Source organism: Podarcis vaucheri (genome assembly GCF_965113315.1).
Source record: "Podarcis vaucheri genome assembly, chromosome: 8".
In the NCBI taxonomy this organism is placed as follows: domain Eukaryota; kingdom Metazoa; phylum Chordata; class Lepidosauria; order Squamata; family Lacertidae; genus Podarcis; species Podarcis vaucheri.
The window spans coordinates 82,926,667-83,215,024 of record NC_138766.1 but is presented as its reverse complement, the minus strand read 5'-3'; the positions used below and the strand labels follow the sequence as shown (position 1 = coordinate 83,215,024).

Here is a 288,358-nt window from a genome sequence, read left to right as displayed (position 1 = left end):
GCCGTTTGGATTGCAAAACGGTTCTCACTGTTTCCAAGCTTTCATGCATCATGTGTTGGCGGGACTCCTTTACAAGAAGTGCGTCTGCTTTCTGGATGACATCCTGATATTCTCCGACTCGCAGCAAGCCCATGACCAAGATGTTCGGGAGGTGCTGAAGAGGCTGCAGCAGCATAGACTGTACGCCAAACTGGAGAAGTGCCAGTTCGACACGACGGAGGTGGATTTCTTGGGTTACAAGTTGTCGGACAAGGGGCTAGCCATGGACAGCGCCAAGGTTCGTGCGGTGTTGGATTGGAAGAGCCCGCGCAATCGGAAGGAGGTCCAGCGGTTTGTCGGCTTCGCCAACTTCTATCGCAAGTTTATCAAGGGGTTCGCGATGCAGACGGCGGCCATTACGGACACGCTAAGCTCCAAGAAAAAGAAATTCATCTGGACGGAGCAGGCGGAGCAGTCCTTTCAGGCACTCAAGCGTCTCTTCGCGTCGGGAGAGCAACTGCTGCATATCGACCCCAGCAAACCGATGAGGGTAGAGACAGACGCGTCCGATAGAGCAGTGGGAGCTGTCCTGCTGCAAAGGGACCCACAGGGGGTCTGGAGGCCGGGAGCGTTCTACTCCAGAAAGCTCAGCAAGTCGGAGCAGAACTACACCATCTGGGACAGGGAGTTGCTGGCCATTCATGCAGCTTTCAAGGCGTGGAGGCACTTCCTGATCGGCGCCAAGCACACGGTGCAGGTCTGCACGGATCACAAGAATCTGGAGCACTGGCGCACGGCTCAGTTCCTGAACCAGAGGCAGATACGTTGGGCGGAGTTCTTTGCTGACTTCAATTTCCGAATAGAGTACGTCCCAGGCGACACCAACGTCATGGCGGATGCACTGTCCCGCAAACCGCAATACCTCGAAGAGGCGAAGCCAGCGGCAGCCATGCACATCTTCGCGCCAACAGCGTGGGCGTGCGCTTCAGCCACAGTAGACCTGGATGCGGTGCGGCGGGCGTTGCAGGACGACTCCTTCGCGCGGGCGAAGATGGCAGAGGTGCACAAGGGCACGGCGAAGGGCGACGAGTTCCAGATACGAGACGGCTTGCTCTTACGTAAAGGGGCCATCTACGTGCCGGGAGACGAACTTCGCGCCAGGGTACTGCAGCAGCTGCACGACGCACCCACGGCCGGGCACTTTGGCACGGAAAAAACGGTGGAATTAGTCGCAAGGGACTTTTGGTGGCCCAGACTGAGAGGGGAAGTCGCGGACTACGTTGCGAGGTGCGACACCTGCCAGAGGGCCAAACCGGTGCACAAACCACCGGCGGGACTGCTGGAACCGCTGCAAACGCCGTTTGAACCGTGGGAGAGAGTGGCCCTGGACTTTGTTACGGATCTACCCAGCTCGAGAGGCAAGACGGCTGTACTAGTGGTGGTGGACTTGTTCACCAAGATGGCACATTTCATTCCGTGTGCGAAGGTGGCCACGGCGGAACAAACCGCCAAACTGTTCATAGATCACGTGTTCAAAGTGCATGGTCTGCCGCGGTCTATCCTGTCCGACCGCGGGCGCCAGTTCGTCTCGAATTTCTGGCAGAAGCTGATGAGTTTTCTAAATGTCAAGGTCGATCTGGCATCAGCAAGACACCCGCAGACCAACGGGCAAGCAGAGAGGGTCAATGCCATCATGCAGCAGTACCTGAGATGCTATGCCAATCAACAACCTGCGACCTGGGTGGATTACCTGCCGCTCGCCGAGTTCGCTTACAACAACACGAAGCACGTGTCCACAGGGGTGACGCCGTTCTTCGCCAACAATGGGAGGAATCCCAGAACCTTCCCGGGACGGGAGAGAGTGGGGGACGGAGAACCACAGACGGCGGACGCGTTCGCGTCAGAGTTGCAGGCGGTACACGATCAACTCAGACGGCAGCTGGAGCTAGCTAAGCACGCCTACAAGGTGCAAGCTGACAAGCACAGGCGGGTTGGCGAAGAGATCCAAGTGGGAGACTGGGTCTGGTTGGCAGCCCACGCAGTGCCGACCAGGTCACTAGCCAAGAAGAAGTTGGGGCACAAGCAAATTGGTCCGTACCAAGTCGAAGCACAGATCAACCCGGTAGCCTTCCGACTGGCGCTGCCGGAGGGTTCCAGAATGCATCCGGTGTTCCACAGGTCGGTGCTCACTCCCTACAAGGCACCTCACAGATTCCAGGAGCCAGGGACGGCACCGAGTCCGTTCCGGGAGCGGACGGAGACGCGAGGGGTGACGCAGCAAGACCCCATCAACGAGGTCACGGAGATTTTGGACTCCAGATGGGGAGAAGAGGGAGTCGAATACCTCCTAGCCAGAGAGGGCACCCGGGCCAGCGCCAATAGCTGGGTGCCAGACTACGCTTTGGAGGAACCCCTGCTCAAGGACGAGTTTCATGCCCTTTTCCCACACAGACCCATGCCAGCGAGCTTCTTCGACGACTGGCTGTTCACGCCCACACTTTCTTCCAGCACGTTCCATGGATTCGACGCGGACGGGGAACCCGCACTGAGCACCCGTTCCCCAGAAGGATCGCCGGCGGGTTCGGCGTCAGACACCTCGTATTGGTGGGACGATCGACCGGAGGAGCAATGGCGCCGGAAGTGGCTGGAGATGCCAGGTCGAGCGACCGACGCAGAGACTGACATGGACGTGTTCGGGGAGGACCTTGGGTTCGAGCACGGCGGTACAGAGATGGAAGCGGAACAGGTCAACGTCGGCGACCGCGAGGAGGAAGACTCGGAGGTCTTCAGTTGGCGGCCAACCACGGGGAGCGAACTGTATCCGGCATTCCCTCCCGTGATGATGGAGCACCCAGCACCCACACCTGAAAGCGGGGAGGGGGGAAGGGGGGGCTTCGAGGGGGGGATGGATGTCAGGGGTTCAGGAGCAGAGACGCAGAGAAGGGAGGAAGCAGAGAGCGAGGGGGAGGAATCCGAAGGGAAAATGAGTGATGATGACGACCCGAGATCTCCAAGCCTAAGCAGTGAGTCAGAGGACTCCCAAAAGGGAGCCCCAGTGAGCAGAGCAAGGGGGGGATCCGGGGGGACACCCCAGGAGGAAGGGAACAGAGGAGATTCAGAGAGCAGCAGCTGGAAGTCGGGACCCACGCTCATAACTGAGGGCGGCAGCAGCTGGAAGTCGGGACCCACGCTCAAGACTGAGAGCAGCAGGGAGGAAGGTAGCCAGGCATCGGGTTCCGGAGGCTGTCAGCAGGAGGGAGGGCACGAGTCAGGGGTGGTCACGCCCTCCTCAGAGAGCGAGGCAACGGTTAAGAGGAAAGTAGAGAGTTGGGCGCGCGCGCCAAGTTCAAATGCAGCGGAAGCTGGAGCAGTAAGCAGCCCGGAGAGTGAGCCAGGTCCTAAAGCCCGCCGCAAGGAGGCAGAAGGATCAGGGGGGTCAGCGTCAGAGGAGAGTAGAAGGGAGGAGGCCCAGGGGGGCAGAAGGACCCAGAGACGTAGGGAGAGGCGAAGGAGGTGGAGCAAGGCTAGGGTATTAAGCTGGTGTGCAAGAGGCGGGGACTCAGACGGGTCTTCGCCGACCTAGGGCAGAAGGTGTAGAGCTGCACGCTGCAGTTCGGAAATGAAACCTGTAACTTAATAAAGACTCTTATAAAGTGAACGCTGGCGGACTTGGTCCTATGTGAGCTGGGACTGGGTGGCAGCTCTGACACATACGCTTCAGGTTACAGACTCCGCTAACCTAGAAATAGTACCTCAGGTTAAGAACTTTGCTTCAGGATGAGAACAGAAATCGTGCTCCGGCGGCATTCGCTAAAGTGGTGCTTCAGGTTAAGAACAGTTTCAGGTTAAGAATGGACCTCCGGAATGAATTAAGTACTTAACCCGAGGTACCACTGTATTAGTTTTTTTTAAAATAAAAAATGCATAATATATGGAGAATTGCTTTTAAAATGTGCATATGTTAGAGTAAACGTGCTGGCAAATTTTCACGAGGAATGGAGAAATGTTCTTCATAGAAACCAGTAATTTTTAAATGTTTTTTTTTAAAAAAAAAAATCTTTTCCACCCTTCCTCCCAAAGGGTGGATGGACAAACATCCGTATATTAAAACACCACAATTTAAAATAAAGCAAAACTTATTTTAAAACCATTTTAAAACACTCAAAAAATATTTTAAGGCACTCGGAATGTCTAAAATCATTTAAAAGCAAACAAATACTCTCATAGTTACTAACTTTAAGGTTGCCGTGGCCAGTATGTATCAGCTGTCAAATGTCTGGGCAAAAAGGAGTGTTTTTGAATTTCTCCTGAAAGTCAGTAATGAGACACACGCACCTCACCTGGGAGGGTGTTACACAAATGGGAATCACCACCAAGAAGGCCATGTCACAGGTTTGCAGACCAATTGAAGATTGCCAAGGGACCACCATTTTCCTGCCTGTTTTAACAATGTTAATGTATAACATTATACATTAGGGACCACCATTTTCCTGCCTGTTATAACAATGTTAATGTATGCTAGGTGTTGTATCATTCTGTGGCGTTTGCCCTCCTAGGTGTATGACATCATACTGGGTTCATAAGGAAAGGGTTAACCAATTGTAAAATGACTAACCAATGGGAACCCAAGGGGAGGAGTTGGAGTTGGAGTTGGAGTTGGAGTTGAAGTTGGAGTTGGAGTTGGAGTTGGAGTTGGAGTTGGAGTTGGAGTTGGAGTTGGAGTTAGAGTTATTGACAAGACAGTCTGGAGTTAGAAGAGAAAGAGAGGATAAGTCTGTGGGTTGGGCTAGTCGGGTGTGAGAGAGCGAGAGAATCTGTTAAGAGGGTCAGTCAAACAGTTGATATAATCAGTCAAAAGGTATTAGGAAGGTATAGGCCGGTAAAGAAACTAAAGTTAAGAAACTGACAGGAATATTATCTGAGAAACCATAAACTTGTTAATACTTATAAAATAAACTTGTTTATTTGGTTCACTATTAACAAGTGTCTGGACTCAGTGTTTTACCAGAGAGTAATGGGTTGGTGGCAGTGGGGAAGTGAGCACAGTGGTGGCACAGGGATCAATAGACCATTAAACATCCGGGGACCCTGTGTGATCGCCACACATTCTAACTGGTTTTTTTTACAGACATGCTGCGGACTGCTTGAATGAAGGAGCCCTTGCATTTAAAATATATATCTTATCATGGCAATGTCAGGGTTGTCAACTTGGAGCTGAGGGCAGAGAGAGCGCAGTCTGCCTTGTTGCTGTGCCTTTAACAGGGTTGATCTGCAAGAATCAGCAGGCGACGTTTTCCATAGCATGGTGCAAAACATCATAATCTGCTCATGACAAGTGCTGTGCTGAAAGCTGTCCTCCGATTTCTCAAAATCTTTTTCCACCTGCAGGGCTGTCTTAAGCATATGCTGCGCTGAGGTGCAAAGATTTGCCCAGCACACACACACACCCTGGTTGCCCAGTCCCAGGCATGCAGGAGGGCAGAGCTGGCTGGCCGCCTCAGCGTCTTGCTGGCTCAGTCACCCCCGAACACGCGGCACAGAGCTGCCCACAGCAGAAGAGCCTGCCGCAGCTCTCTGACCGGAAGGCAGGCTCTTCTCCAGACTCAATTCTCAGGCCCTGGACTCTTAGCCTGGTGCCGCTGAGAGCCTGGCACCCGGGTACCCCGCACGTCTAGCACCTATGGGTAAGACGGCCCTGTCCACTTGCAAAAGACACATTTTTCTGCCTCTTTCTCTAGGAATTTATTTATGCTTTCTAGCGGGTGCAGCTTAATTTATCACCGATTAATGCCTGTGGTTATTGTGGGGCTCCACCCCACTCCAATTAAACTTTTCTCCAACTATCTGCAGCCTCCCCAGCTGCCAGGACTTACTCCACGATATGCAGCATTCCTGCCTTTACGGGACAGCCCAGTCCAGGATGGCCTAGGTTTCCCAGGAAGCCAAGGCACCCAGGAAGCCTGCAGAGTGCAGACTACCAAAGAAATGGGATTGTAGAATGGAAAAATCAGCATGCCCAACCACCCCGAATATTCACTAAGTGCAACAAAATCCCTGCACCCCTCCCATAAGAATTTCATCCGTTTCCACCCTTCTTTTGATGTTTTTTCAAATGCAACTGCATGTCAGTGTAGCAATTTACTGTATTTTTCGCGCTATAAGACGCACCAGACCAGAAGATGCACCTAATTTTTGGAGGAGGAAAACAAGAAAAAAAAATCTGAATCTCAGAAGCCAGAACAGCAAGAGGGATCGCTGCGCAGCGAAAGCAGTGATCCCTCTTGCTGTTCTGGCTTCTGGGATAGCTGGGCAGCCTGCATTCGCTCCACAAGACGCACACACATTTCCCCTTACTTTTTAGGAGGGGAAAAGTGAGTCTTATAGAGCAAAAAATACAGTAGGTCCTAGCTAAATTTGAAGTTAAATTCCATTTAACATAATGACAAAATGCAAAGAGCAGCTGCCAGGTTACAACCCGGGGGGATGGGGGGAAGAGGAGAGATTTAAGCCTTCCATCACCTCTTCCTTTATAGTCATAGAATCATAGAATTGTAAAGTTGGAAGGGACCATGAGAGTAACTTAGTCCAACCCCCTGCGATGCAGGAATCTTTCACCCAACATGGGGTTCAAACCCACAACTCTGGGATATCAGAAAAGTCTCAATACTTCTGATTGAGCTATGCAGTCCTAGTGAAAGTCACTTATTTGAAGAGGCCGTTTACACTAGGAGGAAATCTCTTGTTGGTGCCAATGGAAGCTGTCCTCTGTGCAAATAGCAGCTTCGGGGGGTCAATGTTTGTTAGGACTATGGCATGTGAGGAAATACAGTGGTACCTCAGGTTACATACGCTTCAGGTTACAGACACTTCATGTTACAGCCTCCGCTAACCCAGAAATATCACCTCGGGTTAAGAACTTTGCTTCAGGACGAGAACAGAAATCGTGCTCCGGCGGCGCAGCATTAGCTAAAGTGGTGCTTCAGGTTAAGAACTATTTCAGGTTAAGAACGGACCTCCGGAACGAATTAAGTACTTAACCCGAGGTTCACCTCAGGTGGCAAAATGAGGCAGGCCATCCCTAGAGGGTTGCTCAGAAGGGAATGTATCCCTCAGTCCTAGAAAAGCACCCATACCCTTGCTTTGAGCAGCTTTCCCCAATCTGGTGCCCTCCACATATTTTGAAAGACAGCTCTCATCAGCCACAGACAGCACAGTCAAAACATCTGGAGGGAGCATGTCTGGGAAGGCTGCTACAGATGCTTCCAAGGAGCCTGGAGAAGACGGGATCTGAACCACAGAGAACTTGAAACCAAGTCATGATGCGGTGGGGGGGTGGGGGTGGTATCCCCACCCCCTGACTCTAAAACACACATCCTGCAATTGAGTGTGTTGGTCCTGAGAGGAAGGCTGCTGGTTTCTGGTACCCTGGATATGAGGAGATCGCATCAAGCTAGAGGCCCCACGCCAAGGGGATGCTGGATCCTGGCACCTGCGTAAAGTAAGTCTCTAGCTGGGAAACGGTTTTATTAGAAGTGGGGAGGGAAACGGCGATGTTTCGTTGGTGCATTTTTGCTTTTTTATATATATAAAATATTTATTAAAATTTTACAACAAACATAGGTTCAAAGAACCAAGAAAACTATACCAAAGATTACACATAAACACAGATTTCACAAGAAAAGAAAAAAGATAACAAGAAAAACACCAAAAAGAGGACCTAAAAGGGAAAAAGGAAAATACAAAATACAAAAAACAGCTGGCTGGGGGGGGGAGAAGAGAAAAGAGAAAGAAAAAATTTTAAAAAGAAAAAATCCATTTTTCAATATCTTTAGGCTCATTTACTTATTTCCTTGACCTCCTCACACCTCCCCTTTTTGTATTCCCGTTTACAAAATCCTTTCAGCAAATCCTTACCCTCTTTCATTTATCTTTGCTCTGCATCTTAACCTATTATAACTATATATTTCCATCCATATAACGATCTATATTAGCATATTCTTATTAACCTTATTACCAAAACCACTTATTTCCATTCCTACATCATTTTAACATTCATTAATTTTACAGTATTTCTGCAAATAGTCTTTAAATTTCTTCCAATCTTCTTCCACCAACTCTTCTCCCTGGTCTCGGATTCCGCCAGTCATTTCCACCAATTCCATATAGTCCCGTTGGTGCATTTTTGAGCACTGCCTGGCTTCCAAGTCCTCCGGTGACTCACACCCAATCCGCTCCTGCCGCCGCCAGGAAGAAATGGCGATTCAATCAAGGAGCTCTTTTTAAAAAAGAAGGGGGAAAACTAATAGCAATCCAGAGTCGTGTCTAAAACAGAAGCTTCTTAGAGGGCAGTCAAATTGCAAAGGTTTTGGCGCTGCGTTTGTTTACCATTTCAACCTATAACCTGTCTCCTGTTCCTGTTGCCTTTCTACTCCCCCCCCCTCTCTGTTTCTCCCCTTCCTGTGGGAGTTCACAGTTTTGGAATCTCTTTCGTGCTTATGCTGCAAAGTGCCACGTTTATGGCACTGTGTGACACCAGCGTGGATGGCTACAAAAGGGGACTAGACAGATTTGTGTAGGGATAAATGCTTTTGGTGGCTGTTCTAACCATGATGCGCTAGCTATGCTCTGCCACCAACTGCCAAACACTGCAATGCTTTTGAATACCAGTTGCTGGAAGCCACAGAAGAGGCAAATGTTCTTGAGCATGGGTTCTGCTTATGGACCTTAAGGTCCATGAATAACCATAGTTTAGAGGTCCCGGGCCCTAAGGAAGTCAGACTATCCTCCACCAGGGCCAGGGCCTTTTCAGTGATGGCTCCGACCTGGTGGAATGCTCTGTCCCATGAGACTAGGGCCCTTCAGGACTTAACCTCCTTCCGTCGGGCCCGTAAGACAGAGCTATTCCGCCTGGCCTTTAATTTGAATTCAGCCTGATCTTTTTATTTCCCTTCCCTTCTCTTCTCTTCCCTCCCCCTCCCCAACTTTTATGAAGATCACCCGCTCTGAGACCCCACAGCTAATTCTCCCCTGGTCTCCTCGCTGGCCCAAGTAGGACCAATTCAGCCAGCTAGCCCTGGGGATTATCTAATTGATTTTTTATTTTTATTGTTATTCATGTTTTTATACCGTATTTTATGCTGCTTTTATAATTAGGTGTTATAATTAGGTGATGTATTATAGTATTTTAATATTCTTTTGGAAGCTGCCCAGAGTGGCTGGGGAGGCCCAGCCAGATGGGCGGGGTATAAATAATAAATTATTCTTATTCTTATTATAAAGTTTTAAATTTGTTGTTAGCCGCCCTGAGCCTGGTTTTTGAACTGGGAAGGGCGGGGTATAATTAAAAAATTGTTGTTGTTGTTGTTGTTGTTGTTGTTAAAGAAGTTAAATATATTGTAAATATTTCAGCTATTTTTTCCCATGAGCAGTCATGTGTTTTACTCAGGAAGGTTTTTTTGAGATTGTATCCAAAAGAGAGCCGATATAATTCTCTCTCTGAAACTGAACAGGATTGGTTTCATGAAAGACCAGACTTGATGTGCTAGGGATTTATGTCGGGTGATGAGTTCTAGCCAGTGGCGTAGCGTGGGTTGTCAGCACCCGGGGCAAGGCAAGTAATTTGCACCCCCTAACCCGTGGATTTGCGCCCCCTAACCCTAACCCCCAGATGTTGCGCCCGGTGCGGCCGGCCCCCCCTGCACCCCCCACGCTACGCCACTGGTTCTAGCCCAATCGTCTGATATCTCAGATGTCTGTGTAGAATGATTTTGTTTTGGAGGATATTCCATTCCATGAATCCCAGTTGTGTGGCGGTTGTCGTGGACTGCCTTGTAACATCAGGAGACCTGAGTTCAGATAGTGGACCAACAATGAGAAGTCTTTTTCAGTTTGTTCTTGGACAGTGTTTCTTTCGATGTGCTGAGCTGCTGGCAACTACATATCGAGATATCGTCTAACACTGTTAGAAGAGGGTTTAGTATAACCTTTGTCAAACTGGTGCCCTCCAGGGGAGAAATCCAACACTGGGCTCTTGCTATTGTTCTATTATTTCAGCGTTCCAGGCGGAACCACTCCTCCCCTTTGCTATTTTGGGGGATCTCCTGACCCATCCTCAGAGCCCATTTGCAGGGTGCATGGGGCCAGGAGTGGGAGGGAAAGTCCCACTGAGCTAGTGAGACTTGCTGGTCTGGCTCCTGGTATTTTGTACTGTAAATCCCTAGTCAATATGATGGGAATTGTAGTCCAAAACCAGAGAAGGCTGGCTCAGTTGGGGATGAATTTAAGAATTGAGAGCAGGTCGTGGAGGTCATTTCATTGAGTTGATCAGAATCCACTTCATCACTTGAGCAGCCAATTTGGAAAATGATCTCTACTGCCAAGTAAGGGCAAGTCGGAGAAAACATTATTTGATTTGTGTAGAGTTATACTTATTGTTGAATGTTGTAAAATGGAAAAATCGGAAATAATTTTTCGTTTTTATTTTTAAAGTAAGAGCAAGATCAAGTTGGCCCTTTCCCCTATTTTGATCCTCTCAACATTTTATTTAAGCATTTTTACTGTACTCTCCTGCCAAGAAAGGTTCCCATAAGATCAATAATGGGCAATATAATAGGGCAAGAACTACCTAAAACAGTCATCCAGGCATCTCTCTCTCTGACCCCAAGCCACACCCTCTTTTCCAGGCCACACCCTCTTTCCCCAAGCCACGCCCCTCCCTAACAATGTGTTACATACTCCTTGAGTGTTTTTGCCTGAGTAGATTGTGTCTTGAGCCCCTGATAATGCTTCTAACTTGTCTAGATGGAGAATAGGGAGGGAGGAAGAAGAAGAAGAAGAGTTTGGATTTGATATCCTGCCTTTCACTCCCTTTAAGGAGTCTCAAAGCAGCTAACATTCTCCTTTCCCTTCCTCCCCCACAACAAACACTCTGTGAGGTGAGTGGGGCTGAGAGACTTCAGAGAAGTGTGACTGGCCCAAGGTCACCCAGCAGCTGCATGTGGAGGAGCGGAGACGCGAACCCGGTTCCCCAGATTATGAGACTACTGCTCTTAACCACTACACCACACTGGGGTGTGTGTGAATGAGTAGGAACTAGCCTATGGTTCAAAGGTAAAGACTTGTATTTATTGCTCTGCTCACTTTTGCCTCTAGGCCCACCCTCCATCCGCATGTGGGCCAAGGAAAGAATGGGTTCCCCATACCAATCTAGAAGGCACCACACAAAAGGATAAATGGATGATGAGGGAAGAGGAAAACCATGCATTTCATATTTCTGCTGTAACAATTGTCAACTATTACCTGTAACAGCAATTATTTTGGTCAGGTGTCTCATCTGCCCTTGACTTTGGGAATAGCAGGAGTGTGGCATAGGGGGCGGGGATCCCCAGTTCATGGGAAAAGACGGGTTTAAGACATGGGTAGGCAAACTAAGGCCCGGGGGCTGGATCTGACCCAATCACCTTCTTAAACCGGCCCTTGGACGGTCCAGGAATCAGCGTGTTTTTACATGAGTAGAATGTGTCCTTTAATTTAAAATGCATCTCTGGGTTATTTGTGGGGCATAGGAATTCGTTCTTTCTTTCTTTTTCAGAATATAGTCCGGCCCCCCCCCACAAGGTCTATGGGACAGTGGACCAGCCCCCTGCTGGAAAAAAATGCTGACCCCGGGTTTAAGACTTAGGAGCATGCAGTTACTTAGAGGGCCCAGCTAAGTCTATAATGTATGTTCTATGCCCACACCTTAATCCCATTAGAACAGCAAACCTTGTAATGAAGGTGCAACCCGGAGGGGAAGCATTTGTTAAACACCCAGCAGTGCAAAAATTACAAGTACATCCTCTTCCTGCCGATAAATGAACCAAGAGCTCCCAGGTATTGCCTCCTGAACAGCAGGTACCAGTCCTTCATGCATCTTTCAGTTCCAGCTCTGGCTCTAAAAGGCTTCTGCTGCACTGACTGCACTTCATTTAAATTCAAACTTCTCCAACTGGGCCCATTCGAAGGAAGCTCTTCAGAACATTTGGAAGCACCCAGCTGCAAACGTTCAGGGGGGCGTTTGCTAGTGAGTCAGGATTAAAGGCTATCTGTATGCAGCCTGAGTCTGCTCCAGTTTGTGCTCCTGGTGCAACTTCACATCTCTGGGCCTGAGGAGAGGCTTTGGGGCTTCTTGCTGCACAAAGAGATTGATTTTGCAGAACCTGCTGAGGTTACTCTGCTGGAGAGAGCCAGCATCTCAGCAGAAAAGGGGGCGTGCCTGCATGAATATTGGATCAATTCGCTATTTTTTATTCCCCACGCCTCCCTTGCTGTAGCTTCATCTTACCCGGAGACAGGAGAAGTAGATGCAAATTGTTCCAGCTTCAAGGATTGCCTTGCTGAGATCAGCGACTCGCAGGAAATTAAAATTTAAATGAGCCAGCCTCAGCATCTATCTACAATGAGCATCTCAAGGGGTGGTGGTGGTGAGCAAGGCACATTTCTCTAATGACACATCAGTTACAAAGGGGTATCATCTAGGCAAATAATGAACAATTAAGAGAAAACCACTTGTCAGCTTGATCCATAGCCTGCTTAATGTGAAGTAGCCAGTTGATCCCATTGGGCTTCATAGCAAGTAATATGCTTAGAATCCATACAGCCCAACATGGTCTGGGGTTCAGCAGAAGGACTTCAGAATCCTCCAAATCAGACATAACCAGGGCAATTTTCCCTTTTGCACTGGTGATGTTCACCTATGTGAGCAGACAAGTCCCATGGTCAATGCCAATGTCGTCGTCGTCGTCTTCTTCTTCTTCTTCTTCTTCTTCTTCTTCTTCTTCTTCTTCTTGTTTAGTCGTTTAGTCATGTCCGACTCTTCATGACCCCATGGACCAGAGCATGCCAGGCACTCCTGTCTTCCACTGCCTCCCGCACTTTAGTCAAATTCATGCTGGTAGCTTCGAGAACACTGTCCAACCATCTCGTCCTCTGTTGTCCCCTTCTCCTTGTGCCCTCCATCTTTCCCAACATCAAGGTCTTTTCCAGGGAGTCTTCTCTTCTCATCTTAGCAAGTATTTTGTTGTTGTTGTTGTTTAGTTGTGTCTGACAATTCTTCTTCCACTGCCTCCCGCACTTTAGTCAAATTCATGCTGGTAGCTTCGAGAACACTGTCCAACCATCTTGTCCTCTGTCATCCCCTTCTCCTTGTGCCCTCAATCTTTCCCAACATCAGGGGTTTTGTTGGAAAGGTGATGTCTCTGCTGTTTAAGATGCTGTCTAGGTTTGTCATCTTCTACCAGATGCTATAGGTGAAAAAGGGATGGAACTCACCTCGTAGCTGTTGGGGAATAACTGGGGAATGCCAATTAGTCATGAGTCCCATGTGTGTGGGAAACTACAACAAGAAAAGATGACTGACTGACTAACTGAAAAGGCACAGGGCTTGACTCACTCTCTAGCCAAAAGAGCCCCCAGTATTTCAAACTGAAATACATGCAGCGTTTGCAAAACATAGGAAATATAAATTGTTAGACCTTTAAATGTTCCAGCGCTCTTATTGTGCTCCCCCGCCTCTACGCCTCTCACAGTGAATTGGCCACAAACTTAAGTAAGTTTAAATGCTTTACTTACAGTAACCAGAGGTCTCCTTCATGCATCAATCATTGCTACAGCAAAGGCACACACAAGTAAAAACTTATTCAATAGAAAATGCAAAAAGCATCTGCAAACATGGGTTCTGGGCATGGAGCAGCAGCCTCGTGTGCCCAGTCAGTTATATGGTTCAAAGATGAGAAGGGGGAAGAGAGAGAAAGGAAAAAGTAAAAAGCCTTACTTGCTCCCTCCTCAAAGATGAGGAGGCATTATTAATTATTATTAATTTATTATTTATACCCGCCCATCTGGCTGGGTTTCCCCAGCCACTCTGGGTGGCTTCCAACAAAACATTAAAATACAGTGACCTAACTGAGTCTTCTCTAGAAATTTATAACTCTGTGATCTTTAACCCCTTCATTTACTAACTAGCAAAGGCATGCATTATTAGGTTTGACTGCAAAATCTCCCACAACAGCATCATAGGAAGCTGCCTTATATTGAATCTGACCATTGGTCCATATAACTCATTATCGTCTGCAGTGACTGGCAAGGGCTCTCCAGGGTTTTCTTTCTAGCCCAGGGGTAGGAAACCTAAGGCCCGTGGGCCGGATGTGGCCCATTCGCCTTCCAAATCTGGCCCGTGGACAGTCTGGGAATCAGCATGTTTTTACATAAGTAGAATGCGTCCTTTTATTTAAAATGCATCTCTGGGTTATTTGTGGGTCATAGGAATTCGTTCATAGTTTTTTCCCAAAATATAGTCTGCCCCCCCACATGGTCTGAGGGATGGTGAACTGGCCCCCTGCTGAAAACAGTTGCTGATCCCTGTTCTAGCCCTAGCTGGAGAATCTGGGGACTGAACCGAGAGCCTTCCACTTCTAAGGAAGATCCTCTACAACCTTCTCCCAATCTCTTTTCATCATACACAGATCAAGTGCCCCTCATCAATGGGTCTGCTGCACTGGTCAAGAGGAGACTCGATCCTTAAACCTTTTCTTCCTTTCTTTTTGCTCACCCTACCATTTCAAATGGCTTCAGTTCACCTTTTCCATTGTGCCCAGATAAGCCAAGACAACTTGGGTTAAGTCACCAACATAAGAATAATAAATTTCTTATTTGTACCCTGCCCATCTGGCTGGGTTTCCCCAGCCACTCTGGGCGGCTCCCAGCAGAATATTAAAAACACGATAAAACATCAAACATTAAAAACTTCCCTAAACAGGGCTGCCTTCAGATGTCTTCTAAAAGTCAGGTAGTTGCTTATTTCCTTGACATCTGAAGGATGTTCCACAGGGTGGGCGCCACTACCAAGAAGGCCCTCTGCCTGGTTCCCTGTAACCTCACTTCTTACAGTGAGGGAACCACCAGAAGGCCCTCAAAGCTGGACCTCAGTGTTTGGGCTGAACGATGGTGGTGGAGACATTCCTTCAGGTATACAAAGCCGAGGCCAAACTCTACCAAAGATACATTGGTGTACCTTGCTTGGTTTCAAAGGCTTGTTTTCCCTCTGCCAGGCAAGGAAGAGTAGCAGCTGCACCCCACTGCTGAAGGGTGTTTGGATCTGTTGTAACTTTACACCGGCTTAACTCAGACTGGATAGCTCCCTTGCACTGTTGAACCAGTGTTTGCTCACAAAACCTTCTAGACCCCCTCCTGCCTTCCCCCTCTTATAAATTCCATCGCAGGCTTCTAGTTGGGCATCTTTCCCAGGTGCAGATCAGTGAATCAATGCAAGCTGTTCTTTTGGCAGGCAGCTTGTTCCCAGATTTTTTGTTGAAAATTTGGAGTGGGAAGGAAAAGAAGAACAACCTTCAGCAACTTTTCTTCGGGCTCCGAAGGGCACGCAGGTTCAATCTGCACGCACCTTTCCTTGTTTTGCACTTTTTCTTGCTCACTCGCTGGGAGATGTGGAGCTTTTGAACAGGAGCAGAAGAGAGAGCTTTAGGAACAACAATAACAAAAAATGACTTTTCCTTTACTTTATTAAATTTATATACAGTCATACCTCTTGTTACGTCCGGTTCAGGTTACTTCTTTTCAGATTGTGTCCCACAGCAACCCGGAAGTACCAGAAAGGGTTACTTCCGGGTTTCACCGCTTGCGCATGCGCAGACACTCAAAATGACGTCACACGCATGCGTAGAAGTGGTGAATCGTAAGGTACCACTGTACTGAAGATCTCAGGATGGTTCGCAGCATAAAAATACGAAATAGAAACACAGAATGCATAATAAAAACAAAAACAAAACCATAACAATCCGTCCCCAAAAACTCACATATATTTCAAAGGACATAGAATGTTAATCAGCCCATGACCTGGCTGAAGAGGAACGTTTTTGCCAGGCACCTAAAAATGTATAATGAAGGTGTCAGGTGAGCCTCCCTGGGGAGAGCATTCCACAAATGGGGAGCCACCACAGAAAAGGCCTGTTCTTGTGTTGCACCTTCTGGACCTCTCATGGTGGAGGCAGACAAAGAAGGACCTCAGATGATGATTGCAGGGTCTGGGCTGGTTGACACAGTGAGTCCTGTACTACGTTGAGTACATAGCTTGTTCATTGCCAGGGCCAACCCTAGCATTAGACAGAGTGAGGCAAATGCCTCAGGCATAAAAGAATGAATAAAAATATGTCTAATTAGGAGAAATTCACTCTAACATGGTTTCACAAAAGAAAATTACTATGTTTTGCAGATTGCAGCGGAAATGCGGAGCTAATAGTGGGTTTAACACTGGAAAATTTGTAAACTTAAAGAACTGAACTGGACATTTTTGTCCACCACCAATTTCAGTGTAGGCAAACTGTGAGGCCGACCCTTAAGAGGTGCGATTGACCCTTGAGATCAATGGTAGATGGCGAAACTGAGTTGCTTCATGTTAAAACCGGAATGATGTAACCGGGGCAACAACAATAAAAAAGCCATATCCCATCTATCAGCCCCTGCCAGACGCATTGCTCAGGGCGGCTACAACATAACTCTGCTATTTTAACTTTTCACCTTTGTTCTGGCTAAAAGGGCTGAGAGAGAGGAAGGGTGAAAAAGGCAAAGAACGATGATGGAGATGGAGCACTTAGCTTGATTAACGTTTGTTGGCTCGGATCACCTACGCTGTGAAAACGGGCAGGGTGAGGAAGATTGATACCTGCACAAACATTTGTCTCTGGCTGCGTGCCAATCCGCGTTTTTATTTTTAAAACATTGAGCTTCCTTCAAGGGAGAGAGAGAGAAAGAGAGATTTGTCATATGGAGAAGGAAGAACTGCAGCTGGCAAAGGGCTGATGTTCAGTGGCAGAGCAGCTGCGCTGCATGCAGGTGGTCCCAGATTTGATTCCTGGCATTTTCTGGTGCCTTCCTGAAGATTATTATTATTATTATTATTATTCATTATTTATACCCCGCCCATCTGGCTGGGTTTCCCCAGCCACTCTGGGTGGCTTCCAACTGAATATTAAAAACAATACAGCATCAGACATTTAAAAACTTCCCTAAAGAGGGCTGCCTTCAGTTGTCTTTTAAAATAGTTGTTTATTGCCTTGACATCTGCTGGGAGGGCATTCCACAGGGCAGGCGCCACCACCGAGAAGGCCCTCTGCCTGGTTCCCTGTAACCTCACTTCTCGCAATGAGGGAACCGCCTGAAGGCCCTTGGCGCTGGACCTCAGTGTCCGGGCAGAATGATGGGGGTGGAGACGCTCCTTCAGGTATACAGGACCGAGGCCATTTAGGGCTTTAAAGGTCAGCACCAAGACTTTAAATTGTGCTCGGAAACGTACTCTAGGTTTTCACCTAGAGAACCTCTGCCAGTAAATGCAGGGAAAGCAGAATTAGATGCTCCAGTGGACTGACTCCATGTAAGGCAGATTCCTATGTTCCTACAGAGCTGGAAAAGCCTGGGATTCAGCTAGATCAGCCTTTCCCAACCTGAACCTGGTGCCCTCCAGATGGACTGCAGCTCTCATGAACCTCACCCCCGCCAATTCAGTGAATCTATGGCCGTAACAGTCGGGTTGGACTAAATGAGTTTGAGGGTACTCTTCCATCACTGTACCTTTGGTTGTAAAAAAAAGAGGCTACTAAAGAGGTAAGGGACGTAGGTGGCACTGTGGGTTAAACCACAGAGCCTAGGACTTGCCGATCAGAAGGTCGGCGGTTTGAATCCCCGTGACGGGTTGAGCTCCCGTTGCTCGGTCCCTGCTCCTGCCCACCTAGCAGTTCGAAAGCACATCAAAGTGCAAGTAGATAAATAGGTACCACTCTGGCGGGAAGGTAAATGGCGTTTCCATGCACTGCTCTGGTTCGCCAAAAGCAGCTTAGTCATGCTGGCCACATGACCCGGAAGCTGTACACCGGCTCCCTTGGCCAATAAAGAGAGATGAGTGCCGCAACCCCAGAATCTGCCACGACTGAACCTAATGGTCAGGGGTCCCTTTACCCTTTACTAAAGAGGTTGGGTCGTATGGTCAATTTATCCCTGAGGAAGCCCTTCTGTTGAAAGAACAGGCAGTCATACTGTGGGATGTAATCGTTAGTACAGTCAAATGCAGCATTCCTGATTTCCCTAGAGTGGACACAGGCAGGGGGACATCCAGTCAGTGTAACTTCCTTTTCAGGAGCATCCTCCCCCTGCATGAGGCCTGGGAGATGGACATGGCTCTGGCTGACTCCATAAAAGAGCCAAGTCACACAGCCATTCTCCTCTCTCTTGATCTCTCTCTTCCTATCATCACTTGCTTGCTGCTCTATTGCTGCCATGCTGCTCTTCTGCAGCCATTTTGTTCTCTTAATGTAATTTTGCTGTCTGCTGGCCCTCAGCCAGCAGCACGAGTTCAGTCTCCATATGAGATTAACCCACACTCTGTTTATTATGTAACTACCAAGAAAAGCCTGCCTTTCAGGGATCATATTGTGAACTGAAATGCAAGTAAACTTTTTGTTATTTTATGTCTTTATTCTTTTAAGAGAGATTAAAGGGGACACCAGGAATAAACTTAATAAAAGATTCAAAATGAATCTGCAAACTTTTGTTGTTTAGTCGTTTAGTCGTGTCCGACTCTTGGTGACCCCATGGACCCGAGCACGCCAGGCACTCCTATCTTCCACTGCCTCCTGCAGTTTGGTCAAACTCATGTTGGTAGTTTCGAGAACACTGTCTAACCATCTTGTCCTCTGTTGTCTCCTTCTCCTTGTACCCTCAATCTTTCCCAACATCAGGGTCTTGTCCCGGGAGTCTTCTCTTCTCATGAGGTGACCAAAGTTTTGGAGCCTCAGCTTCAGGATCTGTCCTTCCAGTGAACACTCAGGGTTGATTTCCTTCAGAATGGAGAGGTTTGATCTTCTTGCAGTCCATGGGACTCTGAAGAGTCTCCTCCAGCACCAGAATTCAAAAGCATCAATTCTTTGGCGATCAGCCTTCTTTATGGTCCAGCTCTCACTTCCATGCATCAATACTGGGAAAATCATAGTTTTAACTATATGGACCTTAACTATCTGCAAACTAGCTTCCTGCTATATTGAGGGGAATTTCTCTGCTACATCACTCACTAATGTGAGTGAAGGAAGAATAATATTTATTCAATATATCCTTTCCTACGTTCCTTAACATTCACACACATAGAATAAATGGTCAAGTACAGGTGATATGTTGCCAAAGAAAGTAAGTAGATGGAGATCCTTCAGGAAGGGCATGTGCCTTTCTTTCCTTCCCCCGTCATGAACTGACAGGATTTCTGGGGGAAGGAAGAGGATCCTGGCAAGAGGTGCAGCTGGGAGTGAGTCACAAGGGAGCACACTGGTTGTAGACGATACTCACAGATGATGAGGAGCCAGGGGCTAGTGCACAGGAAGCCGAGCAACAGGAACCCTCACCAGAGTGGCCCCCACCCCCACGAACACAGCAGGTCCTAAGACATAGGGAACAGCGAGTGGGGCACTCCAGGAAGCAGAGGCAGACCAGGGCCTGCAGCCTAGCTCACTAGCTGGCCAGGTGGGGAAGGAGGTATGTGATTCCTCAGCTGGGGCAAGCTGAGAGCAGGTGAGGGTCACTTGCCTCATCAAGCCCAGATGCTGCAATCAGCAGGCACAGTATAAGAAGAAACAGAGCTGGAGTGCTGTGTCTGCTCAACTACCCATGTTGAGGCACCTCACCTGAGATTCTCTTTGTACCTTCATGGGTTTCTACTTTGACTTCCTCAACCTCAGCCCTCCAGATGTTTGAGACTACAATTCCCATCATCCCTGACCACTGGTCCTTCTAGCTAGGGATCATGGGAGTTGTAGGTCAAAAACATCTGGAGGGCCAAGGTTGAGGAAGCCTGCTCTGGGCTGTATCCTGACTGCTGAACTCCTATATTGGCTTACTTGGACTGGCCCTGGACTGCGTTTCCTAATCTTTGGACTTGGCTTGCATGGATTGGCTTCTGGTCTTGGAAATTTGCCTTCCCCTGGCCAGAAGAGATATCATCATACTGTTTGTTGCTGGCATCCCTCTTCACTACCTTTGGGGGCCAAGTCAAACCATTGCATCAACAGCACCAAAGTGACCTCCCCAAGGCACAAGCCTGGGCAATGTGCATGGAGGTCCTGAGTCATCCAGACAACAAGAGCCCCCCCCCCCCTCAGCCTTGCTGATGTGCTCCAAAGATGAGCAATACATTTGGCACCAGCCTGGCTGCAGACGTTGCCAGAAGGAGGTGTACAAGGCACCATCCAACCATCTTAAGGACTCCATTCTGGATTTGTGTAGGGTTTATTGAATTATTTCCCCCATTTCTGTTGTGGGATCCTCTGTCCACAGGTGATAATGCTGGATACATTGGCTGGCTCCTGCAGTTCTTGAATATATAGTGCTCCAACAATTCTGCAGTCTCTACAGTGTCTCAAACTGCTTGCCAGGAGCATACTTCCGTAGCCTGAAAGATGGAATCTTAAAGTGGTGCCGCATTCTGCAAACTGTGCCGCTCCGAAGCTCATCAGAAACACTCTGCATTTGTAAATAATGCAAACATTTGTACATTTACATTCTGGCGTTGCCTTTTAGCCTCTTCAGACTCTTGAAGATACCTTCCTCAATATAGAACTGGAGAGGCCCTGCAGTGTAGAAAAAGGAGGTGGCAAGGTAATTAGAAATATAGCCAGATTCTCAGTACTGTGATTTGGGGGAAAGGGTGGTGGAGAAGACTTTGGATTTCAATAAGGCTTCCTTCCAAGTAAATGTGTTTGCAATTGAGGTCTAATCAGCGGAGGGCTTGTGTAATCGAGTTTTCTGCATGCAGCCAGATACAGATGCTTCAGCGGGGAGGTTTGCCATTTTCTCGTCCCTGCCCCAAGTAAAACACCAGAGTCGTTTGCATTGTCCTCCAGCATTTTTCGGCAGTGGCTGTGCTTTGTGGCCGAAGGCTTCCTTTCAGGCCCACTGAGTTCTTGCTTTATAGCAATTTTGCTGCACTTGTGGTGAATGTCAGGATGATAGAGGGGGAGCAGGAAGAAACAGAGGGGGTGAACTTTCGGCTGATGTTGATGATACCACCACCCCGGAAGGACTCTGGTTGGGGGGGGAGTACTTTTTTTAAAAAAAAATCAATTCATTATGGATAATTTCTCAATACTCTTTGACCCTTTTAGGTAAAGGGTAAAGGGAACCCTGACCATTAGGTCCACTCGTGGCCAACTCTGGAGTTGCAGCGCTCATCTTGCTTCATTGGCCAAGGGAGCTTCCGGTTCATGTGGCCAACATGACTAAGCCGCTTCTGGCAAACCAGAGCAGCGCACGGAAACGCCGTTTACCTTCCTGCTGGAGCGGTACCTATTTATCTACTTGCACTTTGACTTGTTTTCGAACTGCTAGGTTGGCAGGTGTAGGGACTTAGCAATGGGAGCTCACCCCGTCGCGGGGATTCGAACCACCAACCTTCTGATCTGCAAGTCCTGGGCTCTGTGGTTTAACCCACAGCGCCACCCGCGTCCCTTTTACCCTTTTACAAGTTCTCTAATCTTGCTCTTCTGTTTCCTGAGAGTATCCTGCTCTGACCTTCATTATCTGGCTGGTGCTTTGTTCCTGGCTCAATAGCACTGTCCTAGGCATGTTCAGCCAGAAATAATGGGGCTTACTCTCAGCAGGCCTCTGCACATTTGGGCTACAGCAGCTGCAGTCCTAACATGCACTTATCTGGGAGTGAGCCTAGTTGAACGCAATGGCATTTGCTTCTCGGAAAACACACATAGGCTGGCATTGCGACTTGCTTGCTTCTTTGGCAGAGGCTTTTGTCTTCTTAATCCCAGCTGCCAATTTTGCCTTGCTCACTTCTGGATTTTTTTTATTTGCTTTCCTGCTTTGGACCTTATGGAGTTTATTAGCTGGCTTAACAAAAATGATTACATAAAACAGGGATGGGAAACCTTTGGCTCTCCAGATGTTGCTTCGCCACAACTCCCATCATTCCTGATCGTTGGTCGTGCTGGCTGGGGCTGATGAGAGCAGTCGTCCAACAAGGCCTAAGGCAGTGGTTTCCAAAGTGGGTGGGATGGTGGGTTTCCTTAAGGGAGCAGTGGAGATGGCAATTTAAAACTCCTGCTAAATGAATTCAAACCCAGAAACCAGGACACTGGAATCACTTCATCCGGCCTATTCATTGCATTAAGAATTTTGTGTACCCGTTAACTAATTGTGTTATCTAAGACTTTTGCTCAATAGATTATTGTGCTCTGAAAAGCTGGTACCACCAAATCAAGTTGATCAACTTTGTTGAATTAATTTAACTAAATAGTTTAAATTGGATTTTGAATGAATGTGCAATTAATCGTTACTGCTTTGAATTTTGCTGTGTTGTTATCTTCCTTAGTTGGCTGTGCAAACCACTGTTTTGAATAATGCTTTTTATAGGGTAGGGGGGCACTGGGATGAGTTTTTTGGAACCAAGGGGGTGGTAGCCCGATGTCAGGAGTGAGCCAGCAGTAAATCACACCATGTAAATTGGAGTCAACTCTTTATTAGCAAAAACATCATCTGCACAGACTTGGCGGAGTGTCGGGCATTGCTTGGGTTTTCCCAAGCAATCAGAGACTGCACCTGCATGCAGCCAACCTCTTCTCTGCCCTTTGCATGCCTCTTCTGGTTCTAGGAGACTAGCAGGGATGGGAACTTGATGCAGAAGGAGGGAGATACACCTGTAATTTTTCACCAGCCTGAATCATCCCTGCCTCTTGGCCTCCCTCCTCTCCTGTAGTCAGCTTCTGCCTCTGATTCTGGACTTTTCTCTGCCACAGACTCTCCCAGCTCAATAATCTGTGTTACCTCTTCATCTTCCAACACCTCCTCTTCCCAGTCTTCTCATCCTCCACTCATTGTTGTCTCACCACCACTTCCCTGGCTCTGAGCCTTCTTCCCTTGGGGGTTCCACAGCTGGTTCCTCCCTTCATTCCTCTGCATCCAACTGGTCCAACAACAACCAAAAAGGTTTTGGCAACATCACTCTAGAGAGCTCCTGTTTCCCTACACCTAACATAAAAGATGGGTCTATTAATGACTATAATCCATCATATCTGGCAAGTGGTACTCCATATTAAGGGAAAATATACCTCGGATAACCAGATGATAGAAACAAACCCATAAGGGCCTGAATCCTGGATTCAAATCTAATATCCTATCCACTACCTTTCTCTTCTGTTGTCTTTCTTCCCATTTAGAGTCTGATCCTATTTTGCAATGAGTCCAGTGAACTGTAACTTGCAAGTGAGAGATGATCTCATCCAATGATGTCATTGGGGAGAATGGATCGCTGCCAATGTTCCAGTTAATAGCGATTTTTTTAAAAAAAATGAATGAAAAAGGGGCATAGAACAAAGTACTTTAGGAACAGATGAGGTTAGTTGAAGTCTTGTCTAAATTTATGTCTGTTTACGAGGGACGGATGAGATGATTAGCTGGAAGGAAAATGACTTTGTAGGTTGATGTTGGGTACCGGTAAGTCTAAATAATTAGAATTCCCCTTGTAGGTGCCAGAAATAGAGACACTAAAATATAAACGTCAAATAATAATAAAAAGATCTGCATGATTCTGCGGCTCAGGAATTTCTCAGGAATGCTTAGGAATTTCTCAGAAGCTGCCCAAGAATCTCCAACCCTTGAGCAACTGCACCAAGAACACAATCCTCTGTAGGTAGGGCTGCCATACGTCTGGATTTTCCCAGACGCATCCAGGAATCAGGCAGCATTTTGGTGTCTGCGTGGATTTTCGCGGAATCAGCAAAATGTCCGGGAAAACCCAGGTGTATGGCAAGGGGTGTGTGATTTTTAAAAAAATTAAAAAATGCAAAAATAAATAAATCCCAAAATGTAATTTTTTTGTCTGGGTTTTCACTTTGGGGTATATGGCAACCCTAAATGTAGGTGAAGTTAATCAGGCTTTCAAGTTTGTTTTCTAAGTTTGGAAGGGAGTCCAACTAGGAGAAGGAAAACTCTGATCCTAAGTCTCCACTGCCTTGTGGCTGTACTCATCTGTGAGAAAGACTTCAGGATTAAACCCTGAGAAACAATCAGTACCTACTGCCTTGTGGGATGTCTTCAGGAGCAGAAAAGACTAAGGAGTAAACCCGACACAAATCTGGAGTGGATTCCCTAAGATGGTTGGGTGGCATATTGTATGCCCCCTTCAGGCAACTCCCACAGCCAAACTGGTGCCAAACGTCTTGCTCTGCTTTCCTTTGGATCACATCACCAAGACTGAGAGGGGGTCTTGTCATCTGGGCAGCCCAGGGCCTCCATATACACTGCCCAGGCTTGTATCCCAGAAAGGGTAGAAGGTTGCTTGTCTATTGGTAGCTTCTGTCAGGAGCTTGTCCTTTACTCAAGTAGGACCCTGGCAGAGACACATGCCTGACTGGCATGTTCCCTCCCTCTTGGTAGATCGTTTGGAAGCTTCAAAAGCTTTCTTCTGCCCAAACATCACAGCGACGGATGCCAACAGACATCGGCACACTTAGGGATCCGCAGAGTCTTCGCAGCTTGCGTGATAGACCTAAGCAACTCAGCATTTTGGCTAATCTACTTTATTTACATATAAACACACACGGAGCACTGCAACATGGCTCCCTCTCTCTCTCTAGCATCAGACAGCAAAGAGAGAAAAAACAAAGGACAATAGTCCCCCTTCGCGGAACACAGTAACACAAACATCCTGTCTCCGTCACTTCCCACTCTGTGGAGTCAAAACATACACCATCATGTGATAGACAACAATCCCATGACTGCAATCATGGAGCAGGAATTCTAACAGCTTCCAAGAGGCAGCTGTACTTGCAGATGATGGTAGCGCTCCCACGAAGAACAGTTACCTCCAAGAGCCTTCCTCTGCAGCACATAACCTCGAGGCATTGGCAAACGCGCAGCTTCTTTCTCCTCCTCCTCCTTTCCCACATCTCAGATGCAACTTGCTACAGAATGACAGGATTCATTGATACCTTCCCACTTGCCACTGAAAGCTGCCAAGAAAGAAGCAGCCTGTCTATATTGCACTGGCGCTGAAGAAAAGAGTCTCCGTATCAATGCAAAATAGGTCTGGACAAATGGGAACTTCAACAAAATGTTACGGGGTGCAAGCTGGTCGCACCCTGTTCCAGGGTGTCCCATCGCATCATCAGGATTTCTGATCCACCCGCCACCCCAGAAGACCTTTAGCTTCCTATGTCCACTGATAATAAGATAGTGCTTTTTAGGGTTTGGTTTTAGTTCACTTTCCCCCACCCCCCACTATACTTCTGCAAAGCTTAGGGTTCCCCCAAGCGTATCAATGGCTCCCCCATACAGTGGTACCTTGGGTTAAGAACTTAATTCATTTTGGAGGTCTGTTCTTAACTTGAAACTGTTCTTAACCTGAAGTACCACTTTAGCTAATGGGGCCTCCCGCTGCTGCTGCACCACCACTATGCGATTTCTGTTCTGATCCTGAAGCAAAGTTCTTAACCCGAGGTACTATTTCTGGGTTAGCGGAGTCTGTAACCTGAAGCGTCTGTAACCTATAGCGTCTGTAACCCGAGGTACCACTGTATTTCTCAGTAGCCCTGTTTTAGTTATATAGCCCTTGGCACTCAGCGCTTGAGTTTTCTATTAGAGGGAGTTACATATTACAAGCATATTTCCCCCCCATTCCTTTTCCAGTGTGGAGATAACTCACATTTCCAACTGGGATCTAACCCAGCTGGAGGCAAAAAGAAAGGAATGGCAACATCAGCATCCAAAGTAGCTGTAACAGCAGACTGTTGGGTCAAAGTTCAGTTCCCAGGACCATCCTGTTGTTTGCTCTGTACAACAAGGGATTCTGATTCTTTGAAAAATGTTTTCAAGCCCTCTGGAAACACCCGAGAGATGCTTTGTATCAACCGAACTTCCCTAGATGCGCCTTTTCTGGACTTCTCCCTTGCATATCTTCCTAATGGCTTTTAAAATATAAATGTATCGATGCGTTTGAAGCCCTGCGTCTTAGATCAGTTTAGCCGAATGCCAATTCTTTGTGGCACAAAATCTCTACCGCTGTGATCCTGGGATTGCTTCCCTGCTGATCTGCAAAGGAGTAGCTAATGATGTTGGCTCTCTTCCTGGCTTGGCCTGAAGACGGAAACAGCAGATGGGCGGGAGGAGAAAATAGCTCGATGGCAGAAGCAGACGTTGGCCACGATCCAAGGCAGACTTGAGCACGCTTAAGCCCATTGAAATCAACGGGCTTATGCGTGCTTAACTCTGCCTTGGATTGCGGCCATTGCAATTAGCCGGGAGGTGGGACTGAAACATTTGAGGTTCAACTCCTTGGAAGGCCACGGTGCCAAGCTACACATTAAGAAGGATCAGCTGATGCAATCGTCTGGGAAGTTGAGTCCTAGCTCTGGGTTCGCAGCAGTTTCTCAAGGGCCTAAGAACCTAGGTGAGGCACAAAGCAAAATTAAAACCAGCCAACTCTGCCTGCAGGTATACAGTCTAAAAATACACGCAGCTCCAAGATGGAGCTTAGTTCTGCAAAGCACCTGAAAACAGGAGCGTCTTGTCTCAAAACAACATAGAGACTGGCTACATTCACAGCAGAGTTTATTCCATTTTCCCTAGTCTGCATTGCATTTGAGCTTTCACAGCAGGTAAAAGCCATTTCTAAAGCTATTTAGTTACTTTAAATTGTTTTTAATGTTGCATTTCAAATTGTTTTTAATCTTGTGTTTTAATGTTGTAACACACACACACAACCTGGGTCCTTAGGGTGAAGGGTGGGTTCTTCATCTGACAAAGAATGCAAGTTTAGCACTCGTTTCCATGGTATTGGCTTCCAGGGGGGGGGATGTTTCAAATAATGTGGAAATTGCGCTATATTCCACTGGAGTTCCGTGGTATTCTACTATAGTTCCAGAAGTGGTTGTAACATGGTGCAGAAACTCGAATATAATGTCATGAAACACCATGAAATGGAATAAACTGAAGGCAGCTTGCATTCAACGGGTACCGATAGGCAGAGCTTGTAATAAATGATGGACAGGCAAGGAGAAGAGGCAGAGCAAAACCCGGTGAATCTTGTGCCTCCTGCTCCTCCCTGCCATGATCACAGGAAGTTACTCCTTCTCCTCCTCCTCCCTGCTATTGGCTTGCTTGCCAGGCAGAGAGAGCCAATCAGCAAGCAGGCGGTGAGAGCTATGGATGTTCCTTCTGTCTACAATCTCAAGGCTTTCTGTTTGAGAGCAAGAAGCAGAGGAGATCAAGTAGGTTTTGATGGTAAAGAGGAGAAGCAGGTCAAGGGGCCCCTTCCAGGCTGCGTCAGTGTTTTCCAGGAGGGATTCAAATGCATAGCAGGAAATATTAGGTTTCATGCCACAAAAGTGAATTAAATTGCTTTGTCCACCCAAGCAGAACAAATCCACTTTGAAAGAGTTTGGATTTGATATCCCGCCTTTCACTCCCCTTCAGGAGTCTCAAAGCGGCTAACATTCTCCTTTCCCTTCCTCCCCCACAACAAACACTCTGTGAGGTGAGTGGAGCTGAGAGACTTCAGAGAGAAGTGTGACTAGCCCAAGGTCACCCAGCAGCTGCATGTGGAGGAGCGGAGACGCGAACCCGGTTTCCCAGATTACGTGACTACCGCTCTTAACCACTACACCACACTGGCTCTCTAAGGTTCAAGAGAACCTTACTTTGTGCAGTTAGTAGAGCGACAGGAAAATGCATTGCAAATGTGAGGAATGAATGAATGGTTAATGGCAGGAAATAGACAATGAGCTTTTTAGGAAGAAAGCATTAAGAAGAGTTAAGTGAAACTTGGTGAAACTAAGAATGTTTTGGTGCCCCATGTTAGGAAAGCATTCTTTAAGAAACAGATAAACGTTCCTGGAAGCTCTACCTCTCTATCAAATCAGAACCAGTGAAGGCGGTGAAGGTCCTGTGTGAGTGCCTGGAGGCGGTTGGAGGATGGATGGCGGCTAACAGATTGAGGTTGAATCCTTACAAGACAGAAATACTGTTTTGGGGGGACAGGGGGTGGGCTGGTGTGGGGGGCTCCCTGGTCCTGAATGGGGTACCTGTGCTCCTGAAGGACCAGGTGCACAGCCTGGGAGTCATTTTGGACTAACAGCTGTCCATGAGGCGCAGGTTAATTCTGTGTCCAGGGCGGCTGTCTACCAGCTCCACCTGGTACGCAGGCTGAGATCTTACCTGCCCACGGACTGTCTTGCCAGAGTGGTGCATGCTCTAGTTATCTCCTGCTTGAACTACTGCAATGTGCTTTACATGGGGCTACCTTAGAAGGTGACCCAGAAACTGCAATTAATCCAGAATGCAGCAGCTAGACTGGTGTCTGGGAGTGGCCACCAGGACCACATAATACCAGTCCTGAGAGATCTGCATTTGCTCCCAGTACGTTTCCGAGCACGATTCAAAGTGTTGGTACTGACCTTTAAAGCCCTAAACGGCCTCGGTCCAGTATACCTGAAGGAGCATCTCCACCCCCATCGTTCAGCCCGGACACTGAGATCCAGTACCAAGGGCCTTTTGGCGGTTCCCTCATTGTGAGAAGTGAGGTTACAGGGAACCAGACAGAGGGCCTTCTCGGTAGTGGCGCCCGCCCTGTGGAACACCTTCCCATCAGATGTCAAGGAAATAAGCAGCTATCTTATCTTTAAAAGACATGTGAAGGCAGCCCTGTTTAGGGAAGTTTTTAATATTTAATGCTGTTTTGTTTTTAACACTCAGTTGGGAGCCGCCCAGAGTGGCTGGGGATACTCAGCCAGATGGGTGGGGTATAAATAAACTATAAGGTTGGAAGTAAGACAATGTGTGCTGCTGATACTGTGAGTTTTGCTGTGTCAGGGTTGTTAATGACTGGACTGAGATTATGCCGTGCTGGAGAGATAGAGAAGGAATGTAAATAGCTTGTATATAATAGTAACAGAAGTGCTTGTGCAACCAGTAAAGCAATAAAGAAGCTCTTGACTGTGAATCTGAGTATGACTCCTGTTTTTGTCCTCAGCCTCCAGGGAAAGCTCTGCTGCAAACGGTAAGGTTTTACCGAGGTGCCACCACACAAGCAGAAAAGCACAGCAGAAGTGCGTAGGCAGTAACCTCTAATACACCAGTCAGCATGGGCTCAATTGGGATCACTTGTCTGGCATGAAGAACCTTAGGAGTGTGTGTAGGAAATCCATTTATTCCTTCCATTCCATCAGTAGTGTCAAATCTCAACAAACACCACTGGTAGGCCCTCTCTGCTAAACCATTTTCTAGACCATTTGCTATCAACCAATCTATGCGGCCTTTGAAAGTACTTGTTATGTACTGAGTTAAATAGGATCCAGAATGCAGCAGTCTGATTGGTTCCAGAACAATAGGATCCAGAATGCAGCAGTCTGATTGGCCCCAGAACAATAGGATCCAGAATGCAGCAAACTGATTGGCCCCAAAACAATAGGATCCAGAATGCAGCAGTCTGTTTGGTCCCAGAACAATAGGATCCAGAATGCAGCAGTCTGATTGGTCCACAGGAGCCACCTAATCCAACTCCAGGTGGAAGTGAATCCACAACCTGATTGGCCTACAGGAGAATCCTGGAATTAGCCAATCACGTAGGACACATTGTGTAAATAATGAATATAAAGCAGACGTTTCGGGGGCATTCCTCACTACTATGAGCTGAATAAAGAGCATGAAATCCACACTCAACTCCAAGTATATTTCAGTACTTACATTTGACTTAATAATAATTGCTTTTAAAAGAGTTTTGTTGTTCTGTTGGTTGATGTTCAGCTGCCTAGAACTCCTTTGGGAGAAAGGATGGGATGTAAAGGAAAAAAAATTAAGCATCTTTAATCAATGCAAATCTGTGCTGCAGCTGCGATGGGAATATTGTGTACCGTTCTGCTCACCTCACCACAAAAAGGATATTGTAGAGTTAGAAAAGAATTCAGCGAAAGGGCGAGCAAAATGACCAAGCAAGTGGATATGGCTGTATGCGCAGCATTTGGGATGTTTTAGTTTGGAGAACAGGCGAGTAAGAGGCAACATGATAAAAGTTTATAAAATATATGGAGAAAGGGGATAGAGCCGATAGAGAAAAGTTTTTCTCCTTCGTAACTCTAAAACTCTAGAACAATGATGCTGAATGTTGGAAGATACAGGACCGGCGAAATAAAGTATTTCTTAACGTGGGTCATAGTTAAACTATGGAACTATGGAGGGGGAAATAAATAAATAAATAAATATTTTATTTATACCCCGCCCTTCCCGGTTCAGGAAACCAGGTTCAGGGCGGCTAACAACAAATTTAAAATACTTAATTGATGCTATTAAAAAAACAGCATAAAGTACGATATAAAACATAGATAACAATAAAATCAAAAATCAATTTAGGGGGGAAATCCATCCAATAAACATTAGGTGATCACCAGGGCTAGCTGGCTAAATCAGTCCCACTTGGGCCAGCGAGGAGACCAGGGGAGAATTGGCTGTGGGATCCCAGAGTGGGTAATCTTCATAAAAAGGGGAGAGGGAGGGACAGAAGGGGAACAAAAGATCAGGCAAAGTTCAAATTGAAAGCCAGGTGGAATACCGTAGTTCTGTCTTACAGGCCCTGCGGAAGGAAGTTAAATCCTGCAGGGTCCTGGTCTCATTGCTTTTTGTTTGTTACTACAATATGTATTTTTGTGCTTTTTACATTGTACACCAGCCTGCGATCCTCGGATGAAGAGCAGTATAGATATTTAATAAGTAATCATCATCATCACTTCCTCTCACAGTGATGGAAACCAAGCTAGGACTCAGCTGTGCAGCTGCAAATGAAATGTTTTCACTGTGTTTTAAGTGCAATATACAATGTCACACTAGAGGGCAATGGTATGAGCCTTATAGAAAATTCAATGTATTTTTTAAAAGCATTTTCAGAACCTTTTTTTATATGTGTGTGGATTTCACCCTAGATAGCTTTAAAAGAGGATTAGACAAATCCATGGAAGAGAAGGCTATATACTCTGCCTCTAGAATTGGCAGCAGCAATGCTTCTGAACACCAGCTGCTGGAAACGGCAGGAGGGGAGAGGGGTCTTGTGTTCGAGTTCTGCAGGCTGGTTTTCCATAGGAATTTGGCTGGCCACTGTGAGAACAGGATGCTGGACTAGATGGGACACTGGCCTGATCCAGCAGGCTCTGCTTGTGTTATTAAATGTTAAATACCCATCAAATGGCACTGTGGGTTAAACCACAGAGCCTAGGACTTGCCGATCAGAAGGTCGGCAGTTCAAATCCCCACGACGGAGTGAGCTCCCATTGCTCGGTCCCTGCTCCTGCCAACCTAGCAGTTTGAAAGCACACCAGTGCAAGCAGATAAATAGGTACCGCTCCAGCAGGAAGGTAAACGGTGTTTCCATCCCCTCTCTGGTTCGCCAGAAGCGGCTTAGTCATGCTGGGCACATGACCAATAAAGCGAGATGAGCGCCGCAACGCCAGAGTCGGCCATGACTGGACCTAATGGTCAGGGGTCCCTTTACCCCTTTACCTTTTTACCCAAGCTTTTATCAAGCAAATCAGGATGAATGTAGGATGAATGTTTATGGCTTAATAGCTGAGGTCCAGCGCCAAGGGCCTTCTGGCGGTTCCCTCACTGCAAGCAGCAAAGCTACAGGGAACCAGGCAGAGGGCCTTCTCGGTGGTGGCACCCGCCCTGTGGAACGCCCTCCCATCAGATGTCAAAGAGATAAACCACTACCTGACATTTAGAAGACATCTGAAGGCATCCCTGTTCAGGGAAGTTTTTAATATGTGACATTTTAATGTATTTTTAATCTTTGTTGGAAGCCGCCCAGAGTGGCTGGGGAGACCCAGCCAGATGGGTGGGGTACAAATAATAAATTATTGTTATTATATTATAATAGGCTCCCTGCAAACAAATCAGAACAAATGCTGAGCAGAGTCAGTCCTAATCTAACATCCGCAGCAGCTTTGTGCAAGCAAATATGGATGGATGCTCAATAAGTAGGTCAAGATGAGGAGCCCTAGATTGCGTTACACGTCATGGAGGTAAATGGAGACAAGGCTGTTCTTTTTAGCCTTGCGTTTTTGATCAAATTTACTTTTGCTCTGAATACGTAAAGAAAACGAGAAGAAATGAAAAATTGTGCTTGAACGCGGAGCACTAGAAGTCAGTAAACAGACACCAGGCAAATGAGGAAAAATGAGAAAGAATAGAAGGAGGAGGAGGAGGATTATTTTTTAAAAAATCTATCTTGGACAAATTTAATTTTAGAAAAAGAGCAATCATCCTTGAAGAAATGGCAGAAAGGCACACCGAGAGGCTGGCAATAACAGATGGAGAAAGAAGTGAGCCTCTTCCAACGCAATGTTCAGGCTTCGTGGATGGATTTCTTAACACAATCAGGAGAACACCTCCATGTTGCAATATTCCGTGGGGATTAGTCATCGCTGCAAAGATGACTTTGTCAACGGGATCCGAGTCAAGTGTAATATTCTGCCCGTGGCTTCAGCAGAGAAGTGTCTCGGTCCCTGTGCAACATGAGGCATTAACCTAATCTCTTCTTTAAAGTCAATTCACAAGGTCCAAACATTCCCCTCAGTGAGGACATTAAAAACCACCTAGACCTGAGGGCACCAACATCTTACAACTCCCATCCTCCTTGGCCATCAGCCATCCTGCCTGGGGGTGATGGGAATTGTAGTTCAATTACAGCCAGAGGACACCATTTTGGCTACAACCAGAGATTATAACCATGTCTTGCTAATAAATATGCAACTGTAAAAGAGCACCCTACGGAACATTGAAACCTTTTTCTAAGAAGAAAAGAAAAGAAAAGAAGAATTTAATTCTTACAGGAAATGCACAACTTCATTAAACGTAATAAATGTTTTACTATGTTTTTATGTATGTTGGAAGCCTCCCAGAGTGGTTGGGGCAAGCCAGTCAGATGGTCAGGGTATAAATAACGTTGTTGTTGTTGTTGTTGTTGTTGTTGTTGTTGTTGTTGTTGTTGTTGTTAAATAGGATGTCCCCACTTTCATCTGAGAAATGTTGGAGGGTATGGGTGATGATGAGAGGACTCCAATAACACCTGGAAGGCAAGAGATTGCCGATCCCTGAAGAAGAAGAAGAAGAAGAAGAAGAAGAAGAAGAAGAAGAAGAGGAGGAGGAGGAGGAGGAGTTGTTTGGATTTGATACAGTTGTACCTCGGGTTACATATGTTTCAGGTTACAGACTCCACTAACCCAGAAACAGTACCTCGGGTTAAGAACCTTGCTTCAGGATGAGAACAGAAATAGTGTGGTGGTGGCGCGGCAGCAGTGGGAGGCCCCATTAGATAAGTGGTGCTTCAGGTTAAGAACAGTTTCAGGTTAAGAACAGAGCTCCAGAATGAATTAAGCTCTTAACCCAAGGTACCACTGTATCCCGCTTTATCACTACCCGAAGGAGTCTCAAAGCAGCTAACATTCTCCTTTCCCTTCCTCCCCCACAACAAACACTGTGAGGTGAGTGAGGCTGAGAGACTTCAGAGAAGTGTGACTAGCCCAAGGTCACCCAGCAGCTGCATGTGGAGGAGCGGAGACGCGAACCCGGTTACCCAGATTACATGACTACCACTCTTAACCACTACACCACACTGGCTCTCAAAAGTATCAATTCTGACTGACTGCGGCTCTCTCAGACCTCTGGCAGAAATCTGCCCCAGTCTGGCTGCTTAAGATATTGGAGATGGTGCATTCTGAACTCGGAACCTTCTGCACCCAAACCATGAACTCTGCTATTCAGGTCCTGCTCCCTAACTGGAAAAGTGTAGCACAGGGGTCAGCAAACTTTTTCAGCAGGGGGCCCGTCCACTGTCCCTCAGACCATGTGGGGGGTGGACTATATTTTTTTGGGGGGAATGAACAAATTCCTATGCCCCACAAATTGTTGAAATTGCAGAGTCCTTTGCACAACGGAATGATGAACAGTACGTGCCACATGCTTAAAGTTGCTTTATTCTCAGTTCATTGTTGAGAAATTACAAACATGCATCTTGCCTCTGCGGGAGCAGAGAAGCAACCTTCCTTCTCCTCGGAAAGAAGAACATTGAGAGGAACAGTGAAAAACAGGAAACCAGTGTACGTCACATCCAGCTTCCCATTCCCGTGGGAAAACCCAACAGTACTCTGACTGTGGAATGTAAACATTGTCTTGTGACAAGCACTTCGCTGCACAGTGAAGGAAGCAGAAACCAACATCCTCCCCCTTTCTGTGAACATCACTGGGCAGCGTGTTCGTACAACATCAGTACAAACCCAACTTCTGTACATAGGTACAGTGTTGATCCCTTGATACAATCTTGGACAATACATCAGCAGGAATTTCATTACCTGGCATATAGGACACCGTTACGAGTCCCTTCTGAATATGTTCCCTAGCATGTTGCACCTTCAATTGCAAGTGCTTCGTGCTTTGCTTACAACCTTCCGAATTCAGCAAAGCCAAACATGCTTTGTTGTCCTGATAAACCTGGATTGGACATTTGACAGGAATTTTCATGTCTTTGCACAATTGTAACAACCATTCACACTTAAGTGAATAAGACAGTGCATTCAGTTCAGCTTCACAAGTACTTAAGCTAATTGTTGTTTGCTTCTTGCATGACCAATCAAATAGACCCTGATTGTACATGTAGCAAACTCCAGACGTACTTTTCCTGTCTGTAGTGTCACTTCCAAAACTTGCATCTGCAAAAATCTCAAGACCACCAGACTTCTGATTGTTAAATCTCAGTCTGTAATGCATAGTGCCTTTCAAATACCGCGCTATGCGTTTCAGAGCTTTCCAATCCTTAACAGTAGGATTGTTAACTTGTCTGCTTAGCAAATTACAGCTAACAGCAATGTCAGGTCTTGAACATCTGGCAATGAAGTTTAGCTTACCTAGCACACTTCTGTACAGTGTAGTGTCAGAAAATGCTTCTTCAGTGTCTTCTACCTGATAACCTGTTGTCATCGGTGTGTCTACAGGGTTAGCATCCATCAGGTTCAGTTTGCTTAACACATCAGCAATTTTCCGTGACTGGTGTACTAGAATGTTACCACTTTGATCTTTCTCTATTTCCAGAGATAGGTAGTTGTTTACCTCACCAAGATCTTTCATGTCAAAGTGCTCTTTCAGTTGAGCTAGGGCGTTATTGTACATTGTGACATCTTTCCAAAAGAATAAAATATCATCAACATAAAACAAACAATACAGCTTCTTTTGCCCCTCCTCTTTGACAAACACACATGGATCAGCTTTTCCTTGCTGAAAACCTAGAGAAAACAATGCTTCAGTGAGTTTTGTGTGCCAACACCGTGCACTTTGTTTGAGACCATAAAGGGACTTTTTCAAAGCACAAACAAATCCCTGTTTTACCTGTACGCCATCAGGTGGAAGCATATAAAGTGATTCACCTAGAGATCCGTACAAAAACGCTGTATTCACATCGTGGTGACTAATGTGAAGATTCTCCTCTGCAGCTAGCTTGAGCATGAGCCTAATGCTCTCATACCTCACCGTGGGTGAGTAGGTCTCGTGATAGTCTTCACCTGGTACCTGTGCAAAACCTCTGGCTACCAATCTGGCTTTGTGTCTGACTATCTTGCCATTTTGATCTGTCTTTGCTTTGAAGACCCATTTGCTTCCAAGCAGTTTCATTCCTGGAACTACTGGAACTAGCTCCCAAGTTTTGTTCCTTTCCAAGGAATCAAGCTCAGCCTTCATTGCATTTAACCATGGCTCAGCTTCCTTAGAATCCAAATCCTGGATTTCTTGGAAACTTGAAGGTTCAAATACCTTCTTGGAGCTTTTAACAGCTGCTACTGCTGTCTTAGCAAATTCATCAGCAAATCTCTTTGGAGGTCTGCCTTTTGTGGCTCTTTGTGACCTGCGAATCAGCCTTTGGTCTTCAACACTCTCCTCTTCCTTCTTAGGAGAAAAGTGACCTATTGTGAACAATGGTTCTTCCAATTCCTGATCAGAGCTTTCAGAGGGTCGCATAGAGGCTTTCGCACTCTTGAAATCCTCTGAATCACCCGATTCAGTTTCAGACTCAGAATCAGAACCTTCATCAGTGGGTGTGGGTTGTTGTTGCTTATCCTCAGTCTCATCACTGTCATCAGGATAACATTGAAAAATTCCCACATTCTCCCCCCACTTGGCATTGTACTCAACACTTCTTGTGAGCTTAATTGTCTTAGAGTCAGTCATCATTATTCTGTAAGAACCTTTCTGATAACCTAGAAAGATACCATGCAAACCACGTTTGCCTAACTTGGAGCTTTGTGGTGAGTGAACCCACATATCAGAACCAAAAATTTTCATGTGTTTGATGTACGGTTTCTTGCCAAACATCTTCTCATACGGGGTACAACCAATCGCTGAAGATAACCTGCGATTGTAACTGTAAACAAAACACGAGAGAGCTTCGGCCCAATAACTCTCTGGAAGATTTGCATCATGCAGCAAGGTTTTTAACCCTTGAAGCAAAGTCTGATTTGCCCTTTCGCAAAGTCCATTCTGCCATGGCGAGCGAGGACTGGACAAATCGTGTTGAATTCCTTTCTCAGTCAGAAAAGCTTCAAACTGCTGAGAAGTGAATTCTCCCCCGCGATCTGTGAAAAGAATTTTTATCTTCTTACCATGCACATTTTCCAACCAAGCACAGAATTCCTTGAACCTTGGAAAAGCCTCTGATTTCTGCTTGAGATTGTACACGTAAATATACCTGGAAAATGCATCAATGAGAACCATGAAGAACCTATTGCCACCCAAAGAGGGCGATAGTGGACCAACTAAATCAGCATGAACAACCTGGTATGGTTCTGTAGCTTGCCTACTAGACACCTTACCTTTCGCAGCCATTTTCACCTTGTTTGCTGCGCATGCCTTGCACTTCATGTGGTACCTGCAGGGTTTAATAGTCATACCTTCAACCAAGGTAGGCATTTTTGATACTGCCTCAAAATGCAAATGACCAAATTTCCTGTGAAAATCATGAATACATCCTGCATGCAAACTTTTGTTAGAACCTGCAATGCAACAAGTCTCATTCTGCACAACATCATCATAATACAAAACAAACAAATGATCAACACATTCAGCATGCAATACATAATCGTCTTTCTTTGTGATGGTGCATTTCTTGTTCTTGAAGGAAACGTCAATGTTCCGTTCATTCAGCTGCATCACACTGAGAAGATTGTGTGTGGCATCTGGAACGTACAGTACATCCTGTATCGATAAGTCCAAACTGTGAAGAACAACAGTTCCGTAGCCTTGACTGGGGATCGTGTGGTCATCCGCCTGGTGAATCGCACCTTCCTGCGGTGTAAAAGACACGAACAGTCTCTTATCGTTGCACATGTGGTGGGTAGCTGCTGAATCAACAACGAAGAAAGATCTAGACGTCTTCTGGACCTTTGCAACCTTTGGAGTGAAGCGTGAGACCATTGCCTTGTGCTGCGTTGTCCTGGACACCGGACCTTTGCCTTTGCTTTGGCCTTTTCCACGCGATGAACTTCCGCTGCGCTGCTCTGTCTTGGCCCTGGGATATTTGCATTCCCTCTTCATATGGCCTAGACGTCCACACGAGTAGCATTTCACTGCCTTCAAAGCTTTGGCGCCCTCTGGTGGTTCCACTGCACTCTGGGATGTCATCTGTGAAGACTCCCCCTTACCCATGCAGCTAGCACCCCGGCGATCTGCTTCATTCTGGATCACGGCAGTAACATAGGCTACTGTGAGCTGAGCAGTTGGTTGAACAGCAATCTGAGTGGCAACGGACTCCCAACTTGGACCCAAAGAATGTAGTATCATGAAGGAATACACAGCCTCTGGAAAGTTGAGTCCTCTCTGTTGCAACTCATGTCTCAGATTCTGCATCTCCATCAGATGTGTACGCACATCTCCACCTTCAGCAAGAGCCATACCATGCAGCTTGGCATAGTAGTACATTGAGGAACCAGCTTCTGTCCTCAAGTGAGCCTCTCTTAAAGTGTTCCAAATTTCTCTGGCTGTGGTCTTTCCACGCAACAGACAGAGCTCTTCTGGGGATACTATCAATGTAAGTGTTCCCCTTGCTTTGGAATCCTTAGCTGTCCATTCAGCTGTAATTGGAGCTGGGGGGTTGTCTGTAATAACATTAAACAGACCTTCTTTCCGCAGAACAGCCTCTGCATAAAGTACCCACTCCGTGTAATTTTTCTTATTGAGCTTAGGAATCCCAAAAGCATCAGCCAGCTTTGCTTCAGCCATCATTGCTGCTTTAAACAAGCTGCGTCACAGTACTGCAGCTTCTTCCAAAAGCACTTTTAAAAAGTACTTTTGCTTTCTCAGCCATTGCCTGTGAGCTTGTGCCTTAAAGCCTGTATCGCGGCAAAACGCGGCTTTAAAAAGTTCAAAGTCCAGCCATAAAGCCATAAATTAGAAACTGGCAGGCTGCTCGGAGCATGAGCACATACCTTCATCAATCAAACTTGACGCGCAGAGCAGATAACGCGATCCGTTCCTCTGTACCTCTGCCGGCATTCCGACTCATGTTGATTTACGTCTTTCTGGGCCCGATAACCATAATGTTGAAATTGCAGAGTCCTTTGCACAACGGAATGATGAACAGTACGTGCCACATGCTTAAAGTTGCTTTATTCTCAGTTCATTGTTGAGAAATTACAAACATGCATCTTGCCTCTGCGGGAGCAGAGAAGCAACCTTCCTTCTCCTCGGAAAGAAGAACATTGAGAGGAACAGTGAAAAACAGGAAACCAGTGTACGTCACATCCAGCTTCCCATTCCCGTGGGAAAACCCAACAGTACTCTGACTGTGGAATGTAAACATTGTCTTGTGACAAGCACTTCGCTGCACAGTGAAGGAAGCAGAAACCAACACAAATAACCCAGAGATGCATTTTAAATAAAAGGACACATTCTACTCATGTAAAAACACGGTGATTCCCGGACCATCCGTGGGCTGGATTTAGGAGGTGATTGGGCTGGATCCATCCCCCGGGCCTTAGTTTGCCTACCCATGGTGTAGCATTTCTTGGATTAAGACTGAGATTCTGCAAGGAGCCACCCATTGGTGTTGTTATGAGTCCTCCTTAATCCATCTCCTAATCTAATAATCCTGACAAGTCCATTTTTATTATCAGTAGATCTCTAGGCACCGTTGACTTTTTGCATTCCATTAAACACAACATTTTGGGACTCGGAAGTGTTTGAAATTTGCTGATGTTTCTTCCTTTTGGAGAAAAAAGTCCCCTCTTACTCTGCGTATATTGTACGTTTATGTAACCATGCCAGAAACACATGTTTTCCATTATTTCTGCTCATCTAAACAGATTTGTCTTCAATACCAAACTTTTAAAGAACGCTGCAGTTTTTAAAAACGGCAACAGCACGCCTTTGCTCTGCAGACGTTGCTAGCTACCGATTCTGACATCTCTCATAGATTACAGTTCAAATGAGAAAATTGGGTCACCGTCCCCAAAACTGGAGTGTCACATCAGCCTTTGCAATACAGATGTGTCTTTTTTTAAGATAAATGTAAACAGATGATCTGCGTTTAAAAAATGGAAGCATCTTCAAGACTCCCGCATACAATTTTCCATTTGTTGCTCTTGTGTTCCAAGCCCAGCTCATGTGAAGGAATGTCAGTGAACAAATGAAGGCCAGGATTCTGGCATCAATCCTGCCTCCCCTTGGCTCCTTGTTCTCTCTTGATACTTTTGTTTTTCAAGCCCTTTCTTCCCTGCAGGCTCAGGACGTCTCAGGGGGAGGAAAATAGTTGGGATTTTTTACAGCACTGGGTCTTTTCCAGCAAAGCAGTCTTGCTAAAGGGGGCCAATTCTAAAGAGGCCAATTTGAGACAGGCAGCCAAAGGCATATGCAGGAGAGAAAGAGGCAGAGGGACTGCATGCCCACAGAAGGAAATCAAAGGAGAACCTGCAAGGACAAGAAAGGGGACCTGACCTACAGCCAAGAAGTGCTTTATTGCACAGGCTGAGGTCTGGTCTACAAATACAGCAAAATGTTAAGTTGTGGGTGAACATATCAGACAACACAGCGATTCTTCAAACAGCTCTTGTTTATTCACAGGCCAGAAGAGAACTGAACTGAAGGGTTCAGCCAGCCTGCTTATATAGAGCTCCACTACAACACAACAGTAACAACCTTCTGTAACTAGCTGGCATACAGCTTCCGGGTCATGTGGCCAGCATGACTAAGCCACTTCTGGCGAACCAGAGCAGCACACGGAAACACCGTTTACCTTCCTGCTGGAGTGGTACCTATTTAGCTACTTGCACTTTGACGTGCTTTCAAACTGCTAGGTGGGCAGGAGCAGGGACCGAGCAATGGGAGCTCACCCCATCGCGGGGATTTGAACCACCGACCTTCTGATCAGCAAGTCCTAGACTCTGTGGTTTAACCCACAGCACCACCCACGTCCCTTTAATTTATATATTTGAGACCTTAAATTCCTATAGCAATTCTATGAAAATGGACTGAACCAACACAAGCTGAAGACAAGTGTCACATTTTTGCATGGTCCCTGATCTCCATAAGGTGGGGTACAAATCTAATTACAGTCATACCTCATGTTATGTTTGCTTCATGTTACTTTTTTTTAGGTTGCGTCCTGTGGCGACCTGGAAGTACCAGAAAGGGTTACTTCCGGGTTTCGCCACTCGCGCATGCACAATAGCATCAAATCATGCTTCACACATGCACACAAGTGTCAAATCATGCTGCGCACCTGCACAGATACGGTTCTTCAGGTTGCAGGCTTTTCATGTTGCAAACAGGCCTCCGGAACGGATCCCGTTCACAACCGGAGGTACCACTGTATTATCATCATCCTACAAAAGAGAGGACCAATGCGGAAGGCAAAGGGCCAGGCTACAGATATTTCCCTCCTAATGCCCTAGATCTTGGTTTGCAATGTGCTTACTTGCAACCACTAGTGGGATGCCTGAGGAAAGCATCCCAGGTAGCTTGTAGGGGCCGCTGTCATGGGATTTCCCCAATGGAAAAAGTTCACGGCTTGTTGTTGTTGTTTAGTCATATCCGACTCTTCATGACCCCATGGACCAGAGCACGCCAGGCCCTCCTGTCTTCCACTGCCTCCCACGGTTTGGTCAAATTCATGCTGGTAGCTTTGAGAACACTATCCAACCATCTCGTCCTCTGTCATCCCCTTCTCCTTGTGCCCTCCATCTTTCCCAACATCAGGGTCTTTTCCAGGGAGTCTTCTCTTCTCTTCTCATGAGGTGGCCAAAGTATTGGAGCCTCAGCTTCAGGTCTGTCCTTCCAGTGAGCACTCAGGGCAGATTTCCTTCAGAATGGAGAGGTTTGACCTTCTTGCAGTCCATGGGACCCTCAAGAGTCTCCTCCAGCACCATAATTCAAAAGCATCCATTCTTCAGCGATCAGCCTTCTTGATGGTCCAGCTCTCACTTCCATACATCACTACTGGGAAAACCATAGCTATAGCTATGTAGTTCACGGCTACCTGGGTCAAAATGCCTCGGACGACCTGACACTCTGGCTTTCCACATCTGTCTGTGCCAGTGCTCCTCTTGGCTGAGTCTCCTGTTCCAGTGTCAATGCTAATTAGAAATGATGTTCCTCTCCTTCCTCCTTGCTCCAGGCATGTGCCCTGTCACGGACAGAGTTATGTCATCCTCAGCATAACACCCAGCAGTGTTTGCAACCTTCAAGGGGCACCAGCTGCTGGCATGGGCCGTGGCGCTCAGCACGACCGCGGCACCAGCTGGTGAGCAGAAGCATCTGTGCAAGATGCAGCGCAGAGACGGGGGCCACATGCCGGCCCCAAACTCATTTTGGGGGGGAGGCAGAGACGAGCAGAAACCTCTCAACAAACCAGAGCGCTGTATGTGCAAAAGGAGACGTAAAAAGTCACCCGCAGAAACCTCTCGAAGCAACTCCTCCAGTTCTTTCTGTTGTGATTCATTAGGGTTTGTTTGTTTTTAGAGATATTTTCCTGGTCCTGCCATCTTATTGACGCATTCAGAAGTCTATAATAACTTTTCCGAACTGGAAACAATCTTTTCTCTCCTTAGCTTGTTTGCATTTTGGCTCAATTCATTATCTCATTGGTTAGTACAGCGGATGCTCAGGTTGCGAACGTGATCCGTGCGGGATGCACGTTCGCAACCCGCAGTGTTCGCAACCCGCGTCTGTGCCTTTGCACATGTGCGGGTTGCAATTCGGCACTTCTGCACATGCGCAAAGCGCGATTTGTAATTATAATTTGACTGGACCTAGCTTTCCTTTAAGGAATCTCTTTCCACCAAAGTCCAGCTTCTAGAATAAAAAACGCTCTCAGATCCAATGAGCTTGCAGGTGCTAACAGGGTGCTAAAAGGCATTCTGATTTTTCTTGGCACAAACAGGAATATTTCATCCCTTGCCATCTACAGGAGTTTAGTCCCAAGAAGCCAGGGCAGATGGACCCACAGTAGGAAGCAATTAGCTGTTAATGCAGGGGCAGAAATTCAGAGCTAGAATAAGTAATCTGTTGGTTGATTGGTTGTTTTCTCTGCCCTCTTGCTTCCCCTGGTTTCTCTCCAGGCAGCATAAAATAACTTTCCGGTGTTCAATATGGGGTGGGTTTTAAAGGAAGGGATAATCAGGGCTGATGCATTTTAACGAGAAGCTACCAAATCCCCCCCCCTTTTAGACAATTTTATTGAAGATTTTTAAACCTATTGAGCACTAAAATCCAAACACATTAATAAAAAGATAATAAAACTCAGTATATAAAAAAGAAAACTAATGAAAGAGAAAGAAAACGTTAAAAAGAGAAAGAACAAAGGAAAAATAACTAGGAAAAAAATAGATCTCCTGCCTCCCTATCTGACAATTATATGTAGTAGTAGTAGTAGTAGTAGTAGTAGTAATAATAATAATAATAATAATAATAATAATAATAATAATAATACCGTATTTTTTGCACCATAACACTCACTTTTTTCCTCCTAGAAAGTAAGGGGAAATGTCTGTGCGTGTTATGGAGCGAATGCCTGCGGGTGGCGGGGGGGATCTGCTGCAGTCGTGAGCAGAGGATCCATGGTTCCCCTTCCTTCCCTCCTCTGTGGTTACAAAGCATGGATCCACATGGATCCTCAGGATTTTTGCATTGGGCTATTCCAAACTCACTGTCAGATCATATGTCTATGGCCACAGCATGAACCACAAAAAACATATATCCACTATTTCGTTTAGAATATTTTTTTTCTTGTTTTCCTCCTCTAAAAACTACTTGCGTGTTATGGTCTGGTGCGTGTTATAGAGCGAAAAATACGGTAATAATAATTTTATTATCATACCCTGCCTGTCTGACTGGGTTTCCGCAGCTACTCTGGGTGGCTCCCAACAGAATATTAAAAACAAAACAAAAATCAAACATTAAAAACTTCCCTTAAAGAAGGGTAACCACAATTATTCAAAGTGTGTCCCCTTTGAACCAATATGGAAACTGAAACAGGGTTGTACTTTGAAAAATTGCACTTCTACAAATTTCAAGATGCATTACTGAAGCTAAACAATGTGTTCAAAAAAATACATGTGTTGGGGGGGGGAGTGTACATAAAAAGAGTTTGCAGGATCAGGTCAGTGTCTCATCTAGTCCAACATCCTGTTCTCACAGTGGCCAACCAGATACTAGTGGGAAAACCTGCAAGCAGGATTCGAACACAAGATCCCTCTCCCCTCCTTTGGTTTCCCAGCAACTTTGGGTCATAATAACACAACAACAACACATTATACTGGGGGGGGGGGGCTTGCAAAAATGTGTATAACAAAACTGCATAGAAAAATGCGTATATTAGGAGAAATTCGCACGAAAATGCCCACAAATTCCCATGTTGTTGTTTTTCCTTTTCAATTTAGGAATTCCTTTTCATTTTTAGAAATGAACTTAAGACAGGGAAAGTGGAGAAACTGAAAGTGGTGGATTTGTCCATCTTTATTCCATTCTAGGGCGGCACAGAACTGCCCAACAGAGCTGCGAAATCGTTTGCAATTCAACAGTCCTTGCACATTGCAAATTTACCTATTACAAAAAAAAAAAAATGTTAAAAGTCTGTGTCATGTTTCCGGGCTCCTCCATGAATGCCCGTTGTGTATCTTGCCAGCAATGGCTGCAGCTGCTCCCAGTTCTGGAGAGAGGGGCAGGATTGCCGCGTGGGAACAAACAGGAAGGATGTTTCCATGCGCAGGAGCAGAGAGCCTATGGAGCGCATGAAGGCACTGAGTCCAAAACCGGGCATCAGAGGAGCCAGGTGTGTCCTGCTGATAACAACAGCCTCCCCCCCCCAGGTAATATTTAGTGGTGCAGAATGCATGTCTTGGGTGTACATTCCTTCCAGTACTGCAAGCGGCAGGAGGGAAATTCATAATACGGTGGTACCTTGTGCTAAGCTAAGTACAGTGGTGCCTCGGGTTAAGTACTTAATTCGTTCCGGAGGTCCGTTCTTAACCTGAAACTGTTCTTAACCTGAAGCACCACTTTAGCTAATGGGGCCTCCTGCTGCTGCTGCACTGCCGGAGCATGATTTCTGTTCTCATCCTGAAGCAAAGTTTTTAACCCGAGGTACTATTTCTGGGTTAGCGGAGGGTCTGTAACCTGAAGCATATGTAACCTGAAGTGTATGTAACCTGAGGTACCACTGTAGAAAGGTTTCTTTTTTAAAAAAATATTACGGGCCACTTTTCATTGTTTTAAGTGAGGGAATCCAGAGCGCTGCAAACAAATGTAGAGTGTTGAGTACATAAAGCCAAGTTTGTTTGTTTGTTTGTTAATGCATCAATTAAGAATGCAACAGCAGCAGAATTAAATCAACCCGCTCAAAGGCTGCTAGGGAAAGATGAATTTTCAAGGGATGTCCTTTTGCTTTGTTTCTGTTCCTAAAACAGTACATCTGTTTGCAGCCTGGGGCTCCTTGTGCAGGACAAAAATTCAATAAGTAAATAAATAAATAAATTTGGGCCGCCATGCATGAGTGGGGGGGGGGCAACCTCCATGAAATCCAAATCATTTCGAGATCTTATCAGCTGGGAGGACTCGTACGTTTGCATCATTTTGCAAAGGACGTAGGATTCATCTTTTCCTTGCCTGAAAACATGGCATGCCTTGGTGCAGAATTTCCGCAGCAGGAAGGGAGGATTTAGCAGCAAGCACACAGAAGCCTGCCTATGTGTTTTGTTTTTACTGTGAAACGTTGCACAGGACCAGACTGCTAATCGGGTTAACAAATGCACAGCGCTGCCTTTAAAGGCACCCTTGTTAAATGCCATTTCCGTTGTGCTTTTCTGAATGAGCTTTGGGCAAAACCACTGGCACATTCATCGCCCTGATACCGGAACTCCAGTGGAGTTTGGTGTGTAAAAGGGACCCCCCCTCCAACCCTTTGCTTTCGTTCTGGGAAAAGGAGAACCAGCAGGGATAAGCCCCCCCCAGGAAACCTCCTTGATTGCTCATTTGGAAGAAAGTAGCGAGAAGGGGCTCAGCGCTGAAAGCCAGCCTGCAAAGCGACATTGTCTGAAACACAGCGAGGAGCCCTTAAGCCCCTTAAGTGCTGAATATTGCGACTGAAAACTCTGTTTATGCAATAACGGGGCTGTCAGTGTTTCGGCTGTCTCTCCCTGTGCGTTTTTAGTCGATTCTGCGAGAGTTTGCCAACCACCCTAGCGCGTTGTTCTGAAACCCAGCATCTAGAGTCACACGGCACATCTGGAATTTGGCTTTTCATCGCTGTGTAGGTTAGGTGGGGGAAAGAGTGTGCAGAAATCGAGAAGCTGGTGGGAACATCTGTCAGGCGAGGGCGTCCATCTCTCCTCTGCTTAGTCTCTGTGCTCCAAGGGAAGATTATGCATGCTATATTATTGCAGTGCATAGCAATTTTCCTTTTACATGGGATTTAAATGTGTGTATGTGTGTGTGTTAAGGATTGAGAGGGAAAAGGAGAGAGAGAAAGAGCAGGCCTGAAATTACCAGTACAAGAACATCCTGATAGAAAGTTCAGCCCTAACATGCAGTAAACAACTAGGTCATGCTCTCTCCAGATTTCGCAATGTAAAGGCGACCTTGGTCTGGCTGCGCATCTTCATGCAGAAGCAAAGAAAGGGCAGAATTGGGTGCCAAATTCAGCATCCAGAAATACTGCCCAGCATCTCTGCTTCCCAGTAGCTGACCAGATGCCACCAGGAATACCATAAGTGGCAGGAAGGATGGAGATATAGCAGTCCCCAGCATGCATAGGCCACTTTCAAGTCCAGGAGTTCCCCTCTCCCTTCTCACCGATAAGAACTAATGAGCATTTGGTAGATCTATAGTCCTTTTATTGCAGCATTATGTTACAAGCACAAACAGGCAAACCTCTGCAAGGATATCCGTTGCCTACTCTGACTCCTCCCCCTGACTTCCTCAGCAAGAAGCGCACCAGCGGGAGGTCCCGTCCCCCCAGCCCGTGTCTCCTTTTTTCTCTGACACACTTGGACCTCTGAGTTCGGGGGGAGGGGAGGGGTTCCCCCCCACACACACTCTCAACTGATGTATTGCCCAGCTGCTCCCTCCCTTCTGGTTGCTTAGCTGCTATCTCATAGCTGTCTAGCTCCTCTCTCAACTAAGCAGCTTCTATGTCTGCTTATCTCTCTGATTCTGGAAATGCTGGAAATGGGGGGGGCGGGAATACTCCCCCTCCTCTTCTGTTAGGACCTGATCTCCCTGCAATTGCATTCCCCAATCTTCTGATCCAGACCAGCCCCTGACAGCCTCAGAAGTATAGTGCCCCTAAGCATGGAGGTTCTCCTTTTTTGATTCAATTGCGTCCAGAGGAGGAGGATAAAGACAGAGAGGAGTCTGGAGGCTAAAACTTATGAGGAAAGCACATGGTAACAATTGTGGAATATGGATATAAAATTTACAGCATGGTCTAAGAGAAAATGATATGAAAATAATATATTGACGGTATCTAACATCAAGTAAATTGGCAAAACTGTACAAATCTAAATCAAATAAGAGTTGGGAATGTAAAGAGAAAGCAGGTTCTTTTTGTCATATTTGGTGGCCTTGTAGTAAGGTTAAAGCTTACTGGGAAATGATATATAATGAATTGAAAAGGAGGTTTAGAATAACGTTTCTTTAAAAAAACCAGAAGCTTTTCTTTTGGGAATTATAGGGACAGAACTACCAAACCTGTACAGAAACTTATTCATGTATGCCAACCCAGTGGCAAGAATGTTACTCGCCCCAAAATTGAAAGAAGTAGAAGTCCCAGAAAAGGAAGAATGGATACAAAAACTTACAGAATATGCAGAAATTGCAAAACGTACCGGAAGAATAAGAAATCAAGATAACAAACTTTTTATAAAAGAATGGAAATGGTTTGTTGAATATTTACAGATAAATTGTAAACAGATAAGGACTTTGGCAGGATTATTGCAATAACCTGCAGTTTCATAAGAGTGTATATTTCAAGTAGACGAATAAATGAACAAATTAAGTTAATTTAGATATGCAGAAGATATTAGAAATACATTTAAGGAACCGCAGAAAGAGGGGGAAGGAAGTCGAGTTTTGAAATGTTAAAAAGATTGTAAAATTAGTTAAAAGTATAAACCTGAAAATCATAAATAAAAAATTCCCCCCAAAAAACCACACAACAACTTATGAGGAAAGTTTGAGGGCATTTGTAGCCTCGGGGGAAAGGAAATAAAGAGGTGAGATGAGAAGCATCTTCAAATGTTTAAAGGACTGTCACACAGATGGGGTCATAGTTCAGTGGCTTAACACCTGCCCTGAATGCAGAAGGCCCAGCTTCAATCCTGGTGATGGGAGAAAGGCTTTGTGCTGGCTATCAGGCAATAGCTTGTTCCATTTGCCTTGCTCCACCCTCCAGCACAGTGGCATAGCGTGGGTTGCAAGTACCCAGGGCTGTGCAGAGGGATGGGGTGGGTGAGAGGGGGGGAGTTAAACAGGCCTAGCAGCATCTGTGTCACCCAGGAAATTGGAGCCACAGAGATAAGAAAAGGAGAGTCATTCCATTGTCTGGAGACAAACGGCCTCAGTCCAGTATACCTGAAGGAGCGTCTCCACCTCTATCGTTCTGCCCGGACACTGAGGTCCAGCTCTGAGGACCTTCTGGCAGTTCCCTCACTGTGAGAAGCCAAGTTACAGGGAACCAGGCAGGGGGCCTTCTCAGTAGTGACACCCGACCTGTGGAACGCCCTCCCACCAGATGTCAAAGAGAACAACAACTACCAGACTTTTATAAGACTTCTGAAGGCAGCCCTGTTTAGAGAAGCTTTAAATGTTTAATAGGTCACTGTATTTTAGTGTTTTGTTGGAAGCCGCCCAGAGTGGCTGGGGAAACCCAGCCAGATGGGCGGGATATAAATAATAAATTATTATTATTATTATTATTATTATTATTATTATTATTATTATTATCATCATCATCATCACTTCCTGGTTCACATGAAGAAGCCATTTTCAATGGAGACCAACAGTGGAAGTGCACAGCAGTAATGGGGCCGCATCAGGTGTTGAAATTTTGCACCCCTAACAATTTTGTGCCGGGGGCAACTTCGCTTGTGCCCCCCCCCCCGCTACACCACTGCTCCAGCACTAGGAATCTTCATAAAGGAGTTCTTGCATTATGTGTATTTTAATGAATTGAATCAAGTGGGAGGTTATGAGTCATGGGATTGGGGAGAGTGTGTGCACGAACGCAACAGTGCTTCGTTTATTTTCTGGTCGCTATTTTGTTAACAAAGCTAATATTGTTTTACAGATTGTTAGTGCTTTGTGAATCCCACAACACGATTGTGCTGTTTTGCTTATTTTCCTAGTCGTTTCATTAATCGTGTTTTATGGACTGCCATTGTTTTAATGGTGATCTGTTAATGTTCTGTACCATTTGTTGCATTTGTGATGCTCTCTTCTTGCTGTTTATTGTTTAGAAGATGCTTTGCGATTCGTGTGAAAGGAAAGTGGACTGTAATCCATTAAATCACATCAATCCCTGGCAACTCCAGGTAAGGATGGGAGAAAACTCAGCTTGAGATTCTGGAGAGCTTCTGCCAGCAATGTAGGCCATGCTGAACTTGATTGACCAGTTGTCTGACTCAATATAAAACAGCAGCCAATGTTCCTGGAAAACGATGAAGTAGATCTGTGCTGTGTTGCTTCAGAGGGGAGGTTTGAACCAACAGGTTTTAATTACAAGAAAGGGAGTTTCGAATGAGCATGAGGGAGAACTTCCTGGCGATATCTGCAATGTATGCACAATCATTTAAATAAGGGCCTTTTCAGAGAACCAGCTATGGCCCAGGCAAGCAGCTCCTGTAGAGCTCGCTCAGAGGTGTGGCCTGGCTGGAGGAGTTTGGCTCCAAGCAGGAAATTCTCAATCTCAGGGTTGTGGGTTCAAGACCCACGAAGGGCATAAAGATTCCCACATTGCTGGGGTTGGACTAGATGACCCTTATGGTCTCTCTTGAACTCTACAGTTCTACAATTGGGAACAAAGCTTGATTTCCCATCAGCTCATAAGTATGTTCATACATAAACAGCAGAAGACAAGATGGTATGTGTGGAGTTTGCCCTCCTAGGTGTGTGACATGGCGTAGTGGTTAAGAGCTGTAGTCTCGTAATCTGGGGAACCGGGTTCGCTTCCTCCCTCCTCCACATGCAGCTGCTGGGTGACCTTAGGCTAGTCACACTTCTCTGAAGTCTCTCAGCCTCACTCACCTCACAGAGTGTTTGTTGTGGGGGCGAAAGGGGAAGGAGAATGTTAGCCGCTTTGAGACTCCTTCGGGTAGTGATAAAGCGGGATATCCAAACTGGGTTCATAAGGAAAGGATTAACTAGATGTAAAAGGACTAACCAATGGGAACCCAAGGGGCAGAGTTAACTGTGTACAGTGGTACCTTGGGATGCAAATGGGATCCGTTCCGAAGCCCCATTGGCATCCTGAATGGAACGTAAGACACGACGGCGCATCTGCACATGCACAGGTCGTGTTTTGCTGCTTCTGCGCATGCACGTGACGTCATTTTGAGCATCTGTGTATGCGCGAGTGGCAAAACCTGAAAGTAATGCGCTCCATTACTTCCGGGTTGCCACGGAGCGCAACCTGAAGGCACTCAACCTGAAACACATTCAACTCGAGGTATGACTGTATAAGGTTTAAGCACAGAGAGGTTTTTTGGGGGAGTTAGAGTTAGGGTGGGACACGGGTGGCACTGTGGGTTAAACCACAGAGCTTAGGACTTGCCGATCAGAAGGTCAGTGTACGCCGGCTTCCTCGGCCAATAAAGCGAGATGAGCACCGCAACCCCAGAGTCATCTGCGACTGGACCTAATGGTCAGGGGTCCCTTTACCTTTACCTAGAGTTAGGGTGTTGAGAAGACAGTCTGGAGTTAGAACAGACAGAGAAGGTAAGTCTGTGGGTTGGGCTAGGCTGGTGTGAGAGGGTGAGAGAATTTGTTAAGAGAAGTTAGTCAAACAGTTGAGATAACCAGTCAGAAGGTATTAGGTAGGTATAGGCCAGTAAAGAAACTAAAGTTAAGATACTGACAGGAATATGATCTGAGAAACCACAAACTTGTTAATGTTTGTAAACTAAACTTGTTTTGTTTTTTGTTTTTTGGTTCACTTTTAACAACTGTCTGGACTCAGTGTTTTACCAGAGAGTAACGGGTTGGTGGCAGCGGGGAAGCGAGCACAGTGGTGGCACAGGGATCAATAGACCGTTAAATGTCCGGGGACCCTGTGTGATCGCCACAGTATGAAACGTCTAGCTATGGGGGAAAACCACCTTGGAAACTCATTCATTTGAAGTTTTTAAGCAGAGCCCTGCTTAAAATCCTATCACCAATTTTCTGCATCGGTGAGGGGTTGGGCTAGATGACCCTGAAATACTTTCAAAATTTATGGTCCTATAATAGACCTATCCATATTTCAAGTAGCCTATGCTAGTGGGCAGTTAAAAAAAAAGTCTGAAACACGAACATTAAATAAATATCAGTATGTCTCATTAACTTGTTGGCACAGGATAAGAAGAAAGAATGTACACATCAGGCCAATTTAAAAACCATTAAGATTCTTAATCTTAAGATTCTCCTTCTGTGCCGAAAGCAAAACAACACTGTGAGTGAAATCCTTGTGTATTTGTGGCTGCTAAACTTTTTGCACACACACACACCCCACACCCCCACATGAATAAAGCAGGCATCTAAATGCTTGAGGATTAGATACATTTCATTCCGAGTCACTATGTCGAAATTCCTGCTGTTTCCTTTGGCTCTCGCCTTTTCCGCTTCTGTTCCCGAACTATTATGCGGCGCTGTTCTGCGCAGTTGGACAGCTGCTACAGTCTGGTGACATTGGTGAGGGCATGTGCGCCTTTGCAAAGCAGGGGAGCCTCGGAGCATGTCCTGTACGAGCCACAGAACAAACGGCCAGTTTGTCCTCCCTTCCAAATGGCACGCAGAGCTATTTTTTTTAAGCTTGAGACAAAATACCCAAAATATAATGGCACCTTCCCACTACCCTCACACCGGGTCTTAGTGCTCTGGATTTTAGTAGTGCAATAAACATAAGGGCAGCCAAAGGCCCATCTGAGTCCAGCATCCTGTTCTCACAGTGGCCAGCCTGTGGGAAACCCTCAAGCAGGATTCGAACACAACACCCCTCTCCCCTCCTGCGGTTTCCAGCAGCTGGTATTCAGAACCATTGCTGTCTCCAGCTGTAGCAGCAGAGCAGAGCCATCATGGATAATAGTCATCAATAAACCTGTCCTTCGTGCATTTCGTAGAATCACGGAATTGCAGAGTTGGAAGGGACCCCGAGGGTCATGTAGTCCAACCCCCTGAAATGCAGGAATCTCAGCTAAAGCATCCATGACAGGTGGCCATCCAACCTCGGCTTTAAAAACTCTCCAGCGAAGGAGAGACCACAACGTCCGAAGCGTTGACAGTTCCACTATCGAACAGATCTTACTGCCGAGAAAGTTCTTCCTGATTTTGAGTCAGAATCTCCTTTATTAAACTGTTTTGGAAATGGTAGTAAGGGAATGGGGTCTCCTAACAATGCTCAGCACCCAACAAGATGGAAGGTCACCTTGCCGATGGAAGGTCAGCGGTTCGAATCCCTGCGATGGAGTGAGCTCCCGTTGCTCGGTCCCAGCTCCTGTCCACCTAGCAGTTTGAAAGCACAGCAGTGCAAGCAGACAAATAGGTACCACTCCGGCGGGAAGGTAAACGGCATTTCCGTGCGCTGCTCTGGTTCACCAGAAGTGGCTTAGTCATGCTGTACGCTGGCTTCCTCAGCCAGTAAAGCGAGATGAGCGCCGCAACCCCAGAGTCATCCGCGACTGGACCTAACGGTCAGGGATCCCTTTACCTTTACCTTTATGCCTGTTTGAAGTGCTTTTTGGTTCAGGATATGGCCTTAGTAGGGAACAGTTAGTCAAATGTGTCAACTTCAAGGGGTCTACTCTGAGTATAACTACCACCCTGTGAGTTGCATCCAGCTAAGTTCTATACAGTGTTATCTTGGTTCTCGAACTTAATCCGTTCTGGGAGTCTGTTAGAAAATCAAGGCACGCCTTCCGATTGGCTGCAGGAGCTTCCTGCACCCAATCAGAAGCTTTGTTGGACATTCGTCTTCCAAAAAATGTTTGCAAACCGCAACACTTACTTCTGGGTTTGCAGTGTTCGGGAGCCGATTTGTCCGAGAACTAAGCCGTTCGGGAACCAAAGTTCCACTGTACAGAGCGGGTAGACCCATTGAAATGCATGGACCCAAGTTAGTCATGTCCATTAATATTTGTGGGTTGGACTCTGAGTAGAACTAACATTGGCCACAACCCAAGATCTTCTCTTAAGTGATCTTTCTGTTTTCTTTATGGAATTATTGCAACCGGATCTCCCTTACCAAACACAGAGGGCCAGGAGGATAATAAAATAAATCAACAGGTGACAGGCAGAAATTAACCTTTGAGAAAGTGACATGTAGGAGCATGTGAAGAAGAGGAGGAATGGTGGTGGAGGGGAGCTACTCTGTACAATGGAAACAAAGCAAAAAGGAGCCATTTGGGGGGGGGTGGACACACTTAGCTAATAAGTATCCTAGCATTCCTTTCCTGCTACAAATCAAAGCTGCATTGCAGGACTGCTTGGCTGGTGGAAAATATTAACCGGCAGAAAATCGCCACGCTTTTAACTAAAATGTTGCCAGGCACAGATTAAGGAACAATGGGGAGGAAGGAGGCTTTCTAACCCCGCCAGATGCTAGTAAATTCTGAAAGAAACGAAGAAAGGGGAGGGGGAAAAAACCTAACCACCATTCTGGAGTAATGTCATACCTCAGAGACACACGCAAGCACATGGTGGAACGTTAAGAGAGATCCGGTTACAACAAAGTATGTCCAGTTGAGTTTTGCATTCCGCCCAGAGCAGGGAAGGGTTAACAGGAGAGGTTGCATGTTCACTTAGCAGTGGAGATTATGGAATGTTTATCCAGCATTCAGATTTCCTGTTTAAGTGTTTGGATTTCCTGAAATCTCTTCTATCAGCCCAAGGGGTGTCCAGTGAGTGGCCTCGCCACCCCCACCCCCAGCCCCTTTTGGTAGACTTTCCTTCCTGCTGCCTTACCAATTGTATTTGTGTCTCCTTACCGGCCAGGACTTTTATGGATGCAAGTCAAAAACCTTTAGGCTCCCAGAAAACATCTGTGGATCCCTGGACTTTGGATTTTCTTTCAGTTTGAACCAAGAAATCAAATATTAACCCCCAATTCCTGGGACTTATCACTGGAGCAGCGTGGACCATTTTTTCCCTGTTCAGCTGCCCGTGGGAAAATAATTTTTAACCTTTAATATGGAATGATGGCCTACATTTTGGCGGGCACTTCTGGAATGGGAGATCACTGTGGACAAATCTTGGTGAGTTATCAACACCGTCTTTAGGGATGCTTAGTCGAGAGACGGGAGCCGAGCTTGTGTCTCTGCTCCTTATGTATGGTTGTCTTAAATTTCAAATCACAGCAAAAGTGCTTGTTTTTGCTATATTGTTTATCTCATATTTTAATTGTCTGCAAATGCTTGCTTTTCCTTGCTCAAAATAAATGTTGCTAAGCAATTAACTTGTGCAATGTCAGGAAGGATCACTCTGCAAATTTCTACGCTCGGCCCAGAAATCCTTACTCACATTAACTTTTAAGAACTGCTCTTGTGAGCAAATTTTTTACAGAGCTGGGCTTGCAAAGAAGCCACATGCTCAAACCCATTGTCTTGATACTGGCAGAAAGTTAAGTTTTCACATTGAGCCTTACCCACCAGCAAAAAAAACCACAAAAAACAAAAAAAAACCTAAAACAAAAACACACACAACCTTCTTCAAATAACTATATCATTATGGATGGATGTGATTTGCATTCCTCACAGGCCTGTTGCAAATCAACTCCAGTTCAGTTTTAAAATTTCTCCTTAACGTGCATGCCCCATTTATTTCTGTTGTCTTTTCAAATATTTCAGCGCTAAAAGGGGAGACTTGGATCAAATGCAAGAAGGGGCCGTGAAGGGGCCAAGGTTAGCCACAGACATCCCTGCTGAAAAATTAGACAGTAATAAAAGTGTGAATATAAAAATTAGCTCTTTGGCTAACGGCTCAAAATTGTATCTGAATGTTCGGGTGGGAGTGCTCTTTGCATGTAGTGTGTGTGTGTGTTTTACTAGGATCATTATGAAAAAGATTGGATGGTCTCCCTCTGTGCTGAAAGGGGGTTCTTAGGTCTAATCCTGTGTATATATCATCTATTGTTACCTGCAACAAGATCCGACCCTAATTATGCAATATTTCACACCATAGAGTTATTTTTTAAATGATATTTTCAACAGTAATCCTGGGAATAAACCTTTTTTTAATTTCTATTTTTATGGAATTTCCATTGTCTGTGGATCAAAAGGGGCCATCTGGTAAAGGGTGGGCTATAAATTTCGCAAATAAATAGATGCGAAGCATGTGGTGCCAAGAATGTGCATTTGGTATAAAGATAACTTTCTTCCACTGACTACCAAGTAATGCTCTCCAAATTCAGGCCACAATCCTAGGCAGCCTTAAGAGGGCAGATTTCACACGTGTCACTTGTAGAGTAACCATATGCATTTTCTACTCAGAAGCAGAAGGTCCAGTGAAGTTCATGGGGGTTATTGCAGTCATAATGAGCTTCTGGGGTCTCGGCCCACTGTTTGTTGGCATGCTTCTGTCAAAGACAGAAATGCAACTTTAGATGAACTAGCATCAGATTTGGAAAGGGAAGCAGAGCCAAGATTGCATTTGAAAGTTGTGCTATTTGTGTGCCCTGTAAACAAATGTGTTCTTCCAGAAATACATTTCACACACATACCCACCAGTGTGAAGCCTTGAGAATGATTTTGGGGGGGGGGGATTTCCTCCCTGGACAGAAGTGTGGTGAAGAAGTCCTGATCAGGGACAGTGGTTCTTATTTCCATCTCCTTCCACCATCTCAGTTTAGAGACAAAGTGATCAGCAGAGGCGGTAGTGAGACCAGAACGGGTCTAAGGTTTTGTGTGTGTGTTTTTACAGTGGTACCTCGGGTTAAGTACTTAATTCGTTCCAGAGGTCCATTCTTAACCTGAAACTGTTCTTAACCTGAAGCACCACTTTATCTAATGGGGCCTCCTGCTGCCGCCACGCCGCCAGGGTACGATTTGTGTTCTCATCCTGAAGCAAAGTTCTTAACCTGAAGCACTATTTCTGGGTTAGCAGAGTCTGTAACCTGAAGCGCATGTAACCTGAAGCGTATGTAACCCAAGGTACCACTGTAATGCCTTTTTACAACTTTTATACACACACATCATACCATATCCTTCATTTATCCCTTTTCCTAGGACTTCCACCTTTCCATGGCGTTCTAAGCAAACCTTGGTCAGCTGCATATCCTGATATTCCACCCGTTTTTTCTCTCAAATCTTCTTTTATTTGATATTATCTGCTGCTCATAGGTTAACTCCTACATGTAGGTTAAACTGAATAGTGTACCCTCTAAGATATTCTCCAAAGCACATTATTCTCTTATCTAGGACTCATCCTTACATTTTCCTTTCATGGTCATAGATACTAGTTCTGTGTATTCTTTTGTAGGTACCACTTTTTCTTTCAATTTTTTTCGCATATACCATTCTAGCTGCAGCTGTCGCATATAGAAGGAGTTTGAGTGCCTTCTTTGAAATATTATCACTCATTATCCCTAGTGGGAAGGCTTCAGGTCTTTTGGGAAATGCAACAGATCAGGCCATTGGTCCATCTAACTCAGTATTGTCAACACTGATTGGCAACAACAGGTCTCTGGGCTTTCAGACTGGCGCTACCCAGAGATGATGGGGATTGAACTTTCAGCAGATGCTACTAGTCATGATGGCTGTGCGCTCTCTCCGTGTGAAGGTTGAACAGAGCTTCAAAATCCCATCCTTGGCAGCAAAATTTAAAGCTTAGGAATGAGGCTGCAAAGTCTTGTTTTGAGCAAGAGCCAGTGTGGTGTAGTGGTTAAGAGCGGTAGTCTCGTAATCTGGTGAACCAGGTTCGTGTCTCCGCTCCTCCACATGCAGCTGCTGGGTGATCTTGGGCCAGGCACACTTCTCTGAAGTCTCTCAGCCTCACTCACCTCACAGAGTGTTTGTTGTGGGGGAGGAAGGGAAAGGAGAATGTTAGCCGCTTTGAGACTCCTTAAAGGGAGTGAAAGGCGAGATATCAAATCCAAACTCTTCTTATGAAGTTAGCTGGCTTTCCCTTTCTTACCCGGATTAACAAAGATTCAGGCAGCAACTTGGGAAGTAAGTTTAAAGATATAATTTACTTACAACCTTGCATTGGTTCGCAGCAACAGTAGCAGTTAAAAACTATGCAGGCAAAATATTTATATTTTTAGTTATGGTATAGCCAGAATCAGGCAGCAACTTGGGAAGTAAGTTTAAAAAATATAATTTACCTACTTACAATATTAGGGACGCGGGTGGCGCTGTGGGTTAAACCATAGAACCTAGGACTTGCTGATCAGAAGGCTGGTGGTTCGAATCCCCGCGACGGGGTGAGCTCCCGTTGCTCGTTCCCTGCTCCTGCCAACCTAGCAGTTCAAAAGCACGTCAAAGTGCAAGTAGATAAATAGGTACCGCTCCGGCGGGAAGGTAAACGCCGTTTCCGTGCGCTGCTCTGGTTTGCCAGAAGCAGCTTAGTCATGCTGGCCACACGACCCGGAAGCTGTACGCTGGCTCCCTCGGCCAATGAAGTGAGATGAGCGCCGCAACCCCAGAGTCAGTCACGACTGGACCTAATGGTCAGGGGTCCCTAATTAAATATATAATTAAAGATATAAGGGTAAGAATAGACATGTCTACACAGATGTACATTATCAGTTTATTATTAATATGTTGATAATTCAAGGCAATAGGTTTATTAGAGCGAAAGGATGTTGAAAAGGACGGGAAGTCAAACTATGTAACAAACTTATGATTTGAAGACTTACATTTCTTTGAATTTTATCTTGATAATTTGGATATATAGATACAGTGGATGCTCGGGTTGCGAACGTGATCCGTGCGGGATGCATGTTCGCAACCCACAGCGTTCACAACCCGCAGCAGCGCGTCTGTAAAATGCGATTTAGCGCTTCTGCACATGCGCGACTGCCGAAACCCGGAAGTAACCCATTCTAGTACTTCCAGGTTTCGATGGGTGCGTAACCCGAAAAAGCGCAACCTGAAGTGGCTGTAACCCGAGGTATGACTGTAATGATTTGTCTTGGATGTATGGATGCAATTATGACAAATAAAGCATAAAGGGGGGGGCACATGGCCAACTTGGCTTAGTGCAGCAGTGTAACCTGGCAGGCCTAACCAGGCAATGGAAGCTGCATGCCATATATTTGATTGAACCAGCCTGTTCCTTGGCAGAAGGTTTCTAGGGCGTGTGTTTTCCTCTGGGAGGGAGTTTACTAAGTGATTCCATCTCCATGTGTTAGCCCTGATCCCGTATCTCCCACACTCATTTTTCAGGAGAGACAAGTGGGTGATTCTCCGATGTCCTCAAAAAATAGCTTTAACAAAGCAGGTCATCTGAATGCGGTTGCTTGCTGTGGATTTGGCATATGGTGTTTGGGGGCAGCACAAATGGGAAAGGGGAAAAAAAGAGTGTGGCTTGCAGTATAAACTGTTTTCCTTTCCCCGAAACTTGTGACTGTGCCATTTTTATAGCAGGAAGGGAGGAGAGAGAGCAGCCAGCGCTGTAGATATGGAAAACTGAGGCTCGTTTTTGAAATGGGGCTACTGGAGTGTAAGCTGACACATGGAACTTTGTTTCTGTGTTCAGCCCTGGTAAAACTCTGCATAATGTCCGTTCCTTGTGCCTCAGCAAGAGCCAATTTACACAATATGCTCCATAGCTTCCAACATTTCTCCAGTGAAAAAAGGAATGTCCTATTTAATAATAATAATAATAATAACAACAACAACAACAACAACAGGTAAAGATAAAGGGACCCCTGACCATTACGTCCAGTTGTGGCCGACTCTGGGGTTGCGGCGCTCATCTCGCTTTATTGGCCGAGGGAGCCTGCGTACAGCATCCGGGTCATGTGGCCAGCAGGACTAAGCCGCTTCTGGCGAACCAGAGCAGTGCACGGAAACGCCGTTTACCTTCCCGCCAGAGTGGTACCTATTTATCTACTTGCACTTTGATGTGCTTTCCAATTGCTCGGTTGGCAGGAGCAGGGACCGAGCAACGGGAGCTCACCCCGTCGCGGGGATTTGAACCGCCGACCTTCTGATCAGCAAGTCCTAGGCTCTGTGGTTTAACCCACAGCGCCACCCGCGTCCCTAATAATAATAATAATAATAATAATAATAGCAGTGTTTTATTCTGCGGGTACTCAAGGATACGCAATGCTGACGTCTCTCTTGTGTTGCTGTTAAAAAGTGTGGCACTTAATGTAACAACTCCATTTTTTCTAGAAAAACACACCCTGAATAATAGCAACTTTATTATTTGTAGCCCACTCATCGGACTGGGTTCCCCAGCCACTCTGAGCAGCTTCCAACATACACGTATAAAAAATAATAAAACATTAAACTAAAAAAAAAAACCTTCCCTATACAGGGTTGCCTTCAGATGCCTTCTAAAGGTTGTATAGTTACTTATCTCCTTGGCTCGCGAGTTGCATAACTCCATACCCTGCAACGTTTCTCTGATAAAAATAAGGACATCCTACATAAGGAAGTCCTAGGCTCTGTGGTTTAACCCACAGTGCCCCCCACATCCCCGTAATATTCCTTGGACAACCATTATTTGCTAGCAAAAGATGGCCTTCTCGAGGGATCAGAGGGTCATTCTGGAGGGATGCTGAATATCTGGGGTTCTTCAGAGTCTCTTTGATCTGGGAGTCTGGCAAGAGTAGGCTTTGTACAGGGACAATGCCGAGTGCTTCTGGTTTCGATTAGGCTGAATGCACTGTGGGAATAAGCTTTCTGGTGGTATTTTGGTATTTCCTCTCCAAGTCACACCGTACGCGAGGAAATGTGGCAGAACAGAGTTTGCTCTTTTTCTCTCTCCTTGTCACATTTGCGTTCTTTACTGTATGAGTGCAATGAATCCTTGCAGGTAATTCAGCGTTGGAGGTGAGATCAAGTCAGGGCTGGGCAGATATTTGAGATTTCAAGCTTGTGGAATCTCTTCTTGAGAGGCCTGCTTCAAATTTTTCAGACAGCCATCTTGCAAAGGAATGTGGATGTGGGCGGGGAGAAAATCATTAGTCTCCCGCATCAAATTTTCGGGCCATGGGAATATGCGTGCCTTTGACAAGTCTCTCTGTCTCTCTCATATGAACTCAAAATGAAAACCCCAAAGTTTAAAAAGCAAACACCAAATTTGGACTAACAAACAACATTTCAGGGGATGGGTGTTGCTTGTTTTCCCTCTTCATCGTCCCCGTCCCTGCTGCTGTTTCTCTTGATTTTGCTCAGCTCTGGAGATCTAATGCCTAGTTTTGGAGATTGGCAAGGCCTTCTTTATCTCTTTTCCGGCGTTAATTCCAGAAACAAGAGACAGGAAGCATGCATGACTCGCCCCACATAGGAAAATGCAGTGCTGATGCTGTAGCCATGAATAGTTTCCCTATGGCGAGGCCACCAGGGAAGGCTCCCCTCCAAATGTGCATATTCATTATCATTTGTGGTCATCTCACTTTCAACACTATTTGTACCTGCAAATGTTTTGAGCAAGCCGTATTTCTTCATTTTCCATTGATGCATACCCTGTAACTTCCTGATGAAATCTGCTCAGTTCTCATACCATAAGTGTTCAGGGGGTTGTTTTAGTTCTGGTTTTGTTTTTTGTCCTGCTGTTGTCACTCTATAGCTGCTTTAGAAAGCAGTGATGTGGTAGCATTGCAGGAGCATTACAGAAAATCTCCTAGGGAGCAACTGGAGTGGAAACGCTGTAAGCTAAGCAGAGCCCTCCTTCCAAAAAAATCAGGCCTTTTTATTTTTCGCCCCCCACCTTTCACTGGACAGCTAGTTTGTTTAAAACATTTTGAAAGCACTTGATATTTTTTTTAAAACCTCTAAGCAGCGAACAACGTGAAAGCCCATGCTGAGGAGCACAACCAAGATGATCAAGGGTCTGGAAGCCAAGCCTGATGAGAAATGGTTGAAGGAGCTGGGTATGTTTGGCCTGTAAAAGAGGAAACTGAGTGGAGATATGATAGCCATCTCCAAATATCTCAAGGGCTGCTACATGGAAGATGGAACTAGCTTGTTTTCTCCTGCTCTGGAGGGTAGGACTCGAACCCATGACTTCAAGTTGCAAGAAAGGAGATTCTGACTAAACATCAGGAAGAACTTTCTGACAGCAAGAGCTGTTCAACAGTGGAACGGACTCCCTCTGGAGGTTGTGGACTCTTCTTCCTTGGAGGTTTTAAAGCAGAGATTGAATCTGTCATGGGTACTTTAGGGGGTTGGACTAGATGGCCCTCAGCGCACCTTCCAACTCTACAATTCTATGATTCTAAGGCAGCTTTCCAGGTTTCCAGGTTTTTAAACAGAGGTTGGCTGACCATCTTTCAGGGATGCTTTAGCTGAGATTCCTGCATTGCAGAGAGTTGGACTCTTGGGTTCCCTTCCATGTCCACAACTCTATGATTCTATGATCCGTGGCTCTTACCTGGATGCAGAGAGGGGTGTGTAGAAATCTCTGGCTTTTCTGTTGTCTACTGTAAAAGGTCAGACAGATATCTGTGGTTCCACCTACTTATGTCTCTGGCCTCAGTGGCATTTGTCCCAACCGCTGTAGATTTCTTATAAGGCACTGTGGCCTCCAGGAGAGCTCTTCTTACGTAAGTGACTATTTACAAGTCTTCTGTAAAGGAATGCCCTTGTTTTTCTAGGAACAGGATGCAACATCAGCTGGCTCCTCCGCCGTATTATTGGAGTGCTACCACTGGCAACTGGAAGGGGGGGAAAACACATTTCTATTGCTCTTTGCTAAAGGAGATTTATTGTAACTGCGACACATGCACATACCACCAGTAGGAATTGAATTGGGAGCTAACCGCCAGTCTTTTCCAAGATGTGGGAAAGTCACTCCCAAGAAGTTGACTTTTAAGTGTTTGCAGACTGAGCAGCTCCCTGGACAGGAAAAGCTTTTCTTTGTGTTGGCAAAATGCAGATGCAGGAAACCGAGCGCATTCCACAGCAACCTCCTGGCAAAAAGATGCTCCTCTTTTATCATTTGGACCAAATCTTCAGTCTGAGCACCCGAAAAGAGCTTGGCTGTTGTTCTCGATTGCTGTGAAATCTTCATTTGGTCCTTGGTTTGAAGAGTGAATTGAGGAATGCTAAAGAGGCTGCTAAAGACGCAATGACAAACCTAGACAGCATCTTATAAAGCAGAGACATCACCTTGCCACCAAAGGTCCGTATAGTTAAAGCTATGGTTTTCCCAGTAGTGATGTATGGAAGTGAGAGCTGGACCATAAAGAAGGCTGATCGCCGAAGAATTGATGCTTTTGAATTATGGTGCTGGAGGAGACTCTTGAGAGTCCCATGGACTGCAAAAAGATCACACCTATCCATTCTTAAGGAAATCAGCCCTGAGTGCTCACTGGAAGGACAGATCGTGAAGCTGAGGCTCCAATACTTTGGCCACCTCATGAGAAGAGAAGACGCCCTGGAAAAGACCCTGATGTTGGGACAGATGGAGGGCACAAGGAGAAGGGGACGACAGAGGACGAGATGGTTGGACAGTGTTCTCGAAGCTACCAGCATGAGTTTGACCAAACTGTGGGAGGCAATGGAAGACAGGCGTGCTTGGCGTGCTCTGGTCCATGGGGTCACGAAGAGTCGGACACGACTAAACAACAACAACAAAAAGAGGCTGGCCGAGGGACAGGGTGAATAAACAAATAGGAACAGAGGGCTTGAAAAGTCAAGGAACGTGAGTAAAGGTCTCTGGAGGCTGCTGTTGTTGTCACGTGCCTGTCTCAAAAAACAATGGAGTGCGCCTCCAGGGGTGAAGTCAAAACTGCTGCATTAGCAGCACTGAAGTAACCTCTCCAGGGCACAAGGCTGGTGTGATGGCCTGGGACTCAGGCTCAGACTCACAACCAGAGGAGTCTCAGTCTGCACCAGATCCTTTGCCTCAGACACCATCTGAACCAAGCCTGGGGCCTGATCCTGAAGAGTCTCAGTCTGCACAGGTCCCCCTGCAACAAACACCAGCTGGGCTGAGTCAGGGGCCTGAGCCTGCCCTGGCTCCAGATGCGGGGATTACCTCGTTGCCTTCAGCTGGGCCACCACTTACAGCTGCTCCACTACTGATTGGGTCAGGGGTGGCTGAGGCGGCCTCTGGGTCTAGTAATCCACCAACGTCTCCCAAGCTGCAAAGACTAAGGTCTGAGAGAAGGAGAGACCTGAGTACTCGCAGGAGGAGTGCTCACCTTTGGGTGAAACAGGGAGGTGAGTCGCAGGGGGATCAGGACTGGCCGTTACCCCGACAAAGATAAAAGGCTGTCGGACCCTGCCCCAGGTTGCGGGAGCAACATTGCTGTATGCCAGATCCTGCCTGAGTTCCTGTACTTGGCCTTGCCTGGTTTCCTACCTCATGACCTGCCTTGGCCCTGTCGGACTGACTCTGGATTGTGGTCTGGTCCTGGACCGTGTTTCACAGGTTACGCCCAGGCCCAGCACACCTGGGCAGTGTGCATGGAGGTCCTGGGCTACCCAGTCGACAAGACTCTTGGCCTTACTGGTGTGGTCCAAAGGAAAGCAGAGCAAGACGTTTGGCACCAGCTTGGCTGCAGGAGTTGACAGAAGGGGGCACACAAAGAGCACCGTCCAATTGTCTGAGATACAGTGGTGCCCCGCAAGACGAACGCCTCGCGAGACGAAAAACTCGCAAGACGAAAGGTTTTTTCGTTTTTGAGTTGCTTCGCAAGACGAATTTCCCTATGGGCTTGCTTCGCAAAACAAAGCTTGCCCCTGCACCCCGGACCTCTTTTGAAGCAAGGGGCGGCGGGGAGAAGATCGCTTCTCCCCGTTGCCAGCCCCGCAATCTCCGGGGACAGAGGGGAAGGCGCGCGGACCCCTTTTGAACCAAGGGGCGGCAATGGGGAGAAGCGATCTTCTCCCCGCTGTCCCTTCCCTTGATTTAAAACAGGTCCCCTCTGTCCCTGGACGGTCTCCATAGGAACGCATTGATTGATTTTCAATGCATTCCTATGGGAAACCGTGCTTCGCAAGACGAAAAACTCACAAGAGGAAAAAACTTGCGGAACGAATTAATTTCATCTTGCGAGGCACCACTGTACTCTGCTCTGGATTTGTGAAGGGTTTCGTCCTTAGCCATTTCTTCTCCCAATGATATCCCACAAGGCAGTGGAGGTTTAGGGTCAGAGTTTTCCTTCTCCTAGAATGGACTACTTTCCCTGGTTGACAAGCCACATCTGCCCCTCACGGTACGTAGAGAAACTGCCTTCTTGACCGTTGGAAACACTGTTGGTCTTGTCTGCTCAATCCACCAGAGCCTGTCTTCACATGCAAGAAAAGTTCCCTGGAGTTACGATAATAATAATAATAATAATAATAATAATAATAATAATAATAATAATAATAATAATAATAATTTATTATTTATACCCCGCCCATCTGGCTGGGTTTCCCTAGCCACTCTGGGCGGCTCCCAACAGAATATTAAAATGCAATTACCTATTAAACATTAAAAGCTTCCCTAAACAGGACTGCCTTCAGATGTCTTCCAAAAGTCTGGTAGTTGTTGTTCTCTTTTACATCTGAAGGGAGAGTGTTCCAGGTGCCACTACTGAGAAGGCCCTCTGCCTGGTTCCCTATAACTTGGCTTCTCACAGTGAGGGAACCACCAGAAGACCCTCAGCACTGGATCTCAGTGTCCAGGAGAATGGTGGGGGTGGAGATGCTCCTTCAGATATACTGGCCCGAGGCCGTTTAGGGCTTTAAAGGTCAGCACCAACACTTTGAATTGTGCTCGGAAATGTACTGGGAGCCAATGTAGGTCTTTCAAGACCGGTGTTATATGGTCTCGGTGGCTGCTCCCCGTCACCAGTCTAGCTGCCACATTCTGTATTAGTTGTAGTTTCCGGGTCACCTTCAAAGGTAGCCCCACATAGAGCGCATTGCAGTAGTCCAAGCAAGAGATAACTAGATCATGCACCACTCTGGCAAGACAGTCTGCAGGCAGGTAAGGTCTCAGCCTACGTACCAGATGGAGCTGGTAAACATAGGAAGCTCCTTATATCACAACAGGCTCTGTGTCCATCTAGGCCAGCATTGTCTACTCTGACTGGCAGCTGCCCTCCATGGTCTCAGGCAGAAACAGAGACTGTGAGAGTGGGGCGACCTTACACTCCTTCCCACCCTAATACTTCCAACTGGAGATGCCAGGGATTGAATTTGCAAACTTCTGAATCTTCTGAGATCTATTATTTAAACACAGTCACATTTTTGTGTGTATGCATTGCATGTATGGATGTGGCTTGGTTTTGTTTTCTCCCTCAGTTACTCTGGAATAACTTATTTGACACATAAACTCCCTTGGGGCAGATGTCATAGCATTCCAGCCAACATTCTGCCAATCCAGCAACATGCATCTGCCCCGTGAAGAAAATTCTCCGTTCTCCTGTTTCTTGACTTCTTTACAATTTGGAACAAAAACAAAAAAGCAAAAAAGCAAAAACAAAACACCACCCCGCAATATTTTAGTCCAGCCTGATTATTCACTATGCAACTTTCCTACTTACATAACATTTGGAAAGGCGCTTCATAGTGGTCCCTACGGAAAAAATGAGATCGACAAAATGAGCCTGAAAATTAAATGAAAATGACACCGTAGACATCCTGCCATTTTAACTACAGTTGCACCTTTCATCCCGAACGCCTTGCGAGTCGAATGTTTTGGCTCCCGAACGCCGTAAACCTGAAATTGAGTGTTCCAGTTTGCAAACATTCTTTGGAACCTGAAATATACTCGGAGTCGAGAGTGGATTTCATGCTCTTTATTCAGCTCATAGTGTTGAGGAGGAATGAAAGTTCCCCCAGAATGTCCGCTTTATATACATTATTTACACAATGGACCCCACGTGATTGGCTAATTCCAGGATTCTCCTGTAGGCCAATCAGGTTGCGGATTCACTTCCACCTGGAGCTGGATTGGGTGGCTCCTGTGGACCAATCAGACTGCTGCATTCTGGATCCTATTGTTCTAGGAACCATCAGACTGCTGCATTCTGAATCCTATTATTCTAGGACCAATCAGACTGCTGCATTCTGAATCCTATTGTTCTAGGACCAATCGGACTGCTGCGTTTTGGATCCTATTCAACTCAGTACATAACAGAACCCGAACGTCCAATGGGGCTTCCACACTTTCTGATTGGCTGCAGGAGCTTCCTGCAGCCAATCGGAAGCTGTGCCTTGGTTTTCAAACGTTTTGGAAGTCGAACAGATTTCCGAAACAGATTCCGTTTGACTTCTGAGGTACCACTGTACATAGGCAGTCAAAATACAGGCAGACTGTTCAGGGGACCTGGGCAGAGGTATCACAGCCACATTTTGATTTGGTTTTTTAACTGCTTGCAAGTAGAAAACCGGTGCTTCAGCAAAAAAACAAAACACCGCCCCGCAAAATTTTCGTCCAGCCCGATTATTCACTATGCAACTTTCCTGCTTACATAACAACACCAGGCCAAATGAGAGAGGGAATTGCCATGTGAAGAACTCCAGGGAAGCATGCCTGGCTGCGCAGTTTATGAGATGCATATCTTCGTTACGTTTCCTCTCAATAATTGAATGGGTCAGCAGGTGCTCTGCTTATCTCTGCCAAAAGACGGTAACCCAATCCGCAGTGGAGCATAGCAAACACATAACTCGGACAGGGCAGCGGCGACGAATAGCAAAGGGATCTACAACCATCAGCCGACCAAGTGATTTATCATGACATACAGAGGTGATGATTAATCCTGCCCCAGGCCGAGTTATCTGGAAGTTATTTATTTGAATACCTGCACTTAACGGCAGAGTAATCAAAAGAGCTAAACATCCGGCACAGTGGCTGAGCGATAGAGCTGTGAATCAGGAGGGCTTCGGCTGTAACCTTTGCCTCCGCCATGAACTTACTCAGCAAGTGGTTCTCTCTCAGCCTCCGTTTCCCCATCTGTAGTATGGGGATAATTACTTTTTTTATTATTATTAAAGATTTTCTTGTTTTACAGAAGTAAGTGTGTTGTCTCTCGTATTTTTTCCATGTAACATTTTTACAAATCTGTTTCATTTGTTGAGACATTAGGGGGAGGGGGGAAAAGGGGTGGAGGGAGGGAAGATGGGTGGGGGTGTGGTCAGGTGGCGATGTTTCTATTATGCTTAATGTATGTAGGGTTTGGTGTCAGTGTTGCTTGTGCTGTTCACTTGTGTTCCTTTGGTGGAGAGAGAGGTTGGGGTTGGCCTAAGGTGTGATTGTTTATTTGTGATTGGCTATGGTGATCTTTGTTGTCGTGTGTGAGTGGGGTGGGTGGGTGTTTTGGATCAGGTTAGCCATATTGATTTGTATGCTGTTGGTGGATTATTGTCATTGTCTCATTGGGCTGTGTATGTGATAAAGGGGAGCCATAGCGGGGTGAAGGCGTCTTCTTCTGTTTGTCCCTGTGTCAGTTTCAGTTTATTGGTTAATTTTTCCAGTAAGCCTGTTTCCCATAATATTTGGTACCATTGGTCCATGCTTACTCCTGACAGGTCTCTCCAGTGTCTGGTTATGGTGTTGATAATTATATTGTGTTGTCGTAGGGATAACATGGAGACAGTGAATGTGAATGTAGTGCGCTGAACATTTTAAAGTGTCCTGTGCAAGGATAGTGCTGCGTACATGTCATATATTTAAAGCACATCGCTCCCAGCCCAAAGAAACCTGGAAACTGTAGTGTACCCTTCACAAAGCTATGATTCCCAGCACCCAAACCAATTACAGTTACCAGACTTCTTTGGAGAGATGTGCTTTAAATATATAGTGTTTACTCAGTCATTATAGGTCTGTATGTGTGTTTGTGTACACACATAAACACACACACACATGTATACATACACACACTACATTTACAAGCATATATAAATGTGATCTATTTCTATATTTACATTACAGTGGTACCTCCAGTTAAGTACTTAATTCGTCCTGGAGGTCTGTTCTTAAACTGAAACTGTTCTTAACCTGAAGCACCACTTTAGCTAATGGGGCTTCCCGCTGCCGCCGCGCGATTTCTGTTCTCAACCTGAAGCAAAGTTCTTAACCCGAGGTAATATTTCTGGGTTAGCGGAGTCTGTAACCTGAAGCGTATGTAACCCGAGGTACCACTGTATTTATATTCCGACCTATAGCAAAAGTTTTCTGGGTTATGCTCACATATCGGGTTGCAATGTAAATAAATCAAAGCAACAACAACAAAAAGTACAGCGATACTGAGCGTTGCGAGATCCCAGGGGCTCACCCGGGATTTGTGTTTCCTTTTGGAAATCACACACAGCATCCACACCCCTTTGCCATCTGGCACAGAGCCACCTCTCCTTTGTTTTCTTAATGGCTCATGACGCCAGGCCAATACTTCTCAAGAAACTTCCCTGCAGCTCCAACCGAGGAGGAACTGGCAACTAAAATTGATGGAGTACGCAGAAATGGCAAATAAGAAACCTAGAAGAGAGACTTTTTAAATACAGAATGGGGAGAATTTGTGGACCACTTGAAGAATTACTGTGAACAACTTAAATCATTAGCAGGATTGACATGAAAATGTGTAGTAAGAATAAATTAAGAGAATACAAAAGGGGAATTAGTAAACGGGGGAAATGCAATGGTAAAAGATAAGTAACCACAGAAAGGGGGGAGGGGGGTGATTGAAGACTGGGCACTTTATATTGACTGTGCAAACTTTTTCTTTCTAAAAATATTTGTAAACTGGGAAAATGAAAAATTACACACACACACACTATATGGAAACTTACCTGGCTTATATTTTAACATGGCTTTTTTTTAACACTAGCTGTGTTAAAGGGTCTGACACCCACAAACTTATAACAATATATTAAGCAGCTATAGTGGTACCTCAGGTTACAGACGCTTCAGGATACAGACTCCGCTAACCCAGAAATAGTAACTCGGGTTAAGAACTTTGCTTCAGGATGAGAACAGAAATTGCAGCGCGGCAGCAGCGGGTGGCCCCATTAGCTAAAGTGGTACCTCAGGTTAAGAACAGTTTCAGGTTAAGAATAGACCTCCAGAACGAATTAAGTTCTTAACCCAAGGTACTGTAAAGGTAAAGGGACCCCTGAACATTAAGTCCAGTCGTGACCGACTCTGGGGTTGTGGCGCTCATCTCGCTCTATAGGCCAAGGGAGACGCCGTACAGCTTCCAGGTCATGTGACCAGCATGACTAAGCCGCTTCTGGCGAACCAGAGCAGCTCACGGAAACGCCGTTTGCCTTCCTGCTGGAGCGGTGCCTATTTGTCTACTTGCACTTTGACGTGCTTTTGAACTGCTAGGTTGGCAGGAGCAGGGACCGAGCAACGGGAGCTCACACCGTTGCTGGGATTCGAACCACCGACCTTCTGATCGGCAAGTCCTAGGCTCTGTGGTTTAACCCATAGCGCCGTATTACAAAAACTCCTGCAGGTCTCCACCACCTTCACCTGACAATGAAACACAGCCCAAACCAGCAGCCCTTGGAACTTCCTACTGCTCAGAGGAACTGGGAAGCATGAGAGAATGCATTATATATAATGCATGTTGTATATAATAAAACGTATTTTATTACAAGTATCGGATCCCTTGACAAGTTAATATAAACACATTATATATTAATATGGCAGTTAATGTAGATCAGCTGAGAACAGGGTTGCCAACTTTTCCATCAGCCTCTTTAGCCGTGCATTTGAGATGCAGGAATGAGCATGTGGGACTATCGTTTCCTGCTAATAACTGTTGCAGATCAAGCCATGGTGTGCAGCTACAGAGGCCAGCTGAAATGTTTCCAGCCCCTAATTGAAAATAGACAGTCACAATTCCAAATACAGCAGAATATTATTATTATTATTTCTATCCTTATTATTTTGCCACAATTTATTTTGACAAGCTGGAACATGTGCAGAGGAGGGCAACCATGATGATCAAGGGTCTGGGAACCAAGCCTTATGAGGAATGGTTGAAGGAGCTGGGTATGTTTGGCCTGGAAAAGAGGAGACTGAGAGGAGACTGGAAGAAGGAACAAACTTGTTTTCTCCTGCTCTGGAGGGTAGGACTCGAACCCATGACTTCAAGTTGCAAGAAAGGAGATTCTGACTAAACTTTCTGACAGTGAGAGCTGTTCAACAGTGGAATGGACTCCCTTGGGAGGTTGTGGATTCTCCTTCCTTGGAGGTTTTTAAGCAGAGGATGAATCTGTCATGGGTGTTTTAGCTGAGATTCCTGCATTGAAGCGGTTTAGACTAGATGACCCTCAGCGCCCCTTCCAACTCTACAGTTCTATGATTCTAAGGCAGCTTCCCAGGTTTCCATGTAATGGAAGCTAGTGTCCAATGACATTAGGGGAGGCAATGTTCTCCTTTTCTGCCCTAATAAAATGGTTGTTGTTGTTGTTGTTTAGTCATTTAGTCGTGTCCAACTCTTCATGACCCCATGGACCAGAGCACGCCAGGCACTCCTGTCTTCCACTGCCTCCAGCAGTTTGGTCAAACTCATGCTGGTAGCTTCGAGAGCACTGTCCAACCATCTCATCCTCTGTCGTCCCCTTCTCCTTGTGCCCTCCATCTTTCCCAACATCAGGGTCTTTTCCAGGGAGTCTTCTCTTCTCATGAGGTGGCCAAAGTATTGGAGCCTCAGCTTCCGGATCTGTCCTTCCAGTGAGCACTCCGGGCTGATTTCCTTAAGAATGGATAGGTTTGATCTTCTTGCTGTCCATGGGACTCTCAAGAGTCTCCTCCAGCACCATAATTCAAAAGCACCAATTCTTCGGCGATCAGCCTTCTTTATGGTCCAGCTCTCACTTCCATCCATCACTACTGGGAAAACCATAGCTTTAACTAGAGGGACCTTTGTTGGCAAGGTGATGTCTCTGCTTGGTTAACCAACCGAAATGTTCTCAGTAAAGATAGCCAGTTAACAAACTGGCTCCCATGTTCTGCAGCAGCTAACACTTCTGACAGTTTTCCAGTGGTGAACCCACAGGCAGTGCAAACTACAGTAATCTAGGATGGATGTGAACCGTGGCCAATAATTATGGGATTGTAAATATTTATATATTGGCCAGACATAAAATTTCTGATTCAATTTCTCTGCAAGGCATGACCATAAAGTATAGCAAATTTGGGACTTACAGCCAGGGATGATTGTATGTTTCTTTCTTTGCATCCAGCAGGACCTGTCAAGATGAGCAAGCAGGAAGGGGACCAAAGTTCCTTTCCCAAATTGCATGAGACACGTGTCCTCCTTCTCTCTGTTATGCTTGTGTCAAGTAATTATTGCCAAAAGAGGAGATAACGTAATGAGGGGGGGAATAGATGTGACGCCGGAAAACTTCATATACTGCTTTGACTCAAGAAATGGGATCATCATTTTAATCTGCATTGCGGGGTCCAAAACTGTTGTACATACTCCAAGGCAGTGCCCATTAGTGTCAGTTGCTTGGGATTTGTACAACCTGATCATTCCTGTCTCAGCAGCGCACATCAGAAAATCAATGATGATGATGATGACGATGATGATATAATTTTATTATTTATACACCACCCATCTGGCTGGGTTTTCCCAACCACTCTGGGTGGCTCCCAACAGAATATTAAAAGCACGATAAAACATCAAGCATTAAAAACTTCCCTTTTGACCATTATAGGTGGAGACAGGGATAGGGAAGAAATTTGATTCCGTTCACATTTAAGTGCAAATTTACCAAATTCATCCTTCCCAGAACAATATGAGAACTGAAACTCCACCACATCCTTCAAAGTCTGCATTTCCCCCCAATTTTGCAATGTGGTTCTCCAGCCAAGTAACGTGTATGCATAGATTTGTGCATTAAAATGCATGTGCGAGTGAAAATCGCTTTGCAGAAAAATGTGTATATCTGACAAAATTGCACACAAGCCTGAGGATAAACATGACACACACAAAGTCCTAAACTGATTTGGAAATGTGGAAAACTGAATTAATAATAATAATAATAATAATAATAATAATAATAATAATAATAATAATAATAATGTATTTATACCCCACCCATCTGGCTGGGTTTCCCCAGCCACTCTGGGCGGCTTCCAACCGAATATTAAAAACAATACAGCATCAGACATTAAAAACTTCCCTAAACAGAGCTACCTTCAGTTGTCTTTTAAAAGTAAAATAGTTGTTTATTGCCTTGACATCTGCTTGGAGGATGTTTCACAGGGCAGGCGCCACTACCGAGAAGGCCCTCTACCTGCTTCCCTGTAACCTCACTTCTTGCAACAAGGGAACCGCCAGAAGGCCCTCAGCGCTGGACCTCAGTGTCCGGGCTGGATGATGGGGGTGGAGACGCTTCTTCAGGTATACAGGACTGAGGCCGTTTAGCGCTTTAAATTTAAGGATGGGAAAATGAGAAAATGGGAGAAGTTCTCCCATTCCTAACTGGAGATGCCAAAGATTGAACCCCTAAGTTGCACCTCCCCTTCCCCCTCTCCCATTCATCTCTGGGGACCATATTACATTTTTTTACCACTTGCCCCACCACTCAGAGCACCAGATGCTAGCCGCAAATTGCATCTCCATAATTGATATTTTCTTTTCATCTCTGAAAATTCCCCACTCCTATGCTCCGACATCTTCAGAGTACAAAATGATGTTTCCACACACACACACGACATTTGTTGAAAACAGCAGTGTGCAAACCAGCCGCACTCCAACCTTTACAGACAGAATTGTTTGCTTACATAGAAAGCAGTACTGTAATTACTCGGGGCTTGCATTATATATCAAGGTCAAAACTCTGTGATTCAAGCCATTGTTTAGGGACAAAAGGGAGTTGTTTTTCTGGCACAGCGGCAGACAGTACTGTAGCAACAAAGTTAACATGGACCCGATACCGTTTTTTTCTTTCTTGGCTAACTCCAGTTCAGCGTTGCCAAGAAAGCAGGCTGCTCAGTATTAGGAGAGGACAGTAACGAAAGCATTTCCTCTATCGCCGATGCTCAGGCTCCGAGGGCCTTTGCTTACGTGGCCAAAAGCCCACTTTCTGCACACAAGAGCAAGTTTGGGGGGACCCTGGGATTTGCAGAAGTACAACTGTTTTAAAGGAAAGGGAAACTGAGAGCAGAGGACCCCCAACAACAGCTGAATGAGGAGTTGGTAAACAGCTGCCCTGGACACAGATTTGACCTGTGCCTCCATGGACAGCTGTGAGTCCAAAATGACTCCCAGGCTGCGCACCTGGTCCTTCAGGGGCACAGTTACCCCATTCAGGACCAGGGAATCCTCCACATCTGCCTGCCTCCTGTCCCCCAAAAACAGTACTTCTGTCTTGTCAGGATTCAACCTCAATCTGTTAGCCGCCATCCATCCTCCAACCACCTCCAGACACTCACACAGGACCTTCACCACCTTCACTGGTTCTGATTTAAAAGAGAGGTAGAGCTGGGTATCATCTGCATACTGATGAACACCCAGCCCAAACCCCCTGATGATCTCTCCCAGCAGCTGCATGTAGATGTTAAAAAGCATGGGGGAGAGGACAGAACCCTGAGGCACCCCACAAGTGAGAGCCCAGTGGTCTGAACACTCATTCCCCCCCCCACCACTTTCTGAACACGGCCCAGGAGGAAGGAGCGGAACCACTGTATAACAGTGCCCCCAGCTCCCAGCCCCTCAAGACGGTCCAGAAGGATGTTATGGCCGATGGTATCAAACACCACTGAGAGATCCAGCAGAACAAGGAAACAGCTCTCACCTTTGTCCCTAGCTTCAATGAAACAGTAATTCAGATTCAATGAAACAGTAATGAGCAACATCTAAACAGGGACTGGGAATTTGTGGCCCTCCAAATGCTGATAGACTACAATTCCCATCATTCTCAGCATTTGGCCACGATGGCTGGGGCTGATGGGATTTGGAGTCTTAACAACATCAGGATTGGGCATAGACTCCTTACCCCATACGGTGGTACCTCGGGTTACAGATGCTTCTGCTTACAGACGCTTCAGGTTACAGACTCTGCTAACCCAGGAATAGTACCTCGGGTTGAGAACTTTGCTTCAGGATGAGAACAGAAGTCACGTGGCGGCAGCAGCGGGAGGCCCCATTAGCTAAAGTGGTACCTCAGCTAAAGAACAGCTTCAGGTTAAGAACGGACCTCCAGAAAGAATTAAGTTCTTAACCCGAGGTACCACTGTATCTGAGAAAGTTCATACAATCTCTGCAAATGAACACAACAGTTAATAACACAGCTGGCCCCCTCTAGACACCCTTTTTATTGTTTATTTGTGATTTTAAATGTTTGACATTTTACTATGCTTTTATATGTGCTGTAAGGCATATGGGTGCTGAAACCCAGCCAAATGTGTGGGGTATAAATAATAAAATTATTATTGTTATTATTACTACTACTACTACTACTACTCACAAGTTAGCTCAGTTGGTTAGAGCATGGTGCTGATAACGCCAAGGTTGCAAGTTGTTCAGATGTTCTGGTGTGTATGTGTGTGTCTTGCTCCCATGCTACAGTGCAAGGATGCCCCAAGGTTACTAAGTTTCTTCTCCAATAACACCTGGAAGGCAAGAGATTGCTGATCCCTGAAGAAGAAGACGAGTTTGGACTTGATATCTCGCCTTTCACTCTCCTTAAGGAGTCTCAACGCGGCCAACAATCTCCTTTCCCTTCCTCCACCACAACAAACACTCTGTGAGCTGCGTGGGGCTGAGAGACTTCAGAGAAGTGTGAGTAGCCCAAGGTCACCCAGCAGCTGCATGTGGAGGAGCGGGGAAGCGAACCCGGTTCACCAGATTACGAGTCCACTGCTCTTAACCACTACACCACACTGGCTCCCTAATGCAGCAGCACCAGAAAAGCATCACAGAAGAACTAATAAGGCAGAATAATGTTTGGACGACCCCAGTATAAATCCACCAAACACACAACACACTGCACAACACAGCCACCAAAAACCACCAGTCTAAAGGGGTCCCTGAATATTCCACACAGACGTTTGGTCATTGCAGCTAAATGAAGAGGAATAAAACACTCGAATAAGGCCTTGGACCAGATGTCCAGGCAGCTACAGATTATGAAGATGTCAAAGAATAGGCGATTGATGCAACCAGTTCTACTAAGATAGCAGTCTCTGAACTCATTGTAACCTCTGATTTGCTCACAGGCTCAAGGGGTGAATCAGAGGACAAGGTAATCAAAAAAAGAGTCGGCGACTTGACAGTCCTACTGTAAGGGGAAGAAAGAATTTGCCTGTCTGAAGTTTGAGGGATGGTGTGCAGAAATCTTCATAAAATATCCCTTTGGCATCACTCAGTGTTATGTACTGAGTTGAATAGGATTCAAACTGCAGCAGTCTGATTGGTCCTAGAACAATAGGATTCAGAATGCAGCAGTCTGATTGGTCCAAGAACAATGCAGCAGTATGATTGGTTGGCAGGAACCACCCAATCCTGCTCCAGATAGAAGTGAATCCACAACCTGATTGGCTTACAGTAGAATTCCGGAATTAGCCAATCATGTGCAGCCCATTGTGTAAATAGTGTATATAAAGCAGATACTGTGAGGGGACTTTCATTCATTCCTCCTCACCACTATGAGCTGAATAAAGAGCATGAAATCACTTTGCGACTCCGAGTATATTTCACTGGCGACGAAGGTGGGATCCCGCTGAGCTGACTGCCACACACAGCACCGCAGCACCGCCACCTGCCGCACCGCTGCCTCGCACCGTGTATCCAGGCTTCAGCTCCGGGACACAAGGAACTCAGAATGGCAGCCAACAGCAGCTTCTCGCCATTCAACCCAGCATCTGGAGACTGGGAAGCGTACGCCTCCCGTTTCACCTTCCTCCTAGAAGCCAAAGGGGTCACCGACGAAGAAGACGCCAAGAAGAGGGCGATATTCTTCAGCGTCTGCGGAGAGGAGACGTTTGAAATCGCCCGGGCTCTCCTTGCGCCTGAAGACGTCGCTACTGTTCCATACAAAACAATAATGGAACAGCTGAAGGGGCACTTTTCGCCGCAGCCCTCAGTGGTGGCTCGTCGAAATGCCTTCTACGCAAAGCGACAAGCCCCTGGGGAAACCATAACTGGGTTTGTGACCTCTCTCCGCCAAGCCGTCCGGTTCTGCAACTTCTCAGAGCTGGAGAACATGCTTCGTGACCGCCTCGTCGGTGGCCTGAAGGATGAGAAGCTGCAACGACGCCTCTACGCTAAGAAGGACCTAACGTTCCAGGTCGCTCTGGAGGAGGCCCTGGCAACGGAAGCTGCCGAGAGGTCGACGCAAGAGGCACGGCCGAGCCTGCCATCCCAACCGAGGGTCCACCATGAAGACCTCACCGACGACTCAGGATCCGACAGGGAGGAGGTGCACCGAGTACAGCAGCGCACTCAAGCAGCGCACAGACCACAGCTGCCTCGACGAGAAGGAGGAAACTGCGCAAGCTGCGGGGAGAGTCACGAGAGGAGGACCTGCCGTTTCCGCAACGCAGAGTGCAGGCAGTGCAGAAAATCGGGACACATCGCCCGGGTGTGTCGGGCTCGGCCCACCCGACACCAGGCATCAGATGACCAACCCAAGAGCCCCAGGTCCCGGGGCCCAACGCACCAAGGCAACTCGACGGAGCTCACAGACTGCCAGGTATACCAGTTGCCCCACCCCAACGTAGAGAAAATTTATGTAGAGGTACAGATAGAGGGGGCCCCATGCCGCATGGAGCTTGACACGGGTTCAACTCTATCCATAATCTCGGCAAAGACCTTAAGGAAACTGTGTCCTACTGGGGGTCCCAAACTCAGGCCGGCCCCATTCACCCTCCGGGACTTCCAGAAACGTAAGGTCCCCACAATGGGGGTGGGGAGCTTCAGGGTGCAATACCGAGGGCGGACGCGGCAACTAGACTTGCTTGTGGTCAAGGGCCCCTACATTAGCTTACTGGGATTGGCATGGTTTGGACCACTGGGGCTAGCTGTCACCGGGGTGAACCACACTAGCTTACAAGTGGACGTGGACGCCATATGCAAGGAATTTCCAGGGGTTTTCGACGGGAAATTGGGACAGTATACGGGCCCCCCCATTGCGCTACAGCTTGACCCCGCAGTACGACCGGTCAGGCTCAAGGCCCGCCGGGTCCCGTTCGCCTTGAAACCCCGTATAGATGAGGAATTGGACCGACTCGTGGAGCAAGGAGTGCTGGAGCCGGTGCCTAATGCCCCCTGGGAAACTCCAATCGTCACACCCGTCAAGCCTAATGGTTCGGTCCGCATCTGCGCAGACTACAAATGTACCATAAACAAGGCCCTCACGGCCCACGCATACCCAGTGCCAGTGGTCAGCCATGTCCTTGCCACCCTGGCTGGGTCGAAAATTTTTGGCAAGCTGGACTTGGCCCAAGCATATCAACAGCTGCCAGTAGATGAGGCCACAGCAGAGGCACAGACGATTGTGACACACAGAGGAGCGTTCAGGGTAAAGCGGCTGCAATTCGGGGTCAGCGTGGCACCAGGCATATTCCAGAATTTAATGGACTCTCTCCTCAAAGGGATTCCTGGTGTCACCCCCTTCTTCGATGATGTGTTGATTGCCGGGCCCACACCAGAGGAGTTTGAGGACCGCCTCCGCACCGTTCTGCACCGTTTCCAGACGGCGGGTCTCAAGGTGAAGCGGGAAAAATGTCTACTAGGAGTGCCTCAGGTGGACTTTCTGGGATTTATGGTGGACGCAGAAGGGGTCCACCCGACTGGGGACAAGGTACGGGCCATTTGTGATGCCCCAGCGCCCAAGAGCAAGACTGAACTTCAGGCCTTCTTGGGACTATTGAACTTTTACCATTCCTTCCTTCCCCACAAGGCGGCGGTAGCGGAGCCCCTACACAGACTCCTGGACAAGCGGGCCCCTTGGGTGTGGGGCCAGCGCCAGGAGGCCGCATTCCAGGCAGTCAAGGACTTGCTTGTCTCAAACTCTGTCTTGGCACACTTCGACGAGAGGCTGCCGGTGGTGCTAGCATGCGACGCCTCACCCTATGGCATTGGCGCTGTCCTGGGGCACCAACTCTCGGATGGAAGAGAGGTACCGGTGGCGTACTTTTCCCAGACACTCAATGCAACCGAGCGGAACTACTCGCAAATTGACAAGGAGGGTCTGGCAATCGTGAAGGGAGTAAAAAAATTCCATGATTTCTTGTATGGGCGGCCCTTCACCGTGGTGACTGACCACAAGCCGTTGCTTGGCTTGTTTGCCCCCGAAAAGCAGACCCCCCAAGTGCTGTCTCCTCGGGTCCTCAGGTGGTCAATTTTCCTTGCCAGCTACCAGTATGCACTGATTCACCGACCTGGGAAGGCGATGGGCCATGCGGACGCCCTCAGCAGGCTACCACTGCCGGAAACAGGCCCCGACCCAGCACCTGCACAAGAGGTTATGAGCCTGGAGCTGCTTCCCGACCGCCCCATTCAAGCAGAAGAAGTTGCACACCATTCCAAGAAAGATAGGGTCATCTCCCGGGTCCTGGACTGGGTGTGGAGGGGATGGCCCAGCAGCAGCCCCGGGCCAGAATTCGCTGGCTACACAACCCGCAAACATGAACTGTCGGCGCACAAGGGGTGCCTGTTATGGGGAAGCAGAGTCGTTGTTCCCCAGCCCCTCCGCAAAAGGGTCCTCACAGCCCTACACGAGACACATCCAGGGGTAGTAAGAATGAAGGCCCTTGCCAGGAGTTATGTGTGGTGGCCGGGGATTGATGGAGAGATAGAGGCCTGGGTCAAACACTGCCAGCCCTGCCAAGAATCCCGCCCAGATCCCCCAAGGGCCCCAGTCCAGTCCTGGGAGTCCGCCCGAGCACCATGGTCACGCCTGCATGTGGATTTCGCTGGCCCCTTTCAGGGGAAAACATTCTTCATAGTGGTGGACTCCTACACCAAATGGCTGGAAGTCGCACTGGTACCGTCCACTTCCACGTCCGCAGCCATCCGGGTACTACGCAGGCTGTTTGCAACCCACGGGCTCCCTGACACTCTCGTCTCAGACAACGGGACTGCATTTACGTCAGGAGAATTCCAAACCTTCACAGCACAGAACGCCATCCGCCACATCCGTTCGGCACCGTTCCACCCTGCCACCAATGGCCAAGCAGAACGCATGGTGCGGACCACCAAGGACACCCTGCGCCGCATGACGCAAGGGGACTGGGAGTACCGCCTTGCCACATTCCTTCTAGCACAGCACAGCACCCCCAGCTCAACGACTGGCCGGAGCCCCGCTGAACTACTAATGGGTCGGCGCCTTGCAATCAGATTGGACCGCCTTCACCCCGATAGAGCTCAGGATGAGGTAGTGGTGGGGGAAGGCAGGAACCCCCGGACCTTTGAGGCCCAGGACCCAGTGTACGCAAAGAATTTTGGGGCAGGCCCAGCATGGGTACCCGCCACAGTCACCAGGGTCACTGGCCCAGTGTCGTACGAGGTGCTAACGGATGGGGGGCAATGCTGGCGCCGCCACTGCGACCAGATACGGTGACGATTCCCGGGAGAAATCCAGGAGGAGAACATGTCAGAGGATTCCCAAGGGAACAGCGGGGCAGTGAGGCCCATAGAGCAGGAGGGGCCAGCAGGAGAGGCAGAATCAGTAAATACAGAGAGGACCCGTGAGGCCAAAAGGACACCAGAACCAGAACCACGACTGAGCGAGCCGGTTGCGCCAGACCAAACAACCCCATCACAGCCAGCATCCTTGGAACACAAGCCAGAACCTGGAGCCCGGACCAGGGAACACCCCAGGCCGCAACGCACACGTAGGCCGCCGGCATACCTTGAGGACTATGAATGCGACCTCCCGGGCAGGACTGGAACTTAGAGGGGAGGGGTGTTATGTACTGAGTTGAATAGGATTCAAACTGCAGCAGTCTGATTGGTCCTAGAACAATAGGATCCAAATTGCAGCAGTCTGATTAGTCCTAGAACAATAGGATTCAGAATGCAGCAGTCTGATTGGTCCAAGAACAATGCAGCAGTATGATTGGTTGGCAGGAACCACCCAATCCTGCTCCAGATAGAAGTGAATCCACAACCTGATTGGCTTACAGTAGAATTCCGGAATTAGCCAATCATGTGCAGCCCATTGTGTAAATAGTGTATATAAAGCAGATACTGTGAGGGGACTTTCATTCATTCCTCCTCACCACTATGAGCTGAATAAAGAGCATGAAATCACTTTGCGACTCCGAGTATATTTCACTCAGATTCCTTCCGGTGAAGATTTCCCGTTCTGAAGGAAGGAAAAACTGAGAACAGAGGATCCCCAACAACAGCTGAATGAGGAGTGGGGCTGTTTATAATGGTTTGAAAGGCAGCTAGATTGTTTGCACCGTCCTCAATTCAGATTGAGGTTGGTTTGGAGGAAAACGCAGCAGTCTGATTGGTCCTAGAACAATAGGATTCAGAATGCAGCAGTCTGATTGGTCCACAGGAGCCACCCAATCCAACTCCAGGTGGAAGTGAATCCGCAACCTGATTGGCCTACAGGAGAATCCCGGAATTAGCCAATCACGTGGGGCCCATTGTGTAAATAATGTATATAAAGCAGACATTTCGAGGGAACTTCCATTCCTCCTCACTACTATGAGCTGAATAAAGAGCATGAAAGCCACACTCGACTCCGAGTATATTTCAGAAAATTTAATAAAAATGATATATATATAGACCATCCAAGGACAAGACTAGAACATGATGGGCGAGGCTACCAATAGCTGTTACATTGCTTCTACTATCAGAGCAATCTGTTGGCCAGCATAAGCAGCAGCCAGGGCTGATGGGTTCTGTAGTCCAGCAACATCTGGAGGGCCTCACATTTCCCCAACCCTGCTACAAATGGGTGATTCATCTAGAAGTAAGAGCTCCAGGATAACAGCATCCGAGTTTTGATTGCGTAACTGAGCACTTAAATAATGCGCCCTATATTTTGAGAATAAAGCTGCAAGCCAATTAAAAGCTTCTGAACTGACGGAACGCCTTGCCTGACAGCCAATTAATTGCTTACTCATCCAATTAAAATAATTATAAGAACGGCATCGATGCAGAGGATGTCTAGAGATTAGCGGATGAAGATAATGGTTTTCTCCTTTATCGGCAGAACGCAGAGAAGGCATCTGTTCGGTGGAACACCTGAGATCCATTGCCTGAACAAAGAGATGTCAGTGGATTGCTTTTAATAACAGTAATAATTCCTTTAGCACTGAACACCCTTTCCCCAGGGATTTCATTAAAACTGTGTTTTAAAATCCACATTTTACAATCTATGATGAATAGATTTAACCAACTAAGTCTTTTAGTGCTGAATTAAAGTGAAAGTCTCCACCCTTTCCCTTGAAACATACAATTATGATAATCAACGAAGATGCAGAAATATGTTCAAGTATCCTATTAGCACTGTAACCTTTCTGCAAAGAACTCAGCATGGGAGAACTTGACTTATCCCTTTTTATTACAACCCTGTAAAGCAAAGATTAGGAGTCTGAGGCTCTCTGTGTTCTCACAGTTGGTTCCTGATGTGCTGCAAACCAGAGGTTTGTCATTACAACTGAACCAGAAAACTGCTGGGCTTGATTGAAAGCCAGCCGCAAATATAGTTTGGAAGACTAGAGCAAACCATAGTTTCCAGTTCAGATGTACCATCAAACCCAGAAGTAGCGAATTCATCAGATCATGCCAGGAGAGAGTAGAACTTATTGAGTATAGGGATGACATGAGCACAGGACTCGTTCTCGTTGTGCCAAATTATGGTCTCACATTATCAACTCTGTGGCTACCACTGCTTCCAAACTATCATCTGTAAACCCACTTCAAAACATAATTCCAGTTTCAGGATTGGGAAACAAAACACTGACGCCAGAACTGGCAAACTGTGGTTTGCTGGGCCTCAGTCATCTATGTTTCAGGAACTTTCAGGTTAGACTACTGCAATGTACTCAACTGATCTTGGGACTGATTTTGAAGACCATCTGAAAGCTTTAATTAGTGGCACAATGCAGCTGCCAGACTTTTGACTGGAGCCAGACGATCAGATAACATTACAGTGATTTTGTTTCCACTTTGCCAACCACTAAATTGTTTCTGGGCTTTGTTCAAGGTATTAGTTTTGGCCTCTAAATCCATAAACAGCCTGGGACAAGAGTATCTCAAGAATTGTCTTCCTTCAAAGGAGCTTTCTCTGGCAACTTTGTTTATCATTTGAGGTCCTGCATCAGGTCCCTTCAACTTTCAGAAAGATGGTGTGTCCTCAGGGCCTTTTTAGTCATGGCACCCATGCTGCGTAATAGTCTGCCAAAGGAGGCCTCCTGCTCACTACTCACTTTGGACAGGCTGCAAAGACTGTTGCATTTTTAAGGCTCCTTTTGTTGCTTCCAGAGGCACCAATCCTACACACCTTTTCCTGGGACTATTCTCCATTGAACACATTGGGACTTACTTTTGAGTAAACACACATGCGACACTTTTACATTTGTCATTGGTTTTATGGGTATCTGATTTTTAGTATTCTGCATTGACTTGTTTTTTCATTTTAAAGCACTTTAAAGAAAGGTAGAGTATAAATTTGTCAGACAGAGGCAGTAAATACTGCTGCAATTGTATCTGGGGTTGGACAGTGTTCTCGAAGCTACCAGCATGAGTTTGACCAAACTGCGGGAGGCAGTGGAAGACAGGAGTGCCTGGCGTGCTCTGGTCCATGGGGTCACGAAGAGTCGGACACGACTAAACAACTAAACAACAACAACCTGGGAGCATGGTCACTCAGTAGGAACCACTGAACTCAGTAGGACTAAGTCTTCATTGAACTCAGTAAGGCACGCAAAAGATTACACTGTACATCAGACATGGCCAAACTTGGCCCTCCAGCTGTTTGGGGACTACAACTCCCATCATCCCTAGCTAACAGGACCAGTGGTCAGGGATGATGGGAATTGTAGTCCCAAAACAGCTGGAGGGCCATGTTTGGCCATGCCTGCTGTACATAAATGTGATTAGAAAAAAACAAAGGGGAAAAGGGAAATGACACACTTGAGAGGGGACAGAGGGCGAGAGGAATGAGAAAACCTTCCGTGTGGTCCTGCTGAGTCTTTAAAACAAGGATGGAGAACCTGAGGCCCTCCAGATATTTGTTGGACTCCAACTCCCATCATCCCTGACATTGGCCATGTCAGCTTTGGCTGATGGGAGTTGTAGTTCAACAAACACCTGGAAGCCCACAAAGATTATCCACCGCTGCTCTGCAACATCATGGCTTCTTTTAGAAATCCTGAGTTTCCTTTACAGAATTACAGTTCGCGGGGAGTCAGAATGATTGTCCAGCTGGGCAGTCTCTAGGAGCTAAAAGCTGTGTGTACACATTTACAGCATAAAACTCAGCCAGGTTGTTCTTTCTCTCTGCTGAGAGTCATAGAATCGTAGAGTTGGAAGAGACCCCGAGGATCATCTGGTCCAACTCCCTGCAAGGCAGGAACCTTTTGCCCAACGTTTCCAAGCGCAATTCAAAGTGTTGGTGCTGACCTTTAAAGCCCTAAAAGGCCTCAGCCCAGTATACCTGAAGGAGCATCTCCACCCACATTGTCCAGCCCGGACACTGAGGTCCAGCGCCAAGGGCCTTCTGGTGGTTCCCTCACTGCGAGAAGCCAAGTTACAGGGAACCAGGCAGAGGGCCTTCTCGGTAGTGGCGCCCGCCCTGTGGAACACCCTCCCACCAGAAGTCAAAGAGAAGAACAACTACCAGACTTTTAGAAGACATCTGAAGGCAGCCCTCTTTAGGGAAGCTTTTTATATTTAACAGACCACTGTATTTTAATACTTTGTTGGAAGCTGCCCAGGGTGGCTGGGGAAACCCAGCCAGATGGGCGGGGTATAAAAAATAAATTATTATTATTATTATTATTATTATTATTATTACGTGGGGCTTGAACCCATGACTTTGAGATTGAAAGGCGCACGCACTACCAACCGAGCTATCCCTCAGGGGTCGAAGGTGCTTTGACAGTGGAAGCATCGAAACACAGCATTTCATCACAAACGCCAAGGTAGATACAGGATAGCTATGGATTGTGGCCAATGTCCTGGGTACCCTGTTTCCCAAATCAGTGGTGGGAGCACACTAGATGCACATTAAACAGGAGTGTGTACACAGCTTCAGTCTGTAGTAATTCCCCAACCCGCTCGCTTCAGGGCATCATTTTTCTTCATACATTCATACATTCTTAAGTGTGAAGCGGTCATAATTTAAGCGATTGCTACCATGTTGAGAAGAAAATTGCTGTGTCAACTACAATGGAACAAGTCTAATTGTTTGCTTCAGAGTAACTTTTATGTCAAACTGCTTGGCAGCGATTTCTGTTGCAGTTGCATTCCTGACGCTTTCAGTCCTGTTCCTGCTTGTTCATTTATAAAAGGGGAGATTTGACAAGGGTACGTTGTATGTGTGCTTGTTTGTTTGTTCTTCTTTATATCTTCTGTTTCCTTTTAATTAGTTTGCCCCTCTTATTTTATTTTCCCCCCTTATTTGTGTAGGTAACATTCTTGTGGTGACAGATGAGACATGAGATCTTCAGCCTCCCGGCTTTCCAGCTTTTCCTCTAGGGATTCATTATGGAACCGGTAAGAAAACAAGGGGACGGGAAAAGCCAAGCTGGTTCATTTTCCTTTCTTTTTTAAACATCCCACTAGACTTGTAAAAGTTCTTTGCAGTCCTAACAAGTCTCCCTAAATCCCTGCAAATTTGTTAATTATCACGCCCATTTTACAGACAGCAAGCTGAGGCATAATGACTAGCTTGCAAACACAACCCCACTCCCCTATGGTGTGTTTTGCAGTCCAGTATAAATGAGCCAAGGAGATAAATAACTATACAACCTTTAGAAGACATCTGAAAGCAGCTCTGTATAGGGGAGTTGATGTTTTTTAATGTTTAATGTCTTATTGTGTTTTTATACATGTTGGAAGCCACCTAGAGTGGCTGGGGCAACTCAGTCAGATGAGCGGGGTATAAATATTCAAATTATTACCATCATCACCATAATCACCATCATAATTGCATAGGACATCCCTATTTTCATCGGATAAATGTTGGAGGGCACAAGTTTAATTCGCTGCTGTAAGAATGCCCCATTCATTAAACCTTTGCAAATTGTACACATTCCTTATCAGAACACAGTCAATGTGAAACATTCTTGAGAATGTCACAAGACGGAGGTTTGTCAAGCCTGTTCTCTCCTCCCCTTCCAACCTTGGAGAATGCAGAACGGCCCACCATAGCCTTAATAAGCTTTTGTGTTCATTCTCTGAATGGCGCGTGCCCACCCCGAGTCTTAATTTAAAGTCTGTTGTGTACTTGGTGAAAGTCACTTGAGCAACAACCCGCTTAATGTGGGCGTCGCAAACTGACACCCCCTAACAACAAACAAAAAAGAACTGTAAGGTTGTGATGGGATTTCCTCTGGATTCAGGTGTGAAGTTAGGATGTTTGAGGTTAGGGGGCCTTTGAAAGCCAAAACATTGCCAAAATGTAAAATCTGCACCTTCTGCCCCTAGCATCAAACCCACAAACCTTTAACCTGTTGTCATATGGAACGGTAAAAAGAAACAACGTACCACAGAGTTAAAAGGGATGCTGGTGGTGCTGTGGGTTAAACCACAGAGCCTAGGACTTGCTGATCAGGTCGGTGGTTCGAATCCCTGCAACAGGGTGAGCTCCCGTTGCAGTTTGAAAGCACGTCAAAGTGCAAGTAGATAAATAGGTACCGCTCCGGCGGGAAGGTAAACGGTGTTTCTGTGCACTGCTCTGGTTCGCCAGAAGCGACTTAGTCATGCTGGCCACATGGCCTGGAAGCTGTACGCCGGCTCCCTCGGCCAATAAAGTGAGATGAGCACGCAACCCCAGAGTTGGCCATGACTGGACCTAATGGTCAGGGGTCCCTTTACCTTACCACAGAGTTAGCATACCCTCCAAATCCCTGTTTTGACAGGACGTTCCTGGAATTACAGAAGCCATCCCAGTACATTTCCGAGCACAATTCAAAGTTGGTGCTGACCTTTAAAGCCCTAAACGGCCTCAGTCCAGTATACCTGAAGGAGGGTCTCCATCCCCATCGTCCAACCCGGACACTGAGGTACGGCTCCAAGGCCCTTCTGGCAGTTCCCTCCCCGTGAGAAGTGTAGCTACAAGGAACCAGGCAGAGGGCCTTCTTGGTAGTGGCACCCGCCCTGTGGAACTCCCTCCCATCAGATGTCAAGGAAATAAACTACTACTTGACTTTTAGAAGACATCTGAAAGCAGCCCTGTTTAGGGAAGTTTTTAATGTTTGATCTTTTATCGTCTTTCTAATATTCTGTTGGGAGCTGCCCAGAGTGGCTGGGGAAACCCAGCCAGATGTGTGGGGTATAAATAATAAGTTGTTGTTGTTGTCGTCGTCCTGGTTTCTGATTTGATCCCAAAATGCACCAGGTTGAATCGGCACTTGCAGGTGACCCTGGAGCTTGTAATGGTGTCACACTCTCACTTGAGCCAGCTGACTTGGGTGAGAGGGTGGCACTACAAGACACACCTTTTTGTGCTGTGCTCTCGCGTCCCAATTTTCATCTGTGGAATGTTGGAAGGTATGGGTTTGGTTCTCTGCTGGGCTGGGCAGCCAGAGAAAAATGTATCTCTAGCCAAGGATGGGCAGTCTCAGGCTGAATGCAGCCCTCTAGGCCTCTGGGTCAGATATTCGGAGCTCTCCTAAGGACACACCCCTCGCTGGTACTCACTGGTACTGCTGGTACGCCTGGAGTGTTTTGGCCTAGCAGGAAATTCCCCTTGCTTCTCAGGATGTAGGATTAGGGAGAGTCATGTAGGTTGATGTACGTACCCTCCAACATTTCTCCAATGAAAATTTTGTTGTTGTTGTTTAGTCGTTTAGTTGTGCCTGACTCTTCATGACCCCATGGACCACAGCATGCCAGGCACTCCTGTCTTCCACTGCCTCCCGCAGTTTGGTCAAACTCATGCTGGTAGCTTCGAGAACACTGTCCAACCATCTCGTCCTCTGTCGTCCCCTTCTCCTTCTGCCCTCCATCATTCCCAACATCAGGGTCTTTTCCAGGAAGTCTTCTCTTCTCACGAGGTGGCCAAAGTCTTGGAGCCTCAGCTTCATGATCTGTCCTTCTCAGGGCTGATTTCCTTAAGAATGGATAGGTTTGATCTTCTTGCAGTCCATGGGACTCTCAAGAGTCTCCTCCAGCACCATAATTCAAAAGCATCAATTCTTCGGCGATCGGCCTTCTTTATGGTCCAGCTCTCACTTCCATACATCACTACTGGGAAAACCATTCCATTATGGTTATGATTATACACAGCCCATGTGACTGGGTTGCCCCAGCCACTCTAGGTAGCTTCCAACATATGTATATATAAAACACAATAAAACATTAAACATTGGAGGTAGGATGGCCGTCTGTCATGGATGCTTTATCTGAGATTCCTGCATTGCAGGGGCTGGACTAGATGACCATTGGGTCCCTTCCAAGTCTATGGTTTTATGATTCTATGTTTAAAGAACTTCCTTATGCAGGGCTGCCTTCGGGTGTCTTCTAAAGGTTGTGTAGTTACTTATCTCCTTGCCTCAGGGGTTACGGAACTCCATACCCCCCCACACACACACACATTCCCCTGTCAAAATAGGGACGTCCTAAGGACATTCTGGGATCAAATCAGAAACTGGGATGGCTTCTGTAAATATGGGACTGTCCCTGGAAAATAGGGGCACTTGGAGGGTCTGGATGTTGAACCAGCTGACTCTACTAATGGGAAGTGTGGCCTGGCATAGCTAGCCCAAACCACCATTTGCAAACCCAGTTCATGCTATGAGTTTTATTCTGGTCCGCCAGCTGATCGCAAATTCTCTTCTTTGGCAATCACTCGTAGCTGAGTAAGATTGTCTTCCATAAACACGGTTTTAACAATGAGTCCATAAGTGACTGTAGACGCCAATTCTGGATCCAAACGTCCTTCCACAGTTGGAACAGTGGTTTCCGGGCAGGAGCTGATCACGATGTGGATTTGCCAAACATGCCTTCCTCCTAGCACATTTTTCCCTTGCATCCTGAGTTCGAGTCTTCAAAGCCCATGACACCTTTGGTAAACGTTGTTCTCCTATCGGAGCACTCGCAGGCCAGTGTTTCCCAGTTGTTGGTGTTTATACTACATTTTTTAGATTTGCCTTGAGAGATTCTTTAAACCTCTTTTGTTGACTACCAGCATTACGCTTTCCATTTTTAAGTTCGGAATAGAGTAGTTGCTTTGGAAGACGATCATCAGGCACCCGCACAACATGACCAGTCCAAATTATTGTCTAATTATTGACACCACTCCAAAAGCATCGCTTAACCTTGTTTGAACGCGATGTCTGAGCTAAGCCATCACATCTGGTCCTCAAGAAGTGACTCTCCTCCCATTGAGGTCCTGAAGCAGCAATCTTTTATATCAAAGCAAACAAACAAGGCCATTAATTGATGTTTCATTGCTTGGGGTGTATGATCTGGATACGTTCCCGGATACAGATGGGCGATAAATGAGACTGAAAATATTGAAATATTTGCAATATGGCTTGATGAGCTGTCTTGGTTGTTTTTCCTGCACAATCCTCATATACCAGCTGCTTTTCAGCCTGCCAATTATTGCAATATCCTTCGTGGGTTCGTGTGTTGAACAGTAATACATTACTAGCTCCCTCTCTCTCTTTTTAATTAAAATGAGTGAGCTGCCCAGGCTCCGGAGAATGTTACTTAAGATATTCATTAACTAATCCCCCGTGTTAACATAGGTACTCTTGATAGTTCCTCCAGAAACCTTGGTTCGGATATTCATAGAAGCAGGTGTGGGAGCCTTTTATCTGAGCTACGGCTCCCGTCATTCCTGGCCATTGGCCATACTTGCTAGGGCTGATGGGAGTTGTAGTTCAGCAAACACCTGCAGGGCCAAAGGCTCCCTATACCTGGTAGAAGGAAGGAATTCATAGAATCAAAGAGCTGGAAGGAACTCCAAGTTTCATCTAATCCAACTCCCTGCAATGAAGGAATATGGAACTGTCCCATACCGGGATTGAACCTGATACCTTGGTGTTATCAGCACCACGCTCTAACCAACTGAGTTATCTTCACCATATTGTATATAGTTGCTTCGTGTGTGTGTGTTTTCTTGCATGAGCGGAATAACAGCACTCGATACAACCCATAATCTGGCAACACTGCCTGCTCGTCCTCCCCGCTTTTCCTCTTATCAACAAGGGTTATTTTCTGCATTACAGTCTCACTATGCATCATGAAAGTTGCTATTATTGTTGCTCCCTCTATTGCTGATTATTATTATTATTATTATTATTATTATTATTATTATTCCCTTTCCACTGCCCAAGGCCCTTGGGGACAAGGAGCCGTGATCAACGGCTGAAAACTTGCCCTGCACCGTTCCATCTTTTCCTTCCCCAAGCACATTCCCTCTCCCCCGATGTTCCGGCATTTGTTTCCGATTTGCTGTGCTCTCGGTTTCCTTTCCGGATACCGAGGTTCCAAAGCACCAGCCTTACTGCTGATTGTTCTCCCCACGAGGCTGGCATGCCACAATGCGTTTGTCAGCGGGGCTGGCTCTCGCATGACAACATCAAAACACAAAGGCAAAACTGAATCAGCAGATCACTCAGCTTTATCACATGCAGAGCTCGGAGCTTGGCTTCCTTTCCCGGATCGCTTGTTGTTGCTGGGTTTCTTGTTGTTGTTTTTTGTCGTCGGTGGAGAGCAGTCCATGGAACAACACTCACTGTCAGAAATTTCTTCCTAATACAGTGGTACCTCAGGTTAAGAACTTAATTCGTTCTGGAGGTCCGTTCTTAACCTGAAACTGTTCTTAACCTGAGGTACCACTTTAGCTAATGGGGCCTCCTGCTGCCACCGGAGCACGATTTCTGTTCTCATCCTGAAGCAAAGTTCTTAACCCGAAGTACTATTTTTGGGTTAGCAGGGTCTGTAACCTGAGGTACCACTGTAATAATATTAATTTATTATTATTTATACCCCAGCCACTCTGGGCGGCTCCCAACAGAATATTAAAAACACCACAAAACATCAAACATTAAAAACTTCCCTAAATAGGGCTGCCTTCAGGTGTCTTCTAAAAGTCAGGTAATTGTTTATTTCCTTGACATCTGATGGGAGGGCGTTCCACAGGGTGGGCGCCACTACCAAGAAAGTCCTCTGCCTGGTTTCCTGTAACCTCACTTCTCGCAGTGAGGGAACTGCCAGAAGGCCCTTGGAGCCAGACCTCAGTGTCTGGGCAGAACGATGGGGGTGGAGACGCTCCTTCAGGTATACTGGGCTGAGGCCATTTAGGGCTTTAAAGGTCAGCACCAACACTTTGAATTGTGCTCAGAAATGTACTGGGAGCCAATGTAGGTCTTTCAGGACTGGTGTTATGTGGTCTCGGCGGCCGCCCCCAGTCACCAGTTTAGCTGCCACATTCTGGATTAGTTGTAGTTTCCGGGTCACCTTCTAAGATAGCCCCACGTAGAGTGCATTGCAGTAGGAGATAACTAGAGCATGCACCACTCTGGCAAGACAGTCAGCGGGCAGGTAGGGTCTCAGCCTGCATACCAGATGGAGCTGGTAGACCCTGGACACAGAATTAACCTGTGCCTCCATGGACAGCTGTGAGTCCAAAATGACTCCCAGGCTGCACATCTGGTGCTTCAGGTGCACAGTTACCCCATTCAGGACCAGGGAGTCCCCCACACCCGCCCACACCCTGTGCCCCCAAAACAGTACTTCTGTCTTGTCAGGATTCAACCTCAATCTGTTAGATGGCTCAGTCTGCCTCCTTGCACCTTTGCTCCTTGCAGACTTTGCCCTTCCTCGGCCCTCTGACTCAGAGACTTCTAGCCTCTCATCACCCCTAGCAGCTGTTTAGCAAGGAGTCTCCGTCCCCACCCTCAAACTGGCATTTCAAAGAGTTAGCATTAGCGAAATGTCATGTATCGTGGGGAAAACAATGGCCTCCTTCTACAGACCTCCTCCTTTGCGTTCACGTTAAATGGGCCTTTCATTCACGGTCCCGCTTTAAGACTCAAACACTCCCAATTTGGCACTTGGCAGTTTCCGAAATAGCATGCCCGTTTCCCTGCATCTGATTGTTAAGTCCCAAACCGCCCCCCCTCCACTCCCTGTTCCACCACCTCGGCTCACCCCACCACCACCACTTCCCTGTCCCCTGCAGATCAGTGCTTTAAATATCAAATCAGCTGGTGGGTGTATCTAAAATAGGCACACGCCGAGAAAAAGAAAGTTGGGGGTGTTGTTTCGGTGGCTCGTGCTGAAGCACGGCTGGAGACTATTTCTTACAAATACATGGGAGGCGCAGAGAGCGCTCAGCCAACCTCAGGGGTTGCATCACAGTGGGGGTGTCATGCGTTAGTGCAGGGGTGGGTCGCGTGCTGCCCGAGGGCTGTGCATGGGTTAATTTCAAGCAGGTGGGGGGGACAGGGGGGAGAGAAGGAAGTGAGGAGGGTGGAAATGTTTTTGGGGGGAGGAAACCAAAACAGATGGAAGGGTGGAAAGATGCGTGGAGGAAAGCTCTGAAAGGGACTAGCTCACAGCTCTGGGCAAGGATAATCTGTCCTTACCCCTGGCATCCCACAGGGTAGAAAAGAAGAGGAGGGGAAAGAGAGAAGAGGCTGGCTGAAAGAGCAGGGTGGCAGGGAAAAATAAAGGTAAAGGGACCCCTGACCATTAGGTCCAGTTGCGAACGACTCTGGGGTTGCGGCGCTCATCTCGCTTTATTGGCCGAGGGAGCCAGCATACAGCTTCCAGGTCATGTGGCCAGCATGACTAAGCCGCTTCTGGCGAACCAGAGCAGCACACGGAAACGCCGTTTACCTTCCCACCGGAGCGGTACCTATTTATCTACTTGCACTTTGACATGCTTTCGAACTGCTAGGTTGGCAGGAGCTGGGACCAAGCAACAGGAGCTCACCCCGTCGCGGGGATTCGAACCGCCGACCTTCTGATCGGCAAGTCCTAGGCTCTGTGGTTTAACCCACAGCGCCACCCGCGTTCTGGCAGGAAAAAATACCAAGCCCTATTTGGTTTTGGATTTTTCCTGACCTACTGTCAGCATGTTTAAACCCTCCAAGTCTCCCTATTTTCCAGGGACAGCCCATGATTTACAGAAGCCGTCTTGGTTTCTGATTTGATCCCAGAATGTCCCGCTTTTCCTTAGGGCGTCCCTGTTTTCATCCGAGAAATGTTGGAGGGGGGGTTATGGAGTTATCCGATCCCCGAGCCATCTGAAGGCAGCCCTATACAAGGAAGTGGGTTTTTTTAAATGTGTAATTATTATGGGCAACCCATGCAGATGGGCAGATAATAATAATAATAATAATAATAATAATAATAATAATAATAATAATAATGGAATAAGATGTCCCTGTTTTCATTGGAGAAATGTTGGAGGGCACACATGCAGCCCCTGACATATTGCCCTCAAGGAAATGTGGCCCTTGGCAGAGAAATCTTCTGGCGAAGAAGACATCGCATGGCGCTGGAGGTGTAGTCTAGGGTCGTGGAGAACCAAAGACCCATTAATTCGTTCCAGAGATCTGTTTGTAACCCGAAACTGTTCTTAACATGAGGCGCGCTTTCGCTAATGGCTCCTCCTGCCGCTGCCGCACCACCGGCGCGCGACTTCTGCTCGCACCCCGGGGGAAAGTTTGCAACCAGAAGCATCTACTTCTGGGTTAGCGGAGTTCGTAACCCGAAGCATTCGTGAGGTACAAGGTTCCACTGTAAAGCTCTACAACTTTGAGCCACCCCCCCCCCTCCAAAAAGCTCAACAATTTTGGGAATATGGCAACCCTACTCTAGGATAGCAGGGACCCAGTTGCATTCAGGAGAAATTGTGTTGCTAGCTCATTCCAAAATACTAGGGCCTCAATAGGATTGGCTGCTCTATCCAGAACCGGCCCTCTCATTAGACAGAGTGAGGAAATTGCCTCAGGCAGCAGCTACCAGAGGCCAGCAACCCCACCCATTCCCTCCTGAGCCCCTGACCATTCCCTGCTGCTAGAGATTAGCACAGTGTATGGCATATAGCCTGCCATATACCCCCTAAACTAGGCTACCTGATGACCTCAGGTGCAATGGAGGAAGGGATTCCATTGCCCGTGGCAAAGTAGGATTCAGCTGCCAGCCCATTTGGCTTCTGAGCACGGAATGGGGAGGAGCCATCTTGCCCTTTGCCTCAGGCAGCAAAATGTATTGGGCTGGCCCTGGCTCTATCAGCTGGAAAATTATGTTGCTGGAATCTGAATTTCAAGCAGCTGTCGATGCGCTGTGTGTACGCTGCCTTGAGAGCAGCTATTTCAAGAGCTGCATTTTTTAACGTTCCATAAACAAAGAAATAAATGGGACCTCCCTGCACGCCGGCTGCTTGTCAAAATAATGGGCATTATTTAGAAGGCAAAGAAGAATCATATGAGGTGAAGGGAAAGGAGCCCTTGACTTGTCTAGAAGCCTCCTGCATTTTATGCTCCAAAGGAAATGCTTGCAAATATATCCCTAGAATACCCAAATGTCAAAAGTCTGTGCAAGAAGTCATTTCGCAACGTATTTCTTCGAAGTAAATGAGCGCTGGTGTCAATATTTGGTTTTGGCTTTAATAGTTAGCATTGGGTTGGCTTTTGATCACCAAGTAAGTTGCGGGTTTGAAAAAAGCCAACATGCTGTATTAATTTACAATTTTTAAAATTTTATCTTGGTCATTGCACAAGGCTCAGCTCATTGGACAGGCTGGCACACAGAAAGTGAAGTGTCGTATTGTTTAGGAGAGAGTAGTCTTCCACATTGAACGGAACTGGCAAAGAAGTCTTTAGTAACTCACAGAGAGTGTGCCTCTCCTCTCGTGTCAGGAGTTCAGTCCTGCCAAGACCTGGAACCTGATGCCTCCTTAAAGGGGGAACTAAAGAAACACACAAGCTCCACCGATCTCCAAATTGCCAGGGACCCCAAAGAACAGTTGGATCTGACTGTTGCTGATGCAGTCCGGATTGTGGTCCCCATAACAGCTGCCTGCTCAGCTTTCAGACCTACCACATCTCCCTCTGGACCACGGGAGCAGAGGGTGGCCAGCCAGGCAGGAGTTTCAGGGCTGCCACTGAAGTGTCCATGATGTGGGAATGTTAAGGATTGTAGGAAAGGATATATTGAATAAATATTACCCTTTCTTCACTCACACTAGTGAGTGATGTAGCAGAGCATATTCCCCTCAAGATAGCTGGGAGCTAGTTTGCAGATTCTTTTGAATCTCTTAGTTAAAGATTATCTCCTGGTGGCCCCTTTGATCCCTCTTAAAAGAAGACGCCTGCTTCTTGGGGGAAAAGCAATGACAAACCTAGAGAGCATCTTAAAAAGCAGAGACATCACCTTGCCAACAAAGGTCCGTATTGTTAAAGCTATGGTTTTCCCAGTAGTGATGTATGGACTATAAAGAAGAGCTGGACCATAAAGAAGGCTGATTGCCAAAGAAGTGATGCTTTTGAATTATGGTGCTGGAGGAGACTCTTGAGAGTCCCGTGGACTGCAAGAAGATCAAACCTATCCATTCTGAAGGAAATCAGCCCTGAGTGCTCACTGGAAGGACAGATCTGGAAGCTGAGACTCTAGTACTTTGGCCACCTCATGAGAAGAGAAGACTCCCTGGAAAAGACGCTGATGTTGGGAAAGATGGAGGGCACAAGGAGAAGGGGACGACAGAGGACGAGATGGTTGGACAGTGTTCTCGAAGCTACCAGCATGAGTTTGACCAAACTGCGGGAGGCAGTGGAAGACAAGAGTGCCTGGCGTGCTCTGGTCCATGGGGTCACGAAAAGTCGGACATGACTAAATGACTAAAGAACTACAAAAGAATACAGTGGTACCTCTGGTTACGTACTTAATTCGTTCCGGAGGTCCGTTCTTAACCTGAAACTGTTCTTAACCTGAACCACCACTTTAGCTAATGGGGCCTCCTGCTGCTACCAAGCATTTCTGTTCTCATCCTAAGCAAAGTTCTTAACCCAAGGTACTATTTCTGGGTTAGCAGAGTCTGTAACTTGAAGCGTATGTAACCTGAAGCGTATGTAACCCGAGGTACCACTGTAAAGACAAGAGAGGCTTTCTGAGTAAAGTAACAAAAAGTTTACTCACATTTCAGTTCACAATAAAATCCCTAAAAGGCAGGCTTTTCTTAGTAATTACATAATAAACAGAAAAGGTAAAGGGACCCCTAACCATTAGGTTCAGTCGCGGACGACATTGGGGTTGTGGCGCTCATCTCGCTTTATTGACCGAGGGAGCTGGCGTACAGCTTCCAGGTCATGTGGCCAGCATGACTAAGCCGCTTCTGGCGAACCAGAACAGCACACAGAAACGCCGTTCACCTTCCTGCCAGAGCGGTACCTATTTATCTACTTGCACTTTGACGTGCTTTCGAACTGCAAGGTTGGCAGGAGCAGGGACCAAGCAACAGGAGCTCACCCTGTTGCGGGGATCTGAACCACCGACCTTCTGATCGGCAAGCCCTAGGCTCTGTGGTTTAGACCACAGCGCCACCCGCGCCTCATAATAAACATAATAAACAGAGTGTGAGTTAATCCCATATGGAGACTGAACTCATGTGCTGCTGGCTGAGGGCCAGCAGACAGCAAAATTACATTAGATAACAAAATGGCTGCAGAAGAGCAGCATGGCAGCAAGAGAGCAGCAACAATAGAAAGACAAAACTAAACTGGACAAGAGACTGAGAAAATGGCTGCGTGACTCGGCATCCCAGGTCACATGCAGGGGCAGAATGCTGCAGACCAGTGGAAAAGGAAATTACGTTGACTGGATGTCCCGCTGGCTGTGCCCACTCTAGGAAAATGAGGAATGTTGCATTTGACTGTACCAATGGATTACATACCACACATGAAACTACTCCAGAGAAGGGGAAGAGCATGGAGGCACCTCTCTGGATCAGAGCCTGGCTGAGCGCCGGAAATGAGGGGGACCTCCAACTTTTATTGACGCTCCGAGTCTGAGATGTTTCGTTACTGAAGCAACCACCCAATCTCCGATTTTCCTGAATGGGGGGCATGGACACGGCAACTCGCAGAATCAACCAAGCCATCCAAATTTGCATGATTATGTGGGCTGAAGAACTGCAGTTCCCTGGGGCTGGATTTTTTAAATCTTTGCTGGAAACCTATTAGTCTTGCAAACGTGGGAAGGGGGGGGTGTTGCACAGCTCAGGTGACTGGAGGAGGAAGAAGACAAAGATGAAGAGGTATATTGCAGTTCACCTTGTGTGATCCCAAACATGAAGCACCCCGTTTTTCAAGACAGATCTATGCCCAATTCTTCAACAGGGCAAACGTAGCAAAGGGTTAGGGCACAGCACATTCGCATGTCAAGTATTTAGCCATGCCAGTTAGAGAAATCAACCCCTTTTTCACCTTCATTTGCAAATAAAATATTTTCGTGGATTAGAGGGGCTATCTATGGGAAGAAGCCACAGCAGGACTTGATATAGTTTCATGCAGAAATTCCCTGAATCTCAGGGTCGTGGGTTCGAGACTCACGTTGGTCATAAGATACCAGCATTGCAGGGGGTTGGACCAGATGATGATGATGATGATGATGATGATTTATTTATTTATACCCCGCCCATCTGGCTGGGTTTCCACTCTGGATGGCTCCCAACAGAATATTAAAAACACTACAAAACATCAGACATTAAAAACTTCCCTAAACAGGGCTGCCGTCAGATGTCTTCTAAAAGTCTGGTAGTTGTTGTTCTCTTTGACATCTGGTGGGAGGGCGTTTCACAGGGCGGATGCCACTACTGAGAAGGCCCTCTGCCTAGTTCCCTGTAACATGGCTTCTCACAGTGAGGGAACCGCCAGAAGGCCCTTGGCGCTGGATGTCAGTGTCCAGGCAGAACGATGGGGGTGGAGATGTTCCTTCAGATATACTGGCCCGAGGCTGTTTAGGGCTTTAAAGGTCAGCACCAACACTTTGAATTGTGCTCGGAAACGTACTGGGAGCCAATGTAGGTCTTTCAAGATGACCCTCGGGGTTGCTTCCAACTCTACAATTATTCTATGATCTGCAGTTAAAGGGGACTGGGCAGCAGGTAGTGGGGGAGACCTCTACCTGAGAGTGTCCCTCAGTCAGAGTTGACAACGCTGGGTTTACAAAAAATGAGTGGCTTGGTATAAGGCAGGTTCCTTTGTTTCCCTGGGAGAGGAATATGGAGAGCAAAGCAATGAGGTCTCCAGTGTATAGCTGATTAATTGATTAATCAATTAAACACAGGAAACTGCATCATACTGAATTAGACCATTACTCCATCTAGTTGTACATTGTGAACACTTGACTGGCAGAAGCTCTCGAGGGTTTCAGGCAGAGAGAGGACATTTGCAGCCGGACCTGGAGATGCCAGGATTTGAAACTGAGGCCTTTTGCATTCTCCCACAGAGCTGCAGTTCTTCTTGTAGCTGATGTTCATGAATCGCTGGGTTTTCAAGCAGAATTAAAGCCTATGCATGGAAAATGGGATAGGGGACAAATTCCGTTCACTTTGCCTATTAATCTGAACCTACCTAATTCACACTTTCTCAAACCATAGGTGGAACACAGGGGTGTTTTGTTTTGTTTTTTTGCAAATTCATACTTCTCCGAATTTCACAATGCAGTTGACCAACCATAATAATATGTACAAAAATGCATATATTAGTGGAAATGACATCCAAAAAGGCATTATTTTAAGGGAAATTGCTTGTAAATTGTGTTTATTGGGATACACACACACACACACACACACACACACACACACACACACTGGTACCTCAGGTTACAGACGCTTCAGGTTACAGACTCCACTAACCCAGAAATAGTACCTTAGGTACCTTAGTAGCTTACTTTGCTTCAGGATGACAACAGAAATCGTGTGGTGGCGGTGTGGCGGCAGTGGGAGGCCCCATTAGCTAAAGTAGTATCTCAGGTTAAGAACAGTTTCAGGTTAAGAATGGACCTCCGGAACGAATTAAGTTCTTAACCAGAGGTACCACTGTATAGCATTTAAATGCTGATGGATTTTCAAGGCAACTTAAAATAAATAAATCACAAACTGATGCAGAAACATGGCGAACTAAATTTAAGGCTCGTAAAAATGAGAAACGGAGAGAAATTGAACCGGACAGATTCATCCATCTCTAGAGGGAAGAAAAGTGCAATTACCCAAAACAGGTTTCATCTCGTCATGGCAACAGGGGAACGTCCTGCTGGGCTATTGATTGGTTGACCTGCATGAAATGAAATGGATGGTCCCAGCTGGGTCCAAATGAGCAAGTGAATTACAGTCCCTTCTCATCAGCCTAAGATTGACATTAATGAATATGACCACCTAGTGCTCATTTCTTCTGTCTTCTACTCTCAGAGTGGAGATGTGCAATAGGGTCAAAAGGACATTTCAAGAAGAAATGTCCCCCAAATATATCTCAATATCTCCCACAAGCTGCTTGCCTTTTTTATTTCCATTGCATATGACCAACCAAGTGCCCTCTAGGAGTCTGATCAGCACTCATTTTCTGAGTACATCAGGAATAGGAACGCTGGATGTTGTTGGACTACAACTCCCATCAGTGCCATAGCATGGGGGCTGCAATCTTCTGGGTGACATGGACACCATTAGGGAGTTGAATGCAGATGCGTACTCTGTCTGTTCACCTCCACCCCGGCCCCAGGTGCTGGCTACCCACGCTATGCCACTGAGTCTCCCATCAGCCAGCATAGCCAGTGGACAAGAATGGTGGGGAGCTGTAGTCCAGCAACATCTAAACGACCAAAGGTTCCCCAACACTCTCTGGATGATAACCTTGGCTGAATAACAGATGTACGCATTTACAGATAGGTAGCCGTGTTGGTCTGCCATAGTCAAAATTAAAAAATTCCTTCCAGTAGCACCTTAAAGACCAACTAAGTTAGTTCTTGGTATGAGCTTTCATGTGCATGCACACTTCTTCAGATACACTGAAACAGAAGTTGCCAGATCCTTCTATATAGTGAGAAGGTGGGGAGGGGTATTACTCAGAAGGGTGGTGGGAATGGGAGATTGGCAGATAGCTGAGATGAGCCTGTTGACGACTCTTAACGACTGTAATAGGTCTTACAGGAAAAGGCAAGGGGTGAGAAGGTGAGAAATAGCTTAGTCATGTATAATGAGATAAGAATCCAATGTCCCTGTTCAGACCCGGTCTCTCCATGGTTTTAAGTTTGGTAATGAGTTGCAATTCAGCAGCTTCTCTTTCCAGTCTATTTCTGAAATTCCTTTGTAGTAAAACAGCTACTTTGAGATCTTGTATAGAATGTCCTGGGAGATTGAAGTGTTCTCCTACTGGTTTCTCTGTTTTGTTATTCTTGATGTCAGATTTATGTCCGTTTATTCTTTGGCGTAAGGTTTGGCCTGTTTGTCCAATATAGAGAGCTGAAGGACACTGTTGGCATTTGATGGCATACACAATGTTAGACGATGAGCAATTAAATAGTCCCGAGATGGTATGTGTGATGTTGTTGGGGCCAGTAATGGTGTTGTCCGGGTGTATGTGGCAGCAAAGTTGGCATCTTGGTAGATGTACGCATGTGCGCTAGCTTTTAGTGAAGGTGCACATTGAAGCCAAGGTCTATTTTGGCCCAAGGAGGGAGGGATGGCAAAAAAAGTAATTAAAATAAGTAAAACAACAAAAACAAATCTATTAAAATACGCAGAATAAAAACAGCAGATCACTATAAAAGCTCTTTCCTTAAAAACAAACAAACAGTTCCCAAAGTCCTGATGGAATAAAACAGTCTTCACCCACCAGTGGAAGGACAGCAAAGTCTAGCTTCTTTAGAGAGGGTGTTCTAAATTCTGGGGCAGCCACCAAGAAGGCCCTCTCCTGTGTCCCTACCAAGGGTACCTGTGAGGGTGCTGGAACTGAGAGAAGAGCCTCCCTTCAAGATCTCAGATCCCAGCCAGGTTCATATGAGAGAATACGGTCCTTCAGATAGCCTGGGCCTAGAATTTAATACATCCTCTCTCACACACACAAGAAACCCCATTAGTGGATGCAAACGCTTGCAAAATGTGTGTTCTATAACTGCACACAGCAGCTTTGCTTCAAAACTCTCCCCCAGACAAAGTGCTTTGAGAGTTACTACCTGAAGCTTATGTGAGAAGGCAAATAGAGGTTTGAAAAGCAAGCATCAAAGTGAGTATCTTCTGTTACCACTCAACACAAAATTTATATGCAAATGCATGCATGCAGTCAAATACATTAGGTGCGCAGTGAATCATTTCTAGCCCACCTCACTCTAAGGGCAAGTTACAACACAGAAATAAAATGTGCAATGAAATCACTCCCTGTCCTAATTTTAGTTACTCTGGAATTAGCTCTGTTCATTTCAGTGGAAGCTACTACCATGAAAGATCCTGAGAACTATGGTCTTTTGCACAGATGATAGAGGGAGAATCTGTGGACTCCAACTCCCATCAGCTCCAGCCAGCATGGCCAATGCTTAGGGATGATGGGAGTTGTAGTCCAACAACATGTGGAGGGCAGTAGATTCCCCACATCTGGGCTAAAATCAGCGACAGTGACAAAGTAACCTCTGGGATCAGCAGCTGAATATTGGGAAGAAGCACAGATAAGGAGAGATCCTCAGGTCACATACAGCATCATAAGTTGAGAATTTGATTGGTAGAATGCTAAGAGGTTAGAGGAGATAGATTTGTTCCCCTCTGCAGGCTCTGCATTTTGGCCAGGAGCCTGACTGCCTACCTGCCGTACACCTGATGTCCTATATGAAGTCAGGTGTAAGACAGGTAAAGACACGACTAGAATGAAGTGGTTTTTGCAGGCACCACTGACCTGCTGACCCGTCCTGTATACATTGCGACCATCAGCTGATTGTTGGGGCTTGCAACATGTGATAAGCTGATATTCAGAACTTCTAACTGTTCAAAAGTCAGTGGGTGGGTGTGCATGACTAGAGAGATTTCACAGACACTAAGAACACATGGTTTGAGTGACTAATCTCTGAAATATTTTGAACGTGGCCACCCATGACTTATCTGCAGTATTGCACAACTGAAATAGTTGAACCTCCTAAAGTCTTTTCCATTGGTCGACGCTATTTCTTGTTTCCTAGAAAACATTAATGAGAGCCTTTGGCTTCCCTAAATTGCCAAAGTACACTCCAGAGTTACTTAGAAAAATAATTAGGAACTATGTTATTTCCTAAGAACTTCTGAAGACCGTTGCTAGATTTGACCAAATGCTTGTCTAGTCTAGAATCCTGGTTTTTACACCAGCTGGCCAGATGTCTATGGGATGTCTCAAAGCAGGACATGAGGTCAACAGCTCTCTTATACTGTTGTTCCCCAGCATAAGATATTTAGTGTCCCGTCTGAAAACATTCTATGGCTGTGTATGTACTCCCATATATTCTGCAACCAGTGGTGAGCAACAAGCCATATCTATCCAGTCATTTCTTGTGAAAGACTGGGTTTCCCCCAAACCAGCTTTAATCCAAAATGAGGAAAAGAACCCCCTAGCTGTGTTTAAGTTGGAAATGTGCAAACAGCCTGTGTGTGATGTAATTGTTGGGGAAATATAGTAGCGGACAACTCTGCAGGTTGAGCTAGTGAAGGGACACCGGTGGCGCTGTGGTCTAAACCACTGAACCTCTTGGGCTTGCTAATCAGAAGGTCGGCGGTTCGAATCCCTGCAACGGGGTGAGCTCCCGTTGCTCTGTCCCAGCTCCTGCCAACCTAGCAGTTCGAAAGCACACCAGTGCAAGTAGACAAATAGGTACCACTGTGGCGGGAAGGTAAATGGCATTTCCATGCACTCTGGTTTCCATCACGGTGTTCCGTTGTGCCAGAAGTGGTTTAGTCATGCTGGCCACATGACCCAGAAAGCTGTCTGTGGACAAACCCTGGCTCTCTCAGCCTGAAAGTGAGATGAGTGCTGCAACCCCACAGTCGCCTTTGACTGGACTTAACCATCCAGGGTCCTTTACCTTTTACCTTTACTTAGGTTGGGCTAGTATTGTAAGTCAGAGCATCAGGAGAATTATCCCAGAAGATTTAAGTGGAATCTAGGTGAGAGGATTTTAAGCTTCTTGCCTTACTGGTACCCAACAGCACAAAAGAGCCTGAGGGACTTCAATTGCACGGAAGTCTTAATCTCGGGATTGTGGGTTCTAGCCCCACGGTGGGCAAAAAATATTCCTGCATTGCAACTTCTCAGTTCTATGACTGTGTATTGTCGGTCTCACATGCCCTTTCAAGTATATGGGAACCAAAGATTGGCATGAACATCAAGTGTGTTCCATGCACAGTCTTCCTCCTGCAGCTTCATCCTGTGCACTTAGCGCCACCCACAGAGCTTTAGCTGAAACTCTGCTCTCCCAGCTCCCGCAGCTGACTTTTATGTCCAGTGTCAGAATCCCACCCTTCCAGAAGTCAGGGAGGCAATACAGGCGCTCTTGGGTCCTAGCTTCCTCCCTATTTTCTAACTTCCACGGGGTGGATTCTTCTTGCTGTCTCTCTCTCTATCTTTCTGTCCATCAGCTTTACACCCCACATTTCTTCCAAGGAGCTCAAGGTAGCAAACATGGTTCTCTTCCTCTCCATTTTATCCGCACAACAACAACCCTATGAAGTAGGTTAGGCTGAGAGGCTATCACTGGCTCAAGATCACGCACCAAGCTTCATGGCTGTGAAGGGATTTGAACCCTGGTCTCCCAGGTCCTAAGGGACGTGGGTGGCGCTGTGGGTTAAACCACAAAGCCTAGGACTTGCCGATCAGAAGGTTGGCGGTTCGAATCCCCGCCACAGGGTGAGCTCTCATTGCTTGGTCCCTGCTCCTGCCAACCTAGCAGTTTGAAAGCATGTCAAAGTGTAAGTAGATAAACAGGTATCACTCTGGCAGGAAGGTAAACGGCGTTTCCATGCGCTGCTCTGGTTCACCAGAAGCGGCTTAGTCATGCTGGCCACATGACCCGGAAGCTGTATGCCGGTTCCCTCGGCCAATAAAGCGAGATGAGCGCCGCAACCCCAGATTCGGACACGACTGGACCTAATGGTCAGGGGTCCCTTTACCTTTACCTTTACTCCCAGGTCCTAGCCTAGCTCTCTCCCCAATATGCCACACGGGTGCTTCCAAATTAGTTACTAGAAGAACCAGTAAGAAGCAGTGCCTTGCGGAAGTACTTAATGTGGATAACTGAAATGGAAGCTTCCACACACCCCTCTATTTTCTTTAAGTTGCAAAGATACCATGGACAGAATGCAAAGCCCCAGTCCTTTGCGTGTTGACTATTTATTGAGCTCCTTTTACAGCCGTGTGTTTCTGGCGGCGGCTGCTGGCACTTACAATGCGTGGAAACCTTTCTTCAGTTATCACACTTGATTCCCACCCTATGCTTAGGTCTATTTAAACCAATGGGGGAAATGAAATGAGATCGAAATCTTTACTGCTCTGCACAGGGAGGCCAAGAAACAATGATATATATTTGCATTCACGTGTGTGAGACCTATCAGGCACATCTGAAGCTCGCACCTGAAATACAGAATGCTGACAAAGGCTGAACTTGCATTGTATTTAGCATTGTATTGTTGCGCTGAGTTCTTGCATCTCGGAGGAAGCTGTGGTGAGAGGGCAGTAGTGATTTCTGTAGCATCTAACTGGTTCAAAAATAAATGTGTCACTTTCTGTTTTTGATGGAAAGTTAATAAATGATGTCAGCTCTACCCCACAGCAGGTTTCAGAGCTTGTCCTGGTGACTGTGTCGCATTTTGCATTTTAAAAGTTCAAAGGACTTGGCGTGCATTTATTTCAATAGCTCTCTTTCAGTCCTTATGATATAACCCAGAAAGGTAAAGGTAAAGGGATCCCTGACCATTAGGTCCAGTCGTGGCCAACTCTGGGGTTGCGGCGCTCATCTCGCTTTATTGGCCAAGGGAGCCAGCATACAGCTTCTGGGTCATGTGGCCAGCATGACTAAGCCGCTTCTGGCGAACCAGAGCAGCGCATGGAAACGCCGTTTACCTTCCCGCTGGAGCAGTACTTATTTATCTACTTGTACTTTGACGTGTTTTCGAACTGCTAGGTTGGCAGGAGCAGGGACCGAGCAACGGGAGCTCACCCCGTCACGGGGATTCGAACCGCTAACCTTCTAATCGGCAAGTCCTAGGCTCTGTGGTTTAACCCACAGCGCCACCCGCATAACCCAGCAAGGTAGGGCAGTATTATCACCGCTGGATTGTAGACTGGGGGAAGATAGGGCGGGATTCTGGCCACATCCATATCAGAGTTGGCCCTTCCATAAGGCAGAGTAAGGCAGCTGCCTCAGGCAGCACATTCTGAGGGGCAGGCAGTGGCTAGAAATGTGTGCTATGCACTCTGCCCTGCAGCCCCTAAGCTAGCTTGCTGCACCAGGATGCAATGAAGAACTCTGCTCCACCACATGATTGAACTACCAGTCTAGCCAGATTTTGTGCATAAAACAGGGGGTGCACCATCTTGTCCTTTGCAGCAAAATGGCTCAGGACATTCCTGATCAACCCTCTTAAATACTCTGATACCACTTTAACAGTCATGGCTTCCCCCAGAGAATCCTGGGAACTGTAGTTTGTTAAGCATGCTGACCACACAGACCCAAGAGATTCCATGGTTGTTAAAGTGGAATAAGAGTGCCTTAACTTTATGATGTGGCTGCAACCTGAGAGAAGCCGGCTTATGATGGGATGGTGGGAACTTATTTGTTACATTTATAACCCACCTTTGCCTCTGAGGAGATGAAGGTGACATACATGCTTCTCCTCATTTTATGGACACAACATCTTATGATGTAGGTTGGGCTGAGTAAATGAAATTCTTCTAGTAAACCCATTTTTTTGTACATGGTCTTGACAAATGTATGCATTTTTTGCAGGCAATGTCCCCTACTAGAATGCATTTTTGTAGCTTTTGTTGTTGTTTAGTCGTTTAGTTATGTCCGACTCTTCATGACCCCATGGACCAGAGCATGCCAGGCACTCCTGTCCTCCACTGCCTCCCGCAGTTTGGTCAAACTCATGTTCATAGCTTCGAGAACACTGTCCAACCATCTCGTCCTCTGTCGTCCCCTTCTCCTTGTGCCCTCCATCTTTCCCAACATCAGGGTCTTTTCCAGGGAGTCTTCTCTTCTCATGAGGTGGCCAAAGTACTGGAGCCTCAGCTTCAGGATCTGTCCTTCTAGTGAGCACTCAGGGCTGTTTTCCTTCAGAATGGATAGGTTTGATCTTCTTGCAGTCCATGGGACTCTCAAGAGTCTCCTCCAGCACCATAATTCAAAAGCATCAATTCTTCGGCGATCAGCCTTCTTTATGGTCCCGCTCTCACTTCCAAACATCACTACTGGGAAAACCATGGCTTTAACTATATGGACCTTTGTTGGCAAGTTGATGTCTCTGCTTTTTAAGATGCTGTCTAGGTTTGTCATCGCCTTTCTCCCAAGAAGCAGGCGTCTTTTAATTTTGTGGCTGCTGTCACCATCTGCAGTGATCATGTAGGTTATTTTCATGCATATATTCATTTTGCAAACACTTTCCTATACTATATGCATATTTGTAAATGTTGTTTGGTTGGAGAGCTGCTCTGCAAAAAAAAGTATGGATTTTGAAGGATGGTTGTGTTTTGGTTCTCGTATTGTTTCGTAAAGTGCGACTTGGGTAGGCTTTCGGACTGCATCCTATTCCTCCCATTTCTACCTGTGGCCCTCCCGATGTTGCTGGACTCCAACTCCCATCATCCAGATCCTGCAGAGCCAGTGTGGTCATGGGTGATGGCAGCTGGACTCCAACTGCATTTGGAGGGCTGCAGTTTTGCCATCCCTGTATTGGGGGGGGGGGGAGTGATACTGCCTTGTTTTTATGTGAGAAAGTCAAGGTACAAACTAGTAAACATATCGCAAGATATATGCTGTGTGTTCCCAAAGGCAAAGGACAGGAGCAGGTTGAAACAGGAAGAACAGAAGAGAAAGAAGCCTTGGGAACTAGACTGTTCACAACCACACTGTGCATTGAAAGTACATTGGGGAAAGCCATGTGCATTCAGCACATGGTATATATGCAGCCAGAATCCTGAGTTGGGTAGGGTACTGAGAATTTTAGGTTAAACATAGGGACGTGGGTGGCGCTGTGTTCTAAACCACAGAGCCTAGGACTTGCCGATCAGAAGGTCGGCGGTTCAAATCCTCGCGGCGGGGTGAGCTCCTGTTGCTCAGTCCCTGCTCCTGCCAACCTAGCAGTTCAAAAGCATGTCAAAGTGCAAGTAGATAAATAGGTACCGCTCCGGCGGGAAGGTAAATGGCATTTCAGTGCGCTGCTCTGGTTCGCCAGAAGCGGCTTAATTATGCTGGCCACATGACCCGGAAGCTGTACGCCGGCTCCCTCGACCAATAAAGCGAGATGAGCACCACAACCCCAGAGTCGGCCACGACTGGACCTAATGGTCAGGGATCTTTTTACCCTTTACCTTTACACTTCCCATGATTCTTTGGGGGAAGTCATGTACTCTAAGTTGGCTTTAAATGTATGGTGTGAATGTGAAACTCTCAATATTTAAGGAATTCCAAATGTAGCTGGTTGTTTTTTTTAGCAAACCCATGGGCCAAGCCCACCAAACACTGCTCCTATGTGCTCTCACGTCATGACGTGTGCTTTGACATCTGCGCTGCTTGCAGCCATAACTGTGCTGGCAAAACAATGGCTATGATCCATCCCTAAATATTTACTTGCCGAAATGGAAATGTTTAGGATTGGACCAGGAAAGAGGTTGGAAAACATTTCTTAGGGTGCAAAGGGAGCTTCCTTGTACTGAGTTCAGCACAAAGTGGCCATGGGTCTGAGGTCCCCAAGGCTGTTGTACAACCTTGTCTCATGGGTGGGCCGGCCCTACCTGGAGACCCATGGCCACTTTGTGTAGACAGTGCTGAACTCAGTACAAGGCAGCTCCCTTTGCACCCTAAGAAGTGTTTTCCAACCTCTTTCCTGGTCCAATTCTAAACATTTGTGTAGCACTGTCTACACAAAGTGGTCATGGGTCTCCATGCCTTGGGGACATCAGATCTGGCCTCCGAGGAAGACATTGCGCGCTGCAGCTACTGCTCTGGTGGCAGCAACAGCTGCAGCAGCCAGGTCTGCCTCTTCCTTGGCAGCCCTCTTCCATGTGGCCTCTTAGTGAATAGGAAGCGCTGGTGGTCTCCTTTCACTCTTGTTCCTGATGGAGCCCTTGCTCCTGATCTTCACTCACCCCTTCTTCCCTGATCAGTGCGAGAAGCCATTGTGTGGTTTGCTGTCAAAAAGTATTGGGCCAGTTCTGTCTCCAGGGTTTCAGACAGAAATCTTCTTCTCCATGCCTACAAGGATATGCAAGGGACCTTCTGCATGAAGCACAGGTGCTCTGCCACTGAACAAGGCAAATAAGGATATACGGTGAGCCTTGTTGTTGTTGTTTAGTCATTTAGTTGTGCCCGACTCTTCATGACCACATGGACCACAGGACGCCAAGCACTCCTGTCTTCCACTGCCTCCTGCAGTTTGGTCAAACTCATGCTGGTAGCTTCAAGAACACTGTCCAGCCATCTCATCCTCTGTCGTCCCCTTCTCCTTGTGCCCTCCATCTTTCCCAACATCAGGGTCTTTTCCAGGGAGTCTTCTCTTCTCATGAGCTGGTCAAAGTATTGGCGCCTCAGCTTCCGGATCTGTCCTTCCAGTGAGCACTCAGGGCTGATATCCTTTAGAATGGAGAGGTTTGATCTTCTTGCAGTCCATGGGACTCTCAAGAGTCTCCTCCAACACCACAATTCAAAAGCATCAATTCTTCGGTGATCAGCATTCTTTATGGTCCAGCTCTCACTTCCATGCTGGTGAGCCTACATTCTATTAAAATCCATGGAACTTCATGTTTAAGTCATAGTCTCATGTGTTCCAGTGGGGGGGGTGCATGCTGTTCTCTGGATTGGGTCCTTAATGCAGGAGTGGACTTTGGGCTTTCAAGTTTCAGCAGCGCCCTGCACAAGACCAAAAACTGGCTCAGCACCCAGTGCGGCAGAATCGGTTGCACTGCCCTAAATTTCAATTATGGTGCTGGAGGAGACTCTTGAGAGTCCCATGGACTGCAAGAAGATCAAACCTATACATTCTGAAGGAAATCAGCCCTGAGTGCTCACTGGAAGGACAGATCGTGAAGCTGAGGCTCCAATACTTTGGTCACCTCATGAGAAGAGAAGACTCCTTGGAAAAGGCCCTGATGTTGGGAAAGATGGAGGGCATAAGGAGAAGGGGACGACAGAGGACGAGATGGCTGGATAGTGTTCTCGAAGCTACCAGCATGAGTTTGACCAAACTGTGGGAGGCAGTGGAAGACAGGAGTGCCTGGCGTGCTCTGGTCCATGGGGTCACGAAGAGTCGGACACGACTAAATGACTAAACAACAAAAAATCTGCCTCCGCTCAATGCTGCCAATCAAATTACGGAGCAGAAATGTACTGGGGTTTCCTCCCTCCTTGGTTTATTCAGTCTGGAACAGGTGAGGCATACAGAATTTGCACATAACAAAAGGCCCGTTGAAGAAGAAGAAAAACACCTGAGGCCTTTTAAGGATGTACTGTGGGTAGAAGGACTGAAGGATAAAGGCACCCCTATCCCATTTCCATTCTGCCGCTGCTGCGTTATCCCCTAAGGTAAATCTGTGAATTGACTGTGAAGAAGGGAATGGGGAAAAGGAGAAAGCTACTTTAGCAGGGGCAACTTATAATGCTGTAAAATGGCAGGCAGGCAAAGGGTTAAATACCCTTCCCCTCCACTGCCGCTTCTAGTTGCCTCCTCCTGGTGCTGTTTTTCCTGTTTAAAAGGGTCATGAGGCGACTGTTGCACATGCTTGCATATATGATGTGCTCTGACCCTAACGTACCGTGAACAGGGAACAAAAGGGCAAAACCGGGTGTTGCAGATTTATTAATTATTTCCTCCTCGTGTTATTTGTTTGTGGCATTTGTACCCCACCCTTTCAACCCCCTCCCCCCCCAAAAGGCTCTCAGAGCAGCTTACGAGGATCAGTTGCAAGGCAGGCCCTGTCCTTAGGACTCACAATCGGAAAAGGCATGACACAGGAGGGGGGGGGACCCAGAAAGGGTGGGAGGAGAGAAGAGCAAGCTCAGTCACAAGTCCTTAAAGTTACAGTGGTACCTTGGGTTACAGACGCTTCAGGTTACAGACGCTTCAGGTTACAGATTCCGCTAACCCAGAAATAGTACCTCGGGTTAAGAACTTTCCTTCAGGATGAGAACAGAAATCGTGTGGTGGTGGTGTGGCAGCAGCAGCAGGAGGCCCCATTAGCTAAAGTGGTACCTCAGGTTAAGAACAGTTTCAGGTTAAGAACAGACCTCCAGAATGAATTAAGTTCTTAACCCAAGGTACCACTGTACAACCAATGTTGATGGTGGTTTTGGATGTCCTGCCCTCCAGAAGAGCAGTCTCTCCCCTGAAATACTCTCCCATTCCTGAGATCAGATCCAGGAGCACAGCTGATGACAACATCCAGGGCTGGAGAACAGGGCAGCTCTATCTGCAGTGGAGTTCTGTTCCTCATGCAGCTTCCTTCCTTCCTTCTAATATAGCATTTGCTGCTGAAAACGGCAGTGTCTAGTTTCCCCTGCTCTCCTCTCTGCAACGTATCATGAAACTTGCAACATACCGTGAAACTGGCCAGGTGATGTGATATCATCACCTCGCCTTACTAGCAGCAGCCAGTGACGTGGACTGGAGTCCAGAGAAACTCGCAGTGCGGTGATGTCACTTTCCAGAAGGTGACTTACACTAGATGCTATGTGGGATCAGCGAAACGGAATAGGGAGGAGAGATTGTGGTTTCTGTGGCAGCCACGTGTCTGCTGCAACCCCTGCATCTCTGTCGATTTTAGTTTCTCATTTTCCCAATCTGAGGTACTGTCATACCTCGGGTTACAGATGCTTCAGGTTGCATTTTTTTGGGTTATGGACCGCCAAAACCCAGAAGTACCAGAACGGGTTACTTCCGGGTTTCGGCGGTCGCACATGTGCAGAAGCGCTAAATCGCGTTTTGCGCATGCGCAGAAGTGCTGAATCGCGCCGCTGCAGGTTGCGGGCACTGAGGGTTGCGAACATGCATCCCACACGGATCACGTTCGCAACCCGAGCATCCACTGTATTTTACTGTGACTTTCTCTGAATACACAAGTTTGAATGCAATTTTGCCTCATCAACACAATTTTGTAGATCAGCGTTCCCCAATACAAAATGTTGCATCCCTTAATATCCCTTAGCATCCCTTAATGTGTGCATTGTTCTGCACGCTTTAGGATATGCTTTCTGCAGACGTTGCAAAATTTGGGGAACTGTAAATTTTGAAGGTTTCAGTTTGCATATTGTTCCGAAAGGGCAAATTAGGTAGCGGAGAACCTTTATATGTAAACTGACTTGCGTTTTTCACCTTCCCTTTCTGCCTACTGCCTGTTAATCAGCCTAGACCCAGTATGGGGAACCTGTGAGCTGCCTGATGTTGTTAGACTCTTGCTCCCATCAATCCCAGCCAGCATGGTCCTCATGTTGTGCAAGAACATCTAGAGGGCATGCAAGGCTGTGATGCTGGAGCCATAAATGCACGTCTTGGCACCTCATCGGGCAACCGGTGGACACTTCCTTCTTTTCAAACTGGTGCAACAGCAACATTGCACTTAATGACATCCTCAGATTTTCTCAGGTTGGATTGCACAGGCTTGGGGGCACCGTAAAAAGCTTCCCAGTCAGCACTTACCCACAGCAAAGAGCTACTGCAGCCGAGGCTTATCTTGGCTTGATTTTCTTTTTACCCAGATCCTTTAAATCCTTGTTGTTCGGCTTAGCGAGGCTGGGTGCCTTCAGACCCCGCCCCCCAACAATAAGGGATTGGAACAAATCTGCAAAGCAAATATGGGTCAACCTGCTTAAAAAAAAATGTCTGGTGTGACAAAGGAAAAGGAAACCTCTTGGCATTTCATGATATGCCAGTGGTTGCTTTGACATTGGACCGATATGGCTGTTACACACATGAAAAGTGTGTACACACACCCACACACACACACTGTGAGTGCTGGCGTTTCTTCCCTGCTTTCTCTTAAAAAAATATTCAGTCAAGATTAAGGCAAGGAACCAGCACGTTCACAAAGGCTACCTTCTCTGGTAGCAGAAGGTTTTGTGGCCCACAAAACAAGTCACAAGGAGATACTTCAAACAGCAACAGCAAGTTCTTACCTCCTCGTTCTGACTTCTGACCCTTACCCATGGGGAAAAGGGGATTCCAGGCCTTGTTTCACCTCGGATGTTTCCTCCTCTACCATTTAAGTTCCTGCATATTTAAATGCATATTTAAATGCATATGCATTTAAGCATGCACCTAACATGTGGACGGGGGTCGGGTGCATGTAGTATTTTAAAGTGGTCTGCTCCCAGACGACACTGGAATTCCCTCCACGGAGATGTCAAACTGGTTCCCTCCTTGTTGTCCCTCCTCTGGCAGGTGAATACCTTCTTGTCCCAACAAGGCTTTGGGGGAACTGGGTGCTTTTGATGAAAGGGCTGTTGCCATGCTGTTTTCGATTATTATATGTACAGTTTTAGCAGTTTATCTGTTTATATAGCAATAGATTTTATACACGTGCTCACTCAACTGCTCCCATAGGTGGAACTGGGACTCCTGCAGGTGCCGCACATTTGTTAGAACTCAACTTTTAAGCGTGGAAGCAGCTTCACTTCGGAATTCCCTGCCTGTTGAGGTCCACCAGGCTCCTTCACTTCAATCTTTTCGGCGCCTGCGAAAAACATCCCCGTTTTTAGGCGAGCGTACCCAGGTGCTTAGAAACCTGGGGTTAACCTTAATCTGTTTTAGTGCTTGTTGTTTTATAAGTGTGTTTTTAAAGTATAGTTGTGAATTTTTCTCGGTGTCATTGCCTTATCCTTTTGTAAACTGCTCTTAAAAAAAACCAAAAACCAATCAGGCGGTGTATAAATTTTATAAAAAAATTATAAAATATAGAGAGAGTTTTGACTTCATCAAAGTTTAATTGCTTTTTTCCTATTTTTTTTTAGCAATTCTCATTTTTATCCGTAAGCCGCCTTGATCCCCTGTCAGGGCGGAAAGTCGGGCTAAATAAATAAACAACTTCTTCTTCTATTAGAGGCTGCCTGCGTGTCTCTGCATGGAACATCAGCCTCCGCCGCAAGCTGCCTCAGCTGCGCGCGCTCACCCCACGGAAAGGCGCGTGCGTGCATGCGCGCGAAAGAGAGAGAGAGAGAGAGAGAGAGAGAGAGAGAGAGAGAGGAGAGCCATTGCGTACGCCTAGGCGCGTGCGCAGGGCTACTTCCTTGTTTTCCTCACGTGACAAGCCTCCTCCTGAGAGAGAGAGAGAGGGAGAGAGAGAGAGAGGGGCGGATGGTTGGTGGTAGGCGGAGCCAGCGCGGGAGGCGAGAGGCGGGAGAAGGGGGGGAAAAGCAGCGTAAGGGGCGATTGGTCCGTTCGGCGGGTGATTGAAAAGCGGGCTGCGGTGGGTCTGGACCGGTCGGGCGAGCGGCGCGTGCCTCTTTCCCCCCTCCCTCTCACACACAGACACACTCACAACCGTCAGGCGCGAGGGCGTGTGCGCGCGCACTCTCTCCCCTCCTCCTCCTCCTCCGTCCTTCCTTCACTCCCTCCATCTCTCGCGCGCGCTCCCGCCCCGGGAGGAGGAGGAGGCGGCGGGAGGAGGCGGCTGCAGGAGCCTGCGCGAGAGCGAGCTGCGCGGAGGGAGGAGGAGGAGGAGGAGGACGCGCGTCCAGCAGGCAGGCAGGCAGGCAGTCCAGGCTGGCTGGCGGGCGGAGAGCGGCTCGGCTCCCTCCTCACGTCTCGTCTTCCCGGGGACTTGGACCTGGACCCCCTCAGCCGCTGCCCTCCGCCTTCCTCCTCCTCCTCGCCGCCGCCGCCGCTCCTCCGCCTCCCCGCGCCGACTCTCCCCTCCTCCTCCCGCCCCCCAACTCCGGCTTGGGGAGGGGGGGCTCTCCGCCGAGAAGGGAGGGGGGCCGCCTGCGCAAGTTAGTAGCCCTCTGAGGAGAAATGTGGGGGGGGGGAGGACTGAGGGAGGAGGAGAAGGAAGGGGGTTTTCCGCCTCTCTTTTTATCATTAGTATATTTTTTGGCGGGGAACGACTCCCCCCCCCACTCACCTCACAAACACTCCCCCCCCCACTTCACTCTTGAGGGGAAGCTTTGTGGTTGTGGGTTTTTGTGTTTGTGCGTTAGGTTCACTGAAGGCGCTTTTCTGCCCACTTTCCATCTATTTTGGGGTGTGTGTGGTGGTTTTTTTTTGGGGGGGAGGGAAATAAGACCTGGGATGAGGGAACAGCCCCCTTTTTTTTCCTGAGGGAGATGTCAAGAGAATGTCTCTATCCCACCCCACCCCCTGCACCAAAAAAGAGAGAAGATAATATGAATACGGACTTGGGGAGTTAAGCTTTCCTGGGGTGGGTGGTGGTTGCTTTTTTTAATGGGGGGGGGCTGTGGTTTCCCTCCCCCCCTCCTCCATTCACTTTCCTGCTAGGAAAAAGAAAGATCTGGTCAGGAATTTCGCTTTCTGAAAGGCAATAAGAAGGAGAGAGGGTGTTACAACAGAGAAGGCTCGGATGCTGTGGTTCAATAGGCTCTCTGAGGTTCCAGAAGATGCACCCTCTTATTTATTTATTTTTAAAAATAAGGAATGGGCAAAACAATTGAAGAAGATCCCTTACAAAGTGTAACAAGAGTACGCCGGTGTTTGCAGCTTGGAAGCCCACTCTTTTGGGATCTGGTGTGGTGATGGTTGGTGGTCTAACCTTGGGATCGCCAGTCTGCACCCCTCTCCTCCCTCCCCACCCCTCACCCCCGAGCGGGCACTAATGTAGCCTTTAGGATAATCTTGAGGATGAGTCAACTGGATACCCTGTTTTCTTAAGTGGGAGAATCGAAGGAAGTCTCAAACTGTGGAGGAAAAGAAGAGACACCAAGGAGATGGGATCTATGAGGCAGGGTTCCCCATGGAAATGCTCTGTAAGGAACTGAGGTGGAGGGACACCCATCCTTTCTTCCTTCAAAATAAGACATCTTCGAAAGAAGTGAGCCTAGGGATGATGGGGGCAGAGACAGGCATCTCCTGTCATTCCACCCACCCCCCTCTACAGAAGCAGGCTGTGAACTCTATTCCGAAAAGGGTGCCGTGCAGTCAGAAGAGACACTAGGTGCAGAAAGGGGTGGTGGTGCGGATTACTTACACGCCTCCCTCAGCTAAAGCTTCTTTGCCCTGTCTTGTGTTTAATGCTCAGTCTCTCCTTGTCTCTTCTTTCCTTGTCTGTGTTCATCTGTTTCTGCTGGGCAGGATCATGCCGGACCAGATCACTGTGTCGGAGTTTATTGCTGAGACCACAGAGGATTACAATTCCCCAACCACATCCAGCTTTACTACCCGGCTACAGAACTGCAGGAATACTGTCACGCTGCTGGAAGAGGTAAATAAACACTTGTCACCTTTGCTTTCTGTGTATGGTTGCATGGGGAAGCCAGTTGACATGCATACCGCCCTGCTTTCTTCATGACTATAGCGTGGATGCTCTTGGGTGATGATTGCACACAGTGCTCATGTCTATGAATTCCAAGGGTTTTGGTGTTAAATGAGGTTGAATATTGTCTTTTCTGTGTCTTGTTATCCCGTGTTACTTTCCTGATGTCAGTAGTGTTGACTGCAGCAGGATTGTTTGATGACATGATTTATGCAGAGCAAACGGTTAGACAGAATGAATGAAGCTTGATGTGTTTTTGGCACAGATGAAGCAATGGATAATTGGTGGCAAGGACAAGCTGTAGAGGAGATCTCTTTGAAATGGGAGATTGGTGACAAACATTTTGGGCTATGATGTTGAAAGGGGAGGAATGCAATGCAAAATGATGCAGTCATGCCGTCTCTTGGATGGTAGAGCAGTTCTGCACAGCCTGATTCATGTCACCCATCTCAATATTAGCAGTTGCATGTCATTTTCAGTCTAAGTCAGGCAACATACCTATATATTCCTAATATTTTTGAATATTGTACTTGATGTGGGATGCATTGTTATTTAAAAATCTGACAATGAATTTTGTTTGCGTGGTGATTAAAAAGCTTGTGGAGATCACAGCAAGGTTAAAATTGGATTTTCATATCATGGTCCACATGGCTTCTTAAACTAAGTCTTGAGTTTCCAGTTACCTTATTTTTCAAAAGGTGTTGTTCATATTATAATGTTTTTGTGCATATTGTAACAGGCAAGATAAACTAGCTTTATTGAAATTGCAGAAGAGCTTTCTTTCACACATTCACAATAAAATTGTACTGATCAAGTTTGTGCTCTGGGGGACGCAAAATGCCATTCCAAAAGATTAGTTATAATTACTTCCTTGTTGAAAGTAATCTTGTATATTAACAGCCTGAGTGCTACTAAGTAATTGGATAATAGAATTGGAGGATAAGACCAGTTGTTTGTGAATATCTTGTTTTGAAGTGACATTGATTCAAGCTTGCAGATTTTCCACATTGTTGGTTTGTCGTTGCCCCTGCAAGAGTACTCTCAAGTAAAATTTCTCCCAGTACTGTATGTAGTTAAACATTGCTGTCAGCTGTTCATGTGACTCCAGAGAGCACTGAGATGGGATGCTACTGCATCTGGTTGTGGAAACAATGGTGACCTCTTCTGTCTAAAGTGTTGCTGGCCCTTGGAAGTCAGAAAGCTATCTATAAGCTCATATGGCATTGCCTAGTGCTAGGCAGTTTAGGACTGTCTGCTTTCATATCAGACTATGTGCCTATACTTCAGGCTTTCTTGTTCTTTAAAGAGTTGATAAACATATAGACAGAAGGAAGTCAGAGCTTTGCTTGCAGCCTGACAATCACTGCTGGTATCTCCCTCTGGCTTTCAGATCCAAGAAAGGGACAGGGAAATGTGCTCTGTACAACACACAAATAAGCACAAAAAATATATTTTCAGGGTCCAGGTGAAGAGATGGGAGGGATCTTGACAACTGAGTGCTGTGCTGAGCAGTCACTAATTTCACTCTGGCGTTCATTTTGAACAGACATATAACTTTGAAATACTAGTACTGGAGCTTCTAAAACAATATGTTGGTAAAAGAAAACTGGCAATACAGTCTCTCTGTGTTATATGTAGTCTGGCTGCATAAACTGGTAATCCGTTGAAAACTTGTGTTCCGTTTAAGTTTTTCCTAGGCCATTATGCTGAGTGGAGGAAGCAGGCTACTAACGTGTATCAGAATGTTGTTCAAAAATATGTATTTTTTCAGTGCTGCAGTCCTTAACACACTTAGTGAGGAACAAGTTGGGTCCACTATGCCCAGCATGTATTCAGATGTTGGAGAATTTTCAAAACAATGAATCCAGGGAAGTGTTTTTAGTGGGGAAACTGCTGCAAGTGAGAATGTTCAAAAAGGTTAATCCACAGTAGGAGGACTAGGCCAGTAGGGATCAGCCTGTTTTTGTTCGGTACCCTTCCAAAAGTAATTTAATCCCTTTCCTTTCTTTAGTAAGCCATTGAATCAGTGAGAATGTGACAAAATATCATTTTTATTTTGTTTCCACATTCCTTTATTCTAGCCAACAAGACATCACAGAGATGAATTCCTCATTTTCATGTCATAACAAATGGAACAAATTCATGAGGGGGAAAGGAAGTGATGGAATTCATTGGCTTTATTGATTATAGTTTCCTCCTCTTTTTCCAAGTAGCAAGCCAGATTGCTGATTATTCAGGCTTTATGCTCACTTCCTTATGACTTTATATAATGCTAAGTATAATGCATCTTGCCTTGCTGGAGGAAGCAATCCTTGGAATGGTCTTTTAAAGACTGTATTCAGTGAAAATGCTGGACAATATATTTCTATCAAATGGCTGCAGCAGTCAAAATCCCCCCTGGCAGGTTTTTAGAAGGGAGCCTGTTAATAAAGTACTAGCATCTTTCAGAAAAGAAACATCAGAGATCAAGTTCCTGAAGAGCTCTTGTATAGCCAACTGGAAGCATACTTGAAAAAGCCTGTATCCAGTGTTCAGACTTTTTTAAAGCGGAAAGAAAGTAACACACAGTTGGGTCAGGGAAAGGTCAAATTTGTAGAATAATCAGAGGTATTTTTTATCATTGCTCATATCATCAACTGTTTTTATTTTATGGAATGCTGATGAGCTGTAAATGCTCATAAAGTAAATACAGTATAAAATAGTAAAGGGAGGTAATTTTGCAAACATGTCTACCTTCTGCTTATCAAAGAGGAAGAACAGCCATTAACTGGCATTCTGTTGCACTGTTGGAGTATCAAATACCTGCTCCAGAAGGAATGGAGAACCTCAGCATTGGGGACCAATAGGCCCTCAGAGCATCTCTGTCTACCCCTTGGAACTCTCTCTGAGCCATACCTCTCACTGGCCCTGCTTTGAACCCTCTGGAATATGTCCCTGAACTGTGATAATGTTTCATGCTTGCCTGGAAAGGAGGGTAGAGAGGGAAATGTGAGTGTGAACAATCTTTTTTACTGTACCAAAGGTAAAATTCCCATTTATTGCTCTGCTTATTTATTACCTCTGTCATGCGATCCAAGGAAGGAAGTGTGGCCATTGGGCTGAAAAAGATTCCCTACCTCTGTGTGGCAGTTTTTGAACAGAAGTAATTTTAAGTCTGGATGGCAGGGAAATGTTTTATTATGTGGAAGTTTTGCCTTCAAGATTTGATCCCATCATCTTAAATAGTTAATAGAGTATAATGTTTGAACAAATGGCAGTTCTATTGGCATGGCAGTGTGGTTCTGGGATGAATGTCAGCATAGACAGTTCTCAAATGAGAATCTGTATGCCGTTTCTCCAGGTTCTTCCTTGAATTACTGTGGCAGTACTGGCTGGTCGAAGGAGTCCTCTGCTACTATGGATATGCAGTTAATTGTGCAAGGATAAAGTTATAAACTGATTTCCAGCAAAGTGGTTTTATAGTCTATTTTCCCTTGATGCTCAAGCCTGGGGGTTCTCTCTGTGTGCACATCTGCTGCTAAAACAGACGTCCAAGGACTGCTCCTTACTAACCAGAATATATTGCACATAAGACCACTAACAGTGGATCGACCATTTTGGGGAACTTTTTGTGTGTGAGAAGGGAAAATCACCCGACTGAACTTAAATGTGGGGTAGGGTAGATCCATCAGGAGTTCATTTAGAAAGGATAAAAGGAATTGCAATTTAAGTTGACTTTGGGAAGGTAACTGCGTACTATTAGCTTGGATAAAATAAAAGCCTATTCCACACAATATCTAATCAGAGCTGTTCGACAGTGGAATATACTCCCACAAGAGGTGATGGACTCTCCTTCCTTGGAGGTTTTAAAGCAGAGGTTGGATGGCTTTGTGTCATGGATGCTTTAGCTGTGATTCCTGCATTGCAGGGGGTTGGACTAGATGACCCTTGGGTCCCTTCCAACTCTAAGATTCTGTGAAAGCCTCTGTGAAACCTGTATTTATTCTATGTGCACTCTCAACACATAGGGAAGTTCATACAGGAGAAGGCATTCTTTGAGAAATGAGTCCAAGCCATTTAATACGTTAAAGAGTATAATTGGAACCTTGAATTGAGCCTGGGAGCCAAGGCAGACGCTACAGTTGAGCTGGGATCACTGAAATGTGCTTCCTGTAGTTAGTCAGTAGGGCTTGACAAGCATCTGCATTTTGTACCAGCTGAAGCTCCTCCAGGGGCAGCCTCATGTAGAGTTTAGTAAAATAATCCATTCCAAGGTGTGTCCCGTGTATGAATGGTGGTGGACTGATCCTGATAGTTGAGGAGATGTAGTAGACAATTTATCAAATGTAAGTGATAAAAAATATTCCTTTCTGCTGCAGGCTGAATTTCTGACTGTGGAAAAACTTAACCCCATCAAATTTAGGTGGTTTCCTTCTCCATTAGATATCCCCTTTTTTCCTTGCTTCCTTATTTTTCACTGAGTGCATTTTCTGTTACATTTTCAAACTTGTATATGCTTCTTTAATAGGTGCAGAAATACTTATTTAAAAAAACAACAACACCCATGTAAAAATAGGGTCCTTGGAGAATCTTAATAAATTTGCAAATGTCTAAGGCAAGCTGCAGGCAGTATTAATCTACCTGGGTTCTAAAGTGTACTGTATTATTTTTACCAATAAACGAAGGTTACATGATAATCTCTACTAAAGCTAAAATAATGGGATTATTTCTGTATTTTATGTCCTTGCTGATTTGTTTCAATAATAATTCAACAAAGGTCTTATTGCTCTTCTTGTATTGCATTTTTTTTCTTGCTTAAAATATATTTTGAAATTTGATAGAGGCACACAGCCACACCCTGCACATTAGTTCTGTTCTGTTCATTCATCTAGTTTAAATATTTTGCTACATGCCTATACCACTCAAAACATAAAATGTAATGGCCCCTTTATTTTTCACTTACCACTAGATATACATTTATGATTTGTAAGTGTCTGTAAAGTGCACTACAGTGGTACCAAGGGTTACAGACGCTTCAGGTTACAGATGCTTCAGGTTACAGACTCCGCTAACCCAGAAATAGTACCTCGGGTTAAGAACTTTGCTTCAGGATGAGAACAGAAATCGTGCAGCAGTGACGCAGTGCGTACCTAAAGTGGTACCTCAGGTTAAGAACAGTTTCAGGTTAAGAACGGACCTCCGGAATGAATTAAGTTCCTAATCAGAGGTACCACTGTACTGCAATCTGTGAAATAGAATAAGAGAGTTCTAGTTAAAACAACTCTGAGCATATTGTTATTCCTAGAAATCTATTATCAGATTATTTAATTTGACAGTTATAAAATATTCTGGCTATTGCTTCCAGAGCACACCAAAACCTAGTTAGTCCATTATTTCACACAGTGGCCAGCCAGGTGCCTCTGGAAAGTCTGCCTATAGGTCTAAGGGCTGTAGCCCTCTTCTGCTATTGTTCCATAGCCACTCTGTTCTAACTCTTCTGCCAGTCTGCTTCATCGAATGGCTGTGGGTTCCAATACAGGGAAAAATGCAGGGTTCTAATAGAGGGAGAAAATCATTTTGCTAAATCATTTTGTTGCCTGTTCTCCCAGCTGAGATACATATTTATGGAGCTATTCACAACCCCTATTAACCACCTTAATATATAGTTTATATGTGTAAGATCTTCAGCATGTTTTAAAGCACAAAAGCAGGAATATTGCTTATTTGTGTCTTCTATAATAGCTGAGGGCATAACATTTAAGAGTTTTGGTCAAGGAAATCCTATCTCTGAATTTCTGCATGTCCTTTAAGCAGCAAGGTGGGACAAAAGAATGCAAAGGGGACATTTCCTACACAACACCTGACTTTTAGAAACTGATATAGGGAGCAATCCTATGCATGTGAAGCTGCTATAAAGCAACCTGGTGTAAAGTTACACCAGATGCAAACTCTGCTCTGCAGCAAGGCTACTGCTCTGCTGAAGCCTAACAGAAGGAAAACAAGCCTGTAAAATAGTATTCTGTGCCGGGTTGTCAGGTCACATGACCAAGCTGAATGGACTTGGGATCTAGCCAAGTCCCCCTCTCTGATCACGCACCTGCTGCCGCTGCCACCCCTTTAAGGGAGCATACACCAGCCTCTGTTCAGCCAGGATAAGCAAGATACTGTATTCTGGTGTATCTTTGGCTGAGCCAAGGTTGGGGACTTAACATTGGCTGAGCCACGGAACTTTCAGCTGAATTGGGAGTTCTGCTGCATTCTTACCTTTGTAGAAGCTGTGTTGGGTCATCTTCAACTAGACTTGTTCATCTATATGTATCATAACATTGTATTTAATAACACTTTCCACCAATTAGCCAGGAAGTGACATTAAGCTAACTGGCTTGTATTTCTCTGGATCCCTTGTTAAATTGGCTGCTTTCCAGTTCCTTGGAGACTGATGTTAGAAGATCAGTAATTTCATATTTCAGTTCTTTAAACTCTTGGGTGGATACCATCTGGCTCTAGTGACTTGTTAACTGTCATTTTGTTGATAGGTCCTGGAATTTTCAATCTCTGTCACCACAATTTGGCTCAGTTGTTCAGAATTTGTTCTTCAATATGTCCTGTTGGGCACAGGTATAAAGTATATGTGTAGAATTATATATATTACCTTTCTATATACCTTACAGGTAAGTCCTTCTGTCCAGTAGAGAGAGCTCAGGGTGGCTTTCCTTAAAAGATTTTCACCACACTAGAGTTAAGGCCAGGAACATAGGTTTAAATATTCACCATGTTCTGCAGCAAACTGCTGGCATGAACTTAATACAGTATGCAGTGTGGAGTGCTGAGGGAGTAGGAAACACAGATGCAAGCTCTTAGTTACAATTTCATCTAATGACATGAGTAAAAAAAGGTGTCAAAAGTTGCTGGGCTCTGCTGTGTTAATGGAGTGGTCCTGTGTCTCTTTTCTTTGATTCAGCTGGATAGAGCAACTGTTGCCAGGTTGATGAATGGAGGTGCTTGGCTTCTTGACAGAGCTGTTGCTGGATGTATTTAAAAAATAGTTATGTTAAGACGAAGATCAACTTTTGGAACAACAGTGTTAAGCCAATATAATGTAGTGGTTAGAGCATTGGACTAAGGCCTGGGAGGCTGGGGTTCTAATCCCCACTCAGCCATGAAGCTCACCTTGGGCCCATCACTGTCTGTTAGCTTAACCCTAACCTATGGTACAAGGTTGTTGTGAGGATAAGTTGGGGAGAAGGAGAACTATGTCTGCCACCTTGAGCTTGTAAAAAGGTAGGTGAGATATAAATGTAATAAGTTTATAACAAAACATGGTTTACCAAACCTTATACCACAATTTAAAGTACACTTGAATGTATATTAACTTGCAGTCCATTGGAGTTCATTAAAATACAGTGAATTTAGAACAAAAACTGTTGTGATGCAGTATGTGTGGGGTTGCCCTTGAAAAGAGTCTGGAAACTCTTACTGGCCCAAAATGTCATTGTCATGGTTGACAGGAGCTGGCAAAACTCCAATTTTGCACTATCTCCTTTGGTTGTCTTTCTAGGCCCAGTTTAATGAAGTGTGTGTTCTTAACTTTTAAGCTTCAAATGGCCTGAGGCCTTGGGGGCTTGAAAATCGCATTCTCCTCTGTGTTCTCTTCTGTAGGCATTGTTCAGTATCTGAGGCCCTGCTCCATGTTCCCTTGCTTGCTGGAGCTCAGCCATTGGTAGCAAGAGATGGAGTTGTTTCAGTCTTCCCATAGGGGCCTAAGAAAATGTGAAAATTTCAGAAGGCTTTTGGTGGTTGATAAGTGTTGATTCAGATTTTTGCTGGTTTCTTGTTTTGTCTTTCATCTGCTCTGGACATGGCTTATTGCTCTTATGTTTGGATTTTTTTGGAATGTTTCAGTTATATGATTAGTTGCCTTTTGTTTCTTACAAAAGAAAAGTGGGGTTATTAACTCAAGTATATTTCAGAACGGAGCCCTTGATTAGTAAATATATTGAGGGCTACAGTTAAGAAGAAAATGCTTATAGGGATAAAAATATTTTCAAAATCGTTTATTGAGCATTTGACAGCATTCCTTTCATGGTATTCAATTTAAAGTTTTTCATTTTGCTTCTGTGGATTACCTAGTGCCAACTGAAAAGTGAAAGAAAGGGGAAGAGTTAAACTGCTTATGCATGCTTGAGAATTCAGTGTCTGTATAATGCCTCCCCAAACTTACTTTGTATTTATGATACAACAATTTCTGCATTCCATATTCTAACATAGGGAAGCATTTTTCTTTGTTGGACTGCATGCAAGTTGTGGAGTCAAAATTGGGACCCCCCCCCACTCCTTCCTTGCTCAGTGGGCTGTCAGGAAAGGAGATTACTCTCACCAGATACTTAAACTGATTGGTGGCAGAAGGCTTTTCTCATTGGAGATTGCTGCTCCCTCCACTGATCCATCTATGTTGGCTGCCCCTCCTGCCCCCACACCTGCAAGACATTAAGCTGAGGGCAACGTGTAACCCACCCCATTCTAAAAAGTGACATCTTCTGCAATCATAGCAATAAAATAAACACTCGGTAGTGAGTTGAATGAATATTTTTATGGCGAAGAACAAGGTTGTTAGATTTAAAAGTAATGCATTCTCTGTGTACTAGAACGTGTGTAGTAAGGTTAATGCAATACCACTGGAGAGCTTCAGCACAAGTTGCTCTTAGGTGTAATTAATGCTTTTGAATAAATATCAGTAGTAAGTGTCATTGTATTGTACGCATTGAAACTAAATGCAGAATAAGAATATGAACATCAGTACTTCATAAGTTTAGTGATTTTTATTCAGGGGACTTCCACCCTGCTAATGGATGTGTTAATGTTGGAGACCTATTGTGCAGTAAGGTAAAGGACCCCTGGATGATTAAGTCCAGTCAAAGGAAACTATGGGGTGCGGTGCTCGTCTTGCTTCAGGCCAAGGGAGTCAGTGTTTGTCCACAGACAGCTTTCTGAGTCATGTGTCCAGCATGACTAAACCGCTTCTGGCGCAACGGAACACTGTGACGGAAACCAGAGTGCACAGAAATGCCGTTCACCTTCCTGCCGCAGCGGTACCTATTTATCTACTTGTACTTGTATGCTTTCAAACTGCTAGATTGGCAGAAGCTGCGAAAGAGCAATGGGAGCTCACCCCATTGTGCGGATTCGAACCGCTGACCTTCCAATCAGCAAGCTCCCATTGTTAGTGAATCTGAGTGAATAGCAAATCTGACACAATTTGACTGGGATAAAGCAGTAAAACAAAAGCCCGCCTGTAATTAGAGATGGACTGAGCAGCCAAATTTATCTCTGTTCAAATTTGGTAGTGCTCAGTCATAGGCCCATCACATATTGTGTGGACTTTTTTGAAAGAACGCTCCCTCTCCAAACCTGCATTTAAATTGTGCCCATTTTGTATGTAAAATACAAACAAACAAACAAATTTGTGAATGTTTACATAAACTTTTTTTTTTTAATGTACATTTTTCCGCACAGTGAGAATGTATCACAGAATCTAGATAAGCATGTAATCCGATTGGGAGTGGTGTTCTAGTCTGCAGGCAAGTTCAGCAGCATTAGATTGGGTCAGTCTTCTGAAAAAAAAAAGCAGGCTAAATGAATTCCTCTTCCATTTGAATCTGTAATCAGTGTTGTGAAAGTGGACAGTCTTCTGGTGTCATTTGTAAGAGATGCTGGCAGAATAAAGGTATTAGAAGCCTGTCCCAGGTCCTCAGATGTTCCAACTGCCACTCTGCTGATTAATTATGCTATGGTCTTGGAAACAAGATAGAGAATCCAACAAGGATGGATTTCCAGCACTTCTGCTGTACATTGATTTTGAGGATCATTCTGGATTAAGAGTCTCTTTGATTTTTGCTTCTTACAATAATCTAGTTTATGTTTGACTCCTCATAGTAATTCCATGATGGTTATGTAGCACAGTGCATGTTGCATTATTTCACAGATGGAAACTCCACATTGATCTTACTCAAGAATAATAGCATTTGTGATTATTCAGTGACTGACTCTATAGTGCTATTCCTGTACAGTGGTGCCTCGCAAGACGAAAATAATTTGTTCCGCGAGTCTTTTCGTCTTGCAATGTTTTTTGTCTTGCGAAGCACGGTCCGTCGCAACTGCACCTCTTCAAGCGGCTTTAAAAAAAAAGCACAAGATGTTTTCATCTTGCGAAGCAAGCCCATAGGGAAATTCGTCTAGCGAAGCAATGCAAAATCGAAAAACCCTTTCGTCTAGCGAGTTTTTCGTCTTGCGAGGCATTCGTCTTGCGGGGCACCACTGTAGATAGAGCTTGCTTTATAGCAGACCTATAGTAGAAATGGCTATTTTTATACTGAAGAATCACTGAGCCTTAAATACAACTTATTACGTTCAGTTATTTATTTTTCTGATTACAACTTCTGGTTTTAAAAACCAATAACCAGAAAGTTGTATTTTGGGAATCGGTGTGAGGTGAGGTTTTTTTTAAAAAAAAAGTCAGTAGATGTAGAAGAGAAAGTAAGCAACACCTGAATATTTCTCTTTCAATATAGCTCTCCAGCCCAAGCCTCTAATGTTTCCATCTGGTTGAGCCAGTGATTTGAGGTAACGGGGACATAAAGAAACAGAGTAGTGTATGAATTGCATGAAACTCAGCTAGAGTTTGCATCTTCTACTACTGTACTCTCCCAGTAGCAGCCTTTCATTATTCCACCGCTTGTGGTCAAGTATGAGCTGAACAGTCAGCTACTGTTGCAGAGGGAAAAGACCTTGTTTCAAAATGAAGTTGAGTTTAACTGCACTTTTAAAGGAAAGTGATTCATAAGGGCAACAAATAGATAGAAGGGGGAAATGCTAAGTCATGCTATAGTTAAAAATAAATCCCAGAGGATGCTTGAACTTCCATTTTCAAGCTGAATACATTGCCACATGCCAAGTAATCCGTTTCACTAAAGTACAAACCCCAGATGACCTTTTTGAGAACAACTCCTGTTTTCACCCACATCACCCACATCTGGAATTTTACTGTCCTTTTGAGTCTGGGTTCCACCCAAACTGCTTTAGTAAGTGTTCCCACGCTAAACTTGCAATCTTACGCACACTTACCTGGGACTGTATTGAGTAAATTTACTTAAGATCAGGCTGTATAGTTCTTTTAAGAACATTGAAGGTGATGTCACTAATGGATCATAATTATTTATTTATTTTGGTCCTGGTGTTACTTCTGGTCAAACAAATACTGTAAAAACCTGTTAATTGGAGACAAAAATAAATTGAGTGTACATTTCAAGAGGAATTATGCTTGCATCATACTACACAACAGTTGTGGTTCTGAAGGGAAAGACTAATTTTTCTCCATGTTGCCTGCCTTTTTAGGCTGATGCAGACTTAATGTGGTATATCTCTTAAAAATGGTTATGGGGTTATGAAATCATGTGCACATTTACCAATTGCTTCTCTGTTAAGCATGGACTCCTACTACTACCAGACTCTACAGCTGTTACACAACCAGCACTAACCAATGTTTATCTTAACCAGCATTTGAAACTGGGGTGCTGTCTTCAGGAGCTAGTGGGTGAAGACTTCATAGCTTTGTTTTGTTTATTAGTCTCTGCCTTGTTTTGAATGTTTTGTGCTTTCTATACAAGCATGCTCCTCCCTTCCCTTCATCAGTGTGACCACAAGAAGGAAATTGGGCCTTCTTTTTCCTTCTGCAAGGAGAAAAGAAGGAAATAGGGTCTTCTTTTTCTATCTGCAAGGAAGCGTCTATTAATATTTTCAACTAACAACAGATAGTTTTGTTTAAACAAGAAGGAATGGTGGTTGGTTTAAGTTATGGTTTGTCCAAGTAAGAAACAACATTCTGGCTTGTTTGGGCAAGTGTAAACTAATCAGAGTTTGTCATTTCATCCAAAGTGGAACAAACTGCATTTGAAAATGAAAGCAAATGCTTCCATTCTCCTTGCAAGCACACTGGAGGAGGAGGAGGAGAGAAGGCTCCTCATAAATGTTGATGCTAAAATATTTTGTTTTAACACCAAGACACACTTTTAAGATTTTGTTGCAGAAATTCATATGCAAAGTTGGTCAAGCAAAGATAAGTGTGTTAATCATAATAGCAGTTCTAATGCATTTACTAGATTGCTAAATAAGCAATACTCTTACCTCATATTGGAAAAGTTGTGAATTTTTCAACATTTGAAATTACTACTACTGGACCCAGGAGTGCAGTCTGTGAGTTTGCTGAGCAGATTGTTCCTATGCATTTTGCTTGGCTCAGAATCTTCCAATCCAATATCGAGTGAAATGAACTGATGAATGTTTAACAATATAAGTGTACAATGAAGAAATAAACTCATAAATAAATTGAGAAGCTTGTTTCGGTATAGGCAGCTGGCAGTGGGGGTACAACATTGCAGGGGGTTGGACTAAAGACCCTTGTGATCTCTTCCAACTGTGATTCTATGAACATAGCTATTGTGGTTGGTATTCATTGATAGCCTTATTCATAAGGACTGTTGCTGCCATGTGATTCCAAAGTTGCAAGAGATGTGGTAATGGGGGGAACAATCATACTCTTCCCACACCAATAACCCATGGAAGCTCTACCTATGAACAAGGTAGTAGGGAGAAAAGTAGCAAGTATGGACAGTTTATTTCCCTTTTCCCCCTCTTATTGCAACTTAATGGTAATAATTTCACAGTAACTGTGGCCCACACACATGAGGTTAGTGAGTGGAGAAAGAAGAGCAGGGAGGAATTGGGCAGCCCACAATATTTCCACATACACCCTCACATCTCCTAAGTTCCTGCTTCTCTCTAATGAGGCAGCAAGTGGCTTGAGCCCCACCATGCACGGAGCTTATACTTGGCATGAATGGCTAGCATAAGCAGATGCATAAGCAGATTGTGAGTCACTGCCCTAGGGGAGTAGCAGAAAGTCCAGAATTAATATGCCTGTGGTCTGTTGTGGTGCTATGCACATGAAACAATAGCTGCTGTACCTGTACCAGTGTGCAATAAGAATAATTGCATTAAAAAACATCAATGGGTCTATAAGTGGTATATTATTGTTAATTTTTGAATTGCATTGACGTTTTAATGAAATGTGATGCTGTATATTTGAACTGTCAAGATTAATATATGCTAATGTCAGCATGAGTTAATTGATAATAACCTGCTTTTAGATTCTCAGATATTTAAAGAGAATTAAGAGAAGCACTCAGTTGCCCTTTAAAACTTGATAATTCCTTTTGTAACAGGTAGCAATAAGTTTTCCTTCTTTTTCTTCACAATTGCAAAGAAAATGATTCATTTAGCTCTGTGATTATTGAAAATCCATAGGCAAGATACAGCTGAAAGCATTTTCACGTGTTTGGTGGTGGGACTCGGGGAGTAATCTACTACTTTTGGTGTACTGTTATGTGTTTTCTTAAACTGTTAGGTACTATTCCTTAGCTGCAGACACACTTCTTTGCTTTTTGGCTAAAAGTTTTATACTTCAAATTCTGGATATTCCATAAGATGTTGAATTTGAAGCCTGCTATAGTGGCCATGTGTGGACGTCATGTTGACCATAGCCATAGTTAGGGAAATCAGCCTGTGAATGGACTGTGTGCTGGTCTACGCAGCTCATGTAGTTCCTGTTTCATTTCTCCTTTGCTAGAGTGGGGAAGCAAGCAGTGAAGTGGCTGGCTAAGTGTTGGATGTGAACCACCGCTTGTGCTCCCCCCCACCAACCACACTGTGAGGGGTAAGCAGAGAACAAACTTTAGCTGCTCTGTGCTAGGTAGCTGATGTTTAGAAATACGTATTAAACCAGGGTTTAGTAATTTCTATGTGAGCAGTGCAAAACCTTAGCCCTGAGATAAAAGGGGAGGATTAATTCCACTTGCTGCTTCTATCTGGCCATTAACTCCATCTTCTTATTCTCTTTGGCTCTATGCTGTGTTCAGTTTGCTAGATAAGGTTGTAACTAAGAAGAGTGATGCTTTGTTCTAGAGCAAAGGAAATCAGCTGTTCTTGCAGAGACAGCGGTAATCATGTATTTAAAATCAGTGGTTTGGGGAAAATAAAACTTTTAATTACTAAGTACTCTGCTATTACAGAAAATGTGGTTGATGCAAGTTAAAGGGAGACTAATCCATCAAATTCTGTTTCATATTTTGCTGAGGTACTTGTGAGTTTGAGATGTAGAGATTGTCACCTGAGCGTCTGATGTCATTTGACACACATATATTGGCTTGTATTCAGTGTTAGTCATTCTCGGAATAAACCCGCACATATTAATGGACATGACCAACTTTGGGCCATTAGATTTAATATGTCTACTCTGAGTAAAATATAGGTGGATACAGCACAATCTCTATGCCATTTCTGCACTGTTCATCCATAATCCTCTTCCATCACAGTTCTGTATTTTTCATGTGGATTAAAAAAAGGAAAGAAAATTTGTATTTATATACATACTTTAATATTTATTTTATAATGCATTTCCCCTCTAAATAAGCATTAAAAAAGTATTTATACAGTTCCTAAGAACTGTCAGAACATTTGAGAAGCGTAAGAGCTGGTGGATGGATACACACATTGGTTGGAAGGGGCAGATCAGGTCAGCTTTTTATCAGAATTCACAAATATCAAATTCCTCAATCATCCCTAGCCTACTTTAGTCACACAGTACAATCTGTGCTAACTCTTACAACGATGTATAATGGGATTATCTTCCACAGGATTGGTATCTCCTCATGTGGTGAACAGGAAAAAAATTATTTGCTGTATACCAGCTGAGACACAACTCTCTATAAAAAGGAAAATGTGCTTCAAAAAGAAATCAAAGCTTCCTTCTGGGTCCTGGAAATCCCCCTATGTTGTCAGTTTAACAAACCTCATTGCTAAATCAGTGGTTTCAGGCATCTTGTAGAGCCATCTTTTTTTTACCCAGGCTCTCCCTGACCCATAAAGTCAGGCTCTGTTTTTATTTGTTTGAATGCCTGTTTTTAATGTACTTTTAGACAACTGGTTTTTACATTACATTATTATTTTTTAAAAAAATTAAAATCACTAACAAGGAAAGTTTTCAGTTTTTCTTGTGGAAATGATGTATTCAGGCTTTTTTCTTTTTTTTTTAGTTTAGTTTATTTTTCCGCCAGTTCACAGGTTTATTGTTCTAGCCAAAGGCCATGATAATCTTGTAGCAATAATATCAATAAAATAACACAGAAATGAGAGTCAGGGTTGGTTTAAATGGTGGTATGACTGATGCTTTTAAAATGTTTTAAGGAGTGAAACCGAGTTGCATTCTGGCTCCCACTCCTTTAAACTTTTATATTGATGATTTGGTGCCAATGCAAACTCCCCCTCCCTAGTAATTAGGAACAGAAAGATCTTAATTTAGATGTATGCAAATGATGTAGTGCACCTCTCTCTTTCCCAGGTGGGCCTCAAAAATCTCTTGGAAGTTTAATTTAAAATGCAATACCGTGGTACCTTGGTTTACAACCAAAATCCGTTCCGGAGGTCCGGTTGTAAACCAAAACAGGTTGTAACCCAAGTCAAGCTTCTGCCAATGGGGCCTCCCCCCCAAAATTGGTTGTAATCCAAAAAAAGGGACACACAATTCTGGGTTTGATGTGGTTGTAATCCAAAACGGTTGCAAACCAAGGTACCACTGTACATTTCGCTGCACAGCAGTTTGCATATTGAAAAGCACATTTTGGGGTGCATGGTGAGTGCAAAGCAAAATGGTTACATGAACTCACAGGTCTCATCTAAGCCTCCAGAAAATCCCTACATGTTTCTCTTTCCCCTCCATACCAACCCAAGAATTACATGGCCACCAGAATAGGGATTGCCCAAGATCGAGTGTTGACCTTTTTCAGACCGAAGGACCCCTTGCAGGTGGTAATGACAAGCAATCTCTCTCCTCTGTCTGTCTCCCTCTCTCTCTGTTGTCGGTATTTCAGACTTAAACTCAATAAAGAGATATGTGAAAGAAGGAAGGAAAACAAATTTTGGCAATTTTCATTAGTATATTTTAGTTTTTCTTCCTGAGGGAGGGCAGACGGATAATTTCAGGCACCTTTTCTAAATCTAATTACTGATATGGTTAATTCTGATTGTAATTGTTTTGTATTTTTAATATATAATTTTAGCAGAGTGTGTGCTTTTACAGTTCCCTGGGATCTTTCAGCAAACAAACAAACAAACAAACAAACAAACAAGTTGGCAAACCTCATTTAATTTCCATTCTATAAGTATTAAGTGCACAATCATAATCCATATCTATGGTCAGTAACATTCAGCCACCATTAATTAAGATGCCTTTTTCATTCTTGGTTACTTTTACCACTGGTAGAAATGAACTGAAAGTGTTAAGTCACTTCACCTCAGACACCAGACACCCAGCAGATGGTAACATTTGTGAATTGTTGTTGATCTGAGCAGGATTAGTTTGGTGACCTAGGGGTGAAAGGCTGTCTATCCCATTACTATATCCTAAGACATCAGATACCCTATTTTGTTTCAAGAACCAGCAAAAATGGAAGAATCATAGAGAGAAACCAAAGCTATTTTGATAAATACCTGTTCTGTATTATTTTGTATGCATTGATATTCTTCCATAAATAATGATAATTCTTCTTTCTGTCTTGCATGCTGCTAAATTGTGATTTTAAAAAGAGATTTTTTTATCATTCATAGGGCTTTACAAAATAGATGCCATGATTTATTTGCCACTTAATATTTTTAAACTTATTGTATGTACATTTTTTCTAGTACGTTTCGGAATTTAGTGTTTTATATTTGTTTACCCTATGCTAAAGCTGCACATTTCTCCCAAGCACATTTACTATGGTGTAAATCCCACTGAACACAGTGGTGTTTACTTCCAGGTAGACATGCCTAGTATTCTGTGGGATGAAATCAAGAAGAAAAATATTTATGTATGACCTGACCCTTACGTTTGTTTTGCTTGTTACTCTGCTTTTGTAAAGCTACCTTTTAGTAGGGGAAGTCCAAGAAATGCATGACACTTAAAATATGACACTTAAATCTGTGGAATTTCAACTGAGATAATAGTGAAACTACTATAAACTTCAGTATATTTGTTTGATTTCAAGCTGACCATATAGCACTACCCCCTAGGTCTGCCAAACTATTTTCAAGATGCTTTTTGCCTCAGGAGCACTTTAGTTCAGAGTTCTTTAATTGACTTGAAGTGACTGAGTGACTGAAGACCTCCCTAGAGGGTAATAACAATGCCTCTACTGTACAGTGCTGGCAGCTCCTGACATTATTCGGTATTTGCTTACAAGAGCCTCATGTTCAGGTTTTCAGATGTACAATTCAAAATAGAAGTAGCTTGCCTTTGACACGGTCTTTCTTTTTCTGTCCCTAGGCGTTAGATCAGGACCGAACTGCACTACAAAAAGTTAAAAAATCTGTAAAATCTATATATAATTCTGGGCAAGGTAAGCTTTATTTTTCTTAATCATAATAAAGAGTTACTCAGTAGTGTTTATATTTCTTGCCATTTTACTCTTTTTAAGATTCAAGAAATGGCTGTCAAATACCTATGGATAAAATCCAGTTGAAAGGCACTAGCAATTTAAAGGAGCTTTATATATATTTTCTGAACTAGAGTTTACCAGTTCCACTTATCACAGCTTTAATTGTTTTGCAGGTATATTGGTATATGCACATTGGTATATATGATTTTTTGTGAGATTTCAGACCCCCCCCCAAAAAAAAAACCAGCTTAATTTGTTGCTCAGAACAATATTTGGCTGTCAAAACAAACACAATGTCATAAAGATTATTCTGTTCAAAAATAAGTGTTTCCTCTTGGCTGTATTGATATTTCTTAGTTCATTGGCGGACTGTTGAGTTTTGTATTCTGAGAGTACTTTTACTTTCTGTACTCATGATTTTAGACTTCCGTCACTTCCTGTCTGCCCCCCCCCCCCGTACTTTTTCCTGTCCTAAAAAATGCCTGTGAATGAGGCGAGTGTGATTCAAGATTCCATTAATCAGTTAAGCGTTATTTATTTTGACTAGGTCCTTGTCACTGCAAAGTGAACGGGAAATAGATGACTTTCCTAGAATATATTTAATAAAAGTATGACCTGCAAAGAAAATAACTGCTAAATGAAGTGTTTAAATCAAGTGGTCTCTTTTAAACGTAATGTGTGCCTATTCCATCTTCACATATTTTGGTCTATAACAGGGGTCAGTAAACTTACCGCGCCTCGGGCCGGTGTCCCCGCGTGAAGGGCGGGGGAGTGTGTGCCCATACAGGTGCGCACATGCTATTTCCGGTGCACTTCTGGGTTGGAGAAGCACCGGAAATAGCTTGTGCGCATGTGCACGGGCCTCCTCTGACCCAGATGTGCACCGGAAATAATGTTTGCGCATGTGCACAAGCTATTTCCGGTGCTCCTCCAACCCGGAAGTGGGCAGGCACGCAGCGCCAGTAAGAGCGGGCAGCGGGGGTCGCCACGGGCCGAATAAACGAGTCCCTCGGGCCTTATCCGACCCGCAGCCCTTAGTTTGGGGACCCCTTGTCTATAGTCATCTTAAAAAAGAAAGAAAGAAAGTTCACAACATTCTGATGTGTCTCAGTTGCTGTTCCTTTTCCTCATGGCTCAGAATTTTAATGAGCAAATTGAGCGCGTGTATTTGGAACACCAGAAATTAAAATTAAAATTAAAAATTAAATACTATAAGAACTACAAGAGTGGGGCAATATGTGTACATCCCACCAAGCTCACCCTTTTTTCTCTGATAAGTAATGGTGCTGCCACTATGACACACTTGTGTCATTATCAGTATGTTAAGAGCTTAAAGAATTGCCTACCCATCACTGTGTGATACGGTTTAATTGCCGCTTACGACAGTCCAAAGGCGGATTTGATTGGTGTTTTTGTGTTTCTGTTTTGTATCTTAAAGTCATGCTGTCAACTGTTCCAGGCATAGCCAAGAAGCTCACCACTCTTCCTGTTAACCATCAGTCACTGGCCACAAATACCAAACTTCTGCCACATTCTGTAAAGCCATTTAGCCACAGGGGAATGTTCACATTTTTATTGTGGTATCAAAACACAGTAGTTGCAGACATCTTTGGATGACCTGACTACATAAATACACTGTGATGCTTAGTCCAGTCACTTTAAAACCATTATGACGAGCAATTCCTGTGGTTGTAGCAGTGGTGTGGCTTATACACGAAATTCTTACTTCTTAGCCATTTTTCAAATTCTTGTTGTGAAATTAGCTAGGTGAACACTAGCACTTGTTTCAGGACCAAAGGACTGACTAACAGGAAAATAAGCATCTCTCTCACTGAAATATTATTCAGAGTGGTAATCTTGCTATCAAAACTTTAATAATGCTACAAGCAAGAGGCCAATTTAAAGTTGTGCTTCTTAATACTATTGTTAGTATTAATATTGTTTCTCATTCGTAGGAAAAAAATACATTTCTATATTTTTCCCTCTCAGAACATGTCCAAAATGAAGAGAACTATGCACAAGTACTAGATAAATTTGGGAGTAATTTCTTAAGTAGAGATAATCCAGATCTGGGCACTGCTTTTGTAAAGTTTTCTACATTGACTAAGGAATTATCAACACTCCTGAAAAATCTGGTAAGAAGTTTCTAATGTTTTGTTTCTTCATAATATTTACATTTTAAATAAGTATTTGCTTTGCTTTCATTTATGTAACAAATTGTCCGCTCTAGAAAAACTTTTCAAATTTTCTGTAGGCAGCAGCATGTGTTTGGTTCTAGCTGCAGATAAAGACAGGGAGAATATCTCATTTAATCAATACTATACCATATTTTTGAATTATGGTGAATTATGGTGCTGGAGGAGACTCTTGAGAGTCCCATGGACTGCAAGAAGATCAAACCTATCCATTCTGAAGGAAATCAGCCCTGAGTGCTCACTGGAAGGACAGATCCTGAAACCGAGGCTCCAACACTTTGGCCAGCTCATGAGAAGAGAAGACTCCCTGGAAAAGACCCTGGCATTGGGAAAGATGGAGGGCACAAGGAGAAGGGGACGACAGAGGACGAGATGGTTGGACAGTGCTCTTGAAGCTACCAGCATGAGTTTGACCAAACTGCAGGAGGCAGTGGAAGACAGGAGTGCCTGGCATGCTCTGGTCCATGGGGTCATGAAGAGTCGGACACGACTAAATGACTAAACAACAACAGCAACACACCATATTTTTAGGCGTGAGATTTTCCTAGCTCTGCAAATGACAAGGAATGTTTTAAACGTGTGCTGCAGGGGTGGCATTCAATGCAGTCTGTGCTTGAATGGAACAGTAAAGGAGCTACTTAATTAAACCATTAAGAGCTCATAGACCAATACAATTATGATCATTGTATGTTTCTGATTTATTCAAACTGCTTTGTGACACTAAAGAAATGGTCAGAAACCTGAAAAGGTCTTACTTCATTTTTTAGTGCTTTTTAAAAACACATTTCACAGGGAATTATTTACAATATTTGAGTGGATTGTGATGATTGCTCATAGAACAGAGCTCGGCTGCCTCCTCTCCACCCCCAAAAAAGCTGTTCCTGATTGTTGGATAAATGTTTGAGAATCGCACGGGCTATTGAATAGAAGCTGTGGCTAAAGTGTAGAGTTGACAGAAATCATGGACATTCCTATGGTTCTGGTGTAGCCTTTCAGGCCTTTCCCTTGGGTAGGATGAGCCAAAAAGACACCGAGGGTAAAGCCCATTGTATATTATTTTTAATGGTCACCTCAGTATGCTATTTTTTTTTGGAGCGTATTGCAGAATAGAGAGCTGAAAGGTGTCTTGTGTTTTGTTTCTCTTTTTTGTCTTTGCAAAGCTTAGATCTGTTTACACTTTACTCTCCTAATGAGAGAACAATATGGTTTATGCTTCATCATTAGCCAAGCCTCAGGGTTATGTGCTTTATGACTCTTCTTCAAGAATAACCTTTAAATAGATATATTTGGATGGCACCTGACATTCCTTCCAACCCCCAGTGTAAAAAGAGAATCTGTTCTTCCTCTAAAAAGGAAAACTTTCTTGTTCTAAAAGAGAGAGAGAGAGAGAGCTGTAAAGCTCAAAACACTTTGAGCCATTTTCAAGAACAAAACTGACTTTTTACAAAGCTGTTGGAATTTTTTCCTGGTTTCATGAATTGGTATAGTTTCCCTTTGAAGACCCTCATGATATGAAGCTTGATAAAGGGCTTATTTCACACAATAATCTAAATTTTTGCGATAGGTGTAAATGCCACATTAGTAGAAACAAGACATTAATGGATATTTGTAGCTCACCTTAAGCTCATACTTTAAAAAATTGAATAACACTGCTTTTTCTTCGTAGCTTCAAGGCTTGAGCCACAATGTCATCTTCACATTGGATTCCCTCTTAAAAGGAGATTTGAAAGGTGTCAAAGGGGTAAGTTTTTTGCTTGAGAACTATAATAGTATTGCTGACTTGGTTGCATGGGCTTTTGCTGCTTTCCCATCAGTGTTCTTGTGGTGACATCATATCTGCATAAAATTCTGTAGAATCAGCTGTAATTGCATGCTTTACATTTCATGCTCCTTCTTCGAAGCTTGAGATATATGTGCCTTAAGATCCATGGGAAAGAAATTCTTAAAGTTATAAAAAGAGAAGCCTTTCTTTCTTTCTTTTTTAAAAAAGTAAATTATAATCTTGAAAGAATATCTTAAGCATATACATTTTAACATAGCAGTGTCATAAACTTATTTTAAGTGCATTTTCTCTTTCCTAAGGATCTTAAAAAGCCTTTTGACAAAGCCTGGAAGGATTATGAGACCAAATTGTAAGTATTGTTCACTCTGGGTAAACATTTGACCAGCTTTAAGTGTGTGACCTAATCATTTCTTTCAAGCCTTGAGCTTTTCTGGGGATGTCTGTCACTTTCTTCAGTGTCAATGGAATTATTTAATAGGCACATAGTAAACTTATGCATTTCAGTGATGCTCGGGAATATGTTCTTGTGGATTGACAAACCTGGTTTAGTATAGTTTATTCCTCATTTAGTGAATATGCATGTGATAACAAATATTACAAGATGCCACTGGCCTCATTCACACTATGGCTTAGCATTATGTGTGTGCCACACCTCTCTTCTTGTAGTGTAAGCATAAGGAAATGGGATGAATTTGCTTCTGCTTTCAGCTTACAATGATTTGTTATGCCTGAATCAGGAAAACTGCACTTTAAGCTATGGCTTGTCCATACCAGCAAGGTTTGTAAACTATCATTTGAAGCTGGCTTATTCAGGCAAGCCTTAGTTAAAGCTTTGGTTCATACATAAAGACAAACTGCAGTTAGTTGAAAAAGGAAGGATGTTCTTCCTTCCTTCCTTCCTTTTTCATTTATTTTGCTGCACTGGAGTAGTGTGGAGAATTTCCTAAGCATGAGATTCATTCAGATAGCATTATGTCAGAATTCAGCCACTGAATTCGGAAAGTGCCTTTTTTATGGGGCCCATTTGTTAGCAAGGACAGGAGTGATACCTTACCCCCTATCCCAGTAGGAATAGGGTCAAGCAGAGCACCCACTGGCAATTTGGTAGAAATGCAGTCCTCTCCGAACACAACTTCAAGCGATCCTTGGTGGGAAATACCATTGTCACTTTCATTGAATGTTGAATTCAGACTAGGGAGACCCAAACTCAAAATTCTTGTTCGGTTACAATATTGCTTAGATGATGCTGGGCCAGTCACACACACTCAAGCCATCATATTTCACAGGATTATTGTGTTGATTTGTGATTTTCTTTGGAGGGGGGGAATTACATATGGTGTCAACTCTTTATGGGAAAATAAATATGTAATCAAATAATTCTTTTTTTAAAAAAAATTGACTGTTTCCAACAATAGATATATAATATTATTTGTAATTAGCATAATTGTTAATAAATATTTCATGCCCAACACTACTGCCTGAAAAGATTACTATGGAAGATTATGGTCAGGAACTTTGTATAACCCAGTTTCATTTGGTTTTGGTGGATTTCAGTTGGACTCCAATATATGTTTTGTGCATTTGCTTTGTGTATTTGTAATACTTGGAAAAGAAATGATACAGCAGCAACCTCTAGTTCTGAGGAACAATTCATAAATTTGTAAAAGTAGCAGCTGATCTAACAACTTACACTTGAAGGAATTCAGCAATGCAGAGACTTGTAGGTCTTTGATAGACTTTGGTGAGTTGCTGGCTGCATCCATACAGTATTGCTGTAAAACTGGAGAAATGGATCAATATGTTGAGCAAAATGCAATGTTTGAAACTGAGTGCTTAAACGTATAAAGGTGGAATGTGGATAGAAATAAACTACAAAGAATAGTGGTAGTAGTTGTTATGGCAAAGTTTGGTTTCTGTTTTTCACTTTCTGGTTCATTCTGTATGTTCTTGTTTACTTTGGCTCCCATCCCATGACTCATGTAACAGAAATAATAATGAAGCAAAAAGAAAATGAAAAAGATGTGTTTATTAACACTTTTGAAAGGTGGAGTCATATACAGAGGTATAAGAAAATAGGATTTGCAGCCATTCAAGATCACCTCTATAATATTAGTGACAGTTGTGCTAAGTGAATTGAACACTGGTTAAATTTCCTTTCTACATGCTTCAGACAGCTGTCTGATTTATTTTTGTTTTTTTAAAGTGCAGCATGTACTTCATCCGTTTTGAGCGTTAATTCCTGCCTCTCACTTTTTGAAAAAAGAAAAGAGTATTTAAAAATTGAAAGACTGTGCAGGAAAAGTAAGAAGTGACAATGTTTATTGACTGTATGCTTTTGAAATTTCAGCACAAAAATCGAAAAGGAAAAAAGAGAACATGCAAAACAGCATGGGATGATACGAACTGAGATAACTGGAGCTGAGATAGCAGAAGAAATGGAGAAAGAAAGAAGGCTATTTCAGCTCCAGATGTGTGAAGTAAGTAACAAATTGTTTGAAATGTTTTTATCCAAATTTCTACTGAAATATTCTAAAAATCCTGTTACAAAATGTTGCTTGGTTGGAAATAGTACATTGGACAACTCAGCGGCATAGCAAATTTTCTTTTCCTATTAATCTGAATGTCACATAAAGCTTCATCTAGCCAATTCCATTTTTGACTTTCAGGGCTAATTCACACTTAAGGCACTATTCAGTTTTAAGAATGGGTTAGAAATTGTGGAGAGGAAGAGGGGAAAAACAGCTTCAAACAATTTGGGGGTGGGGACCATCTGTTTATCATGGTGTTTGTTTTTAATTACTTCTAAATAAATTTTAAGTTTCCTATGCCATACTGATCTATTTTGTATACACTAAAATCTTAATCACTGTATTGGTGGAGTGGTTTCAGATGTCAACTGCAAGGCAACCTCCAAGATAATTGCTGAATTTGTTAAACAGATCTGAAATAGTGCTTGTATTTGAGCACAGCTGAAGCCCCAATATATAATTATCTACTGAGCTTTGGTTTTTCTTTCTACAGTATCTCATTAAGGTTAATGAAATCAAGACAAAAAAAGGTGTGGACCTTCTACAGAATCTTATTAAGTATTATCACGCACAGTGCAAGTAAGTATAATTATTTAGCAAAAACTGATCTTACTTTTCTGACTTGCTTTGGTGTTTTCTGTTGCTATTTTATAGTAGATTTGCAAGATTTTATTTTTCTCCTTAATAAATAAAATTATTTCTACTGCAGTTCAATCCACCCTTTGTAATAAGTGTGCTCAGTTCTTGCTATTACCACACGGAAGTCCAAATTTTATTACCCTTTCAACTGGCATATAAATTAGTTTTAAAATTTGACCTGTCAGCAGAACATTTGGCAGCTCTGTGCATGGAATTTTTCCAGAAAGAGGGAAAGGACAGCTTAGGAAAAATTCTGGCTTTGTAACAGGGTGTGTGTGTGTTTTAGCTCTTTTGGCATTTAGAAACCAATATTCCTTGCAACCTGACTTTCAGAAGGTTGTGAGCTGATGCATAGAACTGTCTGAGGTCTTTTCAGTGGATATTTTGCCTCAAGATTCCAGTCCTTTGACATGTGTTTACTTCCCTTCCCATGTGGTGAAGGGAACAACAGAGCATTGCCCGAATGCAGAAGCCCTCAAGTTCATCAGTTGATTGCTGATTTTTAAAGGGCTGAAAATTGGCCAGTAGGTGAAACTATTCAGCAAGATTCAATCTTTGTTGTATTCCTGCATGAACATATTTACAGTAGGTTGTATCGAATGCTGCATATGTTCTGGTTGTGCAATGGGACTGCCCCTTTCCTCTAGAATACCTGCCTCAAAATCTTTTTTCAGAGGTTCCTCCAACCCCAGAACAGATTTTTTTTTTGGGGGGGGGGATCGAGGGGAGGGCTGCAGAGGAGAGGAGGAAGTTTCCTTGTGCAAGCAGAAGTCTATGTGAGTGGAACAGCAGTGTTGAATACAGTCCAGTGAGCTCACACATCTGTTATGCTTCTTAATGACCAAAATCAGTGCATCCCTGAATAAAGTGTCTGCTTATATTTGTGAGAAGACTGTAAATGTCAAGTTCTGAAGGAATTCATTATTACAGCTAAATGATATGCAGATGGGGAGAAATGGTCAAGAGACGTCAGAAGGGCAGTGGGAAAAGTACTGATTTGCTGATAATCACATTTTCCATTGTAGTTTCTTCCAAGATGGCTTGAAGACGGCTGATAAACTAAAACAATATATTGAAAAACTGGCTGCTGATTTATATAATGTAAGTCATTCATAAGACAGGAATATTGCCTGTTTGGATTACTGTTTTTTAAATATTTTTGCTAAAGAATTGGAAAAGCATTTCAGTTTTAGGCACCTTAATATACAAAATAGTTTTTTACAAATCTAGTTTGAGGCAGCAACCTTTCAAGCATTTGAATTAGGCTAGTTATTATGTACCCTAATTAGAGTTTTGTGATTAAGCAATCCATATTTTTTCCTAATAAAAACTATGTAATAAATTGGTTAATGATTTCAGTATGAAGTCCAGTAAAATAATTTCCCTTTTGTACCATTATGAACCACTTCTCACAATATTTGAAAAAGAATATTCTGACTAATGGTTTGAAAAAGCACCATCTTCTACTTGGTTCAGTAAGTTTCAATATAGTATAGAAATGAATAAATCCTAACACATACATATAGGCAAGAGCAATGCAAACACACACTTTTACTTGGAATTTAAAAAGGAGTGTCTTGGACCTTTCCAAGAAAAACTGGAGCTAGGGTATATTAATATGTATAATAGGCACATTATATATGCTGTTCTAGGCTACATCAACAGAAGTACAGTGGTGCCCCGCAAGACGAATGCCTCGCAAGACGAAAAACCCGCTAGACGAAAGGGTTTTCCGTTTTTCGATGCGCTTCGCAAGACAAATTTCCCTATGGGCTTGCTTCGCAAGACGAAAACGTCTTGCGGTTTTTTTCGCTTCCCCCCCTTTTTCTAAGCCGCTAATAGCCTTTTAGCCGCTAAGCCTTTAATAGCCGCTAAACCGCTAATAGCACTAAGCTGCTAAGCCGCTAATAGGGTTGCTTCACAAGACGAAAAAACCGCTAGATGAAGAGACTCGTGGAACGGATTATTTTCATCTTGCGAGGCACCACTGTATAATGTCCAGATCAAGGGAAGTAATAGTCCCACTGTATTCTGCCTTAGTCAGACCACTCTTGGAATACTGTGTCCAATTCTGGGCACCACAATTTAAGGAGGATGTTGACAAGCTGGAACATGTGCAGAAGAGGGCAACCAAGATGATCATAGGTATGAAAACTAAGCCTTATGAGGAGTTTGCTATGTTTAACCTGGAAAAGAGGAGACTGAGAGGAGATATTATAGCCATCTTCAAATATCTTAAGGGCTATCACATGAAGGAGGGAGCAAGCTTGTTTTCTCTTGCTCTGGAGGGTAGGACTCGAACCAATGGCTTCAAGTTGCAAGAAAGGGGATTCCAACTAAACATTCAGAAAAGCTTTCTGACAATAAGGGCTGTTTGGCAGTGGAACAGACTCCCACGAGAGATGGTGGACTCTCCTTCCTTGGAGGCTTATAAGCAGAGGTTGGATGGCCATCTGTCATGGATGCTTTAGCTGAGATTCCTGCATTGCAGGGGGTTGGACTAGATGACCCATGGGGTCCCTTCCAACTCTGCAATTCTATTTAAAAACTGAAGTAGTGTTTGGTCATTTTACTCTAGATAAAGCAGACACAAGATGAGGAGAAGAAACAGCTCACTGCACTCAGAGACTTGATAAAATCTTCGTTACAGCTCGACCAGAAGGAGGTAAGGATCTTAAGCAAACTATTAGTTGGGGGCTGAACTTATCTGAGTTTATTAAAAGTGCACTGTTACATGTACATTAAAGTACATAATGCCAGTGTTTGGACATAACTAACACTCACTCTTGGTTTAGCCAAGTAATACATGAATGAGCTTAGCTTCCTCCTGGGCTCGTGTGCCTTCCCTCCTTTTCTCCTCCCAGTCATGCAAGCAAAGGTGTTCAAAAGCTTTTGCTTTTTATTAAGCCCTGTTTGTTTCATCCACATAAGGAAAAATGGTCTTCTGCTATGGCTTTTTTAAAAACAAGAACAAAAGGGGAAGGAAAATCCCATGCCTTTCAGAAAAATCATTGTAGGCCCAAAAGCTTTCAGAAAATTATAGTTTCAGGGGCATGCTTTTTAATAAACAGTTCTCACATCCAAGCAAAACTGGTGATAATTGTTTCTAAAATATGCCCTTGAAGACTTTTTAAAAAAACATGTTGGGCCTACAATACAGTACATTTCTAGTACCTGGAGTGCTCATCCCCTCCCCTCACAACATTTTTATTGCCTGATCGATTGTGCTGTCTCAGTTTTGTGGTGGTTTCAAAGCAAGCCAATTTTAACCCATGTTTTATGATGCTGGCTAACTATGCTTCATGTTAAAAACTTAATCCCTGGTTTGGATGAAATTCAAGCTGAGTTAGCCAAAGTGAAAGCTTCCAAAGTAGTCCTTCTTGGCTGCAGAGGAGGAGAGGGAGGAATGTGTGGGCCCAAAAAGAGGATTAGACTCATTCACATAGCACTAAATTATACAGCACTGAATGCAGCTAATGTTCTCTCTCAATAAGTGCATGTAGTTCACAGTTGTTATGATGTGGATTTATGATAAGGATCTGCCATGTCTCTTACCCACTGGATCTTTTTCTGTGTCTGGTGCTTGCTTTGGTTATTAAGTACTGCTCAAAATTAATGTTCAATTCGGTGGAGATTCAGTTTTCAGTAGTGGCACTATTTCAGATACTTAATATTCAGAACACATACTCAATACTCAGAAGCCAGAAATGCCCACTGATGAAATCATACAGATTAACTAGTCCAGGAGCTTTAGAAAGGCTGTTTCATACACGAGGCCAGTGATTCCCCAACTTTCACCTCACCCCCTCGGACCACTTGAAAATTGCTGAGGGTCTTTGTGGACCACTCAATGATTTTCTGTCTCTTGTAGCACTTGTAGTGCACTATCCTGGCTGCTGTATACTTTTTAAAATTGTAATTTATTGCTTCTTTTACTTCTTATATATTGTATTTTCTTGTATTACAATGTAAGAAATAAAAGGTGCCAGTAAAATTTAATACAATACAGTGGTACCTTGGTTCTCAAACTGAATCCATGCCGAAAGTCCTTTCGACTTCTAAAAACGCTCGAAAACCAAAGCACAACTTCCGATTGGCTGCAGGAGTTTCCTCCACTCAAGTGGAAGCTGCAGAAGCAGTGTCAGATGTTCAGCTTCCCAAAAAAGTTCGCAAACCGGAACACTCACTTCCGGGTTTGCGGCGTTCGGGAGCCAAAACGTTCGAGTCACAAGGCGTTTGAGAACCAAGGTACGAATGTAGTTGTGCTGTCTTTCATCTTTAACTACACATCACCAGATACACTGCAAACTACATGACGATGCTTGCAGACCAGTGGTGAACCATAGACTCCAGCTTGGGAACTCCTAAACTAGGCCGTATGACCATGATGTTCAGAAGTGTACCACCACCTTTGTTAGCCAGAAAAATCATCCTACACAAATGCCATTTTTAACTGCACATTTTAAAGGCAGCCAAAATGTATTTTGGGTTCTATGCACAAAAAAGTATACTAATTATTCTTGAAGCAGATGGTCTGTTTAATTAACCATAAAGATTACATCTTTGTGAGAAGTTAACAAATGTCCACCTCTCCTGTTGAGAAAACTTAAACTTGTATACTTGACATTGGAATTTCATATTCTCTTATTCTTACCATGTAAAGGAACCTCTGTCCCACAGGCTCATCTCAGGGGGTCCAATTTGACCCAAAGGTTGTTTTCCCCTAATCACACCCACCTGCCCTTAGCATGACATCAGTTGGTGGGCATGAGATTGGAGTTAAAATTCTGCATTGGCTGAACTGGGATCACATGCATGTGTCTAAGGGACACGGGTGGCGCAGTGGTCTAAATCACTGAGCCTAGGACTTGCCGATCAGAAGGTCGGCGGTTCGAATCCCCACAACGGGGTGAGCTCCTGTTGTTCAGACCAGCTCCTGCCCACCTAGCAGTTCAAAAGCCTGCCAAAGTGCAAGTCGATAAATCGGTACCGCTCCGGCGGGAAGGTAAACAGCGTTTCCGTGCGCTTCTCTGGTTCACCAGAAGCGGCTTAGTCATGCTGGCCACATGACCCGGAAGCTGTCTGTGGACAAACGCCGGCTCCCTCGGCCTATAGAGTGAGATGAGCACGCAACCACAGAGTCGTCCATGTCTGGACCTAATGGTCAGGGGTACCTTTAACTTTACCTAAGCTATCAAGATTTAACCCCGCTCATAAACTGATGATCAAGAATTAAATCTTGTTCAGTTTCCAGGATATTATGCAAACACTTTCCAGATTCAGGAAAGGATTTACATGGAAACCGTTGCTAAAAGGAAGGTTTATTCCTTTCGTTTAAGCAGGGGGTTCCAACGCAAACCCCTTTCTCATTCAGGAGGGTATTTTCATTGGAATCTTGCTTAAAATGAAGGGCTGTCAAATGGCTCTGTTGGGAACAGGGATGTGCAGCCCAAACAAATATTTAACATCCCTCTTGACAGCTGCCAAGCAGGGGTTAAATTCTGTTAAATTCTTCAGGAGGATGGGAGAAAGAGGCGCTTTGCCAACCCTACGATTGGTGCTTCCAGCTGGCTCTTTGGGTGCATTGAAAACCCCGCATATGGGATTTTGACAACTGAGTGGTTCTGGTTATCTTCAAATTTGGCCCGTGAGTCTGAGCCTGATGAGGATCTGGCCCATAGAACTAAATAGTTTCCCCACCTTAACACAGACTGAACTAAGTAAATAACTGTGTTAATTTAAGTTGATTAATAGTCCACAGACCTTTAAAAGACAAAACAAAACCTTCACAGATATTTGATTCCATACATTTGAGTGTAAAGAACCCCTAAAATGCAGAAAGACCTTCCAACCGAATGATTAAAAGTTAAATATTATGATGGGAGGTAGTCCAACAATATCTGGAGCGTCACAGGTCCCTATCCTTCCCCTAGTTATGTACTGTAGCATAGACAGCTTAATTGCGAATCCTAGTAACATGTATACACACTTTAAAGAACACTAAATTTATTTAGTTCATAGCTAATTAAAACTAGCAACATAAGGGTGAGGTTGTGAACCTGGTCGTTGCTAAGATTGTACACCAGATACTACAGTAGTGTTACAAGTGACCTGTAATAATTGATTGGCATCTGTATGTCAGGCAGATTCTTAAAGTATACTTAAACAGGCTTATTTCTTCATAAAAGAGCAGTTAAATGAATAATTGAAAAGAATTATAAATGAATATAATGGATACATTCACATCTGTATTCTGAGTTTCTTAGTAGGATGAATAGGAGGGGTAACCTCAAGATTTTGCTCTGTTTTGTGTGCGTAATTAAAATCTGTTTAGATTTTCAGCAGTGGTTGCAACTTTCATGATAACAAATCACAGTAAGGTATACTTGTTTACAAAAGTATATCATTAGAATGCAGCTATATAATAAAAAACCAATCTTGTGATATTTTGTTCAGTGACAGGATTATTGATTGTGCTTCTAAATTATTATGAGCATCTTTCTACATTTAATTGTATGTGCTTTCTGCAAACAAAAGAGCAAAATATCAAGCTGGTGAAATATACAAAACATTTCTTGGAAATATGTTTTCCACATGTATAATTCTCTCTAATTTCATATTAAAATTTGGCATTTAAAAACTATAAAACAATGGCTTAGTTGGAACCTTGTAATCACATTCAACTACATTTGGAGCCCAGGGAGAAAATTTAATGTAAGGAAACAAACTGCTTTGGGGCAGAGGAGTTGGGTCTTCTATAGAAACACAAAGAGCAAGGGCCATGTTAAAGGAAGTAGGAAAATTGTAGAAGAAAGACTTGGTGTAACCTTAGGGACACTTCACAGTACAGTGATGTGTGTGATTCCTAATTGACGTGTTTCAAAATTGAAAGCCTTTTAGTGAGCAAGAAAATTCTGAGTTATAAAACGGCTCACATGAAAAAGGTTAAGCATCTGTTCATCAACCTGGGTGTCTCCTTCTCTCACAGTAGTATTTTGCTGCTTTTCATTTATTTGTTGTTTTTTTAAAAAAGGTCAGGGCTTCATAACAAACATTTGTGTGTATTTTGCCCCTTAATTATTCTTTAAGGTAGTCAACAAATGACTTTACTCATGAGATGTTTGTAAAAAATACCCCATAATACTGAGCCAGATTTTGCGGAAACTTGGAGAGGCAGTGATCAATTTTAAAGAAACTTTTGTTTATCAATTAGGTAGTATTCTTTCTTTTTTTTAGTGATTAAAGATGTGCATTTTTAAGGAAAGACCTTGTTTGGTGTTTTTCCCTTAAAATGATTTTTTTTTCTATACAGTGTTCCATTATGGCTTTGAAATTATGGCATTTATACAGTAATCAGAATAATGGATATTGTCCTTTCAATTTGTAAAGAATTAATTTGGATTAGGTATGGTCTTTTTTAAAAAGAAAAAGAAACCCCAAAGCTTTAATCCTAGATTTCTAGTGGATCTTCCTTCGCTGCTTTGCCAGCGTTGTTCATGCCCCTTTTGTAAAAACTCCTTCATCCTATCCCATAAAGCTATTCTTTTCCACCATAAGGACAGAGCTCCTATATACGTTATATTGACCTTTGGGGACTGCATGCCAGCAGTGGGTGTGGCCACCCCACATCCTCACATGCACGCACAGATGCATCTCAACTGCACCATGGAATCCTGGTTATATGATTGGCACAAGGTCACCCAGTGAACTCCATGGCCGAGTAGGGATTTGAAAATCTCCAAGGTCCTAGTCTCTAATCACTATACTGGTTCTCAAACATGTGGCCCCCTGGGACTGAACTTCCATCATCCCTGATCATTGACCATGCTGGATGGTAGGGCTGATGGAAGTTTGAATTCAGCAACATCCATTTAGATCCATTTTTAGGTTGTTGTTGTTTTGTTTTTTTTAAAGAAAAAGCTTTTGATTGTATGGGCAGGTTGCCTTCTGAGACCACCTCAACCCAGTATTGCTCAGTTTTTATAGAAGGCCATAACTGCCCATAAGGAGAACATCAGCTGATAGGTTATATAGCACTTGCAAGCTATATTTTAGAACCTAGTTGTTCACCAAAAGTAAGAATTTGTAAATTAATTCAGATGCTACTTTCCACTTGATATTAAGGAACTTAACCCAGGAAGAGCATGGCATATTAATATCAATCAAAACTTGAAGATGTGGAATCTCTTCGGCTTTGAGCCTTGCTCTGCTAATGGAATTGCAGGAATTAAAACTTGAGGAAGAGAGGTGGTAAAATATAGGCTGAATATTAGTAGAAATAATCTTTGTTTCAGATTCACCAGCAGCTTTATGAAAACGCTTTAGCTGTGGAATGGTTATCCTTCGTTGCTTACCAAGCTAGTCCTTCTTTTTCCCTTTTTGTGAGGAGTTGTGAATCATTTGTCCATTACCCAGCAAGCATTAGCTATGAAACATCTAAACACAGCTATTTCTGCAGATGCCTATCTGTGCCTTTTCTACAGACTGAAATGTTGGAATAAAGGGACTGCAAAATGCACATGAATATACTCCTTTTAACAAATGCTGTCTTAAAATATTCTACTTTTTTCTTCCTATGTTGCCTTTGCCTTTCCTGATCGAAGTCTAGGAGAGTAAGTCAACGCTTTAATGAATCATTGCTTATTGTAGTGAATTTGTACAGCTTTTAGTAGCTGCATTCATTCATTCATCAGCGGTATATGTATATCTATATATGCATACAGGCATGCACACACTTGTATACATTGGATTTCATTCCACCCCTTCTAAACCATCAGCTAAACCAATTAATATAATTTGGTAAAGCTAGTTAAATAATGAAAATATTTGTATTGCAAATACACTTTGGGTGTATAGCTAACTTGATTCTTCTATGTGCAGTGTTTTGCCAAACATTTTTATTTTTCCGCAAAAACGTTCTGGATTATTATTTTTTTAGTAACACCTTCATCGCCTTGTGAAAACATACCATTATCCTTTACATGCTAAAGAAAACTGTCCATGTAAAAAGTTGGGACTGTTGTTCAAAGCAAGATAACTGTGTTTTTGTATAGCGGTTCTATAAATGAAGGGATTGAAATGGTATTAAGAAAAGAGGGCTTGAAAACTAATAAGGAAGAGGAGAAGCATTATTTGTTCCTTTATGTTCTCTCTAGGATTCACAGAGCAGGCAAGGAGGATATAGTATGCACCAGCTTCAGGGAAATAAGGAATACGGCAGTGAGAAGAAGGGTTATCTTTTAAAGAAGAGTGATGGGTAAGTACTTAAGAGCACAGTATTTGATAAGTGGAATCAGCCAGTGCTGTAAAATGTATGGTGAGGGCCCCTGCTGTACCGGCATAAGTCTTCTATTTTAGCTTATGATATTGTGAAACATTACATTACAGTAATACCTCCGCGAACGTCCGCCTCATCTAGCATCCATTCCAACGAACGTCCGCAGCAAACCTGGAAGTACCGGAACGGGTTACTTCCGGATTTGCCGCATGCGCAGAAGCACTAAATTGTGCTTCACGCGTGCGCAGACACGGCGCTTTGCCCTGCTTCCGTTCCAGGGCTCCAGAACGGATCCCAGCCGCAAAGCAAGGTACAACTGTACTTGAAAACTGACTTAAGCTGAAATCTTCTGAAGTGCCCAAAAGTCTTGTAATTGTCCAGGGAATGACCTATTAATTCATTTACCATTCAGAAATGAATGGAACTGGGTGATCTTCACAATATTTTGCATGCCATATCCATGCTGCTGCTATCATGTGAAAATTATTGATGTTGTTTTTGTCTTAAGGTACTAGGAAAATTAAAGGATCAAGCTTTAAGTACAACAAGTAGTTGCAATAATATTCCTAAAGCTTTTTTTCCTCCCCTATGCCACATTCCTTCCATATTTAGCCTACGAAAAGTTTGGCAAAGAAGAAAATGCACTGTCAAAAATGGTATTCTGACCATATCACATGCAACCGTAAGTAGTCTTTTATACTGCACCTTTTATATTCAATTATACCCTAACTGCATTCTGCTCCAGTTAATGTAACTTTGATATAGTTACAGATCGTGTGTGTGTGTGTGTGTGTGTGTGTGTGTTTGTATGTATTAAACACACATAAAAAGGCTTGCACATAGATCTAAACTATCGTCTTGTATAGTTTGGTCCCTAAAATATAATTAGCATTACATTGAAATTTACACAAATTTTAAATTTAATATTCTACTCTGTTGGGTCTCTCTCAAAACCGCTAAAAACACACAAAGTAATGAGACATTTTTATTTTGTTGTACTTTTTACGTTAAGGATGGTGTTTTTAAGTTTCCCAGCCTTCTGTGAGCTGGTAGCTTGCCTCTCATTGAGTACACCTTGAAATTATATACTGTTGGTAAGTCTGCTCTCTAGTTTTGGTAAAACTCTTGAAACAGCTGCTTCTTTTATGTCACTTTTCTCAAGTTAAAGAGGGTTTTATACTACCCAAATTCTGTCCTCCAATCTAAGTAATTAAAGGTTTGGAGTGAAGCTTCTCCCTTACTCAAATAGTTTGGATCTTAACGGTGGTGGATTTTCTTCTTCATGTTGCTTTTTGCTGACAAATAGGAACTTTTTGAACAGTCGTCTGTACCTCTTGCCATTTAATTAGTGGTTACCCTCCACCACTCATACTACTATTTCATTCTGCATCTTTAGTTTTGGTATAGCTTTGTGCGTTAATAGCAAATGTGAAGCTCCATCTGAATGTACGCCTGTGTCCATTACTTATGGTACCATATCTGGTTAAACACTGTGGCCTTTTAATTAGCTGTAATCAGACACAGGTGGCTACAGATGAGCAAGTGTCTCATGATGGCTGCTTAATTGGAAATGCTGACTTCACAGGGTGAGCTGTTAGTCTGGTGGAATTTGCAACATAGTAAAGTCTAGTGTAACCACATCACTGATCACCCACCTTCAATGTGCTGAGGCAGTGCTTTGGCGATAGCAGATGACATGAACAGCTCGTTCTGGCAGATGATAATGAACAGCTCATTATGTGACAGAAGACATCCCATGGAATTGTTTTAAATTCCCATCACAGGGCTGTTACTCATCTTTATCCATAATAAATAAATAAGCCAGCTTTTCTTCAAGGAGCCTTTTCCTTTATGGTACAGTGTTCAATAAGAAAAGTGATTTCTTTATATGCCTTGCCTTAAATGGGTTCTAGTCATTGTACCAAATGCCAAATGTGAACATGGTTGTTTTCACAACATGTTCATACAGCAGCAGATTTTTTTAAGTCTACAAATCAAGTATGTAGAATTTGTACATGCAGGTCCCGCTTTATGAACGCTCACTATGCAGAAATTCACACAAGGAATTGGTACCCAAACCTCACTATATGCAATGCACATTCAGATATCCAAATAGAAAGCATTTTTCTACTTCCTTGTTTGCCTTTTGCTGGTTATCCAAGGGGGGGAAAGAATCGAACAGCATTTTTTCAGGGGTTTATGGGTTTTTTGTGTGTTTTTGGGTCAAAGTTCCATGGTCAGAAACACATTAGAACTTTTACCATAGGAATTAATGGAAATCATTGACTCATAATGTGAATGCTCACCCATTGAATGATTTCCAGGGAACACGTGGTGCTTGTAAAGCGGGATCTGCATGTACATTTGACTTAACATGGTTTTATTTTGCTGATGGGATTACATGACAAATTTGCAGAACTTTCAAACTGATAGGAAAATATAAAATATATAATTAATTAAAAATTTTGATTTGCTCCAAAGAGATGTTTACTTTCACCAGAGTTAGATTGTGGCTTGATTCAGGTTTAATGCCAAACCACGACTTGTTATTACAAGAATGAGCCTTATTCTCTTACGTTGCCCCTCACCTCACATGCTTCACTTTACATCAACCTTGGAGAAACCATAGTTTGTCACTGCATCCAAACTAGCAAACAATTGTTTGTGCGAGTCCTGCGAACCAAGTTGGAAAACCAAATTGTAGTTCGCTAGTTCAGAGGTTAGTTGGATACTAGCAAGTTAATAATAAACTTAGTAACCTAGCAGGTGCATTTTATGCTAGAAAGTTTTGGTTTGTCATTGCCTCTGAACAAGCCCTTGGTCTTTTTAAATCTCTGAGATCATGTTTTACATTTGTTAGCAAGATAACTGGCAGATGATTTTTGGTTGAATCATCCTTTGCCTCCCCCATTTTTTTCTTTTGAATAGAGAAATCTAAGTGGCCTTTGGAATTAGAAAAGATATTCAGAAGTAAGGTTTTTTTGTTGTTCATTTTTATATTCCTTGAGTAGTCATGTTTCATGATCATGGAAATTAATATTTTATAAACTTAAAGGCTGTATAATATAGCCATGGATGAGAGATCAAGTGCACCCCTCAGGCACACATTCTGTTCTTCCGCTCACTCAAATTCCCCTCCCTTTTTCAGTGCTAATTATGGTTGTGTCTGCATTCCTGGATGCCAAGCAGAGTTAATTTTCAACCAGAGTTTGTAGTTCTGCAACAACACGTGAAAGCGGCTTTTAAACGTAAAATTCAAGCTAGCTGTGTGAAGCATTAAACTTGACGCATATCTAACACTTGTCATAATTACCACTAAAAAAAGCAAAGTGGGAAACGTGAGCAGGAGATGGAAGGATCAATATACATTTGTGAGTGGAGGAGGTAAAAGTTATAGATGTTTTTTAAGAGAGTGGGGGAAATTGCATCTATTCCCAACCCATAGTCATCTGTAGTCATTTCTGAGGTATTGGCCCTTCTTCCAGAATCAGCTTTAAGATGTATCATTTACCATCTTGGAGTTAGACCCAAAGGGTTGGATCCAGACACACTCAGAAGAATTCCACTCTTCCTGGAGGAAGAAGTGGCAGCATTTCCCAATTCTTCTTTTCTCTTGAAGCCCCTGGTACCCTCAGAAAAGCTGCTGAGAGGGCCGTAGAAATATTATTGAGCTCAGCCTTACTGTCATTTAAACGTGCTCCCAGCAGCATGACTCAATAAATCTCTATATTGCCTGTAAGTGGTATATCAATCAGTGTTATATCAAGGCAAAAGTTTGGATTTTGATTGATGGATTGATCAGTGATGGACTCTTGCTGGCTATGCATAGGGGTGTGAGATGTCCAGAACATGTAAATGCCTGTCTCTTCCTAATTAAGTAATACAAGGCACACTCTTACTTGGTCTACTTTATGATTCCCCATGCTCTACATCAAGCCCTGACACGCCTCTGTATCTCAGGTTGTCATGCATGAGTAGAAGTTTGGATACTTTAATAATGCTTATTCCAGCTTTACAGTATTTTCATACATGAGACATCTCTTGCCTTACTTTACACCTGGTTGTTATTAATACAGCAGTGAGGCATTCATGATGCAAATGAAGATCTTTGTTAATGTAGTCTTGACATTGTTAGAACTGTTGTAATAAAAACTCTTTTTTAAAGTGGTCATTTGTGAAACAGGCTTCTCAGGTGTTTGCCCAGTGCAGGACTGGATGTTTTGGTGTAGACATCTGTAAATGAAATTTTGGACAGTGCCGTATTTATTTTAAAATTCTTGAAAATAGGGTTATTGGTAGCCTGAAGTGGAAAGGTTTCATGATAATTTTCCAATAAATAGTACACACATTCCTTGTTTCTCTCCCCCTCCTGCTGCCTTTAAATATCACTTAGATGATTACTTTATCCTGTCTTTTTCTCTGTGCTTATGAGATGAATGCCAATATCTCATCCCTCTAGTCTTACGTAACTTGACTTTCATGATTTGAATTCAAAGGGTAAGGGGGAAAGAGGTTAAATATTATAAAGCCTGACAGATTAGAGGTCATGAAGAGGGAGGTAAAATTGTAGTGGGCAGATTTTTCTGGCAAACATAGAAATAGCAAGTGGTCATTTAAATACCAAAGATAAACATGCCATTCTTTTCCCATAGCAATAACTGTTTTCTTTGCCATTTAAACTCACTGTTGATATTGCTTTTAAGATTTTAAAACCAAACAATAAAGCACAATATTCATAGTTGCTAGCTATTTAAATTTTTGTTTCATACTTGCCAGGAGATGAAATTGAAGTGACATATGTCTGTTTTGCTCTTTTCTAGCACAGCTAAGCATTGAAATAACTTTTTGGTAGTTAGTCTTTTTGGGAGTAAGTGACCAAACAGTGACTTTTCATGACTGAAAGTGATGGTTAGTATCTCAGTACCTGTGGTGTGTGTGTGTGTGTGTGTGTGTGTGTGTACACATACATACATACATACATACATATCCATTGGATGGTGAAGTATGCTCTGATAGAGAAAGCTTATGCTGTAATACATTTGTTGGTAGTTTCAGGTATCATGGGTTTACTTTGTCATTGGTAGATACAGAGCTGGATGCTAGGTGTAGAGCTGCGTAAGAAAACCTAACATTGTAAGTAGCTTGAACCACCCAAGACAACACATTTAACTCAGTTTTAAACTATGCCCTGGCTTACATCCAGTGACTCTAGCTGTTGTTGGTTTGGATAGCTTCCGAAGCTACCTATGGAGAGCTGCTTCAGCACTATTGACTCCTTAACTCACTCACCCTTTGCCTTGTCGTATTCCTAGAAGTAGAGGAAGTGATTCTTCTATTTAGATCTCCTCTGTGAACAGTTTATGGCACCAGGACCTCCTGATGGCAAGAGAAAGAAAACGTTTTAACCTGTTTTTCACATAATATCACCTTTCACAATTTTCAACATAGAAATAGCTTACAGCTGTTCAAATATGAGCAGTGGGTGGTAATCAGTAAAGTTTTGCTTTGAAATAAATGGACTAGACTTATTAATGGTCATTAGTTTCAGTGGGTCTGATCTGAACAAAACTTAGTTGACTACCACACAGTATATTTTGGTGTTTTTACAGATCGGAGGTATTAGAATTTTTCATTTTCTTCTGATCATGCGTGTCGTACAACCCCAGCTTCTCCGGGCCCTGTTCTGTGGTGCAGGCGAGAGAGAGTTCCTCTGCTCACCCACTGCTCCCTTTAGACCAAGGTGTCCCAACTTTTCATACCAAGTGGGCAAGGTCAACATTTGATGCCTTCTTGTGCCTCCAGGACCCTGTCAGAGCCCTCCTGCCTCCTTCCCAAAGCCCATTGGCTCACTTACCCAGCTTTGGGAAGGCAACACAAGGGCTGGGGCGGGGGAGTGTCAAATGTTGTTGAGGGCCACCCAAAAAAACCTTGAGGGCTACATGCGGACTGTGTATTGGACTGCCCCGCTTTAGACTTTTGCACTGCCACCAGGCAAAAAAGTTATTTTATTTTACAGCACCGTCTATTACCAGCCAGCCTAAAATCTCCTTTGTTTCTCCTCAAAAACTACTCAAGGTTTGGGGTGTCAATTAATGAAGCAGAGTTAAAAGTTTGCTAAAAAGATAAAAAATAGTACCTTGTAGGGAAAAGGTTTAACCTGCCAACTTACGGATCAACCCAGCTCTGTAAGTGTGATGTTTGTATGACACTTCTTGATTCTCTTCTCCATGCAGTGTGTCTCCATTTTCTGAGAAGATGGCACCTTGAGTGGAAAGCCAAAAGCAAGTCCACATAGCCTGGGGCTATGTCAAGTGCGATCAACAAATTCAGGGAAGTTAAGGGGGTTTAATCCCTATATACCAGGCACGTCCAACTTTAACCTGAACCCCCCAAAAGGGGGGTAGATCACTGCCAGTTTATAACTCTGTGAGTAGATTGTATGGCAACGGAGAGGTCAGAGTTGCCATGAACGCCAAGAAACACAATCATGGAGTCCAGCACGCTTCCATGCGCAGCTCTGCAGCCTGTCCGAGCTGATCCAAAGATCCTTCCTGCCTCTCCCTCTTGCCGGTAGCAGAGATAAACACAGCGGTGAAGCAATTGCAGCTTGTGGTAATAAATCCAAACACACAGGCGTTTCTTATCTTCTTAGCCTTTAATCATGAAGTTTAACAGCGTAACTTCAAACCTGGTGAAAGCTCACCCATTGCGTCCTCCCTCCGCAAAAGCGAAACCAGACTGAGACTCTCAGAGTCAAACCACTCCCAAAGAGTTTCTAACCACGCCTCAGGTAAGAGACGTCACACTGAACTCCTTAACCCTGTGAGTTCTGAAACCAGTAACAGATTGCAGTGTCTTGGGAGTTGGCCACCCCTGCTATATACAGGTAGAGCCTACTTTCAAACCATCTGGTCTTCAGTGAATTAACCACCATCCAATCCGAGTCCTCGACACATCCAGTTTAACAAGTTAATCCCGCCTGACTTTACTCCAGAAGTATCCAAAGCAGTTTACAAACAGAAGATAAAAATTCCTTATAAAACAAAAACAACATTAAAAAAATAGATAACGGATGATAATAATATAGTGCTGTGATACGGATTTCCACAAAATAATATGTGTAAAGCACCCAGGGAGGTATTCTCCTTCAAAGGCTGTATTAAGTGGCATGATTTTTAAGCCTGTCTGGTTAAAGCATAATTTATTTTATTGTTTGCTTTTGTTGGTTTTCTTCAGCAATTCGTTTTTTTATTTTTGTAAATTGAGGCTGTTGTAAATTTTATATAGGAGGGGTAAAATAGAAGCCAGCCTAGGCTTTGTTAGGAACTTGACTGTAGTATACCACCCTAATTTTCTTCGTTGACAAGGTCTTATATCAGTTGACATCACTGATATAAAACTCCGACATAATTGGAAAATTAATAACCAACCTATTGAGCAAGTAACATCTTTTAGATGTCTTGGAATAATTTTTGATGAGAAGGGATCTTGGTGCCATCAGATTAAGATTTCCATTGTAAATGCGCAAAGATCTTCCAGAGCTATCATAAGATTCTTTTACAGAAAAGGAGGTCAATATGTTCCTGCTGCCTCCCAGGTCTTTGTTGCAAAAATACTTCCACAATTGACGTATGGCACCCAGATATTTAATTGTCAAAAACTCAAGTCCCTGGAATCTGTACAAACTAAATTTTATCGTTCCCTACTAGGGTTACCTACCTGTGTCTCTAACACTGCCATTAGGCTGGAGGTTGGCCAACTCCCTATTAATGCCAGGATATGGATCCTGAAGATTCACTTCTGGCTAAAACTCATATTTTTCCCAGTGGGAGTGGCTCCATTGACTCTACTAGACCCGTTCCAGTCTAAATGGAGATTGTCGCTTTATGAAAAATTGAGGGGCCTGGGGCTTTCCTCACAAGAACTCATAGCCTCAGGCTTTGAAAAGGCTAAAATGATGGTGAGCCAGCGAATAGGAGATGTAGAGCTTCAGGACCATATGAGCAAGATAGATAAATATCCAGCTATCCAAGATTATGGAAAAGGGTTTAATCTAACCCCATATTTGCTGGACCTACAAATCGCAAAATATAGGCGGGCGTTTACCCTTACTAGATTTGATGTATTGCCATCTGCCTTACTAAAGGGCAGATACGAGGGCACACCCTATGCTGAACGAGTTTGCCCATGTGGTCTGAAGGAGGTGGAAACGGCTTCACATGTGCTGTTACACTGCGACCTTTACGGGGATATCAGGTTACTGTTTATCTCCCCAATCGTTCAGAAATTTCCAGGTCGATCTGAATCTCAGCGGCTGAAAATCCTACTAGGAGACAAAAACCCAGAAGTAACACTGAAAGTGGCCAAGTTTTCTGCGGCCGCGATCAAGCGGAGGGCATTAGCTGTAAAAAAGTAAAAGATCTGACCCCTGGATAAGCCCCCCCCTTTTTTTAAGCCCATACATATACTGTAGTGCATATATGAGTATGTATATGTGTGTGTGGGTGTGTATATGTGTATTGTTTTTATGTATAATTTTACAACTTTTAATTGACACCATCATTCCCTTGTAAATTATTGCTGCCTTTTATGTTTGTTTTTTTTTCTTTTCTTCTGGTCTATGACCGTAATAAATTCATTCATTCATTCATTCATTCATATATCAGTTGACATCACTGAGAACACTATCCTATACCCACTTATCTTGGGAATAAGCCCCACTGAAAACGGCATGAACTTCTGCACGGCCGTGTATAAGATTGTGCTACAAGCTGGTCCAACGTGATATTTTCTTTTAAAAGCCCAGAGCAATACCATAAAGAAAAAATGCTATTTGTACAAATCTTTCCGACCGTGTTTATATGTAACATTTTTTGCTTTGAAACAGCAGTGTCCTTTCTCCCCAGCTGCGTATATCCATTATTTCCATTTTCTTTGGACTTGTCTGCTGGCAGTAATTCATTGAAACATCTGTGGAAAATAACCTCTGCAGACTTGACAAGAAAGCATTTGAACATACATTGTTCAAGAGCCAGAGGACTGTAAACCGAAGAAGAAATAATGTCCATGCAGTTCTGCGTGCAGATACCTGAGTCCTGAGATAAACCTACACACACAGCTAGTGAGGGTGGACATTAGCATGTGCAAGGTTTCGTACGTTGAGAAGAAGGGGACTTTGGATATGTGTTTGACTATTCTATTCATACAGACTGTTTGCATGGATGTATTTCACAACTACTCTCCAGGCAGAATCTCTTATTCTGTCACATGCAAGAGATCTGTGCCTGCTCAGAACAGCATTGAGAAATATCTAGATCCACAGCCCTTCATCACCTTGCGCAGGGAACTTACTCCCTTGTCTCTGATAGCTTAGGGATTGATCCAAGGCACCTTCCTCAGTTTCTTTGTTACTGTTGCCTGAGTGTCATAAGTAAGCTTTCTTGAGAACCTCAGAATTTTTTCCTTATCTATGCCCTGAAATGGGACATGAGTGGCACTGTGGGTTAAACCACAGAGCCTAGGACTTGCTGATCAGAAGGTCGGCGGTTCGAATCCCTGCGATGGGGAGAGCTCCCATTGCTTGGTCCCTGCTCCTGCCAACCTAGCAGTTCGAAAGCACGTCAAAGTGCAAGTAGATAAATAGGTATTGCTCCGGCGGGAAGGTAAACAGCGTCTCCGTGCTCTGCTCTGGTTTGCCAGAAGCGGCTTAGTCATGCTGGCCGCATGACCCGGAAACTGTACGCCAGCTCCCTCGGCCAATAAAGCAAGATGAGCTCTGGGACCCCAGAGTCGGTCACAACTGGACCTAATGGTCAGGGGTCCCTTTACCCTTTATGCCCTGAAATAATATCTCTCATATCCCATGGTAGATCCTCCATTCTCCCAAGCATCTCCGTTTTGTGATTAGCCATACTTCTGCATACTTCAGCCCTCTGATTTTACACTATCAAATTCCGGTTCCAGACAGATCAGTCCCTATAAGGATCAGGCAAATGATTGGGGTGTGTGTGTGTGTGTGTGTGTGTGTATATCCCCTTCATGGATCACTGCCTTGCCGTGGCGAAGGGGCTTGAAGAACTCAGAGAAGCTATGAACTACGCCGAGCAGGGCACCCAAGATGAACAGGTCATAGTGGAGAGTTTTGACCAAACGTGATCCACATGGTGGATCTTGAAGCTACTAGCATGAATTTGATCAAAGTGCGGGAGGCAGTGGAGGACAGAAGTGCCTGGCGTGCTCTGGTCCATGGGGTCACGAAGAGTCGGACACGACTAAACGACTAAACAACAACAATATATATATATATATATGTAATATTTATAAGCAGCAAAAGATCACAAAATACCTGTGCCATACAACATTCTATTTTCAATAAATAAATAGATAGCATCTTAAATCAAATGCTACCCATGAGTTAAACTCATCCTTCTGGCATCCAGTGAAATTTGTTACATCGTTGGAGTCTGCCTTAACTTCAGTGGGCGGTGTAATCAGCAGGATAGGTGGTACTGTTCTGAAGGACTCAGTCTAAGCTACCATGGAATGAACCTCCGTCAAACATGGCACAACATAGAGAGCTTTTGCAGAAGATTACAGGCAATGACCAATTGACATGTGACTCTCTGCATCGCGCCAGACCCAGAAGTTACTTTTAAAATGGCATAAATGGCCCTAGAAAAGCCCAGAAAGGGGGGGGGGAGGCACTCAAACTGCACCTAACAGTCCCGCAAGCCTTTGCAAGTGCAGTTAGTTGCAGGAGCCCTTGCACTAGCCTTTGAGATCTACGGAGAGTTTGAGCAATGAAGTTTGGAGGGAGCAATTGTGATGTTTGCAGACTTTCCCAGTGGCGTTTCAAACATACACAGTTTCACTGACACTCGCGGTGGCTCGGAACATAACCCCTGCATGAATGGGGAGTTGCCTGTATAACGAATGGGCAGATACAGAGAGAGGACCCCTCCGATATCTTAGTCCCAAATTGTATAGGGCTTTGTGCACTAACGATAAAACCATAAATTTGGCCCCTGGCCTATTGGCAGTGAGTGTGGTTCCCTCAGCACTGGTGATAACATGTTGAAGGAAGGAAACCTTAGCCACAAGTCAGATAACGCTTTGCAGTAACTGCAGCTTCTGGACCAAACATTACAGCTCCATGTGGTGCACGTTTCAGTAATCCTAATTGTGAGATTGCCAATGCGTGGACCACTGCAGCTATTAATATTTCTGTCTAGGAAAGGCTGGAGCTGGTATTCTTGCGTTAGGACAGAACAAAGAGAGAAAATGAGTATCCTGTTAATCCCCAAATATCTAAATATTTGGGCACCACCCAAAGACTTTGACCTAGCCTGTGAAATGCTTCCAATCAAAAGCATTTTTAAAAGGTTATTTTTGTGTTTATCAGTGTTGCATTATGTAATAGAAACTTTATATTCAGAGGGTCTAGAATCTGCACAGTCACACAAGTCTGTATTTGGGAACACCAACTGCTGCTCATGTCATTGTGGATTTTTTTAAAAAACACGCACCCTAAAACTGCATGAATTCGATATAGAGATTATCATATTTTTGATCAAGTATGGGAAAGTAGAGAAGGAGTGAAAAGAAGGCATATAAAGTGCTCCAGGGAAACATTTGCTGGGCATGTGAGACAAGATTGCAGTAGTTGGATTCCTTCTGATTTACAAATCTTTACTAGACATTGCCCCCTTGTGTTCAATCTTGCTTGCCAAACCAGTAGATGCATATACTGTAGTTTCTGAATTGAGTTCTAAAAACAAAATTGAAGAACTGTTTGATCAATGCATTGATGCTTGATATGGTAGATGTTTCTCCTATACAGTCTTTAACAAAATACATCGTATGCACTACTTTGTATACTACATGCTGCATGCAAATGTGTTTCACAGAATCTCTAGGGCTCCCTTTTCATTTCCAGGGAGGCAGCAGTTTGGAGACAAGGGGCTCTTCTCTTTCCCTGTTCATCTCTTTTGCACTCCAAACAACCTTTCTAGAGGCAGGGTTTTTTTAGGGCTGGGGGAGGCTCTCAGCACTTGATTACACTTATTTGCATGTCACATTATAGTTAGGTAGAAGCTGAATGAGACTGAAAACTAAAGCATTCATAAGGGATAACATAGCCAGAAAGTCATAACAAATTGATTACTCGGCGTTTTGAATCAAAATAGGTTTTCTTCTGATAAATTTTCTTTTAAAGAAGTTTGAATGAGCTGGTAAATATGCAGTTCTTCAGTTCCATAATATGCTTATATTTCAGCATGTAGATGAATTGCTGCACACAAGGAACATAAAAATGCATGGAAGAAAGTGGAACATCTTTATATTGTCTCTGAATCAAGAATGCTATAAATAACTTTTCTTTTTCAGTCAAACAGGCAACCTGCTAAATTGAATTTGCTAACCTGCCAGGTGAAACCAAATGCAGAGGACAAGAAATCATTTGACCTGATATCACGTATGTTATCTGTAAAGTTAATTAGCCTATGTATTGTAGATTTATATGAATTGGTTCTCATGCATAGTTATTCTACGTTGCATATTTGCTTCGAAATCAGCCCCTCCAGATACTTCTTATAAGTGAGCTAACTTGTATATTTCTTAATGTGATCAAAACACTGTCTTTTGAAGTAGATATTTTTAAGGGTTGATTCATTTCAGCGTATGTCCTTGGTTGCCAAATAGGCTTGGCTAACTTAAGGCATGAAAGCTTCAATAATCTAATGTAAAGCCCAATGTAAAATTCATTTCATATGTTCATTAATTTTCTTTACTTGTTTGTGTTCCAGATAACAGAACATACCATTTTCAGGCAGAGGACGAGCAAGACTATGTTGCGTAAGTACATTTTTGTTCCTTGACTCAGTGCAAAATGTTTGCTTGCAAAACTGGTTTTAAACTGGAGGCAATTGCTTACTATGTGCACCTCTCCCAGCAGAAAACCAATGGGAACTGCTTGCCAGCCACATTTGCCATTTTCCCTTTACGCCTTGTATCAAAGGAAGCTAAGAGCCCAGCCCATCGCATCACACTCTATTTCCAATTCTACCAGAACTGGTTTCCAGGGGAGAGTTGCCACTGACACCTGTCAATCCCCTTAAGAATATATTGTAATGAATTTGATAGCCCTTTCCCCTCAGGTGATTGTACTGATGCTTTCCTGCATAGCCTGATTGTATGAAATCATATTATTGCTTGTGCATAATTTTAATGATTTTTTTATAAAGAAAATGATGTTCAAGGCTCTCCGTTAATTGCCTTGTGCTTCTACCAAGTCCTTCATGACCAGTTCAGTTATTTATATTAATTAATTAATTAATTAATTAATTAATTAATTAATTAATACAGTTGTAGAACATACCATTCCATTTCTCTACCAATAGTTCCAGAGATGAAATCGTTGGTGGAAAGCTTTGTCTATGTCCCGTTCCCTCCCTTTCTGAGTTTTCTCTTGGGTGGAATCTACACACATATAAAAAAAGTTTTGAAAATGCTTTTTTTTTAAAAAAAGGTTTTTAAAAATGCATTGAATTTTCCATAAGGCTCACCATTGCCATCTAGTGTCACATTGTATATTGTGCTTAAAACACACTTAAAATGTTTTATTTGCGCCTGTATAGCTAAGTCCCTAGTCTTTGTTCTAGTTCTTCAGATTGTTGCTTATCTCATGCCCTTGATCTGGCCCCAGTGCTTGCAGAAGCCGGTTTTTAGGATGCTGATTTGCAGCCAGTGTGTTTGTGAGCTATAGGCTGCTATAAACTGGCTCACATCATTGCCCTTCAGAGTTTAGCACTTGGTATCTGTACTGTCAAAGGGAAGTTTTTCTCTCATTCTTAATAGCCTACTATGTTGGCAAAAACCTGAATTTTGTTACTGAAGTGCACACGTTTTTTCTCCTGTTACTCTGGCAGTGATATATACTCTATAAAGGATGAATCATATAATTTAAAAATACTTTCAGTAGATCGATTTTTTGTATATTTCATAAGGGGGGTGGAAAATCATATTCCTCCCCAGCCTGATGTGAAATGAGTCATGCCCCTCCTGTGGCCTGCAGACATGATTTGATTCATTGGCAGTTCACTTCTGGGAGGAGAATCAGTCCATTTTTATCCCTGCTTTCCTTCCTTGCATCATGGGTAGTAGAACCTTCCAAAGCAGGTACTTACAGGAGCAGTGTTGAGTTAACACTTTGCCTTTACTGTTACCTACTTTTCCCCCAGGCTAGGACTAGTAAAAGGGACTTCATGGTAAATCCACCATGTGGTTCCTATTCTCTGCCATCTGTCATTTTGGGTTGCTGCAACAGACAGCCTGGGCTTGGGCCTGAAACAGCTTTCTTCCAGTCATACAGAGAAAAAATTCCAATACCTTGTGCTTGCCTGAGCCTGCCTACCCTTTGCCCATATATAGTTTTGCATGGAAACAGCTTTTTGTGTTCTGTGGTCCCTCTGAAACAGGAAGCTTGGGCTACACTTCCTCTTTCCATACTTCTAGACTAATGTGCAAGGGAGGCGGAGGACTCTACAGGGAGGAGGTATGGAGCATAACCTGCTAGTTTAGAATTTCCATCAAGGAAGAAGCAGAAAAAGATTGTTCAGCACACCATGAAAATTCAAGCTAGTGTAATTTCACATCCGCTATAACACAACCCAACAGAACAAAGTAATGGCCATTCGACTTCAGCTGCTTTGGACGTTTGCTGCTCAGAACAGTGTTTAACACTGTCGATGCTACATTGGCAGCTAAAATGTGCCTATTAAAATGAGGTTAGATTTGTAATTTGGGGATGGAGTAGTTACTGACCAGGGGTCAGCAAACCTTTTCAGCAGGGGGCCGATCCATTGTCCCTCAGACCTTGTGGGGGGCTGGACTATATTTTGGAGAAGAAGAAAAAAGAACAGATTCCTATGCCCCGCAAATAACACAGAGATGCATTTAAAATAAAAGGACACATTATACTCATTTAAAAACACACTGATTCCTGGGCTGGATTTAGAAGGTGATTGGGCCGGATCCGGCCCCCAGGCCTTAGTTTGCCTGCCCATGGGTTACTAAGTTGGAGAAATGTGGCAAGTCTGTTTTAGCAGACTTTGCTAAGGTTGGTGTCCACTTATTCTTGCTTGCTCTTCTTAAGTATGTTTCAAATTTTGTACACTTTTGTTTAGTACTCCTTTTCATATATCCCAGTACGTTAGTTCTTTCTGTGGCAGTCTCTTGTCCTAGCCTAGCCCAAGCCCAGATGTCTCTGGCAAATGTACTTTTCTATTAAGCTAGCAGATCACACCTATATAAGTAAATATATTTATTCATAGTAATTAAAATATAATACCATTAAGTATGGTTGCTTACCATACAATCCAAACCCTGATCCACTGTGCTTGATGGGGCACCTTAGCACACCTGCACAGGTGGGCAGGCAAAAGCTTCTGGTGATGGCCAGAAGAACCACCCAAAAGGGGCATGAGTTGGCAAAGGATCTACTGGATCCTGAACCAGCCCTTCTGCCAATAACATGATGGTAATGGGCCTGATCCGGGCTTCCCTGCTGCACCAGCCTCAGAGCTGGCACAGTTTAATTAACATTAGCTATCTCTTTAACCTTAACAAGTTAATGAACTGGTTTATTCCCAACGACTGTTATTTGGATCATAAAATCTTAGTTACAAGCATTCCTTCTACTTCAAGACTGCCTCTCCTGACACACCATATGCTTAGCAACCGGAAGATCTGAGGTTTTTAACATATTCCATAACTGCAGTACTTTAGTGGTTAATATTCTGTTGCACAATGTTGTCAGACTTTTTATTTAGTTGTATTAATATATATTCCCCACATTTTCTACTACTTTTCCTACATGTTTTATTTCTAACCTGTTCCATTTATTGTGTTGTCTTTTTCTACTGTTCAGATTACTGTTTACCATTAGCATGTGCTATAATCTTTCTGCTCTTTCCTGCCTTCAGACAATTGTCTTTTATAGATTTTTTTCATTGGGAAAAGACTTTAAAAAACAACATCTTTGTATTTTAAATTAGATGGATATCAGTATTGACCAACAGCAAAGAAGAAGCTTTAAATATGGCATTCCGTGGAGAACAAAGTGCAGGGGAAAATAGTTTAGAAGATCTTACAAAAGCCATTATTGATGATATACAGAGATTTCCTGGAAATGATGTCTGCTGTGATTGTGGATCGCCAGGTATTTTTTACGTGCATTAAATATATTTTTCCTAATGTGGAAACTGTCTGCCCAAATGTTTTATTTCTAGGGATTTATTCATCACACAGATTCAAAGTTTAACAGATGTATAAAAACAGATGTATAAAATATCAATAGCTGTCCTGCTGTTATAAGAGGAAAAATGCTGTTTGTTTTTTCTTCTGTTTTTTTGTTCAGATCCAACATGGCTTTCAACGAACCTGGGTATTTTAACCTGTATAGAGTGCTCCGGAATACATAGAGAAATGGGTGTTCATATTTCTCGAATCCAGTCTATAGAGCTAGACAAATTAGGAACATCTGAACTCTTGGTAAGCAACATAAAATTCACCAGGCTTAGAATTAATATATTCGTCACACAGATTATGTTGCTTCCTGGCGGGCTTATATACAGTCAAGACAAGACAGTTCCCACCTACAGGTTTACAGCCTGAAACAGCCCTAGGCAAACTCGGCCCTCCAGATGTTTTGAGACTACAACTCCCATGATACCTCGCTAACAGGACCAGTTGTCAGGGTTGATGGGAATTGTAGTCCCAAAGCATCTGGAGGGCCGAGTTTGCCTATGCCTGGCCTAAAATAACATGACATATAAGGGGGAAAGGACAGGGAGGGAAGGGGACTTTGGATATGTCTTTGACTATTCTATTCGTATAGACTTGTTTGCATGGATGTATTTTGCAACTACTCTCCAGGCAGAATCTCTTATTCTGTCCCATGCAAGAGATCTGTGCCTGCAGGTTGAGAAAGGCTTATCTAGATCCACAGCCCTTCATCACCTTGCGCAGGGAACTTACTCCCTTGTCTCTGAGAGCTCAGGGAGAGAGCCGAGGCACCCTCCTCAGTTTCTTTGTTACAGTTGCCTGAGTAGCATAAGTTCTTGAGAACCTCAGAATTTTCCCCTTATCTATGCCCTGAAATAATATCTCTCCTACCCCATGGTAGATCCTCCATTCTCCCAAGCATCTCCAGTATGTGATTAGCCATACTTCTGCATGCTTCAGCCCTCTAATTTTACACTATCAAATTCCGGTTCCAGACAGATCAGTCCCTATAAAGATCAGGCAAATGATTGGGGTTTTTTAATATTAGTAATATTTATAAGCCGTGAAAGATCACAAAATACCAGTGTCATACAACATTTCTGTTTTCAATAAATAAATAAATCTTAAATCAGATGCTACCCCTGAGTTAAACTCATGCTTCTGGCATCCAGTGAAAAGGACAGGGAGGGAAGAGGGGAATCACTCCAGCACCAGTGTCTAAACAGTTCCTGTAATGACCAGCTGGCACAGTTCAGGGGCAGGAGGTGCCCAATAGAACTGGGCCCTCGAGCAAAGCTGACTCAATGAGCCCTCCTTCCTGTCTCTCCTACTGTGGGAGTCTGATAGAATGGCTGCTCCCAGGTGAACCAGTTGTAGGAGCGGAAGCCTGATGGAGCTGGCCTGACCCAGCAGAGCCGATGAAGTGAGCTCTGCTTCTCAGTTCTCCCACTGCAAGGCAGCTTCCTATATCCCTGATAGTACTACTATGTTATTTATCTTTCAGGGTGCTCAGTTCTGGTGGGTATCTTGATTTTTCTACTACAGTCATACCTTGGGTTACAGACGCTTTGGGTTGTGCGATTTTGGGTTGCGCACCGCGCCAAACCTGGAAGTACCGGAACAGGTTACTTCCAGGTTTCAGCGCATGCGCAGAAGTGCTAAATCGCGATGTGCGCGGAGCGCGGGTTGCGAACGGGCCTCCTGCACGGATCACATTCGCAACCCGAGTGTCCACTGTATTTGCTTGAGTGCAAAATGTTTGGTAATGGCAGACTGCAATTTCTAAGGAAAAGGTTTCTCAGAAGGCCTATGCTGTTCTGTGGGGAGGGGTTACCTGGCTGTGTCTTTGAAAATGCAGTATACTTCAAATACTACACCTTAAAAGTCTTTAGATGAATACTCTTGTTCTGTATCTTCCACAGCTGGCCAAGAACATTGGAAACAATAGTTTTAATGAAATTATGGAGGGGAATTTACCAAGTCCTTCTCCAAAACCTACTCCATCAAGTGATATGTAAGTCATGGGAAAAAGTATTGTATGCGGACAAAATTAATATACGTCTTGTTTCATGGACCTAGAGAGACTCTGATAAAGCAAAGCCAATACATTAATTTTCTTAAGAAGCAGCAAATGTTGAGCAACTTTTCAGATGGGTAATGTGAAGGAATTGATGGGGAAAACCTGTGGATTGCCTCTTGTACCTGGCCTTGCTTGGACCACAATAATTATAGTGAACAAAAAAACAAAGTTCAGAGCTAGGGCAGAGATTTCTTTTCCCACAATAAAATTTTGTCCCATTTCTGCATGCACACTGAAAATAAAAGACTTTTTTTCATTCTGAACTTGCTAATAGAGGTGCAGTTTTCACATGGCTGACAGACCTTTTTGCTACCAATTAAGACATTGCAAGTTTGCAAACAAATGATTGAATTTGCTCTTAGATGCTTTAAGCTAATGCTTTTATTGTCCTCTAGTTCAGGCAAAGGCAAACTCGGCCCTCAAGATGTTTTGGGACTATAACTCCCATCATCACTAGCTAACAGGACCAGTGGTCAGGGTTGATGGGAATTGTAGCCTCAAAACATTTGGAGGGCCAAGTTTGCCTATGCCTGATCTAGTACCATCGCTTCATAGTTTAATGCATTTTCCTCAACAAATTGCAGTTCATGTTCCCAACACAGTGGTTCTGGGCAGAAATTGTTGCACAGCTAGTCTTGTTATTGTTGTTCGATTATTTTGAGTGATTTGTGAAAAGAAAAGAAAAGATCAAACTTTCATGCAAGATTTACAAGCTGACATTTTTATTAGCCTGCTGGTAAAAATCTAATAATACACACTTTCTGAATGATATCTTATGATGACAAAATGCAGCAAATTACGTCACTTTTTGTTTACTTCCTGAGCTGCATTTCTGCCTACAGCACCACTTCAGGCCCATGTAATTGGATTTTTTTTAAAAAAGACTGCCATTGTGTGGCTACCTCCTATTCTCCAGCCACTCACTTAACCAATTCTGATCCTCTTCTGCCCTTAATGATTCTATGCTCTCTTTCATTTTTTAGTATTACTTCCCTCTTTCAACTTTTTGCTCATTCCCTCCTGCAGTTTCAAGCTATCACTTTCTGTTTGGCGTTTGGACAATTACATATGCTTACCTGCTATAATCTGACCTTGAAAGAGGAATGTTACATGGATTTAGGAGTACCTGTGGACCAGTCACATTTGCCTCACTGGCTCAATTTAGGAAATGTTGCCTAGGACACTCCATGCAATCGTCTTAAGATGTTCTTCATAGTTTTGAGGGTTTGAAAATCTCAGAATTTTAACAAATAGCCTGCTTACACAAAAAATACTTTTAGTTAGCATTTCTAGACCGAACTGGAATTGGACATTTATAATACATAGGATTTAGTGCGGGGGGCAATTTTTGATTTAGAGGGCTTTGTGGTAAAAGCATCGAGCAAACTATAGTCTCTATAGAGAATAATAGGTGAACAAGTTACTGTTAAATTGTTCAGATAAGGAATATCTTTAAAATGAATTTGTGGCCTTAAATACAAAATTAAATTTCATTTTTTTAAAAAAAGCATTCTTCTAATTCCTATGGGACTTCTAGTAATATTTTCCCCATTTTCAGGACTGCACGTAAAGAATTTATTACTGCTAAGTATGTGGATCATAAGTTCTCCAGAAAGACTTGTGCATCTGCAGCAGCTAAACTGAGTAAACTACTTGAGGCTGTTAAATCCAGGGATTTACTTGCACTACTCCAAGTCTATGCAGAAGGGGTCGAACTAATGGAGCCACTGCTAGAGACTGGACAGGTAAGATACTAGTTGAAATATGAAAGGTATGAGCATTATAACAACACACAACATACAGTGGTACCTTGGTTTGCACACGTCTTGGTTTGCATACGTTCTGGATTACAAACACATCAAACCCGGGAGTGTGTGTCCTGGTTTGCAACCTTTTTTTGGATCACAACCCATTTTGGGGGGATTACAAAAAAAAAAAAAAATTTGAGGCCGCAATGGCGAAAGCACACCTTGTGTTACAACCTGTTTTGGTTTACAAACGGACCTCCGGAACGGATTATGGTTGCAAACCAAGGTACCACTGTAAATAGATAACATGCAGCAGAACAATAGCTGATAAGGATCAGCTATGCAACTCACCTTGGCACATGTTTCTATTATACTGTGTATTATTTTGTTCAGAGGAAAATTTACATTAAATTTTAACAAATTCTTGTGCACGCATGAGATTAGTAGCTCGTTGTATCTACTCCACTTTTGATGTAGTAATTCTGTGAATGGCTTTAATGTGTTCTGGCTGGGAGAAATAATTTGTGGCATAACATTTTTACCCAGTTGGAATGAACCTGAGAATCTTTAATCCTGCAACCATTTTTTCCCCTATCCTTAGGAGCCGGGTGAAACAGCCCTCCATTTAGCAGTCCGGACTGCTGACCAGACCTCGCTCCACCTGGTTGACTTCCTGGTACAAAACTGGTAAAGGCCACCTACTTGCCTCTTAGCTGCAAACATAAAAATCAGTTTCCACCAGACTTTGAAAAGCTAATTACGCCTGATACTCCAGTTAAGGAAAGTCGTGCAGCTATCACACCAAGGGTTAACTACACTTAAAACGGGCAACTCGCTTTTTCTTCTTTTTACAAAAAGCAGCCATACAGGGGCCCATCTTCCCAGCGTTGTTTTCCTGCCATAAAACACCCCAGGTTGCCCCCCGAAGTTATTTTCAATCAGCACAAATGCCAGCATTTCGGGGGGTTCTGGTGGGAAAATAGTATGGAAAGGACTTTCCTTGTGCTGCAGACACACTGAACGCATTTGTGGGGTTTTTTTTTGTGTGTGAGAGAGAGAGGGAGAGTGAAATGATGATGATGATTAATGAATGTTGCAGTACTTTAAATTTGGCCCCCTATTTGATATTTTAATGGAGCTATCTAGCACAGCTCCAAAACAAACTGTTCACCACCAGTTCAGAATGTATCGATGTAAAGTTGGAATTTATTTTCTTTTGCTCCATCATGCATCACACATTCTGCCACATGCACTCATCACCACCTCTCTCTCTCTCTTTTGGGCTCTGACATGGCCTCAAATCTCCACCTTCCTGCTCTTGTAACAATTTCTGAATACAGTCATACCTTGGTTCTTTTATGTCTTGGTACACGTACATTTTGGCTCCCGAACACAGAAAACCTGGAAGTACGTGTTCAGGTTTTTAAACGTTCTTTGGAAGCTGAATGTCTGAAGCGGCCGGCGCATCTTCTGATTGAGTGCAGGAAGCTCCTGCAGCCAATCGGAAGCTGCGACTTGTTTTTCAAATGGTTCCGGGAGTCGAACGGACTGCTTATCCTGCCACCACAAGGTTTAGCTTAACCTTTTTCTAGCAGCTGCCACAAGTTTTTTGTGTTTTCCCTTGTATTTGTGGAGGGGAATACCAATACACCCAAGTCTGTCAAATTTGGGGCAGGGTGTGGGGGCAAAAAGATTGCTTACCATAGTATTTCACATTATAGAAAACTTGCATGCTAGAGATATATTACAGATGAGATGGGTGAACAGGACGGCTTCTATTATTGAAGTACTTCAATATTGGAGTACCTTTGAGTACCCCTAAAGGGTGCTCCAAGTACTGAAAGGGTCCGAAAATCTATCACTATCCCCCCCCCTTGTTAAATGCTTTTGTCAATATAGAAAAATAAACATTCATGTGTGTGCACTTGCATGCAAGCACGCAACAAACACAATATGAATTATTTGTTATAAAGCACTAATGTTGTTTTTTTCCTTTGTTTTTAGTGGAAACCTGGATAAACAGACAGCATTGGGGAATACGGTTCTGCACTACTGCAGTATATATAATAAGCCTGAATGTTTGAAATTGCTTTTGAAGGGGAAGCCAACTATAGATATAGGTGAGCAAGTCTGTAGCGTCAGAATATTTTCAATATTCCATACAGAAAGGTTTTAAAGGATAAAATCTTTAAACAGGGGTGTGAAGAGTTCACTACCCAAGAAAAAGTGTAGCTGACCAAGAAGGAAATTGTTCAACTTAGACACAGACTTGAAGTAATTAAAAAAATCTTCCTCACGTAATTAAAAAAAAAAGCCCTTGGTGCAAATCTCTTGGTAGTTCCTGATTTGCATTTTTCTCATATTTCAAATGCACCTTTGATCATTTGACTCAGTTATATTGCCTTTGATGTTAACTTGTTAAAATGAGATACTGCTTTGCTCCTGCTTTCCCAGATAGTGAAAATTCAGAGTAACATTTACAATGTCAGCTTCCATTTTTTAAAATGTTCCTTCTGAGCTTTTGGACTCTCTGAAGATTCATAACTATACAGCTTTACAATTGAGAAGTAATAGTTGGGGTGTCATTGTAGTACTCCCAAAATAAAGAGCATTTCCAGGATCCAGCAAGAATAGAGCACTTTAGGCTCCCCATACCATTCTTTTGCTTCTAGTACCTAGCTCTCAGCTGCTAACCACTGCACATCAACATTGCTTGCAGAAGAAAGGCAATAAATCCCCTTTCATTCTGTACAACATTCTAGCTAAAACTGAATTCCTTAGTTCTGAACTGTGGTAATTTCATAAGCTTGAATTGTTCCCATTGTTCAGTGGGTTCTGCTGTTCTCCAAGATCATTCTTGTTGTGCATATCAATAGCTTGGTTTTCATATTCTATTTTTTAAATATAGAGTCCTGGATTTTATTATATTTTTTGCAGCACTGTTTGACTATTTAATATCATATTTCAATTTTCTAGTAAACCAAACTGGAGAGACTGCTCTGGACACAGCAAAGAGATTGAAATCTATCCAGTGTGAAGACTTGGTAAGGGGCTGGGGGGAATGCTATGTTACACAAATGGAAATGAGAGGGGAAAGGGTCTGAATATTTCTCTAATCGTTCAGTAGAATGGTTCCATAGATCCTATTAGTGAAGTTCTGCTCATGGGAGAGCAGGGTGGTTTTCACCAGTTCCTCCTGTGCACGCCTCATCTGCTACAGTGAGTTGGAGAACACTCTGTACAGCATTGGAGGAAATAGGGTGTCAGCAAAAGTTACCTCCTTGTCTCCCTTTTGTGAGTGGCAGCCTCTGCTGGCCTCCCAGACCAACTCCACTCGCAGAAGGGTGACTCTGTAACCAAGCCTGTAGGCCTAGTCAAAATCACAGTGTCAGGGAACTGCCATCGGCTCACAGGTGAGAAACAGAAGGGCAGTTGTGTTACAGGGAGCCTCCGAAAATTTTGCAAAGCAGTTCCTCTTTCAGAGAGGAGGAAAGCCCCACCTGTAGTGGAGAAAAGGTGCAAGGACCAGAGGATGCTAGTGAGAGCCTTAAGGCCGCTCCTGAGTAAGCCAGAGAGGGGGGAAGCACGCCCTTGCCATCGCCCATCCTGCGCAGTAGTCTGGGGCGCAGGGAGGGGTGGAAACGGTTGGGGGTAACGAAACTTTTATGTTGGGGGAGGTACAAAAAAAGACCACTCCCGGATTCTGCTAGCGATTGAGCCAGACATGAGCCTTGGGGCTCTTCACTGTAAATAGTCTGCACCAAAATAAAACCTGTAAAACACAGGTCGGAGTCCTGTCTGCTTACTCTCAAGCAACTGCAACAGCACCTGACACACAGGGTTCTGGGTCTTTTATTTTTTAAACTCTGAAAACAAGAACTTAGGGTTTTCTGCTTGCTATTGATAGTCTATAGCTTGTATAAGTCAAGTCATGGTAAAATTGCCCCTGGAAAGGACACAATTAGTCTTTCTTTAAAGAAGTAAGATTAACATTTCCAAAATGCTTGTCTTTTCAGCTTTCTCAGGCCAAAGCAGGAAAGCTAAATCCACATGTACACGTAGAGTATGAGTGGAATCTTCGGCAGGAAGAAATGGATGAAAGCGATGATGACTTGGATGACAAGGTAAAGAATAGTCTTGGATCAAATTATTACGCATTGAATTTTGGGGGGTGACTGCACTCTTAGTGCACCCATCATTCCTCCCTGGTCTCTGAAGTCTGAAGCTCAGTAAGAGCTGTTGCTTTGATCTAATAATTTCTCTCCGTATATTGTTTTTAAGAGGAGTTCTACTTGTTCCTCTTCTACTTTCATTAATATTGAATCACTGTTCTAATCAATTGTTCTTTACATATATAAGTAGACTGCACGTAGGCATTTGTGTGAGAGTCTTAATGTGCTTGTCTGGGAATAGATGGTTCGTGCTGCATGGAGGAGTGCAGAAGGAGGAAGTTTAGAAGCCGAGTTTGAGTCCAACAACATTGCTGAAGGAACGCTAAGCTTATCCAGGAGCTGTGGAGAACAATCAACACATTAGAAAAGAGTAGCTATAATTGCATTAAACCAGTGTTGTGTAGTCTGTGGATTAGTAACTGATCTTAATCTCACAAATAGATATTTTCAGTAATTTGTAAATCAGTGGTGGGGAACGTCCAGCCTGCCAGGCTTCTCTATTTGACCTACAGCATGGTGTGACCCAAACTATGCTCACCTCTTCCATTACATGACATCATATTGTCATGGAAGAATTGAGAGTACATTCTAAGGCTGCTCCTGATTCTTCCTTTGTAAGCTGCAGGTTCAAAGTTGAACAACCTGACGTCACACAACATCAGGTGCTGGTTTGGCCATAAAGAAGCTTTTAATTAGTGGGCCATGGAAGGTTTCAGACCTACAAGCCAACCATTATTATTATTATTATTATTATTATTATTATTATTATTATTATTATTACCCTGCCCATCTGACTGGGTTTTCCCAGCCACTCTGTGTGGCTGCTTAATTCATTTATAAGAACATTTATAGAACCATCTGATTAAGAAACAAATCAAGATAGTGTACAATAAAACCATTAAGCAATCACAAAATCATAAAATATGGAACAAATGACTAACACAAAATGGGGAAATTCTCAAGCACTTGAGAGGTCTATAGACATATTGAAGATATCAGAGATCTAAGGACTGGAAGAGACTAAAACATTTACCTAGCATTCAAAGAATCATATAAAATTTGTTCTCAGATACAGAATAACTATTTAACTAAAACTGTCAACAAGTTACTGGGACTTAGAAGCAAGCTACACAATGTGCAGACATACATAATAGAATCCTGCTGTACACTTTCCCCCTTTTATTTCTTTTTTGAAATAATGGAATGATCAAACTTTGGATCCAACCCTCAGAGCAGAGAAGTGGGAGGGGAGTGCTTAACCCTCCTTGTACTTGTAAATTTTCTCCTCCCAATTGCTCCCTCTCCACATGAGGATCTAAACCTACAATTTGAAACCTGCAGTAGTGGTACACAATTTGGAGTAGAAACAGCATCTCCCCTATAGGGTTCAAAATACACATTTTCCTATGGATGTTAAGCACTGTATCTCATTAGCTGCTTCTCTGACAAATTCCTCCACCAAAAGCTCTTTCTCATCTTTTAAGAAATGTTCAGGCTCTATTGTACATGTTGGAAAGCTGTGTACAAACAAACCGAACCACATAGTTAATAAACAGCTATATTTTGTCCAAGTTCAAACATTATGCTACATATTGTTTCGCCAAGTGGTTTTAGAGAATTACTTTTATTTTCTGCTATTGGGAGCAGGTTTGCTCAGATAATGTACTGCAAAGCTGTGTGTGCACAGCTAACACTGACATTCTTAAGTACACAGGAGATCAATTTATACCGTGGTACCTCGGGCTGCATACACTTCAGGTTACATACGCTTCAGATTACAGACGCTTCAGGTTACAGACTCCGCTAACCCAGAAATAGTACCTCGGGTTAAGAACTTTGCTTCAGAATGAAAACAGAAATCGTGCTCCGGTGGTGCAGCAGCAGCAGGAGGACCCATTAGCTAAAATGGTGCTTCAGGTTAAGAACAGTTTCAGCTTAAGAACGGACCTCGGGAACGAATTAAGTACTTAACCCGAGGTACCACTGTATATCGTTGGGTTGCATGAACTTTTTTCAATTTCTTCCTTGGCAACTTTTTGCATCTATGTTAACAGTACAGTGGTACCTCTGGTTACAAACTTAATTCGTTCCGGATGTCCGTTCTTAACCTGAAACTGTTTTTAACCTGAGGTACCACTTTACCTGAGGGACGCGGGTGGTACTGTGGGTAAAACCTCAGCGCCTAGGACTTGCTGATCGTAAGGTCGGCAGTTCGAATCCCCGCGGCAGGGTGCGCTCCCGTTGCTCGGTCCCAGCGCCTGACAACCTAGCAGTTCGAAAGCACCCTCGGGTGCAAGTAGATAAATAGTGACCGCTTACTAGTGGGAAGGTAAACGGCGTTTCCGTGTGCTGCGCTGGCTCGCCAGATGCAGCTTGTCACGCTGGCCACGTGACCCGGAAGTGTCTTCGGACAGCGCTGGCCCCCGGCCTCTTAAGCGAGATGGGCGTGCAACCCCAGAGTTGGACATGACTGGCCCGTACGGGCAGGGGTACTTACCTTACCACTTTAGCTAATGGGGCCTCCCGCTGCCACTGGTATGTGATTTCTGTTCTCATCCTGAGGTAAACTTCTTAACCCAAGGTACTACTTCTGGGTTAGCGGAGTCTGTAACCTGAGGTGTTTGTAACCCAAGGTACTACTGTATTCATATATTTCTAAAACAGACAAACAAAGAGGGAACCATATTGGTCCTTATGAAAAACCCCAAAATCCACATTAGGGACCAACCAAAATGACATAAAATAATGAGCAGGCTTTCTGGCACTCCAGAATTCTTCGTCAGGTTGGATATTACAAAAAGCAGGAGGTGGGAAGATGAGTGAGGGGGTACCCAGAAGTATAAAAAGTACAAAATGAGGCTGAATGTTGTGACCATGAGGTCTGCATTTAGTCACCTAATTGAGATTGGGAACTAATTGAATTAATCTCTGCTAGGTGCTGAAGGTATCAGGTTACACCTAATATTCTGGGATAAAGAAGCAGTGGCAGATCCCCCTTTCTTCTTTTTTCTTTTTGAACAGATCACCATTTTTGAAAACATAAAGGCCTACTGTTACCCACATCTGTCTCAGGCCTTAAGCGAAAGACAGTTTCCTGGTTAGACAGAAAGCCCGAAGTAAAGAGAGACATGGCAGTCCGTATATTAGTGAAGCTGGAGATTGATTTTGGGTTGTCTGCTAGGTAAGAGTCAACTGAAGCCAAATTGTATAGTGCTGCCTACTGGTCAGAGGGATTGCAAAGTCTGAGAAGCACAAATATATGTTTGTGTAATAGTTATCTTTCTTTCATCAGCATTAGCCTTTAAAAAAACAAACAACTGGATGGTGCACAATTATAATGAGTCTATTAAATTTTCCCACAGCCTAGTCCAATAAAGAAGGAGCGTTCCCCAAGACCCCAGAGCTTTTGTCACTCCTCCAGTACTTCTCCCCAAGACAAAATGGCTCTTCCTGGTCTTAGCACTCCAAGGGACAAACAGCGACTCTCCTATGGAGCCTTCCCCAATCAGATTTTTGTCTCTGCAAGCATAGACTCCGCAACTTCTCCGACAGGAGTAGATGCCCCTCCACTCCCTCCCAGAAATGCTGGTAAAGGTATGTTATTCAATACCAAACACTTGTTGTAAAACTTTTGTGGTTAACTGGGATTTTCCTTTTTTGAAATGTTTTCAGGGCTCAAATGGAAGGTTTATCATTTTCTTTCATAAATGGACAATAATACTTTGAAGGCTATTATAAACCTCTTTTGTTAAAGCACCAAGTATCCAGCAGTGCTCAGGTGCTTGCTTAACTTTAAGAAACAGTTGCCTGAGTAAGGTTTGGTTAATGCTCATTCTGCTCACAGTTCTAAAGCTAAATTGACTAAGTCTTGACGAGATAAGTACATCAGACTCTCCATCAGATCACCCCACCTAATTCAGACCATGGTGGAAACAATCAAGTAAAATATTCTATTTCTAATAGAGCAATGATGAGCAGGCAACCAAGCGATTCTCCAGAAAGTTAGAACAAAACTAGGACTGAACTGAAAGGGAGAAGGTGACTTTTTGCAAACTGCTTTAGCTAAATTAAAGTTTTCCTTGCCCATGGCGCTCCGTCACTACATTCTGGTGGTTTTTCAGTGCTTTGAAGGGGGGTGGGGTATGCAGGAATTAACCTATTTCAGGATTGCCTTCAATGACATCAGTGGATATTCAAATCTCCTTGGCTATGTAATATTGAGGCATCATTCTTTCTACTACATAACCCTCAGTTGGCTGGGATCAGCCATGTGACGGATTCAGAGCACACTTTTGCATAGCAAAGAGTTTCTTCACTAGCTATGTTCCTGAGTCTGGAGAAATATCACCCACTGGAGCCTGTATCTACCAAAGCAGATGCTTTGCTGCTTTAAGTTGTCAAACATCTTTGGAGCTATGGCACCAAACCAGTTGGCATGGTTTGACTAAAGCTGCAATCGTATACACAGTTAGCTTGAAGGGAGCCCCATTAACCTCTGTTGGGCTTCATCCAGTGTCATTTTGCATAGAAGTATTACAGGGCATGTAAGAAGGTTTATATGAATTATTGTTGCAATCTTCATCCACCTCTACTTGCGTAGACATTTGATTCTATGCTGTTTTGTGTGTTGCGCTATTTATTCAAGCTAAATTTGACTTCAGTGTTCCCTTAATTGAAATTTGAATCTGCTGTGGTACCCATGGCGTGCACTTGCCTCCTAAATGTGTATGCAGCTGTTTAGTTTGCAGTGCAACATAATGAGCAGCTCGTGTTTGCGATAAATATTAGGTTTGTCTAACTGTACTTGCACCTGTTTTCTCTGGATAATGATAGACCCTTAGACTGTTATAATAGATTTTCCCATTCTTTCTAAGGTGGCGCAACTTTTAAAACGAATATTTGCCCATTTTCACTCTTTAACCAGGTAGATAATGAGATAAACAATAATATAAGCAATACAGAATCAGAACAATGACTAACATAATATACCTTTGCAATGATAATCCCTGACCTTATGCAGGATGTCACAGTGCAGTGGAACCTCGGTTTTCGAACGTAATCAGTTCCGGAAGACCGTTCAGCTTCCAAAATGTTCGAAAATCGAGGATCAATGGGCAGCCAGCAAAATCCATTGAAAAAAAATGAAAAAAACACACAGCGGAAGCCGTTCAACTTCCAAGGCACATTTGAAAACGGAAGCAATTACTTCCAGGTTTTTGGCATTCTGGTTCCAAATCATTCAGCTTCTGAGACGCTCAAAAACCGAGGTTCCACTGTGTTGTTACATAGTCAAGTGTCTGCATCTTGTTTGTTTTGATTCAAAACAAGCTAAAACATGGTGTACTTTTCATAAAAGCCATCTTCTAATTTCTTCTAAGATTCAGTGCACTTATTTGTATCATCTACTTTGTATTCAAAGGTATGTTTTGTAGTAGTAATAGTAGTATGCGCTTCACTTTATTTCACATTTACCAGTGAGAATTTTTACTCAACCAAGGCGATTTTTGTATCTCAGAATTTCAGCATCTTTTACTGCCAATCTGTCATTAGAGCATAACATCCACGTCATTTCTTATATGGCATTGATCTTATATGACAGTATAACGAGGCAGTAGAGTCTCTCTCTTTTTAATGTTTTAATGACAAATTGCATTTGTGTAATGTTAAGCACTTCACAGTGTTACTGTAATCTATAAAACAATCTAGTACATTTGCTATTATCCGTATTATCACCAAATTAGTCTTTTAGCTATGTTTCTTATTTAGTTGTTATGGTGTCTATACAGGACACCCAATAAAACTTAAGTTTAACATGTTTTTAAGGTTTAAATTTTAAAATAGATGGAAGCAAAATTACTGTAATTTAGATATGCACGTTTGAACCATGATCTCTTTTATGTATGGATGACTAAAGACACAATGCATTAGCAATGGTAGGATCTGCTGTACAGAAAGCCACCAAAGACAGTACAGTAAGCATGCAACTTACACACTTTTAACTTGTGTGCATTCAGCTTTACATGCATGGCAAAAGAAATAAAAAAAGATTAAAAAGGGACAGAAAGTAGGCCGAATTCCTCTTCAACCAGGCCTTTGGCTTATCAATATTCTACAACCTTCTAAGTGTATTGGGTGGGGGCCTATTGTTTTGTTCAGTTTTAACTACCGTATTTTTCGCCCTATAGGACGCACTTTTTCCCCTCCTAAAATGAAGGGGAAATGTGTGTGCGTCCTATGGGGCAAATGCAGGCTTTCCCGGGCTTCCTGCAGCTCTGCGCCACCCTCCGGATCCCGGCGCAAAGCCGCACAGGGCTCCGGAGGGTGGCGCGGAGCTGCCTGCACTCCAGGGCTTCTTGGAGCTCCGCGCCACCCCCCGGATCCCCGCACAAAGCCGCGCGGGGCTCCGGAGGGTGGCGCGGAGCTGCCTGCGCTCCAGGGCTTCTTGAAGCTCCGCGCCACCCTCCGGATCCTGGCAGGGAGCTGCCTGCGCTCCAGGGCTTCTTGAAGCTCCGCGCCACCCTCCGGATCCTGGCAGGGAGCTGCCTGCGCTCCAGGGCTTCCTACAGTTCTGCGCCACCCTCCGGATCCTGGCGCGAAGCTGCCCGGGGCTCCGGAGGGTAGCGCAGAGCTGCCTGCATTCCGAAGCCTGGTGCGCGCTGAAGAGCGCCCCCGGGCTTCGCGCACCTCTCCGCAAGCCTGGGGAGACCGGCGCGGCTCCCTAGGCTTGCAGATAGCAGGCTGTTCTGGGGGCTGGGGTCGGGGGAAGCTCGGGCTTCCCCCGCGCCTGCCCCATGCCTGGGGATGGAAATAAAATTCTTTATTCCTCCCCCCAAAAATTAGGTGCGTCCTATGGGGCGGTGCATCCTATGGGGCGAAAAATACGGTATTTATTTTGTTCTTTTATACAGTATTTTTATCTTGTAAACTGCCCTCAGATCCTCGGGTGAAGGGCAGTATATAAATTTAATTTTAAAAAGAATAAAATTACTTTGGCAAGCCCACCTGCCATTGAACCCAGTGGGTATTAACTGTTCGCAATTTTGGCTTTAGGCTCAATCCCTGGAATGTACCCCTTGCCTAGGTTGTTGGCTTACTGTATCTGCTTTCAGTGGTGCATGCTTTAGCAGAAAGTAACTTCCAATCCACATCTGTTCCTTTCCTCCCTCATTTATTTTAAAATAGATAATAATTTAAAATAGATAATAATAGATTTATTTTAAAATAGATAATAATTAAGTAATTTAAGCACTGTCTGCTGTGACTAAATATTAAACTGAAATTCCTTTAGGGTGCTTCCTCTCTGATACGCCAAATGTGTGTGTGTACGTGTATGTGTACCGTTCCAGTCAAAATACTTACATAGCCAGAAAGGCTAAGAGTGTAATAAGAGTGTTGTTAAAGTTTGGAATTGCTTATTGTTGCTTTTCAGTCCTTTACTTTAATGTGGTCTGGTGCTTTTTTGTTTTGTTTTGTTGTTTTTTGGTAGTTCCTTTTGTGCTGCTTTAGTGCTAACCCTTCTGTGTGTCGGTAAAAGGCTGTTTGTTTGATTTTACAGGTCCGCCTGGCCCTCCTTCAACCCTTCCTTTAAGCACTCAAACCACTAGTGGCAGCTCCACTCTGTCTAAGAAGAGGCCCCCTCCCCCACCCCCTGGACACAAAAGAACCCTCTCTGACCCACCAAGCCCACTACCTCATGGACCCCAGAATAAGGGCCAAATTCCTTGGGGTGAGTTTTAAAGCACTTAAGACAACACTCGGGTGAGAGGGAGATGCTCACAGTGGCTCAGTTCAGACATCACATCAAACCTTGGTTCAGGAAGGCTATCCAAGATTCAATAGAATGTTGGAATTGTGGGGGGGGGACGGACATAATTTACAATTGGCCGGCAAAATTGGTTCTTAGAGGGTTAGTGCAAAACCATGGCTGAGTGTGATGCATGAATTGAACCATTCGCTGCTAATTATAAATGAATCTCTCCAGCTGATAAGCTTTCTGTGACTTTTCCTGTGTCGTTCTGAAGGCTCATAGCTGCCTTAAAAAGGTAAAGGTAAAGGAACCCTTGACCATTAGGTCCAGTCGTGGCCGACTCTGGGGTTGCGGCGCTCATCTCGCTTTATTGGCCAAGGGAGCTGGCGTACAGCTTCCGAGTCATGTGGCCACCATGACTAAGCCGCTTCTGGCGAACCAGAGCAGCGCATGGAAACGCCGTTTACCTTCCCGCCGGAGCGGTACCTATTCATCTACCTGCACTTTGATGTGCTTTTAAACTGCTAGGTTGGCAGGAGCAGGGACCGAGCACTGGGACCTCACCACGTCGCGGGGATTCAAACTGCCAACCTTCTGATAGGCAAGCCCTAGGCTCTGTGGTTTAACCCACAGCGCCACCCGCGTCCCCATATCTACCTTGTTTCTATTGGCGACAACGTGCAGAAGTAGCTAACGCAGTTACCAAACATGTTGAGCTGCGTTCAGCTAAACTGTTGTGCTATTGGGAACCCACTCAACAAGTCTCCCTAGCTCAATGGGGCTTATCTCTCCCCCCCCCGCCCCGCCCCAGGTGCCCCTACAGAATTGCCACTGTGGATCAGGAGACACCCACCCACCAACCATGAATTGCATGTAGGGGGAATAGAGAGAGAAGATAATTCCATCTGGCATCCGCTGATGGAACATTCATAATAGGGCAGTTAATTATTTCCAATATTTGTTAGCACAGTTCTGTTTAGATTGATAGGAAGGTCCTCTGGGGCCAGAGGGTGGGAAATCAAACCAGTTTATGCAGAGCTTAAGGTGTTTGCTTGAAACTACAAAAACACACCCTTCATAAGATTTTAAAGCTGCTACTGTCCCTAGGCTACCATGTTGCCTTGTACTCTGCTGAAAACGTTTTAGCCTCCATAGTCTGCTAAAGTGCAATACAGTGGTGCCCCGCAAGACGAAAAACCCGCTAGACGAAAGGGTTTTCCATTTTCCGATGTGCTTCACAAGACGAATTTCCCTATGGGCTTGCTTCACAAGACGAAAACGTCTTGCGAGTCTTGCGATTTTTTTTGCTTTCCCCCCCTTTTTCTAAGCCGCTAATACCCTTTTAGCCGCTAGGCCGCTAAGCCTTTAATAGCCGCTAAACCGCTAATAGCGCTAAGCCGCTAATAGGGTTGCTTCGCAAGACGAAAAAACCGCTAGACGAAGAGACTCGCGGAACGGATTATTTTCGTCTTGCAAGGCACCACTGTAACTAAAGCAGAATTTTTTGTGTGTGTATCTGGCCAAGTAAATTTCAGGTTTTTGTAAGAGTCTCCTTTACTATTGTGCAGTCCTGTACATGTCTACTCAAAAGTAAGTCCAATTGAGTGCTTACCCCCAGGTAAGTGTGTATAGGATTGCAGCCTAAATTACTTTGCCACTGGCTTTGTTTGCATATCATAGTAAGCCACAGTCTGTAGCTTACTTTGAGCATACAGATGGCTCATGCTTTACTCCTCCCATAGTGGGGCCAACACACCACAATCCCTAACTTGGCATTGTGCTTTATTTTGCACCAGATAAACTACAGTGTGAAGCCAATGCTACATTTTAGCTTGCCAGTTGTGGTTCTATGTGTGATGCTATGTCAGGGATCATGGGTTGTTGCTTCCCTAGGGAAAGAGCGAAGCAAGAGTGGTTTCATTTTCCTGGCAAACCATTAACTATGGTTTACCATGATGCACAAACTGGTCTTGTGTGACATTTCTGTACATCAGCTTTGCCTGACAAGTCTATTTTCAAAGCCCTCGACTTTACTTCTGAAAGTGTTCTAAGGAATTACTTGACCTATATTTTCAAATATGATGATGGGTTTTGACTGCAATGGCAAAAAGCTTTAACCTGAAAAAGTCTACAATTTGATTTGTACTCAGCCTTTAGGAAAAAATTATGAGATTTGTACGGTTTTCTTTGGGACTTGATTTATGCCCCCCCCTCAAAAAAAAAAACCAATCCAAGAACAGTTGAATAAGCGGGAAATAGGTGTGTCAGTTTATAGATCAAAATTCCCTTCAACTGTAAGTGGGTGAGCATTGTTACAGGGTTGTTACAAGTCACAGTGACTTGTCATTTTAGGAAGTGAAACTTTATTTTTGCACATTTCTTCAGTGAGGAGGTTTTTCTATACAATTTTACATGCAATTGACTTACCCAGCTAAACTAAACTACATTAATTTAATCTTTTTAGCTCCCCTGATTTTTGGAATTTGAAAGTCGAAAAATTCAGCAGGCCCTGCCACGTCCATGTAAACAAGTGAAATTCAGGAATAGGGGGAAATGTTTCTGGCCATACAAAATAGCATTTTGTAAAGGTGTCCATACAGTGCTTTTCCTCAGACAAACTATAAGCTGTAACAAGCTTTGTGCGATGGTTTGTCTGGAGAAAGCTAAACCATGAGCCCAGACGATCCTTCAGTTCAGCACAGCAGCAGAACAACTGGTGAGGAGCAAGGCAGCTGTGATCTCCTCTTTGGGAGTCCACATGCTTGTTCACTCTAAGCCACAGTTTGGCTTAGTGTTACATGCAAACAAGGACTGTGGCAGAGCTAACAACAAATGTATTATTCTCTGGGGCTCCCTTTCTAGCTGGCATAGCCAGTAATGGATTGTGCACTTGTTTTTTGTGTTGCAAAGTTAATTAACTGTTGCATGACAAAGGGAAGGCCTATGCTTAGTTAATGACCCTTTATTCACTAAATTTATTTATGTGTTTGCATCCATGTGCTGCCTGTAACTATAAATCTTTGGCTTGCATCTCTGGCTTGTGTCACCTCCAGACTGAGACAACAAAGATTCTTGTGACACCTTAAATACTAACAAATGTATTGTGGCAGAAAACCATCCTGATTTCGTTTAAGTGGTTTTGTTGTTGTTGTTGTTGTTGCAACAGTCTATAACATTCTCTGAAATTTCTAAATAAAATAAGAGATAGCAACTGTTGATTAAACTATAACAGAACTATAATTGTTGGGAAATAACTGGGCAACACATAACTCTGCAACAGATGAGCTAAGTAAGTGAGGTGCTGGGCTTTGAGAAGGAAGTGTGAGGGCTCTGACAGGGTCCTATATTCCTCTCGCCTCCTTTCCAAAGCCTAGCTAGTGCTTTCCCGGTTGTGGAAGGGAGGGAGGAGGACTCTAGGACCTGCCACAACCTCACACCTCCTTCCCCAAGCCTGGTGCCTTGCTTATCTTGGCCTACCTGCCCCCACCCCACCCCAGCGACAAGGCAGTGTGTGGTCCACAGGTTCCGTGTCGAAGTACACTTGCAGGCCCACCTGGTATGAAAAGTTAGGCCGCCTTGATCTAGAACAGGCATAGGCAAACTCTTCCATCCAGATGTTTTGGGACTACAATTCCCATCACCCCTGGTCCTGCTAGCTAGGGATCATGGGAGTTGTTGGCCAAAAACATCTGGAAGGCTGAGTTTGCCTATGCTTGATCTAGAACAATAAGAACCCTTCTAGCAATAAAAAGCCTTGGAGTTGACTGCACTCCCAGTAGTGTCCTTTAGAGGGTAGACAAGAACAGGATAATCAAAACAAGGCTTCTTAAACTAGAGGGGATTGGTGGGGACAAAGGAACAAGAGTTACTGCTAAGTGAGGGCCTTGCCCCACTTATTGCAACATACCCTTATCCTCTCCATGGGGCACGGAGAGGCTCGTACCTTCCTCTTGAATCTCCAGATTTCCAGAACTTTTGGCTTTTCTCCTTGCTTGGGTGGCCACTAAAGGTGGTCTGTTGTCTTCTGCTCCTCCTCACTGTGAAGCAAACCGCATGCTAAATCACATTTTGGCTGCCCCCATCCAACCTTTGCTTGCTGTTCTGGCCAAAGGTTTTGATTTCTCAGCTAGGAAGAGAGTTGGCTCAAAGAAGAGTTCTTTCCTTGGGCTGCCTGAGGCAACAGGGCATCTAGAATGAGGCACAATTCAGGCGGCAACTCATTCACCCTTCATACCAACCCTTTTCTTTGCCAAGAATGTGGTTTCCTTTTATACTATCAATTTAACTCTCTGAGGACCAGTTCACACACAAACTTTGTGCCTCCATTCTAAGTGATTGCCATTTGTGTGAATAGGGCCTTAAACGTATATAAATTCTTCACTTGGGTTCTTAGGGCTGAATTGCACACATCTTCAGAAAGGTTATTTGCATTTTTTCATTCGCATCACTAGATTAATTGTTATCAACAAATTCAACCTCTTTGGGAGAAATTAATTTCCAGTTTGTGGTGAAAGAAGGTGATAAAATTAAAAGTTCTCATAGAAACAGGATGTGTTTTTAGTATCAGAATGTGAAACCTCAGCAATATAGCTAGTGCCCTACAGTAGTAAATTAGAGTTCTACCTTCAGCTTCCTAGCACATTTTGGTGTAAACAGTTGGGTGAGGTTTTTTAAAAAAACAAATATTACAGATATAGGAAGTTCTATATAAGGACTGAAGTGTTAACAATTTTTCAAAAGAGAAAATGCCTCAGATCACAAAGTTTTAACTCTTGCCTAACTTCTTTCATAGTACCTTGGCCACAAACACATGCATAACGCACAAACACAGTACAATGCACTTCCTGTACAAACATGCTATTATAGTATAATTCTTTTAAATACTTTCCCTTACTAGCAGACGGACTTAAATTGCTTAAAATCAACATTGCATAGGAGGCCATATTCTAGATTATAAATGCCTTTTCTGGCCTTAAATCACTATGCATAAAAAAGGTAGTGGTGAGATCCTATAGCTTCTACTTGAAAAGTCTTTACATTATTTATGATATCTGCTACTTCATCCAATTTAAAATAAAAAAACTTATTTAACGTTTTAATCCATAGGTAATGATTTGGGTCCTCCAGCCACAAAGACTGCAAACAAGTTTGAGGGGATGTCTCAACAATCAGGGTAAGATTTTTTTATATTTCCTGTTCGTTCACTGAGGCCAAACAATGATATTAATCCAGATTTTTGTGAGTCAGTAGAAAATTGTTCCTTTAAAAAAATATATATTTATAGTTGAACTCAACTTGTTTACATTTCACCTTCTCTTTTCTTTTTAATAGCTTTTGCTAGGAATACCGTCAGGGTTTGTAATGTAAAAGTCAGTATCATGTTTTCTTCAGACAAATCTGTGATACAGCCCCACGTGCATTGCAGTTCTAGCCACTCTTATCTAAAAGAAGAAGAAGAGGATGTTAACAGAGCTAGAAAAGCTGTCAATAGAAGGAGGCCTGATTTCAGAAAGGACCCTGTTGACATCACGAAAAGCCTTTTCTGGCACATGTTTACACGGCTTTCCTGACCCATGATATAAAATTCTAAAGCACCAGTGAACTTGGAGTTTTTCAGCTTTAAAAAAATCTTTTTTAAAAAGCTATTGCAGCACTAGCTTTGAGGAAATAGGCTATGCAGACATCTCCTCTCCACTCCAGAAAAAGGCAATGCAGTGCTTTCATGTGCTTAAACTAGCACTGTTTCAAAACCTTTGGAGCAAATTTCAAATGTCCCATTTAGTAGGAAATAAGTCCTGGAAATGTGGCAGTCAATGCAAATCTTCAAACATGTCAGGTACAAGAGATCATAATGTGGAATATATATATTCTTAGTTTTTAATAATATCCTTGAGTTGATCATCCAGTGCTGAAATAATTCAGAATTCAAAGAACCAACATCTCCCCTGCCCCAGTTCATGATTCTTTTTCAGTTCTGTTTTGACTTCTGATTTCTGTTCCAGTGGTGTCCTATTTGAACAGGTCAATATCCATAATCTTTCAGTAGCCTATTTCAAAAACAAGCTTAGAATAATAGAATCCTTATATACAAACATTGTTATATTTGAGTAAAGGAAGCCCACAGTCAACACCCCTGTGAGGTTTTGAGTCTGTTCTATGGAAAGTGTTTGTGCTGCTAACGTTGATGCCTGGTACTCTAAAAAGGAGGCATTTGGGTATTTCATTATAGAGATGTAAACCATTATGTGTTTGTTCATCAGCACTGGGACTGCTAAGACTGCACTGGGTCCAAGAGTTCTTCCAAAACTACCTCAAAAAGGTAAGTATATCTCTGAGCATGAATGCATACAGAGCTATGTTATACTAAATCAGATCATTGAACTACTACTGTTCTGGTCTACTGTTGACTGGCTGGGGTCTCTGAAATCTCAAGTATAGATTTTCCCCAGGTCGGTCTCTTCCTCTCTTGCCTTACTCACAGCATGTTTGTATTTATATTGTGAAGAGTTGTTTGAACAAGATAAAGTTTCAGCATAAGAAACCTGCCTAATCCTGGGATGCTTTGTAGGTTTCAAGACATAGGAGTGGCAAGAACTAAGAATATAGTTGCTGCAGTACTCTGTTTTACAAATGTCTCTTAGACTATAACAGGGATGGGGATTTCAGGCTCAGGGCCAAGTTCACACTTCCACATCTCTCTGTTTTATTTATTTAATTCCATTTATGAATCCCCACAAAATGTCTCAAAGCAATTTCATGGTAAAAACAACAACAAAGATCATGAAAAATAAATGCATATATGCAAATGGAAACTATTTCATATGTGAAAACAGTTTGAAGGCAGACTGGGATCAATATATCCACTTAAGAGGCTGGTTAAAAAAGGAAGGTCTTCAACAGGTGCCAGAAAGGCAATAGAGATCGTGCCTGTCTGATAAGTAGAGCGAGGCATTTCCAAAGGGTTAGTGCTAAAATTCCTATATTGTGCAGAACACAATCAGGTGTTATCCTCAGGAAGCTTTCTCCTGTTGAGCACAGTGATTGCGTATAAAAGTATAGGACCTTGTACACTGGAGCGTGTGGGACTTTTGTCTGTTGCAAATGGAGAAATAGCAACCCATTCTGAAATTAATTCCATTGTGTTTCCTTTCTGTTTCAGTGGCACTAAGAAAAATAGAGACGATTCACCTTCCTTCAATAGACAAGCCCAGTCAACAATCGGAAACCTTTCAGAAGTCCATTTCACTTTGTATTGATCTGCCACAGAAACCACAACCTGGAGATTTGCCCCCAAAGCCTCAACCCATGGAACTACCCCAGAAACCTCAGATTGGAGATTTGCCCCCCAAGCCAGGAGAATTGCCCCCCAAGCCCCAGTTGGGAGACCTGCCACCAAAACCACAGCTCTCAGACTTGCCTCCGAAGCCGCACATGAAGGACCTTCCTCCCAAGCCTCAGCTAGGAGATGCTTTGGCGAAAACTCCTGTTGGAGAAATGTCACCGAAGCCTCAGCCCTTGGAGGCAAATCAAAAGTCTCATTCTGTGGATCTTTCTCCAAAGGTACAATCGAAAGAGGCCGTCCAAAAGCAAGCATCTGAAGACTCCAATGATGTAACCCATGCACTGCCAGAGACCCCAGTGCCGCTTCCTAGAAAAATTAACGTGGTGAGTAGATAGATGGTTTGTTCTCTATTAAGGCAGCGAGGGTTTGTTGATTCTGCCAACCCTGCTTTGGGGTGTGCAGAGTTCTGTGCAGAAAACAACACCGGGGGAATTTGAGGGACACAGCGAAGCTGCTTGAAGGAAACTGCTTTCTTGGTGCATTTTGCGCCCCATGCCAATACCTTTCTGTTGCTTCTTGGCTGACTTTAATCACTTACTGCACAGTCACAATCATATATTTCAAAATAGCCTAGCTGATAAACCATGACTAACACAGGCAATTTGAGGACAAAAAATTGCTCTCTTCTCATGACTACTTGAATGCCATTGTTGTAACATGTGCAAATGAGGTGTCCAGTGCCCCAACAAATCCTGTTCTGTGGGATCAGCCTGATTATGTGGACAAGGTGCTTGCAGTAATTTAACCGCGTGCTCTTTATCCTTGCCCATCAAGGCTGCTTCGAGCTAGCCAAGGGGATTTGACTGAGCATGGTCCAGGCGATGATCAGTGTGTCGCAGAGCAAGCAAGTGGCGCTTACTGCCCTTAAAGGGATGATAAGTGTGTCCCTTCCTTGACCTTGAGGTTTACAATAGCTGCCACTCAGTCGTAGATACTTGGAGAGTATCAGAAGGCACCATTGGAGGTTAACAGTTGTCTAAACTAGGGGAAGGGTACCTTTTTCAGTTTGAAGGCTGCAGTCCTTATATGCAACCTTCTGGAGAATACATAGCATACATAGCAGCATGGGCGGGGTCAGAGGCAAAAGCAGATGGAGCATTGAATGTAAAATTGACCCTTGTACAGTAAGCTGGTATCTGCATATACTCACACAACCCTCTATCTCCCATCGTAAAATCAGAGTGCAGGGAGATGTACCAACCTGACAAAACAGTCAGGAAGGGTGTAAGTAAAGCTGGAGAGTCACAGCAATATTATTACGTTGTTGTTGTTGTCCTGGAGTGTCAACACAAGGGGGCTTGTGAAGAAGGCGCAGCAGAGACTGTACTTTTTGAGAATTCTAAGGAAAAACCATCTTCCGCAGAAACTGCTGCTTGCCTTCTATCACTGTGCCATTGAGAGCGTGCTCACTTATGGCTTATGTGTGTGGTACGGAAGCTGTACTACCCGGGACAGGTTGGGGTTGTGCAGAGTTGTTAAGGCAGCAGAGAGCATTGCTGGCTGCCCACTCTCCACCTTAGAGCAGATTTATGCCACAAGGTGCCATAGGAAGGCACTGGACATAGTAAAAGATCCATCGCATCCTGGTCACTGTCTCTTCGAGCTCCTGCCGTCGGGACGGAGATACAGGACGATGAAGACAAGAACGAGCCGTCTTAAGAACAGCTTCTTCCCCAGAGCGATCTCGGCCCTGAATGGGAAGCCTGGACTTTGAAAGTCATCTAATCTTCCTTGCTGTTTTATACTGTATTGTTTTAATTAGTGTTTTTATAGTTGTTTTGATTTTGTGTGGAGTGCCCTACCTGGGTGGATGGAGCAGCCAAGTAATTTCGTTGTCCCCGAGAGGGGGCAATGACAATAAAGATATTATTATTATTATTATTATTATTATTATTATTATTATTATTATTATTATTTATACCCTGCCCATCTGGGTGGGTTTCCCCAGCCACTCTGGGCAGCTTCCAACAAAAGATTAAAAATACATTAAAACATCAGTCATTAAAAACTTTCCTAAACAGGGCTGCCTTCAGATGTCTTCTAAATGTCAAATAGTTGTTTATTTCTTTGACATCTGATAGGAGACCACTACTGAGAAGGCCCTCTGCCTGGTTCCCTGTAACCTCACTTCTCGCAGGGAGGGAACCACCAGAAGGCCCTCGGAGCTGGACCTCAGTGTCCAGGCTGAACGATGGGGGTGGAGACACTCCTTCAGGTATACTGGGCCGAGGCCGTTTAGGGCTTTAAAGGTCAGCACCAACACTTTGGATTGTGCTCGGAAACTGGGAGCCAATGTAAGTCTTTCAAGACCGGTGTTATGTGGTCTCAGCGGCCACTCCCAGTCACCTGTCTAGCTGCCGCATTCTGGATTAGTAGCCAGGCAGACAGGTTGGAGGACTGTGAAAATTGAAAAATAAATTTCATCTAAGTTTCCAAAGTGTAAAGAAAGTACTGGGAGATAAACCTGGCTCCTTTATCCCTATAAAAATGCAACGCAGGCGGTTACCATTTTTGGTGCGTTCAGTTGATGCATAACCGCCAATGCGCGGGTCCTTTTGGAGCCAGAAGAGGGAGGAGTGGGGGCAGGACAGGGGGCGGGGCAGATTTTTGCATGCTCCACCAATGCGTGCTTTGACCAGAAATGCAACCCCCCTAGAAACGGGGAGCTGCCTGTCTAGAAGAACATGGACTAATATTGCAATTGAGCCACTTTCACAAAGGCAAACTCTCAAGTGCCAAGGTTGCCTGTTAAATTGTCTTTATATAACTGCCAGTGGCAAAGCATTGAAAATGTTCCCTTCTATCTAGGAATATAGAATGCTGCTAGATACATTTTGTTGCCCTTACTATGTTCTGGCTTTCTGGGGCTATTTTATTGCGTGTCTTGAGATGTGTTAGTTTTTATTTAGGGTGAGATCCAATGAGCACCTACGGGTGTCTGTTTCTGCAATAGGGCTTCTTCTTCCTCTCCTGCCCATATATGGAGCAGATTTTGTGGGGTGTGTGGGAGGCTGGAGGGCAGAGAAAAGAATCCCCCAGTTCCATTGTGCAAGTGGATTTTCTATTGTGCAGAAAAGCGGTTATCATTGGATTTGGCAGGAGTTGTTTTAATGGTTGGGCTGTTGTGAGTGAGGGTTGTTCCTTTTGTTTTCCCCCAAATCGTTCATGATTCGTGAGCAGATCAGTTGAAGGGAGAAAGCGGGGTAGAAATTTCAGTGTAAATAAAATCTATATATGCAACTGGGTTGGCCAGCCTCTTCAGCCTGGCAGCCCTCTGCTTGCCGCCACAACATTATGATAGTGAGCTACTCAGCCAGAAAATAAGAAATTGGTCCTAAATCTCTTAATAGGCTCCCTGGATAATGGCCATAAAGGTTTTAGTTGATATTTATTATAGACTCTCTATCCTCTTGCTCTGACAACTGCAAGGGTAATGTATCTACACATCTTGGTGAGTTGCACATGTCAGGAAGGGGACATTAGGAATGAATACTCTCCTCTCTTCCATTTGTTTTCTGTCTCTTAGAATGTAAGCCTGGTGGCAGGGGCTGCCTCCTTTGTTCTTACGTAAGCTGTTCTGGGAGCCTTTTCAGGTGAAGAGTAGGGTATAAAAATACCCCCCCAAAAAGTAACAAAAAATAACCCCCACCCAATCACATATGTATGCATTGTGCATCCCATGGATGTTGCTGGAGCACAGCTTCCATCGCCCCTGATCACTGACTGTGCTGGCTTAGGCTGACTGGAGTTTGAGTCCAGCAACACCTGGAGGGTCACAAGTTCTACATCCCTTCAGAAACATCTGGGGAATAAAAATGCATTCACCTATTGCCTCCAAGACAAATGGTGCATTCACTACTGCAGCCTTGCTGCGTACACCTGCGTCTTCTTCTGTAATTCAACGTACGTCAGGACTTTCGTTTCTTAAATGTTCTTATTTAAAAAAGTTTTTTTTAAAAAAAATGAAAACGTTAAATTACTCAACACATACTTGGAAATTTTTGAGGGCTTTAGGCCTCTGTTGGTTTAAAGTATTTGAAATGTTTAAATGTATTGTAGCATTCAGTGTTTTTGCTGTTACGTTAACATTTTGTTCTGCTGTTGGTATTTTCCTGCCTTTTAGCTATAATGTGATTTACATTTTAGGGAAAGAACAAAGTTAGGCGAGTGAAGACAATCTATGATTGCCAGGCAGATAATGATGATGAGCTCACATTTGTTGAAGGAGAAGTCATCATTGTGACAGGCGAAGAGGACCAAGAGTGGTGGGTATGTACCCCTTCCTGCTTTGGAAAACCGAACCCAGTTCCATTAAGTGGCTCCAGGTCTGTGAAACATTAAATTAAATTAATCTTCCACCACACAACTCAGGCATTGCCTAACACTTCTTTTAATGGTACGGCAATATAGGGACGCGGGTGGCGCTGTGGGTAAAAGCCTCAGCGCCTAGGGCTTGCCGATCGAAAGGTCGGCAGTTCGAATCCCCGCGGCGGGGTGCGCTCCCGCTGCTCGGTCCCAGCGCCTGCCAACCTAGCAGTTCGGAAGCACCCCCGGGTGCAAGTAGATAAATAGGTACCGCTTACCAGCGGGAAGGTAAACGGCGTTCCATGTGCTGCGCTGGCTCGCCAGATGCAGCTTTGTCACGCTGGCCACGTGACCCGGAAGTGTCTCCGGACAGCGCTGGCCCCCGGCCTATAGATGTGAGATGGGCGCACAAACCCCAGAGTCTGTCAAGACTGGCCCGTTCGGGCAGGGGTACCTTTACCTTTACCTTTACTAATATAGTTTTAGCATGCATTGTGTTACTAATTGCGTTTTAAACCTTGCTTATAACTGCTAGTCTTTTTTCTGTAATTAAAGTATCAAGTGCAGTTCCATTAAAGAAGAGTGCACATTTTGCCACAGATTTAAGTGGGGAATGGACTGAACCCAAGTGATCTGATCCTATACAGGCTGCATAAGTCAGAAAGTGGGTTAGGCTCAGGTACAAGATTCCTTGCAGCAGAGCAGCTGCATAGGTCATGGTGTTATCCTACTAGCACGGGGGTAGCCAACATGGTGCCCTCCTGCTGTTGCTGGACTGCAGCTCCCATCAGTCCCCAGCAGAGTAACCAATGGCCATGGATAATGGAAGTTGTGGTTAAACAACATATAGAGGGCACTAGGTTGGCTACCCCCGTCTCACTGAAGCAGACCATTGCATCAGAGCAGCGATTGATGACTGCGAGAACAAAAGAGGCCTTGCACAGAAAAAAGATATTAACCCTATCCCTATCTTAACAGCTAGGAGCCCACTGTGTGCTTGCAGACCTGCACATTTAGGCCAAACTAAAAAGACAACAACCAATTTCATCATCCACTGGTGCTTTTGGGTGTGCATTCCTAGCATGGCAAGTGTGCTTGGCCAACTGGGTTTTGAAACTCAGCAGATGGCTGTAAAGCCCTGCTCAAAAACCTTTAGTGAGGGAGGTTGTTGCTTAGTCGTGTCCGACTCTTCGTGACTCCATGGACCAGAGCACGCCAGGCACTCCTGTCTTCCACTGCCTCCCGCAGTTTGGTCAGACTCATGTTTGTAGCTTCGAGAACACTGTCCAACCATCTTGTCCTCTGTCGTCCCCTTTACCTTGTGCCCTACATCTTTCCCAACATCAGGGGCTTTTCCAAGGAAGTGAGGGAGGACCCCCCCCAAAAAAAAAACAACAACACACCAATGTAACCGCATAACTGTTACCCACATAAGGATCATGGCTGAAATATTTGGTGTTTCCCAGATTTCAGGTATCTATTAATTAGACTTGCTTCCATATAAAAGTGGCCAAGTTCAGAGTGAGGCTATCGAAGCATAAAACTACCGACTATCAAGCACATAATACACATTATTGCTCCATGTGGGATAGCAAATGCAGAGGTTTGAGGGCGGGGGGGGGGGGCGATGCCTTCTGAGCCAACATTGTTTCTTCTTCTTCTCTGCAGATTGGCCACATTGAAGGCAAGCCAGAGAGAAAAGGGGTCTTCCCAGTATCCTTCGTCCATATTTTGTCAGACTGAGTCGAATCGGAAACTTGAGCATTGCACATCCTTCCTTGCAAGACGGGCTTTTAGCACGAAGCAAACAGCTGCTCCCTCCCTGTAATTCTGTGCACAACTGTGGATATATATGTATATATAACTGCTGTTACAGAACAAGAACTCATTTACGGCTCACCCAGCGAGGTGACTTATACTTGTATTGTACATAACGGTGTTACTCTGCCTTTGCCAGTATTACGGTAGCCTTGGGACCTGGCATGCCTTCTTGGGTTTGCTCAAGCCATCCTTGGCATCAAGCACTTACATCTCTTTGTCTGTGTGTGTGAACTACCAGCTCCCTAAATGTGGTTGGTCTCATCCGGTCCTGTTTAACTACAGAAATTACCATCTCTAATAAATCAGTATTCCTAAAATAGATAACTAGCAGAGAGTTAGATTCAGTTTTCGAAATGAACTGCTTTGGCTCATTTACAGCCCTGTTTACAGCTACCAATGTACACACTTTACAGCTTGCGAAATCTACTTCCTTGGTATTGTCAAAGAAAGTGTTCAATGTACACATCAAACAAAAGAAATATTCACTGATGCTACAGATTAACCAGTAGTCTTTTGTGGTGTGTTTGTGTGAACAGGCATTTTATGTTTGTATTATGTCGTTGGTGTTTCTCCCTCTGATATTTACCTCACCTAACACCATCCAAAAATCTTCAGTTAAAATTGCTCGTGTCTAATGAAGGAACACATATGGGACTTTTGGCTGGAGGTTTCCTTTCACGGCACCAGGGTCTTTAAAAGAAAAGCAGCCCATTCCCATCTGCTTACTAGCATATTCCACTCCCTACAACCTCTGTTTATGCAGAAACATTACAAGTGTCTGTCAGCTTTTTCAGGTTTTCATGCAGTGCACTCCTGTTACAATCTGGTTGCCACACAGACTTGAAAGATGAGTTTACTTGAGCACTAGTGTGTGCTAACTAATTGGCTCATTTAGAAGACACCTTTGCTGTTGGGGGATTTGAGCCTTCGCCCCACTGGAGCTATTAAGTCATAATGCTCTCTTAGTTCTGTCGCCTGGAGAAATAATAATTAAAAAACAAAACCCTGCCATCAAAACGAGAGAAAGATGACCTTTCATGCAAATTATCACCTGTTAAATAATGACACCAGACTGTAACATCTGGAATTAAATTTGCTTTTGTGGAATCCTAATTATGGCTCGAGGTTGAACTTTCAGAATCTGCCAACAATCCTGAAACCACTGAGCTGAACTTAGGAAGAATATGTTTTGATCTGACACTCCATTACTTGCATCTAAAACGCCTTCTTTATTCTGATCAATGTATTAAGAATATATGCTCATTTTGGATATGGTGTTTCATTTATTTATTTGTTGATCTTTGTTATATTATGCAAAGCAGAATGTTCTTGTTTTGCTTATGATTCACGAAACGTTTTACAGTGTGGCTCCATGTGGTTTCCGGGGTTCGCCTGGCTTAAAGCAGGGCTGGCTAACCTGTGTCTGCCCGGATGTTGCTAGGCTACAGTCATCCCTGATCACTGGCTATGCTGGCTGGAGCCAATTCGAACTGGAGATAGACAAATCTGCAAAGCCACTAGTTAGCCACCCCGGCTTTAAACAACTGCTTTTGCAACAGCCCAATTTTATTTTTCCTTCACAGCAGATTCTCGTGACTCCCTGTCAAAAGGTTTCCATTTCACGAAAAGCACAAGTTCACATTAATCACTCCGAGGCTTTCGCTTTTGATGTTTTACAAACCTGTAGTCAGTGAATATTTATTTTTATTTAAATGGTTAACATACAGAACATAATCAACTTAAGAAATCTTGCATGAAGAAGAGCAAAATATTTATCAGCTATTATTGGAAAGTGGTTTTTAAACTATTGCTTCATCTGTGTCATGACACATTCTGTTAAAAAAGATATAAGCTTTCAAGTGAGTGACTGAGCCTACTGGCATCGACTCTGCAGTGTTACCGATTTCAGTGTTTTCTCAGACTCATGCTGTTTATATGAAAGCCAGAACAAAAAATGACTTTGCATTCCATATTGCTCATCAATGCAGTGTGCTTCAGATGCATTAAAGAACAAAACTGATCTACCTTTTTTGTCAAGTATATTTTAAAATGATCTCGAAATCCACTGGTTGAAAGAGAGAGAGAGAGAGAGAAAGCGCAACCCATATAAAGGAGATCCAGATGTGTAAAATGATGTAGAGTCAAAATGTCTATTATTTTGTATGCTTTATTGAAGTAGTATAATAATGACTTTTTAAAAAAATAAAATGAGTTCCATCAGGAACAAGAGTTGACTATTCTGGGTGATTTGAGAGTCCATAGGAGAATTAAAATACCATGTATGATATATAGGTTGAGTTTTAAGTACAATATTGTATTTAAACTCAGAGCCACTATCTGCAATTTTGTACATGACATATTTGGGAAGTCTTGTTTGTTTTGGGTTTTTTTTTCCCCTGGGGAGAGGGAAGTATGTTCTGCGAATGGTGTGTTATTTTACTGTTGAACAGCAATTGCTATTTATTTTTTTATGACATAGTGCATCAACATGTATAGAAAGCAGATCTGGTTAGAGCCACTAGTTGGAAACTGAAGTCTCATTTGAATGTTACAATCATAATACATCAGTACACTTGTCTCCTCACGTGTTTAATGTGACAGTTTGAGTACTGTATGTGTTAATTTCTACTTTTTTAATATTTAAAATTGCTTTGAAATAAATGTATTCAGTTGATCCCAGGCATCTGAATGTCCTTTTATCAACTGGAGTCTGCTATAGGAGGAAAAAGTAGATCTCATTCACATACAATTATAGAGCATGTGTTTTTTCTGATGCTCACGTTAGTTTCTATTCAGTAAAGAGATAAGAGCACCAGATAAACATATACATTCATTCTGGTGTTCATACAGATTTGCGCACAGATTTTGGGGGGGTGGGGGTGGGATCTGGATGCACTGAAATGCTTCTCTTTTGGTTTCCTACTACATTGTTTGCAGGTAAAGGTAAAAGGACCCCTGACCATTAGGTCCGGTCGTGACCGACTCTGGGGTTGCAACGCTCATCTCGCTTAAATGGCCGAGGGAGCCGGCATACATGTGGCCAGCATGACTAAGCTGCTTCTGGTGATCCAGAGCAGCGCACAGAAACACCATTTACCTTCCCGCCAGAGTGGTACCTATTTATCTACTTGCACTTTGATGTGCTTTCGAACTGCTAGGTTGGCAGGAGCAGGGACCAAAAGACGGGAGCTCACCCCGTCACGGGGATTTGAACCGCTGACCTTCTGATCAGCAAGCCCTAGGTTCTGTGGTTTAACCTACAGCGCCACCCGCGTCCCAGGTAGTTTATACTAAACTGTCTCTCTTCTGGTCCTAATATGCAGCTCCCAAGTGTTAAATGCTAAGACTTCGTTGCTAGTACAAAAAGCGTTGCTTTTCAGTAGCACCTTTAACTTTTCCACCTGTGTGCACATGCCATGAGGTAAAGAATTGGGGGTGGATAGATCTGTGGTCACCTTCATTAGTCCTTTTATTTCCACTCTGTTTAACCCTCATTTTTAAAAGATTTCTGTGCAACTACAGCTGTTACGCTTTAAGGTTAAGCAGCTGCCAGATTTGTGTACATATTGCCTTATTGTACAAGCTGCCCAACTCTTAAACAGAGGTATGCTACTTTGGTGGGAGAGGCTCAAGGGCCACAGAGTCCCTTCAGGAAGTCAGAGAGAGCCACATCCCAAAGATAATGGGCAGGACTAAAGCAAAATATGGGGAGGGACACACACGAGTCCTCTCATGTATTTACATACTCATTCACTAATCCAGTCATTTTCCATGGCAGGGTAGGGGTCCTGTACAGAAAAAGCTCACCTGTGAACATGCTATAGCTCTGGCATATCGGGCCTGCCCCTCAATTATCTAATCCTACCTAGGTCCCCTTATTACATTTAAAGAATAGATGGTAACCTCGCCCCATTAGTTTCTTGGCTAGGTAAAGGTAAAGGGACCCCTGACCATTAGGTCCAGTTGTGACCGACTCTGGGGTTGCACGCTCATCTCGCTCTATATGCCGAGGGAGCCGGCATTTGTCTGCAGACAGCTTCCGGGTCATGTGGCTATCATGACTAAGCTACTTCTGGCAAACCAGAGCAGCACACGGAAACGCCGTTTACCTTCCCGCTGGAGCGGTACCTATTTATCTACTTGCACTTTGACGTGCTTTCGAACTGCTAGGTGGGCAGGAGCAGGGACCGAGCAACGGGAGCTCACCCCGTCGCGGGGATTCGAACCTCCGACCTGACTGGCAAGTCCTAGGCTCTGTGGTTTAACCCACGGCACCACCCGCATCCCAGTTTCTTGGCTAGGCGTACACCAAATGTCTGGATTTCAGGTACCTTTTATACCAAGCTGGGTTGCTATTTCGGGACGCGTGCTTGGAAGTGTCTTTTAAAGTGAGCAGCTTAAAGCAGTGATGACAGGTGCATTTTTGCATCTGCTTATTTTCATAGGCTAAGGGTTTTGTTGATTTGTTCATTTGCTACATCCTACATTTGGCCTGGAAATCATCCCAGACATTTTCTTAGGAAACATATAGCTATTAACCTTGCAGAATTGCAATTTCATGTAGAATAATGTGTTTGCTGATGTTTTAAGCAAAAGAAAGGCATCCTATATGCTTCCTTTTGAGTACCATTCAACCTCAGTGATGTCAGAGAACCAAAGGAGCAGGCATTGCACCGAATTCTTAGATTCAGACAACAAAAATAGCAGATATTAAGTGCTTTGTTACGCAGATTGCAGTTTTTCAAAGAAAAGTTTTACAGGACTCTGGTTTTTAGTTTGCACTCTTTGTTCACTGCCTTATGTCCTCATGGGCTAGATTTTCAGTAAAGCCAGGGAAACCATAGCATTTTCACTAAAACCACCGGGTTGCAGCATGGACAGGAATCTCTGTGATGACTGCTCTCCATGTGCCAAGAGCTTGTAAATACACAAAGCCATTTTTAACTGCTCCTATGGTTTGCACACTTACAGCTCCTTGACTCTGCAATTCTACACTGAGTTGGATTTGTGCGCATGCGCAACCCACCACCACTTCCGGATCTCATACATCTTGGATCTCAAACCTTTAGGGTCCCTGCTCTGCTTCTCTCCTGCCTCCCTCAGGTTCTCTAGCCTACAACCTTGTCGAGAATGAAGCTCTCTTCCTGGTCTATCCATTGGCTCTGTTACACCATGCCACTGCTACCATGTTGCAGCCAGGATCTTGCTCAAAAAGACGTGGGCGTCCTGCATGCATGACCTGCTGCATTTGACTGTAAGGAAAGTCTGCCTTGTTGACCAACACAATGAAATCCCTTCTTCATAGAATCATAGAGTTGGAAGAGACCACAAGGGCCATCGAGTCCAACCCCCTGCCAAGCAGGAAACACCATCAGAATTGGGTACTGGCTGTACCCTTTCATGGGAGACCGCAGCCTCAGATTCTCCAGCAACGCTTGAAAGCCACAGACCTACTATGAGGTACCAGCAAGTTTCAAGGACACAAAGGTGGGTGTGGCCTCCCTTTTTGGGCTTCCAATGTCCATCAGTCCCAGCCCTCATGGCCAATGGAGGAGGTCTAGTCCAGCAACATCTGGAAGACTGCAGGATAACCAATCCTGCATTAAGAACCAGTCATCTTAATAAAATCTTGCTCCCTGCCTTTCTCCTTCTAAAAAAGATTTGTGTACCCACCAACCTTGGGCAGCAATAATGAAGTATGTTCCAACAGAAGAGTTAAAGTTACAAGTTGGTAACACACACAGGCTAAGGAGATCCTTTGCTGTCTTGCTTCCTTCCTTGAGGAGGAGACATAATAATAATTTATTAACGATGGGGGTGGAGACGCTCCTTCAGGTATACAGGACCAAGGCCGTTTAGGGCTTTAGAGGTCAGCACCAACACTGAATTGGGCTCGGAAACGTACTGGGAGCCAATGCAGATCTCTCAGGACCGGTGTTATGTGGTCCTGGCGGCCACTCCCAGTCATCAGTCTAGCTGCCACATTCTGGATTAATTGCAGTTTCCGGGTCACCTTCAAAGGTAGCCCCACGTAGAATGCATTGCAGTAGTCCAAGCAGGAGATAACTAGGGCATGCACCACTCCGGCGAGACAGTCTGCGGGCAGGTAGGGTCTTAGCCTGTGTACAAGGTGGAGCTGGTAGACAGCCACCCTGGACACAGAATTACGGTAACCTGTGCCTCCATGGACAGCTGTGAGTCCAAAATGACTCCCAGGCTGCGCATCTGGGCCCTCTAGGCTGCCTCACCTAGACACCACCTAATATGTCCTGCCTTATCTAGTTGCTCAACTTATATCCCTCCCTCCCCTCTCAATGGAGCCCAGCAGGGTCTTAAACCCATTAAGCCTATTCACAGCAGAGGAAGCTCTCTGGCCACCAGTTGTGAAGTAAGATTCAGCTGCAGCTTTTGCAAGTTAGCCACAACCCTTGACATCATTGCGCTTCCATCTTACGTGACTCTCAATGGCAAGCAACCCTTGCAAAGGAAGTGCCGTTTCTCAGTTCTGCTTCCTCACTACACCCTGTCAGATGGAAAACAACTCAAGTCAGTGCTAGGACTTGCTAGGGGTTACATCCCGTGTGTGTGTGTCTCTCTCTCTCTCTCTGTGTGTGTGTGTGTGTGTGTGTGTGTGTGTGTGTGTGTTCAGTCAATCTAGGGTTTCCCAAACTTGAGTTTCAAGCTGCTTTCGGACTACAACTCCCATCACCCCTAGCTAGAAGGATGATGGGAATTGTAGTCCAACAACTGCTGGAAACCCAAGCTTGACTTAATCAGAGCTACTCAGGCTTTAACTGCTCCATGTCAAGTAGAAATTGGTTAAGATTGTATTGGCCCGGGGCGGTGGGGAGGGATGATGATAAGAAAAAGCTTCACGTGGTGTCTTTCAACTTTTGACAGCTGTGAAAGGCATCCTAAGCTGTAGGAAAGGGCAGCTCTATCCTGCTTGTCTTCAAGGCAGCAAGATCCTGGCCCATAGCCAGTGCCAGATTTACATATAAGCTAAACAAGCTATAACTTTGGGCCCCACTCTCTTGGGGGCCCCATAAAAAATTAAGAAAAAAAATGATGTACATTTCCAAAATATAAGATTAAAAAACTAATAAAATAAAACCTACATACAACAACAGTGTTTTGTGTTGTGTAGGCTCCTATGATGTAAGTAATGGGCCCCGCCTGCTAGCCTGCTCCCTAAAATATCACTGGTTTGCTCATTTCTATATACAGTGGTATCTCAGGTTAAGTACTTACCGTATTTTTTGCTCTATAACACGCACCCAACCATAACACGCACGTAGTTTTTAGAGGAGGAAAATCCGTAGGCATGCCACCCGTAGGCATTTCCTGCATAACACGCACAGACATTTTCCCTTACTTTCTAGGAGGAAAAAAGTGAGTGTTGTGGTGCAAAAAAATACAGTAATTTGTTCCGGAGGTCTGTTCTTAAACTGTAACTGTTCTTAACCTGAAGCACCACTTTAGCCAATGGGGCCTCCCGCTGCTGCCTGCCGCCGGAACACAATTTCTGTTCTCATCCTGAAGCAAAGTTCTTAACCCGAAGCACTATTTCTGGGTTAGTGGAGTCTGTATCCTGAAGTGTCTGTAACCTGAAACATATGTAACCCAAGGTACCACTGTACAGGGTGCCTACATTCTGTATGTGCAAATTTGGTCTATAAGTTACCATATAACATATATTCAACACAAAAAACAGTGACAATTTGTTGTTGACAAAGGACAGCTGGACATATAAAGGGCCCCATTACCTTCAGTTGCTTAGGGCCCCATCAAACCTAAATCTGGCCCTGCCCATGGCTATGGACCTCAGTATGACGCCACACACCCTTTGAAACTCCCTCCTGTTACGTATCAGACAGGTGGCATCTCTACTAGTCTTCTCCACACAGAGCATCCTGAGAAGCTGCCTTATACCAAGTCAGTCCGTTGGCCCACCTAGCTCATTGGCCCTCCAGATGTTGCTCAACTACAACTCCTCATCATCCCCAGTGCATTGGCCATGCTTGATGGGGCTGATGGCATGTGTAGTTGAGCCCATATGGAGGGCCACACCTGGCCCAAACTGACTCTTAGTGGCTCTCCAAGGTACTTGGATTTGTCTGGGCCTGGGATCAAGCTGTAGGCTGTGCTTCTGTCTCTGACCTGCCAGTAATTGCTATATAAACGGAGCCTAAGTCAAACGATGGTTGTCCAGTATTGCAGTCAAGCAACTTTAGGTAAAGGGATCCCTGACAATTAGGTCCAGTCGCGGACGACTCTGGGGTTGCGGCGCTCATCTTGCTTTATTGGCCGAGGGAGCCGGTGTACAGCTTCCGGGTCATGTGGCCAGCATGACTAAGCCGCTTCTGGCGAACCAGAGCAGCGCACGGAAACACCATTTACCTTCCCGCCAGAGCGGTACCTATTTATCTACTTTCACTGGCATGCTTTCAAACTGCTAAGTTAGCAGGAGCAGGGACCGAGCAATGGGAGCTCATCCCGTTGCGGGGGTCAAACCGCCAACCTTCTGATCAGCAAGCCCTAGACTCTGTGGTTTAACCCACAGCGCCACCCGCATCCCCAAGCAACTTTAGACTTAGGTCTAAATTACCCCAAATGCTAATGTACATTATTTCACATCAAAATGTGACAAGGCAGTCCTGGTAAGCTGTGGGGAGATGCCTGCACACTCTGCTGAGCGGAGCCCTGGACTTCTCCCTTCTCTGGCAGCAGCAAGGGACCTGAATCACCTTCTTAAGTCAAAGATGCTCGTCCTGGGCACTTTTATTCTGGAGACAAAGCACCATTCTTGACATCTGTCTGTCTCGAGGGACAATGGAGTGCACCTGTGGGGGTGAAGTCAAACCGCTGCATTGGAAGGGACCTCCACAGGGCCAAGCCTGAGCAGGGTGTGTGGACGTCCCGGGCCACACAGTCGACAACACCCCCCCCCATCTCGGCCTCGCTGATGTGCACTAATAACGGAACGATATGTGGACAGCCTAGTGCATGGGTAGGCAAACTAAGGCCTGGGGGCCGGATCCCACCCAATCACCTTCGAAATCCGGCCTGTGGACGGTCCGGGAATATGCGTGTTTCTACATGAGTAGAATAATAATAATAATAATAATAATAATAATAATAATAATAATAATAATAATTAATAATAATTTATTATTTATACCCTGCCCATCTGGCTGGGCTTCCACAACCACTCTGGGCGGCTTCCAACAAAATATTAAAATACAGTAATCCATCAAACATTAAAAGCTTTCTTAAACAGGGCTGCCTTCAGATGTCTTCTAAAAGTCTGGTAGTTGTTGTTCTCTTTGACATCTGGTGGGAGGGCGTTCCACAGGGCGGGTGCCACTACCGAGAAGGCCCTCTGCCTGGTTCCCTGTAACTTGGCTTCTCGCAGCGAGGGAACCGCCAGAAGGCCCTCGGCGCTGGACCTCAGTGTCCAGGCAGAATGATGGGGGTGGAGATGCTCCTTCAGGGGTGTGTGCTTTTATTTAAAATGCATCTCTGGGTTATTGGTGGGGCATAGGAATTCATTCCTTTTTCCCCTTCAAAATATAGTCTGGCCCCCCACAAGGTCTGAGGGACAGTGGACCTGCCCCCTGCTGAAAAAGTTTGCTGGTCCCTGGCCTAGTGTAAATCCACCCCCAATTCACTGCTATTGCGTCAGTGTCTGAAAGTCGGTGGGCATGACTACCTCTGGTGGAAAGGAATCCCATAGCTTAGATATCAAATCTCGTAGGGACCTGGGATAACTGGGATAGCAGGCTTGTTGGTTTTTGAATGTCTGATGTAGATTTTTTCTATTTCGTTGTTCTGTATGGGACAATGACAATAAAGATTATCATATCGTATTGTATCATTTCTCAGATGAAAATAGGGACGTTCTATTCTACATCAGGAAGCTGCTCCTGCATTTGGTCTCGCTGCACACACATATGTCAAATGCACATATACGTCAGTCACTTTGAGCCAATTGCAACCTTTGCACAGAACCAACCTCAAAGGGTTCTTGCAAAGAAAAAATGTGCAAGGAAAGGGATCCTGTAGCTTCCACAGGTAAATGGAACAAAATAAAATTACAGCTGTAAGCTCCACTTACAATAAAGGAATAAACGCTCCTAAGAAATGGCTGGCTGCTGAAGTATTTAAAGAATTTAAAGAGGATTTGTGACCTTTTCCTTTAGAATTATAAGGGCTTCCTTTATTTGCTGCAGGTATTTTATTTTCAGTATAAATACACACACACACACACACACACACACACACACAGACAACTTTTAATTGTTCTCCGAGAAAAATGGAAAACCGGACATCTCGGGGGGTCAAATCAGAAACCGGGATGGCTTCTGTAATTCCGGGACTTTCCCTGGGAAATCGGGATGCTCGGAGCGCATGAGGGGCTGTCAATGGCTACTACTAGCCATGACGGCTTATGTTTATGTTCACAGTTGTTGGCTTCTGAAAACCAGCTCCTGGAAACATCAGGAGGGGGAGAGGAGAGCTCTTGTGGTCGAATCCTGCTCGAAGGTTTCCCACAGGTATCTGGATGGCCCCTGTGAGGGATGCCCCTGGCCTGATCCTGCAGGGCTGTTTTTACGCAGATCCTCCCTCCTTTTCCAAACGCGTGGCACAAAGCTAGGGAAAGCTTTGCTCGCGCTCTGCCGACTGTGTGTCCAAAATCAACCTTTGCTCCCAGGTAGATGCTTTCAGGATCGGGGCACGGATCGAGCATCTCGGAGGTAAACAGGGCTCCCTCCTCCTCCTCCCTGACGGGTCCCTTCCTTTTATAGCTATCTTTTTTGTCTCCCGCACGCAGCTTGCCGCCTCCTCTTCCTTGCAAACCTGTAGCAGTGACGTTGGGACTGACCAACCCGGAAGCTCCGTTGCCTTTTGCAAAAGAGGCTGCAGAAATCTGGTTCCTTCTCCTGGCCGCCACCCGTGGCAATTCGGCGGATCGCTTTTGCGCCCACCCCGCTCCCTCGGATCCGCGCGCGGCGGAAACGGTGAGTGTGACCTGGCTATTCATATTATTCTTATTCTTGCATTATCATTTATTTGGCATTGCGTTGCGTTGATTTGCAACACCGTCGCGCCTTCCCATCGCTTGATCGCCCCTCTCCCCGTCTTTTAAGTCATTCAAACCGGGTTCAGCGCAAAGCAAAGGCGGTCGAGCATCACTGTGGGGAAGGGATCGAGGGATCGGGTGGGGAGCAGCGGAGCGTTGCGGCTTCCAGGCTGCCTCATTTATAAGGGGGAAGCAAAATGGGGAATGGGGGAGCCGCCTCTTCCAGTGAATGGGGGGTGACAAAGCAACGCAGCTCCCCCCCCCCCATTGGCAAGGCCTTTCTCAGGCCCCGATCCCCACGCTGATGTGCGGTCGTCGGGGCCCGATCCTCCGCGTGCGGATTCCTCGGCAGGAAGTGTCGCTCAGTGGGTGCTCTTTACTCCCGCGGAAGCCTGCGTGGGGTAGTGGCCTCGATCCTTGGCGTTGTGTGAAGGGGGTGGAAACTGCATGCGTGCTTTTGTGCGGCCCGATCCTCTGCCTGGTGACTCCGGGAGGATGCATTTATGGAAGCGAGCGCAGGGTTGCAGCCTCGCTCCTTGCGTACGTGCGACCCGATCCTCCGCGGTGTGGCTCAATGGGGGGTTGACACCGTGGGTGCAACTCCTGACAGCGTAGATCTACTCGGAAGTAAGCCCTGTTGACTTCAGTGGGGCTTACTTCCAGGTAAGTGGGGTTCGGGTTGCATCCTTCCTTGCCTTGCAGGGTGCAGAATTCGATCGGTTTGCATAGGTAGCCTTTTCTTGATTACCTCCTAGCAGGGGCAGAATAGAGGAAGAGCAAAATATTATGGCTGTTTCTTCTTCTTCCTCTTTTGACGCTGGTGGAGGCGGGGAGAGGGAAGTTGAGCTCCGTGCTGGAGCATCTGCTTGGCTGCTAGAAGGCCCCCAGATGCGGTCCTTGGCATCTCCACGTGAGGCTCCTACCTGAACTCTGGAGAGCTGCTGCCAACCCGTGTAGACAATATTGAGCTGGATGGATCAATGGCCTGCTAAATGGCAGGGCATCTGCACTGCATGCAGAAGGACCAGGGTGTTCAATTCAAGGCATACTCAGGTGAGCCTCTTACCTGAAACTCTGGAGAGCTGCTGCCAATCCGTGTAGGCAATATTGAACTGGATGGATCAAGGGCCTGCTCAGTATTGTAGGGGGACGATAGCTAAATGGCAAGGCACCTGCACTGCATGTAGAAGGACCAGGGTTCAATCCAAGGCATCTCCAGGTGAGGCTCCTACCTGAAACTCTGGAGAGCTGCTGCCAACCTGCGTAGGCAATATTGAACTGGATGGATCAGTGGCCTGCTCAGTATTGTAGGGGGACGATAGCTAAATGGCAGGGCACCTGCACTGCATGCAGAAGGACCAGGGTTCAATCCAAGGTATCTCCAGAAGGGGTACTCTGGAGAGCCACTGCCAGCCTGTGTAGGCAATACTGGGGTACATGAACCTAGTGATCTGACTCTGTATAAGATAACCCCATTAGGCCAGTTTCAAATGTGGCTCAGAAGATGTGAACTGTCCCAGATTTGTAGGAGGATGTAACTGCAGCTGCTTTTTCCGTCCCTTTGTGATGTAATGGTTAGAGTGTTGGGCTAGGACCCAGGAGAGGAGGGTTCGAATCCCCACTCAGCCACGAAGCTCGCTGTCAAACCTACCTCACAAGGTTGTTGTGAGGATGGAAATGGAGAGGAGAACTGTGTATAGCACCTTAAGCTCCTTCAAAGATAAAGGCAATTAAGTAAATTATTCAATGCATTCATCCTGGGATCTTGATTTTAGAAGACATCTGAAGGCAGCTCTGTACAGTATAGGGAAGTTTTTAATGTTTAATTTTGTTTTTGTATATGCTGGAAACTGCCCAGAGTGGCTAGGGCAACCCAGTCAGATGGGCGGAGGCTAATAATAATAATAATAGAAAAGGGAAATAATTTATTTGAATTATTATGAGTTTGTATTGAACTGCACTAACTGCTCATTTAAATATTTGGCATTATGGTTTGATTACATTAATGGAAATGTTTGAGTTCCTAAATGCAAATGGCTTTGTTGTTACAGTGGTATCTTGGTTCTCAAAAGTATCTACAATACAGTCTTATTTATTTTATAGTACAGTGGTACCTCGGGTTAAATACTTAATTCGTTCCAGAAGTCCGTACTTAACCTGAAACTGTTCTTATCCTGAAGCACCACAAAGCAGTTTATGCGTACAGTGGTACCTTGGTACTCAAATGCCTTGGTTCTCAAACACCGAAAACCCGGAAGTAAGTGTTCCGGTTTCCAAATGTTTTTTGGAAGCTGAATGTCCGCTGTGGCTGTCGGCTATTGTTTCTGGGGCACCTGCACCGATCGGAAGCTGTGCTTTGGTTTTCGAACATTTCGGAAGTCAAACGGACTTCCGGAATGGGTTAAGTTTGGCGCTTTTGTTTTTGCTATTTATTTTGCATTTTTGTTTTTGAGGCTTTTTCGGTTCATTTGTTTTTGTGACTGTGTGGAACCCAGTTCAGCTACTGATTGATTGAGTGATTGATTGTGTGACTGTGGCAATGGATCAGAGGCAGCCCCTCCCACCCAAACAATAACTATCATAAGTGCAAATAAGAAAAAAAAATAATTTTAATCATCTACAATACCGTCTTATTTATTTTACAGTACAGTACAGTACATTGATTATTGCTTTCATTTTAGTGGTCTCGTTAGATAGTAAAATTCATGTTAAATTGCCATTTTAGGTGTTGTTTTTAAAAGTCTGGAACGGATTAATCTGTTTTGCATTACTTTCCATGGGAAAGCGTGCCTTGGTTTTGGAACGCTTTGGTTTTGGAATGGACTTCCGGAAAAGATTAAGTTTGAAAACCAAGGTACCATTGTACTGGATTTTGTAGGGCTTTCAATGTGTGTGTGTCTAAAGGAGGAAAGCAACCATCACAAATGCTTTTGAATCACACGGTTTTCGTTAGGGTTATGTCCCTTTACCTTTACTTCTCAAAAATTAGAGGTTTTTAAGCAGAAGTTGGATGGCCATCAGTCATGGATGCTTTTGTGTTTGTGAGGCTGACATGTTTGCACTTCCTTCCTGCCGTAAAGACATGATGAGTGTCCCTGGAAAACAACAACTGGGGAACGCAAATCAGCATTTCCACGTTGCAAGGAAAACGGAACTTCAAAGTTGTTGTGAGGTCCACTAGGGATGGCATCTAACTTGAGTTCTGATTTAGAATACAAACACACCCAAAATGCATTCAGGACTAAGAAGTGCTGAGCACATGGGAGTTAAGCCACTGGGGAGACAGAACTGGCCAGCCACCACCCATCCCCCTAAATGGATATGATTCAGACTGCAGAAAACTATTACAGTACAGAATGTGTCCACAGTAGCATGGCTCCAGCATGACTCAGGGAAGTGATGGAGCCTTGGGATGGGCACTGGAAAGGAGATCTGGTTGAGATCTTGCCTTGGGACCATGGAAAGTGAACTGCTTTGCCTTGAAACACTTTGGGTGAGACCCACTTCAGCTGGGATCTGATGCCTAACTCTTGGAAAAACTGAGGCTTCTTTAGCATTGGGGACCCCACCCCCGGTTGTCAGAAATGGGCAAAAATGGGGTGAAATTAGCCACCCCTTCTGGGAAGCCTGCCAAATGTCAGACAAGTAGGTTCAGGGGCTTCTGTGCTTGGTGCATGTAAAACTTGCTTCTTCTTCTTCCTTGTTGTTGTTTAGTTGTTTAGTCGTGTCTGACTCTTTGTGACCCCATGGACCAGAGCATGCCAGGCACTCCTGTCTTCCACTGCCTCCCGCAATTTGGTCAAACTCATGCTGGTAGCTTTGAGAACACTGTCCAACCATCTCGTCCTCTGTTGTCCCCTTCTCCTTGTGCCCTCCATCTTTCCCAACATCTGGGTCTTTTCCAGGGAGTCTTCTCTTCTCATGAGGTGGCCAAAGTATTGGAGCCTCAGCTTCAGGATCTGTCCTTCCAGTGAGCACTCAGGGCTGATTTCCTTCAGAATGGATAGGTTTGATCTTCTTGCAGTCCACGGGACTCTCAAGAGTCTCCTCCAGCACCAGAATTCAAAAGCATCAATTCTTCAGCAATCAGCCTTCTTTATGGTCCAGCTCTCACTTCCATACATCACTACTGGGAAACATTTCTCATATCTTTGCAGAAGTGGATGAAATTTGCAGGCAACCACTTTTGCCTTTTTGTTGATAGTCAATAGGGACAAATGAAGAGTTAGATTTCCCGGGGTGAGATGAGGCTTTGGGTCTGAGTTGAAGCAGGATGAGCCTAATGGGATGAACTGAGATCTGTGCTGCATTTTAATTTTGATGTGACAGTTTATAGCCAAGTCACTAGTCCTCATCCTCCCTTCACATCCAGTGTGATATGAGAACAACAGTGTGGTCCAGTTTGAAGGGAACATCAAATAACGTGGGGGGGGCATCCAAATGTGTCCATCCATTTGCACAACAGGACTTTCCCCTTTTCCCACCCCCTTGCATGCCTCCACTCCTGAGCAGATTTGGGAAACTTCAGGAAGTGAGGGGAAATCCTAGTCTTGCAATGTTGGGTTTTATGTAAACTTTAGAAAGTGCTTTTCAAATTTAAAAGCCCCATAGAAACCAGGAGCGCTAGCTAACAGTTGTTCCTCTTTTTATAGGTGGAAGCCCAAAAATAATTATGTGGCTGCCCTGGGGATTTTAATCTAAATCTGCCGGGACTTCCATAATAGCTGGTTATGTGCTACACTATTCATGATACACAACACCCCAGGTTATATCAGCTACTAAACTTCGTTAAACTGTGTGGAGTTGTTTCACAGTGGCTGTAGGGTTTGCAGCCCAAACACTGATCCCCCTCTCTCTTTTTAATGTGTTTCTGGTTGTAATTATCCATGTGTTAGCATCCACCACATGCTAGGCTACTTATCGTAGGTTGAGCTGGTTAGATTTCTCATTTGGACAAAAGCAGATTATCGCCTTATGTCACAGCAGATGCTGGGCTCCAAGACTTTCCAGTCTTCCCTGTTTGCAATTTCCAGATTCCTACATCTGTTGCCGAGATCCAACGGCCTCGGTTCTTTGTTAAACATGGGTCAGGCTGGCCAGTAAGTGGACATGGACTTGGGCTTTAGAGCAGGGTTAGAAACTCAGATATATAAGCTAATCGCCAAAGGAACACCCTAACCCTCATGGAATCCTAGAGTTGGAAGGGACCCAAGGGTCATCTAGCAATATAACCTGCATTGCAGTCGCCACAATGGGAATACAGTCATACCTCGGGTTAAAGTCACTTCAGGTTGAGCGTTTTCAGGTTGCGCTCTGCGGCCACCCGGAAGTAACGGAACGGGTTACTTCTGGGTTTCGCCGCTTGCGCAGACGCTCAGAATGATGTCACACGCAGAAGCGGCAAATCGCGATGTGGGAGCCATGTGTGAAAACAGTAAAGATCTAAGGATCCCCAGGTATTCATCTTCCACAACTTTGATGCTCGCCCGTTTTGGTAACCTGTCTTTAGGTTCCCATGTTGCTGCATCAAAATAGTCTCCCCATCAGACTGAAACTCTTGAGAAGCCTCTCATGGCTTTTGCACCAACCATTTTCAAGGTGGTCAACACCATTGCAGTAAGTTCCCTTTGTGGTGTGGTGTGTAGCATAGCAAGAATTCAGCTTCATTTCCCCTCTCTTGGGTGTAGTTTTCTGATGGTTGTGTCATAAAACCAGAAGTGGAATATTGACAGTTTGGACATCAGTTATTCCTTCCTCTTGGGCCTTTCCACTTTATCCTTACAACAGCCCTGTGGTGTAGGGCAGTGTTAAAAATTACCCATGTGCCAGGCACATTTTGCAACTGGCGCAGGTCCATCAGATGTCAAGGAAATAAACAACTATCTGACTTTTAGAAGACACCTGGAGGCATGTCTAGGGAAGTTTTTAAATGTTTGATGTTTTATTGTGTTTTTCATATTCTGTTGGGCGCCACCCAGAGTGGCTGGGGAAACCCAGGCAGATGGGCGGGGTATAAACAACAACAACAACAACAACAACAACATGAGATCTCTGGATGCCAGATCACAACTGGAGAAAGCAAAATGTCCCTTAGAGAATGATCTGCAATACTTTCCTTGAAGCTTGAATTTGTTTTATTCTGGGTGCTTTTATCTGATGTTTTAATGTGTTGCCAACCGCTTTGAGGGTTGTTCTTTAAAATATAAATCGGCACAGAAATGAAATTAATAATAATGACAACAGCAGCAAGCTTCAATGAGGAAAAATGGCGACAATTGTGGCGACAATAAACTAGGTTTAAAGTGCCATTTGGCGATTATATTATATCAATCAAGATCCTTTATTAGGCATAGCAAACAACACATTATCAAACAGACACCGTATAACAACTGTGCAAAATATGAACTCAACATAACAAGGTTTCTCCCAGTCATATCTTTGACTCCAGAGAAAATCAGTTTGGATTATATCTGAGTTTCTAACACTGGACTGTAAGGTCAGTCGGTGAGTTTCACGGCCAAGTGAGCTAGGTTAAGAGCTTTGAGAATTTAAAGGAGAAAAGTCTAGGGACACATATATATTGACCCATTCAGACATTCATAACGTGAGAATATTTTTTACAACGGTGAGCAAGGCAGCCAGGTAGGGTAAGTGAAGACAAGCAACAACAATGAACTATAACGTCGTTCACCACTCCTGCTCAGGTTGCTCAGAAAATGCATTTTGGTTCCTGAAATTCATTCCAATTGTGCGGACAAAGTAGAATGGATAGAATTCCACACGATGGGGCATTAGTGTGTGGAAAGAGTCCAGATCCAAGGATCCCCAAGCATGTACCTCCAGATGGTGCTGATGCGGCACTCATCTCGTTTTATTGGCCGAGAGAGCCGGCGTACAGCTTCCGGGTCATGTGGCCAGCATGACTAAGCCGCTTCTGGCGGACCAGAGCCTTGCACGGAAACGCCGTTTACGTTCCCGCCAGAGTGGTACCTATTTATCTACTTGCACTTTGACGTGCTTTCGAACTGCTAGGTTGGCAGGAGCAGGGACCAAGCAACGGGAGCTCACCCGTTGCAGGGATTCGAACCGCCAACCTTCTAACTGGCAAGTCCTTGTTGTTGTTTAGTCGTTTAGTCGTGTCCGACTCTTCGTGACCCCCTGGACCAGAGCACGCCAGGCACTCCTGTCTTCCACTGCCTCCCGCAGTTTGGTCAGACTCATGTTTGTAGCTTCAAGAACACTGTCCAACCATCTCGTCCTCTGTCGTCCCTTCTCCTTGTGCCCTCCATCTTTCCCAACATCAGGGTCTTTTCCAGGGAGTCTTCTCTTCTCATGAGATGGCCAAAGTATTGGAACCTCAGCTTCAGGATCTGTCCTTCCAGTGAGCACTCAGGGCTGATTTCCTTCAGAATGGATAGGTTTGATCTTCTTGCAGTCCATGGGACTCTCAAGAGTCTCCTCCAGCACCATAATTCAAAAGCATCAATTCTTTGGCGATCAGCCTTCTTTATGGTCCAGCTCTCACTTCCATACATCACTACTGGGAAAACCATGGCTTTAACTCTACCGACCTTTGTTGGCAAAGGTCCTTTGTCCTAGGCCTGGCTAATTTCAAACACTGCCTAGGAGGCAATGGAAGCTGTGCTGGTGCCTGCAGATAGCAGATGTTGGCAACCCCTGTGCTAAAGAGCAGGAGCCACTGGGGAACAGGCAAGCCCGAGTTCCGAGTCTCTGGCGCAACAGGTGCAATGTTCATGCAGTTAGGTACTCGTGTGAATGTAAACCAGGTAAATATAGCAGCAGCATTGCATTTTCCCACCCCATGCAAATAGCTGCAGGGGGGGGCACCTGGATCAAGACTCTGGCAGCACTGGCAGAGGAAGAGGAGTGTGGGGGGAGTGCACTGCCCTAGCAGTGCGATCCCAGCAGAGTACCATAGCAGCGGCCCCCTCCCCCATGCTGAGCGCCCCGCCCCCAGGACGCACACCAGCCCCAGCCCCGCCTGCTCTCCGCCCCCCCCCCCCAGTGCCGGAGCATGAAACTTCACCACTGTCTGGCACATCTGAAGTAGTAGTAATAATAATAATAATAGTAATAATAAATTATTATTTATACCCCGCCCATCTGGCTGGGTTTCCCCAGCCACTCTGGGTGGCTTCCAACAAAACACTAAAATACAATAACCTATTAAAAGCTTCCCTAAACAGGGCTGCTTTCAGATGTCTTCTAAAAGTTTGGTAGTTATTTTTCTCTTTGGCATCTGGTGGGAGGGCGTTCCACAGTGCGGGTGCCACCACCGAGAAGGCCCTCTGCCTGGTTCCCTGTAGCTTGGCTTCTCGCAGCGAGAAAACTGCCAGAAGGCCCTCTGCGCTGGACCTCAGTGTCCGGGCAGAATGATGGGGGTGGAGACGCTCCTTCAGGTATACGGGACCGAGGCCGTTTAGGGCTTTAAAGTTCAGCACCAACACTTTGAATTGTGCTCGGAAACATACTGAGAGCCAGTGTAGGTCTTTCAAGACCGGGGTTATATGGTTTTGGCGGCCACTCCCAGTCACCAGTCACCTACCCTTCTACGTAGAGCTTCTTATCTGGATTTGCAGTGCGTGTGCCACGGCTGCTATTTTCTTAAAAAGGAATACAGCCATTAGCATTTGCATGAGTAATGTTGCTTCTCTGGCTAGGAGTAAAGGGCAGGAATTTATGGGCTGCAGATTGTTCTAGGCTTGGGCTTTTGGTAGACCTGCCATTCTTTTAAGGTTTGAACCTGTCAACGTTGGGTGCCCTGGAAGTATTCTGGGTTCCTCCAGTCAATCGGAGATGGCAATTCGTTTTGCTTTCCAGCAAGGCAATAGATTAGCATGTTGCTTATGAGCCAAGTGAAGCTAAAAGAGGGTTATTCATGCAGAGATGAATGCCTAGAGCATCCAAATGGCAGCAATACAGACACACTGGCAGAAACAGAAGCCACTGGGGGGGGGGCAGGAAAAGCGAAAATAAAACCCCGATTGCTTCGTGTGGGAGGTGAAGAGGGGAGGTCACAGTCTGGATGGCGAGACCCTGCGGGTGACACATTCCCCCCCAGCCTAGTCCTGAAGGATTGTGAAGCAAAACCACTCATATATTTACTAAGGTAATGTTGCCTTAAGTCTGGGCAAAAGGCCTGCGAATAAAATAAATGATATGGCAATTATGCTTTGTAATGTAGTACAGCTGGGAGCTGCGTTCGAATTAAACGCTGCTGAGCCGTGAATTTCACTGAGGGACCTTGGGCCAACATCTCTTCGCTTATCCTTCCTCGCAGGGATGTTGTGAGGACAGATGGAGGGGCTTCGTGAAGGACGGATGGGGCATCTGTGTGATTAATTCTACAAACTTGCTTTTTCCTTCAAATTGTTATTTACAGAGAAGACCCCTTTTTCCTGAATGCACAGGAAGCTGTCGCCTGCGGAGTCAAGTCTTTAGCCCATCTAGCTCAGTAATGTCCACATGGACCGGTAATGACTCTCCGGGGTTTGGGGCAAGGGTGTTTCTGAGCCCTACCGAGCAATGCCAGGGATGGAACTGTGGACCTTTGCTTTAGCATGCAACACAGCCCTTCCCCAAAGCACAGCTTACACCGAAGGAGGAGGAAACAGCGACAGGAAAGTAGTGCAGACAAAACAACTCTGCCAAGGTCAAAATGAGCTCACATCTAGCTGGGTATCTCTCGGGTTTTTCTTGATAACTGTGGTGCCAAAGAACTGAGAACAGCAAAGGGGTCCAGTGCTGAAGTCAGATTTACTCCAAAGGGCCCTCCAATGTAACTCTTTCCTCCTGTGGTTTCCAGAAGCAAACTGCCTTGAAAAGGCTAACTCTACACAAATTTGGAGTGGAGACGGTTGGATGGTGCCTTGTATGCCTCCTTCCTGCAAATCCTGCAGCCAAGCTGGTGCCAAACGTCTTACACTGCCCAGGCACGCGCCCCAGAGGCTTGCTGACTTCACCCTAGGAAGCACACTCCATTGTCGCTCGAGACAGATGGATGCCAACAAAATTGGAACACATCCACCGGGTTTCGTAGCCATTCATAGCCTGGTCCTCCTTGAATCTGCCCAGTCTTCTTTTAAAGCCGTCCAAGGTGGCGCCGCTGCATCTTGTGGGATTAAATCCCATAGTTTTATTTGGAAGTGCTTCCTTTTCTCTGGCTTGTATCTCCTACTACAGTCACAAAAGGTAAAGGGACCCCTGACCATTAGGTACAGTTGTGGCTGACTCTGGGGTTGTGGCGCTCATCCCTCTTTATTGGCCGAGGAAGCCGGCGTACAGCTTCCGGGTCATGTGGCCAGCATGACTAAGCCGCTTCTGGCGAACCAGAGCAGCGCACGGAAACGCCGTTTACCTTACCGCTGGAGCGGTCCCTATTCATCTACTTGCACTCTGACGTGTTTTCGAACTGCTAGGTTGGCAGGGGTAGGGACCGAGCAACGGGAACTCACCCTGTCGCGGGGATTCGAACCGCCAACCTTCTAATCGGCAAGTCCTAGGTTCTGTGGTTTAACCCACAGTGCCACCCGCGTCCCTATACTACAGTCATAAAGGTAAAGGTAAAGGTACCCCTGCCCGAACGGGCCAGTCTTGACAGACTCTGGGGTTTGTGCGCCCATCTCACATTTATTGGCCGGGGGCCAGCGCTGTCCGGAGACACTTCCGGGTCACGTGGCCAGCGTGACAACGCTGCTCTGGCGAGCCAGAGCCGCACACGGAACGCCGTTTACCTTCCCGCTGGTAAGCGGTACCTATTTATCTACTTGCCCCCGGGGGTGCTTTCGAACTGCTAGGTTGGCAGGCGCTGGGACAAGCAGCGGGAGCGCACCCCGCCGCGGGGATTCGAACCGCCGACCTTTCGATCGGCAAGCCCTAGGCGCTGAGGCTTTAACCCACAGCGCCACCCGCGTCCCACTACAGTCATACCTCGGGTTAAATATGCTTCGGGATGAATATTTTCGGGTTGCGCTCCGTGGCAACCCAGAAGTTGGTTGCGGGTTGCGTTCGCTTCAGGATGTGAACAGGGCTCCAGAACGGATCTCATTCGCATCCAGAGGTACCATGTATTCTTCTTCATTGGATAACCTCAGGTTGTACTATTATCCGAGACAGAAAAATGTCCATCTTACCATTTAAAAAACAAACAAACTGAACAAACAAGCAAGCAAGCAAACAAACAAGAAAGTCACCCAAACTTTCCTTTTAAGGGACTTGATCCAGCCTTGATCATTTTGGTTGCCCACTTTTGAGATATATACTACAACCCTCATTGTCCCAGACCATTGCGCATGCTGACCGGGGCGGAGGCTGATGAGAGTTGGAGCCCAATGACACCTGGAGGGCCACACCTGGTTTAGAAATGTCAAGCTCAGCTCCTCGGATTGTGCCACGCCACTGGTAAGCTGCACAGTCTGGTTTCCGGACGCCGTTGGATGGGTTTCATCATCGTGACCTAGTTGTAGCTTCTGCAAACTGGCTGCACATGGAGAGTAAGGGCTGAGGGGACCAAGGCTTGGCCTTGAGGACATCTTGCAAGTTCATGGCTGGGGTGAAATTTGAAGGGGGGGGGAGGGATTCCATGCCCCTGCAATTAGCATCTCTGCTGCACCAGCTCTCTCATTAAGTGCAGAAAAGCTCCAGAAGGCAGCCCAAGCCCCAATGGGACTACTTTCCTAATGCCATATATGTCGGAGACAAGAACGAACTTACAGAGATCAAAGAGACTGACTAATCAAACCTTGGAGGTATCCAAAAATAAAATAAAACGAAATAATGCTGAGCCTGTCAGCTGCTTCTGCATAATAGGTTTCCTTCCTTTCTTTCTAGAACAGGTGCGTTTCCTCACTTTTAAGTTCTTGCAATCATAAAGCTCAATTTTCCTCTCTGTCTCTCCCTTTTATAACAACCAGTAATGTTTATAACAATTGGGATGCGGGTGGCGCTGTGGGTTAAACCTCAGCGCCTAGGACTTGCCGATTGCATGGTCGGCCGGTTCGAATCCCCGCGGCAGGGTGCGCTCCCGTCATTCGGTCCCAGCGCCTGCCAACCTAGCAGTTCGAAAGCACCCCCGGGTGCAAGTAGATAAATAGGGACTGCTTACCAGCGGGAAGGTAAACGGCATTCTGTGTGCTGCGCTGGCTCGCCAGATGCAGCTTGTCACGCTGGCCACGTGACCCGGAAGTGTCTGCGGGCAACGCTGGCCCCCGGCCTATAGAGTGAGATGAGCGCACAACCCTAGAGTCTGGCAAGACTGGCCCGTACGGGCAGGGGTACCTTTACCTTTACCTAATGTTTATAACAGTCAACAAGTTTCCTCTGTTCCCTTTTACTTAGGCATTGGGGATGATGGGAGGGTCCCCATTAACCACTGTCCAGGCACAACAATATGCCAGATTTGCAATTGCTCTGTAATAATAATAATAATTTATTATTTATGCCCCGCCCATCTGGCTGAGTTTCCCCCAGCCACTCTGGGCGGCTCCCAATCGAGGGTTAAAAACAATACAGCATTGAATATTAAAAACTTCCCTAAACAGGGTTGCCTTCAGATGTCTTTTGAAGGTAAGGTAGCTGCTTATTTCCTTCACATCTGAAGGGAGGATGTTCCACAGGGCGGGCGCCACTACCGAGAAGGCCCTCTGCCTGGTTCCCTGTAACCTCACTTCTCGCAATGAGGGAACTGCCAGAAGGCCCTCAGCACTGGACCTCAGTGTCCGGGTAGAACGATGGGGGTGGAGACGCTCCTTCAGGTATACTGGACCGAGGCCGTTTAGGGCTTTAAAGGTCAGCACCAACACTTTGAATTGTGTTCGGAAATGTACTGGGAGCCAATGCAGATCTCTCAGGACCAGTGTTACGTGATTCCAGCGGCTCTGTAGAAAATATGGATCAGCCTCCCATATACTCACACATATCTCCTTATGCTGTGTTTATTTTTGCAGCGCTCCTGGTTGCTGTTCCTTAAGCCAGTGGTATGAAGCCTATGGCCCTCCAGATATTATTGGACTACAGTTATCATCATGCCTGGTCGTTTGACATGCTGGTTGGGGCTGATGGGGATTGGAATCCAACATTTGGAGGGTCACAAGGTCCCTGCCTGTGCCTTTTAACTGCTTTTCAGTTGGAGGGTGGGTTATAGTGATATATTGCAATTGGTGCCTGGGCCTCTTCTCTCTCTCTGACCCCGTTTCCAAGTACCGTTGGTGAATTCAGGTCGGAAATATCAAATATGCAGTTTGAGCCGGGGGAATCTTTCTGATTGAAAATTGTAGAACTACAAGCTTTCTTGGTGCTGCACCCAGAGAAATCTCCCCGTCTGAAGATAATGAGGTTGCTGGGTCAGTGAAACTATTATCGCCTGCCATTGGTGCGATACTGCACCAGCCATTTGGGATTTGCAAGTTATTAACTGAAGGAGATACAAACCTAGACAGCATCTTAAAAAGCAGAGACATCACCTTGCCAACAAAGGTCCATATACTGTAGTTAAAGCTATGGTTTTCCCAGTAGTGTGAGAGCTGGACCATAAAGAAGGCTGATCACCGAAGAATTGATGCTTTTGAATTATGGTGCTGGAGGAGACTCTTGAGAGTCCCATGGACTGCAAGAAGATCAAACCTATCCATTCTGAAGGAAATCAGCCCTGAGTGCTCACTGGAAGGACAGATCCTGAAGCTGAGGCTCCAAGACCTTGGCCACCTCATGAGAAGAGAAGACTCCCTGGAAAAGACCCTGATGTTGGGAAAGATTGAGGGCACAAGGAGAAGGGGACTACAGAGGATGAGATGGTTGGACAGTGTTCTCGAAGCTACCAGCATGAGTTTGACCAAACTGTGGGAGGCAGTGGAAGACAGGAGTGCCTGGCGTGCTCTGGTCCATGGGGTCATGAAGAGTCGGACACGACTAAACAACAATAACTGCAGGAGGTGCTTGAGATGCCAGTGGAGGGTTGCCACAGTTTGACTCCTCCGTGACAGAGCTCCTGTGCTGTTATCAGTAGCAGGGCAGGTGGAAATTAAACAGGTGAAGCAATGCTCAGCCTGGCGTTGAAGACATCACCTGTTTGATTTTCCGCCAAGCTCACCTGTCAAAGAAACAGCAGGGATGTGGCAATCCTAAATCAGCCAAAGATGCCCTGATTTATTATGTATTCTTGAGATTTATTATTCACCAAAAGGTCCAATAACATCCAGAGGGCCACCCTATCCTTGGGGTAAAACCAGAGGCTGCTTAATACTGTACCCAACATGCAGATGTGTGGAATAGAGCCCTGGTGCCATTTGATTAAATGAAAAGCTGTTTGGGAGAGGAGAAGGCTGTTTTAAGTTTTGCCAACTGGGCAAGCCTGTGGCTACTACTGGCACAAATAGCTGTTCAGTTGTGCAGCTGGTGCTCTGGGCAACTACTTGTGCCTGGATTCAGACAACCAAAGACCCCTCTAACCTGGAGCTGGTCCTAGGGAAGGGATTTAGCTTTTGCCTATCTCTCTCCCCCCCTCCCCGGCTTCTATGTTTGGGGATTCCACCACTCCAAAGCATTAGCCCCAGTTCACCTCGTCAGTGAGGACTAGCCCCTTGAAAGACCTACACTGGCTCCCAGTACGTTTCCGAGCACAATTCAAAGTGTTGGTGCTGACCTTTAAAGCCCTAAACAGCCTTGGTCCTGTATACCTGAAGGAGCGTCTCCACCTCCATCGTTCTGCCCAGACACGGAGGTCCAGCGCCGAGGGCCTTCTGGTGGTTCCCTCGCTGCGAGAAGCCAAGTTACAGGGAACCAGGCAGAGGGCCTTCTCGGTAGTGGTTCCCGCCCTGTGGAACGCCCTCCCATCAGATGTCAAAGAGAACAAGAACTACCAGACTTTTAGAAGACATCTGAAGGCAGCCCTGTTTAGGGAAGCTTTTAATGTTTGATGCATTGCTGTATTTTAATACTTTGTTGGAAGCCGCCCAGAGTGGCTGGGGAATCCCAGCCAGATGGGCGGAGTATAAATAATAAATTATTATTATTATTTGTTGGGGTTAGTCTTGTGTCTCGCAGGTGGCAAAAGGCGCAATAAATCTTCAAGTGGATGGACAGCTGCGCAGAAGACGTTTAGCTAGGGAAGTTGTTTTGTTTTGTTTTTCCACGTTACCTCCTTTTCCAAAACTAAACCAATCATCGCTAGCATGGAACATGCCATGAATGAGGCTCGTGGCTGGAAGATGCTGTGCCAGCTTTTGCCATGTGCTCTCTGCACAGGCACAGGAACACACGTCCGTTTGGAAAGAGGGAAAATTGAAGCTATAAATGCAAGATATAGATACAAAGATTTACCCACAGTTTTAATTCTATTAATGTTTCAACGGTTTTTTTTAAATGATTTTTCTTTGGGGGGAAATATTTTAGCTGTTCTTTAGGCAGTGCATAAATAAATACGAAATATTATTAATTTTAACCATATCGTTCAAATCTTCTCCGTTTTAACCAGGTGTTGGGTGTTTGTGTGTGTGTGGAAAGCCTCACGCGATTCCCTCCCGAAATCATCCCGAGATTGAAGCGCTTTTAAGAGAAAACGGATTAGAGGGACTAATCCCGCCCGCCCGCCGGCGCCGAGAAACATAAAGATCACCTGCGGGCGCGTTTCTTTTTTATGTTTTAGGTTGCCGCGCCGAGCGAGCATGCGCAGTAGCGTCGGCCGCCGCCGGCGACCCGTTGCTGCCGCCGCCTCCACAGCTAGCCCGCCCTGCCTAGCCCGGTACATCCGGGTCACTGCGCGGAGTGGGCGGGGGGGGGCGCGCACGCGCGTGACGCACGCCCGGCGGCGGTTGTCGTCTCCTCAGCCGCCTCCTCAGCCTGGTCCCTGTGGGCGCTGCCGCTGCTGCCGCCGCCCCACATCGGTCCCTCCCCTCAGCTTCGGGGGAGGGGGGCAGCGCGGTGAGTATTATCCGTTAAACCTGAGGAGGGGGGGGAGGAAAGTGGGGGGGGAAGACCCTTCCCTCACAACCGCCCCCCCCGCCGCGCGCGCAACCAACCGCCACCCCCCTCCTCAGTGTGTGAGCTGCGCTCGCTCCTGATTGGCTCGCTTCTCAGGGAACGCTGCGTCCCGCCCCCTCGGCACATGGGCTGGCCCCGCCCACCTTCCCTCCCTGCGCCGATCGCGCGCCTCTTCCTCTGTCTCCATGGAAACCGCCTCCTCGCCTCTCTCCCGCCCTCTCGCTTTCCACGTGGGTCTGTTTCGGATTTTTTTTTTCCCGCCTCGTGGCTCCGCTCCTTTTCCTCCCCCCCCCCGACTTCCAATCCCTGATTTTCTCCTACGCGTTTTCTGCGTTACTACATCCCTTAGCAGGCGGGGGGCATTTCTCCAGCGTACTTGTTCTTAGGTTTCCCGTCTAATGGAGGATACTGGAATAAGTTAGTAGAACCTCTGCAAAAGAAAGAGAGTCTTGGAAGCCCAGCCTTCTCCCCCGACAGCTTTTTTAAAATGATGGTTCACTGGGTTTGTGTCAGAGGATCTGAAAGATAAAGGAGGCAAGTGCATAACTGGAATGTGACATCCAATGCTCTTTTAAAATGGGGGGTTTTTTGGGGGGGGTTATTGGGTTGTTTTCATTTTCCTTTTGATTGTTTCTATTTCATGATTTCTTCCTGTGAACTGCCCTGAGACCTGCAGGTATTGGGCGGTATACAAATCTATAATAATAATAATACTGTAATGATAATAACAGCCTGCCCATTCCCTAACTTTTGACAGAACCCTTCCTCCTAGTCGTCTTATCTTTTTTATCTTTATCTAAATAGTTATCTATTTAGGATAACTGCATAGACCCCCCCCCGTCTCATTTTCCTAAGGTCCCTATACACTTCCTCCTTCTCCATATCATTTTTCCTCTCCTCCTCCTGTTACTATTAGGATGTAACCCCTTATCAGTTTACTAGCAAATAAGTCCCATTGAATAAATTGGAGACTACTTCAAAGTAGACATGCTTTGACTGCATGCTCCCTCCCTCCAGGTAGATCTGATCCCATTTGCCCTCTGCATTCTCCCTATTTTCCAATGCAAAACAATTTCTTACCCTCCCTCTAAAACCCCACACACTCCTTTGCATAGATTAAGGCGACAGTATGTACTTTTCCCTCCCAAAATTCAAGTTGTTTCTCCTTCTTTCCCTGTCTCTTGTAGTTGTGTGGCCTGTCTGTATTTCATTTGATTCCCTTCCCTTCCTCCGATAACTGTAGGTGGATCTGACTTTCAACCCCTCTCCTCCTTGTACCCTGCCACACCTGTCATGAAGAGAAATAAGCCAGAAACGATAAAGCACTTTGCATACTGGAATGTGTTGTTAGAAATCAATGGTCCCAATACATCTGTCTTCACCCCAGTACTTTAACCCCAGTTTAATGCCAACAGTTGGCTGTTCAGTTTTGTTAAGAATCTAGGACTCTGAAATGCCTCACCATGTGCCCTCTAATAATTGCCACATGATTTTATGACTACTAGCTTAGAAGGCTATTAAAGAAGAAGATTAGATAGCTTTACCAGCAGCTATTAGGGGTTGTATAATTCTGTCAGAGGATGAGTGCAAACAGGGAACGGCTCTTTCCACATCCTTGGGAGAGGCAGCTGGTAGACTTATTGAGAGTGGTAGACTTGATAGACTTCTTGTCTGATCCAGAAAGGATATTCCTATGCTCTTACATAGGCACTACTTGTATAATAAAAGTAATGCACTAATTATATTGTAAAAAGAGCTCGGAAAAACCTGGGTGCACAGCTTGAGCACATAGAAGTATCTAAAAATTGAATGCCAGTAATATTGACCACCCCCCATGTAGTTGTTGTTTAGTGTCCGACTCTTTGTGACCCCATGGACCAGAGCACGCCAGGACATCCCGCATTTGGTCAAACTCATGTTAGTAGCCTCCATGTAGTACAAGCATCTAACTTTGTACTGTATTACCATTTTAAATGATAACTTTAAAATAGAAATTCAAATTGTCACTTACATCTAGACTTCTTTAATGCTTTCTGGGTCTGCTTGTTATGTCTGTTAAGCTTTTCTGTTGTTTTGTCTAGAGGCCTTTCCTGAAACTTAACTCTTTCCTATCCACTTAGGATTCTGTGTCTCCTACCTGTGGCTTCTGAATTCATTCTCTTCTTTTGGGGCCAAATTCCCACAAACAGAATTGAGTAAATGCATTGCTTTCTCCCCATATGAACTACTTCAGTTTTCTAATTACTTTTTGCTCTTTCCGCGTTCAACCTCTTGTGGCCACTCTGAAGAAATATTTCACAAAAAAGAATAAATGTATGGTTAACTGTCTTGATAACAGAAAAGTCCAGATTTCCTTTTGCCAACAGTGAAGAGCTAATACGAATTCATTACTTCTGTACTGTTTTGAAAGAAGCTAATAAGATATGTGGAGCCGCAGGACAGAGAGGATCTGAAAGTCACGCAACTCAGCCTCCTGCCCTTGAAAGGGTTTCCCATATCTTAGTCCCATGGCAGATTAACTTTCATCATTTTAAGACTGCTAGGAGTCCAAGCTTTGCAAGGAAGGGTGGGTTCCATGTTTCAAAATAGATGGCCTGAAAGAAGTAGAATCCCCTACCCCCAATATCTATTCTGATATACAAAGGTAATGTTTATTTAGCGCAGTCAGTCAGACAAATGACACTTTTCAAACCTGATTCCTTCTTAACTTCATGAAGCTGGTGAGACTTGGGCAGAGGGCCTTCTTCAATTGCAAAACCCTGCATATGGTTTCAACGTATTATCTGATTGGTTTTAATTGTGGTGTATTCTTTCTTACCAATTCTTCATTTTCTTAGGAGTTGTGAATAGGTGGCATACAGAGACTATTAAAAAGTTGCTCTTAGCACAAAAACACAACTTTGTAATAGTAAGCCTTCCTAGGAGTGGTTTTCCTATGTCCTGACTAGTGCAGCAGCTCTACAGACCACCTGATCAGACAGTCCATGGTGCTTTGGGGAAAGTATTTAGTTCACCTATTGCTTTTTGATGTGTACCAGAGGTAGCTGTTAATTTTGTGTTCTGTATCTGATCTCTGTCCAGAGAGCAGGAGAGGATAAAGTGAGGCAAGGGGTGGTGAACTGGTAGGAGGGAGACTTTGCAGACATAGTAAGAATATTTATTTGAAGGTAGAAAAGCCAGTGTGTTGCCAGATGCAGGAGGAGAACATAGCACAAAGGCAGGTGTGAGAGGGTAGGACACAGTATGAGGGCTAATTGGTTGGCAAGGTGGAGAAAGTGAATTAGGCAGAGGTGAAGATTTGGAGATCTAGGAGTTTGAAGTTTTACAAGAAGACCAATGAAGAACTATCATGGGTATTAAAAGAGGGACCCATTACTAGTTAAAATGAACTCTTCTGCAGTTGTTTCAGCTTACTTTGATATGTTAAGTTGCTGTGTTTTCTGGTGAAAACTCAGCTTCGGGTCACAAAGTTGGGTTAGTGTCATGAAGTCAGTGAATCACAAATGGCTATTTACATGTCTTCTCTACACAAAAATAATCTTTTCTAGCACCGAAATCATGAGTTGTCCACTTCTGTTCAAAGACATTTAATAGAGGGTTTCTAAAAACCTGGCTTTAATATTTTAATTCTATATGCAAACTCCTGGTACTTTTCTGTTCCCCTCTCTGACTGTCCCACCCTCCCTTTGGTCTTGTCCTCTTTGTATTGGTTTGGACCATTCCCTTGTTTCAACAACCTTTCCTAGGAACCTCCATAGCCTACCTTTTTCTAATTCCTGCCTTTTCCATTCCTAGGCTTAGTCTGTCTTTGTTGTGTCCTGACTGCCTATGTTATTAAGGTTTATTATCTGAGCACCTAAGCAGGATCACAGCAGCTGATCCAGTAGCAACCCAGAAGCCCCTCTGACTGCCCAACCACAGCTAATCAATCCCCCTATGCTTCATCATAATGAATGCCACATTAAAATGTTAGTACATTATTGTATATTTTTATCTTCTGGACACTTTGTTTTTTCAGCATTGGGCTTCTACCTGTGAGACCTGGGAACAGATCCCTGCTGAATCATTAACGCAGGATTGATTTGCCAGCAAATAATTCAATTTTGCCCTCATTTCCCTTCCATTGCTGAAATGGGGATATGATTAGGGAGGAGCAAAAATTGTGAAGAATGTAAGAGGGACGGTGAAAATGTAAATGATGATAACTAGTAAGCAGCAGAACTTGAGTAAGCTGTTCATTTTATTTTATCACATATTTATGTTGCTGGCTGCTCTGGAGACCACAGTCATATTGGAGGTAATTCAGATGGCTTTTATACCTCACACTTAAGGCCAATTCAGTCTCCAGGAGCTTTTTTGCAGTAGCCCTAGGTCTTTAAATGGATACTGCTTGCAAATTCCATGGGGGATGTGGATGATCTGTTCAGCCCTAAAAATGTATGGATGTTCTCAGCAGTTTAACTCTATTGCAAGACAAGATGGCATGTAATTGCATACTCCATTAAAGATGCAAAGGAACCTGACTCCACTGCTGCTCAGGAACTGCTCTCCTTAGCTTGAAGTGTTAGTTAACTTAATTCCTCAAGCACAGTGTGCTATTTCTGCTGCAAGCTGCTAACATTTCTGCATCAGGGTCTTTAATTTTTTATGTCAGTGTTACAGCACTGTGTTGTCTATACCTGCAGAGAGTAAAAGGACCTGATTGCACCGAGTATAATTTTACCTATTCTGTAAATGTAAATTCACCTGGTTGTGTATGGCATGTAAGAATCTCCTACATCTCTTAGCCCAGAGATGGAAGGAAGACAAAATCCCTGCCAGAGAAGAATGGCAGACTAAGCTGACAGACTATGCAGAGATGGCGAAAATGACTGGGAAAATCAGAAACTGGGAGGACCAAAATTTCAATAAAGAATGAGGGAAATTTATAGTTTATCTAGGAGACCACTTTAAGCAGTTGAACTCTTTGGCAGGATTTTAAAAACACGTGTAATGTAACAAGAACGATGGATGTAGTGGAGTATTTAAAAAAATGGAGTGACTTAAAATATGCAGAGGAAAAGGATTAGTAACGGAACCCATGGAGAGGTGGAGGGAAGTCCAAAGATTTGGGGGAATCTTTGTGTATTTCTCTTTATTTCTGGTTATGAATGTAAATTTTAATTTGTAAAATCAAATAAATAAATTATATATAAAAAAGACATAATAGCAGCTGGGGATGGGGGGGGGGAACCTCCAAGTGACCGTGCTTGTCAGTGTGCCTGCTAGGTGTTCGGATTCTTCTGTCTAGTAGGTAGTCCAAATTCCCAGTCACAAGCGACAGCCCAATGAAGATTGTCTACCTTACTGACATGGTTTTCTAGAAATGTGATTTGCCCTGTGTAATCATCATCATCATCATCATCATCATCATCATCATTATTTATTTGTACCCTGCCCATCTGACTGGGTTGCTTCTATGTGCAATAAAGCTTTTTGCGAAGGCATGTTGTTGCTGGTTCCAGAAGAAACAATTTGGTTGTCCTTTGCATAGCCCCATGGCCCTTCTGTAGCCCAAGTATTTGGAAGTGAGATCTACCAAAACAAATGAGACATATGCCCAATGTAAACATGATAAGCTTCAGGACAGAAGTCCATCTTGAACTTTCATTTATTAACTGCCCTGATTTGAGCTGTTGATGATTTGGTTTGTAGGGCCATGCGGTTATCTTGCAGCAAAACCCGTCAGTCTCCAAATTGTAATCTCTTAGGTAAACAGCGGGTTATTCAGAATCCACAATAAATTAAAGGCAGAACCCATTGATGATTAAGGGATTTTATTAATCTGATTCTCCTGTGTGGATAGACCAGTCCTGAATAATTACCACTGTCAACAGTGAAAACATATCCACATAACGTTGTTGGCATTCACTTATTTTGTTTTTACTGGCTGCACAAAGAGGATTTGAAAGTGAAATTACTTTTACTTCCTTCATTTAAGTCACAGTTCTGCCTCCCTTGCTTGCTCCGGATACAGCGATAAAACATATTAGTGTCCCACTAGTGTCCCACTTCACAAATGAGGAAACACTTGCTCCTCACAAACACACTTCAGGATATCAGCAGAAAGTTTCTGATTTCCTCCCCCACCCCTGCTCAATCATCTCCTGATGTAATGTACTTCTGTGTCTTTTTTTTAAAAAAAGTTGCTGATACCATCATGTTTGTGCCTGTCTGTTTTTCTAGATTTCACACCCCCCCTTTCCTCATATAAAGCAGCAGGGCTGTGGGTGGTGCTGTGGTCTAAACCACTGAGCCTCTTGGGCTTGCCAATCAGAAGGTTGGCAGTTTGAATCTGCGGTATAGGGTGAGCTCCCATTGCTTTGTCCCAGCTCCTGCCAGTCTGGCAGTTTGAAAGCATACCAGCATGAGTAGATAAATAGGTACTGCTGCGGCGGGAAGGTAAATTGTGTTTCTGTGCTCTCTGGCACTCATGACAGTCCTGTCGCTCCAGAATCAGTTTAGTCATGCTGGCCACATGACCTGGAAAGCAGTCTGGGGACAAACTCTGGCTCCCTTGGCCTGAAAAACGAGAGGAGCGGCGCACCCCATAGTCACCTTTGACTGGATTTAACCATCCAGGGGTCCTTTACCTTTTGTTGTTGTTGTTTAGTCGTTTAGTCGTGTCCGACTCTTTGTGACCCCATGGACCAGAGCATGCCAGGCACTCCTGTCTTTGACTGCCTCCTGCAGTTTGGTTAAACTCATGCTGGTATCTTCAAGAACACCGTCCAGCCATCTCGTCCCCTGTCGTCCCCTTCTCCTTGTGCCCTCCATCTTTCCCAACATCAGGGTCTTTTCCAGGGAGTCTTCTCTTCTCATGAGGTGGCCAAAGTATTGGAGACTCAGCTTCACGATCTGCCCTTCCAGTGAGCACTCAGGGCTGATTTCCTTCAGAATGGAGAGGTTTGATTTTCTTGCAGTCCATGGGACTCTCAAGAATCTCCTCCAACACCTTTACCTTTACCTTTTATATAAAGTAGCGTGGACAAGTTAAGTTTTACCTGTACATCTTAACAGATTTTTATTTTTGCATAGTGTGATGCTTATGAAGCCAAAAATGAATGACTAAGCAGTCTCCAGAATTTTCATTTCCTTAAGGCCAAAATCTTTAGAAAATGATTACTAGCAGAAACATCAGAGTTTTGTGGTGCCTTAAAGATTTGGAAATCTCTTGTAATAAAAAGTTTTTGGGGCTCAAGCCCCTTTAATCAGATGCATTGTCACTGTTTGCCAAGTTGTCCTCAAGTGTAAATTAAGGTGATCATTTTTACTAGTATGGCAACACTGCATTTTTGTATCCATTCTAGTTGTTTTTATGATTTCTAATATCCTTTCCCCCCTTTTTTCTTTTTTTTACAACAAGTGGACTTTCGGTCAAGTTCATTTTTTTCTTCATTAATTATGTTGTCCTAGCAGCTGAATGGAATAACTTCACGATCTAACAACAGTCTTTACTCATGCCATTTTATAAATAGCCTTCAAAACATTTAAAGAACTTACTTCAACAAAGGCTCTTCCACCTTAGGCGTGTAAAATTGGCCCCATGGGATCAAAACATTTCCAGCAATTATAAAATGAGCCCTGAAGATTTTATTTCTCCTTATCAACCATGAAATACCACAGGATGTTCTCTTGTAGTCAAAGTCTGTTTAAATATGCCTCTGGCCTGCGCTGTGAAAGTACAGTCCAACTTCCCTTTTGTTCTCCTTGTGTATGTGGCAGAAGCTGCATCCCAGCTCTTCATCCCAGCCTGGTTACTACCAGTGTGAGAGCGGCTCTTTCCAGAGTGCCAGCCATCTGAAGCAACCTACCTGCATTGCATGTCTGTGCTTCATCAACGTGGTTAGTGTCGAAATATTTGAATTTATGCGGAGTGGCTCATATTTAAACATAAACAAACCTAGCACATTGCTGCATTCTCTGAATCCGTTTCTGATGGCCGCTTGGCTTGGCCATGAACACTTAATTTGACTCCCTGGCCCAGGCATGTCCAAAGTTTGTTTTGGGGGCCTAATCTGGCCTGCTGGTCGGTTTTATCTGGCCCCCATGGCAGTTTATTTCCTGGGGTAAAATCCAAAAAAACCCTCAACAACTTCAACCCTAAAAGAAGCTCAAGCTCAAGAACTTCAATCCTAAAACAAGCTCAACAACTTTGGGGTAAAATCATAAAAAAAAGCTTAACAATTTCAATCCTTTAAAAAGGTCAACAACTTTGGCTGGCCCTTTGGTCAGCCCTTACGGCCCTCCACTTCATAAAATCTGGCCCTCTTTGAAAAAAGTTTGGACACCACTGCCTAGCCTAACAAAACAACAAAAAACCTAGGTTGTAAATTGAACTTCAGTTGCTCTGGCAATGAGTAGCGTGGCCAGAAAAAGGTAGAAAGTTGCAGATACAGTGGTGCCTCGCAAGACGAAAAGAATCTGTTCTGTGATTCTCTTCGTCTAGCAGTTTTTTCGTCTTGCGAAGCAAGCCCATTGACGGATTAGTGGATTAGCGCTATTAGCGGCTTTTAGCGGCTTATCGGCTTATCGGATCAGCTGATAAGCAGCTTAGCGGCTTAGAAAAAGGGAGGGAAGGAAAAAACCCCCACAGGAACTCGCAAGACATTGTCGTCTTGCGAAGCAAGCCCATAGGAAATTCGTTTTGCGAAGCACCTCCAAAACGGAAAACTCTTTCGTCTAGCGAGTTTTCTGTCTTGCGAGGCATTCGTCTTGCGGGGCACCACTGTACAAATCTGGTGAGTTTCATGGGATGGATTAGGTTGCTATTATCCTTCTGCTGCCAGGCAACAGTTTGGGATAATAATGCTCACCCAGTTTAAGGGTTGGAGTAGGTTTCTAAGGGTTACTAAAGTTGTTTTGTGTGGGAAACATGTCATACTTTCTAAAGTACTACACAAATCGTAGCTACAAAAGTTGTGGGTAACAGGTGACTATGCACTTTTATTCTGATGCCTAGAAATTGGAATTTTCCAGTCCTGTTGGTAATGTCTGTGATCTTTAGTCTGAAGCCTCAGTGCTGAGCTGGTTATGGCATAGCAGTTCATCATTCAGGCCAGACATAAGGGCACATGAGTGTGCTGAGTGAGGAGATGCTCAGCGTGTTGCTTCTGTTTGAGAAGAGCAGTTTGCTTGCTGCTAGCAAGAACAGATAATTTTAAAGAAAGGGTAGACTTCAGTCTCATGGAAAGCTACTGTGAGCTAGAAGGCAACAAACCCTTCGCATTTCTCTGTATCTCTCTCTCTTAATGTGGATAACAGTTACAGTAAAAAGGTTGGCTACCAGACTGCTGTTGCAGCAGAGACCATGCCTTGTCAGCTGCATCTTGCAACCAGCTGGAGTCACCCAGAGGCAAAGTTTAGTATGCCTTGTCTCATTCTTTAAAACGGCACTGAGTCTTTCAAACAAACCACTGCCCTCTTGATTTTTTAATCTTAAAAATGCTAGTAAAATTCTGGCAAAAGCAATGCTACTTCCCTTGGTTCTGCCTGCATCCATCTCACTTGGTTGTGTTCATCAAGTGAGTCTAGTGATTTATTGGGGGGTGGCGAAACAACCTTCAGTACATGAGCTGTATCACCATCATCATGAGCCTGGTCCAGAAACCTGGTTCAGTGTACTTACGGAATTTCTGGAGAACAAGTACCGTAATTTAGGAATTTGCAGATTGCTTTGCTTGGTCATACCTAATCTAGTCAGGGCCAATCACAAACCTCTGAGAGCTCAGAAGCAGAACATAAAGTAGAGGGAGCTTTCCCCTATTGTCTGTTCTCTACTACCTGGTATTCAGCAGAATACTGCCCAAGTATATGGAAGCTCCATATATCTATCATGGCAAATAATTACCGGTAGTAATTTGTTCATGAGTTTGTCTGATGCTTTAAAAAAAATGACATCCAAGCTAAATGACAACCCTTCTTTGTTCAAGGTCCAGTCCCTGGCATATCCATGCAAGACTGGGAAAGATGCCAACCTGAAACCCTGGAGAGATATTGCCAGTCAGTGGCATGGTTTTCACATAATACTAAGTCTTGTTTTGTTTATTTATTTGAATCAAGCCTGCACACTGCCCATGGTTTGCTTTCTGCCAACAAACTACAGTGCGAAGCCCCTGTTTGTTTGCTTGTCTGTGAACTGACTTGTGGTTTGTTGAAGAAACCATGGTTAAAAACAAACCATAACTTAATGAACACAGCCAATATAGACATTACTAAGCTAGATGGACCAATGATACAACCTGATCTAAAGCGGCTTCCTTTGTCCTTTTTCTTTCTCTTTCTGTCAGCAGCCTATCAGTGCTTGAATTAAGTTCCAGAGATACTACTGCTTTTGTGAGATCTTCCGTATGTAGGGACGTCCTAGATCAGAGTGACATTACTCTTGTTATGTAAATATCCTTTTATTAAATCATTTGAAAGCTGCTGGTGATGTACAGTATTATTTCCCCCTCTTAAAATTGAAGTTTAAACTCTACAGCAAATGCTGGCAAGACGCCCACACTCTTTGGCAAAGGTTTCCCTCCCACAACTATTCCAGGCGCATTTTATAACTTCATAGCCTTGCTGTGTTGGAAGGCACACTGAAGTAACAGCAGGGACTTCGTTCTGAAAGATTTGCCCTCCCTGCTGTGGGTTTTCAGCAGGTGTAGGCAATTGGTGGTTGGATACCAGCATTAAGGCTAAATCTGTGCAGCATGGCCTTGTGGATATGATTAGCAGGGTGAGCATCCTAAATATAGGAGTATTTCCAATGAGCAAGAATTGTATTTATAAAAGATTCTGTTTATACAGTAAATTGCAAGGGAACACAATGAATTTTGGCATATTTCAATTTTTGATCAAGAGTCAGAAAACAAGGTTATTTGTTTTCATTTAACAAATGTAATTGAATGGATTAAAACTGATAGTGATTATCATCATACAGTGCAAAGAGAGAACAAGCTTGGCAACTTGGTTGTTTGGTATAGCTAGCATTTAAAATGCCACAAACAAGCTGTTGATGCGTCTGCAAAATTATTAGGCTGATATCTACCTAGCCATGAGGGCTGACTTTTGACACCAGGAAGTTTGTAAAGCTCAACATCAATTCTGAAATCAAATTTCTAGATAACTGACCAAGAAGAGGGTAAAAATCTAAGTGATGAATCAAGGTAGTTCTGGCCTTTGAAGTTGCCCTGGTGGGAGTCTGCATTAGAACCTATGTAAACTGCTGTGCGCTTCCTTTTAGAGAGCTCAGAGTAGTCGTGTGGTCAGAAATAAAGTTACATGCAATGGAATCGCCAAGGGAACTGGAGAAAATGCTGCTTTTTTCCAAATTGCAGAAGGTATTGATGGTACTTAAAATGGCCTTGCTGAATTGGACCAAAGTCCAGCAATACCAGCATTCTTTTTCCAGCAGTTGCCAGTGTCTGGGAGCTCACAAGCAGCACAGTGATCATGTTCTGTTTGCCACCAGCATCCAACATACAAGTACGCTCTGAACATGTAAGTTCTATTTAGCTCTGAACATGTAAGTTCTATTTAGCTGCCAATGGAAATACCTATTTTCAAACCCGTGTCTGCTGGAGATGGCTGCCACATCTTTTGGTTGTGGATTCCAAAACTGCTTCTGTGAAGAAGACCCTCTTCTTCCTGTTAGTGGACAGCCTCATGTGGACTGGGAATCTGTAGAAGTTGTGTAGTTAGTTCCTCAGGTGCCATTCTTTTAAAGTGTTGTGCTTAGATTCTTGGTGAGGGTTCTGTGCAACTTCCACTTCTTTGATACTTTGGGTGAATTTTCTTTGAGGGTTTTTTAACTACAATGCAAGGAAAGGTAGTATAACTTGTTTGAGAGGGGGATTAAAATGTGCATGTTAAAACACCACACTGGGCACAAGGTGGGTGTAGTTGGCATTAGGAGTAAAAGAGAAGCCTGTCACGCTTAAGCAAATTTATTTCCCTTTGAATTCTGTAGAAACAGTAGACTTCTGAAAGGGGCTGTGGGTCTTACTGTCCTTTTTGTCAGCTGCAGCCCCACCTGACAGTGATTCTCATGCCAGGTCTTGAACAGAAAAATAAATGAATCTCTGTTACTTAGTATTTCTGTAGGTCCTCTATAGAGTGCTTGGAGTAGCAATGTGCCGCATATAACCTTTGCACAGTTACAGTCTTAAGACATGGAAAGAAAGGGAGTAGAAGGGAAATGGCAGGTGAGTTTGGGAATTCCAAAACTAAGAGATGGTTTATTAAACAGGTATTTCAACAGGCCAGTGGACTGGGAGTGATAAGAGTTCCGGGTCACTGCATTTCATTCTTGTTCTTTTTGCTAGGAAGCCAAAACGGACGCTTAACCATGCCTAATGAATCTCCACCTGGCTTCCCCTATTTCCTTTGTTGGAAGGAAGCAAAATAAAAAAATTCCTTCCAGTAGCACCTTAGAGACCAACTAAGTTTGTTATTGGTATGAGCTTTCGTGTGCATGCACACTTCTTCAGATACACAGGAAGCAGTTCACATACACAGAGGAATGCTTGTTTGGAATGGACGCTCCATTGAGGTGGATGGGGCATCTCTTACAAGCATGGGTGACATAGATGGGACTCTCCATTCTGACAACTGTATCCAGAGTATCTCGCTTTTTTCTTTCTGTTTGTTAATGCATTGTCTTCATCCAATTCAAGGAGCTTCCATGAATAGTAGAGGCTGAATTGCTAAGGCCAGTTTCATTTTCACATCAAAAGAATATATACTGTGGAAGGGTGTGCAGTCATTCATCATGAATTCTATACTAAATGTATGCGGTTTCATTAAATTCACAGTTGGAGTTGCATTTCTTTTAGCATGGCAGAAGGTGGGTTCGTAATTCTGACCCAAGTAGTTTATATGCTGTTACTTCTTCTTGGCCCAGCCTTCCCAAAAAGCAGATACAGAATGCCTTTCCTTCAGCCGCCTTGCTAAATTGCAAGCTGTCATCGCCTTTCATCTGGGATTGGACTGTGCACCAGCATGCATGTGTATCTCTGTGCTGAACTGTTATTCTGTGGGATCACCGAAAAAGCACAAAATAGAAATATGTGCAGCATTTAGTTCACAGATAGCCCCCACTAAAAACCACGTGTCTGCCCATTTGGACTGCAAAAGATATGCTTAAAAGTTTGTAGGCAGTGCCTATCAAAATCTTACAAACCAGGGAACTAACTTGATTCGCAGTGGTCTGGAATGGGGCTTTTATGCCCTGCATAGTTCTTTGTCTCTCTCCCATAACTAACAACAGCAGAATAATGTGTGCAAAATGAGAAATTATGCACAGTTTCTGAAGGTACATAATTTGTACAAGGTGCAGTATTCAGGGTGCTTTTTGGGGCAAATCTTTATCATCACTATTTTGAAGTGAAGAGTAAGTATACACGGCACTGTCTACGGATTGTGGATTCAGTGACTACTTAGGATTTTTTTTCACCATCGTTTGAGAAAGCTGAGTATTTGTACAAAGAGTTTGGCAGGCGAAGCAAATTGCTTTCCCATTATTGGGGGTCAGAATTGTAAGCAGTGTGCCAAGAACCAGAAAAGGGGGAGGAGCAGGTGAAGGGGCAAACTGAATGAATGAATTTTGTGAGCCCAGCAGGGCATCCTTCGGTCTTTTCTAGTGATACAGAGAAAAATGGAAGAGCATGGAGCTCCCAGGAGCATCCTTGTGGGAGGGGTGCCTCTTTGGGGTGGCATTTTCTTTGAAGCTGAATGGAAGTGACCTCTCTTATCCCCTTTCAAATTTAACCATTTGAACCCCAAGGATGGATGGCATTTTGGCTGGGTTCCCAGTACACCTGTAATCCTCCCCAGGCCCACATCTAGTTCCGGCCTCCCCCTCTAGGATAGCAGACTTGAGTACCTTCCAGCTGCCTACCCTGTTCAATGATGACTGAGCTTGCTTACTATTCAAATTCTTGTATGAACAAAATTCCCCCGTTCTTTCTTTAACGGGAAGTACAAAGATGAATATGATCAGAATGCCAGTTTGCTTCCCAATTATACTCTTCTAAAAATGGAACATTTAATATAGCACCTCATAGAAGAGTGCCTGAGTATAGCCCTTAAAAATAGGATTGTTTGAAGAAATGAGCACACAGTTCTCACTTCCTCATACAAAGCACACTAATAAGAAACCGGTCTGGCTAAAAAATATATATGTTGCAAAGTCCTTTAAAATGATCATTTGTGTCGATGCTGTGTTCTCTAATGCTGGGTGATCCTGATTATCATAATTTACATTTCTGTGCAAAGCTGTGTGGCAACTTAAGTTAAAATTGTAGCTGTGACTGTCTCCCCACCCCCCACCCCACTTTTTAGCAATGCGGAAGACATTACAGAAAGCTCCAGTGTTCGTTTGGTGAATCTTTTGGGACATGTGTAGAAACTTTATCCTCCACTGTAAGCTTCTAGTCATGTTCTCCTATGCCAGCCTTTCCCAACCGGGTGCCCTTCTGATATTTTGGACTGCAACTCCCCTCAGTCCCAGAAAGCATGGCCAGTGGTCAGGGCAACATTTAGTTAAACCCACTGAATCAGGAATGGGCTTTTTCTCTCCTGGGAGTTTTTTTTAGCATGCTTGGGGCAACAATAGTTAGCGGCACTCTGGAAAGCCGTTGTAGGACACTGATAAAGAGCATGAGCTGTGCACCGGAAGGTGCAGTTCAAATTTCAGTCATGAAATCAAGATTTCTCTATTACAGGGATGATAATAATGTGAGTCTTGTCTTTTGGAATAGTGCAGTGATAGTTGTGGTAACATACATGAAGCAGCGAGGAAGCGGCCATCTCCCATATAAATGCATGCAGAATTGCAGCCCTTGCCTCTTAACATAGCCTAGTTTCTTTTAAAAAAGGGAAACAAACTGGAGGATGTGACTCAACCCAGTAGAAGGAAGGAAACATTAACTGAATGCAGGCAGAACTTGTGACAAGCCTATTGCGGTGTGCAGTTGCTTCTGAACATAGCTTGTTGCTTACAGGACCAAAATTTTCACTTGCCAGCAGTGTTCAAGATGGTTGTTTAGTGCAGCGGTAGGTAACCTTTCCCAGCCCTGCAAGCCGTATTGAAAATACCTTACGATCTGCTCTTGCAGCCAACTTGCTTCTTTCAGTTGTGTGATTGGCCTAGCTTGTAACTGATAAGACATCACACTTTCAGGGTGTTCTTATTCTAGAAAGGTTAGCCTCAATACAACACACGAGGCAGAGCTTGGGAGATCTTGGAATCTTGATTTGTACATTGTAGCAGTTGCAAACTAGTTAAGTGGAGTTTTATTTCCTCTTTGTGCTTGATCCATTAGTATTTGTAGCATCCTATTTTTAATCCTCTGTGCAACATGAAGTTTAGAAACGTGCACATGTGTACCTTCGTCTCAAAATTTACATGCAACCATCCAGCACTTTGGATCATAGAATCTTAGAATTGGAAGGGACCCCAAGAGTCATTGTATAGATATATTGTAAAGATGTGTCTTTTTCCTCGGGCTGTCCCTTGACCGTTGTGGTTGGGCCTTGCTTTATTTGCTTTTTTATGCTTTCCCACACTTTTATATTACTGTGCTGCTGGTTTTAGGTTGTATTTGTTTTAATGATACTGATTGCTTTATTATATTATATGCTGCTTAGATTTTTTTAAAATATTAAGTTGTTTATAAATGCTTTTCAATATATAAATGAAATGGGGACTTTTGGAATCCTAATGTTTACCTGTAAGCCTAAGCAAATTAGCCTTGGGCTTCACTTTTCATTGCTCTTTGAGTCCTTTGTTTTGTGTTGTTTGCATGTTTTGGTTCCTAAGCATGTGGACTTGTCACCAAAGAACCTATTATCCAGAGATGCGGTCAGACAAAGTGCAAGCTGTTGTTTAATGAACTGTGAGACTGTATGTATAGTGAGTGCACTCTTTAAAATGCTGGGATATGCTGACGCTGAAGGGTAGTATCTTTTTCCGTGCCGACTAGTTTTCTACTACGTAGAACAGCATGGTTTTGCTACGCTTAGCTTTTCACAGTTGACTGGAGGCAATGTACGTGCATGAGAGAAAGAAAGGATAGTGTGTTCTTAACATTTCAAGATCCATCTCAGTTTGTGATTCATACTGGTATTTCTATATCATTTTCCATTGCTCACCATATTTATGATATTCTCTTATGGGTCTTGGATAGAATGAAATCACGAGGCCCTGTCCTATGATCATTATTAGTCCAGTATCATGCTGGATTATATTATTATTTTTCATACTGTGATTTCATCTCATTACTGTTATTATTTACCTGAGTGCACCACAGACTATTGCTTGCCTTTCTCCATAGCTGGCTTTTTACCTAGCGATGGCCCCTGGAAGCAAATCTACAAAGCAATAGTTTAGTAAGAGGAATACGTCTGTTGCCTGCTGTCCATCAATAGTAGGTAGCTTAAACCAAACACATGAAGCCATCTGGGATCCAGATAGCTGCACACTATGCCACTTCCTACCACAGCCTTTGTGTCTCTCAAAAACCAGCTTCTCAGAGTTAGAGACCTGCCAGAAGGGCATTTGATGCAGCACAAGGCATTCTAGTTGGAAGAGGAAACCGCAGAGATTTTTGTGCACATATGAATGCATGCATGGAAATTTAAATATTGCTGTTCTGAGTTATGGGGCTGGTTCATTAGGTGCACCAAACCTTGCCTTCCAGGCCCGACAAAGAACATATTGGCTGTTGAAGTTTGTCATATTCTGTTGGGCTATCTGTTTCCTTGTCTTAACCTAGGATTTGCCAGCATCTGGTTCGTGTGGCTTGTCATGTCATCCAAACCAAGAATCTCCAAGCAAACCACAAGCAGTTACCAAGATTTGGTGATAATAAACCATGAGCCTGGATTTGGAGAAAACTGCATGCCAGACACACTGAGTGACAAGTACCAGGGGTTTGTAGTTTCAGGCACAACCAGTCAGTGGCAATAAAAATATAAAGTGGGTTTCCATTACTTTTTATCAATGTGCTATTAATTGGTAGAAATATATAATTGTTGAAATATTGACTGTTATATTCAAAAGTGGGAAAGGAATCTTAGTACACCATTGTCACTTTACAGCAAAATGGAAACCCGACCAAACAAAGCTTACAGGAGAAGGTATTGAGGGCGGGATGCACTTTCTGTGAGAGTGTTAGTCTAAAATTGGAACAAGCTAGGGAGGAGGTAGAGTATTTGCAGTGGCATTCAGGAATGTGGTTGCAGAATATAAGGCTGCATTTACTCTGTGTATTCCTGCCTGCCTCCAAAATTTCCATCTCTCATCGATGGCTGTATAAAGGGAAAACTCCACACCCTTGCATTCCACCGCATGTGTGGCCAGGCTTGCTCTTTGAGGAGAGTTGGTAGCTATTATAAGGCAGGCAGCAGTTTGCTAGAAGAAAACATCTTTCATTTTTAGGAAACGGGATGTCTTGGATTACACATACTACAAATCTCAGTTTTTTCCTCCCTTATGAAGGGTGTCCTAACAATTTTGATACCTCTGTGGGTCAGCCAGTCAGGGGGACTCAAACATTATTATGTTAAATGTATATTTTTGTTTGTGATGGCTAGTATATTTTAACTTTGAAAATTGAAAGATAAATGGATGTGAGGTGGAAAATAAGGGTTGTGCAAACAAAGTCCCCATATACCATTTCCTTGTGTGATTCTTTTCTTCTGTAGTTGATCATGCCCGAAGCTGTGGGTCTTAACACATCCTTCATCAACTTTCCCAGGGCAGCACCTGTGGTTTTTAAAATATCACAGGGTTTACTTTGATTGAGAGGCCTCTCATTTTCCTATCTTGATATTTCTTGCTTGAGTTGTCCAAGACCAAATTCTACTTGGAAAGCATTTTTAGTGCTCCTATAAAGTTCTGATGCTGACTCAGTATTCAGACTATAGGAAAGAGCTCTTACATTTTGCAGGTGTGCCAAAGAGCAATTGAACTGGTTTGCAGTTAAGCAATACAGCAAGTCTTGCACATAATCCACTGCAGTGGTTTCATTTACTTTCCTTGCTACTTCCTCTAATTTTTTTAGGTTCCTTTAAAGTACTCATCTGTGTACTTTAAAGGAACCTTTGTGTCCTTCTGAAAGTGAGTTATTTCTTGCAGTAGTATGGATTTCTGCAAATGTGGCTGCTGTTGATTATCATTAGCTTCTTCTGGCAACCATCGACTTGATTCCATTATGACAAGATGCCTCCCCGTGCCTAATTTGTCAGGCACAATTCTATGGGAGCAATCTTCTGTTTTGTACTAAGTGGGAGAGGGGCACATCACCCTTCCTGATCTCATGCGTACAAAGAGGAAGAAAACTTTTGAATACCAGGTGCTGGGAATCGCAAGAGGGGAGAACACTGTTGCATTTAGATCCTGCTTTGGGGCTTCCCATAGGCATCGCATTGGCCACTGTGAAAACAGGATTCTGAACTAGATGGGCCTTTGGGCTAATCCAGCAGATCTTCTGTTGTGTTCTTGTAATGGAGTGGCGTCTGGGGTGTGTGTGCATGCCCCCTTTTCATTTGGCATCCAAGCTTTTCTGGGGTTTTTTATGACAGCAACACACACACACAGTCTCTGATTCTAGCTGCCTTCAAAATTTGGTGTGAATTAATTGACTTCTTGTGCTCAACTCTTTGAAGGCATTATTAGAGTGTCTGCAGAATGGGAGACTGACCTCTCCCCTCTCCCAAGTCCTTCATGTGTGCTGGAGAATTTGGAAGGGGGGCAAACTTGTGACCAGTTACAAATAATGATTGACTACAGAGGTCAGTCAATATTTGTGGGCTCCTAGTCATTTGCATCAATCTTCTTCCAAGGAACTCAAGAGTTGTCAACATATGGTTCCTGGTTAGTCTTCAATCCAGGTAACGTACAAGACCAATCTTGCTTAACTTCAGTAATAGAATGACATCAAGTGTGGCTATAGACCATTTTGCTGATCGGCAAAGCAGTTAGGCAAATTTACTAGTTAGGGAAAAATCTCGTCTCCGTAATGGGGTGCTAAAGAAAAGTGATTTGTGAGCTAGTGAGTTTTTGTGGTGTTGATTGTTCTTTGATTTAAAATACATTCGTTGCTAACATACATGTACAGTGCTATCCTAGGACATTCCATCTTGTATGGAGTTTCCAGACGGCTGGCAACAAAATCGACTTTCAGAAAGCGAATGTTGCGCCAAGCCATCTTTGAAACTGCCACACATTTATTTCAAGTCTGATGAGAAAACTGATTAATGTGAGGGGGTTTTTTTCTTCCTATTTTTGCAGCCATCTACATAGCACATCATGATGTTAGTAATGTGTTGTGGGAGGAGCATGCTGGGAAATAGCCATTGCCCAGGCAGTGTTGTAATGTTTTGAAGCTAAGGCATGAAACTAAGATCTCAAGGACTGCTACTCCCCATATGAACTGACCCTGTGATCATCATCTGAGGCCCTTCTTCACGCGCCCCTTTCATGAGAGGTCCAGAGGGTGACAACACTAGAATGGGCCTTTTCTGGGTAGTGTATCAATATGATGTGTTGCGAATCACGATGTGCATGCGCACTATGTTGAAAATCACGATGTGGGGAAAACAGTGAAGCCAGCCACTGCTTCTCTTGTGATTCCTGCTGCCTCTCAGCTCTCCCCTGCCTCTTGCAGGGGCCAGTGAACCACAAGAGCAGATGCTGAAGAAAGCAACCCATCTGGGAACTTTCCTAAGTACAGTAATATAGACACCCACAAGCTCCTTGTTTTAAATGCAGGCACCAGGCTGGTTGGTGGCTGAGAGAGATGCTAGTCTGAATTTCTTGCCAGGAGACCTTTCCCCCTTCCATTCTCTTTGGGCTCTGTCTGCTGGCACGGCCCTCCCATGGGTGCCTCCTGATACCCCAGCTCCTCCTGAGACCCAAACCCCACCGGGGTCCCCTCAAGACCAGAAAGCCCTTTCCACCTTGCCTACCAAAAGCCCCATGTTGCTGCCCTGTTGTTTAAAAAAAGCAACCTTGCCCTCCCTTCTCCTTTCTTTTTTTCCCTTCAATTTTTTATTGATTTCCCACATTTATAACAGATATAACATATAAAACACACAAAGAAAAAGACAACACAATACTAAAAAAGAAAGAAACAAAAATTTAAACACATATTACTTCTAAGACCCCCATTAATTTTCATTGTTAACTGACTTCCTCGAATCCCCCCTAACTGAGTTTCATTGAATCACCTTGTAACAGTTCTCCAAGATCTTCTTTCTAATAAAATTAACTCCTTCACTTTACTATCTTCTTCTCTTTTCATACTAATCTAAATCCATAATGTTTTACAGTTCATTCTTTCCTCCCTTCTCCTTTCTCTCTCTCTCTCTGTGTCCGTGTCTCCCTCATTTCTATATCTCCCTTCTCGCTTCTCTCCTTCTCTGTGCTTGTGTCTGTGTGCTGTTTCCACAGAGCCAAATACCCGGCCAACTCCATTAAAAGAAAAAGGGTTGGCCAAAAAAAAAAAAATTGATTTAGAGGAAGAAGAGGGCCCGGCAGGTGATGTAATGATTAGCACCATTGTCTGTACTGGAAGCAGGAGGAGAGCTACAAAACTATATGGCTATGCGAAGAGTGAATTTTGATGCATTCCCTCTGATGTGGTGAAAGGCACAAGAGGCATCCTTCCCAGTGTTGAAGGCGCTTGCAAAGAGGTTTTTAGCTATCCCAGGAACAAGTGTGCCATGTGAAAGTGTTTTCAGCATGGCTGGCAATGTTCTTCAAAAGCAAAGGGTGTTTCTCTTGCTAGAGAATGCTGAAATGCAAATTTTTCTGGCATTTTTTTTTAAATTGTCTAAGAATTTTTTTGTTCTGTAAATTTTTATCCATTCTTTCTAGTTTGGCCTGGTATAGAAAATTGACAATCAGTCAAAAGAACTGGTGGTGTGGGATGTATACATGTAGTCAACTAAGACCCCATAGTGACTTACGTTTGAATATCTAAACGTGTGGCACAGAATTGGCTTTTTTCTTGTTTAGTAATGTAATTAAATTTTTAGAAAACATTCTCTCACCTTACCTTGGATATCTACAGCTTTTAATTTTAGAGAAAATGTGCTAATTTAAAAATGATCTGTACGTTAAAATAACAGTTGTAGCAATATGTTAAAGATAATTAAAACTTTGTCATTTTTAGTTCCCTAAGTAGTAGCAGTTGCCAGGACATTGTCCCGTTCTTCTCTGCATAGTTCCATCCTCATTCCATACATTGTGATATACAGTGGTACCTTGGGTTAAGTACTTAATTCGTTCCGGAAGTCCGTACTTAACCTGAAACTGTTCTTAACCTGAAGCACCACTTTAGCTAATGGGGCCTCCTGCTGCTGCTGCCCCGCCGGAGCACGATTTCTGTTTTCATCCTGAAGCAAAGTTCTTAATCCGAGGTACTATTTCTGGGTTAGCGGAACCTGAAGCATATGTAACCTGAAGCGTATGTAACCTGAGGTACCACTGTATTGGTGTATCACGATATTTACCTGGTGATATATCTCCATGTTGAAAACCAGACATCACCCACCCTACGGCGGTGGTTCTACATTTGTGGAATGCTCTCCCCAGGAAGACTAGCCTGGTACTTTCGTTACATATCTTTGGGTGCCAGGCAAAAAGATTCCTCTTCTCTCAGGCCTTTGGCTAATTAAAACAAATTGATGGTCTTTTAAATGGCATGTGTGTGGGGGGGTTGTTATTTATTACTATACTATGCATTTTTGTGTTTTCATATTGTACACTGCCCTGTGATAACCTCAGCTGAATGGCGGTATAGAAATTTAATTAATGATGATGATGATGATGATAATAATAATAATAATAATAATAATAATAATAATAATAATGTACTGGGACAGACTGACCACCTCCTTCTCTCCTTCAAGACATAATGATTTGGGATGGGAAGGGCCTTAGCATCTGTTGTGCCCAGTGTCCATGCCTCTAAAAGAAATCTGCTTTTCAAGTATTCCCAGGTTGATTACAGACAAATAAATATAGAAAATTGGTAATGTGATATCCTTCTGTAGAAGGATCACGTTCCCTTGGTGCAAGACAATGCAAATTGTCAGTTTATACAAAGCTCTTCATGCAGGAGAACAGAATGTCAGTAGACGTCAGATCTGAAATGTCAACATGCTTGATGGAGTCACTAAGCAGTTATTCTGTGGTTTCCTGGGATAGTGGGTAGAGGGGGGGGGGTACAGTTGACTTCCTTGTTCATTTCAGACATTCAAAGTAGTGCTAGTTTGAATGTCTGTATGAAGGCTCTGATGTCCTCCCACCCCTTTATTTTGCATTATTCATCTTTAATGAGGAACAGGGATTTCTTAGTTGTGACTCTGGGACTGCAGAATAACTTCAAGTGGTGTGGTTTTGTACCCCAGTCATGGCCTTTTGGGCAGCTAAACGAAGACCCATTTGCACAGGGAGGCCTTTGAGCAACAAATGATGAAGACTTTTTCTGAGCTGCTTATGATCTAGAATTTGCTTTATGACTATTTTAACGTACTGCAGATACTATTTTAGTTGGCTTTATTGTTCTTGGGATACTTGATTTTTTTTTTAAAAAAAACCCTATGGGAATAGAGTTTTCCAATTGTGGTGATGGGGAGCGGCGGCTTTGGTTGTTGAACTGCAATATAGGATTGAGTTGGGGCTAGGAAGTCCATACTAGAAACTGTGCAGAGATCAGACCCACCTCTGACTAGAGGCAGCTGTTATCAGAAATCTGCTGCTGAATCTTTAGCAGACGGGTTCAAACTTTAGTTCCGTTGGCGAAAAGGGTAATTAAGTTCCAGTTGATGTAGTTGCTGTTTTCCCTTGGGGTAACCCCAGAAATCTCTGTTAATAACTGGCTGATGTAATCACAGGACTGCTACACAATGTGTTGATTTTGGTTTGACTGGTACCTGTTTGTTTCTTTCAAGCCAAGCATTACTAAAGCAGCATAAAAATTTACTGATTATGGGAGAAGCTTTTGTGGACTATACTTTTTAAGGTGCCCCAAGACTCTTTACTGATATACAGTGATATACAATGTATATCCAGTGGTACCTCTGGATGCGAACAGGATCTGTTCCGGAGCCCTGTTCGCATCCTGAAGCGAACGCAACCCACGTCTGTGAGGGCGCGGGTCGCGATTTGCCGCTTCTGCACATGTGCTTGACGTCATTTTGAGCGTCTGCACATGCACGAGCGGCGAAACCCGGAAGTAACGTGTTCTGTTACTTTTGGGTTTCCGCGGAGCGTAACTTGAAAATGCTCAACCTGAAGCATATTTAACCAAAGGTATGACTGTACTGATATACAATGCTAGTCATACTGGCAGTATGTAAGATCTATTGGCATCAGTTGACTTGACCCATTGAAATGAATGGGCCTACTCTGTGACTTAGTTGATTATCACCCTTTGTTGCTTTGCTGTAAGAGACTAACATAGAAACCATGCAACCTGACTTCCAGGCTTTCTTATAAGATTGGTGCCATCTTCTTGTAGGAACTGCAAAGGATGGTGCATGGGTGCTTGGGCACTACTTACAAAATTCAGAGAGGAGTGTCCACAATTTTATTTTTTTTCATATCTTACAACTTGATTCCCCACCTCTGGTCCTATACAAATTAAACTATATTCAGACTTTGACTACAACTCCAGATTTGCTCAGCCTCCAGAGGCTGAATTAAATGCTTTTCTAGGTCATGCCTGGCTCATGTCTCTGTATTTGGCCATCCTTGTGTTGTAAGCAAGTTAAGTAATCTTGGGACAGGTGGGCTGTCCTCATGAATCAAATAGTAGGTAGTTAATTTCTCCTGTTACTCTGTTACCTTTTGATGTTTTGTGCCCTTTTCTCTCTCATTTGCACACTGCTTTTTGAATAAATAAACTGATGGCCATGCTTTTTATGATACAGTGGTGCCTCGCAAGACGAAAAGAATCCGTTCTGTGATTCTCTTCGTCTAGCGGTTTTTTCGTCTTGCGAAGCAAGCCCATTGAAGGATTAGCGGATTAGCGCTATTAGCGCTATTAGCGCTATTAGCGGCTTTTAGCAGCTTATCTGCTGATCGGATCTAAGCGGCTTAGCGGCTTAGAAAAAGGGGGGGGGGAAGGAAAAAAACCAGCAGGAACTCGCAAGACATTGTCGTCTTGCAAAGCAAGCCCATAGGAAATTCGTTTTGCGAAGCACCTCCAAAACGGAAAACTCTTTCGTCTAGCGAGTTTTCCGTCTTGCGGGGCATTCGTCTTGCGGGGCACCACTGTATGTTAAGGAACTCCCTGGCCTTACTTTTTAAAAACCAGAGTAGAGAAACTATGATCTAATATGGATGGGCCCATTATGGGTACAGTAGAGCAACATATTTTAATTACTCATTTTTTCCTGATCATAAAATAGATAAACTAGCACATAGTGTGTGTAATCTCTGCTGGTTGTGGGAATTGTACTCTGTGTTTGTGTATCTATTTAAATTTGGGATATCCAACATCACATTAAGACTTCTCCTCTCAATCTCCCTGTGCCCCCATCTGCTGTGGAGGGTTCCCTAACACTGCAAAACAGATTTTGGGAAGGGGAAACCTGTTGTGCAAGAGGGCTGACAATGCTTTATGTCACCCATATATTTCAATATTTTATTAGATTTGGTCACCTGGAATTGGTTATACTTACTTCTCTAGAGTGACAAATACCAGTATGTTTTAGGCTGGGTTGTCTAGTTTTTCATATGTTCTATTCTTTCATCTTTTCAGGTTTCACAGATAAGCTGCTACGCCTGCCTTTTAAGGAGTGAGAGTCTACAGAAGTTTCAAGACAACATTGTCACCTGGTAAGCATTTGTTAGATGTTCTTGCCTATAAATATCTTTTTCCCACTCTTTGTGAGAGACTTTGATTTTTACTGTTCAAAGCTACACATAAGCTTGCTACCTTACTTGCAGCCATTCCTTCTATGTGGGGGCTGGATTACTGTTTCCTAAAAGGGAAAAAAGCACGATATATCTTATGCCTAGAATTTAAAGGTATATCTGCCTTCATGCCAATTTAAGAAGCAGGGATTCTTACAAAGAATTCTGGGAAATTAAGGTTGGTGATAATGTAGATTCTGCCTTCCACAAATTTTTAGAGTTGTTTCAGAAGCTGTATGTGTGGATTTCTGCACATGCAAGAGGACTTTCCTCTTGTCTCCCTGCACGCCCCCAAAATCTGCTCCAGGGAGTTCTTAAGACTAGATTTTTAGGATAAGTTGAAGGAGAGAAGGGGGATGTTCTGTAGCATGAATAGAAGTATTGTGCTAGCGGAATGACTAATGTTGGATACAACACTTTATTTCCAGGGTTCCTTGGTGAGAGGATGGACTATTAATTTAGCAATCCTGTTTTGACAGCAGATACAAACCATGGTTTGCTCTGTTCGGATGTAATGACATACTGGTTTCTGTGAAATAGATTACCTACTGGTGAGCTTTCAGACCACCTTCTGGAATCGTGATACAGCCCAAAGACCATTTTGTAAAATAGCCAAACTGTGGCAAGTAGCCTTGCCTGTGGCAAGTTAAGATTCCCTTTGAGCAGCTGAGCAAGAAAGCTCTTGAAAAAATGGAAGAATACACTTTCTTTTTTCTTTCAGGCTATTGGTAATGCCACAGATCACCAACATAGGTTTGTTTGGGCATGCAGACTCATGCACATTCTTATGGGCTAGGGATTTTTGTAGACCTGTTTGTCAAGTGTGATTAAGAATGGGCACACTCATTCCTCCAAATGTTACAGTTTCCAAACACATTTCCTGGTGATTTGGGAGGTTGGTTTTTTACTCTCAAGTTTCAGCTGCTCAGGTAAGCAGGCCAGCTCCCAGCCTGTGCAGGATTGGCAGTCTCTTTGCCCAGAAAGCAAAGCAGTAGCTGTCCAAGGAAACCAGGACAGTCTTTGGGTTTTCTGGCACAGCCAAACTGCCCCCTGCCAGTCTTTCCACAAATGAAATGAAAAAACACCGAAATACATGTTGTAGTAGAACATGGTCATCTTCTGTGGTTTAGCATTCACAGTGGCTGTTCTCAAGAAATACTAATGATGGCAATTGTTTACAGTTGACATGTCCAAATAGGTGGGTGCTTTTCTGACTTAATGATGGGTTTCTGATTGGGCCCACATCACTGAACAGTGGTGAACTGTGAGGTTGTCTTTCCCCCCCCTTGCATGTTCAGTTACTTGTGATAAGGTACCGTATTTTTCGCTCTGTAACACGCACCCGACCATAACACGCACATAGTTTTTAGAGGAGGAAAACAAGAAAAAAAATATTCTAAACGAAACAGTGGATGTATGATTTTTGTGGTTCATGCTGTGGCCACAGACATGTGATCTGATGGTGAGTTTGGGGTAGCCCAATGCAAAAATCCTGAGGATCCATGTGGATCCATGCTTTGTAACCATGTTTTTGCACCACTGCGGCCCCAGGCAACGGTGGATGCATGATTTTTTTGGTGCAAGCTGTAGCCGTGGACATGCTATGTGATCTGATGGTGAATTTGGGGTGACCCAGTGCAAAAATCCTGAGGATCCATGTGGATCCGTGCTTTGTAACCAGGCTCTTTGTCCCTCTCTTTTCCCCACTCAGTGGCTCTTCTCCCGCTTTGCTGTTTCAAAGCGAGCAAAGCGAGCCGCGGAGGAGGGAAGGAAGGGGAACCATGGATCCTCTGCTCACGACTGCAGCAGATCCCCCTGCCATCCGTAGGCATTCGCTCCATAACACGCACAGACATTTCCCTTTACTTTCTAGGAGGAAAAAAGTGAGTGTTATGGAACAAAAAATACGGTATTTGTTACCTTGTAATACTGAATTTTATGTTAAAACCTCACAAGCTAAGATGAAGCATCAGATATGTCAGTCCCTTAGTCAACAAATTACCGTATTTTTCGCTCTATAGGACGCACTTTTCCCCCTCCAAAAATTAAGGGGAAATGTGTGTGCGTCCTATGGAGCGAATGCAGGCTCCCTGGCTTCAGCGATAGCAACGCGAAGCGCAGGCTTCGGAGGCTTCGCGTTGCTTTCGCTGAAGCCAGGAGAGTCTGGTCTTTGAGGCTGGCGGTGGGAGAAAGCAGCGCTTCCCCCCACCGCCAGCCCCACAAGCTCGGTCGAAACGCCCGCAGGAGCCGCACAGCCTTTAAAGAGCGCGCCGCTCTTGGGGGCTTTTGCCCAAGGAAGGAGAAGGGACTGACTGGCCGAGTCAGTCCCTTCTCCCTCCTGTGGGCTTTTGTGGGAGATGGGGGAATTCCCCCACCTCCTGCAATAGCAGGGAGAAGGTCTGGGAGAAGTGCACAGGCTGTGTGCAGCCTGTCCGCTGCTCCCAGAGCGGGGGGGGGGGGTGTCATATTTTTTTCCTTGATTTCCCCCTCTGAAAACTAGGTGCGCCCTATAGAGCGAAAAATACGGTGCTTGTAATAGGGCCTCTGATTCCAATTGAGAGGACTTGAAGGTTTGGTAACATTGGCTCCACCTGCTGACTCACACAAGGTGCTGTTAGGCGGCTCCTGTTAACATTCTCTCTCTCTCTCTCTCTCTCTCTCTCTCTCTCTCTCACACACACACACACACACACACACACAACGCTATCTGAATAGCAACTGTGGCGTTAGCAGAATTCTTGCCATATGCATTGCAGCTGCTCTCACTTGTTGCATATGTGTTTTGGATTCTACCCAGGAGCGAGCAGCTGAAGTGCATAGTAAGAAGAGAACTCCGTTGGCGCCTCTGTTGCAGTTCATTTTGGAAGGGACAGGGTCAATGAGCCCATCGCCTATAGGTTGTTTCTGTGCGATCAAGCACTTCATATGCACAAAGCCCTCACCTCCTTGGGACCTAGGACTTTGATCCTCTGGGGTCTGAATTTGGCTACCAAGCCCCACATTTCTTATGCTTATTTGGTGTGTAAGAGAGATACTCAGAAAGTGTTCAGGGGCATTAAGGTTGTTCTCTGCTCTTTACTCGGGAGCATTTAGTCACTGGGAAGTGTTTGATTAGGAACTGGTTATATTGATACTTTCAAACTATTCCCCCCCCCCTTAATTTTTTTAAATAAAGAGATGTGGATACTAGTGAAAATAGGCTGGTATTTAAGCAGGGGCTTAAATACACTACAGTGGTACCTCAGGTTACAGGCGCTTCAGGTTACAGACGCTTTAGGTTACAGACTCCACTAACCCACAAATAGTACCTCGGGTTAAGAACTTTGCTTCAGGATGAGAACAGAAAAACGCACGGCGGCAGCACAGCAGCAGCGGGAGGCCCCATTAGCTAAAGTGGTACCTCAGGTTAAGAGCAGTTGCAGGTTTAGAACGGACCTCCGGAATGAATTAAGTTCTTAACCCGAGGCACCACTGTACTTGCTTTCTTTAAGAGCTCTTAAGGATCTTCAATGCACAATTCAGTATTGTAGTAGCCTCTTCGACCTCTCAGTGGCTTTTGATACCATTGACCATGGTATCCTTCTGGAGTGGCTGTTGAAGTTAGGTGCCACTACTTTGTGGTGGTTCCGGTCTTGCTTGGATGGTTATTTCTGGAGGGTGACGCTGGAGGAGTCTTCTTCAGCTCTGTGGAACCTTCAAGGTGCTGTTTCTTCAGATCTTCTCCCTTTTTCTTTAGAGGTGCTTACATGGGTCTATATCCCCCCCCCCAAGTTGAGAGAGAAGATGCATGAACTGTGATGTGAAATTTTACTGGAGATGGTTTCACATGTTCTTCTTTTATGTTTTTAGATTGGGAACAAAAACAGAGAAGCACTGGCTATAGGTGAGAATTTCATTCTCTCTCTCTCTCTCTCTCTCTCTGTGTGTGTGTGTGTGTGTGTGTGTGTGTCACACCCAGGTTTTGGCTAAGGCAGCCTTCTCCATCAGGGTGCCCTTCGAATGTTGTTGGGCTACAACATCTGTGACCATTGACCGACCATGCTAACTGGGGGCTGGTGACAGTTGTCATCCAAAACATGGAGGGCCCCAGGTCCCAAGACTGGCCTAAGGGAACTAAATCACTGTGTATGTTGTTCACAAGTCACTGCTATGCATAATGCTAACACACATTAGAAATCCTTTGGATAGAAAGGCAGGATATAAGCACTGCCCTGCTCCTTTTCAGGAGTATTGGCACAGGTGTTCACGTTTTAGTGCTTCGAAGGTATCATCTTAAAGGGCACACAAATATTTGGTCTGCACAAAAATATTCTCTTCCTAAATATTGATACAAGTTTCACATGAGCTGCAGTCATCTGTGTGTGCAAGTGTCCGCTTTTTGTTATAGTTTTCTAATGAAGTTTATCACCTAAGAAACCATCTTGGTTTTGGTAGTACCCATAAACTGGTATGGGACGCGGGTGGCGCTGTGGGCTAAAGCCTCAACGCCTAGGGCTTGCCGATCGAAAGGTCGGCGGTTCGAATCCCCGCGGCGGGGTGCGCTCCCACTGCTCGGTCCCAGCGCCTGCCCACCTAGCAGTTCGAAAGCACCCCCGGGGGCAAGTAGATAAATAGGTACCGCTTACCAGCGGGAAGGTAAACGGCGTTCCGTGTGCGGCTCTGGCTCGCCAGAGCAGCGATGTCACGCTGGCCACGTGACCCGGAAGTGTCCCCGGACAGCGCTGGCCCCCGGCCAATAGATGTGAGATGGGCACACAAACCCCACAGTCTGTCAAGACTGGCCCGTTCGGGCAGGGGTACCTTTACCTTTACCTTTATAAACTGGTATGAGAGAACTTTATAGGATGTCCCTAGTGAAAGAAAGTTTTTTTCCCCTGAGATACTAGACAAGAATACTAAAATGCTCTCATTTATTTCATGTCCTTTTCTTCTTTTTCTGTAACGTGCTTTTGAATAACAAAATAACCCCAATGTAATAGGCCTTACTCTTCAGTAGTTGTGTATAGGATTATTCTGTTCATGAGTCACATACTTTATAAGACAAGCAGTCCAAATACTGGGTTCAATAAATATCCCGATGCTGCAGTTATTGCTGAAGCTAAGCGACTGTGGGGTGTAATCAGTTACCTGGATTGGAGACCCTGGGGAGACCCAGAAAAAATGGGTTAGGAGTATAGTAATATTTAGTATCTATTTAAATACAGTTTAGATCAGAGCTTTCCAAACTTTTCATGTTGGTGACACACTTTTTAGACATGCATCATTTTGAGACAGAGTAATTCAGTTTTACAGTGGTACCTAAGGTTACAAACACCTCGGGTTACAAACACTTCAGGTTACAGATTCCGCTAACCCGGAAGTAGTACCTTGGGTTAAGAACTTTACCTCAGGATGAGAACAGAAATTGCACGGCGGCGGCGGGAGGCCCCATTAGCTAAAGTGGTACCTCAGGTTAAGAATGGTTTCATGTTAAGAACGGACCTCCGGAACGAATTAAGTTCGTAACCAGAGGTACCACTGTACTTGCAAACTGGGGGTTAAACTAGCCCCTTTCCAGTCCCAGAAGGAGTGCAGGCAATGTTCCTGCGACACACCGACACACTGCAACAGACACACTAACATGTTGCAATACACAATTTGGAAAGCTCTGGCTTGTATGCCCATAAGCCTTTTCCCTGCTTAGTTTTGCCTTGAGTCCCCCCCCCCCAAGCTGCTTTCATTATTATAAATATTGCACAACATGTTGATATCAATTTCTCCTCACTGTGGAGAGTTTCTAAAATGCATTCACTTTTGACAGCTTTTCAGAGAGAACCATTAAGAAGTATTATTCTATTTGCAGCCTGACCTCTTAAATTATGTATTACTTTGGCAACATGAGCTGGCATACTTAAAATCGACCACTAGATGTCAGCAGTACAAAAGAGAATGCTGAATGATGGGGTAGGAATGACAAACATGACTCGGAAGAAAATTCATAAAATATTTTTTCTTGCTCACAATAAATGTATAATTACGGCAGTCACGTTCTTTCCAGTCTTGTACGTGTGTAGAAGTTAACTTCAGTATCTCCTAAAATCTGTTTCTTATATCATCTCTAGTTACGTTGAGTTTAGAAAAGAGAATCTCAGTCTCCTGAATAAAAGTGTATCTATAAGATTTTGCATTGCCAAAGCAGAGGGATGGATTAGATTATCCTCATGGCCCCTTCCAACTAAGTGATCCTATGAAAAGATCTCCTTTATCAATATGCATTAATAGATAGTTGTACCTCTGCTTATGTATTACTCTGGATATGTAAACTTCGGGATGCAAACGTGGCAAATCCGGAAGTATTTTTCCGGGTTTCGCCCCATGTGCATGCGCAGAAGCACTAAACTGCACCATGCGCAGAAGCGGTCCTCTGGTTGCGAATTCCTCGGAATGTGGCCAGACCTCCGGAATGGATCCCGTTCGCAGCTGGAGGTGGTACTGTATATGGAGATTGCTAAACTCAGCTCTATGAATAGGAAAGGGAAAGTAAAACAGGTTATCTTCAGGTGTCCAGTCTTTTCTGCTGTTACATAATGCTCAATGCCAGAGAAGCTTCTGGGAAGGGAGGAGGCAAACAGTGGTTTGGTCCCAGCAAGGCTCCTGTAGGAGGCCTCACTGTCGCAAAGAGCTCTAGTGGAATGGTGGCTGATAGAGTTGTATGTTATGGCTTGAGTAGACCTCTCCAGATCCAAGCTGTTGCATGCCCCTTAGTTTAGCAGAGGCAAAACAGCAGTAGACTAGAATCGGATGTTATTAACTAATGTGACCCAAAATTTGAAGCATGAGGAGAGAAAAGCAATGCAATTCTAGAACCAGCATGGCATAATGGTTGTAGTATCTGACTGGGACCAGAGACACACAATTTTAAGTCTCCACTCAGCGATGACGCTCTCTAGGTGACAGTAACTAACTCTCTGGTGAACCTATTTCAAAGTATGACTGTAAAGATTATTATGACTATTATTATATTTTGAATTTATATACTGTCCTATACCTGGAGGTCTCAGGGCAGTTCACAGGACAAAATCTAAATATAAAACGACAAAATATATAATCAAAATAAAAACAACTCAATACCCCCCCAACCCCCCCCCCCCACATTTTCAAAGGGCATAGGATGTTAATCAAATCAACCAAAGGCCTAGTTAAAAAGGAATGTTTTTACCTGGTGCCTAAAGGTGTGTAATGAAGATGCTAGGTGAACTTCCCTGGGGAGAGCATTCCACAGACGGGGAGCCACTGCAGAAAAGGCCCTTTCTCAAGTTGCCACCCTCCGGACCTCTCGAGGAGGAAGCATGTGAAGAAGGGCCTCAGAAGATGATCTCAGGGTCTGGGAAGGTTCATATGGAGAGAGGTAGTCCTGGGCCGTTTAAGGCTTTATAGGTCAAAGCCAGCACTTTGAATTGGGCCCAGAAACTATTTGGTAGCCAGTGCAGTCGGACCAGGATCGGTGTAAAATGCTCAAACAGTCTTGCTCCAGTGAGCAACCTGGCCGCTGAATTCTGTACTAGCAGGAGTTTCTGAACCATCTTCAGAGGCAGCCCTACGTATAACGCATTGCAGTAATCTAACCGTGAGGTTACCAGAGCATAGACACTAGTAGTTAGGCTATCCCTGCCCAGATAGGGGCGTAGCTGGGCCACCATCCGAAGCTGATGGAAGGCACTTGAATGTACAGGAGGAGAACCATGTGCACAGACTTGGGAACCTTTGGAGGAAATGTGGCGTTAAAATAAAATAATTGTGGTGCATTCTTTGGATTTGACTTACGACATAGTAGTGAAAAGGAAAACCAGAGCCTAGTCACCACTGACTACTGTGGCCCCTGATTCCTAACATTTTCAGGCATTAATCCAACTACAGTACTTCCCAGTCAGCAGAATAAAATAATGCGCACAGTAAGGAGCAAACCAGATGTGACAGGGCCATAGTGATGTATCTTCCCTATTTGCTTATTATTATTAATGTATGCCTATCTTCGTCTTCCTCCTGAAGGAGCCTAGGGCAGCCACACAACATTTCCGTTTTATTTTATTTTTTTAATTGTCTCTGTGTGTGTGTTTCAATCTGCTTTCTTTATCTGAAAAGCAGCACTGGGTGCGAGAACAAACCTCCATTGTCATCTCTTATTGCACTCTGCTGCTTTTTAAGCTCATTTTCTCCAGCGCATTTCCAATACTGAGTTGAGGAGGCGAAAAATGACTTAAAAGTTGATTTCCCTCCCCTCCCTTGTGCCCTCCATTTTGTGTAAAGAGTAAACCCTCCCCCCTTTTTTTATAAGATATTTATTAAAGTTTCAAAAATAAAAAAGAAGTCACAATAGTTATAATAAGAAAAAGAAAAAAAGAAAGAAGAAAATACAAAATACAAAAAAGTAAAAACAATTAAAAACAAATCAATCTTTCCATATCTTGTCTTTCATTCACTTGTTTCCCTGACCTCCTCACACCTCCCCTTTTTTGTATTCCAGTTCAGTAAGTTAATTCAGCAAATCCTTTCCCTCTTTGTTTTTATCTTAGACCTTTGTCTTAATATGTAATAACTGTATATTCTCATCTGTTATCAGTCCATTTTTACATACTCCTTGTAGCATTACTACTAAAAACCCCTTAGCTTCATTCCAACATCATTCTAACATTCATTAATTTTACAGTATTTCTGTAGATAGTCTTTAAATTTCTTCCAATCTTCCTCCACCAACTCTTCTCCCTGGTCTCGGATTCTGCCAGTCATTTCCGCCAGTTCCATATAGTCCATCACCTTCATCTGCCATTCTTCCAGGGTGGGTAGATCTTGTGTCTTCCAGTACTTTGCAATAAGAATTCTTGCTGCTGTTGTGGCATACATAAAGAAAGTTCTATCCTTCCTTGGCACCATTTGGCCGACCATGCCCAGGACAAAGGCCTCTGGTTTCTTCAGGAAGGTATATTTAAATACCTTTTTCATTTCATTATAGATCATCTCCAAGAAAACCTTAATCCTTGGGCACGTCCACCAAAGGTGAAAGAATGTACCCTCAGTTTCTTTACATTTCCAACATTTATTATCGGGCAAATGATAAATTTTTGCAAGCTTGACTGGGGTCATGTACCACCTGTATATCATTTTCATAATATTCTCTCTTAAGGCATTACATGCCGTAAACCTCATACCTGTGGTCCATAACTGTTCTCAGTCAGCCATCATAATGTTATGTCCAACATCTTGTGCCCCCCTCCCCCTTTTGTATAAGCGTGGAGCAGGCATTGTATAAAAAGCCACATGGCTTGCCCTATCACATCCAGTTTGGCCTGGAGATGATGTTTTAGTGCTTTTAGAAGTAATTGTGAGTTTTTATATTCTCTTTGCTATTCGATTCAGCTTCATCCTCTCCAAATGATGTTTTTTTTTATTCGCATCTCTTGCTGGAAAAGGAGAGCACTAGTAGCTCACTTCGCAAGACTGCTTTCTATGCATTGCTTTCATAAGTAGCATGCTTGGATATATAAAGAGAACCAGTTGGCTGCTCAGTTTAGGATGTTGCCTGTTGCTAAGGGCCATTTTACCTGACTAATCTTATCCGTGTTAAGAATCTCTTCTTAGCCTGCAGCTCAGAGTTGTGGCATGCTAAGAGAGGATGTTACCAAATCCTGTTCCCCTTAGATGCCCGGCAATCAGTCCTTTTTATTTCAGTATTCAGATTGACTTGCTTGTCTAATGTCCCTGGACCTTTCAATGTCATGCAGCCAGCGCCTTGGAATTTTGTGCTAAAAATATGCATATTTTAAGGAATGCATTATGCAAGTCAAGCATGTTTGCACAAATTAAGTTTGCATGCAGTCACTGCCATGTTGTTTCCAGTAGGAGTAAATACTAATCAGTTAATTATTTAGAACTGGAAAAACTGAGTGAAAATTGTTGTATGTTTGAAGTTATATATCACCATTCTAACTTGACAGAGCTGTGTAGCTTGAAAGCTACAGAACTCTGGAGCTTGTGTATTGTTAGAACAGAGCCTTATTCCATTTTCACAGATTGTAAGATCATGGAGTTATAGAGTTGGAAGGGGCACAGTGGTCATCTAGTCCAGCCCCCTGCAATGCAGGAATCTTTTGTCCGTTGGTACTCAAACCCATAGCCCTGAGATTAAGAGTCTCATGCTCTACCGACTGAAAGGAAGAGGAAACCACAATAGTGGTGTGTTACCTACGGCCGAACAGTTTTATTCCGCTTTAAAAAAAATATACTCAAAACAGCTAATACAGGTGGCAATAAAAAACATGACAAATGACTAAAAATAACTTTAAAAGCTCCTTGCAACCAAAGCACATCAGTTTAATGAACATCCTCAAACTACTTTTCTTAAAACACAGCATTCGGTACAAATGGTTGGGTCCATAACTCTCTTATGATGAGAACTGGATCAGGGCCTTAGTTGCTTTTTTGCAGGGAGGGGAGAATTTCTGTGTGATTCCGGTTTATTCTGTACAAGTTTTAACAGGATTATCTCCAAACAGACATCTGCTGCCCCAGTGGGAGTTCAGCTCCCTCTCCCCACCTTGCAACCCCCACGAGCCTCCAAACTCTGCGCTGGAGGTTGGGGTACCCTCAAACAAATACTGGGGGGCTGATGTGGAAGGAGAGAAAGGGGAAATCTGCTTTCATAGCATTGGATTTCACTATTTAGCTTAAGTCTCTTGAAACTCTGTTCCTTTGAGAATTAATAAGAAAAAGGCACATTGTAGAAGGCATGCCTCCTTCTGCGGTCAGAGAATTAGCTCTAAAATCATGCTATCTTTTCCAGTCTGATTTACCGGGATGTTCTTTTATTGACGTTGATCTTCTGCATTGTTTTTTCCCAAGCGAAAAAGCACAACGCCCCCCCCCCAAAAAAAACCTTGTCAGTTCTTGGCGGTGAGGAATTCTGTATCTCTGCTTGTCCCTCCATAAATATTGAAAACGAGGGAGCGAGGTTACCACTCACTGAGCCGCGAGTCTTGTTCACCACTTGGGAACAAAATAGTTATTAACCTACTCTTACCCCTGAGGGGAGTCATCTCTGGCCTTGGGAATTTCTATTACATCCCGTAATTCTCTTTCGTTTTATCTTGACGGAGCCCAAGCTGAAATGTGCCTGGGATGTTTTCAGAATGAAGGCCATGCGTGCCAGTGTTGTTTTGAAAACATGCCTGGGCTTTCCGCCTGTCTGAATTTGACATGGCACTCTGCATCAGACAACCCCATAAGGCTGTAATGGGCAGAGTCATTGTAATCAGATGTGGCATCCCGTATGTCTTATTCTGCGAAAGTAGGTCAAGTTGGAAGCAGCCTTTCTCCGTGATTCCCACAACCTGGTTCCACAGGGCCTGAGAGAGCTGTTTGCTGATACCATAGAAACCGCTGGGAGGGATTAGGAGACGCTAAGCAAGGGCAGTCAAGAGTCTTTAGTACACAACCACTAGAAACCGAAGCTGGCAAAAAGCATTTAAATTTGATGCATTATTTTTAGGCCCTGGAAGGGATCCTCGGTGTCATAATCTGCTCTGACTAGTGGTGTGGCTTCACACGGCTGCAGGCGTTAAACAGGCTGCAGTTCCTCTATAGAATAGCATCAGATATTGAAAGTGAGCCCAAAGAAATAGACAAAAGCTAAGGATTAAAGTTAAGTAGATACATGTGTTTTGAGCTTAAGGGGAGGGGGGAAGAATAAGCAAACCTTTTTTGATTTTTTTACAAACAGGAATTATTTACAATCCGTAGAAGCTATTCTTTAATATGTGGCATTCACATATTTCCCCCCTCTGTTACTGAACACCAGCAAAGGACTGTTCAACTTGATGAGATATGAAAAGATGTCTCTGTTCATTCTAATTGATTTCTCAAGTGGCATCAAAAAAGGATGATACAGTTCATTGCAATTATTTGTACCAGTGCACTGTTTGGTTCCCGCGGTTTCTTGCTTTGTGTGTATGTATGTCTTATGGCCAGAACAAATTGACTTGATAAGCAGAGCGATCCAAGCCCCCTTCTCCTAGCTCTCCTGGCTGAACCGACCTGGGACCCGCTAGATTCCAAGATGGTGCTACTGCCATTGCACACCATCATCTGGGGCAGTATGTGGTACTAGCAGCAATAATGACAGAAACGATCATAAAACAATAGAATCTCGAGTCACATAGCAAGAATTGCTGGTTGTTCAAATTAAATATGACAGGTACATTGAATAGCTTTTTAAACTCTAAGAAGCCACCAGACACAACAAGACATCCCCTTCCTCTCCTGCTTTTGCAGCCCGCCATGCCTGTCCCACCTCCTCAAAATCTGGAGATTCATTTTGCAAGGAAGCTGACCCCATTGGATGTTATTCAAGAGCATTTGCTGGCAGGAGATGAAGTGACTGGTATATTATGTTAGTGAGGCTCTTCCCTGCTTTCCCTCCCCCCACTCCCCACTTCAAATACAGTGGTACCTCGCAAGACGAACGCCTCGCAAGACGGAAAACCCGCTAGACGAAAGGGTTTTCCGTTTTGGAGGCGCTTCGCAAGACGAATTTCCCTATGGGCTTGCTTCGCAAGACGACAACCCATAGGGAAATATCCGGGACAGCGGGGAAGCGCAGCGCGTCTTCCCCACTGTCCTCGGACCTCCTCCGAAGCCGGGCGGTGGGGCGGGAATGCTTTCTCCCGCCGCCGCCGGGCTTCGGAATGCTGCTCCGAAGCCGGGCGGGGGGGCGGGAACACCTTCTGAAGGCGGGCGGGGGGCGAAAGTCTTTGTCCCCCCTGCCTGCCTTCCCAGGGGCTTTTAAATCGCCCCGGACAGCGGAGAAGTCCTCCGCTGTCCCGGGGCGATTTTAAAATGCCGCCCGCCAGCATTTTAAGATCGCCCGGACAGCGGAGAAGTCCTCCGCTGTCCCGGTTTTTTTTAAAATGCTGGGGGTGGGAAGAAAAGCCCTTGCCCCCCCCCAGCCTTCAGAAGAGGTCCGGGGACAGACTGTCCCCGGACCTGGTCTGAAGGCAGTTTCCTAGGAACGCATTAATTGATTTTCAATGCATTCCTATGGGAAACCGTGCATCGCAAGACGAAAAACTCGCAAGACGAAGAGACTTGCGGAACGAATTAATTTCGTCTTGCGAGGCACCACTGTAAAGCAGTATTCTTGGGTAGACTGCATCGCATCTAACAGGCATCAGCTGAACTTTAATTTTGCTTCCAAAGAGAACTCATGGGAAGCAGGCTTAGAAAGCAAAATTCTTAGAGCTGGATACGAAAATGAATTAAATTGTCATTGCCAGATTATTTTATTTATTAAATTTGTATGCCACCCTTCATCTGAAGATCTCAGGACGATTCACAGCATAAAAATACAGGATAAAAGCACAAAATGCATCCTAAAAGCAAAATGAAGAAGAGAACAAACCAATAACCCCTCTCCCCTCCCAGACAATTCAGCTGTGGACTCTGTTGAATTGGTGGAGGGGGAAAATTGGTGATGCTGTGATGTATTTGGGGAATAAATCTATCTCGGTATGGTATGGCAGTCTTTGTATTGCAGGGCCTTCTGAAATACAAACTTCTGCTGTAAAAACATCCAGGCTTACAGCCTTGCCTGTTTTATTGAGGGCCAAGTACTTTATCCTTCACACACCAGTAATTGCTTTTTGAACAGACGCTTTCATGCACCGTTCAAGCTACACTCTGCTGGCTTTCCAAGAATATCTTTCTTTTCAACGTGATACCTTGGAGCACAGACTTGACATCCTGTTAAACTGTCAGCACTTGAGATTCTTAGATCTAAAACGAGGCGTTTCTGCGGTGCCATCCATCTTAATGGACCTGTAGCCCTTTTCAAAACATAATAACATGCTTGCACAAAAATGGACGCCGTCCCTTGCGTGGTTGAAGCAGAGCAATTTTTGTAGCGAAGTGTCCAGACTAGATACAGCAGAAAACTATGTTTTATCCCATATGTCTTAGGAAATATGAATAAACCCCTAGTGTTTAGTTTCCTACATGGAAGGAATCCTTTGTCAAAAGAAGAGTTTGGTCACGTGGAGCTCGACTTGCATTGTGAAGAGGTGCAATCTAGATATGTCTTTACTCCCTCAGTGAGAACTAGGCCTGGGTTTTGTGCTGCCATGAATGACTGGAACTTTTGCAATTCTACTCTTGGTATATTGTTGTGCTGCGGAGTTCATATGTCTGTGTGGCAGTTACTTTGTGTTCATTGCTTTGCATTCTGCCTCTGCGTTTCAAACCACTCAGCTACATTAGGAGTACTGACCATTGCCCGCAAGAAACATTTTATTGGCTATAATAAAAGCCCAAACAATCAAATAACAATAGACGTGACCCACCTTTCCCTACCCAGCACAATTTTTTTTTTTGGGGGGGGGGAGTTCTAGGGAAGCAGAACAGGTAGCTGCATATACCAGGGGTCTGCACGGCTTACCGGGCATGGGCTTGATCACTCCCGTGGATCACTCCCGTGGAGATCCTCCATGGGCCGGTGCAGTGCAACGCCGGGAATTATGTCTGTGGCGCTGAAAATCGCTTCTGCACATGCCCAGATGCTGAAAATCACGCCTGCACAGAAGCGATTTCCGGTGTCTGAGCATGCGCAGAAGCGATTGTGGAACCGCAGAAGAGAGGTACAACGCTGCGTTGCGCCGGTTTAGTGCAGCGCACGGGGACTCACTGAGCAGGCGGCTCTGTTCAAGGGTGGCTCACGGGCCGGTTAAGTGACCCTCATGGGCCACTTCCGGCCCATGGGCCTTAGATTGCCGACCTCTGGCATATACCAAGAGAAGAGAAGACTGAGTATAGAAGAGAAACGGAAAATGCTTTTTAGTTGTTGTTGAGTATCTGAAATGTTCTTATAGACTAGAAATGGGGAACCTGCAGCCTCCAGGTGTCTCTGAACTACAACTCGCACAATTGCTGACCATTGGCCATGCCGGCTGACTGGAGTCCAGCAACATCTGAAGGGCCACAGGTTTCTTACTCCCATTTTGGACTGGGAGTATTGAGTCCATTATAACAAAGCAGAAAAGGCTGTCAAACTTTGCTATCATCCATAGATATTCTGAAGTGAAACAGTGTGAGAAGAGGGTGCCTGCGAAATACAGCCATCTACTACAGAATTGGGTATTTTGAAATTCTAATTTAAGAACAGTGTATTATGGGCATCTGAATTCTATGAGTACAATTGGGGAGCTACATGGTGTGAGATTTTCTGTTGCTTTCTGATGAATGTTCTTCTGTCTGCTATTGGGTAACCCACTTTTCAGCTGTTGGATGTGTTGGGAAGTTGGAAACAATACTCCATTGCTTACATCATACCAGGAACTGAAAATACAGGAATACCTGGAAAGTTAATGCATTTCCCCCCTGTTAATGTTCTATTCTTTTTAAAAAGAAATATTCTTTGTCTTTTCTCATTGTCTCAACAGGTACCTTAGCATGGGGAACCTTCTTAAAGTTTTGACGTGCACAGACCTTGAGCAGGGACCAAATTTTTTCCTTGACTTTGAAAGTGAGAACATTTAAAAAAAACATGTATCTTTTATCTTGTGCCCTAACTATAGTCCAAAGAGAGTCTACCAGTTGGACTCACTTTTGCATGTACTTTTATTTGTGTGCATGTTGCTGCCTCTTTGTAAACACAGCATCAAGTAGCATGTGAATGAAGGGGGTCTAAGTAGTTGTTTATATAATTTACAATGTTTAATATCAATTTATATTTACTGCTGTGAAAATCAGATGTGCTTCTGGGCCTCCTTTGATGAAGCCATAAAAGAATCTGCCTGTTGCCTTATGCCTTTTGCATCTTAACACCCAGTTCAGAAGATGAGAAGATATGCATCTTAATAAGCCAAGGGATTCACAAGCCTTTTGTCTCAGCTGTAGCTCCTTCGTGGCACACCTGGGGGAGCCAGAAAGTCTATAATTAACCACAGTTTCCCCTTTCATCTGAGTGGGGAAACTATGGCTAGCAGCTTCAGAACAAGCCAAGGTCTTAAACCACAGCTTAAACTTTAAGACCCTGACTTGCCCCCAAGCTACTTCTGAGTTCAGATGAAATTGGAAACTGTGATGATTTATAAGGGGGCGTTTTTGAAGGGTCTGTGTGTTCAGGCAAAAGGCCTGTGAATATCATTGGAAATTAAACAAAGCAGCAAACGTTTGATTGCAGTCTGTGAGTTTCTAGCTCACACTCAGTTGCATGTAGCTTCAACATTGCTTATTTTAAATGGTCATTAAGATCTGTTTAGAATTGCCTTTCCTTAAAGGAGGTATCCTAATGCCACATGTATTCAATGATGGAACTGTTTTAAAATGGTATCCGACTTAAGTCAGGACTCTGAGCTAGATCTACTGAAGCTAACTTAATTTGATTTCATATGCATTTTATTTCATGATTGCATGAGCTATCTTGTTAGGGCTATGCCCTAAGAAATGGCCTTTTATAAGGATCCAATAACAGCAACAACAGCTTTTCCCACCGAAAACGTCTCCCTTGTAGTAGCAAATATAATTTTGCTGTTAAATAGAGAAATTTTCTAGAATGGCATGTGAATTCCAGATCTTAAATAAGAGTTGGTATTCAACTAGATTTTACTCAAGAGTAGACTCACTGAAATTAAAATTTGCTTAACCCAAGGGTCTTGTAAAACCTAGCTGAATACCACCCAAGGAATTTTTAATAGAACAGATGCTGTACCAACATGGATTTGAACAGTATTAGTATCTAATTTTGTATTCTACTTCTAAATGTGTGCAGCTTTTATTCAGCTAGGCACCTTCTGTTTTTTATCTGGAGCAATGATTAATAGCCCAGTGCCCAGGACTCAAGCCCTGTACACAAATGCCACACAGTCCACATACCTGTTGGTATTATTTCATAGGAGCAAATGAGCCTGCCTTCTGCTGAGCTAGGCCTTTGGTCAATCTAGCCGAGTATTCTGTACCCTGACTGACAGCAGCTCTCTAGCATCTAAGGGTCTTCTCCATCATCTGATGCCTGGGATCCTTTTAATGGAAGATGCCAGAGATTAAACATCAGGCCTTCTGTGCGCAAAGCATTTGCTCTGATCTGTGGCGCTTCCCTTCTTGTGTATTGCATGACAAGGTTGATTAAAATTGTAGGAGCCTATTTATTGATTTTGAATATTAAAAAAGATTACTTAGCTTACTGATTCTGTGCTTCATGTTTTCACACAAAATCAGTATACAGCTGATAAGGAGGTTCCTCACTTGCCCACAGCTGTGGTATTAATATCCACATTCTGTGAGCTCTTGCTTCGTTTGCGCCTCTTCCCAAAGCTAGTAAACCTATGCTAAGGTTGCCATATTTCAAAAACTGAAAATCCGGACACAAAAGTTTTAGGAAATCAACACTTCTGACATGGGTTGCCATACACTCGGGTTTTCCCGGACATTTCCCCAATTTTTGAAAATTCTGCCCGGACTCTTATTTTCGGTGGGCGAATCCCGGATATGTCAGCCCTAACCTATGTGTTTCTCTAACCTAGAAGGCTTTTACCATGTGGATTGTGAAAGGCTGAACTGACCAAAGCTGTTTTGACAAACAAGGCTTCTAGACATTCCAGTTGCATTTAGACATAATGCGCAGATTGCAAGTATATTTTGATAGGAAAATGAAACCCAAACCATGTATACATATTTAAACACTATTTTCAGGAGTATATTAAAATACATTCAAGATGTTTATATTTGAAAATTGTGTAACTACAAATATGACTTAATATGCTGTGCTGTTGTTTAGATGCTCAACCTACAGAATCAGAAAAAGAAATTTATAATCAGGTAAATGTAGTGTTAAAGGATGCAGAAGGAATCCTGGAAGACTTGCAGTCATACAGAGGAGCCGGTCATGAAATACGAGAGGTAAAAAGCATAATTGGATGGAGTATTTTGTAATCAATTTAGTGATGCTACGTATCATACTTTGCATTAGTGATTATGACTTTAATAAAGGTAAAGGGACCCCTGACCATTAGGTCCAGTCATAACCGACTCTGGGGTTGTGGCGCTCATCTTGCTTTATTGGCCAAGGGAGCCGACATACAGCTTCCGGGTCACGTGGGCAGCATGACTAAGCCGCTTCTGGCGAACCAGAGCACCGCACAGAAATGGTGTTTACCTTCCCGCCAGAGTGGTACCTATTTATCTACTTGCACTTTGACATGCTTTTGAACTGCTAGGAGGGCAGGAGCAGGGACCGAGCAACGGGAGCTCACCCCGTCTCGGGGATTCAAACCACCGACCTTCTGATCGGCAAGTCCTAGGCTCTGTGGTTTAACCCACAGCGCCACCGTCCCATATGACCTTAATACAGATCAGTTAAAGGTTCAGTTTTTGCCAGAGTCTCTATAACTTTTAATAGCATGCTCTATGTGCAAGTAATTTTTACTATCTTGTTTTAACTGCCCTCTCGGCAGCCCTGAAACAGAGGTCATTTGGGACCCTTTCCGGATAATCAGATTTATATTGCAAACATGCAGCGTGAATGTTTCTCACTTGTTGCACCAACACCCACATTTTATTTCCTTGGCGCCACAATTCTATTTCAGGGTATCTCATTTCCCCTACCTTTTAACCACCTGTAATATTTAGTTGCTGGGGGAATCCGCCACCCAGATAGTGCCTGACATTCTTCAGATATTGTTGCATGACATGTAGTCGTGCAGGTAGCTTGGGCTGCACCATTGCTCAGCAGTGGAACATGATGACTGCATACAGAAGGCTCCAGATTCAGCCCTTGGCATCTCATGTTAAAAGGATATCAGGCACCATGTCTGGGAGAGACCTCTGCCCTGAGACCTTGGGGAGCAGCTGCCAGTTGGTGGAAGAATGATTTGACAATAGTACGAGTCTCATTAATCAGCAGTGCATTTTCCCTTCTTCCCCCCCGCTTTTGCGTTTGCAATGAGGTGATCCTTGTTCTCCACGCTGCAGGCTATTGACATGAGAGTGAGACTTGTGTACCGTGAGAGCTTCATCTAGGCTTTTCCCCCCTCCCCGAGCTCCTCTAGGGATTGTGCATGGTCACACAGAACAATGTCTCTGTTTTGTGGTCTTATGGCTTGGTTGTCCCATGCTTTTATATGATTTAAATGTAGAGAAAACTATACTGTAAAGCAAACATTATTATAAAGCAAACATCCTTGCTCGTGTTTAATTGTTCCAGGCAATACAGCATCCCACCGATGAGAGGCTCCAGGAGAAGGCATGGAGTGCAGTTGTCCCTCTAGTGGGCAAACTAAAGAAATTCTATGAATTTTCTCAAAGACTTGGTAAGTGTCAGTAGTAACTGATTGATTGATTTGCTCCATAATATTGTATGATCTACCATGTAATTAAGGCCAGGATCCCACGGTGTTAACTATTTTAGCATGGTCAAATTTGTTGATTTTAGTGCTAATGACTTGTATTGCTAATTTACTACCTACACAGAAATGTTGACATTTACTGCTAATTTGGTGGGTTTTTTGTTGTTTGTAATTTCTAGTCTAATGTATCTTGGTATATAAACTGCTTTTGAGGAAGGTTGAAGGACTCTCCTTTTTTTAGGGCAGTCTACTGGCACCTAGGATTTTATAACACCTTGATTGTGGCCTGCTTTTGTAATCATCCAGAACGACAGGACGTTCAACACATTCACACTGTTTTACGTAACTGTCCCCCTTGTTCTTGCGTGCAGAAGCTGCATTGCGAGGTCTTCTTGGGGCTCTGACAAGCACTCCATATTCTCCCACGCAGCACCTGGAGCGAGAGCAGGCTCTTGCCAAACAGTTTGCGGAAATCCTTCATTTCACACTTCGTTTTGATGAGCTGAAGGTAAGTTCAGAATTATCCCCGCATAGCACTTGTCCAAACGGGACGGTCACAAAGCAGCTGTGATCCGTGTTACAGCGTTGCACAGTGCTTGTTTGTCCATTGATCCAATGTTGCTGCAAACAAATATTGAAATCCCTTTCCATTTTTGCTCCTGGATGGCAGCCAAGGACTGTTAACCCTGGTCTTACTGATTGTTCAAGCTCGTCACATCACTAAGGACATAAGAAGAACACTACTGGACCAGAACAGAGGAGCATCTTAGTCCAATTACCCATTCCTCATACTGACACAAAATGCTGGAGGTTCTCCATGCAGGGACAGTACGGCCTTGCCTATAAGCATCCAGGCAGAGCTATCTGTCCTGCTAACAGCGTCAACTAATGCTTGCCCCATTCGGCTGCTACCTATTCCATATTACTGTATTAGGCAACATACATGAAATCACATGTGTTCCGCAGTATTCTGGATATTTAATAGCCTAGTTATGCAGGATTCTGCCTTGACAAAATAATATTTAGGATCCTGCCCTAGACCACCACTTCAGTGCAGGACCTCAAGATGCTGGCCTCATTTCCCAGGTCTTCACAGAACTGAAATCCCTGGCCCCTTCAGAACGAGTTAGGGTATGATGTGCACTTGTCACCAATACATCCTCCCCCCCCTTCTAGATGACGAATCCCGCAATTCAGAATGACTTCAGCTACTACAGAAGAACCTTGAGTCGTATGAGGATCAATAATGTTCCAGTAAGTACCCTTCTGTAGAAGTGAAGAAGGTATTTCTTTGTGACCCTTGTACCACTTGCTCTGTTTATTCAAAACCAGTGAAGATTGTGATTTTTTAAATTTTTTTACTTTGGTAGGCAGAAGGAGAAAATGAAGTAAATAACGAATTGGCCAACAGAATGTCTTTATTTTATGCTGAAGCAACGCCAATGTTGAAAACCTTAAGCGATGCCACGACAAAATTCGTTTCAGAGGTATGTGCATGAATAGACCTCCTTGTTAGGAGAACTGTGGAAAATACAAGTTTGTTGCGTAAAACTAGCTTGCGCTGCTGACAAGACTCCGTGTTACAGACTCTTGGGTGCATCTCAATGTTGAATTTCACGTGCCAGCAGTGTGATTTGAAGGTGTTAAGGGCTGTAGAATTGATTTAGTTACAGGAGAAAGGCTTTGGAATTTTATTCAGTAAATCTTGTGACTCGTCATAGATGGCAGCATCTCAATGCAACTCAGTAATGCGCAGCTAAAGTCTGCTCCCTCCCTACCCCAAAACAGCTTGTCTGCCTTTTGCACTTGGCTCCTAAAACTTGTCACTGAAGCTTCTCCAGAGCCAGTATGGTGTAGTGGTTAAGAGCGGTAGTCACGTAATCTGGGAAACCGGGTTCGCGTCTCCGCTCCTCCACATGCAGCTGCTGGGTGACCTTGGGCCAGTCACACTTCTGTGAAGTCTCTTAGCCCCACTCACCTCACAGAGTGTTTGTTGTGGGGGAGGAAGGGAAAGGAGAATGTTAGCCGCTTTGAGACTCCTGAAGGGGAGTGAAAGGCGGGATATCAAATCCAAACTCTTCTTCTTCTTCTTCTTCCACCAAAGGGAAGAATATTACTCTCAACATGATCAGTGTTTCTCCAGCTTGGGTCCCCAGCTGTTGTTGGACTACAACTCCCGTCATCCCTACCTAGCAGGACCAGCGGCCAGGGATGATGGGAGTTGTAGTTTAGCAAGTTTGAGAAACACTGGTCTACGCCAGTAGGTAGTGGTTCTCCAGGGTTCTGAACAGGAGACATTCTCAGTCCTACTTTGAAAAATGGGTTACTTGCTTGTATTACAGTAACTATGTATTTCTTATGCCAATTACAGAACAAAAATTTGCCTATAGAGAACACCACAGACTGCTTAAGCACCATGGCCAGCGTTTGCAGAGTTATGCTGGAAACCCCGTAAGTACCGAGGCTACTTCAGACATAACTTTTGATCAAAACACCATTTTATTTATTTGACAAATGTGGGCATCTCCCTAAGCAAAGCCTCTTTGTTATTTACTGAGAAGTTTCAAACACTAAGAAGGATTCATACTCTGATCACGATAAGCCATAGATAGTAAGTCTCAAATTCAGAGTTAATTTGCTGAAGATATAAACAATTTGAGGAAAACCAGAACCTAGAATTAAGGAAAAATAAGATAAGAACCTGGTAGTTCCTTTCTGGTACGTACCCAAGTGCAGGACTGCAGTCGTATTGAACTAGTAAGAAACTTTTGTAATATGGCAGATAGAGGAGGGAAGGGGGTGGAGAGTCTTGGTCATTGTAGACCATGCATTATACAGAGTAAGGATTGGGGCCAAACCTGGTTTTCTGAATTGAACCATGCCATTTTCCTGGCTGAACACATCTGACCCAGATGTTATGGTCCGGTTAGGGTCAGGGAAGGAGCCTGTGCCCCAGAGGGTGGGCTGTGCAGAGGCCATTCCTTCCGTAACAGTCTCCCAAGTGCATTTTACTTTCTTCCACAGAAGTGGCTGCTATTGATAGTGCTCCTTGGAGATGACAGATAGGCTGCTCTCTCTGAGAGGTCTCGGCACTTCCAGTTTTGTAGCGCCTTTTTCAGATAGCTGGGCATGTGCCAGATTGCTAGTTCTTGCGGGAACAGTTCTTTTAAATATTTCAACACCGGAATGTATCGGAAGGCATCTGTACGCTTTGGGAAATGGTTTGATCTCATGCATAAATCAGGAAGATAAAAGAACCTGGAGCGTACTTTGCCTGCATCTTGAGCCTTTTTTCCAGGGTTGACCCCCAGTGCTTGATCACTATAACCTGCCACAAATGGTTATTGTGCAGCCAGATATCGTGGGTGGTTTTAGCAAGGCGTGTTGCGCTGTTAGAGAAAGGTAGGAACGAAACCCCAGCACCAAGCTTCAGGATTTACAGTTGGGAAGGAAGAAACTTTACCCTGAGAAGGCTGTTACTTTTGGGGATGGTATTCCGCTGAGACACTTGCTCTAGTTATCTCTCGCTTGGACTACTGCAATGCGCTCTGTGTGGGGCTACCTTTGAAGGTGACTCGGAAACTACAGCTAATCCAGAATGCAGCTGCTAGACTGGTGACTGGGAGCAGCCGCCGAGACCATATAACACTGGTCCTGAAAGACCTACACTGGCTCCCAGTACGTTTCCGAGCACAATTCAAAGTGTTGGTGCTGACCTTTAAAGCCCTAAACGGCCTCGGCCCAGTATGCCTGGAGGAGCTTGATGGCTTCCCAAGATACTCACAAAGTCTCTGAGTCCTCCTTCTCTTAATAACACCCTCTTGGTCATGAGATGTACATCCCAGTATGTTTCCGAACACAATTCAAAGTGTTGGTGCTGACCTTTAAAGCCCTAAACAGCCTCGGCCCAGTATACCTGAAGGAGCGTCTCCACCCCCATCATTCTGCCCGGACACTGAGGTCCAGCGCCGAGGGCCTTCTGGCGGTTCCCTCATTGCGAGAAGCCAAGCTACAGGGAACCAGGCAGAGGGCCTTCTCGGTAGTGGTGCCCGCCCTGTGGAACGCCCTCCCACCAGATGTCAAACAACTACCTGACATTCAGAAGACATCTGAAGGCAGCCCTGTTTAGGGAAGCTTTTAATGTTTAATAGGTTATTGTATTTTAGTGTTTTGTTGGAAGCTGCCCAGCGTGGCTGGGGAAACCCAGCCAGGTGGGTGGGGTATAAATAAATTATTATTATTATTATTATTATTATTATTATTATTATTATTATTTAGAATTCAGCTTTGGATAATCAAGTGTTTACTGCCGTGTCTTGTTAAAATCCCAGGGAATACAGAAGCAGGTTCACCAACGAGCAAACGGTATCGTTCTGTCTGAGGGTGATGGTGGGCGTCATCATTCTCTATGACCACGTGCATCCAGTAGGCGCGTTTGCTAAAATGTCAAAAATTGATGTAAGTTCTGGGGCTGAGTGAATTACGCTACCTTGTGGTGGGCCAGCTGGGTGGGGTGGAGGCAAGAAGGAAGATACTCATGTTTAAAATATGTATTTTTTAGCATTTCTGCATGTCAATAAAAATGATGTGGATGATTCAGTGCAAGTTCCCATATTATGCCAGCTAGGCTGCACTTGTGTGAAAATGCTATTTATATGAATCATGGGCGGTGTATCTATGGCTGCCTTGGCTTCCTTCGAGGGCTGTTGTTTTTAACGTTATTGCCGTTCCACTGATTGAGCTAATCGTATTGACATGAGGGGCTGGATCCTTTCTGAAAAGTGAAATTGCAGGTTGTGTCATGGTTACGTCCAACGCCGGTTTGTTGTGAATTAACATGTGTGTCCTGTCCCCCCCAACCCTTTTGTATTGATTTCCAGATGAAAGGATGCATCAAAGTTCTCAAAGACCAGCCTCCAAACAGTGTAGAAGGCCTTCTAAATGCTCTCAGGTATCTAGCTTTTGAACGTGGAATCACTGTAAGTGCCAACTCTTCTTTCTTGGAAAACAGTGGTTAACACTGGTAAATAAGGACCACAGGTACAGTATGAAGGCAGGCACAGCATTTTAGAATTTTTCAAATGCCTACGTACACGGGGATTCAGCAGGAACACCCAGCCCAAAGCTTCCCTCCACTGCACTGCCCCAAGATTGCCCTCTTGTCCCCAAAATAGTCTTTTGTTAAGGATCAGACTGTCAGAGATGTACAAAGCCACAGAATCATAGAGTCCAACCCCCTGCAATGCAGACATATGTGCATGGTTTTTACACACTTTTATTTTTCCTTTTTAGGTACACAACAAAACATTTGAATGATGAGACTACCTCGAAGCAAATCAAATCTATGTTGCAATAACAGTTACCTGGAAATTATGCTCTGCTGTAAACAGTATTCTGCAATGACGGAGATGCACAGATCTTTTTTTCTTTTTTTAAGTGATTGCAACTACTATCTTGTTCAGTCTTGCTTTTGATTTTTCTCCTCTTCTTGTCTTCTCCATTAAAAAAAAAACACGTTCTTGTTCTTGAGTAAGCTGATAACTTCTTTTCTGTGCCAAAATCATTGAAAATTTTATCAACCCTGGGAGGTGATTTTTTTATTTTATTTTTTATTTAGCCTTTCAGAATGGCCATTCTGTGGCAGCTAATTCTGCATTGCGTTTTGGATTTCTCTGGACTGGAGAAAGTTCTGTGACTTGAACTAAATATTTTTAAACGTGGTTTTTTTTTTCTTTTTTTGAAAAACTAATATTTAATATTGCTTCTTGTGCATGGCGAAACTGCCTATTTCTGCTATTTAAAAAGAAAGAAAGAAAGAAAAACTCTCAGTGACTTCATTTTGTATTGCAGCTTTTTTATGTGCAACCATGAGGAAACTTAAGAGCAGATTTGTTTAAATTAACTGTGTTTGTACAAATGGTACCCAACACACAAAGGTTTTTTTTAAGAAAAAAATAAATAAATGAGTAAAACTGTTTGTTTTAAAAAGTTAAGTTTGCATTTTGACTCATTTTTGTAAGGATGTCTGTTGTATGTTTAATAACTAACGTTTAAAAAGAAAAGTGGTGTGTGCGTAGCCAAATTACGTATGCATGTTCGTGTCAAATGATTGGCTGTGGAGACAACAATAAAAAACGGCTTTCATTTTTCTAAGTGTGATTTGTTTTACCACTGTTGTTGAGAGGCCTGTGGTCAGTAGCTTTTTGCTAGGTTCCTGAACTTTAAAAGTGAACCCCCATGGAACTGGGTCCTGTGGCATGTTTTCTCAGAAATAAGTGTTGACGTATTGGGTGCTGCTTACTCCCAGGTAAGCATAGGATTGCAGCCTTAATGTGCGCTGCTCTGTTCCAGAGAAAGTTCAAGTCCCCTTGAAACCAAGCAGCACGTTAGACGTTCCTAATTGCTTTCTATGGAACTTGGTTATGGATAGTTCAGCTGGTTACAGCGTGGTGCTGATAACACCAAGGTTGCAGGTTCGATCCCTGCAAGGGACAGCTGCATATTCTTGCATTTCAGGGGCTTGGACTGGATGATCTTCAGGGTCCTTTCCAACTTGTATGATCCTATGATTACCACCTTTAATAAATCTTTGTGCCTGGGCTTATTTCACTGTATAAATTGCCTCAAGGTTTTCATCCTTGATATGACAACGAGATTTTCTATCCACTCGATTGCAAAGCTTCGAAAAGCTGTTTGCAAACATTTATACCTTGGGTGGTTAGCAAAGGTTGCTTTAGTACGTTGGGGAATCCATCCTTCAGCTGGTTCGCTCCTAAACTTCTATCTGAACACCTTCTCTTTCTTTTTCTCTCTCTTAAAAAGGTATTTTCTTTCCTAAACTTAGTCTCCTAGAATATTGCCAGCCTACCATAAGGTAAAAGGAAAAGGTGAAGGACCCTTGGACAGTTAAGTCCAGTCAAAGGAGACTATGGGGTTGTGGCGCTCATCTCACTTTCAGGCCGAGGGAGCTGGCGTTTGTCCACAGACAGCTTTCCAGGTCATGTTGCCAGCATGACCAAACCACTTCTGGTGATCGTGATGGAAGCCAGAGCACTCGGAAACACTGTTTACCTTCCCGCCGCAGTGGTACCTATTTATCTACTTGCACCGGCATACTTTCGAACTGCTAGGCTGGCAGAAGCTGGGACAGAGCAACGAGCTCACTCCGTCGTGGGGATTTGAACCTCCGACCTTCCAATCAGCAAGCCCAAAAGGGTCAGTGGTTTAGACCAGGGGTCAGCAATGTTTATCTTGCCTGGGCCGGATCGGTCCCATGGAGGTCCCTCCGTGGGTTGGATTGCGATTTTCGGCACCATGGAAGCGAGTCCCTGCGCCACACTACACTCGAAGGAAGCCAAGGCAGTCAAATGACCTCTACAGGCCGCTTCTGGCCCATGGGCCTTAGGTTGCTGACCCCTGGTTTAGACCACAGCGTCACCCATGTCCCTGTTCAGCCTACCATAGGGAGCCTGTGGCTCCCATATGCCATTGGACTCCAGCTCCCATCATCCTTGACTGTTGGTCATGCTGACTGGGGGTGATGAGCAGTGGAGTTCAGCAACATCCAGGGACCTCATGGTTCTCCATCCCTGCCCTAAGTGGTTTGCAAGTTTGCATCTCTATAGTTGGACCATCCCTCTTTGTATAGCAACTGATAGTCGCTGCTACGGGAGGGTGTGTTTCTTCCTGGAGCCATCCTGGGCCTGGCTTCTTGTAACTGGTGCCTTGCAGGCTTGCCCTGGAGTTGAACTCTGTTAAACTACCCCACGAAACGAATTGTCTTCCTTCAGACCCATTGTTTCAGCCAAAGATAAGTCCCCCATAGTCATGCAGCTCTTTGAAAGGCAATAATCTTTGCAAGACAGAAGGGGCCATCCACTTTTTATTCGGGGCTGTTGCTGTGTCAAGGTTGCTTGCTCCCCGCATCTCGTCTCTTTGGAGGGAGCAGGGCTCTTAAGCCATTGACAGCTTCTCATTGACTGCAACTTGGTAGGATGGTTCTAGCGACAACTTTTCGGGTGGCTACATGGATGTGCCATATTCCAGGGCAGTAAACACCTGAATATCAATTGCTGGTGGGCATCCATATCTGAGGGCTGTGGCGGGCAAGGTATGGTGTATCTTTGGCTGAATCGGGGTTAGGTATTGACTGCCGGCTAAGCCAGGAACTTGGCTGAATGGGCCTGAGATGCACTGCATCCTAAACTGCTCATCCTGGTGGATTGCTTCCTGACACATTAACTATAACAACACAGCAGATAAAAGCACCAAGAGCACAGATTCACAGAGATTAAAATGCCTGGGTAAATAAAAATATTTTTGTCTGGTTCTGATGGCACGTTTGGCCGGCTTGTGGCAATGACAGGCATTCATCATGAAAATAATAGCGTGTTGGAGAGCTCAGCCTCTGAGAAGACCTATATATGTTTGTCTGGATTTTAATTTGCTGCTCGGCACACAAAGACTCCTTCTACTGCCACCTGGTTTGTCATCCTTTGCATTTGGGATAACTGGGTACCTTCCATATCGCCGCACATGTTGAAGTTATCAGTTCAGGACTGCAAGCAAAACTGCCTGCAAAGCACTGGACGAAACTCCCTTTGGGATATTCTCTCTCCTGAACAAACGGTTTCTTATCACAGTGTCGAGCCAGCAATGCTGATAGAAGACCCTTTACTCCTTTCTCTGAAAATGCCTACGCAAAATGCCTGTTAGGGCCACGCCTTCCTCCCCAGCGTGCCTGTTCTGTGAATTAACCACTCGGCTGAGTTATCTCCTTCAGCCCAGAAGAGTCCTGGGCTGAAGGAAACGGGGCTGACAAGCAGGGCTGTGGCTCGGCAGTAGAGCATCGGCCGTGCATGCGGAAAGCCGCAGGTTCAATTCCCGGCACCTGGTAAGATGGGGAATTTGTCCTGCCTGAAACCCTGGAGAGCTGCTGTCAGTCACTGTAGATTATACAGATAGGACGTCCAAGGTGGCTTCCAGGTGGTGTGAGGGCTGATAGCACTGTGCAAAGTATTTGAGCACAAGATGAACCCTGTTGGATCAAACTTAAGGATCCATACACACTATACATTTTGGGCAACGTCGTTTAGTCGTGTCCAACTCTTCATGACCCCATGGACCAGAGCACGCCAGGCACTCCTGTCTCCCAACTTCCTCCCGCAGCTTGGTCAAACTCATGTTAGTAGCTTGGAGAACGCTGTCCAACCATCTCGTCCTCTGTTGTCCCCTTCTCCTTGTGCCCTCCATCTTTCCCAACATCAGGGTCTTTTCCAGGGAGTCTTCTGTTCTCATGAGGTGGCCAAAGTATTGGAGCCTCAGCTTCAGGATCTGTCCTTCCAGTGAGCACTCAGGGCTGATTTCCTTCAGAATGGATAGGTTTGCTCTTCTTGCAGTCCATGGGACTCTCTTGAGTAACACTGGGTAACATTACACCACTATAAACCATCATGGCTTCCCAGGGTAACGGTTTCAACTGGCCGGCTAAACCAGGTAAAGGGTAGTCGCCAAGGGGTCTCAAAACCTGGGTGAGTTAGGGACTTCCTCTGCATGCAGACAGGCCCTGGGGAATTGAGCGGATGAGACCAACAGTGGGTCCAACGACCCAGAAGGCAGTTTCTGCACCTGCTGTATTGAGGGTCAGGTGGTTCTCATCCACCTGGAAAGGTAGCCCATCTAGGAGAAGGAAAACTGGTTCTAAACCTCTGATGCCTTGTAGGGCATCTTCAGAAGGAGAAAAGGCTAAGGAGTAAACCCTACACAAATCCAGGGTGGGGACCCAAAGATGACTGGATGATGCCAGGTAGCATTGTAAAGGGTGCCGAGAGTTGGTAAAGGTAAAGGGACCCCTGACCATTAGGTCCAGTCGTGGCCGACTTCGGGGTTGCGGTGCTAATCTCGCTTTATTGGCTGAGGCGTACAGCTTCCGGGTCATGTGGCCAGCATGACTAAGCTGCTTCTGGCGAACCAGAGCAGTGCACGGAAACTGGGACGCAAGTGGCGCTGTGGGTTAAACCACAGAGCCTAGGGATTGCCGAACAGAAGGTTGGCAGTTCGAATCCCCACGATGGGGTGAGCTCCTGTTGCTCGGTCCCTGCTCCTGCCAACCTAGCAGTTTGAAAGCACGTCAAAGTGCAAGTAGATAAATAGGTACCGCTCCGGGAAGGTAAACGGCCGAGATCCCTTATTTCTCTTGCAGAGCTGCAACACAGAGAATCCCCTGGGAAGAGTAATTGCTTGCAAAACCACTCTTGTGAGAGCAAATATTTCGTTCCCGCTCCCATACCAACTTGTTTTCGGTCAAGGCCATTCTTCATGCGAAGAAAGTCTAGGTTTGAATCGCCTGCTCTTCTGTGAAACTCACTGGGTGACCTTGGGCAGTTCACAGTCTTTCGGGCTAGCCTTCCTCACAGGGTTGTGTTGAGGATAAAATGGGGAAGGAGAGGAACATGCATGAGCTCCTTGGAGGCAAGGGGAGGTGGCAATGTAATGAATAAACGGCTTGATTGATCTTTTAAAATGAAGGGAAACAATACGAAATAGCTTGGCCAATAAAGCGAGATGAGCGCCACAACCCCAGAGTCGGCCATGATTGGACCAAATGGTTAGGGGTCCTTTTACCTTTACCTTTACTAACTGAATAAGTAGGTGACACCATGCACACAACAAAATTAGTAGATGGGTCCCCCCCCCCAAATAAATGAATGTTTCAGCAGTTTTTTCTTTATCCTTTGCTGTCACATTCTGTAGCCCCAGCTTTGCCAGGTTTCAATAGCATGGAAACAAACATTTATTCTTCCTTGGGCACATGGTTCCACCTCCCTGGGAGATTTCTTAAAATAAAAAAAATCCACAGGCGTTTGGGTTTCAGAGGGCACTTGCAAGAGGCTGGAATGCCAAATCTGCTGGGAGCCAGCCCTAACTTTTATAGGCTCCTCCTCTCCGTGACTAATTCCACCTTCCTGTGATGTGATCAGCTTGCTGAAAGGGATTTTGGAGCTCCTATTGGGTTTTAAATTCTATACTGCTTAGGGCAGAATTCACACGACCTCGGAAGACGAATAAGAGCTGGGGATGGAGATGGTGGGAACAAGATGCAAGCTGGGACCCAGGTGCACAAGAGGACATGCAAAGAGTGTTACGGAGAGTGTGTCGGTATTTTAGGGGTGCTGCATCAATAATGCAGGGCGCAGCCTTAGAGAGGAGCACCTAAGACCCTTTGCAATGCTGCAGGCATTTCTGGCTCCCGACTTTAGGGTCATATATAGCAAGCAATAGGTGAATACAGTGGTACCTCGGGTTAAGTACTTAATTCGTTCCGGAGGTCCGTTCTTAACCTGAAACTGTTCTTAACATGAAGCACCACTTTAGCTATTGGGGTCTCCTCCTGCTGCTATGCTGCCGCTGCACGATTTCTGTTCTCATCCTGAAGCAAAGTTCTTAACCCGAGGTACTATTTCTGGGTTAGCGGAGTCTGTAACCTGAAGCGTATGCAACCTGAAGCGTATGTAACCCGACGTGCCACTGTATGTCCAATTCAGTTTATCATTTTTCTAATACTGGCTCATGACACTAGATGGCGAACACGTGCCGGTTTTGGGCTTCATTCTGACAGAACTTTGTTCTGTTTTATTGACGTTTGCTTGCCTGACAAATTCCCATGTTTTAGGTGATCTTTCACGCAGCATAAAATTACACTTCCTGGAAGAGCACAGTTCAGCTTCAGAGCCGATTGTACCTCTTTGGCTTCCTTTTGCTTGAGGTCTTCTTGCTGAAGTTGGACAGTGATTTGTTGGGAATGCTGGAGTGGTAGGTCTCTTGCACTGAGTGGGTTGGTGGTGATGGTGGTGGGGTTTGAATGGGACTGAGTGCCCCAGAACTCTATAGCTGTATTATTCTAAAGAGGGACCATCCACATTAAATAAAGACAGTGATCGCAAGTTTACTGTGCATTCTGAGTGGCTGAAATCTTCATACTCGGTTCAAGTTTGCGGCCAAGGAAAACTTGTCTCAATCACACTGAGACTTATCAAGTCCAAGGCAGGAATCTCAGCTAAAGCATCCATGACAGATGGCCATCCAACCTCTGCTTAAAAACCTCCATGGCGAGGGAGACCGTTCCACTATCAAACAGCTCTTACTGCCACAAAGTTCTTGCTGATGTTTAGTCAGAATCTCCTTTAGTGTAACTCAGAGCCATCGGTCCGAGTCCTGTCCTCCGGAGCAGGAGAAAACAAGCTTGCCCCATCTTCTGTGTGCCAGCTTTTGAGATATTTGAAGATGGCTTAGCCAATGATTAAAGAATGGCTGGTTAATATTTGGAAAGCTGCAGAAATGCATACAGTTACAGAACCACTTTCGATTGCTCCCACTGATTGCACGTATGAAAAACAGATAATATGGGTGCTGACAAATATACAGTGGATGCTCAGGTTGCAAACATGATCCGTGCGGGATGCACGTTTGCAACCCTCAGCGGCACGTCTGCGCATGTGTGGGTTGCGATCCAGTGCTTCTGCACATGCGCAAAGTGCGATTTAGAGCTTCTACGCATGCACGACCGCCAAAACTTGGAAGTAACCCGTTCTGGTACTTCTGGGTTTCAGCGGTCCGTAACCCAAAAAAACGCAACGTGAAGCGTCTGTAACCCGAGGTATGACTGTAATAGCTTCTCTGCCTGGTAAGGCTGTGAGAATTGCAATGATTATTGATTGTGAACACTCACAATTTATTTACGGCTTGCCTATTGACACCAGGGTTGCTTTTTCAATGTATTATTTCCAGGGTTTCCCAAGGCCTATTCCGACACCTCTGATCACTGCACCATGCCGACTCACATACATGTGCAAAATTGTTTTATATGGCTTGCTTTCGACTAGCATTTACTCAGTGCAAACTCACTGAAACTGATGTCCTAAGTCAGCGGTTCTCAAACCTTTTTTCTCTGAGCCACACATTCAGAATAAAAATTGGTTTGTGCCGCACCAAATTTTTCTTCAATATGAAATACAGAGGAAAACATGGGCTGTTGGGGGGGGGGGGTTCTTTCCTCCACAAGTCAATTTGGATGGGCAGGGAGAGTTATGAGCAGGGAGGAAAGTGGGGGAAAGCCCCATTGTACTAGCAAAAATCCTTCGTGGGCTTCTTCTAGTAGAACCTGTTAGCTGAATCCTGCCCTACATGTTTGAAATTGCTTTGAGAAGTCTCGTACAAGGTGATTGCTAAATTCATATTTATAGTAATCTATACACATAGTGAAATTCAGTATTAATATCCATTGATATTTTTTTTTAAGTACAGTGGTAAAGTAAAGGTAAAGGTACCCCTGCCCGAACGGGCCAGTCTTGACAGACTCTGGGGTTTGTGCGCCCATCTCACATCTATTGGCCGGGGGCCAGCGCTGTCCGAAGACACTTCCGGGTCACGTGGCCAGCGTGACAACGCTGCTCTGGCGAGCCAGAGCCGCACACGGAACGCCGTTTACCTTCCCGCTGGTAAGCGGTACCTATTTATCTACTTGCCCCCGGGGGTGCTTTCGAACTGCTAGGTGGGCAGGCGCTGGGACTGAGCAGCGGGAGCGCACCCCGCCGCGGGGATTCGAACCGCCGACCTTTCGATCGGCAAGCCCTAGGCGCTGAGGCTTTAGCCCACAGCGCCACCCGCGTCTCAGTACAGTGGTACCTCGGGTTAATAACTTATTTCATTCTGGAGGTCCGTTCTTAACCTGAAAATGTTCTTAACCTGAGGTACCACTTTTGCTAATGGGGCCTCCTGCTGCCGCTGTACCACCGCCGTGCGATTTCTGTTCTCATCCTGAAGCAAAGTTCTTAACTCGAGGTACTATTTCTGGGTTAGCAGAGTCTGTAATCTGAAGCGTCTGTAACCCGAGGTACCACTGTACAGTAGAATCTCGGTTCTCAAACGTCTCCATTGACGAACATTTCGGAACCCAATTGCTGAAAACTTGGAAGTAAATGCTTCCATTTTTTAACATGCCTCAGAAGGAAAAACGGCTTCCACTGTGTTTTTCAATTTTCTCTATTGAATTTGCTGACTGCCCATTGTGCCTCGGTTTTCGAACGTTTCGGAAGTTGAATGGTCTTTCAGAACAGACTATGTTTGAAAACTGAGGTTCCGCTGTATACAGAATGTTAAAGGTAAAGGGGCCCCTGACCATTAGGTCCAGTCATGGACGACTCTGGGGTTGCGGCGCTCATCTCGCTTTATTGGCCGAGGGAGCCGGCGTACAGCTTCCAGGTCATGTGGCCGGCATGATTAAGCCACTTCTGGCAAACCGGAGCAGTGCACGGAAATGCCGTTTACATTCCCGCTGGAGTGGTACCTATTTATCTACTTGCACTTTGACGTGCTTTCGAACTGCTAGGTTGGCAGGAGCAGGGACCGAGCAACAGGAGCTCACCCCGTCGTAGGGATTCGAAGCACCGACCTTCTGATCGGCAAGTCCTAGGCTCTGTGGTTTAACCCACAGCGCCATGGACTTACTATTTGATGTTTTGAAATTATGATAAATATACTTTGTTTTGTTTTGGGGTTGTTGTTTTTGGTTTGTTTAAAGAAGGTCATTGCTAAAGGTCATTGTTGAAACATCTCCATCATTCATGGAGGAGTGGACTATTGATGGCTACTAGCCATGTTGGCTGTACTCTGACCCCACAGCTAGAGGCAGGCATGCTTTCTTATGTTCTTAACTCTTCTGCTTTGCTCATGGCGGGATCTGCTTCCATCCCACACATTCCATCAGTCAGAGCGGACATGATTTCCCCGAGAAGCCGGTGAGGCGGTAGATGGCAGCAGAGGCCCATGAATCTGGGTGGCCTGGAAGAGCTAAGCTGATCTCATCCTCTTGCCTTTCTCGGACAAGCTACACACTGGGAACTGCTCCAGTCTCAGAGCAAAGCAGCTGCTGTTGCCTGATGAGGCCTCAGGGGAGGTTAAGTTTAAGGAAGCTCCGTGCATTTGTGTGTTTGAAAGAAGTGGCTGCAGCGACTCCGACTTTGCTTCTCAGGGAATCGCATGGCGGGATATTAGAATCGAGGAGGGGAGCAGACAGACTGCATCGCCAGCAGGTGTGCACCTAGTCTGTAACTTTTAAAAACAAAATCCAATCGAATATCACGAACACAATGCCAAGAGAAGGTTAATTTTGCAGCCTGTTCACATTATGCAATTAAGGAAAAACTTCATGCATTTGATCATGTACTCCATGGAGAGGAGTAAAGAGATAGTGAACAGGAAATCTTGGTTACATGCTTTCCCCACAATCTTACTTAGACTGAAGCATGTTTAAGTTCAGTGAAATCAATCAGCTTAAGTGCACCTCGCTCTGAATTGAACTCATCAGAGACATGAGATCTAGGAAACTTGCTTTCTTTAAAACAACAACAACAACAACAACAACAATAAACGTGCAATTTTAAGAATGCTGAATTCTGCAACTCCTATCATATTCCGTGCTGATATGTCACCACTGAAGTTTTAACTTTAGATTGCACCCTGGGTTGTATGGATTCTGCACGCTCAGAATTACACTTGGGCAAATGTTCTCCTCCCTCCCCCCCAGCCACCTTTATTAAAAATCTAGCCAAAAGGACTAGAAAATTATTTACTAGCCCCAATGGCTGCAAATGTGCTCTTGAAGAAAATATGCATCAGTAGATTCTTGGGGGAAAGACTTGTTAATACTGTAGATGCATCTGCTCTTCGGCTCTGAATCAGCTGCAGCTGCTTAATAAATTGATTTGAAGATTTATATTTGAAACCTCCATGCAGATTCAAGGAGGGGAACCAGAACTCAGTCAGTGGCAGAGCACCAGTAAGCTTGTTTTCTGCTGCTCTGGAGGGTAGGTCCCCAACCAATGGATTACAAAATACAAAATAAAAAATGGAGATTCCAACTTAACATTAGGAATAACTTTCTGCCAGAAAGAGCTATTTGACAGTGGAATGGCTTGTTTCAGAAGGTGGTGGAGGTATTTAGACAGAGGTTGGACGGTCATTTGGGATGCTTTAGCTGTGATTCCTGCATTGCAGGAGATTGGACTAGATGAGTCTTTGGGTCTCTTCCAACTTTACAACTCTATGATTCTCTGAGCTGACTGGGCACATTTTTTTAATGTCAGCAGTAGTGACACACATCTTAAAACTGGCCAACAGGTCTAAAAATAAGTCAACTGAACTTTATTCACCCTCTTTTCTTGGAAAGCATACTTTCTGCATTTCTTTTTACACCTTTTAAATCTCTCTCTCTCTCTCTCTCTCTCTCTCTCTCTCTCTCTCTCTCTCTCATATATCTCTATCTCTATCATCTATCTCTCTCTCTCTCTCTCTCTCTCTCTCTCTCTCTCTCTCTCTCTCTCTCTCTCATATATCTCTATCTCTATCATCTATCTCTCTCTCTCTCTCTCTCTCTCTCTCTCTCTCTCTCTCTCTCTCTCTCTATCTATCATCGTCTCTATCATCTATCAATCTATCTGTCTATTTATCTAGCTATCTAATCTGTTTTTGTTTAGTCGTTTAGTCGTGTCCGACTCTTCGTGACTCCATGGACCAGAGCATGCCAGGCACTCCTGTCTTCCACTGCCTCCTGCAGTTTGGTCAAACTCATGTTCCTAGCTTCAAGAACACTGTCCAACCATCTCGTCCTCTGTTGTCCCCTTCTCCTTTTGCCCTCAATCTTTCCCAACATCAGGGTCTTTTCTATCTCGATCTAAAAACTGAAGTCAGGAGAGATGACACACAACATTTACCTTCCACAAAGATGGGCCAAACACCATGTGCATCACCCACTTGAAGCAGAACTCTGGAGTTCCGAAACAGTTTCGTCAACATAAAGCCAGATCTCTCTGTGCACATCAGCCAACACTTGCATCTTTCAGATGACGGTAACGATTAGGATTGCAATGTTCAGACAAATAATCGTTGAGTGTAATCAAGCTTAAAATCTTTTGAGCCAAGGAGGGAGGTCTTCTGATGAACTGGAAATCAGGTTTGTGATTTGTAATAATAATAAAAAAGCAATTTTAATATTTGTTTATTTAATATATATTTCAGTAACAACAAGGCGGCTAGCATTAAGCACACAAACACACACAATAATAATGGTGTAGTGGTTAGAATGCTGCACTAGGACAGTATTTCCCAAAACTGGATCTGCAGCTGTTTGCAGACTACAGTTCCCATCATCCCTGAACACTGGTCCTGCTAGCTAGGGAAGATGGGAATTGTAGTCCAAACTGCACTAGGACCTAATGCCAGGATGGGCAGCTGAATCCAAGCGCTCGTTCTGGCTATTCAAATAATAATAATAATAATAATTAATTTATTATTTGTACCCCGCCCATCTGGCTGGGTTTCCCCAAGCCACGCTGGGCGGCTTCCATAGAAACCAAAAAAAACTAAAATATCATACATTAAAAACTTCCCTGAACAGGGCTGCCTTAAGATGTCTTCTGAATGTCAGGTAGTTGTTTATCGTTTTGACATCTGATGGGAGGGCATTCCACAGGGCGGGCGCCACTACCGAAAAGGCCCTCTGCCTGGTTCCCTGTAGCTTTGCTTCTCGCAATGAGGGAACCGCCAGAAGGCCCTCGGCGCTGGACCTCAGCGTCCGGGCAGAACGATGGGGGTGGAGACGCTCCTTCAGGTATATTCAAACTCTCTTCAGGCCACATCCGCTCCCTGCGATGAACCACAGCCCCTGCATTGCACCCTCATTGAGTGTTTTAGCTGAGTCCTTGAACTCTGATCCTGGCTGCAGGGCAGAGAGGGGGTGTCTCAAAGTGTGTAGAAACTAGCCAAGTAGCAACCTCCCTTGTAGATATTGGAAATGTTTAAATATTGTACGTGTAGGAATTGGCAAGTGGATAGCTGGTGGTTAAGGATAATACATGGAAAGCAACAAAGAATTATTGTAATGCGAGGTTAATTGCAAGGAATGGAATGTGAATTAGAAATACAGTCGTATCTTGGATCTCGAACGCCCTGGAACTCAGACGTTTTGGCTCCTGAATGCCGCAAACCTGGAAGTGATTGTTCTGGTTTGTAAACATTCTTTTGGAACCCAAATGTCCGATGGGGCTTCTGTGGTTTCTGATTGGCTGCAGGAGCTTCCTGCAGCCAATCGGAAGCTGTGTCTTGGTTTTTCGAGCATTTTGGAAGTCGATCGAACTTCTGGAATGGATTGTGTTTGACTTCCAAGGTATGACTGTAGCTGGGAAAAGAATGCAGCGACGAGAGGAAACTATGGACACATGGAGGGCATAGGGCAGGAAGCCAATTTTTGGGAAAGATTGCATTAAATTTGCTTTAATTTGTGGTTGACCTGTTAAAATCTGGAAAATCAATGAAAATGATTTGGGCAAAGAGAGAAAGAAAGGAAAAAAGAAACCAGCCAAGTAGTCAAAGGCAAATTTTTACATTTCTTGCTCTGCCTACTTTTGCCACCTACGACAGTGGGTGGTTTCTTTTTTCCTTTCTTTCTCTCTTTGCCCAAATCATTTTCGTTGATTTTCCAAATTTTAACAGGTCAACCACAAATTAAAGCAAATTTAATGCAATCTTTCCCAAAAATTGGCTTCCTGCCCTATGCCCTCCTGGGTGAACATGGTTCGGACATCCTTGCACTAGGGTTTCCGTAAGCAGGTTTAGCAGTGATACCGTTCCAGGTGCAAAAGGAGCGAGTGGCTGTTTCAACGGACTGGGTGAAAGGTGAAGGAGCAAGTGTGTGTTATTGGCAATGAAGCCCAAAAGGAGCAAAGAGGAAAGAGAGAGAGAGAGACATAAATCCTCCTGTCAGAGTTGCATCCTCCTGTGGCTTGGTCGTTGGTCACTTCCAAAACAATGTGTTCATTATATAATGCCTTAATGTGGAAACTGGGCGGAAAGAGGGGCTTCCTATTACATAACTGCTGGTGTGCGCCTGGCAGATCTCTGGATCCTGGGAGGAACAGAAAGTGCTGCAGCAACTCTTGCGGCCACAGCCAACGCTTCTCAGTAAACTCAGGGTGGGTATTTATTTCATCATTACGCAACCCCAATAAACTGGCACCCTGACCCCCTTCCTGCAAAGGAGGACACAGGCAGCACAGCCCTAATAAGGAAAGCCAAGGCCATTGCCAATTCGTTTCACTTTCCTGGGTGCTCGCTCTTTCCCTGTCTTTGCGTTGACTTTTGTGACCCATTTGTGACCTCTTTGTGACCCAGGCCAGTGACCCAGCTACATCCCTTGCAACTGTCCGGTTTTAAGCGATACATAAAGGTAAAGGTAGAGGTAAAGGGACCCCTGACCGTTAGGTCCAGTCGTGGATGACTCTGGGGTTGCGGCGCTCATCTTGCTTTATTGGCTGAGGGAGCCAGCATACAGCTTCCAGGTCATGTGGCCAACATGACTAAGCCGCTTCTGGCGAACCAGAGCAGTGCACAGAAATGCTGTTTACCTTCCCACCGGAGTGGTACCTATTTATCTACTTGTACTTTGACGTGCTTTTGAACTGCTAGGTTGGCAGGAACAGGGACCAAGCAACAGGAGCTCACCCCGTCGCGGGGATTTGAACCGCCAACCTTCTGATCGACAAGTCCTAGGCTCTGTGGTTTAACCCACAGCGCCACCCGCATCACAAAAAGCCAATCTTGGCTTCTGTTTGGATCCCACAATGTCCCGTTAGGACTGGCCCTGCTGACAAGCACCAGGGTGCCTTCCGGGATCGCTTTGGCGGTCATCAATGGTTTGCGTCAAAGTCATGTTGAGAGTTGCGGAAGCCGTGGTAGCCGCAGAAGAGGCAGAGGCCATGGAGGAGGATGCAGAGGGTGAAGGAGCAAGGGGGAAAGCGAGGGAGAGAGTGAGCAGGCAGATGAGAGGGTCTGGTGGGTCAACTCTAACCCTGAGGATCCAGCACAGGTGAGGACCCTTCAGGCTCATGCCCCAGCCCCGGCTCAGCTGGTTCTGGAGACGGGGACTCCTGTGCAGGCTGGGATCCCTCAGGTTCAGCAAATCCCAGGCCATCTCAAGGATGTGAGCGGGCCTCTCTGCTTCTTTCCCTTCTCCTCTGGCTCTGTGGACCAGCATTGTGTCCTTCTCTCTGCTGGTTTAAAGAGCGGAAGGCTGTTTTCTTAGGTTCCCACCCAAAGCATTCGTGGAATGCCAAATATCACAATGAAATAGAGATGCTAGAAGCCGTGGAACCCAAACTGGCAGAAACAAGCGCATCTTTGGTCTCTAAGCCCCATGTCTCTCTCTCTCTCTCTCTCTCTCTCTCTCTCTCTCTCTCTCTCTCTCACTCACACACACACACACACACACACACATGGATTTGCACATTCTCCCACAGTACCAAGACAAAATATGGGCTTTGGGCAGCCCACAAGGGCTACGTCTTGCTGTATCAGGTTCATAGTCGCCAGCTGGACAACTGTAAGGGCAGATATGCTTATTGCCTTATTGAGAACGGCAAGCCTTTTCAACCTTTTGTGCTTTCTTTTATATATGGTAGGCAAATTCTCGGGGTCATGTTTCTGCGGATTTGAGGAAGGAAATCTCGCATGGTGGATTTCCAGTGTTCTGCACTCTGCATGGGAATGTTGCTAACAGTTGTTCCTATGGGAGCTCAGTTGGTTAGAGCGTGGTGCTGATAATGCCAAGGTTGCAGGTTCGATCCTTGTATGGGGCAGCTGCATATTCCTGCCTTTCAAGGGGTTGGACTAGATGATCCTCAGGGTCCCTTCCAACTCTATGATTCTATGAAAGGAGAGAGTGAGGGGGGGCAGGCATTTGGTCAAGAAGGCTTCCACTTGTCCCCTAGTCCACTTGGCAGAGATGATTCCACTATGAAGTAATGTGTGGCAGCAATAATAATATTATAATAATTTATTTCTTATACCCCACCCAGCTACTCTGGGCAACATCCAACAAAATATAGAGGAGGGGAGAAAATACGTCAAACACGTAAAGCAGGGGTAGGCAACTTAAGGCCCGTGGGCCACAAGTGGCCCACAAGGGTTATTTAACCGGCCCCTGAGCTGCCCCCAAACCGAGCCACCTGCTTAGCGAGTCCCCCCATGCTACGCTAAATTGGCGCAGTGCGGAGCGGGGACTTGCTTCTGCGGTGTCAGAAACCGCGTCTGCACATGCGCAGACGCCGAAAAACACATCTGCACAGATGCAGACGCCGGAAATCACGCACGCAACCCGCCCCATGGAAGGATCTCCACTGGACTGAACCGGCCCAGGTGGGCCAACCCCTGACGTAAAGCTTCCCCAAACAAGGCTGTCTTCAGAAAACACATACAGTTGTTCAACTCGTTGACATCTGATGGGAAGGCAAGTAGTTCAATTGCAAAATCATCTGCACCAGGTGTTGGAAGTCTAGCAGCAGGGATCATTCAGTTTACATCTTAAGGGTTAATTCTGTTCTCAACTAGCCAAGAGGGGAACAGGTGGAGGTGTTGCTTAGCAACCAGGCAGAGTCGTGTGTTCTTTGCTGAGGTATCACATGCTCTGATTGGCTGTGTTGTTCTGTGGGAGTTTTTTCCTCTGTATGTTTGGTTGAATGTCTCCCTGCTATGTTATGCCTGGACTAAGAATGACAAAACCTCTTTGTTCATTTCTCCTCAAATTATGTTCTGCTGTTGTTATTTTTCCACAGTGTTATCAGGACTTACCGTATTTTTTGCACCATAACACTCACTTTTTTCCTCCTAGAAAGTAAGGGGAAATGTCTGTGCGTGTTATGGAACGAATGCCTGTGGCTGGCGGGGGGGGGGGATCTGCTGCAGCCGTGAGCAGAGGATCCATGGTTCCCCTTCCTTCCCTCCTCCGTGGTTACAAAGCATGGATCCACATGGATCCTCAGGATTTTTGCATTGGGCTACTCCAAACTCACTGTCAGATCACATGTCTGTGGCCACAGCATGAACCACAAAAATCATATATCCACTATTTCGTTTAGAATACTTTTTTTCTTGTTTTCCTCCTCTAAAAACTACGTGCGTGTTATGGTCTGGTGCGTGTTATAGAGCGAAAAATACGGTATTTTCTCTCTGGAAACAGCAAAGACACTTAAGTAACACAGACAAGTGCCATGAAGGGCCAAAGCAGACACTGTACATCCCATGATGCAGTGCTAAACTGATGAACAGATATGCTGTTCTATTTCAGTGTTTCTTCATTGTACAGCACTACAAAGCCCATGATCCTGTGTGAGTTTGATACGGACAACAAAACACAGACATGTAAGAGAATGAATGTGGCAGTGTGTGTTTTCCAGAGGAACCCCATACTTCGGTCCCAGAAACTTGTGACAGATTTATTTGGGACAATGTGGAACATTGCCCTATTTCTGCTACAACCTAGAAAAAGTAGGAACACAACATCTTTTTGAATTTAACAAGCTCTCCATGAATTCCATCTGTGATTATTCAATCAATGTCTGTGTGGGTAGCAAAGTGTGTTTTATTACCGCCACGATTGTTTGCGTTCTTTAGAAGATGCACAAACCAGATACGTTTTGTCTCCCCCATGTGATGAATCCACATTCAGTCATCGAGCAAAATCTCTCCAAGCCGGCTTGAGGATGTTTAATTCATTAGATGATATAATGCAACATCGTGAAAGAATAAAAAACCATTTTTCCTGGAATGCTGGGTGATTGGGGGGGAAAGAAATCTCTTTGCGTTCAGAAACCATTTCAAAGACAAGCATAGGGAACCTGTGGGACCCCCTGCCGAATGTTGATGGACTACAACTCCCATCGTCCCTGGCCATTGGCCATGCTGGCGGGGGCTGATGGGAGCTGGAGTCTTACCAACATCTGACTAGCCTCCCTGCTGCTCCAGATCCACCTCACAAAAGTCCGATGCAAACACCCAAATTTGCAATTTGCAGAA

General features: G+C 44.5%; 2 protein-coding genes across 7 annotated transcripts; both read left to right on the top strand.

Annotated features, from left to right (window-relative positions):
• The first annotated feature begins 53,610 nt into the window (after positions 1-53,610).
• Positions 53,611-196,079, top strand: ASAP1 (ArfGAP with SH3 domain, ankyrin repeat and PH domain 1). Of its 4 annotated transcripts, none has more exons than XM_082235526.1 (30): positions 53,615-54,029; positions 84,440-84,526; positions 114,453-114,582; positions 132,026-132,098; positions 134,127-134,272; positions 135,999-136,073; positions 136,415-136,464; positions 138,463-138,592; positions 139,137-139,222; positions 140,308-140,383; positions 141,861-141,947; positions 148,438-148,538; positions 149,172-149,241; positions 160,944-161,031; positions 161,363-161,411; positions 164,612-164,775; positions 164,974-165,107; positions 166,763-166,854; positions 168,479-168,665; positions 169,270-169,355; positions 170,673-170,788; positions 171,645-171,712; positions 172,685-172,792; positions 176,203-176,434; positions 180,396-180,566; positions 185,694-185,760; positions 186,848-186,906; positions 187,747-188,252; positions 192,076-192,198; positions 193,903-196,079. In XM_082235526.1, exons 2-30 carry the CDS (start codon positions 84,468-84,470, stop codon positions 193,975-193,977), a joined length of 3,408 nt encoding a protein of 1,135 aa, XP_082091652.1. In that variant the 5' UTR covers positions 53,615-54,029; positions 84,440-84,467; the 3' UTR covers positions 193,978-196,079. The 4 variants fall into 4 exon arrangements, with proteins under 4 accessions (XP_082091655.1, XP_082091652.1, XP_082091653.1 ...); XM_082235527.1 differs by lacking the exon at positions 53,615-54,029 and adding an exon at positions 84,321-84,337; XM_082235529.1 differs by lacking the exon at positions 180,396-180,566 and having other exon boundaries at positions 53,611-54,029.
• An 8,850-nt stretch (positions 196,080-204,929) lies between these two features.
• On the top strand, positions 204,930-271,604 carry CYRIB (CYFIP related Rac1 interactor B). Of its 3 annotated transcripts, none has more exons than XM_082235877.1 (13): positions 204,930-205,076; positions 245,938-246,014; positions 249,942-249,975; positions 261,554-261,636; positions 263,890-264,011; positions 265,315-265,420; positions 265,828-265,964; positions 266,633-266,710; positions 266,827-266,943; positions 267,828-267,907; positions 269,788-269,914; positions 270,337-270,407; positions 270,749-271,604. In XM_082235877.1, the coding sequence occupies exons 4-13, from the start codon at positions 261,564-261,566 to the stop codon at positions 270,810-270,812; spliced, it is 975 nt and encodes a 324-aa protein (XP_082092003.1). In that variant the 5' UTR covers positions 204,930-205,076; positions 245,938-246,014; positions 249,942-249,975; positions 261,554-261,563; the 3' UTR covers positions 270,813-271,604. The 3 variants fall into 3 exon arrangements, with proteins under 3 accessions (XP_082092003.1, XP_082092002.1, XP_082092004.1); XM_082235876.1 differs by lacking the exon at positions 204,930-205,076 and adding an exon at positions 220,925-221,074; XM_082235878.1 differs by lacking the exon at positions 204,930-205,076 and adding an exon at positions 236,138-236,215.
• Positions 271,605-288,358: the final 16,754 nt, after the last annotated feature.

Excerpts from the sequence above, each read along its gene's own strand:
- CYRIB (XM_082235877.1), top strand. The coding sequence starts at position 261,564 with ATGGGGAACCTTCTTAAAGTTTTGACGTGCACAGACCTTGAGCAGGGA. Across the intron at positions 264,012-265,314 it reads CCGGTCATGAAATACGAGAG|GCAATACAGCATCCCACCGA; the intron begins GTAAAAAGCATA and ends TAATTGTTCCAG. Across the intron at positions 267,908-269,787 it reads AGAGTTATGCTGGAAACCCC|GGAATACAGAAGCAGGTTCA; the intron begins GTAAGTACCGAG and ends TTAAAATCCCAG.
- ASAP1 (XM_082235526.1), top strand. The coding sequence starts at position 84,468 with ATGAGATCTTCAGCCTCCCGGCTTTCCAGCTTTTCCTCTAGGGATTCA. Across the intron at positions 161,032-161,362 it reads ATCATTTGACCTGATATCAC|ATAACAGAACATACCATTTT; the intron begins GTATGTTATCTG and ends TTTGTGTTCCAG. Across the intron at positions 166,855-168,478 it reads CCTACTCCATCAAGTGATAT|GACTGCACGTAAAGAATTTA; the intron begins GTAAGTCATGGG and ends CCCCATTTTCAG.